Raw genomic sequence first — 226,424 nt, 5'->3', positions numbered from 1 at the left:
CCAGAATTGAATCCTGCATCGGGCTCCCTGCATGGAACCTGCTTCTCCCTCTGCCTGTGTCTCTGCCTCTCTGTGTGTGTTTCTCATGAATAGATAAATAAAATCTTTAAAAAAAAAAAAAGAATATTATTCAGCCGTACAAAGGGAGGAAAACCTGACACACTTTATATTGAGGACATTATGCTAAGAGCAATAAGCTAGTCACAGGCTCAGTTGGTTAAGCGTCTGCCTTTGGCTCAGGTCATGATCCTGGGGTCCTGGAATTGAGCCCCACTTTGGGCTTCCCTCTCAGTGAGCAGCCTGCTTCTTTCTCTCCCTCTGCCTTTCCTCCTGCTTGTGCGTGCTCGCTCGCTCTCTCAAATAAATAAATAGAATCTTAAGAAAAAATACCATAGAACTGTACAATTAGAAATGGTTAAGATGATAAATATTATATCATGTGCATTTTACCGCAATAAAAAATTTTGAAAAAGAAAAACATCAAATGAGAGATTAGAGGTCAGCAAACTTTTCCTGTAAAGGGCCAGGCATTAAATATTTTCAGCTTTGCAGGTCATACGATTTTTGTCACAAAAGTGCTCAACTCTGCCGGTTTGGTGCAAAAGCCACCATAGATAATGAATACACAACTGAGCATAGTGGGTTCCATGAAAACTTTACCAGGTTTGGCCCTACGATTATAGCTGGGGGACTCCTGATCTCAAGATGCACACGTGTATCTGACTTTCTGTTGAGAATCGATGGAAGGCCTAGAATCTAGGTCTGTGAAGTTTCGTGTTGACTTGTCTAGCCTCTTGTCAGGCAGAGTGCAAATGATTTCCCTCAGGGAGAAAAGATAATTCCAAAGGTTAAGGATTTCTGCCCTGGAGGGCAATACCGGGTTTGTATCTGAACCACCAAACCTATTCTAACAATGCCTGTAAGTATCTTGTTCTTCAAATTCTCCTGGGAGCTATCTTGGCTGTCCTGCTGGTTTCCCTCACGAATGAGTTAAATAAATCTCTGACGCATGTTCTTTCCTTACACACAACACAAAACAAAAACTGTAAGAGATCAAAAAAGGAGCGATTCAAATTGCTGGGGAGATCAGGGAAGGCTTCTTGGAGGTGGCAGCATTTGAGAAGATCCTAGAAGGTTGGGAAGGCTGGTTGGTTTGGGGAATTGGTACCAATCTGTGGAAGGCTAGGGAAGCGTCACGGGGTGGGAAGGGTGGAGCCAGCACACTGGCTGAGAAGGTCTTTCAGTGGATGATGGCTCAGGGATCACAGACCAGTTCCCTAGGCTCCATATGGCCTCCTGCCTGAGTCAGTCTGTATCAGGGTCGGGATCGGGATCGGGATCGGGATCAGGATCAGGATCAGGATTGGGATCGATTCTGCTCAGGAGACACCCTGGAAAGGGGTACTTAGAGTGGAAGCCTGGCTCCCACACTGCTAAAGACCATGCAATCCTGATTTCATTTCTTAACCTCTAGCCATCAGTTTTTTCATCTACAAACAAAGATAATAATAATTATGGGTGCGGTAACCCTCTGACTCAAGGCCCTGGCGGGGACATGGCCTCCTGTCTGGCTCCTCACAACTCTGATCACATCTGTCCTCAGGGTCACTCCCTCCTCCCATGGGCTCAGGCTGTGCCATCTACTCTAGGCCTGGGATGGGGGAGGTGACAATGAGGCCCAAGGCAGGGACCTGTCCTGGCTGGGCCACCCTCAGCAGATGCCACTTCAATGATCATTCCCTCATTACGACCATAAACAATGACTGATACAATAGTTTATATTTATAGAGCTAGATCTAGTCGTTCTGATGAATAACAATGATTAGGTGATTCTCAAAACAACTCTAGGTGTACACAAGAACCAGTACTGTTAGCCCATCGTACCCCTGACCAAACTGTGGTCCCAGAGGGAAGTTGCTGGTTGGCCTGGGGCTTAGGCTCCGTGCTCTGGCTGATGGTGATTCTGGGCCCGCTGCCAGAACACCAGGGTTTGTATGAACACCAGGGGCTGCATAGCAGGCCCAGAGGCTGCCCTGGGTGCTCTCAGACTGACGCCTCTAAGTAAAATGGTCTCTTAAACCCATCTCCAGGCAGACACTAGGGTGAGTCTGGTTGTATAAAGTACGCGCTAGGGGACAGGTTCAGCTGGAAGCCTGCAGTGTCCCAGACTGAGCCGGGCCAACTGGGAGGTGCTAGGCATGCAAGGCTATCTTCATCTGCTTTCTCTGGAGATTACTGCCTCGTTTGCTTTCAGACTCTGATTTGCTGGCCCTAGTGGTACCACAAGCTGAACTGAGCAGGAGCTCTGGTCCTGCTGTGACAGGGTCTGTTGATTTGTTCTCTGGCCTCCTGCTGATCAGGGCTAATTCCTGAAAACTCAAAGTCCCTCTACAGGCAGGAACAGACCCTGGCCTGAACCAAGCAAGTCTGTCTGCAGCTCTGAGAATGTGAACTTAACCCCCCACCCCAAATACTCATTGAGCTTACAGGGTGGAGTCACAAGGCACAGATAAACAGCCAGGGAAGTCAGTGAATCTCTGGCCTTGGAATGGGCCACTCAGCCTCACTCCTGGTGGTGGGGATTGGGCAAGGGGGACCCCCCTCTGGGTCCTGGCCCTCTTAGGTCAACCTCCAGCTGCTGCCCCTTCCAGAGGGGGATGACCTTGTCAGGCACATTTCTCCCCCTTCCACAGTCTTCCTGCAGCTCCTTCTGGGGCCTCAGCATTCATGGCCAGGGCAAATCCTTCTGAGCATTTCCTTAAGGAACAAATCATGAGGGAGGAATTCCACTCCTAGGTAGATCCACCACAGAAACGAGCATGTGGGCCCATCAGAACACACATACAAGAACAAGCAGGGCAACTTTATGCATCACAGCCCCCAACTGAAATACAACAAATGTCTGTCAGTAGTAGGAAGTATAAGCAAACTGTGACATAGGCCCACAGCAATAAGAAGAATAGGCACTGCTATATCAATGACTTAGACGAATTTCACAGACATAATCATGATCAAAAGAAGGCAGACATAAAATACTACATGCTGTGAGAGTCCATTTAGATGGAATCCAAGAGCAGCCAACATGAATAGAGATGGTGATACAAGTCAGAATAGTGGTTACCTTGGGATGGAGGGACTGCCTGCTAACGGGCCTAGCGAAATTTTTTTTTTTTTTTTTTTACTTCCAGATACTTAGGTTTATGACCAAACACAACTGGCAAATGAATGCAAACAAGGGATTGAGAAATGTTTGCCAATATCTTAGGTGAACTAAGAGAGGGAGGAAATGGGAAAGCATAGAAATGTTCTTTGTCTGGGTGGTACTTGCTTAGGAGTGTGTGTGTGTGTGTGTGTGTGCGTGCGCGCGCATACGTGCACGCACACGAGTCCATGTGTGTAAAAATCTTTAGGTTGTATGCTTAAGATTTATGTATTTTACTATTTGTACTTTGTACCTCAATTATAACAATTAAATGACCAAATGCATTCAAAATTTGTCCTTATGGTCTGCATTCTGGCTCTTTCCCCACCAATGGAAGCATCACAGCCACACTTGCTCTCTTTGTCAGCTGGGTGTTGGGTTGGCCAGCCCCAGAAATGGCTCTTCAGAGGTTTCCTGCTCTGAAGCGTGTGATGCTTGGATTTCTGCCTCCATGACCAGCCCACAGAAGCAACTCCTACTCTTTGTCTCCTGTCCCCTTAGCCTCTGTCTTCCCATATAAAGTGCCAAGGGGGGAAAATAGCAGGACATTATGGGGCCTGGTACATCGGAAGGCTGCCAGAAGGGATGAAAATTTGAGCAGGGCTGTGGCAGAAAAGAAGTCTGGGAGGATGTATGCTACCCAGGTAATTGTGGTTAACTCTGCAGAGAGAATGGCACAGGGAACATTCACATTTTACTCCACGTATTTCTGTAATGGTCAAATATTTTAAAAGAACATGAATTACTTCTATATATATATATTTTAAGATTTTAATTATTTAGTGAAAGGGAATATAAAGGAAGGGAGAAGAAATGTGTGGGAAATATCAGGAAGGGAGACAGAACATAAAGACTCCTAACTCTGGGAAACGAACTAGGGGTGGTGGAAGGGGAGGAGGGCGGGGGGTGGGGGGGAATGGGTGACGGGCACTGAGGGGGACACTTGACAGGATGAGCCCTGGGTGTTTTTCTGTATGTTGGTAAATTGAACACCAATAAAAATTAATTTATTAAAAAAAGATTTTAATTATTTATTTGAGAGAGAGAGAGAGAGAGAGAGAGCATGAGCAGGGGGAGGGGCAGAGAGAGAAGCAAACACCCCTCTGAGCAGGGAGCCCTAGGTGGGGCTCGATCCTAGGACTCCAGGATCATGACCTGAGTCAAAGGCGGATACTTAACCGACGGAGCCATCCATGCGCCCTAATTCTATATTTTAAAATACTAATAGCACCACGTATTCACAGAAGTCATATAGTCCAACTTCTCAGTTTGAGCAGGAGTGAAGGTAGGGGCAGAGGTGGCAGTGTTTTGCCCAAGGCTACATGACTCCCTTATGGTAGGCCATGGCTGGCCATCGGTCCCTCTGGTTACCTGTGTCTTGCTCTTTGGAACTTGGGTGTCTTGCTTGCAGATGGGACTGCCTTCTTGCTGTGTCTTCTATGGTAATTCCTGGGTGCAAAGAGAGAGAGAGAGGGAGTTCAAGCTTTCTGGTGTCTCTTCTTAGCAGACCAGGTACCCACCCTCATGATCTGATTACCTCCCAAGAACCTCATTACAAATACTGTAACAGGGACGTCTGGGGAGCTCAGTGGTTGAGCATCTCTGTCTTTGTCTCAGGGTGTGATCCTGGAGTTCCGAGATCGAGTCCCACGTTGGGCTTCCTGCAGGGAGCCTGCTTCTCCCTCTGTCTGTGTCTCTGCCTCTCTCTGTGTCTCTTGTGAATAAATAAATAAAATATTTTTGAAAAGAGCAAATACTGTAACATTGGGGTTAGGGCTTCAACATATGAATGCAGGGGGACACAAATATTAAATCTATCATACATAATAATTCCTCCTACATGACATGATTTTTTAAAAGATTTTATTTATTTATTTCAGAAAGAGAGAGGGTACAAGCAGGGAGAGGGCAGAGGGAGAGGCAGGAGCAAACTCCTCACTGAGTGGGGAGCCTGATGCAGGGCTCAATCCTAGGACCCCAGGATCATCACTTGAGCAGAGGGCAGACACTAAACCGATTGAGTCACACAGGAGCCCCTACATGACATGATTTGAATCCCTCTTCCATCTCTGTTTTTTTTTTCCTGAATTTTATTTAATCAGCAAATATTTATTTAGCACTTATTGTGTTCTAAGCACTTAGGATGCATCAGTGAAAAAAGGACAAAGATCTCTGCTTTCATGGATTCTTTTTTTATGTTGGTGGGCCCCAGGGCTTAGTCCTTGGTTCCCCTTATCTTGTTTTAATCTACTTTCACTTTCTTGGTGATCTCATGCAGTTTCACAGCTGGCTGTAGACAACATCTGTATGACAGGCTCCCACCTTTCTATTTCCAACTCTAGCTATCTCTCCTAACTCCACCTGCCTATTCAACATCCCCACTTGGTTAACTAATATCTGTAGTGGATGCTGTGGGATGCTATCTGGATTTTTTCCCCCTCCGGGTCCAACGCATTCATTCCCCCAGCTGTAGGGAATGTTGTATGCTCATAGCTGAATCCTTCCCAAGGAACCGCCCTCAGCTGCAGGGGCTGCCTCACCCAATCAAGTCACTGGTAGCAAGATAAAGGATCATCCTCTTGCTTCAATTCAAGTCAACTCTGGGGAGTCTTTCCCATTCAGGTACATGGTATATGGTCACTGATATGACAGAGAAGTTCTTTTCTGTCCTATCTGGAAGGTAGATAGGAAGCTGTTCACATTTACGAGGGATGAACAACAGCATCCATTATGGTCTTGCCCCAGGGCTGTGTTCTTTCTTCTGTCATGAAATAGACTAAAAGGATTTGGAAAATCTGGACATCCTGCAGAATATCTTATTGATCCACTGTGTCAATGAACAAAAGTGGAAAGTACATTCCACTTTTGACATTTGACTCTTGACAAGATATATTTGTTTCAAAGGATGAAAGATAAATCCTATGAAGAATCAAAGTCCCAGTCGAAGACTTATGTCTACACACACACACACACACACACACACACACACACACATACACACAAACCAGGCACACAGATGTTTATAGCAACTTATTTCGTAATTGCCCAAGCTTGGAAGCAACAGGATATTTTTCAGCAGGTGAATGGATAAATAAACATCCAGACAATGAAATACTCTTCACTGCTAAAAAGAAATGAGCTATAAGCCATGAAAAGACATGGAGGAATCTTAAATGCATATTACTGAGTAAAAAAAGCCAATCTGAAAATGTGGCCTTTTGTGTGACTCCAACTATATGACAGTTCGAAAAGGCAAACTATGGGGATGGTAAAAAGATCAGTAGTTGCCAGATCTTGGTAGGAAGGGAGGGATGTATAGGTGCAGCACAGAGGGTTTTTAGAGCAGGGAAACTACTCTGTATGATACTACAATGGTGAATGCCTGTCATTATACATTTGTTCAAACCCATCAAATGTATAACACCAAGAGTGGACCTTAATGTAAACTATGGACTTTGGATGATTATCGTGTGTCAATATGGGTTCCTCAACTGTAATAAATGTCCCACTCTGGTGGGGGATGTTGATAACGGGAGAGGGTGTGCATATGTGAGGCCAGGGGTACATGGGAAATTTCTGTACCTTCTGCTCAATTTTGCTGTGAACCTAAAACTTCTCTGGAAAATAAGATCTATTTCTTAAAAAGAGAATTAAAGGCACACTATATCAGTAAAATTTTCAGGGATCTTGGAGCATTTGAGGACATCCTTTTCCAAGTAAAGAACAAAGGAAAGGATAAATTGCATCCCTCATCAAACAGGAAGCATAATGCCTGGTAGGACTCTTCAGGTTCTGGAAGCTGCACATTCTACAGCTGAGAATACTACTCTGACACATTTGCAGTGTGGCATAGAAGGCAGACTAGTTTTAAGTGGGGTTCAGTAGAAGGAAAGGCTTCTACAATAGGTCCAGGCTGAAGTACAGGAAGCCATACTGCTTGGGCTAAAAACTGGCAGACCTCTACCATAATATTAGCGTTATCTGTGCTCTGAAAAGAGATGTCGAGTTTATGTCAAATCCCAAAAGGAGAATCCCATCATAAACCTTAGACCTCTGAAATAAAGCTTTGCTGTCTGCAACAAAGAATTTGAAAACCAGATCCTGGCATGCTCTGGCTCATGGTAGAAATGGAGTGACAGACCATGGGACATCAAATAATTATGTGGCCAGATTGCCCATCATGAGCTGGCTCTTGTCAGAGCCACTGGGACACAAGGTCAAATGAGTCCAGCAGCAATGTACTGTAAGACAAACCAGAGGACAAGTAAGCTGGTATGAGCCAAATGCCCAGGTTCCTGTGTCATCTGGGATTATTATATCAGTATCTCTCCTTAGCTTGCATGTATGGCTACATGCTCAGTGCATTATGACCAGCTGATGGAGAAGAAAAATGGCCTACTTAGTGCACATATTGGTCAGCTTGATATGTGGGTACAAAGCGAAAATGGACTTCTGATGTATAGCTGCTCCAGACAGTGGTAAGGGGAAGTCCTCCCAATGGGCATAACGTCGTGTTGTGTGGAAAGGGAAGTGGCCTTGGTTAAGAATTATGTAAGCTCATAGACAGTGGTGATGACTTGGCTGGTTGGTCATGGGGTCTGGACGGTAGAAATACTGGCAGATCAGGGGCAAAGACGCATGTGAGAAAGCCTGTGGTAGTAAGTACAAAGTGTGAATATCTTTGTATCACATGTTATCTCCTAGCAGAGAGCATCCACTATGGAAGAGGCACCAGATGCTCACGTGGTCAGAGCAATCCAGCCAGTTCATGGCAGTCAGCCTCTGTCAGACATTCCAGTGCTGAGACCGTTGTACATGAACAGAGTGGCCATGGTGGCCACGACGGAGGTTACATATGAGTTCAACAGTGTGGGCTCTCCTCTTACCCTCTACTGTCACTGTTAAATATCCAACCTGGTTTGGGAGAGTCAACTGTTTACTTTTCAGGAATTTTGGGAATCAGTGACACCATGTTGAAATTGGCTGTGGTTGGAGTACTTACAACACAGAAATCAGCAGATTCTACGAATCAGCCCCCACCTTGCCCCTGCTCAGAGAAGAGGTTGTTAAATGTTAACCCAGCATACTACTCAACAGAGACCAAAGCTGAGCCCCTGTTATGGTACTATCCCTTCAACTGTCCCTTGGTGGCAAGTTGATTACATTGGACTTCTTCCAACTTGAAACAGTTAGCGATTTATCTTGACTGTAATTGATACACGTATCAAGGCCCTTTCTGCCAACAGAGTCTCACCCAGCAATATTATCCGAGGGCTTACAGGTTCAATTCACGACCACAAGACCTCATATTATCTGGTATGGGACTAAGGAACATATGTTAGAGCAAAGGAGGTATGGCAGGGGCACATGATTATGGAATCCAGTGGCTCCATCACATAGGACAACGCCTAGAACCTGGTAGCCTGACAGAATGATGAAACAGCATTTTGAAGGCACAGCTGAATTATCACCTTGTAGACAACAACTTACAAAGATGGGGTACCATTCTCCAAGTAGCAATATATACCCTAAATTGATAACCTTTATAAAATGCTATGTTCCCAATAGATAGAATACATGAGTCCAAGAATCAAGAGGTAGAAGTATGAGAGGCCTTGTTTACCACCAGTCCTTGTGACCCAACTTGGGGTATTTGTGGGTCCAAATCCTGGAACTCTAAGCAACATCGTGAGTTTAGAGGTCCTGGTTCGTGGAAGTAGAACACCACATTCAGCACGAGTCCCATTAAACTGCAAGCTATGGTTTGTTCCTGATCACTTTGGGATCCTCATGCCAATAGACAAGCAAGAAAATAAGTCATCATCTTGACAGGGCTAACTGCCCTCATTCATCACAAAGAGACAGAACTTTGTTTATTTGGGAGAGAGAATGAGAGAGAGAGAGAGAGAGAGAGAGAGCAAGCAGGGGGAGCTGCCAGGAGAGGCAGAGGGAGAAGGAGAAGCAGGCTCCCCACTGAGCAGGGTGCCCCATGCAGGGCTCCATCCCAGGACCCCAGGATCATGCCCCAAGCTGAAGGCAGACGCTTAACCAACTGAACCACCCAGGTGTCCCTGAAGGTCACTATTTTTAAGTGGACAGTTTTATGTTTTGACAAATACATATAGTAATGTAACCACTGGCATAATCATACTATGAAACATTTCTACAACTTCCCAAAAAGTTTCCCCATATCCCTTTGCAGTCAAATCTCTCGTCCTACCCCTTGGCCTCTGGCAACAACCATGTGCTTTCTATCACCATTGTTCTGTCTTTCCTAAAATTTCCTATAAACGCAAACATACAGGATGTAGTTTTTTGCGTGTGACTTCTTTCATTTAGTGTAACACTTTTGAGATTCACCCAACCGTACTGTCGTCCAGTAGTAGTAGTTGGTTCCTTTTTGTTGCTGAGCAGTATTACTCTGTGCGGCTAGCTCACACTTAGTTTCTCCACTCACCAGGAGCTAGACATTTGGACTGTTTCCAGTTTGGGGCTTTCGTCAATAACAGTGCTATGAACATTCTATACAAGCCTTATATGGACAAATACTTTCTTTTCTCTTGGGCAAATGCCTAAGAGTGCAATTGCTGGGTCATATAGTAAATCTACGCTCAACTTGATAAGAACCTCCTAAACTGTTTTCTGAAGTGGCTGGGTCATTTTGCATTTGCACTGGCCGTGCATAAGAGTTCAGGTTGCTCCACATCCTGCCAGCACTTGGTATTTTTAGTCTTCGATTTTAGTCATCTCATTGTGGTTTTAATTTGTATTTTTCCCAATAACTGATGATACTATTTGCCACGTATCTATAACCTTTGGTGAAGTGTCTTATGTGCCACCCATCTATATTATTTGATCAAGTGTCTGTTGGAATACTTGGCCAACTTTTTTTTTAAAGATTTTACTTATTTATTTGACAGAGGGAGGTCAGCAGGGCGGAGAGGGAGAAATAGGCTCCTCGTTGAGCAGGGAGCCCAATGTGGGGCTCCATCCCAGGACCCGGGGATCACGACCTGAGCTGAAGGTGGACACTTCACTAACTGAGCCACCCGGGTGCCCCTATTCTGCCAACTTTTTATTGGGGTTTTGTCTTCCTATAATTGAGTTGTAAGAGTTCTTTGCATATTATATGTATGGATAGATGTTATACAAACATGTTCCTTGGTCTGTGACTCCACATCTCATTTTATGATCTATGTATGTCATTTGAAGAGTAAACATTTTTTAAAAGATTCATTTATTTATTTGAGAGAGAGAGCATGAATGGGGAGAGGGGCAGAGGGAGAGAAAGAATCACAAGCAGACTTCCTGTTAAGTGCAGAGCCTGACATGGGGCTCCTGACCTGGAGATCACAACCTGAGCCAAAAACCTAAGAGTCAGATGCTCGACCCTCTGAGGCACCCAGGTACCTCTGAAGAGAAAACATTTTTAATGTTAATGAAGTCCAATTTGTTAATTGTTTTCTTTTAGAGTTCATGGCATCTTGTGTAATCAAGATATATTTTAACTCAGTCACCAGGATTTTCTCTCGTGTTTGTTCTAGATTTTTATCATTTCAACTCTTACATTTAGGTTCATGATTCTTTTACAGTTCTTTTTTTTTTTTTTCCCATGGGAAGCTTTTCCTAATCTTCTATTTTCTGGAAGATTTTGTGTAGAATTGACAGTTTTGTTTTGTTTTTTTTCCTAGATGTTAGGTAGAATTTACTGGTGAAGTCATTTAGGCTTAGAGTTTTGTTTTGGTTTTGGTTTGTTTTTTGTTTTGTGGGAAAGCTTTAAAACAAACAAAAGAAAGCAACAACAAAAAATTAATCTAAACTGAAATCCATACTTTATTCAGAGCTCCTAGTTTTAACCAAATGCCCTTTTTCTGTTCAATAATCTTGTCCAGGTGACCACATTATATTTAGTCATCATATCTCCTTAGGCTCTTGGCATTGACAATTTCTCAGACTTTCCTTGTTTTTTGATGACTTTGATAGTTTTGAGAAAAATATATATATATATATTAATTAAGTAGGCTCTTGGCTGTGACAATTTCTCAGACTTTCCTTGTTTTTGATGACCTTGACAGTTTTAAGAAAAAAAATATACATACACATATATATGTGTGTGTGTGTGTGTGTGTGTGTGTGTGTATGTATATATATTTTTAATTAAGTAGGTTCCATGCTGAGCATGGAACCCAACCTGGGGCTTGAACTCACAATCCTAAGATGGAAATCTCAGCCAAGACCAAGAATCAGGCCCAAGTGAGCCACCCAGGCAACCCCTAGTCAGGTATTTTATAGAATGTCCCTCAATTGTGATTTATCTGATGTTTTTCTTATGACCAGACTGGGGTTATGGATTTTTGAGGAGGTAGACCACATATAAATCAGCTATGGCAATAATTATCCATGATTTAAGTTCCTCTTATAAAAATACAAAGACTCAAAATGTGAAAAAAAAAAATGGGAGTCAAACTATAGGTTGCTCACAGGAGACTCACCTAAAATGAAATTATCTCAAAAGGTTAAAAATCAACAAGATGGCAAATGCAAATTAAAAATGAAAAAGGCAGTATTAATATCACACAAAGCAGAAACCCTCATTCAATGTCAAAGCCACTATCCTTTAGGTGTACTGAAAACTCACCTCTCAGCATCTCTGAGGCCAGAGCTTTTGGGGGAGGGAAGGATCTCGGGAGAGCCTGGTAGAAAGGCATCAGGCAGGATTGCCAGGGACCCAGGTCACCAGAGTGGCTAGGATAGATCACACCTTTCCTATTTCCCAAGCCACAGATGATTAGATTGGCATCTTACCAACTTTGAGAAAAGTGAACACTGAGGAGATCTTCCCCCATTCTCTGACTTCAATTCACCTCTCTTGGCCCAGAGAGAGCCAGCTGGGTCAGAGGCTGGAGAGACTCAGTGGGGAGGCCCTGTCAGGCAAGCTCACCATGCTCTTCAGCGAAGTCACTTCTCTCTAGACCTCAGTCTCCTTAACTAAAAAAGGAGTTTGGATTTTCTGACTGCCAAGCTTCACATTAGCACTAAATGTCAAGGTTCTTCCTCTCTTTTTTCTTTCCCTTCTTTTGTTATTGTTGGTTTTTTTTTTTAATTTTTTTTTTTATGATAGTCACAGAGAGAGAGAGAGGCAGAGACATAGGCAGAGGGAGAAGCAGGCTCCATGCACCGGGAGCCCGATGTGGGATTCGATCCCGGGTCTCCAAGATCGCGCCCTGGGCCAAAGGCAGGCGCCAAACCGCTGCGCCACCCAGGGATCCCTGTTATTGTTGTTTTTAAAATTTGTGGTGTTACTGGTTGTGTGCTGAATCTACCAGGCATGGGAGGTGTGAGCAACCTAAGTCTGAGTCCCTGTCCTGGGGACACTGTGAGCCCACACTGCCCATCTGGTCAGCAGAAGGCACTGCAGGTGATGTCCTAGAGGACTACCCCTACCCTTCCCATTCTCCCCAGGGTGGCACTAAGTGGGGAGAGCTGGGGTGCCTTTTTCCATGCTGGCTTACCCCACCCTCAACAGGAGATCCCCTTCCGACTCTAGCTCTACCTGAACTTCCTAGAGCCATGAACAAGGGGCTCAACCACTTCAGTCCTCAGTTTCTATATCTGAAAAATAACCCTTACTTTTCCCTACCTTAGTTCTATAGATAAAGAAAATGTCAGATAAAGTTATTTTGAGAGTTGAAGACATAAAACAACTTTTTAAAAATTTTTATTTATTTATGATAGTCACACAGAGAGAGAGAGAGAGAGGCAGAGACACAGGCAGAGGGAGAAGCAGGCTCCATGCACCGGGAGCCCGACGTGGGACTCGATCCCGGGTCTCCAGAATCGCGCCCTGGGCCAAAGGCAGGCTCCAAGCCACTGCGCCACCCAGGGACCTCGACATAAAGCAACTTAAAAAAATTTTTTTAGCAAAGAAAATCCTTCTGTAAATATGACCCATGTTATTAATTTGAAGCAAATGCTCCTCTTTCTATGTGTAAGTAACTATTGAGGTTTGGGAAAGTTAACTGTCTTACCTGAGATCCCGCACAGCAAATTAGAATAAAAAAGAAAAACACCTTATCCTATGTTCCATCCACTTGAACACTGCCATATCTTACTGATAATGTTTATTTAGGTGTGCAATAATGGTCTTTTTTTTTATGTGTAAGAGATACATAATGAAATATTTACATATGATGACATTTTATAATGTCTGAGATTTGCTTCAGATGGACCTCTGAGGGTTCATTATCTTATTGTGTCTACTACTGTAGAGGCTTGACAATAAGGTAAACTATCCTTTCCCTCCTCTTCCACATGCTAATCTCCTACACCTTTTCCCTTCAACACATTTGATCACGTTTTCTGATAACATCTAATCTTAATCTGTAATCCAAACACTGAGGTCATGAAAAGACTGGGGGAAGGACAGAGACAGGAAAGCACTTGAGAATTGCAAAGAGACACTCATCACCTCCCGAGTCCTGGGAGAAAGAAAACAATGAACCCAATGGTTCCTTATGTTCTTTTTCTCATGCAGTGCAGGAGGCAGGACCCAAGGTGGCAGGGACTTCCCAGGGCCTGTTGAGCACAGGTTGGGGGTTCATCTATACTTAGGAGCTTTGCTCCTGGGACCTTGCCCTGATGACCCAATCGCACAAGTTTTGGTCAGTCTACCACAAAGAACTTGTCTGGCCAAGTCCAAGGAAAGCAAAATCACAGTGCTTGCTTGCCCCAGAAAAGGTTCAAAGACTTCCGAAGGAAATAGCACAAAAGATGAGATGGCTTTCTTCCCATCTGAAAAATCTGTGGACCCCAGTGAGGCCTTAGGGAAGAAGACAAGTATAGGCCAAGAGAAGAAGAGAAAAAAACAATGAAATATGATGAAACTCTTGCCAGCCAGAAGGAGAGGTTGCCAAGACACTGTCAGAGCTGACAAGAGCAGCAGGTTCTAGACCAGGGTAAGAGAACAAAAGAACTGCCCACAAAATGATTTACAACTTTGTATAGAAAAGTATAAGATGAGTTAACTGACCTACAACAAATTTACAGGTAAAAATATGTTATAACTGGGGCAACTGGGTGGCTCAGTGGTTGAACGTCTGCCTTTGGCTCAGGTCGTGGTCCTGGGATCTTGGGATCAAGTCCCTCATCAGGCTTCCCAAAAGGAGCCTGCTTCTCCCTATGTCTTCTTGCCTATGTCTCTGCCTCTCTGTGTGTCTCTCATGAATAAATAAACAAAATCTTTTAAAAATGACAATATCTTTAGTAGAGAGTTCTTACAAATGAATGAGAAAAAAGACTGTAGTCTTGATAGAAAAATGGACGATGGACATGAACAGGTTATTTCGGAAATAAAAAATCATCAGTAACATAGGAAAAAATGCTCAACCTCATTAGTAACCAAAGAAATGCAATATAAAATAGCAACAAGAAATTTTTTGATCAATCATAATGGCAAAGATCTTAAAAATAGATAATATTCAAAGTTTCTGAGGATGTCATTACCGATAAATAGTTGTCTAAATCAGTTCAGTTTGTAGACGGCAATTTGATAATATATAATGAAATTTAAAACATGGGGTGCTTGGGTGGCTCAGTCGATAAAGCATCTGCCTTCAGCTCAGGCCATGATCCTGGGGTCCTGAGATAGAGCCTTGCATTGGCCTCAGGGCTCAGTGGGGAGCCTGCTTCTCCTTCTCCTCCCCACTCATGTTCATGTCTCACTATCAGAGCTATCTCTGTCACTATCTCTGCCTCTCTCTCTCAAATAAATTTTTAAAAAATCTTTTAAAAAATGTACATAGGTTTTGGCCCAATTGTTCCCGTTCTAGGATTTTATTCAACTGGACAAAGGCACAAGAATGTGCATACAAGGCTGTCTGTCCTGTTACCAGAGCACTACTGGAAACACTCAAATGTCCTCAATGGGGAATGGTCCATCTCCTGCTCTCTCTTTGGTCCTTTCCATAAACATACAAATGTGCTGAATTCTCTCAAGTCTGTAACCTCACCCCTCAAATCCATGCCCCCAAAAGAAGCCCTGTTGCTTTCACTTCGCAGACCAACTTTCTAAAGGCCCTCTGTGCTTTTCTCCACTCCTTACCTTCCAGCTTACTACATCTGCATCCATCTGTGTCATGCTGCTGCTCTCACTAAGATTATCCCATATTGCAAAAGGTAATGGACTGTTCACAGCCTCTCGGAAGGTTCTAGTACTGTTGCCGTCTTTCTCCTTTTGGAAATATGCTGTTGCCCTGGCTGCCATGACCCCAGGCTCTCCTGCTTTTCCTCCTTCCTTCCTGGCTGCCCCTTCTCAGCTTCCTCTGCTGCCTCCCCCTCCTCAGCCCAGCATCTTGCTCGTAGGCCTGCCTCAAGGCTCCATCCCAGGATCTCCCATTCACTTGCCACCGGCTCCCTGGGGCAGCTTAGCTGCTCCTTGGCATCCCTCACCACCTATGTCTCTAACAGGACCTCTCTCTCCAACTGCTGACAGGACAGCCTTGCCTGGGTATCAGAATATCCAAACGTAAACTCATTTTAGCCCCTCAGCCTGTTCCTGCACCCCCCTATCTTCCTTCTGCTAGCCAATGGCACCACTGTTTTCCCAAAGCAAAAAGTCACTATTGGTTTCTCTCTGCCTGGCCAAGGTCATCAACATTAAGGAGTGCCCATCCATTCTGTTCCACTCCACCACCATCACCCCATTCAGACTGCTGGCCATTCTGACACTGCAGCCCAGAGTGGGTCTGGTCCTCCATGGCAAGTTAAGAAAAAGTACAAATTTCTGGCCGTGACTTACTGACCATTACTGATCTATATGACTAACTTCTTTCTTATCACTCCCATCTTGCCTCCAGCTGTTTTTACTGAACTTCCTGTCCCAGAGTGGGCAGGCTTCCTTTCTAGGTTCTTAGTGATCCTCCCCTTCTCCCACCCACATGGTACCGTGTGCCTTCCTTCACTGCCTCCTTGCTTCTGTTCCTCTCGGAAGATGGGTCTCATTACACAAAGCTTCAGGGGAAACTACCAGAACAAATGTCAAGGCTGACCTATCCCTAGATGAATAAAAATGCTGCACATTTCTCCAAAAGTCCATTGACAGGGGGAAAGAAGAAGAAAAGAAGAAGAAGAAGAAGAAGAAGAAGAAGAAGAAGAAGAAGAAGAAGGAGAAGAAGAAAGAGAAGGAGAAGGAGAAGAAGGAGGAGAAGAAGAAGAAGAAGAAGAAGAAGAAGAAGAAGAAGAAGAAGAAAGAGAAGGAGAAGGAGAAGAAGGAGGAGGAGAAGAAGAAGAAGAAGAAGAAGAAGAAGAAGAAGAAGCAGCCCATGTGCTGGGTTTCTACTCCTTCCTGGCCATCATAATGTTCCAGTGGAAGAGTCTCAGAGGCAGAGAACTCTGAAATGGTAGTGGTGCTTGCTAATCATAAAAGGAGGGCAGAAGGAGAGGGAGAGAAAGAGAATCTTAAGCAGGCTCCATGCTCAGCACAAAGCCCAACACAGGGCTCAATCTCACAACACTGAGTCCATGACTTGAGCCAAAATCTAGATTTAGGTGCTTAACTGACTGAGCTACTCAGGCATCCCAGGAAAAAATACTCTTAATGTCAGCCCTGGCACTTAGAAATCCTGTGCAAGGGGTGCCTAGGTGCATCAGTCAGTTAAGTGTCTGTTTTTGGCTCAAGTCGTGATCTCAGGGTACTGGGCTATAACTGCTCAGCTGGGACCCTGCTTCTCCCTCTGCCTCTCCCTCTGTTTGCTGTTCCCTTGGCTTGTGTTCTGTCTGTCAAACAAATAATAAAATAAAATAAAATAAAATAAAATAAAAAGAAATCCTGTGCAAAATAGGGTTTATCTCAAGGGCTTGGGATAGGATGGGGGATGGCAAGTGGCTGCTTCATAGGTAGGTAGGCAATTTCCTTCTGGGATGATGAAGACAGTTTGTAATTAGAGATGGTAGTTGCACAACCTTAGGAATGTACCAATACCACTGCATTGTATGCATTAAAGTGGTTAATTTTAAGTTATGTGAATTTTACCTCAATTTAAAAAAGAAATAAAGAAAATAAAAGGGCTTTCCTTGCATAGGCTGAGCATGGTGGGTGGATCCTCTCCCCCCCCTCTTTTTTTTAAGATTTTATTTATTTATTTATTTATTTATTTATTTATTTATTTATTTATTCATGAGACACACAGAGAGAGAGAGAGAGAGAGAGAGAGAGAGAGATGCAGAGATACAGGCTGAGGGAGAAGCAGGCTCCATGCAGGGAGCCCAACATAGGACTTGATCCTGGGATCAAAGATCACACCCTGGGCTGAGGGCGGCTCTAAACTGCTGAGCCACCCAGGCTGTCCTCCTCCCTCCCTTTTTATCAAGTCACTTATGCCCTCGAAAAGACAGTGAGAGATTTAGCCTTCTAGGACAGATGACTCCTCTGCTAATTTTTCTTAAAAATCTAGAAGTTTCTGACACATCAATCTGAAACCTTGGGCCCTAAAAAAAAAAAAAAAGAAAAAAAAGAAACCTTGGGCCCTAAGTTTTGCTGTTCCAGAGTATGTGGTGTGGTCCTACCTCATATTGTTGACTCTACCATTGCTACAGAAAAAAAGTGAGGAAACAAATAAAACTCCTTTGGAGAGGTTTGTTTTAAAAATATGATGTTTGGATAGCCTCAGGTTACTGAATTCCTTGGATTTTGGTCAGGGCAAATCATAAAATCAGATCCTCTTGTGTTGTTACAGAAGCAAAGGACCTCACGGCAAAAGTCAGGTTATGGGTTTTGGTTCAGGGAATGATTCCGGGATGGAGCTGCAGAGGAGACCCCTCAGACAGGGATTACCTCACATGCCATTTTCTGTTGTTTTACCTAAGCAATATAATTCCCAGTTTATTATTTACTTTTTTAAAGATTTTATTTATTTATTCATGAGAGATACAGAGAGAGAGACAGAGGCAGAGACATAGGCAGAGGGAGAAGCAGGCTCCATGCAGGTAGCCCGACGCGGGACTTGATCCCGAGACTCCGGGATCGTGCCCTGGGCCGAAGGCAGGCGCCAAAACACAGAGCCACCCAGGGACTCCCCGTAATTCCAGGTTTAAAAAAAAAACTTTAATGTGCCATGATATCTTGTTCCTGGAAACTCATACCTTGTTGAAATAGGAAAGTGAGTAGAGGATCATGGATAGCAAGAGCTATGTGCCAGGGAGCCAGGTCAAGGTCTCTGAATAACAGACGGGAACCCATACCACGGTTTCTATCCTGAACTCATCTGGACTAAGTCACAAGAAAGTCCCAAAGTAGGTAGGAGGACTGCATAGGGAACTGCAGAGAATCTCTTCCAGTCTCTGACTGAGTGTTCAGCAGAACACACAATAGAGGAAGCCACCTGTCCAGGGAAGGAACCACCAGAAAGTGCTGTAAGCCACATAATTCCTGAAGCACACACACAGTGCTGGGAATGGTTCCAGCAGCTGAAAGGGGACACTTCACGATGCCCAGAGCAGCACCTTAGTGTGTAAATGAATTAGCCCTCAATTGAAGGCTGCTATGGACCTGCCCCAACAAAGCTTAAAAGCAAGCCTTTAAAGGACCAAACTGATTCCAGGTAACTAACAGCATGCCAGAGCAAAGCTCAGTGCTATATAAGTACCGCAAAATCCATCATGCATCAATGCAAACTTGACAATGTCTGGCAACAGATCAAATATTACCAGGCATGTGAAAGAGCAGCAAATGTGACCCATATCCTGGAGTAAAACAGATCCAGTATTGATGGAGATAATGGGATTAGCAGACAAGGATATGAAGGAACTATCATAAATTCCATATGTTTAAGAAGCTATAGGGGGACAGGAACAAGATGAGGAGAGAAATGAAAGACATAGAAAAGACCCATCTATCTTTGAAAGAATTAATAAGATAGATAAACCATTGCCAGCCTTTTTAAAAAGAAGAGAGAAAAGACTCAAATTAATAAAATCATGAATGAGAAAGGAGAGATCACCACCAATAACAAGGAAATACAAACGATTTTAAAAACTTATTATGAGCAGCTATATGCCATTAAATTAGGCAATCTAGAAGAAATGGATGCATTTCTGGAAAACCACAAACTACCAAAACTGGAACAAGAAGAAATATAAAACCTGAACAGGCGGATAACCAGGGAGGAAATTGAATCAGTCATCAAAAACCTCCCAAGACACAAAAGTCCAGGACCAAATGGCTTCCCTGGGGAATTCTATCAAACGTTTAAAGAAGAAACCATACCTATCCTACTAAAGCTGTTCGGAAAGATAGAAAGAGATGGAATACTTTCAAACTCGTTCTATGAGGCCAGCATCACCTTAATTCCAAAACCAGACAAAGACCCCACCAAAAAGGAGAATTATAGACCAATATCCCTGATGAATATGGATGCAAAAATTTTTGCAAGATACTAGGCAATAGGATCCAACAATACATTAAGATTATTCACCATGACCAAGTGGGATTTATCCCCGGGATGCAAGGCTGGTTCAACACTCGTAAAGCCATCAATGTGATAGATCATATCAACAAGAGAAAAAATAAGAACAATATGATCCTCTCAATAGATGCAGAGAAAGCATTTGACAAAATACAGCATCCATTCCTGATCAAAACTCCTCAGAGTGTAGGGATAGAGGGAACATTCCTCAGCATCTTAAAGGCCATCTATGAAAAGCCCACAGCAAATATCATTCTCAATGGGGAAACACTGGGAGCCTTTCCCCTAAGATCAGGAACAAGACAGGGATGTCCACTCTCACCACGGCTATTCAACATAGTACTGGAAGTCCTAGCCTCAGCAATCAGGCAACAAAAAGAAATAAAAGGCATTCAAATTGGCAAAGAAGAAGTCAAACTCTCCCTCTTCACAGATGACATGATACTGTACATAGAAAACCCAAAAGGCTCCACCCCAAGATTGCTAGAACTCATACAGCAATTCGGCAGTGTGGCAGGATACAAAATCAATGCCCAGAAATCAGTGGCATTTCTATACACTAACAATAAGACTGAAGAAAGAGAAATTAAGGAGTCAGTCCTATTTACAATTGCACCCAAAAGCATAAGATACCTGGGAATAAACCTAACCAAAGAGGTAAAGGATCTATACCCTAAAAACTACAGAACACTTCTGAAAGAAATTGAGGAAGACACAAAGAGATGGAAAAATATTCCATGCTCATGGATTGGAAGAATTAATATTGTGAAAATGTCAATGTTACCCAGGGCAATTTATACATTTTTTAAAAGATTTTATATATTTATTCATGAGAGACACAGATAGAGAGAGAGGCAGAGACACAGGCAGAGGGAGAAGCAGGCTCCATGCAGGGACCCCGATGTGGGACTCGATCCTGGGACTCCAGGATCAGGCCCTGGGCTGAAGGCAGGTGCCAAACCACTGAGCAACCCAGGGATCCCCAATTTACACATTTAATGCAATCCCTATCAAAATACCATGGACTTTCTTCAAAGAGTTGGAACAAATCATCTTAAGATTTGTGTGGAATCAGAAAAGACCCAGGGGAATATTAAGAAAGAAAACCAGAGCTGGGGGCATCACAATGCCAGATTTCAGGTTGTACTACAAAGCTGTGGTCATCAAGACAGTGTGGTACTGGCACAAAAACAGACACAGATCAATGGAACAGAATAGAGAATCCAGAAGTGGACCCTCAACTTCATGGCCAACTAATATTTGACAAAGCAGGAAAGACTATCCACTGGGAAAAAAGTCTCTTCAATAAATGGTGCTGGAAAAATTGGACATCCACATGCAGAAGAATGAAACTAGACCACTCTCTTGCACCATGCACAAAGATAAACTCAAAATGGATAAAAGATCTAAATGTGAGACAAGAATCCATTAAAATCCTAGAGGAGAACACAGGCAACACCCTTTTTGAACTTGGCCACAGCAACTTCTTGCAAGATACATCCATGAAGGCAAGAGAAACACAAGCAAACATGAATTATTGGGAGTTCATCAAGATAAAAAGTTTCTGCACAGCCAAAGAAACAGTCAACAAACTAAGACAACCTACAGAATGGAAGAAGCTATTTGCAAATGACCTATCAGATTAAAGGGCTAGTATCCACAATCTATAAAGAACTTATTAAACTCAACACCAAAGAAACAAACAATCCAATCATGAAATGGGCAAAAGACATGAACAGAAATCTCACAGAGGAAGACACAGACATGGCCAACATGCACATGAGAAAATGCTCCGCATTACTGGCCCCAGGGAAATACAAATCAAAACCACAATGAGATCCCACCTCACACCAGTGAGAATGGGGAAAATAAACAAGGCAGGAAACAACAGATGTTGGAGAGGATGTGGAGAAAGGGGAACCCTCTTGCACTGTTGGTGGGAATGTGAACTGGTGCAGCCACTCTGGAAAACTGTGTAGAGGTTCCTCAAAGAGTTAAAAATAGACCCGCCCTACGACCCAGCAATTGCACTGTTGGGGATTTACCCCAAAGATACACATGCAATGAAACGCCGGGACACCTGCACCCCGATGTTCCTAGCAGCAATGGCCACAATGGCCAAACTGTGGAAGGAGCCTCGGTGTCCATCGACAGATGAATGGATCAAGAAGATGTGGTCTATGTATACAATGGAATATTCCTCAGCCATTAGAAACGACAAATACCCACCATTTGCTTCGACGTGGATGGAACTGGAAGGTATGATGCTGAGTGAAGTAAGTCAATTGGAGAAGGACAAACATTATATGGTCTCATTCATTTGGGGAATATAAAAATTAGTGAAATGGAATAAAGGGAAATGAGAGAAAATGAGTGAAAATATCAGTGAGGGTGACAAAACATGAGAGACTCCTAACTCTGGGAAATGAACAAGGGGTAGTGTAAGGGGAGGTGGGCGGGGGGTTGGGGTGACTGGGTGATGGGCACTGAGGGGGGCACTTGGCAGGATGAGCACTGGGTGTTATGCTATATGTTGGCAAATTGAACTCCAATAAACAATTTTTTTAAAAAAAGAAAAGACCCATCTAGAGATGACAACAACAATATCTAAGTCAAAAACCACACTGGGTGGGATAAACAGTCGATCAGACACTGCAGAAGAGATCAGTGAACTCGAAGACATAGCCATAGAAACTGTCCAAAATGAGGAACAGAGAGAAAAATGAAACATGAGCAGAGTTCCTGTGACCTGTGGAAATACCAACCATTCTCACATACATGTTACTGGAGTTGAGGAAGGAGAGAGAGAAAAGGTAGGTGAAGATATGATCCGGCCATTCTCCCAGTGAACACGGCGTGATAATTTTTCATGTACCTTAAAATAGTGCCCACATTCCTTAGGTTGCCTTCCAAGATTCTACCCACCTCCCCCGCTCACCTCTCCGATGCTGGTGCCATCTCTCCTTCACCCACTTTCCCAGCCATGCTGGACTTCTTAATTCTGCAAACTTCTTCCCAGCCCAGGCTTTTCCACATGCTGTTCCCTCTGCCTGGAAGGCTCTCCCCATTCCCAAATGACTTCCTCCCTTCCTTTGGATGTTAGCTAAATATCTAGTCTGCAGGGAAACCCCCTCCGGCTTCCCAACTGATCACAGTCCCCTCAGCACCCTGAGCACCACAGCACTCCTTGGAAGCATTTTGCACACTTAAGATGAATCAGTTATGACTGTAATCTTTAATGTCTTCCTCCTTAGAGTCTTGCTCATCATGACATTCCCAGTGCTCAGGCTGGTGCCCGAGGCATTGAGCTGGAAAGGGCAGAGATGAGGCTTTAGTGCTTACGTTCATCTTGCTCTCACACTATCTCTGTTATTACAAGAAATTCCCTGGCTTGATTGCTGCTTCTTTGGCAGAGAATAACTCTCAACTTAGTCCATGGTTGCCTCTCTGGTATCTACCGACAGATACCCATCCTTTCCATGAGTAAAATGTGCCAGGAGAGCCCTTGGAGAGGGCCAGAGATACCCACTGGATGATCAGAACTCTCCAAAGAAACAGAACAGAATGGGTGTATAAATATACATATATAGAAAGAGATTATTTTGAAGGTTTAATTTATTTATTCATGAGAGACACAGAGAGCGAGGCAGAGATATAGGCAGAGGTAGAAGCAAGATCCCTGTGGGAAGCCTGATGTGAGACTTGACCCCAGGATCATGCCCTGAGCCAAAGGCAGATGCTCAACCACTGAGCCACCCAGGCATCCCTAGGAAGAGATTATTTAAAAGAATTGTCTCATGTGAGGTTGGCAACCCATAAATCTGCAGGGTGGGCAGACTGGAGACCCACAGCAGGGCCAATGTGCAGTTCAAGTCTGAAGGCCATCTGTGAGCAGAATTCCCTTTTGCTCAGGGGAAGTCAGTTTTTTGTTTTATTAAGGCCTTCAACTGATTGGATGAGGCCCACCCACAATACAGAGTGCAATGTGCCTCACTTCAAGTCCACTGATTTAAATGTTAATCTCACCCCAAAAACACCCTCACAGAGACATCCAGAATAGTGTTTAACCAAATATTTGGGCACCATGGTACAGCCAAATTAACACATAAAATTAACCGTCTAAGAACCTCTCAAACACACCCTCTGTGAAGCTCTCACCTATCTCTACAAGTAGAGGGTTGATCTTACTTATCTCCATGTCCTCTGAGAGCAGATGTATGTGCTTAGTAAGTGTTTCCTCTCTTTCCTTTATTTCCTCTTTCCCTGGTGTCCGTCTTCTTTCCCCCTCTAAGAAGTCTGTCCCAGAACTCAGTGAATGACCAACTTCAGCTCTCTGTACAGGGATGGTTTATTTTTCTTTTCCATGCTCCTGATCTTTATCCTTGGTTGGCATTTTACATTTATTAATAAGGCAAAGCTGATTATCCTAGTAGCTAGTGGGCATTTCCTCTTCCCCCACAAAGCCCTTCTCCTAACTGGCCCATCTATGTACCTTGGTAGGACTTGTTGATTTGCAGGTGTTGCTTTGGGATGAATGGTTATGCTTTGAGTTACGGGAAACCTTAAATGGCAGAATGGAGAGGGCTCTTCTCTGGGGCTCCAGCGCTCACTTTAGCTGCAGTTCATTCAGCTTCTTTGCAGAACATCCTCCCGGATTTTTGGCTAAGGCTAAATGGCTGACCATCTACCAGCACAGAGAATAGGGATGCAGGGAGGGAAGAGGGTTAGGGAATGTGAGTGGCTGGCTGATGGGTTTTCATTAATCTCTATGTGGCCTTCCCATCTTGTTCCCACCCTCTTTCTGGAGGTTTCTACTCTCAAGAATTTTGCTCAGCAGGTTGGCTGCATTCTCCAGTGCTTTTTCTTGGCTCCATTTAATCCATCAAGCCATTCTAGCTATTTTATATCTTCCAGAACTTTACTGAAATCCCTTGTCTGCTGAAAGCCCATCCTATTCTCCTCAGTTTTATGTGTTTAGCTTTCTGTTTATTTTGTTAATTATTTCAAAGAACCATATCCAAAGGTGAACCTTCTTCTTTTTACAAAGTTTTAATCCACATCAAAGTTCAAATGTCCCAGGAGAAGTACTATTTATTGCTGTTAGAAACACTTATGCCCTGGATGTATGTGAAGGCCATGAGCACATCTTCTGATTGACAGCAATGGAGGTCTGTCTGGATGTCAACATTCATCCAGGCCAGTATTGGCCATATAGAACTTGTTTCCTCCACCTGAAAATCTAATAGTGGGAAGTACTAAAAACCTCCATCTTAAATACAAGCCAATTAGGACTTGGAAAGGCAATGAACATTTGGAAATAGTCACTGTTTTCACTTATTCAATAAATCAAGGGTGTTCTGTGTGTCACTTTTCTTAGGGCCAGGGATACAGGAGTAAACAAGAGAAAGTCCCTGCCCTCCTAGATAGGAGCAGGGGGCTGGCAAACTGATGAAAGTATATATAGTGTGTACATGGAAGAATAAAGCCAGGAAGGGAGAGGAGCCAGGAGGGTAGAATACTCCTTTACAGCAGGTGGGAAGGCCTTCTGAAAAAGGTGTCATTTGAGACCCGCAAAACAATGCAAGCCGCTTCTTGGATAAAGGATAACTTAAAAAAATGAGTTTTGTTTCAAGAGGGAATCAGCTCTAAAGAACTGGACACTATGAAGGAAATCTTTGGACCAAAAAGTACTTTGATTATTCGGAGACTGTGGGTACTTCTGTGAGAAGATGACTTTCCATTCCAATCTCAGAGAACTGTAACAGGATCCTTGATTAGTGGACGAATCAGCTTAGGCAAAAGTGGCATATAAAACCACAGCTCCATCTGTTTGGTCTTCTGCTATAGGTTACAGATCCTTCCGTTTGTGCTTCCTTTCATTTGACATAAGAGAGAACAACTCTCCTGTCAAGCTGGTTTTTTTTTTTTTAAAGTTAGTTTGTTTGTTCATGTAATCTCTACATCCAATGAGGGGCTCAAACTCATGACCCCGAGATCAGGAGTCACACATTCTTCCAACTGAGCCAGCCAGGTGCCTCTCTTGTCCAATTGTCTGACTCTACAATCTGGCTTTACCACCTAAAATGTAAACTTTTGTTCTGATAGACAACAGATTGTAAAACAGGTTTTAAATATTTGTAAAAAGCTGTAAGTCAGTATACTACCATTTATGTAAAAAATAGTAAAAAGTGTGTGTGTGTGTGTATATATATATATACACATACACACACATATCCACTCATATTCACAAATATACCTATGGTACACTGCAAAAAGCTGCCACTCACTCTTCTCATACCTGAATGTATGCCCTTTTGCAATGTGACTTTATGACTCATACCTCCAAGATGTGGAGTCTACTTTTTCAGACCCCTTAAATCCAGTCTTGGCCATTTTCTTTTGTTTAATTTTCTTTGGTCAAAGTTTCATTAGCCATTTGCAAGCAAGATGGAAACAGACGCTTTAAAAATGTATGTGCATTGGCGCTTACCCTCTCTCACCACTGGGAGCTCTTCTGTCATCACATGAGTGCCTGCATGATAAGAAGTATGTGGCTGTCATGCCAGCTGACAGTGAGCCAGCTTACAGATATGTGAAGATTCCCTCATCCAAACAGCCTGCCAACTTCCAGGCATGTGACCAGGGTCGTTCTAGACCATTCACCCCACTGAGCAAGCCTGGGCGAGAGCTGTCCCTCTGGTCCATAGAATCTTTTCCTTTTTGAAAGATATGCTTTAAATTCAAGTTAATTAGCATATAGTGCATTATTAATTTCAGGGGTAGAATTTAGTGATTTATCTGTTGCATATAACACCCAGTGCTCATTACCTTAAGTGCCCTCCTTAATGTCCATCACCCAATTACCCCATCCCTCCTCCACCTCCCCTTCGGCAACCCTCAATTCGTTTCCTATAGTTTAGAGTCTTATGGTTTGCCTCCCTCTCTGTTTTTGTCTTATTTTATTTTTCCTTCCTTTCAAGATTATGCCCTGAGCTGAAGGCAGACACTTACCCAAATGAGCCACCCAGGCACTCCTCATTGTATTTGCATTTCCCTGATGATGAGTGATGTTGAGTATTTTCTCAGGTGTCTATTGGCCATTTGTATGTCTTCTTTGGAAAAAATGTTTGTTCATGTCTTCTGCCTGTTTCTTAACTGGAATTTTTTGTTTTTTGGGGTATTGAGTTTGATAAGTTCTTTATAGATTTTGGATATTACCCCTTTATCTGATAAGTAGGTCATTTGCAAATATTTTCTCCCATTCTGCAGGTTGCCTTTTAGTTTTGTTGATTGTTTCCTTTGCTGTGCAGAAGCTTTTTATCTTGATGAAGTCCCAATAGTTCCTTTTTTGCTTTTGTTTCCCTTGCTTCTGGAGACATGTCTAGTAAGAAGTTGTTGTGGCCAAGGTAATAGAGGTTGCTACCTGTGTTCTCCTCCAAGATTTTGATGGATTCCTGTCTAACATTTAGGTCTTTCATCCATTTTGAATTTATTTTTGTGTATGGTGTAAGAAAGTAGTCCAATTTCATTTTTCTTCATGTGGCTGTCCAATTTTCCCAACGCCATTTATTGAAGACACTGTCTTTTTTTCCATTGGATATTCTTTCCTGCTTTGTAGAAAGTTAGTTGACTATAGAGTCATGGGTCCATTTCTGGGTTCTCTATTCTGTTCCATTGATCGGTATGTCTGTTTTTGGGCCAGTATCATACTGTCTTGATGATTACAGTTTTGTAATACAGCTTGAAGTCTGGAACTGTGATGCCTCCAGCTTCAGTTTTCTTTTTCAACATTACTTTGGCTATTTGGGATCTTTTCTAGGTCCATACAAATTTTAGAATTGTTTGTTCCAGCTTTGTGAAAAATACTGGTGTTATTTTGAAAATGATTGCATTGCATGTGTTGATTACTTTGAGTAGTGTAGACATTTTAACAGTATTTGTCCTTCCAATCCATGAGCATGGAATGTTTTTCCATTTCTTTGTGTATGCCTCAATTTCTTTCATAAGTGTTCTATAGTTTTCAAAGTATAAATCTCTTATCTCTTTGGTTAGGTTTATTTCTGGGTATCTTACGGTTTTTTCCCAACTGTAAATGGGGTTGATTCTTTGATTTCTCATTCAAGTGCTTCATAATTGGTGCATAGAAATGCAACAGACTTCTGTGCATTGATTTTATACCTTGCAACTTTGCTGAATTCCTATATATGTTCTAGCAATTTTTGATGAAATCTTTCGGGTTTTCTACATAGAGTATCATGTTGTCTGAGAAGAGTGAAAGTTTGGCTTTTTCCTTGATAATTTGGATGCCTTTTACTTCTTTTTGTTTTCTGATTGGTAAGTCTAGGACTTCCAGTACTGTATTGAACAACAGTGATGAGCCTGAACATCCCTGTTGTGTTCCTGACCTTAGGGGAAAATATCTCAGTTTTTCCCCAAGGAGGAAGATATTTGCTATGGGCCTTTCACATATTGCCTTTATGATGCTGAGGTATATTCCTTCTAGCCCTACTTCTTGAGGGTTCTTTATCAAGAAAGGACACTGTATTTTGTCAAATGCTTTTTCTGCATCTATTGTCAGGATCATATGATTCTTATCCTTGCTTTTATTAGTGTGGTATATCATGTTGATTGGTTTGGGTATTTTGAACCACCCCTGCAGCCCAGGAATAAATCCCACCTGGTCGTGGTGAATAATCCTTTTAATATACTGTTGGATCCAATTAGCTAGTATCTTGATGAGAAGTTTTGCATTCATGTTCATCAGGGATATCAGTCTGTTATTCTCTTTTTTATTGGGGGTCTTAATCTGGTTTGAGGATCAAGATAATGCTGGCCTCATAGAATGAGTTTGGAAGTGTCTCTTCCATTTTTATTTTTTGGAACATTTTCAGAAGAATTAGGTATTAATTCGTCTTTACATGTTTGGTAGAATTCCCCTGGGAAGCCACCTAGCCCTGGACTCTTGTTTGTTGGGAGATTTTGGATTACTGACTTAATTTCTTTGCTGGTTATAAGTCTGTTCAGATTTTCTATTTCTTCTTGTTTCAGTTTTGGTAGTTTATATGTTTCTAGGAACGCATCCATTTCTTCCAGATTGCCTAATTTTTTGGCATATAATTGCTCATAATATTCTCTTATAATTATTTGTATTTCTTCAGTGTGGGTTGTGATCTCTCCTCTTTCATTCATGATTTTATTTATTTGGTTCCTTTCTCTTTTCTTTTTATAAGTTTAGCTAGGAGTTTATCAATTTTATTAATTCTTTCAAAGAACCAAATCCTAGTTTTGTTGATCTGTTCTACTGGTTTTTTAAAATTTCTGTATCATTGATTTCTGCTCTAATATTCATTCTTTCCCTCCTCCTGCTGGATTTAGGCTTTATTCTTTTCCCAAATCTTTTGGTTATAAGGTTAAGTTGTATATTTGAGAGTTTTCTTGCTTCTTGAGGAAGGCCTGTATTGCTATATACTTCCCTCTTACAACTGCCTTTGCTGCATGTCAAAGGTTTTGGACTGTCATGTTTTCATTTTAATTTTCTTCCACATATTTTTTAATTCATTAATTTCCTATTTGACCCATTCATTCTTTAGTAAGATGTTATTTAATCTCCATGTATTTGTGGTCTTTCCAAATTTTTTCTTGTAGTTGACTTCAAATTTCACAACATTGTGGTCTGAAAATATGAATGGTATGATCTCAATCTTTCTGTACTGATGAAGGCCCGGTCTATGACCCAGTATGTGATCTATTCTGGAGAATGTTCCATATGCACTCAAAAAAGAATGTGTATCTTGCTGCTTTAAGATATAATGCTCTAACTATATCTGTTAAATCCATCTGGCTGAGTGAGTAATTTAAAGCCCTTGTTTTTTTGTTGATCTTCTGCTTAGATGATCTGCACATTGCTGTGAGTGGTATTTTAAAGTCCCCTACAATTATCGTATTATTATCAATGAGTTTCTTTAAGTTCATTACTTTTTTAAAAGATTTTATTTATTTATTTATTCATGAGAGACGCAGAGAGAGGCAGAGACACAGGCAGAGAGAGAAGCAGGCTCCATGCAGGGACCCCGATATGGGACCCAGGACTCCAGGATCATGCCCTGAGCCGAAGGGAGGAGCTCAACCACTGAGCCACCTAGGCATCCCTCTTTAAGTTCATTATTAACTGATTTATATATTTCGTTGCTTCCAACAATAAATATTTACAATTGTTAGATCTTCTTGTTTGGATAGACCCTTTTATTATGATATAGTGTCCCTCCTCATCTTTGGTTTAAAATCTAATTTGTCTGATATAAGGATAGTTACTCCAGCTTTCTTTTGATGTCCATTAGCATGATAAGTGGTTCTCCATCCCCTCACTTTCAATCTGGAGGTGACTTTGGGTAAAAAAGAATCTCTTGTAAGCAGTGTATTGATCGGTCTTATTTTTTAATCCATTTTGATACCCTATTACTTTTGATTGGATCATTTAGTCCATTTACATTTAGAGTAATTATTGATAGACGTGAATTGGTGCCATTGTATTACCTGTAAAGTCACTGTTCCTATAGATTGTCTCTGTTCCTTCTTGGTCTCTGTTACTTTTGGTCTCTTTCCTACCCAAAAGATCTTCTTTAATATTTCTTGCAGAGCTGGTTTAGTGTTCACAAACTCCTTTAGTTTTTGTCTTGGAAAATCTTTATCTCTCTTTCTATCCTGAATGCCAGCCTTGCTGGGTAAAGTCTTCTTGGCTGCCCATTTTTCCAATTTAGCACATTTAATATATCATGCTTGTCCTTTCTGGCCTTCTAGGTCTCTATAGACAGATCTGCTTCTAGCCTTATGTGTCTACTCTTGAAGGTTAAGGGCTTTTTTCTCTCTAGCTGCTTTCAGAATTCTTTATCTTTGTATTTTGCAAATTTCATTATATGTCATGGTGTTGACCTGTTTTTGTTGATTTTGAGAGGAGTTCTCTGTGCCTGTTGGATTGCATGCCTGTTTCCTTCCTCAGATTAGGGAAGTTCTCAGCTATAATTTGTTCAAATAAACTTCTTTTTAAAAATTTTAAAAATGTTATTTATTTATTCATGAGAGACACACACAGAGAGGCAGAGACACAGAGGGAGAAGCAGGCTCCATGTAGGAAACCCAATGTGGGACTTGATCCCAGGACCAGGATCACACCCTGAGCCAAAGGCAGATGCTCAACCACTGAGCCACCCAGGCATCCCTCAAATAAATCTTCTGCCCCCTTTTCCCACTCTTCTTCTTCTGAGACTCCTATGATATGGAATTATTTTGCTTTATGGAATCATTGAGTTCCATAAGTCTACCTTTGTGATCTCATAGTTTTCTTTCCCTCTTCTTTTCAGCTTCATTATTTTCCATAATTTTTCTTCTAATCACCTATTGTCTCTGCTTCTTCAGTTTTTGTTGTGATTATATCCAGTCAGTTTTGCATCTCAGTTATGGCATTTTAGAATTTCAGCCTGGTTAGTTCTTTTATCTCTGCAGCAAGGGTTTCTCTGGCATTTTCTATGTTTTTTTCAAGTCCAGCTAGTAATCTTATGACTGTTCATCTAAGTTCTCATTCAGATATCTTGCTTATATCTGTTTTGAGCAAGTCTCTGTCTGTGATATCTTCCTGACCTTTCTTGGGAGAATTCCTGTGTCTTGTCGTTAGGCTAAGTTTCTTTTTTGTGTGTGTTATGAAAGCTTGTTATGTTTCCTGCATCTCAGAGTAATGCTATATTAAAAAGGGGTCATATATTGTCCAGTGGCCCATAGAATCTTGAGTGAATACAAATTCTTGTTATTTTAAGCTATTAAGTTTTGGAGTGACTCTTTTGATGCATATACAGCAAAATATGCATGCAGAGGGTATCTTTGCAAAGATTACTGGTTGTCTGGGGGATAGGGAGGACCTGGTCAGGGACAGGAATGAGAGAGAAGTTTCACTGTATTCCTTTTGAAAACTTTTGAATTTTGCACCATATGTTTGTGCATAATATGTTCTTTAAAAACAAATGCAATTGGGTAACCTGGGTGACTCAGTCAGTTAGGTGTCTGCCTTCAGCTCGGGTCATGATCTCAGGGTCCTGGGATCAGGCCCCACATCGGACACCCTGCTCAGCAGGGAGTCTGCTTCTCCTTCTCCCACTGCCAATCTCCCTGCTCCCCGCTTTGCACTCTCTCTCTCTCTCTCAAATAAATAGATAAATAAAATATTATTTAAAAGATAAATGCAATTGTAAAATGTTAGAATTATAAAATATGACTGCTGGAGAAGAAAGTGTTATTTCATAAAATGTTATTTTTGTTATTAGTTCAAAAGAAACTGAGCTGAAAATGAACATATGGGCCTTGTTTTGTTTTCCTTTTTCAAATAGATCTAAGACCTTTGTCCTCTATCACAAAAGCCTGAATGTACAACTGGTGTTTGAGACAACAGCCCAGTCTCTTGTCCTTTCTGTGCTGGCTTTAATATAAGTGCATCAAACAGTTTCCAAAGTTTTCACACCATGAAACATTGTTTTGTCCTCATCTTGCCAAGGATCTTTCTCTGAAGTTCACACTCTTTCTATTATAATATAGAGTTTGCCTCCTTCCTGGGACAGAAGGATGAGAGCTCTTGGATCTTTGCTATATTGATTATGTGTGACAAACCTTGAGGAGAAAAAGGAGGAATGTGTTGCCTCACTAAATTCAAGGAATGGTGGAACTATCTAACTGTGGCAAGATGGTGATAGAAGGTGGCCTCAAGAACAAATGGATCTAGGGACTTAAAGGTTCCAGGATTCTTCCTCCTGTTTCTTGTTTGTGTCATATCATTCTCTCTCCTTGCAGACCAGTTTCTGGTGGATAGACTGCTGAAAACCTCCAGATCTTAGATCTTATGGTTTGCTGCATTGGACTGTAATGCCTTCTAATCTCTTAAGATGTAAACAAACACATGAGGAAGGGCTCTGGCAGGCACTCCCTCCTGGGATCAAGTTCCAGGGAATCATGCATGATTCCTGCATGAATCTTGCATGAATCAACTATGGCCTAGAGTTCGATCTCAAGTAATCCACGTGTTGGAGTGATGGAAGGAGCCATTTTTAAAAGTGGTATTGCAAAAAATAAAAAAATAAAAATAAATAAATAAACAAACAAACAAATAAATAATAAATGTGGTATTGCCTCCGCTACCATGTGATTCTGAGCAAGTTACTTTTTTTAAGCCTCAGTTTTATCATCTATAATATCTACCCTATAGGATTGTTTAAAAAGTTTTAAACAAGTTTAAAAGTTATGTCCAAAAAACAAAAAACAAAAAAAAGTTATGTCCAAAAAAATAATGTCTTAATCTTTTGTACTAAAGTTTTTTATAATAAAATGGTAACAGTATATGGAGTTTAAAAAATATATTTATTTGACAAAATTAAAAGTTGATAACCCTGCACTGATTTCTATTTTTAATTTACTCCTTCATGAAAAACACAAAAGCACAAGAACAACAGATCTCGGTCAACTCTTCATTTTCAAGTAGAACCAAAATCAAGCACTCAAATGGTCCCATGACTTATTCAAAAGTCCTAAAGTTAGAAAGTGGGTACTATAGGAGTGCCTGAGTGGCTCTGTTGGTTAAGCATCTGACTCTTGATTTTGGTTCAGGTCATGATCCCAGGGTTATGGGATTGGGATTGGGCCCCCTGTCAGGCTCACAGCTGGGCATGGAGTCTGCTTGATTCTCTCCCTCTCCCTCTCCTTCTGCCCCTCCTCCCACTCGCACTGGGGAACAAACCAAAAGAGACACTTAACTGTAGAGAACAACTCAGGGTTGATGGAGGGCGGTGAGCAGGGGATGGGCTAAATGGGTGATGGGGATTATGGAGGACACTGTTGTGATGAGCACTGGGTGTTGTATGAAAGTGATAAATCACTGAGTTCTACTCATGAAACCAATATTGCACCAACTAGAAATTAAATAAAAAATTGAAAAGAAAAAAAAAAAAGAAAGTAGATACTACAGAGATGGTCCAGCACTGATTCAAAGCGTGATTACCTCTGCTACAGAACAAATAGTTTTTTATTTTTAATTTCTCTCTCTCTCTCAATAAACTTTATTCTTCAGAGCAGTTTTAGGCTCACAGCAAAATTGAGTGGAAAGTACAGAGAGTTCACACATAACCCCTGTCCCTACACACATGCAGCCTCCTCCACTATCAACATCCTCCACCAGCAGTACATTTGTTATAACTGATTAACCTGTATTGACACATCATTATACCCAAAGTCCATAGTTTAGGTTCACTCATAGGGTTGTACATTCTATGGGTTTGGACAAATGTGTAATGACATGTATCTACCATTACAGAATCATACAGAATAGTTTTACTCTTTGAAAATCCTCTGTGATCCATCTATTTATCCCTCCCTGCCCCACTAAGCCCTGGCAACCACTGACCTTTTTACTGTCTCCATAGTTTTGCCTTTTCCAGAATGCCATATAATTGGAATCATACACTATGCAATGGACTGAATCTGTGTCTCCCTCAAAATTCATTATGTTGGACCTAATCCCCAATGCAGTGGTATTTGGAAATGGGGCCTTTGGGAGATGACTAGGTCATAAGGGTGGAGCCCTCATCAATGGATAGAAAAATGAATGGGCTCTTATAAGAGAAACCCTCCACCCTACTGCCATGGAGATAAAGGCAAGAGAACAGCCATCTAGGAAGTGGATCCCCTCACTAGACATTTTGTCAGCACCTTGATCTTAGACTTTCCAGCCTCCAGAACTATGAGAAATAAATTTCTATTGTTTAAAAGATACCCAGTCTGTGGTATTTCTGTTATATTAGCCTGAAGGGACTAAGGTGGTTTCTTTCACTTAGCAATATACATTTAAATTTCCTCCATGTCTTTTTGTGGCTTGATACCTCATTTCTTTTAGTACTAAAAAAAAAAAAATCCATTGTCTATATTGACTACAGGTTATTTGTCCATTCACCTACTGAAGGACATCTTGGTTGCTTCCAGGTTTTGGTAATTATGAATAAAGCCAAACACTGGTTTTAGCACTGTAAACACTGGTTGCGGATTTCTGTGTGGACATAAGTTTTCAACTCAGCTGAGTAAATACCTATGAGTGCAATGCCTGGATCATGTGGTAATTCTATGTTTAGTTTTGTAAGAAACTGCCAAACTGTCTTTCAAAGTGGCTGTAACATTTTGCATTTCCACAGAGCAATGAATAAGAATTCCTGTGGCCTTACATCATTGCCAGCATTTGGTATTATCAGTGTTTTGGATTTTTGCCATTCTAATAGGTGTGTAATGATATCTCATTGTTGTTTTATTTTTTTAAAGATTTTATTTATTTATTTGACAGAGAGCACAAGCAGGGAGATGGAAAAGGAAAAGGAGGCTCCCTGCTGAGCAAGGAGCCCGATGTGGTGATCCATCCCAGAACCCTGGGGTCATGACCTGAGCTGAAGGCAGATGCTTAACCAACTGAGCCACCTAGGCGCCCCTCATTGTTGTTTTAATTTGCAATTCTCTAACTACATATGATGTTGAGCATCTTTTCATATGCTTACTTGCCATCTGTATATCTTCTCTGGTGTCTGGTCAAATCTTTTGCCCATTTTTTAAAAAAAGATTTTATTTATTTATTCATGAGAGACAGAGAGAGATAGAGATAGATAGAGAGAGAGAGAGAGGCAGAGACACAGGCAGAGGGAGAAGTGGGTTCCACGCAGGGAGCCCGACGTGGGACTTGATCCTGGGTCTCCAGGATCACAGCCTGGCTGAATGCGGCGCTAAACCGCTGAGCCACCCGGGCTGCCCTCTTTTGCCCATTTTTTTTAAAGATTTATTTATTTTTATTTATTTATGATAGACATAGAGAGAGAGAGAGAGGGAGGCAGACACAAAGGAGGAGGGAGAAGCAGGCTCCATGCCGGGAGCCCGACGCGGGACTCGATCCCGAGACTCCAGGATCGAGGCCCGCCCAAAGGCAGGCGCCAAACCGCTGAGCCACCCAGGGATCCCCTCTTTTGCCCATTTTTGAATCAGGTTGTTTTCTTATTTTTTTTCAGCTTTATGGGGTATGTTTGACATATACTATCGTACAAGTTCAAGATGTACAACATGATGATTTGATATACATGTATACTACAAAAAGATTACCACAATAAGGTTGGTTAACACACCCATTACCCCATATAGTTACCTTTGTGTGTGTGTATGGTGAGAATGTTTAAGATCTACCTTCTTAACAAATGTCATTTTTTTTCTTAGCAAATTTCAGATATACAATACAGTATTGTTGACCATAGTCACTATACTGTACATTAGATCCCCAAAACTTATTCATTTTACAACTGGATGAATTTCTTACCTTTGACAACCATTACCCATTTTTCCCTATCCTCCCACCAATCTGTGTTTCTATCAGTTTGGTTTTCTTAGATTCCACATATAAGTGAGATCATGCAGCATTTGTCTTTCTCTATCTGACTTATTTCACTTAGAATAATGCCCTCAAGTTCCATCCATATTGTTGTAAATGGCAAGATTTCCTTCTTTTTTGTGGCCACATATTTTATTGTATGTACGACATTTTTTTAATCCATGCATCCATCAATATACATTTAGGCTATTTCCATGTCTTGGCTATTGTAAATAATGCTGCAATGAACATTGGCGTGCAGATTCTTCAAGATAGTGATTTCATTTCCTCTGAACATATACCCAAAGCGCGATTGCTGGATCATATGATAGTTCTATTTTTAATTTTTTGAGAAACCTCCATATTGTTTCCCCTAGTTGACTGTACCAACTAACATTCCCACCAACAGTGCACAAGGTTTCTTCTTTCTCCACATCCTTACAACACTTGTTATGTCTTGTCTTTTTTATAACAGATATCCCAATAGGTGAAGTAATATCTCACTGTGGTTTTGATTTGCATTTCCCTGATGATTGGTGATGTTGAGCACCTGTTCATGTACCTGTTAACCATTTGTATATCTTCTTTGGAAAAATGTCTATTCATGTCCTTTGCCCACTTTCAAACTGGATTATGTGGGGTTTTTTGCTATTGAGCTGTATGAATTTCTTACATATTTTGGATAATAACCCATTATCATATATATGGTTTACAAATATTTCTCTCATTCATTTTTTTATTTTTGAGTTTTAAGAGATGTACATTTTATTTTCTTTGAAGGTTTTATTTATTTATTTATTTATTCATTTATTTTAGAGATGAGAGAGAGAGTGTGTGTGCATGAGCAGGAGCAGGAGCAGGAGCAGAGGAAGTGGGACAGGCAGATTCTGAGTGTGGAGCCTGATGCAGGGCTCCATTCCTGATATCATGACCTGAACCAAAATCAAGAGTCAGATGCTAAACTGACTGAGCCACCCAGGATCCCCTCTGTATATTTTAGATAATAGTTCTCTATCAGATGTGTCTTTTATAAATACTTTCTCCCAGTCTGTGGCTTGTCTTCTCATTTTCTTGACAGTGTCTTCTACACTTATTTATTCGTGAGAGACACACAGAGACAGGCAGAGACATAGGCAGAGGGAGAAGCAGGCTCCCTGTAGGGAGCCCAGTGTGGGACTCGATCCCAGAGATCATGACCCAAGCCAAAGGCAGATGCTCAACCACTGAGCCACCCAGGTGCCCCATAAGTTTTTAATTTTAATAAAGTCCAGTATATCAGTTGTTTCTTTCTTTTTTTAAAGACTTTATTATTTATTTATTTTTTAAAAAATTTATTCTTGAGAGACACAGAGAGAGAGAGAGAGAGAGGCAGAGACACAGGCAGAGAGAGAAGCAGGCTCCATGCAGGGAGCCCGATGTAGGACTCGATCCCCGGTCCCCAGTATCACACCCTGGGCTGCAGGCGGCACTAAACCGCTGCGCCACTGAAGCTGCCCTATCAGTTATTTCTTTTATGGATCATGACTTTGGTGATATAAATGCCATCACCAAACCAAAATCATCTATATTTTCTCCTTTGTTATTTTCTAGGAGTTTATGGTTTTGTATTTCACACTTAAGTCTATAATTCATTTTAAGTTAATTTTTGTGAAGGGTTAAGGTCTGTGTTTCGATTCATTTTTTGGTATATAGATGTCTAGTTGTATCAACACCATTTGTTGAGAACTATCTTTTCTCCATTGCATGCCTTTGCTCCTCTATCAAAAACAAGTGACTATTTGTGTGGGTCCATTTCTATACTCTACTGTGTTCCATTGATCTAATTTGTCTATTATTTTGCCAATACTATACTGCTATAATTACTGTGGTTTTATAGTTAAGTCCTGAAATTGTGTTATTATTTTTATTAGTAGTATAACAAGAAATGTTCATTTTGAGAATCAGAAAATACAGGTAAGCATTTTAAAACATTGAAAAAATTATCTTGTTCACCTAGAAACAACCTCCTTTACTAGCACTGTAAGCATTCTTCAAGACTCATGTATGTGTGTATAAACATATGTATAATTAAATGGAATATCCCTAGTCTCATGGAGATTCCAGGATGAAGGAGACACAGACACTACACAATAGTTACAAGATAGTGAGTTAAAGCTGAGCGTTAAGAAGAGATACAGGTTCTAGAGTGACCTGAGAGCCAAGAAAGTTGTGTGGAGTTAGGTGAAAAGGGACTGAGGAGTGATAGCAAAATGTTTCTGGAAGTGAGAAGAGACCATTGAAGGCGCAGAAGTGAGAGAGAACTTGGCAATTTTGAGGATCTGAAAGAAGTTCAGTAGGTCTGGAGCACAGAGACAGTAAAGGGTTGGAGGAATGGAAGGGAGAATTTCAGGCAAGAAGAGTGAGAGATGGTGCTGGAGGGGCAAGAAGGCATTTCTCACAAAAGGGCCTTGCAAGTTATGTTAAGGAATTAGGTTTTATCTCAAGGCAGTGAACAGCCAGGAAGTTGACTGGCCATGGGAAAAAGGGAATTAGAGAGTGGCAAGACTGGATGTAGAAGGTAACCACTCATTCATTCCACAAATACTTACTGAATACCTACTCTATGGCAGGCACTGTTCTGTGTGTTGGAAGTATAGCTGTATACAAGGGAAAAAAAGTCTCGCTCTTGTGGTCTTTATATTTTAGTGGGGAAGACAGATAACAAACAAATAACTAGCTGCAGAGAGAAATAAGTGTTATGAAGAACAAAAGCCAGGTAATAGAGAGCAACTGACAGAGGGTAGTAAGAGAGGGTGCCACAGGGAGACAGGTTATGTGTAGTGTTAGAGGGCTGGAAGCAGAGATGTGGTTCATCCCTTAGATGAAGATGCAGTCTTGCTGGTACAGAGTATGGTTAAGAACTAGCAGACCCAGTGCTTATAAAGATGCCCTCAATGGAAACACACAGATTGTTAGTGTAGTCTTCCCACTTAGTGATGTAAGCCTGAGTTTTAAAAAGCAGTGATTGGGCAGCCCGGGTGGCTCAGTGGTTTAGCGCCGCTTGATCCTGGAGACCTGCATGGAGCCTGCTTCTGTTTCTGCCTCTCTCTCTGTGTGTCTGTCATGAATAAATAAAATCTTTATTTTTATTTTTATTTTTTTTTAAATCTTTAAATAAATAAATAAATAAATAAAGCAGTGATCTGGCAAGAATCTGGTTTCCTTCTCAATTCTGGCAGGACCTCCTTGTGCAAAGGGATCAGGAAGCAAGTGAAAAGTTGAGACAGATGGACACCTCCACTCTATTAGCTATACCATTTTCTACAATCCTGTATCATAGACTAAATAAATTAAGCATTTAAAGTAGAAGTGTATGTCTCTGCACATGTGTGTGCATGTGTGTTCTCTTCTTGCCCGTCTTTATCTAATCTGGAACATTGCAGGAAGGCCTTTTTGACATAAGCACTTTTATTTAAGCTAAGAATTGAATAAGAAAGAGCCACACTTATAAAATGTTGAGGGGAGAACATTCCAAGAGAAGAGAACAAAAGGGTAGTTAATTTGGAGTATCTGAACTGCAAAAAAGAACCATGTGGATGGAATATATATAGACTGCATGGGAACCAGTTGTAAATGGAGTTTGAGAGGGAAGCAGTGCCCACAACACTCAAGATCTTAAAAGTATTGGCCAGTGTTTATATTTCAAGGACACTGAGAAACCATTGAAGGGTTTCAAGCAGGGAAGAGGAATGATCTGGCTTTTTTTTTTTTTTTAAGACTACTTCGGTCTATGTGTAAAGAATGGATTGTAAAGCGGCAAGATTAGAAACATGGAGCCCAATTAGGAGACTACTGGAGAACTCCAGGCAGAAGATAGAAGTGGCTTTATAAAGGGCAGAAGTGATGGAGATGTAGAGAAGTGGATAAATTCAAAATCTTCTGAAGGTACAGTTAAGACATATGAATGAATTGGAAGTACTGGGGAGAGGTGGTGGTGGTGATGAAAGAATAAAAGAAATTGAAAAAGACTCCTGGCCTTTGGCTTGAGAACTAGGTAGATAATGATACTATTTACCAAGATGGGGGAGAGGAGTGGATGCCGGTTTGAAAAATAAAAAATTACATTTTTTAAGAAGATTTATTTATTTATTTTGGCAGGGAAGGGCAGAGGAGAGAAAGAAAGAGAATCTCAAATAGATTCCCCACTGAGTGCTGAGCCCAACACGGGGCTCAACTTGGGGCTTGAACTCATGACTCTGAGATCATAACATGGGCTGAGTCAGATGCTCAACAAACTAAGCCACCCAGGTGCCCCCCAAATTCCATTTTTAATATTTGATTTGAAATACCTACTAGACACTCACATGGAGCTGTCAAATAGCTTTCATTATAAAGACTTTGTATACTTCTTCTTAAAATATATCCCTAAATATTTCACATATTTGCTGTTACTGTAAATAGTACTTTTAAATTTCAGTTTCCATTTTTCCATTGCTAGTATATAGAAATATAACTGATTTTTAAAAAAAGATTATTTGAGAGAGAGAGCACAAGTGGGAGCAGGGGCAGAGGAACAAGCAGACTCCCTGCTGAGTGGGAGCTCAACATGAGGCTCTGATCCCAAGACCTTGACATTATGACCTGAGCCAAAGTCAGATTCTTGACTGACGAGAGTCACCCAGGCACCCCAGAATACAATTGATTTTTATATATTGACCTTGTTGAATTATTAGTTCCAGTGGCAGGTTTTTTCAGTTTTGTTTCTGCAGATTCCTTACAGTTTCCTACACACACGTCACCTTGTCTGTGAATAAGTTTCACCCTTTCTTTTTCAATCTGTATATCTTTCATTTATTTTTCTTGCCTATGCAACCGGCTAGGCTGTCCAGTACAATGTTGAACAGAAATAGTGAGGATAGACTAAGTCCTTTCTTTTGTATCTTAGAATATTTAGTCTTTCACTTTTAAGTATAATGTTAGATGGGACGCCTGGGTGGCTCAGCGGTTGAGTATCTGCCTTTGGCTCAGGGCGTGATCCTGGGGGGTCCCAGGATCGAGTTCCGCATCAGGCTTCCTACATGGAGCCTGCTTCCCCCTCTGCCTATGTCTCTGCCTCTCTTTTTCTCTCATGAATAAATAAATAAATAAAATCTTTTTAAAAAAAGTATGATGTTAGCTTTAGGTTTTTTCATAGATGTCCTTTATCAGATTGAGGGGGTTCACTTCTATTTCAAGGTTTTGGGTGTTTCTATCATGAAGGGTGTAAAATTTTGTCAAATGCTTTTACTAGTATCTATTGTATAATTATCACTGTTTTTTTCTCCTTTATTCTGATAATGTATTGCATTACATTGATTTTCAAATTTTAAGCCACCTTTGTATCCTTGGGACAAACTTCACTTGTTTATATCCTTTTTATATATTACTGATTTGATTTCCTAATATTTTAATAGAAAATTTTATGCCTATGTTTGTGAGAGATATTGGTCTGAAATTTCAACTTCTTGTAATGTCTTTGTCAGATTTTGGTCAGGGTTATACTGGCTTCATAAAATGACATTTCCTTCTCTATTATTTGAGAACAATCATGTAGGATTGCTATTATTTGTTCCTTAAACATTTGCTAGACTTAACCAATGAAGAATCTGGGCTTAGAGTTTTATGAGAGGATTACAAATTTGATTTCTTTGATGTGGGGGATATTTAGATTTTAAATTTTCTGATGTCTATTTTATTAAGTTGTGTATTTGATGGAATTTGACCATTTCACCTAAGTTATTCATTTATTAACAAAGTTATTTATAGTATTCCCTTACTATTTTTTAAAGTCTATAAAATCTGTAGTAATGTCTCCTTCATTTTTAATTTTGGTAATTTGTGTTTTCTCTTTTCCTTCATCATTCTTCGTAGGGATTTATCAATTTCGTTTCTTTTTTTAAAAAAAACTAATTTTTATTGTATTGGTTTTCTCTGCTTGTATTTTTACTGTATTGTATTTCTCTGCTTGTATTCTCTGCTTGTATTTCTCTGTTTTGTATTGATTTTGTACATTTTCCCCCCAAAATAACCATTTAAAGCTATAAATTTTCCTCTAAGCACTGCTTTAGGTGTATCCCACAAATTTCAAAATTTTGGGTTTTCTCTATCATTCAGCTCAAGATATTTTCTAATTCCTTGTGATTTCGTTGACTTATGGGTTATCTGGTAATATGTTACTTCCACATTTTGGGGGGTTTCTGGACAAATTATTGTAATTGACTTCTAATTTAACACTGTTGTGCTAAAAAAAATGTATTCTAAGATTTCAGTCCATTAACAATTAGTGATATATATTTATTTTGTGGCACAGCATATAGTCTATCTTGGAGAATGTTCAATGTACTGAAAAGGATGTGTATGTAGTAGTTGTTTGATGCAGTGTTTGATAGATGTCAATAGGTCAAAGTGATTGATGGAATTGGTCAAATATTCTGTCTTTACTAGTTTTTTTGTGTTCTATAAATTACTAAGGAAGTATTAAAACCTCAATTATTATGGGTTTGCCTACTTCTCCCTTTAGTTCTATCAATTTTTGCTTCATGTCTTTTACAGCTCTGTTATTAAGTGCATATAAATTTTGGATTTTTATTTATTCTGGATAAATTTATTCTGGATTTATTGTTTATTCATTAAGAAAATCTCTCGGACAATAGTCCTAATTTCATAGTCTATTTTATCTGATATCAATTAATATAGCCACTCCAGCTTTCTTATGATTAGAATTTGAATGGTTTATCTCTTTCCATTCTTTTACTTATCTGGGTCAGTATAATCAAAATACAACCCTTAGAGTGCCTGGCTAGTTTAGTCAATTGAGCATCTGCCTTCTGCTCAGGTCATGATCCTAGGGTTCTGGGATCAAATCCCGCATCGGGCTCCCTACTCAGTGGGGACCTTGCTCTCCCTCTCCCTTTTCTGCTCCTCCTGCTTATGCACGCACATTCTCTCTCAAATAAATAAATAAAATCTTTTTTAAAAATGCAACCTTTATGCATAACTGAATCTTGCTCTTTTCTTCAGTTTGACAATCTGGAATATATGGTCCATTTACATGCAGTGTAATTATTGATGTGACTGATTTAAATCTATCATTTTGCATTTTTTCTCTTTGTATCTTCTTTATTTTGTTCCTTTACCCTCTTCTCTTGCTTTTTTGTTTTTCTTTCGTATTTCATTTTATCCCCTCCACTAGCTTTTTAGATATACTTCTTTGTTTTAAAGGTTGTTTCAAGGGACGCCTGGGTGGCTCATCAGGTAAATGTCTGCCTTTGGCTCAGAGAGTGATACAGGACTCCCAGGATCGAGTCCCAGGATCAAGTCCCAAATCAGGCTCCCTGCATGGAGCCTGATTCTTCCTCTACCTACGTCTCTGCCTCTCTCTCTCTCTCTCTCTCTGTGTCCCTCATGAATTAATAAAATCTTCCAAAAAAATAAAGTTTGCTTCAAGAAACACAATATACATTCATAACTTAGCACAGTCTATTATGAATTATTATTATAACATTTCACATGTAACACAAGAATCTTACATTACAAACCTTACAATATAGTATTATATATACATATTTTTTTCTTTAAACAGTTATCTTTTAAAAGAAACTTAATAAATGAGAAAACATTTTATTTACCCACCCATGTGCCATTTTTGGTGCTTTACATTCCCTGATATAAACCCCAGTTTCCATCTTGCATCCTTTTATTTTTCAACCTGAAGAATGTGCTTTACCATTTCATTTCTTGAAATGCAGGCCACTAGTGAATTCTCTCAGCCTTTTTGTTTGGAAATATTTTTATTTTGCTTTCATTTTTTCATAGACTATTTATGGAGTAGTTTTAGGTTCACAGCAAAATTGAGTGAAAAGTAGACAGTTCCCATATATCCCGTAAACACTCCACAAACACCACCACTATTGGTCTTCGTTATTCAAAAACATTTTCACTGGATATAGATTCCTAGGTTGACAATATTTTTGACATTATCCTCTGGGTAGCATTATTTCTGGTGAAAAGTCTGTGATAATTCTTATTGTTGTTTTCCTATGTAATGTATATTTTCTCCTCTAGGTACTTTCAGGATTTTATTTTTTACTTTTAGCAATTTGACTATGTTGTTGCCTGAGTGAGATTTTCTTCATACTTTTTCCTGCTTTGTGTTCGTTGAGCTTGTAGGATCTGTGAATTGTTATTTTTCTTCAAATTTGGAAACACTTTGGCCATTATTTCTTTAAATATTTTCTTCTACCTCCATCTTTTTCTTCTCTTATTCTAGGACTGCAATTATGTATGTTAGACCATTTGATACTGCCCAATGGTTATTGTTCTTTTTCCTTTTTTTCCCCCATCTATTTTTCCCCTCTGTGATTATCACTCTAGATAATTCCTATGTTCCTACCTTTGATTTCATTGATTTTTTCCTTCTGTAGTTTCCAATCTGATATTAATTCTACCCATTGAACCTATATTTCAGATGCTATATTTCTCAGTCCCCAAATTTCTTTTCTTTTTTTTTTTTTTTTTAATTTATGGATAGTCACACTGAGAGAGAGAGAGAGAGGCAGAGACATAGGCAAAGGGAGAAGCAGGCTCCATGCACCGGGAGCCCGATGTGGGATTCGATCCCGGGTCTCCAGGATCGCGCCCTGGGCCAAAGGCAGGCGCCAAACCGCTGCGCCACCCAGGGATCCCCAGTCCCCAAATTTCTATTTCTTTTTTTTTTTTTTTAATTGTTTCATTTCTTTAAGCTTTTCCATCTGTTTACCCAATATGGAAATCTTTTCCTTTAAGTCCTTAAGTATATTTATAGTAGCTATTTAAAAGTTCTTGTTGGGGGCAGCCCGGGGGGCTCAGCGGCTTAGCACGGCCTGCAGCCCAGGGCGTGATCCTGAAGAACCCGGATCAAATCCCATGTCGGGCTCCCAGCGTGGAGCCTACTTCTCCCTCTGCCCGTGTCTCTGCCTCTCTCTCTCTCTCTCTCTCTGCGTGTGACTATCATAAATAAATAAATAAAATTAAAAAAACATAAATAAATAAAAATTTAAAAAAAATTCTTGTCAGGGTGTCTGGGTGGCTCAGTCAGGTAAGCGTCTGCCTTCAGCTCAGGTCATGATCTCAGGTGGCAGATCATGGGATTGAGCCCTTCATTGGGCTCCTTGCTTGGTGGAGAGCCTGCTTCTCCCTCTCCCTCTGCCTGCTGCTCTCCTTACTTGTGCTCTTTCTCTGTCAAATAAATAAATAAAATATTTTAATAACAAAATAAAATAAAATAAAAGCTCTTGTCTTCTGTTTACAACATTTGTCATCTATGAGTCAATTTCTATTACCCCTTTTTTAAAAAAAAATCTGGTTATGGGTCACATTTCTCTGATTTTTTTCATGTCCAGAAATTTAACATTTTATGCTGGACATTGTAGATGCTAAATTTTTTGAGTGTCAGGATTTAGTTGGCTTCCTTTAAAAATTGTTGTGTATTGCTCTTTTTTTAGGTTTTTTTTAAAGTAGGCCCCATGCCCAATGTGGGCTTGAACTCATGACCCTGATCAGATCAAGAGTCACATACTCTACTGACAGTCAGCCAGGCAACCCGGTGTGTCTTTTCCCAATCAACAGTGAACTTACTGGTGGGTAAGCCTGATTCTCTTTAAGCTTATTTTAAAACTTTATTGGAAAGGTGTAGAATGACGTATAGTCTAGGGCTACACTGGCCCTACCCCTAATCTATAGCCTTTCTGGGTCCTCGGCTAAATGCAAGGAGCATTTAGGGAAGTCTCCTGATTCTGGCTAGTAGGAACTCTTGTCTCCCAGTACTGTGAGACCCAGTAGCAGTTCTCTGCCAGACTTGTGAAGTCTTATTAAGTCTGCAAATTAAATCTTTAGTATTTGCCTAAAAATGTCAGAATATCCATACGCAGATTTCTGGAAGTCCTTTTCTGTACACCCTTCTAATACCATGACCCACAGATCCCAGCTGCCTCAACTTTCACACATTAAAATAAACCTCTGCTGTGTTCTGCTTAGATTCTACCTCACTACAGCATCAGAAAGTTTCATCAGGCAGAAAGCCACAGAGACAGTGGGGTTCACTTTGTATATCTCCTTTCACTTGGGGATCACAATCTTGCATTGCCTATCGTATAATATTCAAAATCACTTCATATATTTTGTCCAATATAATGATTCTTTATGGTGGGAGGGCCATACAGTGTGGAATTTCAAATACCATATTTATGTAATTTGTTCCCTACTTTGATAGACATTTAGGTTGTTGGAAATGATAATTGTACCAGTAATGATTAAATGTGCAGCTCTGGATTAAATTCCTAGTCATGCCATTACCATCTGGGGGTTCTTGGGGGTCCTTGGAGGAATTTACCAGCTCATTTCCCCACATACAAATGGGAAGTGGTAACAACCACTTCATAGAGTTATATGAGATACTATATTTGAGATGCTTAGAACAATTCCTGGAACACAGTGAGTACTCAAAAATGTCAGTTATATATAATATTATATAGTTATATATATATGATTATAATATAGTTCTTACTCTGATAAAAAAAACTACAATGAATACTCTGTAACATTTATTTGCAAGTCTATCTCTGTTATTCCTGGGTCAATAGATATATGCTTTTATGATTTGATAGATATTGCCAAATGCTTTCTAAAAACACTGCACTAATTTACCATCTCACGATCTGTTTTTTTCAAACTCTTGCCAAGTCTAAGAAATATGCCAAACCTCTAAATTTTGCCAATCTGATACATGAAAAGTACACTCCCTTTTTAAATTATGGGACAGAGTTTGAGCATCCTTTCATGCTTTTTGGCTCTCTATACATTTTTTCTTATGACCTCCTGTTGGTGTCATTTTGGTTTATTTTTTCCTTATTGATTTTAGTCATTTATCCAGCTAATTGTATTGAGAACATATTAGGGATACCACAGTGAACAAGACAAAGCCTCTCCCTTATGAAGTTTATAATCCAGTCAGGGAAGACAGAAAATTGGCAAAGAAAGCAAAGAAAGAATAAAATAATTACAAATCCAGAGCATTTGGGTGTCTCAATTGGTTGAGTCCAACTCTTGATTTCAGCTCAGGTCTTGGCCTCAGGATCATGAGTTCAAGCCCAACACTGAAATAAATTTTTAAAATTTTAAAAAGATTTTATTTATTCATTTGACAGAGAGAGAAAGAGAGAATGAGCATGAGCAGAGGGGAGGGGCAGAGGGAGCAGGAGAGCTGACTCCCCGCTGAGCAAGGAGCCCAACGTGGGGCTTGATCCCAGGACCTTGAGTTCATGACCCGAACTGAAGGCAGATGTTTAACCAACTGAGCCACCCAGGCACCCCCAAAATTGTTTTAATTAAAAAAATTAAATTTAAAATAAAAAATAAATTTTAAAAATTACAAGTCCTGTGAAAAGAAAACAGATGATGTTAAAATCACAAGAAAGCAGCAGAAGGCAGAATGGGGGACCACCTCCTTTAGAAAGAGTGGTAGTCATGGAAGGAACATTTAGAAAAATGAAATTTAAAAAAAAAAAAGAAAAAAGAAAAATGAAATTTATGTTGGGAACAGATGGTTGAGACAATCGTGTGAGGAACAGGGGGTCACATTTCAGGCAGAAAATAGCCATATGCAAAAGCTCTAATTCAGAAATGAGCTCAGTGTGTTTCAGAAAGAGAAAGGCCACTGTGGCTGTAGAGTACTTGGTGAGGGAAGAAAGCCAGGAGACTGGAGAGGTAGGAGGGGGCCACAGGAGTAGGGATTTTATTTCAAGTACAATGGGAAACCAGTGGCAAGTTTTAAGCAGGAAACAGACATGATCTTAAATTCTTAAAAATCACTCAAGCTGTTTCGTGAATAGACAGGAGGGAGTCAAATGTGGATAAAGCAGGAAAGATAGTTAGGAGAGTATTGCAGGAATCCAAGCAAGTGACAATAGCTTGGATAAAGTGGAGACCCTGGAGACTGAAGAAAGGGAGGAAATTTATGATATTTCTGGGGGTACAGCTGGCAGGACTTGGGATGGATCAACCATGGGGGCTCACAAGGAGTAAAATGAGTCCCAGTTCTATAACTTTTTCACTAAGTGAACAGAGCATTTACAACAATGGGGAAGACAGGTTTGAGGGTGATGTGGGAGATGGAAAGTTTGGGCTTGGATATCTTACTTTGGATGTGATGGGTGTGACATCCCAGCGAAAGTGGCAAGAAGGCATTGTATATGTGAGTTAGGAGCTCCAAAGAGTGGTCTGGACTAGACATTGAACTTTAATGAGGAATGCTCTTCATGTTTTCAGCATAAAGCCTGAAGGTAATTAAATTTAATGATGTGAACATTTAGAGTTTTGCAAGCTAAAATGATTTAGCTGTTAACTAGATTTACTGTGCTCAGCAATACATACAAATATCAAATCATTATATTGTACTTGATGCTAATAAAAATGTTATATATCAATTATGCCTCAATAAAAAGAAGTGCAATCACAGTGGGTTAGACATTTCTACAAAATGATTTAGCAATGGAAGGATCTTGCACTTATATGGGGCCTTTCTTTCAAAATCACAAGTTGAGTCAGAACGGCTGATAAGAATGAAGTCTCACACTTGAGAAGAGCTGGGGAAGGACTGGCTCTAACAGTGTGGAAGGGTATGCCAGGTCTGGAGCCCTCCACCACAGGGAGGTCTCCTCCTCTGCCAGGGCTGAATCACTTGGCCACATTTTTATAAAAACTCCAACTCAGTTCTTTAGAAAAAAAGATAGTTCAGATGCCATAGTACTTGGTGAAGGGATCTCTCTTTTCTGGGTTTCCATAATTAGCCTTTCTGGATGAAAACTTCTGTTTTTGGTCCAGTAAATAAAATGAAGTGTTAAGCACATTGCAAGTGTTCAACGCAATTACTAACAGCTATTATTAACATTAGGAAAAAGGACCCTGGCCTGAAAGCCAGAGGTTCTGTGTTCATTTCTTTATTCCTTATACTAATATATAAAGAAAAAAAAAGAAATGTATTTGGCTCACCGAGCCTGGAAGGCTAACCAGATAGGTTAGAACTAAGAACTAAACAGCTCCGGAAACCAGGGCCTCTGGAAGCAGTAATTCGACACTTTCTAATGTCTCTGCTTTTTTTCCCCTTGTTAGCTGGATTCTCTCTTACTGCAGAAAGGTCTTCTCCGTGTGACAGAAAACTCGGCTATGCCTGCTGAGCAACCATAGGAGGAAGAATGCTCTCTACTCCCTGCTTCTATGAATTAATCCTCTGGAATGTCTCTCATGGGCTGGAAGTTGCATGTCCACCCCTTGGGCCAATTACTGCTGTCAGAGGAATGAGACAGTTGGCTAGGCCTAGGTCTACAAATCCAGCTGTGGATCTGGGCTGTGGGGGAACAGGGTCTGTTCCTTCTGGTGGGAGGTCACAAGTCAAAAGCAATCATAGAGCACGTTAGTATCCTATTCTGTCACTTTACTGTGGGTTGCTGGATCTCCCAGCTTCTCTGACTCATGGTTTTCTCATGATAAAATGATCTGCCTAATTTTTTTTTTAAATAATGAGGGTCAGAGGACACATTGTGTGTAAAAATGCCATACACCTCTTATCTTAGTGAACAGTGTAAGTCAGGCCAAACTACTTTAACCAAGCTCACTGGGATAGCAATTTATTAGCTTGTGGTAAAAGTCATAACTGTTTTTTAAAATATTTAGTACTTTCGACAACGAAAATGGTATAATAAAAATAAAGCTGTCAAATTTAGTTGCTTTATGTGACAGGCTAGGGACTTCATCTGAGAAACGGACTTATTATCAAAGGCATTGCCTTTAGGGGAATACCAGAGACAGGATGTCTTGAGTAAAACTTTCATCCAAAAAAAAAAAAAAATGTAGACTGGGCAGCCCGGGTGGCTCAGCGGTTTAGCGCCGCCTTCAGCCCAGGGCCTGATGCTGGAGACCCTGGATTGAGTCCTACATCAGGCTCCCTGCATGGAGCCTGCTTCTCCCTCTGCCTGTGTTTCTGCCTCTCTCTCTGTGTTTCTCATGAATAAATAATTAAAATATTTTTTTTTTTAAATGTAGACTGCTAGAGATGGAAGGCATTTGGCTTCTTCATTTTGGACAAGGAATCTTGAGACCAGAGAGGTTGACATGATATCCAACAACACATAGCAGTAGGTGGAGTAGAGGACAAGATCCAAGGCCTTTCAAATACCAATATTTATCCTTTCTATTCTACCATTGTCTCCCTTCCTGGCTACGTCCTATTGGAACTTGTCTAATTCAGAAATACATTTAGAACTGAATTTTATTGCAGTTTGATATTACAATTATCTGGACACATGGTGAGGGGACTGAGAGACTCTTGGGAGAGACCAGAGTGGTGGTGCTTCATTCCTGTACGTCCGGAGCTCACAGAATTGGTGGGGAGGCAGCTGGTGAGAGTGATTCCTTTCTTGTTCTGTGGATGGTAGCTACAGTGGAACTAAAGAACACATAGTAAGTTCTCGATAGACCTTGCTGACAATCTGACAATAAGAAGAGCCTTAAAATGTTCTTTATCATTTGATCTACTAATTGCGTATCTAGAACTTATCCTAAGAAAATATTCATAAATTAAAACCTTAAGTTTTTTTTTTAAGTTCATCACTGGAATAGTTATATAAGCAAAACTTCTTTTATTATTTTTTTTAAGATTTTATTTATTTGCTCAGGAGAGACACACAGAGAGAAGCAGAGACATAGGCAGAGGGAGAAGCAGGCTCCTCACAGGGAGCCTAGTGTGGGACTCGATCCCAGGACCCCGGGATCATGCCCTGAACCAAAGGCAGACACTCAACTGCTGAGCCACCCAGGTGTCCCAGAAGGGGGGATGCTCTGGGTCCTACTGGTTTAGACTTGCCTTCTCCTGTTTCACAACAGCAAGTCTGAAGGCCTTCAAGGAAGAAGGTGCCCCAGAGAAACCAGGACAACCACACTGAGGCTGCCACTTCCTCTCTGAACCAGGGTGGCCTTATGTCAGACACATTTATTGAACCTACCATTTAGGAACTAAAGTTATAATTGGGTCTCAGAGTGAATTCCAGCTCCAGATCTCATACCTTTCACATGTGGCTCTAGCTCTTTGGATCCCAGTCACCTTATCTATAAAACAGTCAGTTTAACATACCGTCTGTAAGGTGCTTATACTCTAGCCAGTCATAAGCTCCTACTAAGAAAATTCCATGAGTTCATCCACCATGAGCCCCATGCCCCCCAACTTCTGTGTTCTTAGAATGTGGTAAACCGAAAGAATACTGTTTCTAGCCATCTCTGTGCCTCTAGTAAAAGTCTGATTTTGAGGCTCTTTCTCTTTATTTATTTTGGGGTGGTTTTTTTTTTTACGTTTTTTTTTAAGATTTTATTATTTGACAGAGAGAGAGAGCATAAGCAGGGGGAGCAGCAGGTAGAGGGAGAAGCAGGCTCCCCGCAGAGCAGAGAGCCCAACTCAGGGCTCAATCCCAGGATCCTGAGGTAATGACCTCAGCTGAAGGCAGATGCCTAACCAACTAAGCCACCCAGGTGTGCCAAAACTCTTTCTTTTTAGTTCAACCACCATACACCATATTTTCTAAATAGTATAATACTTGACATAACTTAGAGAGGTATTACAAATGATACTTCTTAACCCAAGGATTGATTCTGTTAACATTATTAGAGTCTCCTGTAAGGTACTCACTGTGTTCCCACAGATTACCTAATTTCTCAGAAACCCAGGTACTATGAAAATGGCTCTGATCTTTAATGGTCTGATGCACTGTCACTTGAGAAAAGGCTGCAACAGGAGCCAAGCACAACCAACACTCTTCCTCCTACCCTTATGATTTGTAAAGGATCCAGTAAAGTGTCTGTGATGTTTATGATTCATTTCCTGGAAAAGGCAAGTTAATGGGATCAGCAGAACCCACAGGGCAAAGGATTTGTCCAGTTGGCCCCTGGGTTAGGCCTGGAAATGGATTTTTTACAATCTACATGATCATGTACATAGGACCACAGGCACATAAGCAGGCACTAGAGCATCTGCCTAGTGGCCAATATGCCTGCTAACCTGTATTTTCTTCAGGCTGAAAACATCAGTTATTTCAAAAAATTTATTGATTCCATACAGAACCCCAAACTGGGCTACTTTGAATATACCAAGCAGAACTAAACAGAATTTATAGTCCCTGCCCCCAATTAACATCTAGTTAAGGAGATAGGCAAAACACATAAAACTGGCATAAGAACACTTGCAAAGGAAAAAAACATAAATGCAAATCCATGTCACACAAACTTCTTAAATGTGAGAATTAGAAAAAGGAGTAATTTGCATCTATCCTTTTGACCAATAATCACTAATTTGTCTTTCTTCTCGGTGTTCTTTTTTTTTTTTTTTTTAAGATTTTATTTATTTATTCATGAGAGACACACGGAGAGAGGCAGAGACACAGGCAGAGGGAGAAGCAGGCTCCATGCAGGGAGCCCAATGTGGGACTTGGTCCCAGGTCTCCAGGATCACACGGTGGGCTGAAGGTGGCACTAAACCGCTTGAGCCACCCGGGCTGCCCACATCTTGGTCATTTTTAATCATTCTGTAATTCCTCATTGTGCTAATATATCTCAGTGAGCATGAGGGTTTTCTTATTGTCAGGATTTGTAGTTGTTTCCAGTCTTTACTATTAAACTAGCCATAAGAACCTTTGTAGTTTCCCATTTTCCAACAGTGAAATTACTTGATTGAAGAGTACAAATCGTTTTATACCTCTGGTTACAAACTGCCAAGTTGTTGGGCAAGGTTTATTTTTTAAAAAGGAAAATTGGCAGGGCACCTGAGTGGCTCAGTTGGTTAAGCCACCGACTCTTGGTTTTGGCTCAGGTCATGATCTCAGGGTCCAGGGATTGAGCCCTGAGGGGTAGCTTTCTGCTCAGTAGAGAGTCTGCTTCTCCCATTCCCTTTGTGTTCTCTCTTTCTCTCAAAAATAAATAAATAAATAAATAAATAAATAAATAAATAAATAAATAAAATGTTTTTTAAAAAACTATATATATATGAAAATTGGCATACAGAGGAGCAGCTATGGTTCCTGAACAAGATGCAGGGCCCGGTGAACCAGATGCCAGGACACTTGAGCTTCCTTACGGGCATTTGCAAAGTCCCATCTCCCGTTCCGAAACTCAATTCTCTTATCTGTAAAATGAGATATTTGAACAGATTAAGGTCCTTCTCTACCAGAAATCCAGCTGTACTTTGTACCCAGTCTGTACTGTATGACCCTCTCCTGACTCCTAGGGGCTCAGGCTCTAGCTCAGGGCTTGGGGCAAGGCTCTGCTTCCTTTGCCTTGGTTTACAGTCCCATCAAACAAAGCGCCCAAATACTAGTGTCCTCAGAGGAGAGACAGCAGAAACGCCTGTTCAAAGCACAGGCTGGTTTGAATCTCCTCCCTGCCACTTACTGGCTGTGTGACAGAACACCTCAGGTCCCCTCTGTCCCTAAGATTAATACTAGTTCCTGCTTCAGCGGGTTCTGAGAATTAAATGAATTAGTTTGTAAGACACTAAAAACCGTGCCTGGCACACAGTAGGTGCTTTATACCGTGCTTGCTGAATAAGTAAGAGAAAATTCAGCAATAAATTCTGGGTCTCTTCGCACCACAACAGCGTCCTGACTGGCACACCCGGCCTCGGGGCGCTTCCTCACCCCTTCCTAGGGCCCAGCTGACTCCGGGCCGCCTCTGCCTCAAGGCCCAGGCTCTCCACACGGAACCTCCCCGAGGCCAGGAGACGCTGAAGACCACTTCCTCTCATTCAAGGACCCCAGTTAATTCAGAAGAGACCGAACATTAAAACAAAAAGGTAACCGGGGTCACAAAGACTGTGGGGCATTTGTAGCGTTATTTCGGGCGAAGTCAAGAAGGAGCGCGCTCCACACTCCATGATGATCACGCAGTTCGCAAGGTGGCCGCCAAGCGTTCTCACGGGGTTGTCTCAGGCCGCACAGCCGCGGAGCGACGTGGCGAGGGGGCCGCGGCGGGTGGGCGCCCTGGGACGGGCGAGGGCGCCTGGGGCGAAGGGCCGGTGGCCTGGGGCGCCTGGCCCCGGGAGGGGCGCTCCGCCGCCGAGCCGTCCGCAGAAGCCCCGACCCCGGCCGCGAGCCCTCCCCCGAGCCCGCGAGGGGGCGCGCCCGCCCCGGCCCTTCCGCGCGGGCCCGGGCGGGAAGGCGGGGGCCCGCTCCCCGCGCCACGCGGCTCGGCCAATGAGAGCGCGCGTAGGAGGGCCCGGCGGTCCGCGCCGCGGGTGCTGAAAACCCGGCGCGCGCCGGCGGGTCGGCTCCCCGCGCCCTCGGAGCCGGCGCGCTCCCCCGTGGGCCCCGAGCGCGCGCCTGACCGCCTCGGCCCGGATGGCCTCCGAGACCCCTACCCGGGCGCCGGCCAAGCGCTACTTCACGTGGGACGAGGTGGCGAAGCGCTCCGGGCGCGAGAAGGAGCGGTGGCTCGTGATCGACCGGAAGGTGTACAACATCAGCGAGTTCACGCGCCGGCACCCCGGGGGCTCCCGCGTCATCAGCCACTACGCGGGGCAGGATGCTACGGTGAGCGCCGCCTGGCCGCGGCCCGGGAGGGGGCGGGACCGGGCGGCTGCGGCGGGAGGCTCGGGGCCGAGGCAGGGCGTGAGGCACCCGGCGAACTCCCAGCCAGCTCGGGGGAGACCCAGAGGCGCCGAGCACAGCCGCTGCCCGCCACTTAGCACGGGAAGCAAGGGCAGGACAATGGCCGCGAAGCTGCAATCAGGAGAAGGATGGAGGCCGGCGGCGTGCCCACCCACACAAAGGACTGCGCAGCGGTGCCTGCTCTGTCTGCGGCCCCGTCCTCGGTCGCCAAGCTAGGCAGGCCCGGGGCAGGACAGGCCGGGAGGAAAGCCAGGATGAGGGGCGCGCTGAGGCCGAGGGAGGAGGAGCCAGGGGCAGGAGAGGCGTCTCGACCTTCCTCGGTGGGTGGGAAGGGACGCCGGGAGCGTCTAGGCTGCTCGCGCAAACCTGAGAGCAGGAGCAGGAGACGGAAGCATCCCCGGGGGCCCGCTGTCGGGGAACCCCGGCACGGGGTGACGGAGGCGGCTCACCCACCGGAGAGTACTGACTAATGGAGCGGCGTGCAGCAGGTGGGGCGGCCTGCGTCATCTGACACTCATAGAACCCCCGAGCCGACCTCGAACCGTGCTGGGAGGTCACTCGGCCGAAGGCCGGCGGGGTCTGCAGCTGCTCGCCGCGGCACACAGCTGTTCGCACCCCCGGGCTGCGGTTCGCATCCTTTCTGGCCTCGCTCTGGGGGTCAGCGCGCCTTCCCGCCCCAGCCTTGCTCTTCCCTTTCTGGATCACCTGCTCCCGGAGGTAAGGCGACTGGCGCCTCCTGCCGTGGTTGGCGGCGGCCGTCACCCCGTGCGACCCGGTAGAGACTGCTTCGCCGCGTCCCCTCCCCCTACATCGTTCCCCAGTCCGCGCCCGGCGGCATCACTCCTTCCGCTGCCCCCACCCTCTGCCCTTGCCATCTGGGAGGGAGCCTGGGCCCCCTAGAATTCCCATTGTCGCAGCGGAGCATGGACGTGTTGGGCTGAGGCCCTGCCCTGCCCTTCCCTGCGAGGCGGCAAGGCCGGAGCTTGCAGGGGTCGCCCGGAGCGACCACTGGGAAGCCCAGGCCGCCGAGGAAGGCGCGGACGTAGGCTAGCGCATGCGCAGACGAGGCAGGCACCGACGCAGGGTCTTCCCGCGGTGTGATTTGGGGCGGGGGCTGGGGCCGGCCGTAACGGGATGGCGATTGGTCCAGATGTGTGGTGCCACCGGCCGCTGGCTCCGCCCGCCCCTAGCGCCGGCTCCCGCCTCTAGGGCCGGTTCCCCAGAAGGCCTGGGGCCGCCGGACCAACCCCACCTGGCAAAACCAAAGTTAGCCGCCCTGGAGCAAGGGCGTTCAGAGTCTTAGGGGAACTATGGAACCCGACCGGGAACAGCAGCAGAGAAAAGGGGGAGAAGTGCAAAAAGTTCCCAGTCCAGAGATCGGGAGTCTTCCTAATCACATTTTAAAAAGAACGCTGGCTCAGAGAGGGTCTGTTAAAAGTCCCACAGGGGAAAAAAACAGAAGTCTCCTAGCCCCACCCACTAGTTCTGGTTGTTTCTCACCTGTATGTTAAATTCTTGTGCAAAAACTGTCCCCAGACACGGCTGGAGACGGGCAGCCCAGAGACGTCTTTCTGTGGTCCCCCTACCCACACTTCCTATTCCTTGTCGTGGTGCCCTTTTCATTAGAACATATGCAGGATGTTCCTGAGCTGTGCACACCCGAGAACGGCCCAACCACCCCCAAAGGGCAGCTGACTGGAGGGAAGTTGTGTCTCTTTGAACTTAGACACGGCCTCCTTGCTGGGTCAGGAGCGAGGCCTCTGGTGTGAGCCCTCCTGGAGGCCAGGGGGCCCTGGGCTGGCTTCCTAACCGCTCTGTCTTCTCCCTGTCCTTGCAGGATCCCTTTGTGGCGTTCCACATCGACAAGGGCCTTGTGAGGAAGTATATGAACTCTCTCCTGATTGGAGAACTGTCTCCAGAGCAGCCCAGCTTTGAGCCCACTAAAAATGTGAGACTCTGTTGTTTGGAGATACTGTGGCTGTCTCCCCGCTAAAGGGCAGGGGGGAGAAGGGAGGCCCAGATGAGGTCACAGTTGATCACCGTCAGTAGTTCTTTGCAAAGTCTTGAGATCCCTGTTTCTCCCAGTCACTGGAACATAGGCTTTGAAACCTTCGGCTCTCACAAGGCTACCACTACCACCACCACCACCACCACCACCCTCATCAGGACCTATCTGTTAAGCACTTACTACGTGTCCATCATAACCTCATATAACCCTCACACATTTACAGATGAGCAAACAAGACTCAGGGAGGGTGAGCAATGTGACCAAGAATCACACTACTGGTAAATGGCAGGGCAGGCAGGGACTGGAATCAAATCTGTTTAACTCCAAAGACCACATATTCTTAGACATGATCCCGTAGCACCTGTCCTCTTTCCTCAGTGCTGTGGTTTATTTATCTAGGATTGTGGACTCTCCACTGGTGTCTGGGGGTGGGAGGTCCTGGAGCCCAAGAGAGCCCTCTGTTTCCAACAGGGTTGGGTTACAGTTGGGAAAAATAAAGAGCCCCTCCCTCTTTACTCTTCCACAGAAAGAGCTGATGGATGAATTCCGAGAGCTGCGGGCCACAGTGGAGCGGATGGGGCTCATGAAGGCCAACCATGTCTTCTTCCTGTTGTACCTACTTCACATCCTGCTGCTGGACGTTGCTGCCTGGCTCACTCTTTGGTTCTTTGGGACATCCTTTGTGCCCTTTCTCCTCTGTGCTGTGCTGCTCAGCACAGTTCAAGTGAGAGCTCTTGGCTAGTCAAGGCCATAACAGTATTCAGCATCCTTGAATCTTTGGGGAAAGCTCTTTGTATGCCTCAGAAGGCCAAGGAGCTCTGCCCTGTGACCAGGGCAGCATCGAGGGTGTGGGGGAAGAGTTTATCATCTGTGGCTTTTACCTGCTCGGTAGCCACATGTGCACCATCATTTTGCTCACCGCCTCTCCAGCTGCTCCTCCAAGGGTTCCCTTCTTTCCGTGGAATTTCTCCCCTGAAACTTCACATTCAGGTTTTGCCATAGCCTGAGTGTGCCAAGAACCAAGGTTCTGATTTCTCAGCAAAGCTTGGCTTTCTTCTCACACATTGCCCAATGTGCTCATAAGGCTTGGGCCTTATCGGGACCCATTTGCCAAGCCTGCTACTTGCCTCTGAGTTTGTCACTCTGTCCTTTTTTGTAGTCTGGATATTCACTCCATCGTAAGTCCTAAAACTCCAGAGAGTTCTATGGGGAGGCTTCTAGGGAAACTGAAGAACAGGGAAAGGATAGTGATTTGTCTCAACTCTCATGTGAGTTAGTGGCAGAGCCAGTTAGGATCTAGGCTTCCTGACTGCTTTCCTGTTGTGCTCAAGCGACTGTGGCAATTGCAGGGCTAGGCGGATGAAGGAAGGGGTGAGGCAGAGGAGCCACAGAGGTGAGTGAGAGGGAGCCTGGGCCTGTGAGCCACTCTTAGCGTTAACCTTTCTCACCCAGGCCCAGGCTGGCTGGCTGCAGCATGACTTTGGGCACCTGTCTGTCTTCAGCACCTCTACCTGGAACCACCTGCTACATCATTTCGTGATTGGCCACCTGAAGGTCAATGGGACGGGGAGGGACTCTTGAAACTCATCAATGAAGGGTTTACTTGGGGGGGATGGGGAACATTAGACTTTCATACTCATGTCCCTGCTTTTCTGTAGGGGGCCCCTGCCAGTTGGTGGAACCACTTGCACTTCCAGCACCATGCCAAGCCCAACTGTTTCCGCAAAGACCCAGACATCAACATGCACCCCTTCTTCTTTGCCTTGGGGAAGATCCTCTCTGTAGAGGTGAGCAGAAATGTTAGTGGAAAGGTCTTGGAGAATGGGAGCCAGCCAGAACAGAGGGCTCTGGGGGGAAATGATCACAATGCTATCCATGTGGATAAGACACTGGGACCAGGCTGGCTTGCTGGCAGTTGTGGGAGGCAGTAAATAAGCTGCCCAGGACAGAATCACCTATTCTCCCTAGTGAGTTCGAGGCAACAGTTATTGCATAAAGGTACTTCATGCTGCAAAGGAGCCGAAAGATGACCAGATTACCATGCAAATCTCTGTAAACCAAATGGATGGTCCTTCTTGGGAATGCTTTTTACATGTTCCTACCCCAGGCAGTCACCACCCCTCCCAACTTTGGAATACTGCTGTGCAGTCTCCCCCATCAAGGGCTGGACCAACTGTTTTACTCTTCTTTGATGCTCGGTACCTGGAACATTGATTTGCTGAGTAATTCTTCGCACCCATCTGACTTCCAGGGTGGTCAGTGTTGAGTTTGAGTTACCACATGAGGTTATGAGTAAAAATTATAATGCTGCTGCTAAAGGATGAATGCCTGAGGGTGGAGATCTGGAGAGCTTTCAGTGAACATAAGGCAATAGGAGGCTTTGAATGGGCGGAAGAGTTGCTTATAAAGTTACTTTAAAACCCCTTGTGCTGAGGCTCCAGGCTGTAGTCGCAGTCCTGCCAGATCCCCCTCCTCCCACTGTATGATACGTCAGCATGCCAAGAATTCAGCTGTTCAAGACCTTTCCATTCAAGGCATGAGTGACTGCAAGGCAGCCTGGCTCTCCCCCTCTGGCTAGGAGGATTCTGGAAAGGCTTTACTGCATTGGCTGTCCTGGTGCCAGGAGCCCCTAGTTTGAAGCTTATGCCCCACCCTAAATTTCCTACCTCCCAAGCAAGGACTTGGTTTGCTACACGTCCAACACTGTGTTATGGTCAACAGTATTTGGCAATCAATCAGCCCTGGCCCCACCTGGTTCAGGTGGTTGTTTCAAGCCTGGTGTGGGCAATTTGTTAGGCAGAGTATATTGGTAGCATTTCTACTATCACTATAGAGGGTTAAAAAAAAAAAAGGTGGGAGTTTAAGTGGGAGAGAACCTGCTCACACCACTACCTTATTGCTTCTTGATACTAGGGTTTTCAAAAACTCCTACCTGCAGACGTTAAAAATTGAAAGTGATCTAGGACTAGTAGACATATTTCTGCTGGAGGATGGGTTGCCTATTAGTAAATGTCTTGGCTACAGGCTGCTTGGCCTTTGCTTCAGCTTCTCTGGGTAGTAATTCCAGGGCATCCATCTTGGTACCTTTCGAGTCTCCTGGAAAACAAGAAAACCCAGGGGACACCTCACCCTAAATACAAACTTTCTCTGTCCTTGAGTTGAAACATCATAGGGCAGTTATTAGCATCCTAATAGCATCTGATTGCCATTCAAGGAGGCAGCAGTGACTAGCGATCCCTTCCATTAACAGTTCCAAAATAGGAGGCCAGTGTTCTTTCCTCTCACCCCCACCAAACAAGACAGGTGCTCCTTTTCTGGTCTTCCCCTCAAAGTTTCTGGAGATGGGGTGAACTTCACCCAACATCTAGTCTATCAGCAAGCTTTGTTAATACGGTCTCCAAAACATCCCAAGTCATTGACTTCACCATCTCCACTGCTTCCCATGCATCTCAGAGCCTGATTACTGCTCCAGCCTCTTCACTGGTCTCCCTGCAACTATACCTCCCCCTACAGTTCATTCTCTCCTCCTCCAGGCAGAGTGTGCCTTTCAAAGCACAAAGCCCTCCAGTGGCTTTCCATCATCATGGGAATAAAACCCTTGCTCCCAAGGTCTTACTGGGGCTCTCTAAGGTCCAGTGTGAATTGGCCATCCCTAGTTTTCCAGCCTTATCAACCATTCTCCCCCATTGTTTACTATTCCCGTCTGTACTGCCCCTTCTGTCCCTTAAACTTCCTGAGCTTTGTACCAGGTGTTCCCTCTGTATTAAATGCTCTTCCTCTGAATGTCTGCTTTATTGGCTCCTTATTCAGTTCTCAGATGTCAACACTCAGAGCGACCATATCTGACCAACCTAACCAAAATGCTGCCTCCCTCACTTTGTCTTATTTTCCTATTTTAAATCTATAATTACCTTTTCCTTTTTTTTTTTTTTTTTTTTTTAATTCATGAGAAACAGAGAAAGATAGCAGAGACATAGGCAGAGAGAAGCAGGCTCCCTGCGGGAGAACCTGATGAGAGACTTAATCCCAGGACCCTGGGAACACGCCCTGAGCCTCAGGCAGATGCTCGACTGCTGAGCCACCCAGGCATCCCTTACTTTGAATTCTGTTCACAAGTTTATCACCAGCTTCCTCTCCTCAGACTATAAGCTCTGTGAGGGTAGGAACTTTGTTTTGTTCACCTCTGTATCTTCAGCACGTAGAGCATTGCCTGGAATATCATAGGTGCTCAATAAATACTTGTTAAGATTACTCAGTTTATAGAAAAGAATGCTTCATTTAGCAGAAATACCTTACACAGAATAAACTCTCAATAAAGAAGAAGAAATGTTATTATGAAAAACAGTGGGTGGATGCACAAAAGAAAGATGAGCTATCATTCTACTTGAGTAGAGTGCCTCCTGTGCTCTGGGGTCGTCTGGTTATCAGAACTGACTGGGGCAAGAGGAACAGGACCCATCCAGTAAGACAGCAGAGCTTTGCTGCCATGATTTTGTGTGCCCGTGCTAGGTGTTTGGGCTGACTGACTTGGCAGCACCAGCCTCTCTCTTCAGCAGCTAGGCTTACAAAATAATCACTACCCACTGGGAAAAGCCTTATCAGAACCTTTGGACTGCCAAGTTGTTCTTGGTATCCTTTCCACAAATATTTGCCAAACTTGACTTAAAATTCAAGGAATTTTCTAAAGTTCATGTGGTAGACCAAAAGACAAGACCAAAAGAGGGTCTAGTTGGATGGATGTCAAGGGAATACTGACCTGTGTAGGGGTATAAATGGTTGTCTGTGGAGATTCTGAGGTCAAAAAAGTACCAGATGGGTGGGGTGCCTGAGTGGCTCAGTTGATTGAGCGTCCGTCTTGTTTTCAGCTTAGGTCCTAATCTGGGGATCCTGGGATGGAGCCCTACTTCAAGCTCCATGCTCAGGGGGAAGTCTGCTTGGGATTCTCTCCCCCCTCTGCCTGTCCCCTTCCCCCCACCCACTCGTTCTCTAAAATAAATCTTAAAAACTACCAGATGGGGGAAAAGGGATGTGGAGAGGCCTGGGAACCTTATGACAAATGTGTCTTTGGATGAACATGAGGAGTCCTGAGGACCTGTAGACCCTGTTGTGCTCATGCCTCAGGTGGGCCCTCATGCACTAGGTGCTGAGGTAAGGCCTGGGCTGTTGGAACATTCTAATAACAGCACCAAAAAGCTAGGCTGACAGCTGCTGGAGTAGGCCTAAGCTGAGCAGGGAATAGCCAAGATCACAGGGGGAGGGGAATGGGGTGATTAGTCTGTGGGCACTGATTTGTGTTGCTTTTCTTCACAGCTTGGGAAACAGAAGAAAAAGTACATGCCATACAATCACCAGCACAAATACTTCTTCCTGAGTGAGTGTCCTCATCCCACATAGGGAGACTCTCTTGGGATGGGGGTGCTGAAGGGATGTGAGGAAGAAATGACTTTCTGAAGGATTATGGTATTTAAGTAGAGGCTGGAGGAAGTACCCTGGCCCCAATTGGTTACTCCCTGCTCAGGAACAGACTACCATCTCAGTTGAGCGAGGTTAACCGGCTAATTCCCTGTCAGGGGTCATTTGTATCAAGGTAAAGTTCTACCCTGGCTTCCACAAGAGCATTGAGTCCAGCCATCCTGATTAAATTTTAGCCTTGTAAAATGGGATGGCATTAGGGCGGCACCATTTTTTCAACTCCTAATTTTAAGAGAAGCCCTCTGCCCCTTCCCATACCTGCCCTCCAGGGCTTCAGGTTGGGTGGTGCAAGCTCATTTACCTGATCTGAAGAAGTGAGCTTTCTGCCTGTAAAGCATCAGGAGTGTCCCCCACCCCCAACCCCACCCCAGCACACACACACTGTCCTGCTCCTGTCCCTTCACCTTAATGGCAGAACAGCCAGGAACACAGGGCAGGTGACTGCAAGGACGGGCAGGGGCAGGCCTGTGGCCAAGGAACATGGGGAGAATTCACAGTGCCCCAGCTGCTTCCTTTCACTGGAAGAGAATGCCACTCCCACCCTTACCCTCCTGGCATTCTCTTGGGAGGTTCTGCCTTCTTCAGACTTGCATTCATGCCTACCTTCAGCACCTGCCAGTTCCAAGGGATCGAGAAATGCCAAGGCAGCTGGAAGGGGCCACAGGAAGGGATGGCAGGGGGGCAACACCATTCCAGAGGCTGTCCCTTAGGCACTGACCCCCCCTTGTGCTGCTCACATCTCCCTCCTGCCTCCATTTCCTTCCCAGTTGGGCCCCCAGCCTTGCTGCCTCTCTACTTCCAGTGGTATATTTTCTATTTTGTTATCCAGCGGAAGAAGTGGGTGGTGAGTATCCACAGCCCCCGAGTTGTACATCCTTTGTCTTCAGAACTTTGAGGGGAATGGGGGTTCTCCAGAGGAAAGCCCACTGAGATCTACTCCAGGCCTAATTTAGAGCAAAGTTAATAGAACTTGAGTATAGACCTTCCTTGTCTCTAGATGGGATGATCTGGATTTACCAGACAGCCTGACCCCAATGCCATATTTCATTTTTTAAAACATTTTCAAAAATTCATACATTTTGAGAGAGTGCACACGAGAGGGAGATTCTCTTAGACTTGGCACTGAGCAGAGAAGACCAGACTTGATCCCACCACTTTGATCGTGACCTAAGCCAAAACCAAGAGTCGGACGCTCCACTGACTGAGCCACCCAGGCGCCCCCAATGGCCTATTTCATTCAGCCTGTATCTCCTGAGGCTTTTGTGCTTGGCATAAAGCCAAGAGCCAGGCTTGGGAAGAGATAGAAGAAGGTGGTTTTGGGATTCTAAAAGGGCCCTGCTTGCCTCTGGCTTGAAGAGAGGCATCAGAAAAGGTTTTGTGAAATTACTTTTCTAGCTGGCCTTGGAGGACAGGCAGGGGTGGGCTAGGGAGAGGACTCTGACCAGAGAAGCTGGGAAGTGAGGGGCAATTTTAGCCACTGGACATGTTGTGGACTCATGTCAGGGGAGAATTGTGGTACAGAAGAGTGCCTGGAGGTTTGATCAGGGGACTGGCACAGACAGCCGCTGTCCTGGAAGATTTGTTTGGCAGCGTAATGAAGGCATAAAGAACTTAGATGGGGGCAGCCTGGGTGGCTCAGCAGTTTAGCGCCGCCTTCAGCCCAAGGCGTGATCCTGGAGACCCGGGATCAAGTCCCACGTTGGGCTCCCTGCATGGAGCCTGCTTCTCCCTCTGCCTGTGTCTCTGCCTCTCTCTCTCTCTGTGTCTCTCATGAATAAATAAAATACTAAAAAAAAAAAAAAAAAAAAAAAAGAACTTAGGTGGGTTGGGAGGAGCTGGAGGCAGAGAGGCCCTGCAGGCTTTGCCACCTGTGAAGGGAACAGGGAAGGAGGACTGGAGGAACGTAAGTGGTGGCACTAGATATTGCAGATCGGGCAATGAAGAAAAGCTGACAGTGATGGAGGCTTCAGTCTGGGTCCCTGGCAGAATGGCCATACCATGCAAATAAGCGAAGTGAAAGGAAGAGGAGGAAGTGCTTTGTGCCAGCTTGCCTCTCTGCCTCTCAATGCAGGACTTGGCCTGGATGATCACCTTCTATGCTCGCATCTTCCTCACTTACGTGCCGTTGTTGGGACTGAAAGGCGTCCTGGGCCTTTTCTTCATGGTCAGGTAGTATTTGACAGGGCAGGAAGGATGGCGAAGAAAAGCAGGTGTTTGGGAGTCCCGAGTCTGGTCTGGGGGCTGTGCTGGGGATTTCGGCAGCAGGGGATGTTTCAGCTGTTAGCTTAGGAAGATGGCCAGGCTAGAGAGCTTTTATCTGTACTGTTTTTGTCTGTGTGCCATATCCACCAGGTTCCTGGAAAGCAACTGGTTTGTATGGGTAACACAGATGAACCATATCCCCATGCACATTGATTACGACCGGAATATGGACTGGGTCTCCACCCAGGTAAGGGACGGTCACCTGGAAGACCTAGGGATAATAAAAATGGTGGGTGGGCACAGGGGCAGACTAAGGGGCAAGGGCAGTAACATAAAAGCTCCCAAACAGCACCACCTTATTAGCCTGAGGCTTCTCCTGCTACCCTGTGGAGAAGGGAGTGACCAGGGACAGTCCCACACCCCTCCTCTTAGCCAGCTTGGCCTTTCCATCTGGCACCCAGATGCGTCCCCTCCCCGGCCTTCTTCCTCCAGCTCCAGGCAACATGCAACGTCCACAGGTCTGCCTTCAACGACTGGTTCAGTGGACATCTCAACTTCCAGATTGAGCACCAGTGAGTAGGGGGACCTAAGAAGCAGGGTCCTTGGGAGGGTCCCTGTGGGGCAAGCAGGGATGTGGAAACCGGAGTAGGAGCCACTGACTGTCCCATTCTCCTTGAAGTCTTTTCCCCACAATGCCTCGACACAATTACCATAAAGTGGCTCCCCTGGTGCAGTCCCTGTGTGCCAAGCATGGCATAGAGTACCAGTCCAAGCCCCTGCTCTCAGCCTTCGCCGACATTGTCTAGTGAGTACCTGAGCCTGGGAAGATGGTTGGGGGGGTCAGGGGGGGCAAGCCATGGGGTTGGTGATGTGTGGGGTGGGAGCAAAAGGCAGGTTTCCCAATCCTCTGGAATGGAGGCCACCAAGACAGGCAGGTGCTGTATTGGTCCTGCGGTTGTAGCCCAACCTACTTCTCAGAAGCAAAGGGGAGAAAGAGGGCCATATGCCATGGAGATCGGTCTCCATTCCTCTCTGAGAGTCTCACTACTCCATGTCTGTAGGGCGGTTTGGCTTTTGGGCTTGGCTATGCTCTCTCACTTCCTGCTCCTATCTTGCCCCCACAGCTCACTGAAGGAGTCTGGGCAGCTCTGGCTAGATGCCTATCTTCACCAGTAACAACAGCCCCTACCCCCATCTGTAAGAGATGCCTATCTTCACCTATAACACCAGCCTGTCTGGAAGACGCGTTTCTGGCACCAAAACAGAGGGGAGTTTGAGGGACAATGCCACTGCAATTCTAATATTCAGAGGTGGGGGTGGGTTTGAGGAGGTAAAAGCTCAACTCAAACCCTTCCCCTTTATCTTCTAGGCACAGATCTAAGACCCAAGGGGCTAGGGGGACACACAGCCCCCTAGAGGGGGAGGGATGGAACTACTGGGGCAGAGATGTGCGAGTTTAGTTTCCTTTTTCTAGTTTGGCAGATGCAGATGGTTGGTGAGGAAAGGGAGGGGATCTACCTAGCCCAAAAATCAGTGAGAGATTTAGCATTAAAATTCCAGCCAGGAAAGGGGTGAGCCCATCTCACTGGTCTGCTTCTCAGTGCCTTCTACATCCTCCACTATCTGAGGAGATAGAGTGGCTGAACCTTCTGAGTAAGATTTCTATTCTATTTGAAGCCTGGCATAGTACACTGCCTGGGAGGCTCAGCTCACTCTAGGGCTAGGTGGGACCTAGGTCTGCCTCTAGCTCCTGGAGAAGCAATTTTCCCACTTCTGGTAGCAGTTAAGAGTAAAGCCAGGATGCAGTGCTAGAGACCTCTGACTTTGAAGGATCTTGGCACTACCGATTTTGAACTTATGTTCCATCCAGGGCACCGAGAGAGCATTTAGGTCCTAGGTCTTGCAAAAATAGCAAGAAGAGTGGCTGGCTTTGGGTCACCTCTTGTAAGCACCACCCAAGGAATAAGACATTCATAGGATGAGGAGTCCACTTCTTGATCCATAAGTGAACAGATGGGGTAACTTCATCTCTTCCCTGGAAAAAAAGGGGGTTCCCAGTGGTTTCCCTTTGTCATCTTCCCTGTAATTCCAAGTTTAACAAAGTAGTTAGTTGGCACAAGTGACCATGTTGGGAGACCCTGAATTACCAGTCATGAGGAAAACAAATTTAATTCCTAAAGAGTATAGGGGTTGTTAAGAGATTTTCTACAACCTAAATTATTTTAGGTATTACTTCTGAGTAGGAACAGTGAATTATAATCACTTCACAGTTCTAAACCAGAGATAGGAAGATAAAAACAGAAGTTTGTGAACTATCAACTCTGTTCAAGCATCTTCTCGGCTGGACACCAGGTAGGAATTTAGAATAATCTCTTTAAAAAGCGTATCAGTCTAATACTGAAATACAGTTTTTAAAAAAATTTCCAGGTTTTTAAGCCCTCCCATGCAGGTGAGGGAGCTATTTCCCTGTTCATCAGCATCTACTGTAAGAATATTGAGCATTTTGGATACAGAGAGGAGAAAACTCAAACCTAGAAGGCAAAAAAGAGAGCCGTAGAAGAGTCCATATTTAGTTTTAGGAGAGAATAAAGGTCATCTGAAAATAAGTTGTGATGTGGTCAGAGGTACCACCCGTGGAAAGGCTGTTGGGATTACTTACAGATTTGTCAGAACAAACATTAAAGGGATAACAACAGGGGCAGGACCGGTTACGAAAGAGTTCAGATCTCCATTTGGGCAGAACATGGTTTGAAACAAATTAGGAGTGGAATTGGAAAGGTCTATTTTCATTGGCTTCCTCACCCCAGAACAGGTGCTGACCTGCCCCAACCCCTACCCCCTGTTACCTAAGGTTTAGGGGTCACCAGCCTGTAAAGCCAGTAAGGCTCACTGAGCCAAGTCCAGGCCCTCAAAGTACTTTAACCACTGTGGCCTTCTCTCCTTCACCTAGACCAAAGTGGTCTCACATGGCCACAGAGGGATGCACCGATGATGTAAAAGGCTGAGACTGTTTTAACAGTCAGGGCAGTGATCTCAAATCCAAGCCGTTATGTGAGAAAACAGGCTTATGGAGGACAGGTCACAGACTGTGGCAAAGCTTACATTTGAACTCAGTGTTTTAGAATTCCAACCTACATGTTTATCTTTGTTACTTTCATCTTCGCACCCCTTTACCAAAAGCATTTTCTTTAATTATGCCCTACATCTGTATCCTTTCTGGGTGTGCCAGTTTTGTTACCACATCCAGATGAGGTAAAGCTGAAAAATAAAGTTAATTTTGACCAAATGAAGGCTATTCACTTGTAATCCATGATGTTCTTGTGTACATGTCAACGACCACCCCCACCCCCCACACTGTAAGTTACTACCTACCTCTATGGCTGGAACTTTCTGATCAGGAGTTCCCAGACTCTCCCCTTTGCACAGGCCTTTGGGCAGAGGAATAACAGGATTGTCCAAAAGAACATCAAGGCACAGGGAGACTATGGCAAGGAAAAGGAAAGCCAGCCCCTTCTTGTGACCCCTAGAAAGCCAGATGCTATCTCCTACTACCATGAGGCAATACCCTCACCCTTTTGACCTTGTTTCTAGCCTCAGTACAAGTAGTCCCCTAAAAGTCTCCTTTTTGCTTGAACCTTTGCAGGTTCAGTGCTTCAGAGATGGACTGCAAAGCAATGCCTTTTAAACCTTGATCCAACTAGAACAGCTCCCTTTGAGCAAGAACATTAAAATGAGCTAGGAAAAAATTTGCAGAAGTGGTTTTCCCTGCAGTGTGCAGTGGTAATAAACTTCTAGGAAAGACCAGACAACTTAGCATGAAAAGACAAAAGGAAAACCACTCTGCATGTCTGACTCCCACAGGGTATAAGCCCTTAACTAGAGCCACAACACTGAGGCCATCACTCCCTAAGACCTCTTTCCACTTCTGGGCCCTGTCATCATTACCACAGGCTTAGAAATACTACTTGGCGCTCTCAAAAGTTATGTGGCTCGGTCCAGCTGGAGAAATCCGTTTCATTGAACTGCTGGATATAGCAGTGAACAAAACCAAGATCCCTGCCCTCAGAATAGAACTTTGTCTACACCAATGGTTTTTCAGAGTCCCCTAATTATAAGAGCGATGCTGGGGAGACTGTCCCACTCTTGCTTCAACCAGAGCAGCTCTTATATCCTGAGATTCCACGTAAGATTTCACTTAAAATACAGATTGCTCCCTTAGAAATTTTAAAAACCACCAGCTTCAGTCTTTTACCCACTTAATCTGTTAGAACACTGGCAGCTTAAACTTTGAGATGGCTTCAGGGTCTCTGTTAACCTCAAACGGCAGTGATAGGAATGCTAAAAAATCAGACTCCCCACAAGTTTTACCAGGATAAAAGAACTTTTAAAACATTCCATCTCTATGGGAAACAGCAACCTGGATTTGATGTCACAAAAGGAACACAAAAGTGACTTTTGAAGTGTAATTTTTTCACGATTTATAAATTAGTAAGGTAAATGCTTGAATGACGTAGATCAAAATTGTGAAGCTTTTCTCAAAGTAGCTTCTTTATCTCACCCAGTGGGTTGGAAACTAGAAACCCATTCAATTTGTTAAAAATTCTTTTCTAGTAAGTTAAACTAGGCAGGCATCCTCCTCCTCCAAATGGCTTAAAGCACGGCCAAAGCTGCTTTGGCCAGTCTATGGAGTGTGGCGCCATCTTGTGGCCACTCTCAAACCTCTTGTAACTACAATTCCAGGGTGTTCTCTTCAGTGTGGAAAGAACATTACATATCACCTGAATGAAGCCTGGAGGCACTTGGGATGTTTTCAAATGTTCTCAGAGAATATGACATGCTGGTTACTTTTACAGTTTTATTGACTCTTTTCTCATACCTTTAAAACAAAACAGCACATGAAAACAGCATCTTAATCTCAAAGTCTCAACTCAGCTGACTGCCTCAGAGAGGACACTAGAATTTCGCCGTCTTTTATGTTTAAGTAACCATTGTGAAGACTCAAGTTACAGAGCAAGTTCAAGTTTCTGCCCACCACAGGACACACAGCCAGTAATTAGACCCTTGTTGCCAACTCCAGGGACGCCAGCTCGTTCTACCCGTCTTAGCTCTCAGCAGCTCCCCTCATCTGGCAAAGACTGGGTCTTTGATGGCTGTCCTATGGGGTGGATCAAGGCTGAGCCAGAAAGAAGTACATTCTGGTTCCAACACCCCCTCCCATCTGCCAGTCGGCCAGCCAAGAAACCATTTTTTTGTCCAGTCTGCTGTCTCTACCATTTATCTCCCACTCCCTCTTCAAAACTTGTTGCTATCACTTTTATTTAACAATAGATTCAGTGTCCGTTAAATTGCCTGAGAGGTGTTTTGAGCCTGACATGCTTTCCTGAGCTAAAAAGGAAGAAAACAAAGTTGCTCTGTAGCGTTCCTGTTGTAAAATCAAGTACAAAAGGGAAAAGAACTACTTTTCAGCACTACTGAAATGGGTAGAGTTAGAGAAGCAATGCAATCCCTCCTTGCCCCCAGAGGTTTCTCTAGTGCTAGCTCTTGAGGGTACCATAAGGCAGATACTCTGGGGTCAAGGAAGTATGAGGGGAAACTCCTTTATTTTCCCCTTTTGAACTTCCCCGCTACCCCAGTCTTTGCCTTCTTCTTAGCAGATCCCTTGGGCTCTGGCTCCTTGCGCTTAGCTGAAGAGAGAGAGCCAGTCACCTTGAAGAAATCATCCAGGCGGCCCTGGGTGCTGCCTTGGCGGCTCTTGCTCAGCCGCCTGACCCCACTGCGGATTCGCTCCTCCGAGAACTGCTTTTCCCCACACATGAACTTGACAAGCTCCTCTTCATTGGGCTCACTCCACTTCAGCTCCACAGACTCTGGGTCAAGCACCTCGGGCTCCAGGAAGAGCTGCTGGGCCTCCTTGTGGAGCCAATTTTCTGGCACAGGGTACTTGTTGGGGTCAAGTCGACGCACAATCTCCTCAATGCTCTTGTGCTTCTGGATGAGGTCCACAGCCCGCTTGGGCCCAATGCCCCGAATGCTCTCACAGTAGTCACTGCCCAGCAGGATGCACAGATCTACAAATTGCTCCTGGTTCAGGCCCAGCTCCTGCAGAATCCGGTTCAGGTGGAATTCCTGGATGGGCAGCTTCTTGGCCTCACTGGCAGTCAGGTGCCGCATCAGCACAGGGCTGCCAAAGGTCAGGCAATCCATGTCCTCAGTGGCCGCAGCATAGACTTTGCCAGCCTTCACTAGGGCAGCACAGCTAGCCTCAGCCTCACTGGGCGCATCAAGGTAGGGGATACCCATGAGGCTCAGTAGGTGCTTGCACTCATCGTTGTGTTGCTTGGTGACCTTCACCAGCCTCTTAGTAAACTTTTCCACCTCCTCCTCGGCCCCAGCAGCCTGAGCCTGCTGCAGCTGCTTCTCTGCCTCAGCCCGCCGCTCACTGCGTTTGGCCAGCTCACCTGACTTGAGCTGTGGTGGCTTGCCATCAAAGACATACACGGGCTTAATGCCATTCTCCATCATGCGGATGGTGCGGTAGAACATGCCCATCAGGTGACTGGTAGTCTCACCCTCCTCATTCTGCAGCACATCCCCACCCTGGCGAACAGCAATCAGGAACTGATAAATGCTCATAGAGGCATCAATAGCCACCTTGCGGCCAAAGTAGCTCTTGATGTCATTCTCCCGGATGGCACTGGGGGCCACATCAGCAATCAGTTTCGCCAGGCCTTGAATTCCCATAGCAATACAGAGGAGGGGCAGCTAAAAAAGAAAGGAGTAAAGTAAGAGGGGGAGGCGCTTAAAGGTTGCAAAGGATCAAGGGTTATAACTGGTGCCATCTCAACAACTTCATGCCTTCAACTGAACAAACTTGAGTACGACAAAAAGGATGCCAATTTGGGACCGCAGAAGATGAAAAGATGAATGAGACAAGGTCACCTTCCGCAAAAATACTTATAGTCTAGCAAGGAAGCCCTTGCTAGGGTAACTCAATTAATACTAAGGCTTCCTGAGTATGGGGGGGCGGTGGGGAGAACTGGGTGTTAAGAGGAATAAGATACTACTGATGTCAAGAGACTCATGGTTTCGTGGCTAAGGCAGCAACAGGGCTAGTGTGCAGTAAGGGCTACCACTGGCTTGGGCATCAAGGACACTGCAGGTCCAGAGGAGGGTGCCCAGCCCGGCCTGAGGCGCCCAGGGATCATAATGACAGAACCAAGCCCTGAAGAACAAGCAAGTACTGGCTGAACAAAGATGACAACTCAAGCACAAAAGCAACCATGATACAAGGCTGAATGTGCACAATAGTAAAATAAATACGAGTATCTACTTGCCAATTTGCTGACAACTCATACATTCCTCCTCTGTACCTTTCTGCCAGTCATTGAACATCCCCAACTAATGCCTCTGGCTCCCTGCCACTTCACAGCTGTGACAGTTTTATGTCTCAACTAGGCTAGGCTAAGGCATGTAGTTATTTACTCAAAACACTAATCCAGTTGTTGCTGTGATGGTATTTTGGGACATCTATCATCAGTTGACTTTAAGCAAAGGAGATCATCCTTCATTATACAGCTGGGCCTCATTCACTCAGCTGTAAGGCCTTGGGAGCAAAAGCTGAGATTTCCCAAAGAAATTAGGCCTGAAGACTGCAGCATCAACTCTTGCATGAGTTTCTAGCCTGAGGTCCTGCCTGATCATCTTCAACCTTGCCAACCTCTACAATTACCTGAGCCACTTCCTTAAGATAAATCTCCTTATATATGTCCACATCCTATATCTTACTATTCCTCTGGAGAACCCCGACTCACAGAGTAGCCTTGAAGGAGGACTGGCAAAGAACATCATATCTGGACAGGAGTTATGTGGCTTTCTCACAAGCTCCCTTCAGTATCTCCTCAACACGGTGATTGGTTTCTACTTCTACTATGGTGTTGCTAGGAGTTTTAAGGCTTTCCCTTTGTATTTTCTCTCCACCACTAAGTCTGAAATGTGAACTCATGGCTCCTACTAGACCCTAGGTCCCAATCTAGGAACCCGGCAAGCTGTAGTGGCTGAGTCCCGTACTGCACTTCTGTGGTTCAGGCCCCTAGACAAATTATTTCCTAGGGTAGTGTTTCCCGAAATTCAGTCACACCCAAATCACCCTCACAATTTCTTGCCATTTCCATGTAAAACCTGTACTTTCATTCACCTAATATTTTTTTTTAAATGGACACCGTGGTTTTAAAAACGAAAGTAAGGGACACCTGGGTGGCTCAGCGGTTGAGCACCTGCCTTTGGCTCAGGGTGTGATTCTGCGGTCTCAGGATTGAGTCCCACATCAGGCTTCTTGCCTGGAGCCTGCTTCTCCCTCTGCCTACATCTCTGCCTCTCTCTTCTGTGTCTCTCATGAATAAATAAATAAAATCTTAAAAAAAAACAAAACGAAGGTAAGTTGAAAAAGAGAACTCAAGCAGTATGTCTGTGCTGTATCAGTTACATTTTAATGCGTTAAACGTATAACTATTCAAAAGGATTTTGAAAAAAAATAAATAAATAAAAATAAAAAGGATTTTTCGGGTGCCACGTAAAGTCATCGCGTGCCCATTGGTGTTATGTGTCCAATACTCCCAAGAAATATTACACTAGATCTTTTCGTTGCTCCCACTTTTCAAAGGGCTCTTTCTAAAGCATAAGTGACCTTGCTACATACCCCCTTCTGCCTAAGTCCAAACACCTCAACCCGGCATCGAGATCTCCCGGGCTCTGCTTCCCAACCTACCTTCACAGTCTGGGGGCCAACACAAAGGATGGGATAAGACCTGCCCTTTCTCACCGTTGCTCAGCCGTGCCCTTCCTCCCGCCATCCTCTAACTCCTGCCATACCCTGGGTGCTCGGATCCATACATTCGATCCCCTGGGTCTAGCTTCAGGCTGGCTGTTCTGCTAGAAGGCGTCCCGAGGGGTCCGTACCTGCTGGCCGGCTCGCCTCCAACACTGGGAGGCGGGAAAGGGGTCTAAGCCACTGAAGTCTCCAAAATGTTCCTCGTCCAGAGTCTCGGTCAAAATACACAACGGCCCCATGAAGTGGAAGCTATTTCCCTCCTTCCACAAGTGAAGCAAGAGGCTCAGAAGTTAAGCGAGCGACCCAAGTCGCACAGCGGGAGGGTGGCGAGCCCGCGCTCTGGCCTCCGCCCCGCGCGCGACGGACGGTCCCCCACAGCACCCAGCGCGAGGCGGACCCGCCGCCCTCGGAGGCGCTGCCCATGGGGCCTCACCTGGCCTTTGCGGCGCGAGGCCTCCACAGCTACTGCTCAGTCCGGTGCCGCCCAGGACAGCGCTCAGGCCCTCACCTGCCTCAACTCCGCCGCAGACCCAGTCCCGCTCCGCCGCCTTCCAAAGCCCGCGCTCCCGTCACGTGACCCGCCGCCGCGCATAGCCTCCTGGGAAGTGTAGTGCACGCCCCGACCCCTCGGCCAGTTCCCCTTGTGGCAAACAGTCCCGCCGGGGCGAATGAACCCTCTCAGGGGATCTACCCTACCGTTCTCCATCGCTTGCCCCAGCTCTACATCAGGCGCCCACAGGCACTAGTCCCCGCTACGCCCGAGGCTACCCACAGGACTACAGATCCCACAATGCCACTCGCGTGGGTGCACTTCCTCTTCCGGCTGCACGGAGCGCCTGCTCCTGACGACGTGTTATTCCGGTGGCGGAGCGGTGGATGACCCTACACCTGGCGAGATGGTGAGAGAGTAGAGGGGCGTCCCGGACGGGGCTGTGAGGACCCCTCGGGGCCCGTCCCACATTCCGTTTCTCTCGCAAAGGCCTCAAACGGCCGAGATCCAGATAGCGGGAGGCTCCTGTATCTTCCGGCTCAGGCTGAGGGGCGGGAAGGGAAGCCCCTTGCCATGGACTCGTTAGGCTGAGGTTTCGAGCTCGCGACTTTTAAGGGTGAGCCGTGTGGGGTGCATTTTAGTACCTTGAGCTTTTATCTGTTAGCTGTGATTAAGCTCTTATATCTGTTTGGAAGGTTCTTCCTCTTGCTGAACTCGTACTCATCCTACAAGGCCCAGGGCAGATGTCGCCTTCTTGGTGAAGCACGGCCAGCTCTCCCAGGCACTTGGCCGCTCTCCCCTGGGAGCTCCCACAACCTCTGTACAGACTTCTTGCCGCAGGCCATGGACTTCTTTGTTATCTGCCACGCCTCCGAGTGACCAGCATCTGACGTGCCTCTAGCTCTGGGACGATGTCTATTCATCTTTGTATTCCCCAGTGCCAAACACGGGGCCTGCAACTGGAGGCCCAGTAAATGGCAGCGATTGTCTTTATCATGTTTAGGGAGGCATAAATGTTTACTGAATTGAATTCCAGTGTCTCTTAGGACAATGGGGTCAGTTTATTTCTCTAGAGTTGTTATGTTCTGGATTTTAGGAGCATTGGCTGGTGAGTGACAATGGAAGTTAACATTTGTACAGAACTTTACGTTTACAGCCCTCCTTCACAAGCATTATCTCATAAGGAAACAAACACCTTTTGAGCAACTACTCTATGCCAGGAAGTGAGCTAGATGCTTTGACACTTTGACATTGGTCATCTTTCTTAAATCATACATCAGCCCTATGAGTGCTGTTATTATGACCACTTTACTGAGATGCATGTTACTCAGTAGAGCCAGATTATTAACTGAAGTCTTTTGCCGATAGATCCTGAGATTCCATAATAGCAGAGGGTGAAGAATGCAGATGTAGCAGTTGAGGTTGGGTCCTGGCCCAGGCTCGGAATTACAGCAGGATTCTGAGCTTGGTGTCCACAGACAAGGGTCCATACAGCTCCTAAAATGAGAGACAAACTTCTTGCTTCTGGTTTACCCTGGGCAGAGTCCATTCCTTTTCTCACATGTTTTTTAATAGTCTTCAGTGGTCTCAAAAAATGTTAGGAACCACTGGTTGATAGCTAATCGATCACCTTCTGTGTCAGCATCTGACCCTCAGCTGCCCTTCTTGTCTCATATTGAAAAAGCAAAGTATCACCTTAGTTTTAAGATGTCATTGTTGTCATTTCCAAATGGGATTGCTTGACGTTGGTTCCGAGGGACTTCCATATTTCCCAGGCTGAAACAGACCTATAACAGTCCTAGCAGGAGGAGGCTCCTTGATGACCTCACATTCCCCATTCCCAGGTTGAAGTCTTGGGATTCTTTGATAGCTCTGATCTCATACCCTCCCTTAGGAGCTCGAGGCCATGAGCAGATACACCAGCCCAGTGAACCCTGCTGTCTTCCCCCATCTGACCGTGGTGCTATTGGCAATTGGCATGTTCTTTACCGCCTGGTTCTTCGTGTATCCTTTTACTGAGCAGCCAGTGGGCCTGAATTAGTGAAGTGGGAAACCACCCTGCCAGTTTTGCGCTGGTGTGGGGGTAAAGGGAAGGGAAGGAGTTGAAGGAAAGCTGCTGAGGTTCAAGGTCAGGTGGTGGCCTGATTTCCCAAACTCAGGTGAACTCAATTTGCTCTTCAGATTCCCAGGATGGTGACAGAAGGCTTGGCTGGACTGGAGGTGGGGGATAGGGGATCTGAAATCGGGAAAGTGGTAAGAGAAGGGTGTGCTCAGGCAGTGGGAAATCCGAGGGCTAGTGTCAGTCCACACTGGCTATGTGACCTGGGGCAAGTGACCTAACCCCTCCGGACCTGATTTTTTTCACGGTGGTTGAGAGCTGGTATGAAGCAACAGAATTACAAGTTGTCTCTCAGGTCCCTCTTCCTGGCTACACTGAGCCAGGCAAGCCTTCTAGAAAGCCCTCAGCCCATACCTTTTTCCTAGAGCTGCACTGGGCAGCTTCCTGTCCTATGCAGTCCATCCCTTTGCTTCTCCTTAATCACCCTGCCAGTTATGAGGTCACCTCCACCAAGTACACTCGGGATATCTACAAAGAGCTCCTCATCTCCTTGGTGGCCTCACTCTTCATGGGCTTTGGAGTCCTCTTCCTGCTGCTCTGGGTTGGCATCTACGTATGAGCTCCCAAGGGTAAGAGCTGTGACAGGGTGGGCACCAGAGAACTTTCCCATATCCGTGTTGGCGGGGTCCTCAGGCCTGTGTGACACTTTGGTGACAGACCCAGCAGAGTGGATAGGGACACCAGATGTGTGTGCCTCTTGGCTTGTCCCTAATGGGGATCTGTGACCTCATCTTATTCTAAGTTCTGCATGTTGCCCAGGGCCTTGAGTTGGCTTTGGGATACACTTCACAGGGCCATGGGCACAGGCTTCCCAAGTGAGCCATTTGCATTCTTACACATCATACACCATTGATCGGCAAGGCTGCTGGGAATGGGTTAGAAGGGAGTCAGAATCTGGGACTTACAGCTTGCTGCAAGGAGTACTATTGTGGTTAGTTTGAATGTTTTCAGGCATTAATAGAAATCTTGACTAAGTGATTAAAAAAAAAACCCAAACCCTTGGTGCAGATAATCCACTAAACAGGTCACTGAGAATCGGCTTTGGTGGCTCAGCTTCAGAGTACATGCCCATTAGCCCTAGCGCCGGGAGCACAGGGTTTGGTGAGAAAAGGAGGTGGAAAGAAGGGTCATTGGTCTCATTTTGATACCCCTCTCCTCTTTCAGGTTCCAACAAGGTGGCTTCACTGAACTCCTGCTTTTGTAAATTAATTTTTTTACTATTGCTGGAAGTGTCCCACCTGCTGCTCCCAATAAAGGCAGATGTGTGACCGTCCTGGCCTGTCTTATGCCCATTCCGCAGGAGTGGGGTGGCCTTTCAGGATGGTTCCTGCTGCTGGACCTGTGTGGAGTGAGTCGGGTATGGGAGGGGTTCCTGTCTTTGGAATCGAAAACTCTGTGGATAGGAAGGGGGTCAGGCCTATCCTCTTCTGTTGTTTTTTAGAGCAGACTTCTTTGGGAATCCGCATCAATTGCGTCTGCCTTGGGCCAATCCCATTCTCTAAATGTAGCCACCCTTCTGTGTGCTGGGGACCTTCACAAGGCTCAGCTTGTCTCTAAAGGAGATTTACCCTCGGGTGGCTACTCTGATCCTGGTGGGGCAGCGGTAGGTCCATGGGATATGGCTAAGGGAGGGGGATGCTGAGTCCTGTTCCCAAGCTGAGCATGAAGCCAAGAAGGGTAATGGAATACAAGGCATCCATCTGGCCAGTTGGTCTGAGCCCTACAGGCAACTCCCATCTCCTACCCACAATACTCTCAAGAAGAGATGAGGAGGCAAGGTCAGATACAAAGCCATATTTTTACATTTATTTATATACGTATATTTACTTCAGAAGAAAAGAACAGGGACAGGAAAAAGCAGGCCCAGGGCTGCTTCCCTCTGCCCACTCCAGAGTCAGAGCTGGTACATGATAAATAGGAGTCAGCACTCAGAGACAGGAACTGGGAGTTAACTGGGAGGGAGGGGTGCTCTATGCACATGCAGGCTTTTATCGGGGGAGGGTATAATACAGGCAGAGGGACTTGTGCCTGAAAGGCCCTATGTACAGCTTGAAGCTTTGGGGAGATGAGCCCAGTGGCTACAGGAGTAAATGCCAGAGGGGAGAGAGGGAGGAAGGAATGGCTGCTAGACCCCACATAGGGAATGGAGCCAAGACACCCACTTACCAGTGCCAGCGGGGCAGCTGTCAGCCCCAAGCAGGTGACCCCGCTCCTCTTCCCTGTAGCCCTTTTACTTTGGTCCAAGGTTGACCCCCTGCTCAAGCAGCTTGGAGCCCAGCCTGGCCCCAATCCTTGCACTGAGGATCCCTCCTCAGGCATAGAAACAGCCAGCTGCTCACCAGATTGGGGCTATGCTGTTTCCAGAAGGGCTCCAGGGGGCAGTGGAGGGTCACTTTCCAGTTAAGGACGGAGGGGCCACAGTCCAAGGACAGGCACCCTCACTGAGGAAGCCCCAGAATCCTATTACGAAAGGTGGGGCTCAGCAGTTTTAAGGCGTTTTGGAAGGGTTCCCCCACCCCTGTGAGGGGGGAGAGAGAACAGAGTAGTCATAAGTAAGGCCTGGCCCCCTGCACGGTGTCGGGAGCCACATAATTCCTATGTCAGGATGAGGGAGTGGAGCCACACTGGGAAGAGAATTGGGAGGCAGGGTAGCCCTAACCCCCAGTTCCTCTGAGGATAAGTGCTTTGAGACCCATAGCAGAAGGGGGCGCACACCTCACAGGTTTCTTCAAATCTCAGTTCCCCACAGAAGGGCCTCCCATTCAAAGCTGAAAACGAGATGTTGGGGAAGGGGAAGGCCTGGTTCCCAAAGGCAGAATACCACGGGGCAGGGATGGCAATTCCTGTTCCCCTTTCTGAGCCCATGTAGACACGGCTAAAAGACTTCTGTACTCCTTCCGTGAGCCTGGATGCGGCCTTAGAACGCTCCAGGCTAACATTAGCACTCGAGTTAAGACTTCAGTGACACAAGCCCACTGCTCCACCTCTGGGACGGGAGAGGGGGACCGAGCCTGCTGCCAAGCATGGCTTGTGGAGCCGAGCACAGGAGCCCTTGACTGGGGGAGACACGGTTACCAGCAGACAAGAGGAGGGAGAAGCCAGAGTCTTAGTGGCCGGGAGGGGGAGGGATGTCTCCAGCCTCCCTGGGATGGATCAGAGCCAGGGCCCTGTCTTTGTGTCTCCCCAGGGCTCTGCACTTCTCTGGGCTTTCCATCTCCATCTTTCCACTCCTGCTCTGGCTTAAGTGCATTTCAGTAACTACTCCATTAATTACAGCAAAAGCTATTTTTTCCACGCACCAGCCAAGGCCAGCCTGCTGCCTTGCAGGGATTCCCGCTCCTCTGCTCAGAGAAAATGATAGGTCACTGATACCACCTGCAAGCTCTGGCAGCTGCCAGGAGCCTGGGCCAGGGGGCCACAACACCCATCTGGGGGCTCACCAGGAACTTCCCTTCCTGGACACTCCAGGTTCAAGGCTTACCTGGTGCGCTAGCGCCCCCACCGGTCCAGCCAGGCACTAAGTACATAAGGCACATGATCAGTCTTTCCAGCCCTCCCAGGGAGAAGAAACTTCCTGGGTCACACTTAAAGCTTAAAAGTTCCAAGTCCAGCGTAACAGTCAAACCCTAAGAAGTCGACCACCTCGCCACCCCCCAGGGAGCAGCCTCGAAGGTGAGGGCTGCATACTCTCCAGTGACTCATGGATGCAGCCAAGTCTTGTAGGGATCCAGCCAAGTCCCCAGCTGTTAACCAAAGGCAACAGGTCTCCATTTCAAAAGAGGGATGGCTCGCAGTCTGAAAAGGGGAGAGTGGGAGGATAGGCTCTGGATGGTCACAGGCTTCAGCCACGGACCTGAAGCCAGCCTTCCAACCACAATATGCAGATTGATACATATCAGTCCTGTCCTGGCCCCAGGTCTCTCTGGCTTCCTCTGTGGTATGTGAGGGGCAGCCAGCAGGAACAGCAACTCCAGTGTGAGGACTTCCAGTTTGACCAGTCGTGGGGGAGGGCCAAGCCCAGTTCAGTCTCCCAGGGAGTGCCAGTGAACAGCAGAGAGCTGGCGGGTGGCAGGCTCCAGTATAACACCACTGCATCCAGTGTGGAAGGGGCGCCCAGGGCTCCAGGCCCCAGAATGCTGCCACCTTGGAGAAGGCAGCTCAGTCACACAGCCGGTAGAAATGGAAGTAGTAGTCTGTGGCTGGCCGGATAGGGGCCTCTGCACTGCAGTTGGCCTGATCCTGGTGGGGGAGGGCAGCGGGAGGTGGCTCTGGGGGTACAGGACAAGAACACCCCACACACACACAGCACCTCACACTGTGCCCCAAGTCTTGCCGTGTGCTCTCTGAACCCCCATATCCTTTCCCCAAGCCCCACGCTTGAGATGCAGGTGCCTGGACTCACCAGCAGTGCCACCCGGAAGTGGTAGGTGAATTCTCGGAAAGACAGGATAGTTATTGGCCACTGATGGGAAGTGCCCTGGAGAGAGAAGGGAAGAGAAGGGTGAAGACAGCCCCTACCCCTATCCCAACCAACATCCTTCACCACAGTCACTGCAGCCCTGGGCTCTAAGGCAAGTTTTAGGAAGGGTCAAGTCAGAGCTGAGAAGAGAGAAGGAAGGGAGCACATTCTGCTTGGGGAGGCAATGGCAGCCCCACTTTTCGCAGACTCTGTGCCAGTACCATAGCGGCCCTCCCCTGGTCCCTGCCTTGTCCCTTGCCGCCTTCCCTCCCTTTATGCTCCAGGCACATCAAGAGTATTTCTTTAATCCCATCCCCACTACAACCCAACAAAGTGATGCTGCTTATAGATGAGGAAGCTTAAAGTCACACAGCACCAGCATCTGTGGCAGAGCTGGGATGGACACAGGTCTGTCCTGCTCTGTCCCTTACCGAGGAGCCTAAGGCCCTGCTTCAGACAGCTTGCCTGTGTCCTAGCTGAGGCTCTGGCTTGGCCTCCCCAGACATGGATTCATGGATTCGGGCCTGAACTCCACATCCTGTGAGCGGCTGCCTAGGCTCTCCCTCTACTTCTGGGTGCTCTCTTCTCTGCCTGAGCTTCTTTTGAGCTTCTCACCCACTTTCCTCTACTCAAATTACTTTCTGCACCTCTTTTCTCCCCAGCCAGAGAATACATTCTTCAGGGCAAGGCCAGGATCCGCCCCCCACTGACTCCCCAAGGCTAGGCCCAGCACAGGGCCAGGGACATGGCCCCAAATACATTTTTGTTGAATAAACATGAGTTGGTGAGAAAAGATTCCCTTCACTTGTGCTGAGAGTCACAATTTGGGGTCACGCGGGGGTCACATGGCCAGTGAGGAGCTGGAAAGGAAAGGGTCTTGGTCATTTCGTTCTCAGAATAAGAGGCAGGCCTCCACAGGGCAGCCTGAGGGATCTCCCAAAATGGCAGACTGAACCAGGCCGCTGCCCAGTCTGAGCTTCAGGACCAGCCTCCTTCCTGTTTCCAGACTCCTAGCCTTTTGCCACAGCTCTGCCAGAAGGCCACACATTCCCTGGCCTCCAGACCTCTGCACATGCTATTCTCCTGAGACACAGCCTTCTCTTCTTCTTCCAGCTGACCCCAAATCATGCTTCAGGTTTTGTCTTAAACATGACTTTGGGGGTGGCTGTTCTGACCCTGAGGACAGACAAGGCTAGCTGTCCCTGCCAAGGACCCCTAGAATGCCCTCCCCACCCCCACACTGCATCCATCCCAGATTAGTCCTGGCAGAACTGTTTTCTTCCCAGGGGCTGTGTCAGGGCAGGGACGGGACAGGGCAAGGACAGGGCCAGGAGATGCTCCACAGTGAGCAGTGCATGTGTGCCCCCACCCCAAGACTTAAAGTGCCCCTTGTGTGGCGCTCTGACTCCTGGCTCCTTCCCTTCCCCTGTCTGGGGGCTCAGCTGGACCAGGGGAGATGAAGCTCTGGGGCTTGGCTGGCCTGCAGCTTCCCAGTTGCCTCCTACCTGGGTGTCTTGGTAGGTGTGCAGGCTCTGGGGGAAGCCCCCCTCCTCACACGGCTCCTCCTTTGACGTCAGGCTGCACAGCACCACAGACACGGGAAACGAAGAGCTGGGGGAAGGCCCAGTTAGCGGGGAAATGGGGTTCTGAGTTCCTCAACCCCACCTCACTCCCAGCCAGCCCTCCATGCCACCTCCCCTGCCCCGCTGACACATGCCACGAATCCTCACACAGCCTGAAAATAATGCCTACTAGTCAGGCCTTAGACAGCCCTTCCCTGTCCACCGTTTCCACATGGTCTTCACACCCCTGTGAGGCAACAACAGTTTACAGATGAGGAGCTGAAGCCCAGAGACCGCCAGGGTCACACAGCCAGTCAAGCACAGAGCAGGCGGTAAGTTAGCTTCCCTCCTCGGATCCCTTCCCCAAGTTGCTGTGACCCCTGTGTCTCCTCACTCCCCATGCTGGCACTCACTTCATCTGCAGAGTCAGGCTGAGGTGCAGTGGGGTGCTGCTGCTGACAGGGATGTGGTAGGTGAAGTTTCCAGGCCTGAAAGGGCAAACCTGGCTCCTTATTCCAAGGCTACCCTGCTGAGGCCCCCTGCCTGGACTCCCCAGCCCCTGATCTGTACCAGAGCCCATGGAAAGGGGCTGCCCCCCCCCCTTGTGGGGAGAGGGGGACGACATCTGGGCACCTGTACTGCCTGGGCTCATATCACTTGAGGGAATCTATCCTTGGGGCAACAGGAGGGAGCCAAGCCTACCTGCAGGCATCTCCTGGAGCGCAGTACTGGGAAGTGATGGGCATCAAAGTCTCCAGCACCTGGATGGAGGTCAGGGAGGGCACTGGGTCTGCAAGGAGAGAGACTGTTGGGGTGGGGCAGAGGGTGACAAGGCAAGATACAAATGAGAAACTATCATGCCTTTCCTCGCCAGGCTTGCATTCAGTCACTCACACCTTAGTATAGATAAGTTCCAGGTTATTCTTTTCCAGTCCCCCCACAATGCCCAAGGTCACAGCACCATCTTCCCTAGCAGCACTACAAAGAGCCACTTCCCATGAGCCTGAGATCTGCCTCCTTGATATAACCTGAACACGAGGAGCAGGGATGGGTCTTCCATATCCTTTGCCAGGGGCGTATAGGAGCCCGCTAGCAGAACCATGTTTCTGACTACACACATTTCTACATTCAGTTCAGTGGCATCAAGCTGGTTGCTTGAAGTCAGCCATAGTAGGAATATTCGCCACCAATCAGGGCTTTTTTTCCGAAGAGCCAACTGTTAAACACCTACCAGCACACTACTTGTGAAGGCTGTGGCCTATGTGGATGAACCCCCGCACCAACTGGTAGGACTGAAGTGCGACATGATGGGTGGGGGAGACAGGCTTTCTTGGTCATCTGGCTGCTGCCTGACCATCCCACTAGGAAGGGGAAGCTGGGGTCACCAAACATCTGCTAGACCTGGTATGTTTTCAGCTCTATGAGGACTAACCCAGGTACCCAAGGACCCCTGCAGGACCCAGCATGCCTGCAGGTTCATGAACAGATACCAGAAGGTACCCATCTCATTTCCCTTCCAGGCAAACTCCTGTGGTCCTTCAGGGACTCAGCTCCAATGTCACCTCCTCCAGGGAGACCTTCCCTGATCACCTCCCCACCTCAGCCTGGATGAAGTGCCCCCGCCCCCCAGCCCTACATGTCCCCTCAGAGCCCCGTCACTCTACTACATGACTGTTTTCATGTCTCTGAGCATGAAATCCGGGGTCAGGGCATACCTGTCTTCATCACCCCAGTACCCTGTAGGGAGTCAGCCACGGAACAGAAAAGGCTGGCTGGTGAGCAGCTAACCTGTGGGGTTTCGCCATCACTCTGAACTTCAATCTTAGCAAGTCACAGTTTCTAAACCTTTTTTTTTTTTTTTTTTCTTTAAGCCACAAAACCCATCAAATGAAAGCTGATAAGGAGGCCCAATACCCAGAGCAGAGCCACCTGGCTGAAGCCTGGAAGGCCCCTGGCTTTTTCTGTGGCCTTGGCATCAGGCAGACTTGGTCAGTCTGTGGTTCTGCTGCTGACAGGCCACATGATCTGTCTCCGCTTCCCCATCTGAACTACGGGGATGTGTGTGAGGATTGAATGAGGTGATCTACATAAGGTTCCTGGCCCGACTGGTGGTACTCGGTAACACCCAGCAAATGTCTGTGGACTGGCAGTCCTGCACCAGGCCTTCAGGTGGCTGGGCTGAGAAGATGGAGGGTGGGGAGGGCAAGTACCTGGCTGGCCCCGGGCCTGAGTTGGCTGAGCAGGGCTCAGGCCAGGCTGGGAGGCCCCTCGGCGGGTCCGACCATGGAGACTAAGGCTGGGGCTGTTCTTGGCTTTGCCCTGCCCTCCAGAGAAGGGGACTGCAGGGCTGGCCAGAGGCTCTGAGCTCTTTGGATGCTTGGAGTGGCCAATGCCATTGGCTGATAGGCTCCAGGATTTGGCTTTGATGTTTGTGACTGGCAGCAGGGCCATCTGGCTGGGGCCTATGGACAGAATGAGGGATAGGCTGAGAAGAGGGAACCGGCTGCCTCTGGTCCAGCTTTCTCTAGGACTTCACAGACTCTGGGTGACCTGCATCTGTCTCTTCGTCCCTTCTGGGAGACCCACCAATCTCTCTCCAGAGCCTCATTCTGGGCTCTGGATACACTCCCTCTAATGAGTCTTTAGGGCCTTTCTCTGGACTCACATAAAACCCCCTCAACCCAAACCCTGGACCCGAGGTAGCCATACCTGAGCGGTTGCCGGAGGGACTGGGACTGGGGTTGAGGCCACGGCCAGGGTTAAAGCTGGGGCCAAGACTAGGGGCAGTGGTCAGGCTGGGGGTAGACAACGAGCAGCAGACAACCGGGCAGGGGTGGCTGGAGCACAGGTCCAAGGTGGGGACGACCGGACCTGGGGCTGAGCGGGTCAGGCCAGTGGTAACTGAGGAAGCCAGAGGCTATGTGAGCTGGGCAGCTGGGCCCCCACCTAGAACATGGCCACCTCTCCCCCGTCCCCACCCTCCAAACCCAGTGCTACACGCACCCAGCAGCAAAGAGGGCTGTGTGCCTGGCAGCCCGGTGGTCACAGGGGACTGTCGGAGCTGAGTGGTCCCAAAGCTCTGGCTTAACCTGCTGGGGAAGGGTGGGCTGAGCTCAGAGCGACTGCAAGAGCCTCAACAGGGAGGCCTGGGAGTCCCGGAGGAACAGGAGGGACAGGAAGAGGTGGACAAGGATGGTGGAAAAGAGTCAGGAGCCAGAGGTAGGAGGGAGGGGACTTGTTCCAGACACATACCATGGGCACAGGGCCTCACTCCCCCCAGCGAGCTGGGGCCGGAGCAGGGCCAGAAGGCAGGAAGTGGACACGGCAAAAGAGCTAAGGGGCAGCAGAGAAGAAGAGGAGGGGAGACAAGTGCAGGGGAGGAGAGAAAAGACACAGTCAGAGGTAGCCCCAGAGCTGAGGTGACAGTGGGCAAACAGCCCAGGGTCCCACCCTGGTCCTCCTTACCTTCCAACCCCCATCCCAGTCTGTGCCCCTCAGATGCCCCAGACTGTCAGAGGCCCAGCTACCTCAAGGAGCAGAGTAGACCACAGAGAAACACTGGTTTGGGCAGGGACGGGGAACTGGTCGCCTCTCCTCCAGGGAGACCTCCCCACCCACCCCTGCAGGCCCCAGCAGGCTGAGAGCCTGAGGTGCGGTCCCCATGGGAAGAAACAGCTTCCATAGCAACTCTGCCCCTGGGTGGCCCACCAAAGCCCCACCTGTCCTGGCAGCTTGGCCAGCAGCCAGGCCTCCAGGGACATACCCATCAGTTTCTACCAGGTCCTCCTCGGTGCGCAGGCTCAGCACATACAGTGTGGACATGGACACCACGCTGGGAGCCACAAGAAAGGGCCACTGTTAGAGCTGCAGCCACTGTCCCAGTCTGCTCTCTAGGGCAGGGTCTGCAGGCCTTGGCTCCAGGGGATGGGCTTGCGAATGAATGATGCCTGTAAAGGCGTCTTCCCAGCCCCAGGGGCAGGCCCTAGAGAGGGGGGTGGCCACTACCTCCCCCAAGACCTCAGCCAGGGCTTGATCTCCCAGCCACGGCTTCCTCTTCCTCCAGGCAGGCAAGGGCAACGGCAAGGGCCGCTCACCTCCCTCCAACCCCCCCGCCCCCGCAGGCCACCCCTGGAGCCCGGGGAGAGGACAAATCACCTGAAGGCCATGACCACTACCAGGGCAATAATGGTTCCCTGTAGGAAGCGCTGGTTGATGCAGGCCTGGTCTGGGACCACAGAGGATGACTGAGGATCGAGGGGGAAGAAGCAGAAAAGGTTCAGGCTTAGGGAGCCTGTGGTGTCACTTGGCGGGCTTGGGCTCTGCTGGATGTGGGGGTGCTACAGTCTACTCATTCCTATGGGTGTTGGGATGGGGGTGGGGGGTGTGCAGCACAGAGGGAGAGGAAGGGGAACTGGGGCCAGAGAGCTAGAGAGCTGAGAAGAGAGAGGAGCTCTTGCAGTCCGAGAGGCTGCAGAGGGAGGGCCCGGTCCAAACTGCCTCCCGTCCATGCTGCCCTCACCTTGCTGGCCACCTTGGGGGGCCTCTTCTTGTGGGGCACACTGCCCGCCCGGCTGAACTGGCTCCCTGCATGGCTGCAGCAAGAAGTCCAGGGTCAGAGGAGCCTCTAGGAAGGGGGTCTTGCCCTGCCTGGCCCACGCCCCCACCTGAAGGCGCCCGAGCTGCCGGTGGACTTGAGGCTGTCCAGCCGCCGCAGTTTGGCCAGCCTGTGGCTCCAACGCTCCAGCTCATCGATGCGCGTCTCCAGGTTGTCCGTCAGCTTGCACAGCTCCTTCACGGCACCCACATTCTCCATAAAGATGCGCTCCTGCCACAGGCAAGGAGCGCCATCAGCCCCCAGGAGCCTGGGCGATGGAGGGCAGGATGGCAGCCCCATAACCCATGGCCATGTGGAGGCCCTCAAAGCCTCCCTGCCCTGGCCAGCCTGGGCTCCCCCACCCCTTGTGCCTGCCTCCAAAATGCACCCCCACCTCCACTGGGCCAGCCCTTTCCACCCTGTCAGAACACCACAGGCTCTCAGAGGCTCCCAGCCTCTCTGACGACAGTGGTGTCTCAGGCTTTGGCTCCCAACTATTCAGCCAAAACAGCACTTGGTCCCCACAATGAGTGGTGTTTCAGCTGACAGCCACCTGAGAAGGACTTGGCAGTGATTATCTTCAGCCTCCTTTTGAAGGGGAAGAAAACCAGACCCCATGAGCTCGCTCTCCCTGCTGAGCACACACCCATAGTGTTGCCACGGCCCCTGCTAGCCATGGAGTGCTCACCCCCTTCCCTGGAGGGTGAGGCTGGGGCTCTGGGCACAGTATGAGAGGAGGCTGGGCGGCCTCGCGCCCTGCACCTCAGGGTTCCTGGTCTCTGAGTGGGAGATGAATGCCCTCCCGCTGGCCCCCGCCCTGCCCGTCGGCTCCCTCAGCCCTCCCCACCACAGACCTTGTTCACCACCAAGAAATTCTCTACGGTTTGTCCATTGGCAAAGACCATGTCTCCAGTGTCCTTCACGGCTTCAGGCAGGATCTCCTGCACTTCCTGCGCGATGACACCTGCGGAGTTGTGGGGGAGCCACTGGAGGAGGGCGAAATTCTGGGAGCTAGAGATTTGAGATCCAAGGAGCCCCGGAGCAGGGGGTTCCCATGGACAAGTGTTCAGAAGGTTGCAGTCCGGGCTCAGGTTGTGGGGTTCCCCAGCCTGACATAAGGCTGGATTCCTGGGAGTAAGGATCCAGGGGAAGTGGGCAGAGATAAAGGCAGGATTCACCTAAGACCGCGATGCCAGGACTTCCAGTGTCAAGAGGTGAGCTACTGGGCACCTGAGGAGGCCCCGTTTTCCAAGGGCTGAGGGGCAGGACTTCTAGAGGGTAGGATGTTCCAGTAGTTGAGGAGAGGGGCTCCTGGGAGTGGGGTTTCCAGGGGGCACGGTTACTGAGCCCCAAGGTGGCTGGGTTCCCAGACCCCAGCCCCAGTCCGCGCAGGCCGGTCCCTACCTGTCTCTGGCGCCGTGGCCTCGATGCCTGCGGTGGCTGCAAACTCCGGCTTGTATCTGTAGTGCACCAGCCGCATGCGCGAGATCCTCTTCAGCTGCTCCGTGGTGTCCACCTGAACGGGACCCAGGGCCCAGATTGAACCCCTCCCCTCCCGGCCCATCCGAAGTGGGCCCTGGAGCTCAAGACTGCGGCAACAACACAGGCCCTGCAGAGTGGCACGGAGTCCTTACAACACCAGGGTCCCGGGATGGAGGGATGGAGAATTCGAGAGTTGCCTGCCTCCCCCAAGTCCTTCGGCCCGTAGTACCTCAGCCCCTGGCCCCTCCCGAGGGTAACTCGGCTCGCCCCGCCCCACGGCCCTGTCCTTCGCCCTCAGCCCGCCCCCACCTCCTGCACGTGCTCCTTGGCCCGCAGATCCGAGGGGTGCATGAGCGAGCCCATGACCTTGACGTTGCCGTGCACCACCAGCGCCTCATCAGGCCGGTCCGTGTTGATGCCCACGCGGCCATGGTGGAAGACGGTGTCAGGCACCTGCGCCCGCTGCCACAGCACGTCGCTGTCACTCTCAAACTGGCCTGGGTTGGAGGCCTAGGACAAGTGGGGGGGGGTGGGGTGGGGAGCTGGGTCAGTCCCACGGGAGGTGGGACGTGCAGTGCCCTGGGAAAAGGGGAAACCCTGCAGCCACCCCTCCGGCTCCAGCCAGAAAGTCTCATCCCACCACGCCCAACTTAACCTGTCCCTCCCATTGTGGCACCTTTCAAGTCACTCGTGGGATGGCAGAAGGCTATCCAGGTCTTATCCACCTCCACTCTTGTGAAGGAGACACTGTGGCTCTGAGGGTGGAAACTTGCCCGAAGCCACACAGCTAGTGCCTACCAGGGTCAGCACTTGAGCTCCCGACTCCCCAGTACCCCAGTATTTTTCCTGCGTGCTGTTTCTCCCCACGCTGGGGACGACTCTTGATCCCCTGGGAGGAGGGAGCCCTCACCCTCACGATGATGCGCTCTGAGATCTGGGCAGCCAGCGTGTAGTTCTGGTTCTGTGCGTGGGCCTGGAGGGCCACCACCAGCATGAAGTACCTGGGGTGCACAGGGGTTTAGAGGCCCCCCGGGGTCTTGCCCCACTGGCCCCTGCCCGCCAGTCCCCCTTCCCATGTCTGATGTACAGTGCCCTGGCTCCAGCTCCAGCATCCCAGGGGCCGAAGGGCATTAACACCTCAGCCTACAGAGGAGGAACCTGAGTCTCCACTAGGGGGCAGAGATTCCCCAGGGCCTAGAGCTAAGGAACCACTGAGCTGTTCCTCCAGAGCCAGGCTTCTGCTTCCTCATCCTTAAATCCATTAGCCTTAGGTCTGAGTCTCAGGTCTCTTGCATAAAATGGGTCCGTCTGTGGGACACTGCCCCATGGGGTGGTGCCTTCCTGCCCCTCCTCCTCAGAAATAAGAGGGCCCGCCAGGGCAGGGCTCCAGCCTGCTCACCTCTGGTCAGGGTTGGGTTTGCCCTTCTTGCGCATGTTGTTGGCAGTGGTCTCGCTGAAGTGCAAGCGCCCCACGGTCACCTTCGTGACCTGCTCAGGGGGCAGACTGACCCTGCAGAAGAGCGGCAGGGGACTCAGGAGGCAGGGAGGGCACAGATACTGTGGGTGCTCCCCAGCCCTTCCAGGCACCACCCCCTAGAGGGTCAGATACTCACGTGACAGGATTAAAGGGCCGCTTGCTCCGGTCAGACTGCGACTGTTCAATGTTGATGGACTGGTTCAGGGCCTCCAGCTGGGGGAGAAGCAGAGGCCGATATACATCAGGGCCGGGGTCCCTCCCTGGTTCTGTCTCCCTTTAGCCGCTCAGTCCAGGCCTGGCCCAGCCAGAGCTCCCCAGGAGGCGGAGGCATGGCCCTCCCCTCCATGAGGGCACCATCACATCACTCTCTCACCTCCATGTGCACGCACTCATGCATTCCACAGACACACGGCCCCCATGTCCACACCCCACATGCCTCCACCTTCGCTCACATAACCCTAGCCGACCTCCATGAACACCCACTCCCACCCAAACCCACACACCCCCCAGACCCTCTCCCACACCCACATCGCCTCAACCTCTCCATGCCATGCCAAGGTGCCAGGCCACACAGGAGGAAACACACCTGGCCCTGCCCCCAGGAAGCTCAAGGGCTCCAAGTCAAGCACTCCTGGGGTGGGGCTAGAGGTTCCACAGGGAAGGAGCCTCAGGGCAGGTGTCCCTAAGGACCCAGGCCAGTAGCAGAGTGAATGGGAAGGTCAAGGAATCGTCTCCCAGGAGAGGAGGGATGGGCATTCTCAAGGCATCCCAGAGAGAGGGAGCTGCCTCAGGAAAGCAGGGGCTGTGTGAATGGCCACAACGGGTCTGGGACTGGAGTGAAGGGCTAGGTCCCAAAAGCCTTTGTGGCCTAAGCTTAGAAGTCAAGGCTTTGCTGGGAGGGCACCAGGTGCTTTGGAAGAATGGCTAGTATCATGCCCACCAGTGTCTCAGGGGGAACATGAGTTGCAGCCAAAGTGGATGCTGCTGCGGTCATTTAGATGAGGTGGGGGTTATGGTCTGGTCTGGGGAGAGCCAGAGAGGAGAAGACAGGGGAAGGGGCCAGGGTGGGCAATGCTCTAGAGGAACAGCCAGGCCTGGTGCATGATGACGTGAGGGCAAGTGGGCCCCTGGAGCCCCACTCCCTGAGTGGGGAGCCCCGAGGGAGGGGTAAGATGACAGGGAGTTCATCTGGGGCTGGGGACTAAGGCAGCAGCCAGCTTAGGGCAGGGTCTCAGCTGAGGGCACAGACTTGGGGTCAAGGTAGAGAAGGAATCAGGAAGCATGGCTGAGAATGAGGAGCCTGACAGTTCGGGTGCAGGTACACTCACTTTGCCTGGAGGTCTTTCAATCTCAGGCGTTCCTGGCTCCCACCCTCCCCTCCTTGCTGAGCCCCAAAACCTGCCTTCACTCCATGCAGTTTCAGGTAGAAGCAGTCAAGAGGCTTGAGGCCTTCAGGTGTCTTGACATACTTGGGCTCACCCAGCATCCCGATGTACACTGTCACCTGGAAGTGGTTTTTCTTCTGGCACACGAAGGCGTCGTCGCCCACCGAGAAGTTGAAGCCCTTGTCAGCGTCCACACGGTAAGTGAGCATTGGCCTAGGGGCAGGTGAGGGTACTCGCTGGAGGCCCCCCCAAAGCCCGGCCTGGAATGTCCCTCCCACATGCCTACATTCCAAATCAACTTCCTCTCTTGGTATCCCCAATCCTCAAACCACTCATGAGGCTGCCCCCCCCCTCCCCCCCACCGCACCGCCACTGCTTCTCAGAAATGGAAACTGAGTCCCCGGAAGGATCTGAGCTCAGGGCTGCAAACTCTTCAGCCAATATTCTCTCCTCTGTGTAGCTTGGAGCAGCCCACCCTGGTGATGAGAGAATCAGGGCCAGAACCCCGAGGCCCCACCAGATGGGAGAGAGCTCCTGAGGAGGGGGCTTGATGGCCCCTCCTCACACTTGGCTCCTTCCCAGAACGCTGCCTGAAGACCGCTCCTCATGGGAGATGGGGTGAGAGAGGGTGAGAGGGGATGTGTCTGCAGAGCCTCACTGGCCTGACAGCTGGTTGCCATGGAAACGGTGGAACCAGGCGCCGGCTCTGCACTGGCCCAGCCCCTGTCCACTGGCTTGCTCAAGCCCCCAGAGTCCTCATTCTGACTCCTCCATCTGCCCAGGTGGGGAGAGGGGCACTCTGTGCAGCCCAGACCCAGTCTCAGTTTACCCATCTATTGCTGGGCAAGTATTCCAAGTATGGCTCCTTTAGGGGACCTCTAGGTGGCAGGAAAGAGGGCAACTGTTAGCCCATCCTCACCCAGGTCCCCAGGCCAAGCGGTGCCCCTGATGCCCAGGAAGATGGACAGAAAATGACTCCAAACTTGAGGGAAGAGGCTTTGGGGCCTGGCTACCATCTATATAGGAAGGCCTGGGGTTCCACCCACCTGCCCACCCCAGGGGAACACCCACCCAGGAAGTATGCAGGCCACACCGGGGTTTCAGCTGCCAGCTTCCTGGCCTTAGGGCCTGAGATGGCAGGGCTGACCCCGAAAATATGGTAGTAAGAGCAGGGGGGTCCTCACCAGGCCATAAGGGTGGGATCCCCGAAGACCTCCTCCCCCCAGGCCTGGCAGGGCCTCAAGGGATCCTTCAGCAACTTACAGCAGGCCGGATCCCCCCAACCCTGAGGGCTTCTGGCTAAGAATCCCACACAGCTGGGGAGCCCACCTCCAGGAGGCCACCCTGTCCAGGCCTGGCAGTGTCCAAAGGGAATCAGTGAGCCACACTCTCAGCCCCACTGGACTTCTGCGGGAGTGAGGGGAGTGGTCCCAGAGTGCTCTTGGCCTGGTCCCAGGAAGTGAATCTGCATGGGTGGGTGCTGAGGGAGAGCTAGGAATGCCGGACAGCCTGTCCTCCCCCACCCCTTTGTCCCTCCCTCCAGGGAGGGGGCTGCTGCCAACACAACTTCCTGCTACCTTCCTGGAATGCAGGAGTGGGGGAGGAGGAGCCAGAAAATATCCATCCACCCACTTCTCTCTGACTTGACTCCCACTGGCCCCACCCTAAAGACACTGCCTTCTTGGGGAGGCCTCGGGCTGGCCCAGAAACTGGGAACCCTCAGTGCCAATCCTAGTTCCGCCCTGAGCCTGCTGTGCTTCTCTAAACCAGGAAGATGCTGCACCCTGTGTGCTCCCAGGCCCTGCTCTGGGACCCTGATGCCAGGACTGGGGGTCCCCAGAGATGGTAACAGGAGGGGCGGGGTGTGGCAGGAGTCACTCACAGCTCTTTGTAGTTTGCATCGTACAGCGTGGCCCACTTGTTCTGCTGATGCGGTTGCCACTTGATGGACTGATAGTTGGGGTCCAGGTAGGAGCCGCTGAGGCTGTCATTGTCCTGCAGGAGACCTGGGAGGAGCAAGCACCTGTGTGGGCCCTGAGCCCCACTTCCCAACCCTGTGCCCCACACCCAACGTCAAGGGTCAGCTCCCTGTGAGGTTCAGCAGGCCAAGCACATACCTGGTGAGGGGGCACCTGGCGGGTGCCAAGGTGGCGTCTGGACCCGGGCGATGCTGAGGGGCAAGGAGCTGGGGCCAGGTGACAGTGGGCCCTGGGGAGGCCAGGGGGGTGATGGGGCGCGAGCTGGGTGTGGGGGCAGGCTCGTGGTGGTCCCGGGCTCCTGTTTGATCATTCCATTCAGCATCTGGGTATTGAGGGTGTTGGGAGGTGATTCGGAGTGCTTCCTCTTCTTGGAGGGGTGTGTGGGGAGCCTGGGGGTGACACAGGCATGTGCCATGTGGGGGCTGGCCCTTTCTGAGCCCCCCTCCCCTCTTCACCCTGTCTCAGCAGGATATGCCCAATCCAGAGGACACCTCCTCCAAAAAGCCCTGGGCTTTACCTCTGTGCTCCCCCATTGCTCTGTAATGTCATTCTCTGTTTCTGTCACTCCTCTCTACCCCCCAGATTATTGAACCTGACTTGTCTGTGTGTCCCCATCATGCCCAGCAATGGGCCTGGTGCACAGAGTGCTCAGAACTGTCTGTGGAATGAACAAGTCGGTCCTTTCCCTGTGGGGACATTCCCAGAGCCACCCTTCATAGTGGGGGCTCCAGGGAGAGCAGCCTCCATAGCTGCAAACAAGCCCCAGAGGGCACAGGCCACCGAGTCTGGGAAGGAGAGTTTCTTGGGAAGGAGGCTGTGGAATCTGGCCTTGAACTAAAGCTTTCATGACATCTCAGTGTGTAAAATAAACAGATAAAAGTATGATTTTAGGGGAGCCTGGGTGACTCAGTCAGCTGGATGTCTATCTTCAGTTCGGGTCATGATCTCAGGGTCCTGGGATGGAGCCCCGCATCAGGCTGTCTCTCAGCAGGGAGTCTGCTTCTCCCTCTCCGTCTCTCAAATAAATAAATAAAATCTTAAAAAAGATAATTCTACTGGTTGGAGTCTGAGTGGAAGCTTGGGTCCATGGCTAGAACTTCCTCCAGAGCCCCTGGACTCCATGAAAAAGGTTGGAAAGTCACTGGTGTCTGGGTGAGGGCACAGCTCGAGGTTCAAGTCCTGGCTCTGTCCCTTCCTAGTTCCATGACCAGGACAAACATTTCCTCCCCTGGGAACCCCAGTTTGCCTCTCTGGACAGTGGGGCAGGCCATGCTCACCAAATCAGGTAGTCAGAGCACTTGGCTGTGGCTATATATCTGCAGCTGGCTGCTGGGTGGGCACATTCGTCACCTGGGGTCAGGGCCTTCTGTCCTCCTGGTTCCCCCCTGTCCTGATGTCCCCCTCTGTCCTGCCTACTGCTGCCCTGGCCCCCCACCCCCAAGCCCACCTGCCCTGGTCTTACTCAGCTCCATGCTGCTGTAGCAGCTGGTGTAGCATCTGGGACTGCTGCGTATGGTGGAGATCGCTGGGCACGAGCCCCTGCCCCATGGCAGCATAGGGGGGCATCGGGGGCTCGGCCTTCATGTACAGATCCCGCTGCAGGACGGGGTAGTGAGGCGGGGGTGGTGGGGGGCCCGGCAGGTGGGCCGGAGGTGGAGGTGGGTGCTCTAGGCGGGAGGGCACTCCCACGTGGCACAGGGTCTCGGGGGTTATGGTGCGCAGAAGATGGGGGTCTGCGGGAGAGATGGTGGGGAGCCGGGAATCAGAGCCCCATGTCACTCAGGTTCCCAGGCACCAGCTCGGCCCCTGGCAGGGTCTCTTGATCTCCACCTCCTGAGCCGAGCCCCGGGGGCTGCCCTCCCATCAACCCCATGTGGGAGGAGGGCTGGGCAGCCTGAGGTTGGCCACTAGAGGCTCTGGCAGGGAGACCAGCCCCCGTCCAGGGGGTGGGCAGCTTTCTCCTTCCCCGCAGGCCCGGCCGCCCAGCTCCCTGGCGAGGGCCCGCGGCCCAGCGGCCTTCCCGGGCCCCTGTGAGGCCTGAGCCTCCTCTGGGCCTGAGGACGGAGGCTCTAGGGACCCCCAGCACAGGCCAGCAGCCCCTCGGGCCAGCCCCCCAGCTCCCTTTGTTCCCCAGGAGGCATTCCAGAAATGTTTTTGGTAAGATAAACAGAACTCTTGACCCTTCTCTGAGCCGTGGGGAGACAGCCGCCCAGATCCTTCTGCTTTTGGCCACCTGGGGGCCGCTGCAGCTCTGCCCCCCACCCGGCCAAGGGGAGGTGGGCCCAGGAGGCCAGCGGGGCCTGTATGCAGGCTGCACCCACGGCCCCCCCAGCCGTCCACTTACCGCCAAAGGGCGCGTCCATGATGGCGCAGGCGGGCAGGCGGGTGGCATCACCAGCAGGGACACTTGCTCAGAGGCAGGGCCAGGCTCCCCACCCGCCCGGGGGGAAACAATAGCCAGCGCCGGGGAGTATTTGACCAGCGATAATCTCAGCCTGTTGGGCAGCCGCTGGCCCCCTCCCTCCCGCGCTCCCTCCCTCCCGATAAGGCCGCCCCAACCACTTGCCCAAACCCCAGAGGGGGAGGGCGGTGCCCGCTGGACTCACCATTCACCTGCTGGGGGGAGTAGGCCTCGGAGCCTGAGTCTGGGGGAGAATCCGGCAGTGTGCTGCAGGGGCGGGAGGAAGGGGCTACTGGGCAGGCCGCTCTTCTGTGGGGCAGGGTCCCTGGGACCCCCAATGCTGGAGGCCCTGAGCTTCCCTCACTCCCACCCTTGGGGCATTGTGAGCCACCTGGGAGTGCCAGGCAGGGCCTGGGGCTGAGGTGTGGGTGTGGGGCCTTGGGCAGCCCCTCAGACCTACTGGGCACTTGGGGACCAGCAACCAGTGTTCCTGATGACGGCACAGGGATTCACGGAGCAGGGGCCAGGTCTGCTTCTGCCTTCCCACACCCACTGAAGCCCCACTTTCTAGGAAGTCTAGAGGGGCTCTAGGGGGCTCTAGAGGGCTGGGCTGTCCCACCATGGGCAGGTATGGGCTGGGCAGGCAGCCAGCTCCACCAGGCCTGGGTTTATTTTTTTCTTTCAGGTTTTGTTTTATCAGCGGTTCAGGCAAAAGAACAAACTCAACCCTGAGAGATCAACAAGTCCTGGGTGAACCTGCATGCACCTGGTGAGGGAGGCTGCAGCCAAGCGGGGACCCAGCTCTTTGGCCGTCCTGGTCCTCACGTCTGGAGAGACTGCCGAGGCACCATCTCCTGCCTGCTCCCTGTACAGGGCCGGTGGGTTTGCTGGTGTGTCAAGATCCCTTCCCCTTCCGTGGGACCTCATGTTCTTTCCTCATGACTCCTCATGCTCCTCGATTTGGTGATTTATTAATAACTCCCCAACCCTGCCCCAGCCAGCCTGCAGGATCCACAGCAAGAGGGATGTGTGTTCGTCTTGTTTGGCACCTAGAACTCGTCCAGGCAGGGGCAGGGGCAGGAAAAGGCTCTGGGTCCTGCCCAGGGAGAAGCCCGGGCCCCGTGGTCTCTGTGTGGTTCTGGGCAAGCCCTTTCTCTCCCTGAGCAACGGCCTCAGTGTGCCGTTTGAAGCCTGCTGAGGGTCAGCCCAACTTTACTTGCAGGCCAGCTGGTTTTGGGGTCCCCTGGGAGCTGTTGCTGGAGAGGGTTGATAAGCTTACACAACGAGAGCCACGGGGCAACAGCAGCAGGTACCTAGCAGGTGCTCATAACTTGTTAATTCTCTTCCCTCTGTCTTTGCCCTTCAGGGTCTGGGCTTAGGGACAGACTCTCACCGGACGTCTGTCTCCTGTGGCAAAAGTTCACCCCTAACACCCCAACTCGCCTCTGCGAATAAGCCAGGAGAAGCTATGGTACCCCCCGACCCACACTTGCTGTGGGCCTCCTCCCCTTATTTCCACCATCCTGGAGGGAGACACGTTTTGAGGTCACTCTACAGCTGCGGATGCTGAAGCCCTGACCGGGGCTGTGGGTTCCCAAGCCAGAAGGTTGCAAATGGTGGAGCTGGAGGTGGGGCCAGGCTGTGGAGACAAGTGTCATGCCTCCCACACTCTATTATTCTTCTACCCAAAGACAGGGTCCCCTGTTCCTGCCCCAGGCTGAACCCAGAACTTCCTCGAGCCCCTCTGCAGAACCCAGCAGTCCCATGTTCCTGCCTATCCTTATGAGCACATGTCTGTGGCTGGGATGGTGGCCGCCTGCTTCCTTTGGTCACAGCCAGACCCTGGCTGAGCCCCTGGGTCAGGCCACTGGTGTGGACCCCTTGGAGAGAGGATTGAAGGGCCTGGAGGCTGGCTTGGGTGGGGGAAGCTTCAGGTACCGTATCTGTGCCATTGGCGGCCAAAGCAAATAGCAGCTAAATGCACGAGCGGATGGGCCTGGGGCAGTGAGGGGACCCCGTGTGCCCTCTGTATGTACGCATGTATGTACATGCGCGTATCAGGACAGGTACTTAGCTGAGTCTCCAGCTATGTACTCTCCCATCCCCTCTTTACAGAGCTGTCAGAACTTCCTAGCACTTACACCAGCCCTCATCAACCCGCTGCTGCTCAGAATCCTCTGTGGCTGCCCAAGGCCTCAGAACAAAGTCATGAGTCCCTCCTCAGCCACTTTACCTAACCAGTCACCACGGCCAGGCCAGGCCGCTGCCAGCACCTCCCAGACCCACGCCCGACCCCCTCATTCCCAGCCCTCACTCACCCTGGGGCATAGGGAGCCTTGGGCTCTACCTTGATGGGGGGCCCAGAGGCCCCCAGGAAGGGCTTAGGAGCGCCACTCATAGCATTATTGTTGCAGTTGAGCGGGGTGCTGTAGCTTGGGGCTGGGAGGGAGCCATGGCGCCCTGGGGAGGGTCCACCCCCAGGGGGGCTCAGGTGGTGGCCCCCGCTGGAGCCTGGGATGGCTGGAGGCCCATGGGGGTAGGAGGCTGCACTGGCTGGAGCAGAGATGTCAGGGAAGCAGCTGTGGAAAAAGGAAAAAGCTCAGCGTCCACCAGGACCCCCGCCCCTCCCAGACTCCCCCTCTGCAGGGCAGCTCAAGGAGACAGCAGAGGAGTCAGCAGATGGGAATAGAGGGGGAGGAGCTTGCAGACTGGGGCTCCATCACCTGTCTGGTGAAAGGTGGAGGCCAGAGGGGGTGGGGGTGGGGCCACTCACAGGTCAGAGGCATCCTCCTTGCTGATGTACTCCTCCAGGATGCTGGTGTCTATGTTGGAGGGCTCTAGGGCACCGTTGATGTCGTGGCCTATAGGGAAGGGGCAGGCATGAGCTAGGCTCCCCAAGACTCCTAGGCCTCTGGGCTCTGCCCCACAGCTCTCCCCAGGGTGGGCCCTCCAAAACCCATGCCCCCAAGCTCCGCCCCACCTGTGTATCCATGTGGGGGGAGAGTCCTTCAGGGCCCAGCACCTGATGCCCCTCCAGGAGGAGGGGAGGAGCCCAGAGTGCAGATCTGGGACAGACAAGCCATTTCCTGGGATGTAAGTCCTTCCTGTCTGTAAAATGGGGTAATCGGGGACACCTGGGGGGCTCAGTGGTTGAGCGTGTGCCTTTGGCTCAGGTCGTGATCCCGGAGCCCTGGGATTGAGTCCCACATCGGGCTCCCCATGGAGAGCCTGCTTCTCCCTCTGCCTGTGTCTGCCTGTCTCTCTGTCTCTCGTGAATAAGTAAATAAAAATCTTTAAAAAGTGTGTGGGGGGGGTAGTCATCCCAAGGTCTTAAGGGGTGCTGTGAAGAGTCAATGAGATACTTCCTTGAAATGAGTGCCCAGTGGATGTCCACCACCCTTGAATGCTGGACCCAGACTCAATGACCCTGTCCTGCCCTGCCTCTTTCCAGATGGCCCACCTGGTGGGCACCGAGGAACCCAAGGCCTGGCTGGGCTGAATCACATGTCCTGAAGGTCCCATGGGCCAGGGGAGCCTCCTGCACCCCAGACCCCAGTCGCAGATACCCAGGGAGTGGGGCCTGGACTCAGCCTACTGCCTAGCTCATCACCCCCACGACGGGGGCCAGGGGGCCTAGCCCTTGTGTTCCAGAGAGGTGAGGGCTTGCCTGGCCTCACAGCAAGGAATGATGGCGGCCAGAGCTCTGCTCCTCCACAGCCCTCTCCTGGGCCCTCCCTGCTGGCCCTAGCCCCACAAAGGGGAGGGACTCACAGAAAAGGCGCCCAGTGCTCTTGGGCATAAGCAGGGGAGGAGAGGGGAGGTGCTGGCCTTTCCCCTCCCAGGGTCACCTTGCAGGGGGGGAGTGGGAAGGCGGGGTGATAAGGCGGTGACGTAGGAGATGTGTCAACCCCGATAATGGAGGACGGCCCCACCCACACTGCTGACTCAGGCTGGCCAGCCCCACTGAGGCAGAGCTGCCCCTCCCACAGGCCCCTGGGGCAGTGAGCCTGGGGTCTGCACCTCACGCTGCCTCGCGCCTCCTCCCTGAGGAGCCCTGGGAACAGCTCAAGAAGATCCAGGAACAAATCCTGGCTTGCTTAATGCCCACTGTGTGACCTTGAGCAGGTCACATACCCTCTCTGAGCCTCAGTCTCCTCATTAGTAAAATGGGGACATGAACAGCTCACGCTTTACAGGGCTGAATATGAAACAAGTTAAGGTACATACGGTGCCCGGCACCGGTGTTCAGCAAACGGAGTGGCTGTCCTTGCTTCACAGTCCCAGAGCCCTGGGGTCCCCAGGAGCCCCTGGCCCAGGCCCCTCCCTGGCCCCAGCTGGCATTTCAAGAATGCTGAGCCCCGCTTAGGTGATTAATGAGTGGCTAAGCCCTCCTAGGAGTCACGCGCTGCCTGGGACAGGCCCTCCTGCTGGCCCCCACCCCTGGCTCACCCAGCCAGGAGCCAGGGACACCCTCCGAACAGTGCCAATGGCCCGCCAGGGCCCTGTGTGGCTGGGGAGAGGAATGACCAGTCTGCACATCAAGGTTCTAGGATTCCCATCTACGCTCTGGCCCCCACCCCATCCTTCCCTGTTAACCGAAGATCCCGTTTATTCGATGCCTACTATATGCCTGGCCCTTTTGGAAACAAAGACATTAATGATCATAGGAATTTCTTATACAGAAAGTGTATAAGACGTGCAGTGTGACACTCCTTGTCCCCGTCTGGAATGGTGATGATAACACGGGGACTGTGCTAGTGACAGCGGCCCCTGCGGACTGAGCACCTACCAGGCCCCAGCACTATTCTAAGTGCTTTAGGAGTTTATCTCCCAATCGCCCCCGAGATTTAGTGTTATTAGCATCCCCTTATTCAGAGAGGTCAAGCCTCATGCCCAAGGCAACACAGCAAGGATTCAAACCCAGGCACAGGGGCCTGACTCCACCGGGGAAGGTGTGGCTGGTGACAGATGACTTTCTGGCCATTCCAGGGCTGTCCCATTTTATGGGCTGGGAGTGGCCCCGGGGATGGAGATGAAGATGGGAATGGGGAAGGAGGGAGCACCGGAGCATCACCCCTGCCCTGGCTCCTGAAGCTTCAGGTTTTTTGAGACTGAACTTGGAATCTACAGTGAATGATGGGGTGATAGAGTCAGGGTGTTGCTATTTATAATAGGCCAGGCCCCCTCCTCTGCTCCTCCCCCTCCGCTGGCCAGGAGCACTCCTAATCACCCCTAATCCTCCTGCCCACCTCCCTTGGGATAGGGGGGCCTCAAGCAGAGGCATCCTGGGAGACCCTAATGAGAACCAGATGTGGCTGAGGGGAAGAGAGACCCTCCCGTGCCAGGGGCCGGGAGGACGGGAGGACAGAGGAGGGAGGAGGGAACGGAACTGGGAGGGAGGGTGGAGGTGGGCCGCCGGGAGGGAGAGAAGTTTGAGGTTTGGGGGGTTGGTGGGCCTCCTGAAGAACAGCGAGCCCACCTCTTCTCCTTCTCTGGGACCCCACAAGGCCTGCCTGATGTTCTCCCCACATGGCTCAGCCACGTGCCCCCAGGCTGCCCCAGAAACCATATCGGACATTTCTCATTAAACCTTTGGGAGGGCAGGGTGGGGGTGGTGGCTTGCTGGAGCCCAGAGATTACTGAGGCAGGGGCAGAGTCCCCAGAAGCCCAGGAGGAAGGTGCAGCACACTCTTGGGGGTCCCCTCTCACTGACTGCTCCCAGAAAACCCCTGAAACATCCTTGAGCCAACAACAGATCCCTCCTAGGCAGGACACTAAGCATGTCTCCTGCTGATCCTCGAGACCACCCTGGGAGGTGGGAAGGCTGCCCAAGGTCCCAGCATCAGAAAGTGGCACCACCAGGTCACAAACCAGCATCCCAGCCCTCCCCCTCAGGATACCCAGAGCCCACCTTGAGATCCAAGGCACCTGCCCTGACTACACGCCCTGCCTACCCACTACAGCCTCCTCTCCCAACCAGCTCCCTCCCGGCAACTCTCCACAGCCCCTGTCTCTCTCTCTCTCTCTCTCTCTCTCTCTATCTCTCTCTCTATCTCTATCTCTATCTCTGCCCTGGGGCCTTTGCACATGCTCTTCCCTCTGCTGGACAAAGCCCATTCCTATTCACTCTTTTTTTTTTTTAAATGATATTCTTTTTTTTTTTAATTTTTATTTATTTATGATAGTCACACACACACACACAGAGAGAGAGAGAGAGAGAGAGAGGCAGAAGCAGGCTCCATGCACCGGGAGCCCGATGTGGGACTCGATCCTGGGTCTCCAGGATCGCGCCCTGGGCCAAAGGCAGGCGCCAAACCGCTGCGCCACCCAGGGATCCCCCCATTCCTATTCATTCTTGAGGTTTGGGTTTCAATGTAAGTTTCTCCAAGAGGTGCCCTCTGACTCCCTGTCACCTTGGCTGGCAGCCTCCTTTCTCCTATCTCCTGGGCTCCTCACTCTGGGGCCTGGCACAGACCGCACAGGTGGGCGGAGGCTCTGTCCGCTGCCCACCCGCTCCCATGGCTCATGCACCGAGTGCTCACTCTGTACCCACACTTCAGATGGCTCAGATTTAACTCCCCTAACAACTCAATAGGACAGGCGGTTTTCCACTTTACAGATGGGGGACCTGGGATAGGAGCCCAGCCCTGCTCTGCCTCTCTGGGATATAAGCATCTAGGCATACAGTAGGTACTCAATAAATGTTCATGGAATGAATGAGCAAAGTGGCACACAGGACACCAGAACCGGCCTGCCTGGGCCTGGGGACCTCTACCCAGCCGTGTTATGGAAGGGTCCGGGGCCACACAGGGCCCCCCCAGGTACTGCACCAGCTGCTCCTCATTAATTAGGGCCTTTATTACCTGCTTTTAACAGGAGCCAGACACTGCCCAGGCAGGCTGGGATAGGAGCTACGGGGAGGAAGCACCCTCCCCTCTTCCCTCCTCCTCGTATGTATTGAGGCCACCCAGCTGGGCAGAAGAAGAACTGACAGGATACCAGCCAGGTGCGGGATGAGGGCGAGTGGGGGCCCAGGTGGTCCTCCACCCTGGACCCCTCCCTTCCCCCCCTCACGCTCATGACTACCCCCCCACACACACCAGCTGTGGCCGCTGGCTGAGTCTGGGCCATTGTCCCAGGGAACGGGGGAGGGTGGGGACCCGGCACAGTGGGAGGCTTGTGCCCTGCCCACACCTCCCCCCCACCCGTCAATGGGGCACTTGTCAATTCATGTCCCAAACATGGCGGAAATCCCGTTGGCCACGTGGCTATAGGCAGGGGCAGCAGGGCCCAAGTATGCTGGCCAGGCCTAGGTGATCAGAACCCTAGGGCCCGAGACTGTCCCCCAACTCTGCCCTGAGTGTCCACCCCCAGCATCTGAATCTGAGGGCATCCTGGCTCCAGGCAATGGCTGGGAGCCAGGGTGGTGGGGGTCAGGGCACTGTCCAGCCTAGCACCCCCACAATGCTGTCAGGGACTCCCAGGGTCAAAGAGGCCTAACTGCTAGGATGCCCCCCCCCCCCCCCCCCGTTGCTGTGTGACCCTTGGCAAGTGCTCTGACCTCTCTGAGGCTCGGCTTGCTTCTCTATCAAGTGCATCCCAGAGCAGCGTGAGTCTTCAGCGAGATGGTAGGGAAGCTCCTGGGCCGTCCCTCCAATAGCACTCATTGCTGTTTCCATGTCTGCGGGGCTCCCCTCTCGCCCATGCCTTTCCACCTCATTGCATTTCCACTCCAGAGAGCCTCTGGGGGGCCTCTGACCTCCTCCTGAGTCCCTCTGACACACGACCTGGACGGTGCTATTATTCTGGCACATACACAGCAAAGTCCAGCCTTCAGGCCTCAGCTAGAGCCCCTCGCCCCCTATCATGGCAGGTCAGCCTTCTCTGCCTGCCTGCCTCTGGCAGCCCCTCCTCAATCTTCTCAATCCCAGAGGGCTCCCAGGCTATCGCTCATTTCCCAATGTTGCCTGAGCTAATCAATGAGCTCCAAACCAATTCACTCTGGGACAGGGCTCTCGCCTCCTTTGGCTTGAACTCTCATATCTTTATTGATATGATCTGTGATTAATGTAATAACTGCTAGCCATCCCTGCTTCAAGCTTCAATTTGTGACCAGATCTTCTCACTCAAAACGCCTTCAGGTCAGATGCTTGATTTTGCAAGCTATCCTTTACGTCTCTGCATCAAGTCCCCAGTTAGCTTGGGACTTAATGATGAGGATGTGCCTCCTAAGTTATTGCCATCGGGTTCTTAAACCTGAGCCACGAGGGCAGCCTGGGTGGCTCAGCAGTTTAGCGCCGCCTTCAGCCCAGGGCGTGATCCTGGAGACCCGGGATCGAGTCCCACGTCAGGCTCCCTGCATGGAGCCTGCTTCTCCCTCTGCCTGTGTCTCTGCCTCTCTTTCTCTGTCTCATGAATAAATAAATAAAATTTAAAAAAATAAAAAAAAATCTGAGCCACGATTGCCTTTATTACTTCTCAATTTCTTGCCAAAAATGCATAGGAGACCCATTGCCTCCAGGAAACCTGGAGTCTTTGACCACCCCAGGACTATAGCCATGTCCTCCCCCAGACCCCGCATAGCTACCACAGGGCTGAACTCACAGCTCAAGATGCTCCCCAGCCAAGTCCAACAGAACTGAGCCCGGAAGCTGCAACGTGTTCTATAGGAACCCACACTGGTCCCTAGGGTTCTTCAGCACCCCCAGCCCTGAGTCTACAGGGCCAAGTTAGCTCCCACCTGACAGCCCCATCCCTCTCCTACTGGGACTGGGTAGGTAGGCTGGGGAAGGCCCTCCCCACAGAGGTAGATACCCTGTAGCTTGGGGTGGGGGCAAGTCTCTACCAGGGTCACCCATGTCCATCTGGAGTCACAAAGCAGCATGTACCACACATGTGTGTTCACAGGGACAACTCCCACCGACATGCACATAATCGTCTACACACAAATATACACACATGCCCTTCCTTCCCTGCTGACACACACATGCGCACATGGGCATGCTCCATGAGGGCTCACTGATCCATTCATTCAAACAACTGCCGAGCATATACTATGTATCAGGCACAATGCTTGGCTCTGGGGCTATGGAAGGAACACAACCAAACCTCCTGCCCATGACGAGCTGACGTTCTGGAAGCAGAGTCAGAGGACAAGACACATGGGGAAAAATCCACAGCATTTCAGAAGGTGACAAATACAACGGAGAAAACAGAGCAGAGAGCAGAGGCTGGGGTGGCAGGAGAACAGGGTGGCAGTTTTAAACAGGGCACCTGGGTGGCTCAGGGAGTTAAGCATCTGTCTTCGGCTCAGGTCATGGTCCTGGGGTCCTGGGATCGAACCCCGCATTGGACTCCCTGCTCAGTGGGGAGCCTGCTTCTCCCTCTCCTTCTGCCTGCCACTCTGTCTGCTTGTGCTCTTGCTCTTTCTCTCAAATAATTAAATAAAATCTTTAAAAATAAATAAATAGGACAGTCAGGGAGGGCCTCACTGAAAAGAGATAAGAAGGTGGTGAGCCACATGGATATCTGAGAGGAGCATTTCAGGCAGTGGGGAGCCAGTGCAAAGGCCCTGAGTCATGAGCAGGCCCACGCGTGTTCACATATCAGCACACCTCCCAGACTTGAAAGCTCGTGTACACAATGCTCACTGACCTGATGGCAGGCCCAGGCTGACAGCCCTCCCGATTGGGTCTGGCTAGAGCCAGATCCAAAAGAGCCAATTCAGTGCCGCAGACACCCCAGCTACCCCCACCCCAGGCCGCAGACCCAACAAGGGAGAACCACAGAGGGTTAAGAGAGCTCAGGGACTGAGATGGTGAAGAGGAGAGGGAAGGGAGCAAGGGTCCCCAAATTCCACAGAGGGACAGAGGCTATAGGTGCACATTAGGAGGGCTGGGGGGACCTAGGGCAGATGCAGGCCTGGAGACAGGTGGACAGGATGCCCTGCGGCCTCCATAGGCCAGGCCAGGGGAGGCTCTGGACCCAAATGCCCCCCATGCCGGGCTTTGCCCTCTGCTCTCTCCATCCAGGCCTTGGCACTTTATGGGTCTCACTGCCTGCATCATACGGCACACAGCTTTGACCCTCTGAGTGATGGCTCTGAGGCCCAGAGAGGTCAAGGGGCTGAATGGAAGTCACCCAGTCCAGCCCTCAGTGGTGGATCAGGACCCTCAGCACTGGAGGGCTCCCTTCCTGCCCCACTCTAGGCTGGCACCCAACTGTGATCGGGGAGCCCCAGGATCCCACTCTGGCTCTGCTGCAGCTGCCCTCAGTGCTCCTGGCACATCACCTTCCCCTCCTGCCTCTGCACCTCCCTCCTGGAAATGAGAAATACCACCTGCACTTCCACACAGCCCCAGGACTCCCACTGGATGACTTATGCAAAACCTCCCACCCTCACCCCTCCCACCCAGGCCTGCGGGGGAGGGGGGGCAGGTGAAGACAAAGGACAGCCAGCCCCTTCCCCCTTGCTGCCAGCCAGAGGCCAGGTCCCCACGCTGAGGGGCAGAGTGGCAGGGTAGGGCCACAGCAGGAGGCAGCAGGAACCTAAAGCAGGCATCAGGACGAAGGCAGGGGGTGCAGACCTGTGTGAAGCTGGGTCCCTGCCTGCAGAGCACATCCAATAAGGCTGTTGGGATTAATCCTCAGAATAAGTGGCCCAGAGAGGGTGAGTGGCTTTCCCAAAGCACACAGTGCCAGCCATGGGCCCCAGCCCCAGGTGGGGTGCTGAGCCCGTGGATCAATAAATCTCCAGAGTAGGGAGCATAATGCCTGCCGAGATCCTGGTGAACTAGACTGTGCAGGCCCCCGTGGGACAATGATCACACTCCAGGCTAAGCTTTCTGGAGCATTACCGCACCAGTACCGCAGCAGGCCTCCTGAACACCCAGTTTCCCTCCCTCCCCACAAACACCCTGAGAAGTGGGCACCAGGGCTACAGCTGTATTCCCATTTTAGGGATGGGAAAGTGGGGGCACAAAGCAGTGCGGCAATGTGCCTGGAGGAGGGCTGCAGGCAAGCAGCCAGCAGCAGACCCTGGCAGCCTGCTCTGGGGAGGGCATGAGGCCCCAACACCATCCATCACCAGCCCCCTGCCCGGGGCTCCCGACACCCAGCAGCAGCAGGGGCTGGGGACATTAATGGGAGAAGAGCCCCCCTACGGCCACCCTCCACACATTCAGGCTGTGAGGGAAACTAAGGCCCAAAAGGGTAGCGTGAGGAGGGAGAAGGCGGGAAGGGAGGGCAGGCAGCCTGGGGAGGGCAGGGCCGCCTCGGTTAATGATTTCTGCTCCCCGTTCTTATCAGAGGGCAAAGTCCAAGGGGAGCAGCCAATCAGCAGCCCTGCCGGCTGCTACCCAGCAGCCTCAGCTGCCAGGGCCCCCCAGGCCTGGGAGCCCTTGAGAGTCAGAGCACGGGGGCTAGGTCCCCAAGAGGAGGCCATTCTGCTCACGGTGACCTACCTGTCTCCCCCACAATGCCCTGCTTGGCTCTGCCCAAGGGGCACGGCGCCAAGGGCCCCAGACTCAGGAGAGGCCCTGAGGCCAGGAGGTCGGAAACAGCTTGCTCCCCACCCCGCCCCACTGCCCCCCTGCACTGACCCCAGGCCTCCCAGAGAGTTGGCTTCCTGGGGTGCACCCCCCACCCCACCTTTGTTCACATAGCCATTTTCTCTCCAATGACCCTGAGAAGATTTCCTTCCCCCTCAGCCCATGCCACCCTGTGCCCTGTGCTGGGTGTTGGGGACAAGGGGATGAGTCAGACCCCCCACTGCTACTTCCCCTCCAGATGGACTCAGGACCTGGGGAGGAAGGACAGGGACAGGACTCCCCCAGAAGGCACCCCATCTCATCTTCTTGACAGTCAGGGGTCCAGCTGCCTCCCCCTTCCACCTACTCCTTGGTGTACTATAGACAGATGGACGGACAGACATGCCAACACGGAGCACAGTGCCATGAGATCCACACCCCAACTCAGCCCCAGACTCCTGTCCAGAGTGGGCATCCGTTTCCAAAAGTCTTCAGGTAGTCTCCCCCTACGGCCTCCTCCTGCCCTCTGGGTCCTCCCCCTGGAAGGCCACCCTTCCTTCCCCAAGGCCATGGTGGTACAGGAGAGAGTTGGGGGCTTCTTGGTGTCAGCTCTGGCCCAGCTGACTAACTCCCTTCTCTTGGGAGTCTTGGCCCCTGGGAAAGGGGGCCAGTGCCAGCCCCTCCCTCAAGTGGCTCTCAAATCAGGATCCCAGTGCCCCGGAGGGCAGTGGAGAGCCCAGCTGTACTGGGAGGCCCTGAGCGTGCCTTTCTTTGGTAGCTAAAGAAAACCTCATTGGAAGCCACAGCTCTGGTCCAACCCCCCTGCTTGCCCCAGGAGGGGACATGAAGCCAAAGAAGGGAAATCACTGGCCCAAGCCACCCATCCGGGCTGGAGGGAGTGAACACCAGCCTCCCACCTCCAGCCCTGGCAGGGCTCTAGAGGCCAAGTGGAGGTCCCCCAACCTTTCAGTGGCCTTTGCGGCACCTACTGGAAGCCCAGTTCTCCTAGGTCTCTCAGGGTTCCTCCACAGCACCTGCTTTCTTGGAGTGGGGGTGCTACTCACTCAAACTCCTTGTGCCCCTGGAACCAGGAGTCAATACCCTCCACCTCTGTGCTCTAGAACACTCCTCATTCCCAGGGCTGGGAGATGAGGCTCATCTGAAGGCATCATCAAGACCTTCTCTGCAACCCCCTCCCGTCTTGCAGGTAAGGAAAATGGGCCCAGAGAGGGCGAAAGCTCAGCACAGGGTCACAGCCCTGAGCAGCAGGGGCCTAAGCCTGCAGGGGAACCTCTAAGGCTCCATGGGGCTCCTCTGATGCCATCCTGCCCCTGTCCCTGACCAGGCTCTGGGGATCCAAGGCCCCAGCCAGTCAAGATGCTGAGAAGTGTACCTGCCACGAGGACCCTGTTACCTGCTGAGAGCCAGTGCATCCTGCCCGGAGGGTCCCCTCTCCACGGACCGTGTGCCTGCTGATGCAGAAGGCCGTAGCCTCCTTCTAGGGGATTAGCAGGGCGGTCACGGGGGCCCGGCTGTACCAGCCTCGAGGGGGCTGCCCTGTCCCAGCCTCCCACCCGACGCCCAAAGCGCCTTAGCCCCCAGCCCACCACCCTGGGGTGGGGCGCAGCCTGGTCCACTGTACATGGTAGGACCCAGGACATAGGCCTGGTGTTCCTAGAGAGTGGGCCATGTCAAAAGACGGGTCTCAATCCACCCCTGCTCTTCAGCAAAGCCTGTCTCTGTCTCCAGCCCCGAGCTGAAAGCACAGAGCCTGCCCCCTGTCCCCACGGTCCACAGGGAGTGACCAAGGCCAAGTACCAAGCAAGGGACAGAATGAGAACTCAGGTTCCAGCCCCAAGTGTGAGAGTGTAGAACAGTGTACCCGACGCATGACACTCACTTGCTTTAATCCTTCCACTCACGAGTGCACACAAAGGCTTGGCCCTGAGGTCCCCCACGCACCCCTGCACCCTGATCCCCACCAGCCTTGCCCCTCCCAAGTGGTCCTGAGAACTCCTAGCCCTCAGCACCGGCCCACCTTCCCTCCTGTCTCAGACTCCGGGAACACTTCTCCAGGTCCCTGGCTCCCTCCACCCACCTCAGCAGGCAGCCCCACACCCCGCTCCCTGCTCCCCACAGACATTCTTGAGTCTCCTCTTATCTCTCTGGAGGGAGCAGCGCAGCCTCCCCAGCCAGGCCAGCCGCATGGCTGAGCTGTGGCGTCAGCCCCCACCCCCCACCCACGGCCAGGAGGGAGAGTTTGGCTCTGGAGATGGGGAACCTGGGCCAGCCGAGCCCACTCCTCTGCCTGGGGTGCCAGGTCCTGGGAGAGGACGCATGGGGACATCTGTAGGAAGCAAGGGGACCTGGCCCGTGGGTCATCCTGGGTATCTAGTGGGCTCAGGGCATCCCCCAAAAAATACCCTTGAGCAAGGAATCATGTCCCTTCCTTCTTCCCCAGGGGCCCCCAGCCCTCACAAGGCTCTTTGGGGGTTCATAAAGGTTGGGCAGTGTCTAGGGAAAATAGAGCCCCTGGAACTGATGGGAAGACTGCTGAGGACCCTCAAATAGCCCACCTACCTCAGGATCAACCATGTAATCCTGTCCAAGTCTGATTTCTGGGGCTCTGGGTGTGCTAGGGTGGCCAGACTCCTGAAGTTAGGAAGCCCGAAGCTAGGGGATGCCCTTACCTACTCAGCAAGCAGGAGTGGACAAAAGCTGCTACACCTCCCATCCTCCCCACCCCCCCACACTCCCCCACATACACCAAACACATAAAGGGAGACGCTGAGACACGTCCTCTCTCCCTCCCAAACTCCTAAGGCATCTGGGTCCTAGCCTTGAAACTCGGGCCGGGCCGGGCCGGGCCGCAGCTCAACAGCCCTTGCACAGCGGTACCCCAAGGACCACCCCCTTCCCAGGGGCAGGTTCACACTGAGGAGTAGGATATGGGCTTAGGGGCTGGGGAGGGAGGGTGGGGGCAGAGACCTGGCTCCCCAAACTGGTGGAGAGAGCACAAGAGGGGCCCAAGGGCCTGGCTAGATGCTCCAGTGAGGGTCTGAGAAGCAGAGTGGGCTGGGAGATGTCAGCCTGCACCTCTGCCCCCGCTTCCCACACTCCATCCAGAATCCAGCACCCTGGAGGAGGGGGAAGACCTGGAGGAGGGGCAGAGGCTACGTAGGCAAAGGGGAAGGGAGTCTGGTTAGATGTAGGAATGAACCTCCAAAACCACAGTGTGTGTGTTGGGGGGTGAGGGGCAGGGGCAGAAGAAAATAGTGTAGATTGTGTGTAGGTGTTAGACCCCAACCTTGGGGAGGGTCCTATCAAGGGTGAGGTCACTCCTGGGGTGGGGGTGGGGGCAACAGCCAGAGGAGGCAGAGCTCAAGGGACAGGTGTGGGTGGAACAGCCCTGAGGAGCCTCGGTGGACAGGCAGGATGCAGTTCAGCACTTTGGGAGGGTCTCAGGGTGTGGAGATGGCTGGCAGAAGGGATGCTGACTTTGAGAAGGTTCTAGCCCAGGGAGAGCGTTTCAGGGTGAGGGGGAAGTCTAGCTCATGGAGACATGCTGGGGAGGGGTTCCAAGCCCTGAGTAAGGGAGGGGTGGCTGATTCCAGGGGAACTTCAGCCTTGGTGAAGGGAGCAGCCTTGCAGAAGGTAGATGACAGTCTTGAAGGGGATCCTACTCTCAGGGAAGCACAGAGGGCAGGTCTCAGCTCCTAGGAGTCAGGCTGGGGGGAGGGTGTCCACCTGAAAAGCACACAGGGGGTCTTTGGGCAGGGGTCCCACCTCTGCAAGGCATGCTGGGGGCCGGGTGCCAGTCTAAGAGGCATAGAAGACCCAGAAGGCATGCCCGGTGGGCCCCTCACAGGGGGTCTGGGAGTCCAGGTCTGCATGCGGTTCCAGGGAAGCACAGCAGAGTCCCCAAACTCGGGAGGTGCACTCGGGGTGGGAGGGATCAGACTGTAGGGGTCCTGGCAGGCAGGAAGAAGGACCAAGCACGGAAGCTGTGTGCTGGGACGCCGGGAGGGGGGGGGCAGCTCCCGCGCGGTCCGAGGCCCCGGGCACAGGCGCTGGGGCTCCCAGCGCGAGGGCTCGCCGCCCCCCCCGCCCCCCGCCCCGCCGCCGGCCCGCGGCTCCTCACCTTCGAAGAAGCGCTGCAGCGCCTCCGTCTCGTCCACCACCTCCATGGCCCGCCCTCCCGGCGCGCGCTCCGCCGCCACCGCTACAGCCCGGCCCGGGGGCGCGGCATCGCCGGTGCGGCCGGCGCGACAGTCCCGGCTCGGCTCCCGCGGCCCGCGCCGCCCCGCCCCGCCCGCCCGCCGCGCGCTCCCCCTCGCGCCGCCCCGGCCCGGCCCGGCCCCCGCCCGCCCCCGCCCGCCCCCGCCCCGCCCCGCCCGCCCGCGCGCCCGGCGCCCCCTGCCGGCCCGGCCCGCGCTGCAGCCCCGCGGGGCCCGGAGGTGGGGCTGGGGCGCCAAGCGGGCTGGGCGGGGGTCCTCGCCCTCCCCCGGTCCTCCGAGCCTTAGCTCCTCGGGCGGAACCTCGGGAGACCTTTCCCCGCGCCCGCCGACCCCAGCAGGAACAGCGACGCACACCTGCTGAGCAGACTCGCCCCGGGGCTTCCAGGGCGACGTCACCTCGGCCCCGCAGGTGTCCCACCGGGACGCACTATTCTGTGCATCTTGCAGGCGAGGAAACAGGCTCAGGCTGAGAGATGAGCAGCGCCGCGAGAGGACTGCCCTCCGGTGCGAGCCCCGCCCGGGAGATGGCCTCTGGGGGGCAGCAGGGCGGCCACCACCCTGTCCAGCACCCGAACCGTGGCTAGTGGACTGAGGAACGGACTTTTCAGTCTTATTCAATTTTCAGGGATCCAAGTGTAAGTAGCCGTGTGTGGCTCGGGTCTTGGACGGCACAGGCCCAAGGCTTTCAAGGTAATTGCGGTCAAAGCCTGTGTTCAGAGCCAGATCCCGGCTGACCTGGAAAAGCAGCCTCTTGGTCACTATTTCCTTGTGTGGTAGTGCAAGGTCCGCGGGTCCAGCCTCCTAGCGTGTCCAGGATAAACCCACCAGCCCCGGCCTCTTCTCTGCCTGGGAGCACCTCCTCATCTCTGTTCTGTCCAACGGTGATGCCTCTGTCCTCAGCGATGGCCTCTAGAACTTCCCAAATCACTTTTTTTTTTTTTTTTTTAAGATTTTATTTATTTCTTTGAGAGAGAAAGAAAGCATGAGCTGAAGGGGAGAGACAGAGGGAAAGGGAGATGCAGACTCTCCACTGAGCTCGGAGCTGCCCCGTGGGACTCGATCCCAGGATCCTGAGGATCATGACCTAAGCTGAAGGCAGACGCTTAACCCGCTAAACCCCCCAGGCGCCCCTCAAATCACTTTTTTAAAAAATGTCAATCAGATCATGTCATTCCTTTGCTAAAACCAGTAGTTTCCTGTCCAGTTCAAAACAACATCTAAACATCTCGCCCTGGTTTCCGAGGCCTACTAGGATCTGCCCTTTCCCGTACCACTGACCTCAGCTCCTCTTCTCTCCATTGTTCACTATGTCCCAGCCACCAAGGCCTCCTTGCCCTCACTCCAACATGCCAGGCATACATCAGCCATGTGCTGCTCCACCTGTCTACAATGCTTGCCCCCGCATAGCTGATTCCTTATCACCTCTCTAACGCTTTACCTGAAGCAATTCCCCCTACCTGCCCTTCTTTCTCACCACGTAAACAATTTATTAAAAAAGATTTTATTTATTTATTCATGAGAGACACAGAGAGAGGCAGAGACACAGGCAGAGGGAGAAGCAGGCTCCCCAAGGAGAGCCCGATGTGGGACTCAGTCCCGGGACTCCGGGATCGTACCCTGAGCCAAAGGCAGACGCTCAACCGCTGAGCCACCCAGGTGCCCCACATAAATGATTTTTATTGAGTTTTTGTGAGTATCCTCCCTCCAGAGTGGAAGCTCTGTGAGGGTTAGGTACTTTTCAGGCTTGGTCACTGCCTTGACTTCAACACCAAGAACACCAGCTGGGACACAGTACATTCCCGGTAAACATACATGGAATGAATGGACAATGGCATCTTCACAGGACAGGATCCTACATCTCTGAAACTTTGGAGGTGGAGAACTCTGGAATTTCGGACCAGCGAATCATGTCACTGTGGAGTGGTGCTGCTTGCACGGCCTCTCCGGATCCTCAGATACAGCAGGTCAGATCTAGACAACTGATCCCACCTGAACACTGTTCGACGGTTGATGGGACTGACTGAGACGGAGGTCCAGGGGCCGGAGGGCTGCCGGCAGATCCAGATGCCAGACCTGCTAGCCCAGAGGGTGCCATGCCGCCTGCCAGGAGCTGGGCTGGTGGGGGCCAAGCCTGGCTGCTCGATGGGCATGGGAATGAGGGGGTGAGAGCCTGCAAAGCACCCCCCACCCAGGCAGCCCTCCCTTCCCTCAGTGGCCAGTCATGGGGGAGGGGCAGCTGGGCCGGGCCCCAGATGTGGCCCAGTCAGCAGGCCCGTGGTGGCCCACCGAGGAGGGTCAATGCCACGACAGTTCTGGGGCTGGGGGAGGGGGTGCCCAGGCTGGCGGCCGCTTCACAATGAGGTTTTGTCCCTCCAGGGGCCGCTCTCCGAGCCGTTGCTCTTAGATATATAGAATGGGATCTTGCTGGAGGCCCCAGCTGTGTGTGCTAACTGGTGCTCCCCCCACAGGGGCTGGGCTGAGAAGGGGGGCAAGGGCCACACTGAGACGCCTATTCTTTTCCAGCTGATACACCCCAGAGATTTTTCGCCCTCTGCAGCCTCCCTTAAGACAATTGTTATTCTCTGACCTGCCCCTCCCCCACCAGCCAGGCCCGCCCGCCTGTGGTAGACAGAGTAGACACCCGCTCACGCCATGTGATTTTTTTTTTAAATGAATTTATTTTAGGAGTTGCCTGGGACCAGCTGGAAAACAAGCTCCCACCTACCTACAGGTCTTTTCACCATATTCCACATGGGGCTGAAATGTATACCCACTCTTCGAGGGCCATTATGATGAGCTAAGCGTTGTCCTTGTATTGGTCACCGAAGGAATGGGAGATGCCTATTTGGTCCCCAACACCCCAACTCCTCAGGTTGGATCACTAAGCCTCTGGGCTTAGTGCCTTGAGCTTCAATGGGGTGGAAGAGAGCTTCCTGTTAATCCTGCAGGAACTGGCCTGGCTAAGGGGGTGTGGCCCTACCATCTACCCTATTCCACGAGGCCACTGAGCAAAGGAACAACTGCCCCGGGGGTTCCCATCTCTGGGCTGGGGGAGAGAGTGGTTCAAGTGCCAGACTCCGGAGCTCAGCCACAAGTCAATGCTGCCACCCCCAAAGTCCATCATGAAGCTGGGGCGCAAGCTGTCTGGGAGAGGGCGGTGGCTAAGGCTGGTGAGGGAGCCCAAGGGAACGTTGCATAACCAGGACTTTGAGGGAGCCGTCCATAGAGAAGAGCCCTGTCTGCACCCCATCCCCACCCAGCTGTAATGAGTGACCAACTGAGACTTCATTCCTGGCCTAGCAGGGGCAGCTGTGGCCTCTCAGCCATCGTCCAGGGCCTGCCCTCTGGTCCTTGGAGGACTCATCTGGAAATCAGCCTATTATTCACACCTCTCAGGGTAGCTAAAATGTCAGGGAAGTGATCAATAAGCACTGCTTTCTTCTATTCCAGAACAGTTCCAGGTGCTCAGTACTGGCCCTTGAGTGACAGCAGGGCCAGCGGGAGACAGTGCCTGGGGAGAGGGAGGCAGGCACTGAGGGTAACTGGGGGAACAGAGTACGAGGCTGGAGGCCAGCCCAGGAGAGGGTGGGGCTCACCAGCTAGCCAGATGGGCAGGTGACCCTGCTGTAGGGCTCCTGACCCCCCATGGGCTCATGCAGCCCTGGCACCTGCCCATTGTGTAGAGAAAGGGAGGTGGGCGCAAGGAGTAGTGAGTGGGAACCCAGAGTCAATGAGGCTGGGGGTGTGGCTTCCCTGGACCCCTGGTGAGACAGGTGGGCGGGGGGGGGGGGGGGGGAAGCACAGGTTGCTCCAGCCCTTCCCCACACAGCCTGACTGTGTGACCTTGGGCAAGTCACAGAACTTCTCTGGCCCTCAGTATCTTCTGCTTCTGCTCCACCAATTGGACAGGATAGTTTGCAAACACAGTGAGACTGAATTTCTGAGGAAGAACCTCGCAAAACCATAAAGTGAGGGTGGAGGCCAGAGTCCTCAGCCAGGAGGCCCGGATTCTGGTCCAACAACTGTCCCCACAGGTTGAGTCACCTTACACAGGTCCTTGCTGTCATTGGGCCTCTTCTGTTCAAGAGGCTGGGGGTGAAGCCAAGGCACTGTTCTATCACCTTCCCCTAGAATTTCACAAGTAGGGTCACTTTGGACTCAGGAGGGGAAGGGAAAGGAGAGGGTCAAGGTCAGGTCAAAGTTGAGCTGGTCAGTGCCCATTCTACCATCCCTCTGGACTGGCTGGGGGAACAGCGCCACCTGCTGTGTGGAGGCGCAGGTGCAACAGCAAGCTGCCTGCTGGCCCTGAACGCAGCTCCCCAGGCCTCGCTGTTCCGGAGCCCTGGAGCCCTCGGGTGGGCCCTTGGCTGCCCTGGGTGGGCCTGGCCAGCTATTTTGCACCCTCCTAAAGAAGCACTCAGCAAAGGTTTCCAGTGGCCCTTGCATTTCAGTGCTACTCTGCTGGGGGGGGGGGGGGGACGGTTTAGTGGAGTCCTTCCCCCTCTGCTCTAGTTCTGTCTTGGGGTTAAGGGGTGGGAACCATCAGACCAGCCCGGTACCCCACATGCTAGCTCTGTGGTCTTGGGAAGCTTACTTACCCTCTCTGCGCCCCAGACCCCCTCAGGAAGGAGAAGGGCTGACGAGTCCCATCTTTCAAGGCCCCGATGAGGTCCTGAACATGGATGCCCTGGGTCATCTTTCACATGAGCAGAGCTCAACAAGGGACTGCCCCCATTCGTGTGGGGCTTTGAGGGTCTTCTGGTCCCTCACTTTGACTCGAAATGTGGTCCTAGATCAGGGCTTGACAGCAGTGAGAGCCAGTCTCAAGGTCCCTACCCACCACTGACATCAGCAGGAAGCCCCCCAGCCCATCCCCACCTGCCAGGAAGAGAGGTTACTCAAGGCAGCCAGCACGTTCCTACATCCAGTTTATACACAGCTCTATACAATATACAGAAACCTTTATATACAGATATATTTATAGAATAAGCTATATTAATTAGTCTCTCCTTTTTACAGCAATATTAGTTTGGATCTTTCATACAGTAAGTACAAAAAGTCATAGGGGAATGGCACGTACAGTGCCTGAGTGTCTGTGCGGCCCAGCTGCTCACCACCGATTGCATATAGAAGTCACCCAGGCCCCTTAGGAGAACAGGCCAGCTCACGGCTGGGGAAGTTTGTGCTGCAGTCTGGGGGATAGAGTGGGCGTGGGTCTGAGCCTTGCTGGGCTGAGGGGGGTGGCTCAGACTCCCCCAAGTGTGGTGTGGGGAAGGAGAGGGGTGGATCAGGCCTATCATCAGGAGTGTGGCGGGCAGGGGGTGGGTTTGGGCTGGGCTGACCCTGGGGCATCCAGGGCTGAGTCCGAGCCTGCCTCAGCCCCAAGTCTGTAACCCTGGGTGGCTGCGGTGGGGAGTCTGTCCCTGATGGCTCAGTTCTGGGCGTGGGTGGGTACCACGCCCCCTTAGAGGTGCCAGGGCCCACCCTGGCAGAAGAGGAATTAAAAGGCCAGACACTGAGTCTCTCCCTATAATTGGCTGAGGTGCTTGTTGGAACTTTACTCTGATTTATGATTTTTTTTTTTTTTTAAACTCTGAGAGCCACTGATTCCATCTTCTGCTGGGCCCAGGCTCTGCCAGCAGCAGGCCCCTCAGCAGGGGCATCCTAGAGTCTCGTGAGGGGTGGGTGTCAGAGAGGGAGGCCCAGACCCCAGGTCTCTGCCTCCATCTGTCAGGGTGGGCAGGGGTCCCAGAGCAGCGTCCAAGCCAGTCCCAGCTGTGTGGGACAGGGATGGGGGTGGTCAGGACAGGCCAAGACACCAGTGTTCATGAGATTGGGGGGCACCCCAGAGAAGCCGTGGAGGGACCAGCATGGGGGAGTATGCCTCCGAGGAGACGAAGGCACAAGCGGGCAGTTAGCGCCTGAGCACACACGTTTTCCAAACCCGGGGTCAGAGCCACAAGTAGGACAAGGGGGATGGCGATGTCTGAAACTGAGCTCATCCTATGGCCCCCTGTGCACAGGCCCCCATCCTAGTTTATTTTCTTGGTGGGCTGGGGAGGGGTAGCAAGCAGGCAGGGCAGGTGGGGTGCAGTGGGTGGGTGCCCCCAGCAGCCCCTTCCTCAGGAGTGGCGCACACTCATGCACATGCACAGACATGCCCCACGCATGCACAACCTTCTACCCACGGCTTCTGGGGACAGGCCACTCTCCAACTCCCCTTGCCCCCCCCCCCCAAACTAGCAGGGAAGGAACCCACCTCAAGCAGGGGCTGTGGAGGCTTCCAGCTAAACCAGGAAAGCCCCAGAGCCTCTGGCCCTCCTGCTCCCCCTTTAGCCAAGTCCCACAGCTCCCCACTCTTGGCCCCATTTCCTGCCAACAGGACTTCAAGGGTGGGAGGGAAGAAAGCCCTACCACCAGGAGAGAGCTCAGGCCAGTGAGGAGGAGCTGAGGCATGTGTGGTTTTAGATCCCAGGGCCTGAGGCTGCTTGGGTGGGGAAAGAGGGGTGATATAAAGGGGCATGGGGCCCTCAGAGGAAGGGGGATTTGGGTGCCCTCCTTCTTCCCAGGGCACTGACTCTGCAGCCAGGAGTGGTCACACCTGTGCCTTCCGCCCTTTGAGTGGCCAGGATCCCTGGAGGATAGAAGGCAAGCTAGGAAGTAACAGGCAGATGGGGCAAGCCAGGGTGCCCAGGACCTGCTGCCAGAAGGATCGACATGATGGGCACCAAGCAGAGGAGGGGTAGTCTTGACCTCACCCTCCTCCAGGCCCCGTGGCTGCCTTGGGCTCGGTGCAGTCAGGCTGCTTCCCCTCCCTGCTCAAAACACAGGAAGAGGCTGGGGTGAGGGGGTGGCGGGAGGGGGCTTGCAAGCCCAGGATACATCCTGAGCCCAGCCCAGCAGCATCTGTAAACATACACAGCACTGCGGGCCACCTTGGTGTGGGGTTATCCCAGGGGGCTGGCCAGCAGGCACCAGATCTAGGGGAGGTGGCCAGGGCAGATGCCAGCCTGGGCCACAAATGTGAAGATGTGGGGAGAGGGCTGCTCTCCATCTCAGCCCTGTGAGAGCAGCAGAGGGCAGTGATGGGGAGTCAGCATGCCCATTGGCCATCCTGTGGAGTAGTCAGGCTGAGGGGCCAAGTGCTGCCCTGCCCACTTGGCAGGCTGCCCCAGGCTTCTCCCTGCTTCACCTTCTCCCCAGTCTGGAGGACCTAGATCCGGGCCACCTGGTGGTCCTAAGCTGAGGTAGGGATGCGGACCCCCAGCTCAGCAGCAGTGCCCCATGCCTGAGGCTAAACTGGCTCCTAGGGGCCTCTCCACAAAGCAGCCTGGCCCTGGGGGCAGCCACCAGGAGCCTGAGGGGCCACCTGCTCTGGCCTGGGCCTCGGCCGGCAGCCACTCCTGGGGTGCTAGCGTGCTGAGATAACCAGGTCGTCTGGCTTGGCGGGGCTGGGCCCGTGGCCGGTGGGGGTGGAAGTCCGGATCTTGTCCACTGCCAGGCACTCCTGGCTGCTGAGACCTGTGGGTGTCAGGTCCATGAGCTCACCCGAGGAGCTGAGCGGGAAGGAGGGAGAGAGTGAGATGCCCGAGGAGGGGTCAGCTGAGCCAGCGAAGAGCCTCGGGGGCTTGGGCACCAGGTTGGGCTCAAACTGGGCACGGAGCAGGATCTCTTGCTGGCTGGGGGACTTGGGGCCCTCAGCATAGTCGCTGGTGGGGCTCTCGGGCACCACCATGCAGTAGAGGTCCTGCAAGGAACTGCTCTTACTGTCTAGGTTGAAGAGGCTGTCGATGAACTCGGCGAACTCTAGCACCTGAGGGCTGGGCGAGTCCCCCAGGCGCCCGTTGTGCAGTGCCAACTCTCCCCCGGGGGCCACCCCACCGCCCCCGCCCTCCTCCTCCTCCTGGTCATTGGCCACCACGCTGGGGGGCCGCTGGGGGGTGACGCCCCCGCTGCCCAGGGCTGCCTCCAGGGGTTGCGTGTCCTGTGAGTGCTTGGACAGGCTGTCGGCCGCCAGCAGCTCCGTGCGCGAGCTCAGGGACGGGTTCTCCTCAGGGATGGTGGGGTCGATGTAGAAGAGATGGCCCTCGTCGCGCTCCAGCACAGCATGGAGGCTAGGTGAGCCGCGGATGCTGCGGAAGCCTGAGGAGCGGCGGGAGTCGAAGCTGTACAGGGACTCTGTGTCTGACAGGCTCTCCATGGTGGCCAGGGGTGCCCGCCGGGCCTGCAGCTCCGCTGCCAGCCGCTCCTGGGTAGACAGTAGCAGCAGCTCCACGGGGTCCTGGCGGGTCACCGCTGCCGCCACCACTGGGGACAGCAGCCGCCCCTCCGAAAAGCCCTCCAGGCTCATCTCAGACTGGGACTTGCTCCTATGGGGGGTGGGGGGGAGGTGTGTGAGCAGGGAGAGACTCAGGAAAGGCAGAGACACAGACCCCCCTCCCCCTCCTGGGCTGCAGGGAGCTTGGGGATGGGAGGAGGGGAGAGTTAACTTAGTGGTCATTCAAGAGTGTTGGGCAGAGACCCTTATTTTTAAAAAGCAACTGGCAAGAACCCAGGACAGAAGGCAAAAGGGCTGATGCTGTGGGTGGGGAGCACTGAAGGCCTAAGGAGCCTGGAGCCCAGAGACAGCGGCTGCCCCAGGTCACTCAGGAGGTGATGGGGGGAGGGGAGAGGGGAATGGGAGTGAGCACTGCCCAGAGCTGCCCCCACTGGTTCTCTCAGGGCCAGCACCCCTTGGTGCCTCTCTGGGGGCTGAGCTGGCTTTCTTCCTCACACTGCAGTCCCTCCCAGCTGGGCCATGGGTTAGAACCCCGGCTGGAAGAACAGGGAAATGGGAAGTGTGTGGGGGGAGGAATGCAACAATTACTGCCGGTGCACACTGGTTCCCTCCTGTGGGCATGTGCTGGAAATGCACGAACGGCAAGGAGAGATGTCCAGGTGTCCCCACCAAGAGCCTGGATCTGGGGACCACCCTGAGGAGCAGCCTCCTGGCCAAATCTGTGACCTGGTCTGGAAGGGTCCCAGAGAAGCAGGAAGATTTCCACCCCCCAGGAGCCATCCTTTAAGAGATAACCCCAGTAAGAGTGTGTGTGAATATGGAATGTGTGTGGGTCTGGGAGCAAGGGCGCATGGCTCTGTGTCATGTGTAGAGTGTGCAAACCAGGCGTCGGTATGTCAGGTGGCCCAAATATGCGTCTGTGTGGCTCCGTGTGGGTACAGGTGCACTCCTGCACTCCGGTGCATGGCCGCCAACCTAGCATGCCGTGTGTGTGTCTCAGCCTCTGACTTGCTGGATGTCCTACCCAGGAGCATGCCTGCGTGGGGCTCTCTGTGCTGAGAGCTACCGTCTATGAACACATATGTACGTGCATGTGTAAGTGTCACTACAAATACACGTGTGTGTGTATATAAGCACACGGGCATCCACCTGTTTGGGGCTACACGGCCATGAGGGAACCTATGTGCTTGTGGCTCTAGGTCTGTGCATCCCTAGAAGGCCACTATCCCACGTGGGCTTCAGTGAAGGCAAGCTGTGGGCAACGGGAGCAGACCCGGCGATTGCAAGCAGAGGGGCACCGTCAAGTCCTCCTGCACATGAGTGCAGAGCTATGTGAACACCAGTGGGGCTAGCACGTGCATGTATATGTGTACAAAGAGCATTCAAGCTTGGAACACACAGGGTGGGGCTGTGCAACAGGGCTCACCTGACGCTGCTATTTCGGTGGTCCGTGGTGGGAAGCTCCAGGGCCAGGCCGGTGGGCAAGGGAGGCCCTGTTGGCAGCGGCTGCTGTTGGAAGATGAGCTCAGGAGTCAGGTCCACCTCAGTGGGGCTCACCATGACCTTAGCAGCAGAAAGCAGGGCTGTCTTCCCCTTGTTGTAGTTCTCCAGCACCTGGGGACAGGTCGGGCAAGCTGGTGGTGGTGGTGGAGGGGTGACAATCACATGTGGGGGCAGGGCAACTGGCCAGACTCGCATGTGGTGGGCTGAGCCCCATGCCTGCTGTGGAGCCCAGGTCCCTGCTCCACCAGGAAGGCCCGGGACTGGCCCTGTAATCATGCCTGGCCCACAGATGGGCCGAGTTGGCCTTCTTCCCTACGGCCAGGCTTTCTGCAGCCAGGTGATGTCTGTGGATGCCCCTGCTTGGCTGTGCATCTGTCAAGGGCCAGGTCCCTGGGGGTCTCCCAGACAGACCCCTCCCCACTGTGGGGCCCACCTGGTGGTGTGGACAGCAGGGGTGCGGGGACCAGAACACAAGTTCTGACCACTTCCCGGAGCGTCCACACCCTTGCCTGTCACACGTGGACGGAGGTCCGGCCAGCAGAGCGCTGCAGGGTTCTAATGAGGCGTCAGTGCCCAGGCTGCCCAGGGGCTCACCTTGTTGAGCCCCTCCATGACCACATAGGGGAGGTGCTCATGCAGCATGGCCGGCGAGATGATCACTTCATTGAAGGCCTTGTTGTCGCCCCAGATGGCGAAGTATGTGGGCTCCTCCTGCTCACAGCAGCTGGAGGGCAGAGGGACCGGAGGGAAGCTGAGGGTGGGTGGTCCCTGGGCTCCCTGCTCCTGCCTCACCCTGAGCCCTTACCCCTACCCCCACGGGAGCCAGGAACATTTTTTTTTAAGATTTTATTTATTTATTAGTGAGAGACCCATAGAGATAGAGAGAGAGAGAGAGAGAGAGAGAGAGAGAGAGAGAGAGAGAGAGGCAGAGACACAGGCAGAGGGAGAAGCAGGCTCCATGCAGGGAGCCCGATGTGGGACTCGATCCCGGGTCTTCAGGATCACGCCCTTGGCTGAAGGTGGCGCTAAACCGCTGAGCCACCTGCGCTGCCCAGGAACATTTATGTCAAATGAGCCTCAGCCATAGTCCCTACACACCCTACACCTGCCTGTGCCTGGGAGAGGCCCGGCCCACAAGCCTTCTGTCACTGGGCCAGAGGGTCCAAGCCCCACCCTCTGAAAGAGTATGAAGTGGGAGAGGCCTATGTACTACTGGCCCACATCTCTCTCCTACCACCCTCCCTCCACCCCCACTGCCAACTAATCCCAGAGGGGATGCCAAGTGACCACTGAGGTCTCAGGGTGACCCCTCCAGGGCATCTGCTTTGAAATGGACCATAAGTGGGGACACCAGGGAAGGCCTGACACTGGGGACAAAGGCTGGGGCTGTCAAGAGAAGAGCCTGGGGTCCTGCTCTGGACTGGTCTTTTATTTCATTTCCAGGCCCAAAGGAGACACCCCCGTCCCCGCGTCCTAGGCCATCATCTCCCAGCCTCTGCCCTCAGTTCCAGAGGGAGACAAAGCAGGACAACAGCCCCATCCCCTACACCCCAGCTGCCCAGGATCGCATGCAGCACCTACCAGCACTGCTCTGCTGGGTGGTTATGGACCACGTGAATGATGCGGCCGGGTGGGTAGAGAGGGGTGCTGGCTGACAGGGCGATGGTCAGGTCGCTGGGGTGGGTCCAGAGCCGTGTACTAGAGAGGGTGGCCACCTCAACCTCCTCGGGCAGCTCCGACTTGGGGATACATTTGGTGGCCCCCACAATAATTCGCCACTGTGCAGGGCAAGGTGGGGAGATGAGGACAGAGCTGAGCAGGGCTGGCTGGGTGGGCAGCAGCAGAAGGGTCCTCAGAAGGGGGTTCGGAGGTAACAGGTGGGAGCTGGGATGGCCGTGGGACATGGGAAGAACAGTGCCCTCCTGAAGAGGCACTGGCTAAGGCATATGGTGGCCATGATGGCTGAAAAGATGCCAAGGACAGGTGACATGACAGTGTTGAATTTTAGGGCTAGAACAGGGCTGGAAGACCAGTCAAGGCCTTATCTGGAGGATGGGGAAACAGCCCAGCAAAGGGAAAGAATTTGTTCTAGGTCATTTCGCTGGAGACAGAGCAGAGCCCGAAGTTTAGTCCAGCTGTACCTATGCGGCCTGGCCACGTCTGGGTTGGCTCCCAGCCCCCTGGCCTCCTGGGCCTGACGAGTGCACAGGCCTGGGGCTGATAGGAGCAGTTCTACCTTCCGGAACCAGACTCCTGCAGGCAGGCCTGGCCCCCTAAGGCTTTGTTGCCCTGCCCGCCCTGCCAACTGGTGCCTGGCCCGTGGCCCTGCCTGCTGGAAGGTCATGGGCACCAAGACTAGGAACAGACCAAACTGGGCAGAGATGATGGTTAATGGGGCAGGGGCCAGCCTGGGGCTCACAGAGGACATGCTGGTCCAAGTTAGTCCCTTCCCGTCTGCCTTGGGGCCCCTGGCCACAGAACCCTTGCCTGCCTGGCACACTGAGGCCAGCTTGCCACAGGAAGAGGCCCCTGTGTCCTCGGAGACCTGATAAGGGTTGAGGCATGGCTGAGCCTCTCCTTAGCCACAGTGGAACATCACAACAAACTGCACCCAGACCCCCTCCAGTGGGAGCATCCAGGCTTGTGGAGTCTGGGGAACTGCAGTGGGCTCAGCAGAGTGACTTGCTGTCATAAGCTTGAAGCACCGAGCCTCGGGCCTGCTTTTCCCTGACTTTAGGCAGCTCTGGGTGATGGGGCCAAGACTCAGGAGCCCTTGGTCCCAGTCCTGACAGTGTGTGTGAGTAAAAGCAAGTCCCTTGCCCACTCTGGGCCTCGGTTTCCCCCTGTGTACAAGGACAGGTCAGTAGGGGAGGTGAGACGAGCCTGGAGGTGTTGGGAATTTGATGGCTTGGGGTTCCTGGGACACCAGCCACACCCAGCCTGGCCTCTCATGGCTGGGCCCTCTTGTGCTTTGTGCCAAGGGATAGGCAAGGCATGAGACAGATGAGGTGCCCAAGGCCCAGCATGCCCAAGCAGGACAGAGGGGCAGGGGCTCACTTTGGGCTTGGTGCTTCGCTGGAGGACGTCCAGGAGCTGTCTGCGGAAGCCTTCCAGCTGGGAGAGGCCGATCCTGGGGAAGGAAGCAAGCGGGGTATCAACCTGGCCCGGCCAGGGACCAGGAGAGGTATGGGGCGTGGGGGCAGAGGGGCAGGCACACGGCAGCCATAGAATCGAGAAGACCATGCCACCAGGGTCACAGGGTAGGAGGGGCAGGTAGGGGTGAGTCTGCAGCTTAGCAGGACCTAGCCAGGGAAGGGAGGTCAAGCAGGGTGGGGCCACCTGTCCTCTCGATCTGGAGGCTCTGGGATCCCCCTGGGAGATGGGAATCCGAGGAAGAGGCCCTGAGGAAGGAGGAACAGCTGGCCAGGACATGGTGAGAGGGAGCCACTTGTGACTTGCGACTCGCCTGGGGACAAGATCTTTGCCCAGAACCACAGCCGTCACAAATTCCTTGGAGTACTCCATGGCGTCCTCACTGCAAAGGAAGCCAGGGGGTGCTCAGGCAGGGGTGGTGACGGGGCCCTGCTCCAGCACTCCTGTAGTGAGTGTTTTTTTTTTTTTTTTTAATTTTTATTTATTTATGATAGTCACAGAGAGAGAGAGAGAGAGAGGCAGAGACACAGGCAGAGGGAGAAACAGGCTCCATGCACCGGGAGCCTGACGTGGGATTCGATCCTGGGTCTCCAGGATCGCGCCCTGGGTCAAAGGCAGGCGCCAAACCGCTGCGCCACCCAGGGATCCCTGTAGTGAGTGTTTTGATTCAAGGCCCTCTGGGGAGCTCACAGCTGCCAGGCTGGGCTGCCTGTTCCCTGTTGCACCTTTCCTACCAGTGAGGTTTTACTGGGTGTAGATCTGGAGTCTGCCTGGCATTTGACAGAGCACCCTCCCTCCACTTACCAGGCCATTCCCAGGCCCCCAGACCAGAAGCCAGACTGCCCAGACCAGCTCCCAAGTCTTTTGCCCCTCCTGTTACCCAAGCCAACCCTCAGGCCCCAGGCTACTCACCTCAGCAGGCCCCCTGGCGGGGAGTACGCAAAGCACTTGAGGGTAGGATACTGGGGGCGCAGCAAGAAGGAGAGGATAGCAGCGGTGCCTGCACCCAGGGAGTGGCCCACCACAATCAGGCCGTAGTGTTTGGTTCCTCGGCCCTGAAAACCAAGAGAAGGCTGAGAGCCCTGCCTCGCTGAGTGGAGGGCTGACAGCAGTCAGGTTCTTTCCAGAGTCCTGACACTGTGCTGTGTGGCTGCCAGGGCAGAGGGAGAGCCAACCTAGACTCACAGGAGTAACTTCTTGGGGAGACCCTTCTAATAGACTCCTATCATCCTTCCAAATCTTGTTCAGAGGATCACCCTGGAGAAGCACTTTCAGATTTTCCAGGAGAGGCTCGCAGCATCTACACTGGTGGAAGACCTTCACGTATGGTGATTACGCTTCACTGTGATAAATGTACATTCTAGGGAGAGTTTCTTCTATTATAATCATTTGCTCGCATGCCCCAATTTCTGTGCCCCAACAACCAGACTGGGGCCTCCTGAGGCCAGGGACTACTTGGCTTTGGGAAGGGCAGTTGGCAGCACCTTGGGGATTGCCTGCCCAGGGAGCAGGTGGTGGGTAGGATCCAGATTGCCCCCACCAAACCAACACCCTTCCTGTGGGTTCTGTAATTACTTTTCTTTGTTGCCTGCTAGGTATTTTGAAGCCCCTGGCCAGAACCATTTTTGTTCCAGTTCTGGCATGGAGTAGGTGCTCATAACCAGGTGGGGCTGGACAGGGGAGCCCAAGGAATGCTTGTACAAAAGAGGAAGGGGTCAGAGGGGGTGGGGGAAGCTCCACCATGTAGGCACCCTGCCCCCCAGTGTTGCCTTGCGGGAGGCAGAGCTGGCATGGCCAGGGCTCCCTGGCAGGGAAAATGCCTCACCAGGTCTCGCCCAAAGGCCTGGGACAGGACCATCTCCTGCTCCAGCTTCTTCTTGATGTACTCAGCCGAGAGGACCATTCCCTGGGCGTCAGGGGGAGGGCAGAGGGAGGGAGAGAGAGAGTCTTAAGCAGATTCTGTGCTGAGCGAGGAGACTGACACAGGGCTGGGTCTCATGACCCTTAGCTCATGACCTGAGCCGAAACCAAGAATCAGACGCTTCAATGAATGCGCCACCAGGTGCCCTGGGAGGGAGGTCTTTTAGAGACCAGCAAAACCAGCGACTGGAGACTCACCAATCCTGTCCCAACTGTTTCCCCTTTGGCCCTCCTAACAACCTGGCTGTGGGGGCTGGTGGACACTTTACCACATCATTTCCATTTCACAGGTGATAAAGCTGAGGCTCAAAAGAGTTGTGTGTATAACATAAGTCAGTCTCTTCCCAGCTGCCTCTTCAGGCTCCTCTGGGACAGGATCTGGGCTGGGCAGGACTGTGGGGGGGGTGGGCACAGTGGACCTTCTAGATGAATCCAGACTCCTCTGATCCATCTCTCCCGGGGGAACCCCCATCCCAACAACAGGATGGGTCTGAGTGCTGGCAGGGGAGGAGAGAAGGCAAGGGGCTTCAGGAGCTCAGAAGGCAGAGTACCTTGTGTCCCAGCCAGGTCCCATGGTGCCCCTCCACAGGGAGGCGCTCGGCATCACCAGTCAGGTCTGTCAAGGCATCCTTGTGGAGAGAGGACAGGTGAGGGGTGGGGTGAGGAGGACAGAAAGGGAGAGGCACACCCCTTGGGCACTGGGAGGGGTGGGCTGGGAGCCATGGGCAGCATACCTTCGGGGAAAGGGTTCCCCGGATACTGATCACCACCTTCTTCTTGTCATGGTCCACTGCCACATAGAAGGGGGTCTCATAGACCTAGGATGAGGGTGGCTTGTGAGCCAAATGGCCCTGGGATGGGGCCAGGCTTGGGCAGTGACCTAAGCAGGTCTCCTGGCCAAGGAATCCCTCCCCACCTGGCACACAGCCGACCCGGCATTCTCAGCTCCCCTCTTCCCTGATGGCTGCTGTCCTGCCTGCAGAGTCTACAGAGACCGCACCCCCCGCCCATCCCCAGTGCTTCACTGCTTAGTCCCTCCATCCCGTCCCCTAGAAGGCTGGGCTGAGAAGCCCTGGGGCTGGGTGTAGGGTCCGGGACCACTTCCTAGCCCCAGAGGGGGAGCAGGCCAGGCTGTGGGGAAGGGAGGGGGGCCAGGCCCCAGCCCCACCTGCCCCTGTGGCCACAGAGGACAAAGGCTGGGGAGGATGTGTGGCCCCTCACCGCGTCATGGCAGGAGGTGTATACTATGTCCACTGCAGTCATGTTCTCATCCAGGAAATGACGCCGGATGGCAATGGCATTGCAGCCACAGCAGTTGTCCTCCTCGATGGTGACTCCTGGGGCAAAGCGGGGCCGCGCGGGACACAGGCAGCACCTGGCAAGGGGTGGCAGGGGGCTCAGAGGCCCCGGGGACAACTGTCCCCACCAGCCTCTCTCGAACCTCCCTCGAGGAGTCCCACAGTCCTCACTCTACTTGGCCTCCTGGCAGCAGGGGACCTGGTGGGTCCCTCTTCCCACCTCACCCCTGGATTGCTCTTCCTTCACTGGTGGCCTCCCTGGCTCATCTCTGGCCACAGTGACACTGTCTCTGGCATTAAGCACCGCCTCTGAGCTACAGAACCACCTGCCCTGCTCCCAGCCTCCAGATGCCCCCATGTCATCTTTCCAGGTCCCAGTCCCCACCAGCCCCCGCTCCCCGCATGCTCCCTGAGCCCTCCATGCCTGGCTGCTCATTGCCTAGCCCCGTACTTGGAGCTGGCTTCAGGTCCTCGTCCCACCTCCCATCCCACAGCCTGTCACCAGCTCATTCTGCCTTCAAATTCAGAACAGACTCCAACCACTTTCCCTCATGCCCACCCCTTCCACCATTATCTCTGCCTTGGAGTGCTGTGGTGACCTCCTGGCTGGTCTCCCTCATCTACTCTTGCCCTCAGCATTCTCTCTCTCTCTTTTTTAAGATTTTATTTATTTATTTATTCATGAGGGACACAAAGAAAGAGGCAGATAGAGAGAGAAGCAGGCTCCTTGCAGGGAGCCTGATGTGGGACTCGATCCCAGGACCAGGATCACGCCCTGAGCTGAAGGCAGACGTTCAGCCACTGAGCCACCCAGGTGTCCTGCCCTTGACATTCTCAATTGGCAGCTGGAGTCACCCTCTGAGATGTAAGTCAAGCCATGTCACTTCACTCAAAACCCGACAGTGATACCCTTCTCAACCATTGTAAAAGCTGGAGTCCTTGCAAGGGGCAATGGCACTTCCCCCTATGGCCCCAGTGCTCTGGCTCACTGACCCCGACTTCCCTCCAGCCACACTGGCTCTCCTACCAGCCCCTGGATGCCTCGGCCAGACTGCATGGCAGGACTTCTCCCTTCCTTTGGGCCTCTGCTCAAATGTTGTAGTGAGGTCCACCTGGATACCTTCTCTAGCACAGCCAGCGCCCTGCCAGAGTTCCCCAGCCTGACAACACACCCGGCTTGTTTTTTCCCAAAGCGTCCATGGTTCCTACCGGCTATGTGTCCTTGTCTGTGTACTGTCCATACCTCCCCACCAGGCAATGGCTCCACGGGACAGGGTTTGCTCTGCTTGGTTTATAGCTATAGCCCGAGCCCCAGGCACATAGTAGGTATCCTCCAAATGAACAGCTGAGCATTGGAGGGGGCACCCTGCTGGGGTGCAGCTGCTCCTCACGCCACCAGGGGGAGTCAGCACCCAGCAGATCGGGCCCTGGAGCCAGAGCAAGAGCATGCCCTTGCAGGCCGCTGTCTTGAGAGGACAGTGGAGATTTTTATTAAGAATCCTGAGTTTTGGTGATGCTGAGAACTTTGTCCTCACCCAAGCAGTACCTAAGGGACTGTTACATACTCCCCAAAAAAGAGAGGCCTCACTGAGAAAACTCCAGCCCCTGGAAGCTACCGGGCCTGGGGTGGGTGACCACTTCAACACTCACTGGGGGTGCTCCCACAGACTTGGGCCAAGTGGGGGCTGGCCTAGGTCTGGGAGCAACTCCTTTTCTCAGGCAGCTGCCTCCTCTCTCCAGCCTCAGTTGGTATGTGGCCACCACTGGTGTCTTCAGGGACAGACACCAGGACTTGAGGATGGTCTTCTTTCTCCTCAAAGCCCTGAGAAGCTGACGGACAGCAGTATCCCAGCTTACCAGCCATTCCCTGGCTTCTGAAATACCACACGGGCAGGCGGGACAGACACTGCCTGCATAGATGTTGTCCCCACCGTCCCAGTGGTAACGGAGCAGGGCCTATCAGAGCCCAGGTCTCCAGACTCCTGGTCTGGTGTTCACTTTGAGAAGCTCCTCAGCAGTGGCAGGGATGCCCAAGGACACTGGGAGGAATGCCAGCTGTGGAAAGGCATGGGGAGGGTGGTCCACTCACTCTGTGAGTCACTGGGGGATGGGAAGAACAATGTCCCAAGAGCCACCCAGCTCTCCACAGAAATGAAGAGCACTGCAGGAAGGGTGTGGCTGCCCCAATGGCAGCAGGGGTGTCACAGATGGGGTGCCACCCTTTCTAGACCAGGAAGCCAGGGAGCCTTCCTTCTGTCTGGGCTGGGCTGGGCTGAGAGTGGAGACGCCAAGCCCAGTTCCCCTCCTGGAACTGTGCCCTTCTCTGGCCCACTTAGGAAAGCAGAGGGTCCACCCGGCCCCCAGAGATGGGGCTTGTGGGCAGGTCTGGGGCAGGTGCCTTGCCAATTTCCTGTGAAGAGCTTCAAAGTCTTTCACTAAAGGGCCTTCTCGATGCCCTCTAGAGGCCTCCATGGACTGGGAAAGGCAGAGCACAGGTCAGGAACAGCAGAAAGAAGGATGTAGGTAGAGGGGAGTGGCTGAGTGGGGCAGATAGGGACAGGAGGGAACTAGCAGAGCCAGAGGCTGGGTGACTCTCATGGAATCCTCTTAAAACAACTCCAGGAGGTATGTATTGCCAGCCCCATTTTACAGATCAAGAAACTGAGCCTTGCAGAGGTAGGGTGACTTGCCCAAGGTGGTAAGTGACAAAATCTGGATTCAAGCCAAATACTATGTGATCCCAAAGCCTGAGCTCTTCCCCACCTAAGGAGAATGCAGAACTAGAAAGGTCGAGGCCCAGAGGTGGAGGAGAAGAGAAGCAATGCAGGCCTCAGACCACAGGGGAGGTGGGGGCAGGCACAGTCTGTCTAGGGAGACTCTCACACAGGCTGGCCCAGCCTCAGGACCTCTGCTCCTCTACACATGCTGGCCAGCTGGAAGGATGGGACAGGGGTACTCACGAGCAGGACCGTGCCAGCTGACAGAGGCCACAGGCAGGCTTCCGCATCAGGTACATGGGCCACCCATAAGCAGCCAGGGCAAAGAGCATGTAGTAGCAGACCTCTTTATAGCGGAGCATCTCTTGCTGGAAGAAAGGAGGCAAAGGCGGTCACCTCTTGCCCTTCCTGCCTACGGCCTGTAGGCCGAATGGCTCCCCTGGGTGGAGGAGGGAGTGGCCCTTCTAGCCTCCCCAAGGACTGCAGGCCTGACCCTGCTCCTGCTTTGGAGGAAGGGCTGCTCCTCCAGATGATAATTGCATTTTCCTAATTATCTCCATGCAACCAGAGCACGAAGCCTCCTGGGACCTGTACTGATGCTCCAACCTCAGAATTAATGATTTGGGGACAGAAAAACACTCGGAGCACTGGATCGATTTCCTTGCCTGTTTTCTAGAGAAGGGGTGAGTGGTAATCATCCCTCCTCCACAATCAAGCCTGGCAAGGGAAGTTTAGCCTTGAGAGGCCCTGGGCCCTCCAGCTGAGGGATATCTGACCCTGTAGACACTGGGTGATGGGATAAGTCATCAACCCTATCTCAGCCTGCAGGTTCTTTGTCTGCAAAGCTGGGGAGATTCATTTGGTTCCCCAGGGACATCTGGAGCAGACTGGGATCTCTGCCGAGAAAGGCGCCAGTCTGAAACCCAGTGTCTGAGGCCTTGGCTCCTGTCATCAGCCCAAAGGAGGCAGGAGGCACAGGTGTCCTGGGCGTGCCAGGCACTGGAGGGCTCCTGCACTTAGGGGGGATTAGTCACCTTGTAAAAGTTAAAACAGGTGATTAGTCATCTTCTGAAGTGCAATAAGTAGCACCTTAATAAGGGCCCAGAGGGCTGGAAGCTTCCCCGGGCCAGCTCTGTCTGCTCTTTAGGAACAAGCTGGAGAAGGCAATTATCCTCCCTGCAGGTCGGAGCTGCTCCGGCTGGAGGGTGGGGTGCTGGCCCATCTGCCCAAGTGGCAGGCAGGGACTCCAGCACCTCAGGGCTCTGAGGCCCGCCTCCGGCCCCTCCCCCTTCAGGTGGGGAGAGAGCCCAGGGTGACCCACGGGAGCTGGACTGGGCCATCTGCAGCGGGGATACACACACCTGCCTTGGGTGGTGGGAATAGGCAGAGACTGGAGGCTTTTCTAGGAGATTTGGATACAAGGGAGGAATCCTTCCTATTAAGTCCCGATGGAGATAGTAGACTCAGAATGGCTCAGGTCCTCCCCACTAGAGCTCTGGGTGGAAGGTGTGCCCCGCACCATGACCCATGCAGGAATGGGCTCAGAGGGGATGGAGGACTTGCACAGTGACGGTGGCGGAGCTGATGCATCCCTGAATCAGTTTGCTCCTAAGGCCACTGGCCAGTCTCAGCCCAGGCCACACAGTGCCTCCCTGGGCCAGAAGACCGGCCCCACCTTTCCCTGGGAAACACTGGGTTTCTAGTACAGATGCCTGAGAAGAGGTTCCATTGCTCAGACGAGCTCGAAGCCAATGAGTTATGTCATGCTGCCTTTTAGGATGACAGCAGCAGCAACTCTATAAGCAGCTCACCCCTTTGAGGCACTTTAGAGTCTCAAGGGGCCAGAACCAAACATGCTGAGTGTGGGGAAGCCAATTCCAGGGCTCTGACCATGGAAGCCACGTGATGGGGGCAGTCCTCAGGGGGAAGGGGTGTGAACTGAGGAGACAGGCTCCATGGAGAGCTGCAGGAGGCTTCACGGAGGAGCAGATGTAGCCTGCACTGTCAGGGGATTGGGCAGGTGTTCTCCTCAGGCCACCCCAGCACAGGGAGAGGGGCCCCGGGCTGTTTTGACTAACCGAGTTCTTGAGGTCGAGATACTTGGTGTTTCTGGTCACTGGCATCCCAGACAGGAAGGTCAAAATGTCGTTGTTCGCCTGTAAAACCATGCGTGGAGGTGGCTGCTCCGGGTCCAGGTGCGTGGCTGGGAAAGGTGCTCCAGGCCCCCCAGGCTCTGCCTGCTTCCCAAGGGCCTGAACACCCAAAGGAGGGTGTGGTTTCTAGTTCTTCCCAAATATGAGGTCTCCTCACATTTCCAGTTGCTCCCCTTCCACCATAAGCATCAATTCCCCCCCTCCCCTGCTTCTGGGGCATTTCTGACTAGGCTGAAGGTCACATGGTTTGTAGGGCATGCCAGGAGACCTCATCTAGGATTGGGGTGTTGGGGTGGGGGTGGAGGCAGGTGCAGAAGGGCGAAGCACTGAGCATCATTCAGGAGGGCCCTGTGGTTAGAAGCTTCCTGTGACTGGCCCAGCAGAGGGAAGTTGCTCAAGCCAAGGCCAGGAGTGGTTGCTGAGGGGATGAGCCGGGGGGAGAGGAAGGGGAGCTGATATCAGGGGGCAACCTGAGGGACCCTGAGGAGCAGGAGCAGTGGCAGCAGGGCAGTGGGGAGAGGCCTGGAGGAGGGTGGGTGCTCACCTCGTCCAGCACGGCATTGCGCTTGGCCCGCTGCCGCTGCCGGAGCAGCACCAGGCCTGCGATGATGTCGGATGGCACGATGTCAAGATCTCGGAAAAACTCGGCAAAGAGGTAGGCGATTTCTGAGTAGGCGTCCTGTGAGGTCCGGGGCCGGGGGGGGGTGGGGGGATGTGGGGGTGGGAAGCAGGGACAGGGGAGCGGAAAGAGGGCGAGAGATGGGGCGTGAATCCCTCCATGCTGGGGGTCTGCCGTGGGCTCAGTGCCAGTTTGCCCCTGGCAGCTGCACGGCACAAGCCAGGCCCAACCCCACATGGCCTTCCACAGCCGTAACCCCGAGGGCCCTAGCCTGGGCTCCTGGCCTCCGCAGACCTGGCCAGAGCTGTCTGGGACAGCCACCAACCTTGTCCGTCCTCCACCTCCCGGCCCTCTTCTGTCCTCAGAGCTTCTACAGCACTCACCATCACCTCCTACCACGCACAGATGCCAACGTGAGCCATTTCCTGTTCTTTCCCAAGCCACTAGGAATCAAGGCCTGCTCGGCCTGGCTTGTTTCTCCTCCGCCTTTCTCTCTAGCAGAGAAGCCGAAACTGAGCTCCTGGCTGCTGCCTCCCCACGCTGAGTTTCTTCCCACCTCCCACTGGCTGTGACCTTGAAAGGCCTCCTGAGGGCTGAGCCTCCGGGTATCAGGCCCTCTCCCCCAGCTCCCCATAGCTACAGGCTCAGGGACCCTCATGATGTGACTGGAGGAGGCTGTGAAGCTGGGTCAGTGGCCCCTCTGGCTTCCCCATAAGCCTGGTCCTCGGGCCAGCCTGAGCCCAGGGCAGGATGCAGGAGGCACATAGGCAGAGGCAGCCAGGCCCGTCCACGTGCTCAGCATCCTTCCCACCTGAGTCCAAATGCAAGTCTGGAGCCTCTTCCCTAACCTGTCAGGGGAGGCTGTCATGGGAGTAAACTCATGGCAAGTGGTTCTCTTGCTGGGTTTCGCTCTTGAGTGCCTGGCACTTGTAAGAGAAGAAAAATCAGGGGTTGCAAACTCAAAGGCCTAATGAGGCCAAATGGAGCTAGCTACTACTCGCTCCGGCTGACTGCCCCGCAAGGGGCCCACACTGCCAGATCCAGAAAAATGAAACTGTATATGAATGCCCTGATTTTTCATGCTGGCACTCAATTCCAATTTTAAGCAACACAGCACAGAGTGATCAAAACATGCTCTGGGCTGGACCTGATCCCCAGGCCAGTGTTTGACAGGACCCAGATCCTGAGCCATCCCTCCCCACAATGTCCTGCCTTTTCTCCAAGCTCTACTAACATCAGCCTTAACTCTGCCATGTGCCCTGGAGGGGGAATGTATCCCCCTAGACCCCCCCTCTCCACCCACCAAGGAGCCTTCAGGGAGAGGGGGGATTTCTTATACCTGATTACTCACTCTAGAGATCACCAGGGGCTGCTGATGGGAAGGAGCCACTCAGGCTTCCGATGGCTTCATGGAGGGCACTTGCTGTCTTGGCTTAGAGGAGTTGTCTCTTGACCTCCCTGGCTCTGCCACTAACTAGCTGTGGGACTCTGAACAAGTCAACCACCTCTCTGGGCTTAGCTGTCTGATCTGCAAAACGAGGGGCAGGTGAAGGTAGGGACTAGGTGGTCTCTAAGGGCCCTGCCAGCACCAGTGGCTCTGCCTCAAGGACCCCAAGGGCCCTACCTCCCCTCCAGGAGCCACCCTTGGCTAAGCCTGCCTTCCTTTGGAGAACTTGGCACTGACAGACCGGGCCCCTCTGGCTCCTCCTCTGAGCACCAGGTATGAAGTGCCAGCTGTGTGTGTCTGGGGCTCAGCACCTGACAGCTGCGACAGATCTTCCAGAGGCATTTGCAGCTGGTGACACGCTGCTTTGCTTTGCATATGGGTCACCCTGATTTTTTAGTATCTGCTCTCCTAAACTAGGCTCTAGGTTTCCAGAGGGTGGATGAAAAGTCTTGGCACTTGTCCGTCCCCCTGCCAAAGCAAGGGTTGGCTGTTTCACATGCTGGAGGGAGTCGGTCAATGGATAACAGGTTGTCACCTTGCTCCTGCTTAAAACCTAGTAGCCCTGCCCACCCCCTTCTAGTAGCCCTGCCCCCCCCCCCCCAGCTCTGCCAAGGAGTGAGGGCTCCTAAGTGGCTGACAGCAGGATGTGAGCCTGGGGATGCGACTTACTGACTGGGAGTCCTTCGTCCGAGTACAGCAGAGGAACACTTTGAGCCGGCGTGACCAGCTGGTGGCCTGACCCTCCTCTAAGCGGTGCCTGCAAATGGAGAGAGAGTTGGTATGTGTGAGGTCAGAGGGCGGGACCAGAAGAGCCATGCCCTAGATGTGATGGGAACAGGGCAGCCTGTTCCCAGGATCACACCAATGGTGCCCCAGCAGAGGGTCTAGGAGAAAACAGGCCTGGCCTGGCCAAAGCTGGGTGGCCAGTGAGCAGGTGACACGTCAGCCAGCATGGCACTCCCTGAGGGGACCCCTGTTGGCCTAGGATGGCACATGGTCAGCCATGCTCCCAACCTTTGGTGGATTGAACACCTGCATTCCCTGGGGGCTTCAGAGGTGGTAGCCCAAATCGGGGGCTGCCCTGTGGTGCAGGTGTCCAACGGCTTAACCCAAGCCCTGGGATACCCCAGCAGGGTGCTGGGCCTCTCGGCCAGTTCGCTGGAGCAGAGCTGTTGGACAGGCATGCTCTCCTTGAAAGGATTTCAGATACCTAATCCTTTCTGTATTTGGGAAAAGTTTAAGAGGCACAGGGGGCTCTGCCATCTTCCAACTCCTTAGATCTGTGACATCAGAGGGGACAAGGCCACCTCTGGGGGCCCCTTTCACCTGCATGGCTGGTGCCTGTCTATTCCTGCACTCCAGCCCCAATGTGTCTAGCTGCTCTGACAGGGAGTCAGGTGTCCAAGAGTCTGCATCCAAAGGCAGAGCAGCTGGCCAATTCTCCACAGAAGCCCTTCCCATGCTGGGTGCCCAGAAGCCCATGTGTTTTGAGCATAAGTTTAAGAAACCCAACATTAAATACTTAAGTTTCCAGATTGAACAAGAAGAGACTGGTTTGCTTTTGGCATGTGCCCTCTCCTCCCTCCAGTCCCTTCAGATGCTGATGCTTGGTGGTCAGTAGGGGAAGGCACGGGTGGCCCAGAATGCCTGCAAGGCACTTAGTATCCATGAGGAGTGAGAGGCCAGGCCCTTCTTCCCAAGCCTGTTGCCGTCTTTCTGCAGCTAAGGGCTGCTTCACGCAGCCCTGGTTCCATAAGGCAGTGGGCCTTAAGGACAGGGAAGGCCACAGAGTTTCTAGGGCTAGAGGAGGGGTTAGGAAACGGTATGAGGGTACAAGGGAATTTCTGCTTCTGCAATCTACCAGCTCTAAGGGATTCGGGCAGCCTTACATCATAAACCAACATCCCACCTGCCAAGAGCTTGATGAAGGAAAAACATGCTGGCAAGCCGGCATCCCAGAGCATCACACTCTTTAACCCTTCCCGATCGAATGGACTTTTAAACTTTTGGAGAGTATTTCCTGCTAGGCCTCTCTGGCTGATGCAAGTGCTGACTGTGCACTTTCCTGCACCACCTCTTCCTTACACCCACCAGGAGGCAGATGGAGCCAGTGACAGGTTTGGCCTGATGCATCAGTTAGGCTACAGAGAACACAGGCAGAGAGATACTGAAGCTGGACAGCAAGCTCGTGGACCCAGCACCCCTCTTCCCTGGGGCTCACTAAAGCAAAGGCATGGCAGACACCCCTGCAAAGATCATGGTCAAGGCTCCCAGGAAGTAAAGCTGGGAGGAACCCATCTCCCAAACCCTACCAGATTTCACTGGAAGGGGAGAGGGACCAGGACTTAAGCAGCTTTCTGACTTCCAGATGATAAAATAACCTGTCGGTGTGGCACGATGAGGCTTGTGCATGTCCCCAAACCTGGAAGAGGATGAAGGGTGGGCAGGCAGGCTTAAAAATGTCCTTGTTAGAAAAACTATTGGTTTCTAAGCCAAGGGAAGACCAGTTGAGACCAGCCTGAGAGGTGATCACCCTCACCAGGCTTCAGACTAGGCTGTCCTCCCAACCCTTGCGGGGAGCTCAAGAAAACACAACAGGTGGGAGCTGTGAGCTCTGAGGCCTCTTAGCCTCACAGGGCCTGAAACCACAGGAAAACTTTCTTATTAAAATGACAGCCCCCCAACTGCAAAGGCATTGGCTTCCCTGGGCCCCAAAGGCAATTACCCAGAGTCAGGGAGGGGAGATTTTTTGTCCCAGGGCCCCAGGAGCCCAGAAACCAGGTCAGGTGGGGGCGTATGCTCAGAATGAGCAAAATGGGATGAATGCTGATGGCCTGCTCCACCGGGAGGGAAAATGAGCTCTGGGGCCTTGGCTCCAAGATCTGGTATTTTGGGCTGGGAGGTGGCCAGCCCAGGAGCGGGTATGGCTCTGGCTGCAATGCCAAGCTGACGTGGAGGCCCTGAGGGGAGCTGAAAGCAGAGCCGCAGGAGGGTGGGGTGAACAGAGTTCCCACTGGGCCCTGGCTGAGGGTCCTGGACTGCCCTGCCCTGGAGATGGAGGGCCAGGTCTGCACCCAACATCTGTGGAGCTTGGACCCTTCATCAGTAGAAGAGTCTCTTGAGGGCACCAGTGTCAGCAAAAAGATCCAATGGATTGATGGTGGGAAAGGGCTCATGACAGGACCTAAGTCATAGTAGAAACTCAATTAACAAGAGTCACCATGCACCCCCTGGAAGCACTCCCCCCCCCAGTCTTTTTCTTTCACTAAACAAGAATTACTGTGACCCTGTAAGTCTCATTTTCTTTACCATGGCACAGTGTTCTCCTTTCTTCAAAACACTGTGCAAAACCTAGCCTGTCCAGGAAGCCTTCCTTGATTAATCTTCTCCAGCCCCCTTAATCCTAGAGGCAACCTAGCCTAGTGGTTAGGAGCAAGCGTCCTAAAGCCAGACAGCCCGGGCTTAAGCCTAGCCCTATTGTATACCAGCTGTGTCACTCAGGCAAGTCACATAATGTCTCCATGTCCCAGCTCTGTCTGTATCATGGGGATGATGCTGACAGCCTCATCCTAGAACTGCTGTCACTTAGTACACATGGTGCTTGGCTTGGTTCAGGCATGCTTCCTGCTACAATGACTGCTGTGGCTAAGAGCACTGAAGATGGTGCCAAGGGTCACAATGGCACCATTTAATGAACACGTACTTTATTTCAATCTCATGGTAGCAGTGTGAGACAGGAGCTGTCACTATTCCCACTTTCCAGACTGGGAAACAGAGGCAGGGAGTGGCTAAGACCGTAACTGATGCCCATGGCCCACACAACTCGCTAGGTGGTGTGGGAAGCCCGGGGCCAGCTCCACCCACCCGCCCGCACCTCTCTCACTGGGCACCCGCCTGCCAGCAGGCCAACTGACCGAAGGTTGTAGGTGCGGAGGTTGCGTTGTCGCCTCTTGGTGGCTCTCAGCTTGACAAAGGTGCGGCCCGTGGGGTCGAAGACGCAGAGGACAGTAATGCAGACACTGAGGATGACCACCCAGTTGCAGACAACCATCCCTGCGGGGGAAGCAGTGGGAAGCAAGAGGCAGAGGTGCTGGGGTGACCTCCCGGGCTCAAGATGGAAACCTCCCCATCATCATCAGCTCCTGAGGACCAACAGGGCTCCAAAGCCCCTGGCCCCAGCCTCTGGCCACCTGGTTGGCCCATGCTGAGCCATGACCCCCCAGGCCCAGCCTTGGTACACATAAGCAGGCAGCTCTGGGGTTTCTGGTGAGGAGTTGAGCGGCCCTCCACTCTTGCCCTGGGCTGCTGTGTCTGCTCTTGCCCCCCCTCCCCCACATACTCCGTTCCCCTGTGGAAGGATGGCAGACCACAGGATGAAGCCCACAGCCTCAGCCACCATCCTGCCCAGCATTCTCACAGACGCTGCCCCCCTGTAGGTGCCTGAGCTTCCTCTTCTCTAAACTGACCTGTCCCTTCTACCCCTGGGCTGGCGGGACATACCGAGGGTGACATTCTTGGCAGTGAGGTCATTACAGGAGGTGTAGTACTGAGTGAGCCAGACGATGCCCACGATGGCATAGATGAACTCGATCACCAGGATGGCTGCAAGGAGAGCAGGGCCCTGGCTGAAGGACGGCCATGGTTGGCCTGCCAGGGAAGGGTCCTGGGACCTCCACCTGGCTCCTCCTGCCGCAGGGCCTCCAGCCAGCTCTGTGGCAGGGGCCTCAGACCCCGACCCCCCACCCCTACCCCCACCCCCGGCACAGACCTCATGGTGGATGGGGCCCAGGGAGTGTGGCTGCCCCACCACCTTTCTGTCCTGCTAGCTTACGTGCCCTCAGGGCCCCCAACGTCTCCCTGAGAGGGTGACTGGTAAAGCAGATGACAGAGAGGCATTTCTCTGTTCTTTCAGGATTTTAGAATTATGTTCATGAACTCTGGTGGTATCAGACATATCCTAGGCAAGTTACCTAATCTCCCTGGGCCTCCGCTTCCTCATCTGTAAAATGGGGTGACAATGTCTGCGTTACAGGACTGCAGAGAATTGAGAGTGTTCATCTCATGGAGACTGCTATTTCCCAGAAGGAGGCTCCAGCCCTCGGGGCAGGAGGAGGGAGGAGCCCTGCTTAGGCCAGTGGGGTAGGGGCATGGGACAGCCTTAGGGACCCAGCTCCAGAGGCAGCGCCTGTGGTGGCTGAGAGTCCAGGCTTTGGAGACAGACATCTTGGGTTCGAATCTCAGCTCTGACACACACACACACTAGCCATGTAACCTTGAAGGAGCTAATTAACCTCCCTGAGCCCAGATTCCTCATCCATAAAGGCGACCCATAATGCTCCTCCCTCAGTTAATAAGGGGGAAAGGCTTAGCACAGTTCCTAGAAGTGGACAAAAGTGTTGCTAGGAAAGACTGGGAGGGGCAGCTGGAACCCAAGCCCGGAAAGTAGACATGGACTGGCCCTCCAGGGAGCTGATCTGGCCCCCTGATGGGCTTCCAGAGAAAGGGGGCTCTTTGGGGAAGAAGTTCAAAGTAGCAGAAGAGAAGCACAGAGGCCAACAAATTCTTCCTGTAAAGGCCGGAGTAAATATTTTAGACTTTGTGGGTCCTATGCTCTGGCACAACTACTCAGCTCTCTGCAGTCACGCATGAGCAGCCAGAGACAAGTGAGTATATCAATGAATGAGTGTGGCTGGGTTCCAATAATACTTTATTCACAAAAATAGATGGAAAGCTTGATGTGGCCCTCAGGTCACAGTCTTCCTACCCCTGGTCTAGAACACAAGCCCAGTACGTCTGCTGGTTTGCTGCTGGACCCTGGTGCCAGCCCAGGGCCTGGCCTATCGCACATGCCCCACAAATGTTGGCTGAGTGAATGATGGAGCCCAAGAGGAGCAGGAGGTGGGGGTGGTCTGGAGCAGCCCCCATTCATGGTGGGTGGCCCTTACCCAGGCGCACGTAGAGCACATACTGCATGGACTCGCGGGGCTCCGTGTAGAGGATGCCCCCGCGCATGCTCAGCCAGATGATAGCCATCTCGGCGATCATGCAGCTCAGCAGGATGCCTAGGTAGCCGCGGCCGTGGTCCACCAGGTTCAGGGAGCAGGCCTCATTTGGGTTGTAGACCAGGCCGAAGAGCACCACAGACAGGATCACAAACCTGGGGAGATGCACACATGAGGGGGGCCGGGCAGTCTGGGCACCTCCCACAGTCCCTGGCCAGCTGGGAGGACTCGGCAGGGGGAGGGCTTCAACTGCTTCAGGCTCAGAACCACCATCCACCTGGTATCTGGTGCCTCTGGGGACACTGGCAGCCAGGGACAGGGAAGTGAGAGTAGGGAGCTCAGCTGCGAGCTGTGGGGAGAGGGCAGTGGCAGCCCTGTCCAGTGATGGTGCCAGGTCCAGTGGTGGTCAGGCAGGGTCTCTGGGCTCCACGCAGGTATCTCCCTAATCGGTGTGTGTTCCAGACACCAACTCCTAGGAGCCAGGAGCATGGCAGGGTCAGGACAAATGGCCAGAAAGCCTTCTTCCAGGCCTGTGGGACAGCCCTAAGACTCACCAAGTGGTATGCAGGAGGAAGAGGAAGATGGCTGGCAGGACGAGGTCATCACTGCCCACAGACCAGCGCCGCCGGAACACCACAATCCCGGGCATGGCTGGCAGCTCTGCAGAGGCTCAGTGGGCCTGGTGCTCACCTCCTGAAAGATAGCAGAGGATCCTGTGGCTGCCTGGGCTGCTGTGGCATCCAGGGCCACCACAGTCCTAGCCAGGTGTGCCCAGTATACAAGCATCTCTCAGGCCCCACAGCCCAGGTGCTTCCAGGCTATTAGAAATGCTGATCCATGCCTGGGCAAGACCCACCTCCCACCCCGTCTGCCCCCCAGAGCCAATATAAAGAACCTTAGCAGCCAGAGACGGGCTTTCCCTGAGGACTTAACCCTGAGGGACTCTTGCCCCCAAAGACTGGCACCAGCCCTTTGGGATCGGCTCTCCCTGGGGTTACTGCAACAGTAACTGCTCAGTTCCATTAAAGACCTGGGCTCACCTTCTGCCTTCTACATGGATCAGGGGAGCCCCCAGCTCCGCTGGTGCCTTTTCTTAAGGAGACCCAGCCCAGTGCATGTAGTCCTTGGGGGTAGGGTGGGGGCTTCCCACACCAAGCATGAGCCAGTCCCTCAGCACAAACCGAATAAGACAGGTAGAAGGCGGAAGACCCTGGGAAAGAGGAGGGTAAGGGCATGCATGGATCTAGCAAGTATGGAGGCAGGAGAGTGCCCAGCACATAGCAAGTGCTCAGTAAAGATCTGTTGAATGAGGTCCAGTTTCTTGCTTTGCTGGACCCCAGGAAGTATGCTCTATGACTTGATTTTATACTCATCAGACAGATGCCCAATCACAGCTATGCCTCTTGGTAGGGAGGGACACAGCTGGGATCCACGGTCAGGGGTGTGACTGGGGCCACCCAGCCCCTCTGCTGGAAGGGCAGTGAATGAGTCCTGCAGGATATCCCGTCCTCCTGGCAACATACCTCCCATGCCCACCTTGAGCCACTCAGCCTTTGCTGCCCAGTTCAAAACTCTCTGAAGCTGCTGAATTCAAATTAGCCACAGGCCAGCTCAGAAGGAGCACTCAGGAATCCAGGGCCCCCATGCCCTAGAGCCCTAGGAACAAGGGCAGCACTACAGACCAGAAGGCTCCCCCCGGGGAGGCTGGTCTAGGAGATATTGACGAGGGGCTCCAGTTCACCTGGGCTGAACTGTGCAGAGGAACCCCTGCTGTGGGGGTGGGCACCCCACTGGTGGGCACCTGCCCCCAGGCCCAGAGGCTTAAGAGGCTTACATGGCACCTGGTTCAGAGGCGGGCGGCAAGTCCTCCTCTCCCCGGTGGCAGCTCCGGGGAAAGCAAGTGTCCTCAGAAACCAGCATCACTCGGGAAGCAAGTGACCAAGTGTCCCCCTGCCAGTTGGCAGGGCCCTCAGGTTGGATGAGGGGCCGTGGAGCCGGGTGGCCCGCCGGCATGTCCAGGCCGGGCCGCCTCTGTCTCTGTCTCCCTGGTGCAGCCACTTTAGCCAGCCGCTGCCAGGCTGCTCCCTGCAAGCTGGCGGGCGGGCTAGCCTGGCGGGGTCGTGCCTACTCCTCCCCCCCTCAGGAAGTGACATCATCCCACTCTCTCCAAGGAGGAGTCAAAGCACGGATTCTGGGAAGTGGGGAAGAGGATCAAGAGCACGGGAGGGAGCTGCGTGGTGGGGTGGCTGGGCGGGGGTGGGGGTCTGGGGCTCCAACAGGGGATGTGAGTCCCTCACAAGGGGCTGACGAGCCTGGGACGGGAGGGGCAGGGACACTGTGGGTCCGTAGCCAGGCTGGGGTGGGACAACCAACAGCTGGTGTGGCAGCCGCTGCTTCTCTACAGCCCCTCCCTGTCTCCAGGTGGCTCCTCTTAAAAATACTGGGCTGAGGGGGCCCCCTCACATGAACAAGATTACTGGGAGGTCAGCTGGTGGGGTCCCAGCAGGTGCCGCAGCTCCAATCCCCATCTAAGCACTAATCCAACCCCACCCCTGCGGTAGCAACTGAAGGGGAGTGCCCTCCCAGAGGGGGAAGGTCAGGTCTCTGCCAGCAGCCCAGAACATCGTGCTCTCAGGTGCCCCCCAAGGCCCTCCCCCACCGCCTGGAGGAGCACCCGCCTCTCATCCCCACCCTTCACTTCTGGGAGTCTAGACAGGCTAACACTCAACTCACACCTGCAAACTCAGACACACAGCCTTGCGTGTGCACACAGCACTGCCCTTCCTGCTCTCAGGCGGAAAGGTAGGGAGAGCCTGGCTCCCCACCCTGCAGAAGGAGCCGAAGATGTGTCAAGACACCTGAGAAGTATGGCCAGTGACGGCCTCTGGCCAGGTTCAAGGGGTGACCAGCCTGAGGCCAGCAGCTGTGGTCAGTGCCAGTGACCACCTACATCACATGGCAGGGCTCCTTCGGGCTGACCCCACTGGGTACCCTGGTATAGGCCTGGGCACCACACCCTCATCCTCCAGCCTGTACCAAGGGCCAGCGCAACACTGCAGAATCCAAGGGTGGGTGCCCAGGCTGCCTGGCTTCAAACCTGGACCCTACCACTCACTCACTGTGACTTCCTAGCTGCGCCTCAGTTTCCTCATCTGTAAAATGTCGCTTGACGCCACCTGCTAAAGTTCTGGTGAGGACCACGGGAGAGGAAGTCTGCAGAGGCCCCAGGAGTGCTGGATAATGTCAGGGATGGGCCCAGTGAGTGGGTGAGGCAGAGGAAGAGCTTGAGAGCCCCGGTGGACCAGCCGTCCCTCCCCTGCCTGGGCTAGTGAATACTCCAGCTGGTCAACGACAGATCACAACAGGTCACGGGTATGTGGGGTGGGGGTGACAGGGCCGGTGCTGCTGGGAGCAGACGGGCCACTCCATTCCATGAGGATTCATTAACATCAGGGCTGCTATTCTTAAGGGCCTGAAAGGCACCCTTTCTCTGAGACCCCAGCCCTTCACAATGGGGGCCTGTTCCCCTGCTGGGATGTGATTTCATTTGGAGGAAATGTCTCAGGAGGGGGGAGGGCAGAGGCTACTTCTTGGTCTGGGGTGGCCACAAAGCACCGCCTCTGGCTCTCCTCCCTTGGGGAACAGGGTCGATGCCCTCCAACAACTGCATTAGTGGGACATACAGCCTCCTCTCCTTCCTTACCCCAGATTGAGTGGCACCTCCAGGGTGGGAATGGTGCCCCCTCCAGCAGCAGAGAACCGAGGCACTACTGGGGGCTCCCTATATCCCCTGGCTAGGCCCCCAGCTTAGGCAGGTCTGAATGGGGTCCCAAGACCCTCTTCATGTAGATCGTCTGACTCGAGTGGCCCTTGGGAGCCCCTTTCTTCCCCCATCCACAAAGCCCCATTTCCCTGCTGGTGATGCAGGACCCCCAAGTTAGGTATTAACCATTTTTGGGAGTTCCTCTTTCTAAAGATACAAAACTCTTTTTAAAAAATGCACATGCTATCCCCTACTTTAGAAACCCTCTACAGCTCCCCGTGCCTGCAGGATAAAGTCCAAGCCCCTCAGGCAGTGGTTAAGGGTCTTAGTCTCTGGCTGGCAGGCTGTACAATCTTGTGAGGGTGCCTTCCCCTCTCTGAATCCTGGACCAGAAAGATACTGTCCAACCCCTGGAGATCCAGGGCATAGTCTGATATAAGCACAGAACCCGCCTTCAGCCAGCCAGTTCCTTCTGGCTGGGGAGGAACTCCATCCCCTTCTCACACTGCCCCACCTTCCTTTCCTAACTCCCCCCAAAACTTGCTGTCTCCCTAAAACACCTCATGGGAAGATTCCATGCTTTGCTTACTCTAGTTCCTCTGCCAGGCAAAATCCTACTCATCTTTCCAGAGGAGCCAAAAGTCATGGCCTCTTTGAAAACCATCCCTGACAGCACCTACCCCCTAACCCCACTCTTCCCAAGCAGAACAGGCTACTCTCTGATGGGATCTCCAGACCTCTCACTCCAGCGTAGCCCTGGGCACAGTGTCGTATGGTAAACTTGCCAATTCCTCGAGGCCTGTCCCTGCTCTGGTTCAGCTGAGTCCCCTAAGGGCCTGGGTCTTACAGAGCCGCCCATCTTCCCACCCACTTTGTGCCCCTAGGGTGCAAACACATCTCACCTCAAACCCTCTCCTCCTGAGCAGCCTCAGTGGCCTGAACCACAGCTCCATCTCCCCGAAACAAGTTCCCCTTCAGCCAGGAGGGCCAGAGGGCCAGAGGTGGCTCCTTTCCCTTTTAGCTCTCACATCCTTGGCTTTTTGGTTAATGTCCCACCCCAGTGTCTCCCCTGACCACTGAAGGAGAACCATCTTCTGCCCCCCTCTGGCTCTCTTACAATCTAGGGCTTTAGTTTCTGTGGCTGCAAACCCAGGATAAGGCCACCCCTGAGGGCTATAGCAGGAAATGGTTGGGATGGTGTCATTGAGGGCTAGCACAGGCCCCGCAGATGGGGCCATCATAACCAAGCTCCTGCGGGGCTCACTGGGGCCTTTGTGGCAGGGTGATCTGTGACTGGGTCCTGGGGTATGGGCCAGTGCAGCTGCCACCCATGGTTGGCTCCAGCTGGGCAGAAGGGGCTGGACTAAACAGGTATAAGCCTGGATAGGCTCACCTGCCCTTGCCGTGGGCCTTGGGGGGTTGCTGGTTAAAGGTCTCCTTGGGCTTGGCCCTGGGAGCAGGTTTTAGGGAGAAGAGCCCCTCCACGGTGGGTGCTAACCAGCAAGGTGCCAAGAGCCCCCAGGTGAGGGAGGAGGAGGAGGGCTGTTGTGTCTATTCTCTGGAAGAACCAGGGCTGCAGGGAGATGGGAGTGGGGCCAGGTCACTGGAGCCAGGCTGAGCCCAGCACCCTCAGGAGACAGGACGACATGCTGCGGGATGGCTGTGGCGGGCCATCTCCAGCTTCCAGGTCAGCCCACGGGACCTCCCACTTGGCCTGAGGTGGCCCCAGGCATACAGGATGGGCTGGAGTTGAGCTGGAACAGAGGGATAACCGGCAGGTCCAGGCCACAGGTCCTGCCATCAGGTGAGCACGTCCTGTGCCCCCAAGTTCTAGACTAGTTACCTTCCACCCTCATAGGTGGGAGGGGATGCAGGGTGACAGCTGCACTTGGTGCACAGGTTATAAAAACAGACCGTGCCTAAGAGCTGGCTATGCACGTACTGGCCGTGTGCCCTTGGACAGGTTACTTACCTCTGCATGCCTCAGTTCCTCCTTTCTCAGATGGGCTGAGAACAGTACCTACCTCAAAACTGTCACGGGGTCAGATGAGCCACACACTGTAGTGGCCAGCCAGTGCCCCTCCAACAGCACTGCTCCCAAAGGAGGTACTGAGGCTCAGGCATCACCCGACTCCTTCCAAGGAACAGGAGCTCTGCAGCAGGAGACACAGGCCATACCTGCTGCCACCCAAGACTCACACCTACTGTGCAATGGTGGCGAGAAGGGGCTCAGAAACAGTACCATCACCCTCCTTCGTGGGTGAGGATATGGGTCCAGAAAGGTGCCAGGGACTCCGGGCTTCCCCATGCATCCAGCTCTGCGGTGTCACCACCCCGGTGCTGGACACACTGTCCCAGAGTCCTGGGGCTGGCCCCTGCCCTGCTTCCTCATGTGCACCCCACTCGAACTCCTTACAAGAGATCTGTCTTTCACACTCCTGATGCATAGAGGGAAAGCTGGCCAGTCCACATGAGGTCCACCCACAAGAAGGTATCAACTACTTGTACAGTTTCCAACAGAGTCATCCATGGCTGGCTCTCCACCTCCCAGGGCAGGGTCCTCATTACTCTGCAGTTCGGCTGGCGAAAGACAGGAGACCTCAGACCTGAGCCCACCCTCCCTGCTAAGGCTGGAAATGGAGCCAGGTCTAGCCACATCTTAGAGCTGCCAGTCCTGGACCAAAAGCAGTGTCCCCAGGCCAGAGTGTCACTGCCCCTCCAGACCTTGGTTTCTTCTTCTGGAGAATGAGGAGCCTGGCCTACTGACAAGAGGCTCGTGTTTTTGTACTCAGATTAGTATTTACTCGATTTCACAACAAATGGCTCCATGTACCTTACAGGAACCAGAAACAATAGAGGTGGAGAATAAATTTGAGAACAAAGTTCAGCAACAAAAACTAAGGAAATTAAAACAGAAAGTGAGGGGAATCCATTGCACACATGTAAGGAGACATAAAGGCTCTCACAGGAACTACATGTAACGTAAAGGCTCTCACAGGAACTATTATTAGACTCTGTGCTTCCTGGCAGCCAAAGAGAAAAAGGAAACTGGGTAGTCTGTAAGGTGTCTTTTAGCTCTGCAGGGTACTTTGATCATTAGTTCTCTGAGGGGAGGGCCGGGGACTCCCCCCTACCCACAATGAATGGGATTCCCCACTTGAAAGGGCTGTGCAGGGACACCTGGGTGGCTCAGTGGTTGAGCATCTGCCTTCAGCTCAGGTCATGATTCTGGGGTCCTGGGATCGAGTCCTGCACTGGACTCCCTGCAGGCAGCCTGCTTCTCTGTCTGCCTATGTCTCTCATGAATAAATAAATAAAACCTTTAAAAAAAATGTTAAGAAAAAAAAAAAAAGAAAGAAAGAAAGGGCTGTGCAATGGGAAGGTACTCCAAACAAGGTGAGAGGGACAGACCCCTGCTACCTGCTTGGCTCTCTTGGTCTGATTCTGATTGTGTCTGTGTTGGAGGCTTGAGCTGGTCTAGTCTGGGTGGGGAAAGGCTTCTGACCTGGGGGGATGACTACAGGGTGGCTGGGCCCCAGGGAGGCCCGAAGGGTGAGTGGTGGCCAGAGGCTCCATCCTAGCTGGGATGGGCTCACCACTGGGACACCCTCTTCCCTAACCATGCGGGCAGATCACTCTGCCCTCTTTATCAGGGTCCCAACCCCTCCATGGGGTTCATGGCTCAGCTTCATGGCTAGTTAGGGAGCTAGTTAACCTCCTGCTCACTCGTGTGGCTTCCACGAGAGCACCTGTAGAGGGAGGGGATCAACACATAGTAACCTGGTTCCGATTTCCTGAAACTGCAGGGCGGTTCCAGGGTGTCAGGATGATGGGGAGGAGATAGCTCACCTGTAAGGAAGGGTCCCAGTCATTTCCCTTCCTCTGGCATTTGTCAGTTGCCTACCACATCTTGGGCCTGGTCTAAGCCCTTTGTAAACCTAACTCAGTCCTCAGAACAACTCTAGGAGGTCGGTACTGCTATTACCTGTATTTTACAGATGAGGAGATGTGACCTGCCCAGTGACACATGGCCTAGTTCCGGAGCCAGTGTCTTTGCCACCACACGCTGCTTCTGAGGAGCAGGCCTCAACTAAATGCCCGCTTCTGAACCCAGAAGCTGGCTTCAAACCCCGTCAGAGAGTGAGTAGGTGGGGGCCCTGGAAGCCAGAAAGAAGGCTCTGGGACTCCACCTGGCTGCAGACTCCTGGTCACACCACCACGTGGGAGAGGGTGGCTACTGGCCTATTGTGCAAATGGGGAACGCTAAGCCCAGGCAAGTCCCTTGTCCTGTCTGGAGGTGGGCAGGCTGTGCAGCCAGGAGAGATCACAGAGTTAACGCTATAAGTGTGGTCTCAGTCCAGCCTCATCAGGCTGTTACGCCAGCTTTACAGATGAAGAAACCACGGCTCAGGGAGGTGCAATGTCTGCCCAAAGATCCCACGACAAGGAGCTGGGATCAGGAGCAGTCTCCTTGAGTTACTTGAAAGGGAAAAGAAGGAAAAAGAAAAAAGTCTGTGCCTCCTTCCACCAGAGTCCTCATTCCTACACATAGACACAAAGACCCACCTGTTCCTGCCACCTCGAATGCCCCTTCTCCCTCTCAGGTCTGCGGCCCCACACAGAGGCTGGGCTCTGGAAGGCTCAGGGAGGAAAGGCAACAGAGTGAAAGCACATGGGGGCTGGGGGCTACGTGTGCCACCAGCCTGTGCCCAGGTGTGTGCTACCCAAGTTAGGGCCCCAAAAGCTGTTGCTTTTCATGCCTCAGCTGTGCCCAAGCAGAAGGCAGAGCTGAGCCTGCCCAGGGCTGCGGCCAGATTCAGCACGAGACGGGCCCTTACATGCTCAGGCCTGGGGACTGACATCGTCAGCCTGGGGTGGCAGGGAGTGGGATGGACACCACTGCCACTTGTCCCTGTTGCCCCCAGAGCCCTAGACTAACAAACCCATCTCCTCCCTCCCCCTCCCTCCAGGCTGGGACAGCAGTGAAGGGGAGGCACCTCCTCCACCCCTCCCTATGGCCCTGGGAGTGGGGATGACTGTTCTCAGTGGAGACTGAGGCTCCAGGAGGTTGAACCATCTTCCCACACCAGTGTGCTTGCTGGACAGGGCCCTTGGCCCAGAGTTCAGAGAATAAAAGGAGGTGCCCAACTGCCAGAGGTCCCGACTGCTAGCCATTCTGGTCTGGGCCTAGAAATCACCCCAACAATGATCTTAACACCCAGTTGGGTTTTTTAAAAAGATTTATTTATTTGAAAAAAAGATTGATTTATTTGAGAGAGAGAAAGTGTGCACATGCACATGAGCAGAGGAAGGGGCAGAGAAAGAGGCCGAGAGAGAATCTGAAGCCGACTCCCTGCTGAGCATGGAGCCTGATGTGGGGCTTGATCTCACGATCCTGAGATCATGACCTGAGCTGAAACCGAGAGTCTGACACTTAACCGACTGAGTCACCCAGACGCTCCAACACCTGTTTACTTTCTTAAAAATTGTTAAATAGCACTTATTACATGCCAGGTGCCTTAGCAAGGAGTTCACAAATATCCCCTCCTTTAATTTAACCTTAACCCAGTGAGGTAAGCGCTAGTCTTACTCCATTATAAGGTTGAGGGAACTCAGGCCCAGAGAAGTTAAGTAATTAGCCCAAGGTCACTTAGTAGGCAGCAGAGCCAGGCTGTGAAGCCCCAGGCTGCGCTCACAGGCCTCTTGAGAAGCCTTCATCAGGGCTCCATTTATCACAGAGGCTCCAGCTTCTCACGATGATGCTAATTATTTTCCACTCTTCTACAACAAACAGGATTTGCCATCTGCCACCAGCCTGGCCTGTCACTGACACCAGCCAGCTCCCTGGGAATCAATTGGGGCCTTTGGTCTCCTGCTAGTTGCTCTGGGAGGGCAACTGGCTGCTGGGGAGTGAGGAGGGAGGGCTTGGGGCCTCCTCCCACTCCACAGCCCTCCCCTGCTCCTCTCTCTGTTGGAAGGTTCACACTAGGACCCACTCAGTCCTGGGCCCAAAGGCCCTGTTTCCAACAGTAGAAAGGGGTTCCCCAGGTTCTGTTTCTGAATTCCTCCTCAGGCTGTTTATTTTCCTGAAATTAGGAAAGGGCCCTTGCCCCACATCCATTCTTACACCTGGGGTAAAGGTACCCTGGGGTGGCTGCATCCAAGCCCCAGGCCAGGTCCTCCTGCCTGTCTGGTAGTGGTGGGGGGGGGTTGTTTCCATTCAGGGGAGTCCCTCCCCTACAGTGCCCATGGTCCTTCCACGTGCTCTAATGAGCCTTTCCCCAGCTCTCCTCTGGAACCTTTCCTCCCTCATACGCAAGGACCTGGAGGGAGTAGCCAACCAGTGAGCCCACCACCACTGCCTCCCCTCGAGCCCTGGAGTGAATCCCGATTCCATCCCTTCTAGTTGTCTGTGACCTTCACCTCTCTGAGCCTCGGAGTCCTCATCTGCAAAATGGGATAGTGAGGGTACCTGCTTTAAAGGGAGTCACCAGGAGTAAAAGAAGTAATACATACAATGCACTCAGCTCATAAAAAGTACTAGTTGCCACTGTTGTTCTTTATTAATCATGTCTTCTGAGTGCTCAGAAGACACTTTCCCTCACTGCACCAAGCCCCTGCCCTCACTGGGGTGTGGCAGGGGTGCTAACTTCTCTGTGACCTAAGACAACCCTCCTAAACTGGGAAGGCCCAGCTCTCTATCCCTGGCCACCAGGCCAACCCACACCTACCCTCACCCTTGCCAACCTACATGATGCCCTGCCTGACCTCTCCTGGGAGCCCCACCTGCTTGTGCTGAGGCTTCACTAGCGGCCTCCTTTAATCCATAATGCGCCAATGAGGTGGAAATCACCATCCCATGGGTTAGCTTGTAGCACAGAGCTCCACCCAAGGCCATGCTTGTCCTCTTGCTAGAATTCCCTGCATCTGTGTCTGAGTTTCAGGATGTCCCACTGCTCAAACTCAGGATGCCCCAAGCCCATCCGTCCAGTCCAGCATCCTATTCACTGTACCTCCTGCTCCTCTTTGTCCAGCCTCCTGCAGGGGCCTGTGTGAAAGCCAAGACACCCACGGCCCCCACGGCCCCCACGGCCCCCTCTACCAGGCTGCAATGCCCTGGTCTAGCTTCTCAGAGCTTCCCGGAGAGGAGAATCCCTGTCCCAGGTGCATTGACAACACCTCTGAGAGGAATTAGCACTTTCCACTTCATTAGAGGTCCTTGGTGAGGCTGTTAACGAGAATGTTAAGGGGGCATACCCAGCCTGACACCTCGCCCCACGCCCAGCATACCCTACGCTGGCATGGTCCTGTTGCACCTTCTCAGGCTGCAGACTGCATCTCGGCGTCTGGCCTGCACTGGGGAAAATGCCTCCCAGAGTCTGCATGGGCCACGGATCCATGAAGGGGCTGCCTCCGTGGGTGGCATGGTCATCTAGGGCACAGGGCAGCTGCTTGGGCTATCAGCTTTCACTTCTACCATTCCCTGGGCATCAAGGAAGCAGGCAGGCATCAAGTGACAATGTAACACTAGCTCTTTCCCAGGGGAGATGTGCAGAGTTCCCAAATGTAACAGCAAGAAGCCAACATCCTCTGCCCCCACCAAACGTGGATGGAGGTAGCATGTGGGGCTTTGAACTGTACCTAGGCCTGGGCCCAGGCCCTGCGCCTATGTGGCCCTCCTCTCCTGTGTCCAAGGACTCTCCCAAGTGGGGCTCTGGAAACCCTCGGGGACCCCCAGATCAGGGGAAGTAGCCATAGAAGACAGGGCTGGGGCTTCATGGGGCTTGCATGCTACATCAGAATTGATGTTAGCTGTTTTACATATTGGGGTTCCTTGTAATATTTTATTACAACGAAAACGGTCTCAGTGTTAAAAAACATTTGAGAGGCACTGGACAGGATGACCTCTCAGGTCCACTAGCCTTGACTTGTAGAATTCTACTTGGCTTTGGTATATAATGGCCAAGGAGAGCACCTCAGGGCCCCAGGCAGGAGCCTGAACTAGTTCCCTGGCCTGAGCCCTGAGGGCAAAAGGGGTCACAGAAAACCCTGCTGTGAGGCAGCTCTGGCTGAGGCCTGTGGCTGACTCTGCTGTCCTTCAGACAGCCCTCCCCTGCAACCATTCTGCTCCCCACCACCCCCAGGCGCGACAAAGCTGAGCCCAAGCACCAGTTACCCCAGGCCTCCAAGGAGGGGCAGGGGTCAGAAGGTCCTCTGCCACCGGATGGAGGGCAGGGCTAGACCTGCTTTTGCCCTGATGCCTCTCCTCACTCAGATGTCCCACTGAGCCACAACCTTCGGAGCACAGTGCAGGAACAACTTTCCAGGGCAAATCAACTACAGAACCAACCACTTCCTCATTTGTAAACCGGGATGGTGATGACAGCACCTCCCTCATGGGGCTGCTGTGAGGACAAAGTGAGTTCAAAGCTGTAAAGTGCTGAAAGCAGGGAGATGCTCGGTAGCATTAGCTACACATACATACAGTTTAGAGTTTTAATTAAATCACCCCCTTCCTCAAAAGCATATTTTGGCTCTGAGATGCCCTTTAAATAAGATTAAAACTGTCAACTATTGGCTATAAGCTCTCCACCAACCACTGCCCCTTCTGTCCCTGCCCATTGGACAAACTCATTTCCTGCTCCTGACTTGGCTCTCATCTCAGAACTGCGCAAGCCCAGGGGTTTCCTCCTCTCCAGATGGCCCACTTACTTCAGGGGCCCTTCCCTAGTGAGACTCAGGTCCTGTCCCCAATTGGCCATAAGCGTTTGGCCTGCTTGATCAGCCTCTGATGGGCCAGTGGAACCAAGGCCTGCATTCCTGCAGGCTCCTGGTGCGTCTGCTTCACCTTCTCCATTGTGTGGGTGCTCCCAGAGAGAAATCTGAGCCTTCCCCTGCCTCTCTTCTGGCCTGGGGGCTCTGAGCAACAGTAGCCACATCAGTTACCTTCTCTGCTCAGACCTGGGCAGGACCAAAGGGCCCACTTTGTATCTGGGTAGGTAAAGGCTCTAAGAGAGCAGGGGCCTGGCAGGCTTGACCTCAGACTCCAGAGTCTGGCATCACTTTCTTTCCCAGAAGACTCACTCTGAGGGCCTAGGGCCCTAACCTTGTCACACTGTCACTTTTGTGGCCCCTGCTTCCCTGCCTGCTCCCTGAGTGTGGTGGGAGGTGGAGCTGGGGCTGCCTACTTGGTGCAGTCCTGGTGATCCCAGGCTGGGACTGCTGCCCTCCTGGCTCACTTCACACAGACACAGCAGGGAGGTAACAGGCATCTGGTAGGGCCTCTTCTCAGTCATCGGAGGGGGGTGGGGGGGGGCAGGTGTCCACGGCCCCATTAACTGCCTGCTACCAGTAGAAATGAGGCAGGCTTTTCACTGACCCCTGCTGGCCCCAGGAAGGTTGGCAAAGATCCTGGGGACTCCAGGGATGAACCTTTCAACACAGAGCTGACAGCATGGAGAGACACCAGCAGGGCCAGGCACCACGTGCTAACAGGATGCCCACCTAGGGCCATGGGGACAGACAAGGTCCTGGCCAGGCTGGCAGAAGCCAAGGCTCCTGCCAGGCAGAAAGTGGCACCTCATCTCCTCCAGGGCTTGAGGATGGCAGTGTGGCAATGCCTGCTCTCTTGGCAGGCCCAGCCCTTCACCACTCATCCCAGAAAGGCTCTGGAGTGGGGGGTGGTAGTGAGGGAATCAGGGAGAGCTAGGGGACCTGAATGGGGGGTGGCCTGCGTCACAGCTCCTGCTGACTTCCCCACCCTTGGTGGCCGCTGATTGCTATAAATACCACTCTTACCTCTGGATGTTGCAGAGGTGACCTAGAATCGTGGGCTCTGGGGCCTCCTGGGTGCCCCTTCCCTGCCAGTGTTAGACTGAGCCTGTCTGACTAGAACATCCTCACAGCCTGGGAGCCCACCAACCCTGGCCAGGAACGGGAAAGCCCCAGCACTGAGGGAGACAGCTATGGCTTCCAGCCCCCAGCCTCCCAGCACCAGCATTCTACCATTATATGGCCGGTGCTGAGAATACCAGGTCCCTGGAGAACAAAGGCCTGGCCAGCCTGTAAAGGAGATGCGGTGCCCAAGGCTGAGCACTCGGCCCCAAGATCACCCACCTGTGGCCTCAAGCTCAGGGGAGAAGGCTCCAAAACCATCTGACCCTGGGCTCCCTCTCTCACTTCCTTGGTCCCACTGTGAGGCCAAGATTCTACCTAGTTTCCTACTTTCTCGTCACCCTAGAAGCCTCCCCAAGTGGCCTGATGGTCTCTATTAGAATGTGGGGCAGTTGTTCGTTCTTCCAGCCGCGAGCATGCTTTGAGAGCACCCGTTTCTCCATGATAATCCTGTGACAGGCTCAGGTCCCAAGCCCCCAGCTTGGCTGACCAAGGGGCACAGGGCAGGAGGTGGCCCCTGGGTGGGCAACATCTCAGAGCTGACGCCAACCCCACAAAGGAGGGAAAACAGAGGCTCAGAGACATTTGTCTGCTGGTCAACTCCCCCCCCCCCCCAACCATCTCCAGTCTCTTCACTTAGAAAATGCTCCCCTTCTTCCACTGGCCTTCCTGCCATCACCTCCTCCTAGGCCGCCCTCACTGATCATTCCCCAGTGCTCGGGCCTTCTCTCTGTCCCTCACACGGCCAATTGTGCCCAGGCCCTCCAGCTTCCCCTTGCCTGGACATGCTCCCCACCCCTGATACTCTCTGCATGACTGGCTCTGTCCTGTCACTCAGTCCCCAGCTCAAACCTCGCTCCTCTGACCTGCCTGCCCAGTCTCAGGTGTGCTCATCCTTGTTCCTCTCCATCACCTCAGTGTCCCTCCTGCATTCTCCTCTGGGCATTCACCGGTATCTAGCACTCTCGGGTTTACTGTCAGCCTGTTTACTGTCTTCCCCTTGCCAGGCTGCTGCTCCTGAGGCAGGGGCCCTGCAGGAGGCGGGAACCCACGGAGTCCCTGCTACCCCAGGAGGAGCTGTGTTCAGCACAGGCGGTGGGAGCCCATGTAGACTCCAGCCGAGAACCCAGGGCTTCTGCCTTCCAGCCCCGTGGCCCACTCCACACCATCCACTGGCCCCACCTGCTGGATCCAGGCTCTATCCTGAACCACCCTCCCAGCAACAAGTGCAGGGGGCCTCCCTGGTGCCCAACCACCACGCCATGGGTGAGGCAGGGAGGAAATGTGGCATCTTCATTTCACTGATGCAGAAAACCGCGGCAGGGGGATGCCTGGGTGGTTCAGCAGCTGAGCATCTGCCTTTGGCTCAGGTCATGACCCTGGGATCTGGGATCGAGTCCCACAGTAGGCTCCCTACAGGGCGCCTGCTTCTGCCTCTTCTTATATCTCTGCCTCTCTCTGGGTCTCTCGTGAATAAATAAAATCTTAAAAAAAGAAAAAAGAAAACTGGCAGGAAAGGGGTGCTGGGTGATTTGCCTGAGTGACATAGACAACATCAGAGGAAGCTCATGACCCGTTTATCAGGGAGGTCCTGTTGCCTGAGGGGCTCCTCTTCACCTCAGAGCCCCATCCTCCCTGCACACCTGCAGGAGGGTGACCGGTGGCTGGCGCTACTCTCTGCAAAGCATGCGGTGTGTTGGGGAGGAAGGGAGCACCTCTGCAGGATGGCACTGAAGAAGGTCACTCAAGCCCTCTCCCAGTGCCAGGGCTCCCCGGGGGCCTAACCCTAACCCTCGTCGCCCACAGCCCAGATCTAGCCTGCCTGGTTGTCAGCGAGACTGGAAGGAGGATATGGCTTTCCCTCCTAGAGCCTCAGCATGTTCATCTGAAAACAAGGTGAGTGACCAGGTCACTTCTAGTTTCCCCAGGACTCGCTTGGTTATTCCCCTGAATGCTCGACTTCTGAGACTCTTCCATCTGGCTTAGGAACATGATCCCTCAGAAGTGTCAGAAAGTACTGACAGTAGCATCTCATGGCTGCCCTGGGAGGTAGACGGGCCTGAGCCACGTGAGAGCCCAGTGGTTTAAGAGCACCAGCCTATGAGGTAAGCCGGAACCAAGTTCAAAACCTAACCAGTCACTGGCTTGCCCGTGACCTAGTGACCACAGATAATCTCTGAGCTTGTGCTCCTCCTCATACAATGCAGACATGAATAGGGCTGCCTCCAGGGCCACTGGAGGAGCAGATGGCTTAAAGGACTTGTCCTACAGGTCCTCATTCTGCTTTCCTCCCCATGACCCTCATCTGCTCTCTGCCAACTTCTTAGGAGCATGAGAACAAACAGGAAGGAACAGGGGCTTCATGGAAATAAAATTCTATAAAAAGCCTTGGCAATGGGATGACTTCCCCTGAAGACAGAACACCGGGCTTCTACATCCTTGCCTCCGTGGGCCTTATGCTAGGTTCTCTCCTCCTGGCTCATGCAGGCACAGCCCCAGAGGGCCCTAAGGTAGGAGGCTGTGGTGTGTGGCAGGGGCAGCCAGGATGGTGAGGGGGCTGGTTTCTTGACCTGAGGCCTCCTGTGCTGGCTCTTCCATCCCCCTTTACACAGAACCTCCTTTCACCTCTTCTGGGCCTCTGGAAGATGCATGAGATCACGTCTGGGAAGCACTCAGAGCTCCCCAGAGAGAAAAGAACAGAGGGATCCAAGGTGGGATTAATTATGTATCAATGTGCTCGTTTATTAGCACTTCGATTTACTGCAGGGCGCAGAGTGGGAGACATGTGGGGCCTGGTGTCAGAGAATCCAGGCTTGGTCCTGGGCCCAGCCACTAATACACGTGGGACAGCCACAGTCCTTTGGACCCTAGTTTCTGAGTTTTGTGAGTAAAAGTAGGACATAGACAGGAGCTTCTTTCCCTGCAAACGGGGGAGGAGGGGGTCGCCAGGTTCCAGACCCATAGCATCAGGGTGAGGGGTGACAGCCGGGTGCCACACACGATACACGTTACTGCTGCTGCAGGAGTGGCATGTGGGGTACAAGTCCTGAGGACTGGACTATCCTGGGGTGGGCACCCATCCCTGATCAGCAGCAGGAGGGAAGGCTGTGAGGTGCCAGGTGGCCACAGAGACTTTGGTTACAGGAGACCAACAATGCCCTTCCTCTGCATCTGTCCACCTCCCCGGCTAAGAGGCAGAGGGACCTGAGCCTCCCATGGCCAAGAGCCAGACACACTGAGCCAGCTCACCAAGGGCCAGGATGGGAGTGGCCAGGCAACGTCCTGCAAGCTGTGCCCACCTGGGAAGGGTGTCCCCAAGCCTGAGTGAGGACACTCTCTGGGCTGCCATCTGTTTACAGAGCTCTTTGCCCATGGAGGGCACAACATGGCCTCTTGGTGACAGCCTACTTGTCCCCACAGCTTGTCTGCCAGGTACGAAGTAGTAGAGAGACCATGGGCGAGGGCAGTGGGTTTGCTGAAGGCCCCAGTGCAAAGCAAGGTGGACACTCCATGGCATGCTAAAGTCCCTCACCCTCAGGGGACCAGAGCCACTCTCTAGGCTGGCCATAGGCAGGACTGCAAGGAAGGAGATACAGACTTCCTACTCAGCTAATACAGGCCTCTCCCTGGGGTCCCGGCTGCAGTGGAGAGAGGGCTCCCTCTTCCCTGGGCTGCCAGATGCACCCTGCCTCTGTCTTCCTAATCCATTCCTGTCGGTTTTGAGGACCAGGCCCATGGCCTCAAAGAGGCACCAGCATATTCCTGGTCAGTGACTGCCCATGTAGCAGACAGCTGTCAGACCAGGGAGAGGAGGCTGGAAGCCTGCTGTCAGGAGGGCAGGCAAGAGGCAGGCCCAGGGCCCAAGAAGTCATCAAGTTCCTGGGGCTGATTCATCGGAAAAGGAGTGAAGGGCAGGGTGGGGTGGGGATTGGCTGAGTCTAGGCAAGCTCTCCTCACTGGGAGGAAGGGTGGGGGCTGCAGACAGCAGCAGCACCAGGAAGGAAGGAGGCAAATGTGCCTATGCGAGACACTCCTGGCTTGGATCCTGTGCTCCTGCCCCAGTCACACAGAAGTCCCACTGATGCCACCTCTCACCCCCACACTCCCACACCAGGGCCCAACATAAGGGCTCTGGGGACCTCTTCTGCTGCTTGCCGACTGTCCAGCTGCCACTGCCACTGCCGCCCTGGCACGCCAGGCATGCCAGACCCAGTACTGCAAAGTCACATGCTCCATACGGGCAAAGCCAGGCGCTGCTGGGGACAGCAGAGGGCCTGGAGGGCGTGGCACTTAGGGACAGTGCAGACCTCCTGGGTTGTGCAGGAAAGCTGGAAGCCCAGAAGAGGCAGGCCACCTGCCTGCCACCCTCACTTCACCTCACCTTCCTGGAGGGCAAATCCCTGGGCAAACAGTGAGCCAGGTGTAAGCAACACAGCAAATACAGGGCTGGGAAAAGCAAACACTCCAGGCCACCACTCTGCAGGGCCTGCTGCCCTACAGGATGGCACTCGGCTGCTCACAGTGGCCATGCCTGCAGCTGCTGCTGAGGCCCCCGGGAGGATCCTGAGCATGAGGTGAGGAGGAGGCAGCAGCAGGGGCCAATGCACAGGGCACAAGTTGTCAGGGAGCTGGGCTTCCCATGTTTCGTGCCCCCCACCCAGGCTCCATGAGCCTTCTCTAAGGTACAGGGTATGTACCCCAGCAGGAGCTATGCTGAGCAAGGTGAGGCTGACCTGGGCCTGGAGGCTCTGCCTGGCTGTGTCCTGGCTGGGTGACTCTGAACAAGTCTCAGGACCAACAATGCCCACATGAGTGACCCTTGGGAAGGTAAAATGGGACCAGGCCCGTGGGGGAAACACTTCGAGCACAGTTTGGCACAGACGAGGGTCTCACTACACAGATGCTCTGCCCAGGGTCACATGGATGTAGGGTAGAGGCAGGGCAGGTCACAGAACATGGGGCAGCACTCTGGAAACCTGGGCACCTCATCCTCCAAGGGCATATTCAGCTACTACGTGACTTCCTGGCTCCAGCCTCTACTTCTCCAGGGGAGGCCGCACCAGTAGGGGCTGCTCCACCAGCCCACAAGTAGCCCAGGGAGAGAGGTTTCCCCTTGTAAACCCCACCCTGAGGTTGAACAGCACATGCTGATGAGGCAGCTTGCCCTTCATCGGCTCTGCTTTTTTTGCCACAGCCAAGTGTTCTGCAGGGTCAGAGCCCTTCATGCCTCTGTGCCTTTGCACAGAATGCCTTTTCAAATCCTGCTCGCCTGGAAACTCCTCCGCCTTCCAGAGCTTAGCCCAAATACTGGAGCTCCTGTGAAGCCTCCAGAAGCCTGCCTAACCCGGAAGCAGACCTGATCAGTGTCCTTCCATTCCTCTCCTGAGTATCTTGGCTCCTTGCTATGCTGGCAGCTCCTAGAGGACAGGACTACACCTTCGGCCTGTGTTCTTGGCACCTAGCTCAGGGCCTGGTGCTTAGGAGCTGCTCAAAAAATGTCAGGCTAGGCCCTGGGCCTGCTCCCCTGTTCCTCTGAGATCATGCTGCTGCTGCTCGTTTGACCAGAGACTCAGCATGCAGGAACCAGGGCAAGACTAAGCTTTCCCAGCCAGTGGATGGGTGCTTGAGATTTCCTTTCCTTTGGAAACTGTCCCTGCTCTGAGCACCTAACCTCACCCACAGTCACAGGTGGCTTTGGGGGCTTGCAGGCTGCCACCCCCCCACCACACCCCAGCTTGGAGAACAGAAACCAGAGTTAACAGGAGGGCTGAGCAAAGGGAAGGGAAATGCAACTGGCACTGCAGGGAGAAAGGGAGCTGCGGCTGCCATCTGCTGTGAACAAGATGTTTGGGGACACGCACTCCTCAGTTCTGAGGTCTCCTCGCCAACTCGTGGAGGGTGGGCCGCCCCTCTGCAGATGGGAGCCAGTGGCTTGGCCAAGCCTGAGAGGTGCCAGAGCCCTCTCCTGCTCACTCGGACCCCCTAGCTATGTACCCCCTCTGACCTCTTGCAACTCAACCTGACCACGGGGCCAGGAAGGCAGCCCAGGACACGAGCCATACTGTCTCTTCCAGGGAGCCCCCCTACAGGCTCTAGGGAGCCAACTCCACAATAATGGTGATAATAAGCGTACAATTCCAGCCCGACTACCTGCTGGAAGGCCCAGTCCTGGGAACTCTGGGCCATCATCTCACCTGTCCCATCACCCTGGAAAGGGAAGAGGGTAGAGGAGACAGAGTCCAAGGGAGGCAAAGCCCTGTCTTGCTCCTCACTGCAGAAGTACCTGGCCACCTAGGCATCAGAAGAAGGTCCTGTTCTCTAATGCTGCTGGGGACTGAGTAGACAACAGGAGAACATCTAGGTATGCAGGAACCTTCAGGGCCACTGAGTCATATATAATCATTTTAGGGAGGAAGGTGAGGGCCAAAGATGCAGATCCCAGCCTCAGGCAACACTGAGGTCAGCTGTAGGCTGGGAGCAGAACCTGGAACCCTGCCCTGCTGTCCAGCTCCTGTGCCCTTGGCAGGCTGCCAGGCAGGGCCATCCTCTGTCTTTTACAAAGTGCTGCCCTTCGAGGGCTGAAGTGTGCTGGCTCTGCCTTAAGGGCTCATCATGGTTTAGGCCAGGCCTCCCTGCACCCTCCCTGTCCATGCTGCCTGCTCAGGCCACAGCCAGGCAGCCTTGGTGCTTCCTTGCCCTCCTGGCTGTGCCCCTAGCCCTGTCACTCAAGAGGCTGGGCCCACAGGACACATTCCTTTCCTGGGCTCTGCCCTATGCCGGCTCGTGGAGGGATTAGTGTGGCCAAAGCGGTTTAAGTGGCCTGTTCATCAGATACACTGGGGCTGCCCATGGCACCCAGCCAGCAGAAATGGCTCCATTTCTCACCAGGCCAGGCAGTGGGTAGAGGGCTGAGAAGTCTGTCCGCTGAGACTGAGCTGTGCCAGGGTTCCAAATGTCACCCTGTGAACCTCAGCCCTGGCAACCTGGCCCCTGGGGGCTGTCAGCCCCCACTACTCCAGCCTGGAGAGGTTGGGGGGTAACCCTTCATCCCATCAACAAAAGGGAGACAAGGACTCTGGGGCAATCATTCAGAACTGTACATCCCATCCCACCTCCAACCCAGCCCGCCCCACGCAGCTCTGCTGCCACCGCCCCCACAGGCCTGCTCACAAGGCGCACACTCCACATTTCTATCCGCATTGCCCTCCCCCGGTACCCCCCCACACACACTGTAAGTATGACACCTCCACCCCACTGCCAGCTCTCCACTGAGGGCGGCACCAGCAGCTGGGGCCGAGGAGGGCCCCAAGATGTGCTCTAGGGCATTTGTGGGCCTGGAAATCTCACACAGACTTATGTGAATTCTTCTGGTGGTAGGGGGGAACAGCCTACAGTTTTTTCCCTTTCTTCAAGGGTCCTTGGCCCCTGGCTGGGTCACTGTGCTGGCCCCACTTCCTGCCTCCCACAGCCCCCCCACCCTGCGCCTGTCTATGAAGTGCCTGGGGATCAGGGGAATCAATGGCTTCTCTATTCTCTGAAGGGAAGGCATTTCATCCTGGGGAGTTGGGGGGGTACTCTTGCAGGGAGGCAGGGAGCAGCCCTGCTGGTGCTCAGCTCCCTAAATGTCTCACCACTCCTCCTGTATTAGGATGTACAGTTGCTGTGCTTAGAGAACATAGGGTCTCCCGCTCTGCTTCCCCCATTCCTGGGACTCCCTCTGTGTGAGCTGCGGTGGCAGCTACTCAGACACCTTCACAAGTAACTCCCGCCTAGACTGTGGCACAGCCAGGCCGGGGGTGAGTCAGCCAGGGAAATCCCAGCCCAGCACCCGCCACCCACCGCTGGGTGACAGTTCTGCTGACACCTACGGAGTGGGGCGCCCAGCCCGTTCCAGCAGAGAACGAGAGGAACACCCGGGTTCCCCTACCCCCAATTCCCTTTCCCTGAGAGGGGAGCCTGACGGTAGTGGTGGCAGCAGGGAGGAGTCAGTGCCAAGGAGCCCTGCCACAAGGCTCTGTGGCTTCTCAGGCCTCTAGTCCCTTATCTGTGGCATGGCAGTAGGAGAGGAGTTGGGAGAATGATCTCCATGACCCCTGCCAGCTCTTGCCTGGTACATGTCCCCCCAACCACTGGGTATCCTGCTGCCAGGGCCTCAGCACCCCCAGGATCTCACCGGGTGAGGGTCATGGACACCTGCACCTCATTCCTGGGAGGCTCCGATTTCTAGGTCCTGCTGGGCACCCCCACCACATGCTGCCCTGCACCTCAAGAAGGGCAGGGTCAAAGCCCTCCCGGAGAAGTGAAAAAGGTAATGAGGAGAACAAGGCCAGGAGAGGACCAGCGTGAGAGCCTGAAAGGAGAAGGACAGAAAGGACAGGCACAAAGGCTGCTCCCAGCAGGACATCCTGTCCCTCAAGAAACTGGGCCAGATCCCCACAAACCAGCTAGACCGGTTGGTGTTAGTGGCCACTTCGTTGCTGCAGGCTGCCTGAGGGTGCAGGGGATAGGGTGTGTGAGATCCCTCCCCTGGGGCAGCTGCAGCCTGGATCTGTCCAGTGAGACATCCTGGCCAGTGCCTCCCTGTCTATCACCACCCACCCTATCTATCGCCCCATTCCCTTCCAGCCTGACTCCTGCCCAAGGGGGGCTGCCTTCTCAGCCTAGGAGAGGAGAGTGAAAGAACGGTGATGTTCTGAGCATGCCCCGATCCCTGCCTCAGTGGGCTCCAAGACCAGGGCAGACCAAACTTAGGGCCTGAGAATACCAGCTGGGGCTTCAGATGCACCAAAGAGAACCTCTTAAGGAGCTTCTTGGGGGCAACTGGGTAGCTCAGTCGGTTGGGAGTCCAATTCTTAGTTTTGGGGTCGTGATGATGTCATGATCTCGAGGGTCATGGGATGGAGCCCCATCTTGGGCTCTGTGCTCAGTGAAGGGTCTGCATGTCCCTCTCCCTCTGCTCCTCCCCCCACTCATGTACACGCTCTCATGCTTGCTCTCTCAAATAAATAAATTAAAAATCTTAAAAAAAAAAAGGAGCCTCTGGGGATCAGAAAGTGGAGGTGGCAAGCCCTATCCCCAAGGAACTCACAGTGCAGAAGGAATCCCATATGCAGGCCAGAGGCTACAGAGCTGTGAGACTAGAGACCCTACGGTGGAGACACCTGTCAGCCCACGGTGGATAGAGAAGGCTTCCCAGAGGTGCTGGAGGCTGAACAGATCACTATCAGGAAGAAAAAGCCAGGGAAGTAAGGCTTGCTTATTCTCTTCTGTCCCTAGAAAGCCTCCCAGGACCCCTGAGGCAAATGCACCTTGTTGCAGACCCAGAGACAATGCCTCCCTCACCTTTGCTCTGGCAGGGCTGTGTGCTGAGCACCACTATTAGCTCCCAACTTCCTGCCTCCAGAATGCTGGCAAAGCTGATTTCTACAGGCTCCCTGGGCCAGGAGAAACACATTCTGGGGGGGGGGCTGAACAAAGGACAGGACCCCCCTCCACAGGTGGGGACATGAAACTCAAGCTCCAATTGCCCCCCTTCACCCCCACCACTGTCACCCTCCCACCCTGGCAGTGCTTCCCCTTCTGCAGGATTCTATCTAAAGCCTGGGTTTCGTGCACTTGCTAGGCAGGAAAGCTGGTGGTGGGACAGGCCCAGAAACCCATCCATTTCTTTGAAAGAAGACTGAAAAAATGTGGCCACACAAATCCCAGGAGTTTACTTAAATGTCTTTAAAAAACAAATGGGGGATCCCTGGGTGGCGCAGCGGTTTGGCGCCTGCCTTTGGCCCAGGGCGTGATCCTGAAGACCCGGGATCGAATCCCACGTCAGGCTCCCGGTGCATGGAGCCTGCTTCTCCCTCTGCCTGTGTCTCTGCCTCTCTCTCTCTCTGTGTGTGACTATCATAAATAAATAAAAATTTATTAAAAAAATAAAAAATAAAAAAATAAAAAACAAATGGCCTGAATGGATTTCTCCCACCATCCCTCCGCCCTGAGTCACTCACTGGAAACAAGCAGCTGAAAGGGCCAGAGACTTGGGGGTGCTGGGGCTGCCGGAAGCAGGGTCTTGGCCACCATGCCAGGCAGGGGACACTGGGATAAAGGCAGCTCTGGCCAGGAGCAGCTGGAAAGCAGACACCTGACACACAGGCACCAGGGGCTACCCAGGGGCTGCAAGAGACCAGTAGCAGATTCACGACTGTCTGGTGCCCTCTGGCACTGGAGGCTACACTGTTTCCCAGCACCATGGGTCCCCTCCCTCCTGCCGCCCTTGCCTGGAGGTCCGGCCCTGAACAGCTGCTTCCGCAAGCTGGGACACTGGGCAGCTGGGACAGACAGGTGGGGTCTTCTTGGACAGCATGAATTGCTTTAGAAAACCAAGCAAGGGGACAGGAGTGGGAAGGCACGTGACTCTCCACAGGTTGGAACTGGAAGGGCTTTGGGGGGGGGGGGGGCGGGGGCGGGGGGGGGGGAAGCGGATGCAGAATCAGAGCTCAAGTCTCTGAGAATCTTAGAGATGGAAACCCTAAGCCCAGGGAAGCACCCTGGCGTGCCCAAGGTCAGCCCAGCTATGCATCTTGTCCAGGGTGTCCAGGGCAGGAGGCTGCATCCAGACCTCCATGCAACCATGACTTCCCAAGCACATCCTATGTGCCAGACCCTGGGACTGAGGTTTAGGCATCCAGGTAAGCCCTTGATGAAAAGTGAACTCTGCCAGAGGCTTGCAGGCTGGGGGGGGGGGGGGGGGGGGTACCCACCCCTCAGCTTTCCCCTCCCTGTACCCCTTGCTTGAATTGGAGAGCTGCCCTTGCCACTGACAGGGAAGACTCAAAGCAGAAAGGAAGTAAGAAAAAAGAGAGGGGGGCGAAACAGTGTGAAAGTGTGAAGGACTGGGGGTGAGGTCACGGCCTGGGGGTAGAGGGGAACTGTTGTGAAGGTCAGCCCAATAGGTAGGTCAAGCACTGTCCTGGGAGTCCGGGCCTCTCACTGGCAAAGGTCACCTGATGACCCTGGGCCACACATGCTTATCTGTGTCTACTTTTTTCTTTCTTTCTTTCTTTTTTTAAAGATTTTATTTATTTGTTCATGATAGACATAGAGAGAGAGAGAGAGAGAGAGAGGCAGAGACACAGGTGGAAGGAGAAGCAGGCTCCATGCTGGGATCCCAGGACTCCAGGATCACGCCCTGGGCCAAAGGCAGGTGCTGAACCACAGAGTCACCCAGGGATCCCCTACTTTTTTCCTTCTTATCACCAAATACATGTTCTCTGTAGAAAACAGAAACAAAAAATAGAGAGAAATAGAAGTCACCATGATCCTCCTAGGAAAATGATTAACTATTAACATCCGTCTAGCTTTTCCTCTGTCCAAATATGGGATAATTCTGTACCCACAACTTTTTTCCACTGAGTAGAGAAGGTGAACGTTTCTCCTCATTAAACATTGTTCCGGCCCAATCTTCCCTCGTCGTTGAGGAGGAGGCCCCATGCGTGCGTATATTTGAGTTCATTTGACCAGTTCCCCACTGGGGGCTGTTTTCCTCTTCTGGATGTGAGAACCCCACCCCCCTGCAGCTGGGGCCAAGGCAGAGCAGCTCCAGCCACTCCAGGACTGTGCTGGAGCCTAGGGCTCCTTGGGCCCCATCTAGCACTCCTTCCCCCCTGCACAAGGTGGGGAGGGCTGGGGAGTGGGGGCCCTGCTCTTCTCCACAGCTCTCGAGCAGCAAGTGAGTCCCACTGCCTCTCAATGGGAATGGCAGTGAGGAGGTGGATAAATGCAGATCCCCAGGCCCCATCCAGAAATTCTGAATCCAGTGGTCTGAGGTAGGGCCTGGGAACCTGTATTTGGAGCAAACCCCACCATGGCCAGCCACAGGAGCTTCTGAGGCTCGGACTGACCACCACTCAGAGAAGCCCTGTTCTGGAAGGCGAATCCCAGCAGTGCTTCCCTGACTGCAGGAGGCAAAAGAAGCACTTTGGAACTGCTTAAACTGCAGGTTCCTGGGCCCCATCCCCAGAGATTCTGAGTTGGGGGTGTGGGGACATGGATTTTATACCACTAACCTGTTCCTAGGTGATGCTGCTGCTGGCACATGGGCCATACTCCAGAGCACTCATATAAACCAAGAGGACACTTGGCCTGCAAGGATGACTACAGCTAGCTCTACAGGTCAAACACCTCGTTCTGGCCACGCGAGGTGTGGTCTGTGAGCCATATCAGGAGAAACAGATCTGGGACCCCATCCAGCCTCCAAGGGAAAGCTGCATTTGCAAGCTCCCCAGGTGATCTGTGTGCCCATTAAAGAAGCACCATGCTGAGTGTTAACAAGCCAGCATCCCACACCATCCTCCTGACTCCTCAGAAGTAGTTCAATGATTTCCCTGATTCTACAGGTGCAGCTGAGAGGTTAATGACTCGGTTAAGTTCTTATACCACAAGGAGGAGATGTGGCAGGAAGTGGATGGCCCAACCTCAGAGCCTGAGCTCTTAACACTGCATCCCAACACTCCCTGTGGCTCCCCAGTTGAAAACCCACCACCCAGGTGGGCTCAAGCTCTCCACTTCCCGGGCAGGGACCTCAGACCCACAGCTCTCCAGCTCTCCCCAGGAAACGGTGAGCCTGGGGCCCACCCCATGTGCTGTGTCTACACCCGTGTTCACCCCCTCCCAGTTCACAGTGCATTCTGTCTGCAGCTGAGTCAGAGCTCAGTGCCTGGGTGGGGGTCCAGCCTTCAAAACCCCGCAGGCTCTGGAGACAGTCAGGGGCAGGAAATGGGAAGTGAGGCGGAGGAACCAGGAACTCAGTTTGGTCTGAGGCCGGTATTTTTTCACAGCCAGACTGTTCTGTGTGCCTTTTGAAAGGAAGTAGAGAACAGCTGTGCTCAGCCCAATGAGGTCGGCCTCTTTCAACCTTCCAGTTGCTGCCATTTCCAATTACAACTTCAGAGGGCTCCTGTAATTTATACATCCCAGGATGCACTGTTCCAGCTGCTTTATGATGGGAGTTTGTTACACCATTAAGGTTAAACTTTTATAAAGTACTGAGCAGGTGGTGGGCTGGGTGCCCGGCTTAGTTACCGCTGCCGGAAGCCTGCTGAATGGGGTTCACCTGGGGAAGGGAGGGGGCCTGACGCTCTAAAGAGGCCAAGATGTGGAGAAGGTGGCTCCAGAGAACAGGGGCCCTCCATTAGCCCGTTCATCAAACTATACAGTAGAGCAGGAGCAGGCAGGCAGCATGGAGAAGGATCTGCAAGAGTTCAACACTACTGGCAGGGGCATGTGGGGTGAGAGGAACAATCCTGTGTGTGCCTGAAAGCTGCCTGCCAAAGCCAGCAAGGCGTGGGGTCTGAGGAGGTAGGTGGCTGCAAACCTACAAACGGCCTACATGTGGGGAAGGACAGGCCTTCCTGGCAGTGGGGGAGGCTGCACTCTCAGCAATAGGGTGGCCTGCTTTTGTAGGAACCTGCTCTTCCCACAGTTCAGAGGGTCCCCAAACCTGATGTGAGGTGGGAAAGCAAGAAGGGACAGTCCAAGAGCAGAGGCTGGACAGGTAAGGGTCTGAGTCCAATCTGCTAGCTGTGAATTTATGTCCTGTAGCAGGTCCTCTCAATTCTCTAAGGAAGCTGAGGTCCTGGACCTGCCCCTCTGCTGTAAAATAAGAGGGCCTCCCTCCCTCTGCCCCGAGGGCAGAGCCTCGTGCTGGGCGAGCCCGTCATCACTGTTCTTTCCATTAAATCAACTACTCTACACAAAGAACTCAGTACTGTGCCCCATAGAGAGGACTAGCCACATTGTTCCTATTCCATCTGTAAAGTCTGTTATAGGTTGGTCCCTTGCCTGGGAACTCTGGGAGGACGAGGTGGGAATTTTCTCTTATTCTTCTCAGCCCCAGTTACAAGCTTAGCCTGCAGCAGGTGCTTGACAAACAGCCCGGAAAGAACCGAGTGGACAGAGGTGGAAAGCTGTCCTCTATAGCCTGGCCCCTGCCCCAGGGAAGGAGGTGGAGGAGGACCAAGTTCTTTTCAAAGGTATGAAACTGGAGGAAACTCTTGACAAATTCCTTGACTTCCCAAAAGGAAAGAGATTCCAGCTGTGGCTGGTTTTCTAGCTCCAGGAAACTGGGGTTGACACTGGCCTTCTCCTTCTGCATGTCCTTGAACTGAAGAGGATTTGCTGTGACTGGAACCTCAAGCCTCAGTTGGGGCTTTGGGGCTCCATACAGTGGGCTCCCCTCAGCAGCTGTGGCCACCTCCTGCAGTCCCTGGAGTGCCTGTCTGCCCGGCAGGCTTCCGGGGCTGGACGTGTACACTATGGGACTCTGGATTTGTCAAGGTTGCCAGCGTTCTTGGCTGAGAGGCCAAGTTGTGGCCCCCACCCTCAGGATGCACAATATGACCCCCAAGCCAGCTCCCCACAGCTGAGTGGAACTGGAGGGGCTGAGAAGCCACCACTTTGCACAGGATGGTCAGAGGATCTCCGAGGAAAGACACCGGCTTCCCCCCAAAGGCCTTGGGGGAGGAAAAGATGTACTAAGAAAAGCAGCCAGAAGGATGAGGTGCCAAGGGGAAGGAAACCAACCCAGGAGAGGAACCAAAAGGAAAGGGGATGGGGGGGGGAGCCAGCTGAAAAGAGGGTTGGGGCAGGAACAGGGTAAGATGCCAGAGGGAAGGTGGGTCACTGCCAGCCCTAAGAAGTGGCCCAGAAGTGGGAGGGGAGTAGGGGAAGCCCAAGGGGCTGGCCTGCATCTCAGGAGCGATGCTAGGGTTGCCTGGCTGCAGGGGACAGAGGGAGCGGCCTCAGCATAGGGAGGGTCCTCTCAGCTTAGCGCCCACCTCAATTGACCAAGGAGAGCTGAAATAATCAGGATAACCAATAACAGCACAAAACATTTATTGAGGATCTACGATGTTCTTGGCACTGGGCAAAACTTGCAGGGTGGTATCTCATTGGATGCTGACAGCAGCCCCATGTGCCATATTCCATTAGAGCCCCCATTTCGAGATGAAGAAAGTGAGGATCAGAGGTCAAGTGACCTGCCCAAGCAGTAGTGGATTCAAATAAAGCTCCATCTTTATGTTAAGGTCCATGCTCACAGGCCTATGCCATGCCAAGTTTAAAGAGAGAAAGAACGAATCAGAGGTGGATAATCAAAGGAACTGAAGGGTGGCAAGGTCTTGGAGACCAGTGGTCCTGAGGGGTGACAGGTGTGGACTGGGAGACCAGCCCTGCAGGGTGACTGGTGCCCATTGCTGAGCCGGGACGGTCCCCTCTGCTGCTGGGCCCAGGGCAGCCTGCTTGAAGCTGCCGCGGGCCAACTGTCCCAGGGCAGCATATGCGCAGGGGCGAGGTGGGAGTTGGATAAAGGGCAAGCTTGGGGAGCCTGATGTAATCCTGGTTGCAGAAGGCCCAAATGAAAAGTGCAATAGTACAGTCACCTAACAGCAGCCCTGCCACAGTCTCCAGCAGCAACACCAGGCCTGCCTTGCCCAGACCCACTGTCTCAGACCTCTGCCTGCCTCTCCAGGCCTGGGGACCCTGGCAGACTGCACCGTGTTACCCAGGCTGATGAGAAAATAGCGGACTCCTAGCCAACGCCCTGGGAACCCTGCCACGGGGAGGCTGACAGTCTCACAGCTTTCCGGAACAGATGCAGGGCTCACCTCTTCACCAGGCTTTCCGCATATTTTGAGGGGTGAGGGGAGGTCCAGGCAGCTGCCTGGCAAGCTAATCTCTTTCCACACTGAATCTAGCCCAAATCAACCTAGTCAGGCTGCCCAGATGAGAGGGGTAGTGGGGCCCAGAACTGCCAGGAGGACCCCTTGCACTTGCATACAACCCAAGGACCCAGGGACGACTCAGCCAACAGAGACACCAGAATACGCCCTGGTACCCACTCTAGGGACCTCCTACTTGGCTCTTGGCCAAGTAAGCAGGGTCCTTGAGCCAGTCCTTGCCAGCCAGCAAGTCATGAAGTTCATCTGCCCACCCAGGGCAGCTCAGAAGGTAGGTACAGATCCCCTGGCCTGGGTTTATGTGTCTAGCCTTAAGCATTCCTGGCCTTCATGCCAGCTCTTAGATCTTCTACACAAGCAATTGAACCCTTGATTAGCACAGTGTCTTTCCTATCTCTCATTACCTTCAACCATGGGCAGAGCCAGTGAAGGAGAAAACAAATATCTTTATGGCTGATATACAAACAGGGGAACTGAGGCTCAGAGAAGCTCAATGACTAATGTGAAGTTGCCCAGCTGAGTCAGGAGCAGAATCCAGACCTGGTACCCTCCACATGCCTTGCTGTCTCCCTAAAATCACCCATCCCATGGGAGAGGGCACTCCTGGTCCCCAAAGCAAAGGAGGGGGTCTCAGTGCAGGCTGACACTTCAGGCCAGACATGAGGAGGAGGATGTGGCCACTGGATAAACATACAGACGTCTGATAAACAGCCCAAGGAGATGAAGAAAATGGGGGATGCAGGGAGAGAACTAGTAAGCACCTACATCTCAAGGTTCCTAGGGGCCAAATCCTGGTTCTGCCACCTATTAGCTGAGTGCCCAGAGCACTTTTTTTTTTTAAGCATGTACTTTCCCAGGCCTACTCCCTCAGGTTTTGTTGTTGTTGTTTTAAGATTTATTTATTTATTTATTCATGAGAGACAGAGAGAGAGGCAGGGACACAGGCAGAGGGAGAAGCAGGCTCCATGCAGGGAGCCCAATGTGGGACTTGATCCCGGGTCTCCAGGATCACATCTTGGGCCCAAGGCAAGTGTGAAACCACTAAGCCACCCAAGGATCCCCCAGAGCACATTTCTAAACCTCATCTATAGAATGGGTTAACATCACCTGCCCCTTGGGGTGGTCATGAGGATTAAATGAGCTAATGTACGAAAAGCGGTTAGCACAGTGCCTGGCATCTTTGCTCAGGAAGTGCTATTTGGCCTTTATTGTTAGTCTTCAATGAGGCAATGGATCAGTGAGGGGGACAAGCCACCAACATTTAACAAAACCTCTCAGGGGTGCCAACGCTACATGACCTAATGTTAGCCAGGCCAGCACTGGAGTTCAGGACAGCAGAAGAAAGGCTTCAAAGTGAAAGGGCCCATGTGGGATCTGAAGGAGAGGCAAGGGTCTTGGGCTCACTCCTGGCTCTCCATCTATTTGCCATGGGTCCTCAGATGAGTCACTTGGCATCCCTTAGTCTCCTGTAAGATGGGGGTTGGAGAGATGAAGGAGTGGAGGAAATGCCTGGCACAAATGCCATGTGCTGGGTTAGTTCCCCCATGTTCACAAAATGGAAACGATCATTATTACTGTTACATTGTGGCTGAGAAAAGCCTCTTCAAGACAGAAACCCTGGAGTCAGCTTGGACTCCCAAACCCAAGAGAGTCTGACAAAAGCCGAGTGCAGGGCTCTGTCCCCAGGGGTGAGGGGGGTGAGGACCAGAGAAGCAACCTCACAGTGCTCACCCCACTGTGTGGCCTGCCTGGCAGGAGCAGCCATGTGCTCAACAGTACAGGGTGAATTGTATATAATGAAGGCATATCAATAATAAATGAACCTCAAGTAAGTCCAGGAACATCAATCATAAATTAATTAAATGGCTCCAGGAGAGGCAACGACAAGGAGCTTTTTTGGGATGAACGAGAAGTGGTGTCCTGCCTCCCCTTACACAGCCTCGGCCAGCCCTTGCCCAGCTGTCCCCCCCTCCCACAGGCTCCATGGCCAGGAGCATCTCCAGGTATGGAATTGGCGGCCCCCAAAACACAGGTGAGGACAAGCCCTGTTCTCCTCCCACCTGCCCCCCCAGCTCAGAGAACTCTCAAATGCTGCAAGGGTTTTGATGAAACTTCCCAGAATAGTAACCTCCTGGGCTGAACTCAGGCAGGCAAAATTTCAAGGGGTAATTTGGTGAGAAAATGATCAAATGCCTAGAAATAAATGCCAGGAACACTGGAACCCCCTCGATGGGTCCTCAGGGGATGAGAACAGCCTTGCAGGCATAACAACCAGCCTCATGGGGGTCCCTGAAAGCCTCTCCTCAAACTCCCAGGCTGGAACAGACAGGAATCAAGACAACAGAAAGGCACGTGTAGGAAATACATCCCGGGCCAAGACTCTGGGGCCCACCTCTGATCCTGGGCCTGACCTCCCTACCCTTCCCCGGGCCCACCCCTTACTGACCAAACTGACAGATCTCCTGGTTTCTACCTCCCCTCTGTGATCAGGCAGGCTGGTCCCTTTCCTCCCCAGGGCCCTCTGTACCTGGGAACTGCCCTAGCCACTTGCTGCCAGAAGCCTGTGGTGGGAGGCGGCACCTGGCCTTTCCCTCTTGCACAGAACATTTCAGTGGCTGCTCATGTTTTCCAAAGACCCAACCTGCAGCCCCGCTGTCACACTTCCAGGGACCCAGCTCCAAGTCACTTCGTCAACCCTAGCTTTCATTTCCATTTCGTGTGCCCTGCACCCAAGCCAGAGCACAACCTGTCAGCGTCTTGAGTTCCCGGCCACATCTCCCCTTGCTGCCACTTCCTCTACCATCACCTGGATGGCCCTGATTAAGGGCCATTACCACCCAAGTCTCTGCTGATCTCCCTTAAGTTCCTCAATCTCCTTTGACCTCCAGTGGCCCCCTCTCCTGGAATGTGGCACAGACCTTTATGTCCATCACATATCTTCTCGATAGACTTCAAACTCCTGGAGGGCAGAGTCTACCTTATAGGCCCTGGTATGCCCAATTCATCTCTGTGGTCTCACCAAGCCCAAACCACTGCAAGGGTTCAAGAAAGGAGTACTGACGGAATTCTGTCCCTAGGGGTCAAGACATTATTCCTGTATATGATTCTGTTGCCAGATAAGTGAGATTCCATCCATGCCAAGGGCAGGGTGGAGCTATCTTCTTATCAAGAAAAGGGTCATGACCTATTACATCTTCCTTGGTACTAATATATACAGATCATGATATAACTGCTTTTCTGTAGAAAAGATTCTGACTATAAGAACAAAAATGTGTGTGTGTGTGTGTTCTTGCTTTTGTCATGATCTTTCCACTCACCAGACATTACTAGGTCATGGAATTCTTACAACCACCCTGGTTGCAGGTTTTACTGTCCCTATCTTACAGATGGTAAAACTGAGGTGTACAGAGGCACCAGGATTCAAATCCGGGTCTGTCTGACCGCAGAGCCCCAAGTCTTAATGCCCGTGGCCACCATGCTCCCTTCTGTCATCCAAGTGGACTATCCCTGGCTGACTTCCAGGGGGGCTCGAGGAGGAGCATGGCAGCAGGCATAAGTGAGTACATATGGGTGTTGGAGAGCCACACCTCCAGCCTGGGCTTCCTTCTAAGGAATACCAAGAAAGCAGAAAGGCTCCTTCCGTAGCAATCACAAACAGAGATGTTAAACACCCCCTCCAGCTGGAAGACACCCCCCACCCCGCCCTGCTCCTACTGTTCTCTCCTGCTCCATGGAGCCCAGCAACGCCCTGCTCCTCACACCCACTGACACCAGGCCAGCCAGACACAGGAGCCCACAAGTTCCCACACCACCAGGCGCTCCACACCCCCTCAGCCCTCACTTCCCGCAGCAAGCTACGGGCACACGCGGCTACGCACACGTGCAGTCCCCGGGTGGCCCTGCCTTGGCAACAGCCCCACCCCTGCCCAGCTCAACCACCAACGTGGGGAGGGCTGGGGCGTTCCTGCCAAACACCCTCACCTGGGGCCACGTCTCTCCCCTCCCTGCCTCATCTCCTGGACCGCTCCCTCTGCAGCCAAGGTGCCCAGGGGTGCCGGGATGGGTTGCGGGGGTGCCTCCAGAGTCTTCCTCACCTACACATGCACTGCCCCCACCTGCCCCAGAGAGATCCAGCCCAGCCAGAGTTGGCAGCAGAGAGCAAAAAGGAAAATCAAGATAAAGAGTTTTCAGCCTTGCCCGCTGGGAAGGTAACCACATCCTGCAATGTCCCAGGCTCCGCGGTTCTAAAAGATTTATCTTCCTCTGACCACATGCTCATTGATGTTTCCCCCAGTGCTACTTGCCCGGTCCACTAGCACGTAATGCAAAGCGATCCCAGTGAGAGAAGATGAACTCAGGTGTAGCACTGGGTCAACAGATGATTACACTCTGAGGTCCCCCTCTCGTCCCTGGCAGAAGGGCTGGGGGAGGAATGGCTTCCAGCGACAGGCTGTGCCTTCAGCTATGGCTGGCTGGCCTGGCACTGCCAGCAATGGTCCAGAATCCTCTGTCCAGAGATGCCCGATTCCCTGGCACCCCTGAGGCAGAGCAGTCGGGCACCATGATTTATGAGGCAGCTGAGGAACGAAGGTTGCCGGGAGCTGACTTAAGCAACTTTTGGAGAAACACGGACAAAGCAACGGGAACAGGACTGAGGACCAGGATTGAAAACATCTCGGCTCCAGAGAGCTGCTTGCTCTTGACATCCAGTCCTATGTGACCAGCCCCCTGCCCCGGCTGGAATCTGCTCAAAAGCGCATCTGTGCCCAAGGTCAAGGGGTGGTGACCTGGCTGGGCTCTCTACTGGCTCAAACCCTGAAGACTCAGAAGAAAGCTCAGCTCTGTTTTTGGGGAACGGAGGCCAACTCCTCCTCAGCAGCTCCTATCTGCCCCACCTGCCACCCAGCTCTGCTATGCAGAGTCCCAGCCTCCCAAGCAGATGGCAAGGGGCTGCTGCAAAGGGGTCCCGAAGCCCGAGCCCATAAGGCTGAGCTGCAAATCAGAACAAACGGGCCAAGGTGTGGAGGGTAAGCTGAGGGGACATGAATGCTGAATATTCACAACAGGGAGGCTGCGGGCTGCATGCCTCTTAAGGGGCTTACACTGTGGAGAGCTCTCCAAGCAGGAGCTGAAATGCGGGGCAACTTCCAGGGGAGGCGGGGAAGAGCGCTGCAGTGAGTGTGTGGGACAGGCCTCAGACCCTGGCACCAACCTGGGAAGGAACCGTCCAGGAAGCACTTGCAGTGTCCAGGCAGCAGCCACTGAGGCAGGGTGAGTCCCACGGCACAGGAAAGTCAGTTCACCACCCGGGTCTGGCAAAGCTGTGTCCTTCCACCCACAGGGCTTGACACTACAGCCTGCATGTGGGGCAAAACCCTTCTGCCTCGGGGACCCAGCCTGTAGAATGGGCTGCTGACTAAAACAGATGCATGGAATGCTTGAGAAGTGGACCTGAGCACACAGGGTCTGTAATTCAGCCTGCTGTCAGGATCTAGGTTCCTGGAGGCAGGAAGCAAAGCAATCTGGAGCTGTCCTCATCTTCCCCATGTGAGAAGGCCCTTCAGTCAGAAGTGGGGCCATGGCAGGTGAGACACCCTGCAGAATTTGTGCCACACCCATCCACTCCCGGAGGACCCCTCTGAGGGTGCCCCTCGCCCCATCTCCTTGTCCTTGCGTCCACTGGCCTCCCTCACCGCCCCCAGACCTCCTGTCATGCAGCGACAACCTCCCTGGCAAGAACATCCAGCCCTGCATCTACTCTGGTGGCTCTGACCCACTTTGCTTTCCTCAGGCCATGGCCCCCAAAACACTGATGCGACTGCACCTCACCCCCATCCTCAGAACCCAGAGCCAAAGGAAATTCTCAAGAGAAAACACACACTTCCAAGTCTCCCTGCCACACAGGTCCCTTAGATCTGTTGGCCACAGACACCTCCCAGCCCTGTGCGACCACGAGGCATGTCTCACTCTGGCCGCTCCTGCAGGACTCCACAGTTGCTGTGGCCATGTGCCCGGGACCGTCCCCGGGAGACCTGAGGCCTGGTTCCAGCTCAGCAGCTGACTCACAGTGTCGACAGATCCCACTTTTTCCCCACCAGGAGCCTTTACACTCAGGGCCTCTAATTCCCTGTGACAGGCTCTCAACCTCCGGCTGCATCCTCCCCAGTTACATTCCAGGCCTCCACCTCTATTGCCTTTGGTCTCACCCTGGTCTCTCTACCTGGAGAGAATCCCTGACCTTCATACAGCCTTTCACTGTTTACAGAGGGTTTCCATGTGCACCATCTCTTTTCCTCCTCCATGACCACTTGCTGACACGGATCTGACAGGTAAAGTCACCTGCCCAAGATCACACAGCTAAGACTGGACTTAAAGTCTTCTGGCTCCAAGTGCACAGGACGACACGCCAACTTTAAGGAATTTCAGCGTCATCTCCAAGCACCCACCTTGGCAAATGAGCTGCCACCTACCACCCTAGTCTCCCATACCCTCCACATCGTCCTCGTGGATCCTAAAGGCCTTTGCCAGGCCCAGCACAAGTTCATCCCATTTATTCTTCTATCCCATTTCCATTGCCCCCAGAGATCCACAAAGACCTAAAGATCTCCCCCATCCACAGACTTCCCTGGAGCTCTGTAAATTACCCCTCTGCAAGGTAGAACACCGTGTGACACTGAGTGAGACCCTCACCCAAAGCTTCCCGGAAGATTGGTGGGGGCAGACGCAATCCTGTCACACTCCCAGTAGCTGCAGATCCATCTTTCAAGTACTGTACCCCCACCCCCCCACAATCCTCTGCACCCAAGGGCTTCCAAGCATCAGAGAAGAGAGGCAACTCCCAGCTACCCCGGAGTGGACCATCAACCCAAAGTAAAGACAGGGCCCGGAGAGCACAGAGGGGTGGTGCACCACCTCCCCAGGGCTCTGACATGGGTCATCTCTGCGCGATCCTGAACATTTCTCGCCACACATGTTCAAGGATAGTGATCGCGGCTGGGAACCCCCGCCCCCTTTCCTCCTTGTCCAAAGCTGGATGGTGACATGAGCCCAGGACGGTGCTGGGAAGTGCTCAGATTTCCATCTGGGTCACCGTCGCGTTCCTCGTTCCTCGTGGTAGAAGCATCTCCTGGCATCTCTCATGTCCGTTAAAGGACAGCAGCCTCCTCCCCGCCTTTCTTCTTCCTCGGTGGTGTACCCAACAGGCACCTAAAAGTGAGCCCCGGCGACAGAGGCGATGCCCCTCAGCGCCGCCATGGTGGGCGGGTGGACGTGGCCCCTCCACGCCCCGGGGTCTGGGAGCCACAGATTCTCCCTCCCGGGGCGGCGGCCGCGCAGACCCCGCACCAGCCCCGCTGTCAAGGCCGCTTGTCGCACTCGTACCAGGAACTCCCGTCGGGCCGAGGACACCCATGCTTGAGTCCAGGTGCCATCATCCCAGACCCTGCCAGGCCAGAGCCATCCAGCAGCCTGGCAGCGGCCGCACTTCCTCGCACCCGCGCCAGGCACCGCCACGCGCCTGCCAACCCGGAACCAACCGCCTACCTGCCGGGGGCTGCACCTGCGCGGCACCTGCGCGGCCACCGCCACGCCAGGGCGGGGGCGCGACTCCCGACCCCCGCGCCCGCCCGCCCGCCCGCGGGGGCCACCACCCGCACACGGGAGCGCCGAGCTGCCCGGGTCTCGCACCTGCCACGGGCGCTCGAGGCAGCCGCAACTCAGCCTCGAGCCCGCCACCCGCGCGCCCTGGGCACTGCCCAGCCCGCCGCCCGCCCGCACCGCGCCCGCCGCCCGCCCGCCCGCGCCGGGGCCCGCCCGCCCGCAGCGCCCCTCACCTCCCGCCCGCCGCAGGGCTCGGCCCGCCGCCGCCGCCGCCGCCGCCGCCGCGACCGCCACCTCCATCCTGGGCTCCCCGAGGCCCCGATTCACCAACGCCGCTTCCGCAGGGCGCCGGCGCCGGCGCGAAGGCCGCCTCCGCCCCCCGGGGGACGCTGCGTCCTTTACGTAAAGCCCACTCCGCCGCCTGCGGTGGCCATGGTGACGGGCGTGGGGCGGCAGCGCCCCCTGGTGCCAGGGAGGGGAGCCGCGCCGAGGCCGGGCCCGCCGAGGCTTCTGCAGGCGGCGGGCGCGGGCGGCGGGCGGCGGGCGGCGGGCGGCGGGCGCGGGCGCGGGCGCGGGGCTCGGCCGTGGCCCCGGCTCCGAAGCCCGCAGCTGGCCGGGAGGGGCGCAACCCGCCGCGCGGCGGGCGGGGAAGGGAGCGCCTGGGTCCACCTCCTTCAGGCCCCGCGTGACCGGGCCTGGCGTGGGAGAGGTAAGAGAGCAAGCAGGATCACTGGCGAGAGAAGGGGTTGATTTAGGGAGGAGGGAAGAGACGGGTTCCACCCCCGGGGGTGGCTGAGTGGTCCTTGAGGGGCTGCAACCCCTCACCATTTGTGTCCCGCCCCATTCCCCATCTTCCCAGTGCCCAGCACCGCGCCTGGCGTCCAGGGGGGCCCTGGGTCAATTGTGATTTCCCGGTAAATGAAGAGAATCTCCCTTCCTATGCGGCCTCATGCACACACACGCACACACGCGCATGCACACGCCCATTCATTCAAGCTGTAAATCACTTAACACAGCTTCCCCAGAGCTGCTCTTGAGCACTACGGTGGTCCCCATGCACTGGGCTTGTAAGTGTGGGGAAAGGGGACAGTGCGTGGGCCCAGAGAAGCAGAAGCCAGGCCCCGCCCTCAGGGAGCTCAGTCTACAGGGGAGGGGACAATCGGACAACCGTGGTGTGGGGGCTAAGCGCACAGGGCTCCTACAACGGGCACTTGTAAGCAAGCCCTGGAGGAGGGAGTTGGGTTGGCAGGACTGGATGACCCAAGTGGGTCTCAAGGGTCCAGTGGAAATTCTTCAGAGGCAAAAATCGTGAGTGGTGTGTTTCTGCAGGGGAAAGCCCACTGAAATGTTTCCTGGGCTCTGTTGTCATCACAGGAAAGCAGGGTGAATGGCCATGGCTCAGTGCAAATGGGAGCCACAGTGGAGCACAAGAAGCTTTGTGCAAGAGGGTCTGAGGTGAGCGTCAGCTGAAAAATCACCTGGACGCTCACGTTTGAAGTGAGACTGAGTCCAGAGAAGACTGCCTCTCTGCTGAAGCAGGTGGAAGCTACTTCTCGAAGGAATTCTGTGTTGTGTTATGTTGAAGGCAAATTCCAGCTTAGTTAAAAAAAAAAAAAAAGAAAGAAAGAAAGAAAAAATGAAAGAAAACGGAATGAGTAGGGGAACAAATAGTGAGTGGGATACTGAGAGGGTTTAAAGGAAATGCTGCACCTCAGAAAGGGCAGGAATCAAGGCTTTAAGGACTGAATATAGTGCTGGCAGTTTACAGGCCTTTACCAGATCATTGCAATTAATCAGAACCAAAATTGCCAAATCTAATGTCTCTCGGTTCCAAGTTCTAGATCCCCAGGAGAAAGAATCTTATTGGTTCGGTTTGGGCCATGGCCAATTGTAGTAGCTACATTCCACCCATTAGCTGCCCTGTGCACAGAAAATGACACATACACATACACACACACACACACACACCCTCCTTCCATTCATCTAAATGAGTTCCAGTATTCTATGGTCAGGCCACTCCAGACTTGATGTCATGGTTAAGATCCAAGCCTAAGATCTTCAAGGTGATGTCCATTTCTTCTCAAGTCTACTCTCCTCAAGTGAGTCCATCTGGGCAACTCACAGCTGAATTAAAGGGAACATTTAACCACCACCAACGTGTCTTTTAGTTTCCCTACTTGAAGTGTGTCATTGACACCATTGGGAGTGTGTTAGAAATGCAGAATCTCAGGCCCAGAGGTCTAAGCAGGTTAAGACCCCAGGTGATTTGTGTGCACAGTAACATTTGATATAAATATAACTTTGACTTAACTGCTCTTATAAAAATTGGGTATAAGGAAAAGGAAAGATGTGAAAAATGTTTTTTAATTGCAATCATTCCTATTTAAAAAGAAAAGAAGAGAGGGGTTAGTGATTTCATCTTTAGCAACTCCAGTAACCAGCAAGAAAACATAGGTGGGGGCTGAACTCTTTATTTTTGCAACTGGTTGCAAACTCCTAAATGGTGTTTATGACTTCATTTCCCTGACTATTTCATGTTCCACTTGCCTCCCACTGCATCTCCTCTGGTCAGGATTCTTTGCCTGGTGGACTGACCCATCTTCATCCTTGTGGGCCTGAGCCACTGGTCATCCCAGCTGTAAGGCATGACATCTACATTTACCATTGGGCAGGATGATGTAGGAGGTACTCCTTGGGGACCCTCAGTTCCACCCCACATACCCTCTGTGAGCCTGTGCGCACGTGTATTTTGCATGTGTGTGTGTGATGAAGATCCCCAATTGGCCAGGTGGCAATCCGAATTTCCAATCCAATGGAACCATTATTGTGCTTCCCGGTGGAAATGCTCCTTCCTTCAGTCCTAAAGAAAATCAAACCCCAGAACTGTCTGAACAAAAAGCAGACAGAAGACATTCTGATGATGGTGGGAGTCACCACCATCATTTCCGCCCCCCACTTCTGAGACCTTTTGGAAGAAGCATGCCGTAACAGGTATCTGGTTCAGAGCACATACTCCCTAGCGTCCGGCTACCAAGCTGAACTTTCTCTGCTCCAATGCCATGCTTGCTCTTTCCCATGAGACCCTTTGGGCCCCAATTCTGATAGTTTGGCCAGGTGTCTTTGGAGACAGCCACCAGTGCTACGAGCAGCCTGAAGCTGGGGAGGAGGACAGCAGTATGACTGCCAGAAGAGGCCGTAAGTCACAGACTGGTCCTGGTCCAGCTGCCAAGCTGTGCTGTATCAGCTCAGTGCCAAATTCTCACTCTGGCCTCAGTTTCCCTCTGGGTCCCAGTGGGAATAATAACATGGCTCCTCCTCCCAGTGGGGCCGTGCAGATTAACTAATTAATGAGTGTGACATCGTCTGCTTCCACAAAGGGGCTGATTAAATGCTGAGTGTTGTTATTAGAGCCACGGAGGGTGTGTGACAGGCAGAGTCGACTGGAGACGGATCTGCTCCCCTCGCCTCCTTCCCACCCCCTTCCTCTGTCTGCCCCATGCTCTACAAGCTGAACATTTTGCAAGACAAAAACCAAGATGATTCTTGGCACCCCAGAGACAGTGTATAACTTTTGCACATTTCCCCTGTACCAGAATGTGAGTCATGGCCGAGCTTCATAGCGTAATCTGTTTCTGACAGCTGGCACAGCTGTGCCCTGCCCTAGACTCTCAGCTCCCAGCAGCTGCAGAATGGGATGGCTTGGCCAGTTATTGCATCAGGGTAGAGCTGCCTGCAGAAAGGCAACTGCAGAATTCCTGAGGTGGGCACCAACCCCCTGACTACGCTGCCCCGTGCCCCAGGGGATTGAGTGACCACTTTTTCCCACAGCCCGAGGAAGGGAGAGCTAACATGGCACATGGGCTTACGATTGGGGGAAGTCGAAGCATGCAGGGTTTTAAAATACAGAGTATCTGCTCATGGCTGTGGAAGATCCAATGACTCTATTTTAGCCTAGATGCAGGTATAGGATAACTGAATGAAATCACAGCGCTGGGCCATGGTGACTTTAGCTCTAGCTTGTTCCCAGGTGCAAAAGGCCAGAGAGACCCCTGAGCGAAGTAATGAATGTCACTGTCCCAGTTGTTGTGAGATGCTGAGTCCCCTTCCCTAAGCATTGTTGGGTGCTGGCTCTCTGCCCCACCCCCAAGTCTTGCTATCTGTGTTGGGGTAGGAAGAAATCAGTCAGTCCCATCACCAGGTAAGTAAGCCTGCCTCTGACAATCAAGGGAATATTGTTTACCCAAATACCACAGACTCAGCCTGCCCGGGGGAGGCGAGAGAAAAGCTCTCAGGAGGCCGAGCTGTCAGACTCCTACAGGGAGAGAAATGAGCCAGTTGTGAGGACTAGGGAATGCACAGGAATTGGGATTTGGGGCACCTGGAGCCAGCTTTGGATCATCTAGAGCACCTGCCGGCAGCATTTCAGCCCTTGTTCCCTCTGAAAACTGCTGCCCACCCCCCTTCTTGTTCCTTCCGCTATGAGAAACAGGAATGGGTCATGGGGGCAAATAGTAAGTGGGGGCTGGACCCCCCATAGGATTAAAAGGTCAGCCACCACTGGGATATGCTGAGGTTCTGTGCAAGAAGCAAGTTGTAAAAGAAGGAAAGGAAGGAAGGAAGGAAGGAAGGAAGGAAGGAAGGAAGGAAGGAAGGAAGGAAAGGAGGAAAGGAGAGAAAGAGAAAGAGTGAAAGAGCAGCAATTTGCTCCCACCCCACACAGGGGAGCCTATAAGCCCACACATTTTACCTGAGCAAGTGCAATTTGCAGAGTCTCAACAAATCCATAGAGTGGTGGGATGATCATAGGGTGGAGCTGAAGGAGGTGATGTGCAGGTGGTTTGGGTGGCAGTGATGATAGGGTGGGAAAGGAGGACCAGTGGCTCCCAAGGGGAAGTACTGGGAGGCTTTCCTATTCCCACCTCATCCTCCATTCGCTTGGGTATCGCCAGCACTTTGACTATAATGCCCAGAAGATTGGGGAATCCTTGCATCTCATTAAACCAGCCTATTTGTAAGTGCCTGCTCCCTGATGGGTATTGTAGTAACTAGTTTTTCTCCTTGGGACATTGGGGAACTACGGGAGTGTAAACACAGATATCTCAGAGGAAAGCTTGCATGCTTACTGACTAGTGCAACGCATCTGCACTTTCTGGACATAAATAACAAGGTAGAGTCTGTGCTCTTGAGAAGGTTCATCCTCACACCCATCCACCCAGCCACTCATTCCCCCACCTGCCTCTTTGCCCATCCATCCTGCCACCCACCTATTCATCCACTCACCTACCCTTCTACCCATTCTGTCCATTACCCACCTACATACCCATCCATTCACCTGCTCTTCTATCCATCCCACTCATCCACACATTTGTCCATTAACTCTTTCACACATCACCCATCCATTTATCCAACTATATCCTAAATCATGTCTTTTTTATTCTTTCTTCTAAATGTCTTTAAAACCACCCACTTCTATCCATTTCTACCAGTACCATCCAATCCAGGACACCTTTGTCTCTTTTTCAAGGCAACTACAACAGATTCCTCTCTGCTATGACTGCTCATCTATTTTCTATCCAATAGATAGAGTGACCTTTTATAAATGGACATCAGATTATGTCACGTCATTGCTTAAAATCTTGCTGTGGTTTCCTATTGCTCTTAAAATACAGATTCCAATTTTTCTGAGTATACAGTATAGCATACAGCTTGCAGAAGATATAGAAAATTCCCAATTCCTGGTGCAGTCAATATCCACCCCCACCCCCAAAAAAGTAATCACCATTCAGACTTCTATGTCATAGATAAGTTTTGTCTGTTCCTGAACTTCTTACAAATGGAATAATTTCTTTAGAAGATTTATTTCTTTGAGGGAGGGTGGGGAGAGAGGCAGAAGTAGAATTTCAAAGAGACTGTGAGCCGAGTGCAGAGCCCAATGTGGGGCTTGATCTTACTAAGCTGAGGCCGCAGCCCAAGCCAAAACCAAGTGTTGGATGTCCAACCAACTATAGCACCAGGATACCCCCCTACAAATGGAATCATATACAGTTGGTCCCCAGCTTACCATGGTTCAAATTAAGATTATTCAACTTTACAATGGTGCCAAAGTAATACACATTCAGTAGAAACCATACTTCAAATTTTGAATTTTGATCTTTTCCTGCTAGCAACATGCAATGTGATCCTCTCCTGTGAGGAAGCTGGGGCTCCCAGTCATACACAAAGTCATGAGGGTCAGCTACGGATATATTCATGATCCTTTTTTCACTGTTGGTATAGTATTCAATAAATTACATGAGAAAGGCAACATTTTATTACAAAATAGACTTCAGTGAGATGGTTTTGCCTAACCGGGGGATAATGTAAGTGTTTGGAGCACCATTGAGGGAGGCAAGGCTAAACTATGATGTTTAGAAGGTTATATGTATTAAATGCATCTTCGACTTAATGATATTTTCAATTTATGATGGGTTTATCCGGACGTAACCCCAGTGTAAGTCAAGGAAGATCTATAGTAGGTACTCTTTTGCATATGGCTTCTTTTGCTCAACATTAAGTCTGTGAGATTAAGCTATGTTATTGTGTATCAGAAACTCATTCTTTTTTTATTATTATTATTACAATGTAATAATTCATTAGGTGAATACACCATGATTTGTTTGTCTCTTCTACTTTTGATGGTTATGTGGTCTTTTCCAGTTTGGGGTTCTAATGAATAAGGCTGCTGTCAATATTCTTGTATGAGTCTTTCGGTGGACTTTATGATTATTTCTCTTGGATAGTGTGATAGGTTGAATTATGGCCCTCCAGTGATGTCACATCCTAATCCCCAGAGCCTGTGAATGTGTTACATTACACAGGGAAGGGGGGAATTAAGGCTACCGATGGAATTAAGCTTGCCAATCAGCTGACCTTGAGATGGGGGAGATTATGCTGGATTATCTGGGTGGGCCTACTGTAATCACAAGGGTGTCCTTGTAAGTAAGAAAGGAAAGCCCAGTGAGCGAAACCAGCGAGATGGCAGCAAAAGAAAGACTCAAACAGCCATTGCTGGCTTTAAAGATGAACCAAGGAATGAGAACAGCCTTTAAGAGGTGGAAAAGGCAAGGAAATAGATAATCCCCTAGAGCCTCTAGAACAAACACAGCCCTGCCAGCACCTTGATTTTAGCCCAGTGAGACCCATTTTGGACTTCTGACCTTTAGAACTATAAGATAACAGATTCAGTTTCATTTTAAGCCACCAAGTGTGTGGCAATGTGTTGTAGCAGCAACAGGAAATGAGTATAGGTAAATGGGTAGGAATGGAATTGCAAAGTCATCAGATGGGCTAACGACTCAAATTCCTCTCACTGGTCCCCACCACCTAGTGTGTCTGGCCCTCTGCTCTGTCCCCTGCATTCTGGCCACATGAGCTACACCTCGCTGTTCCGGAGAGGTCTCTGCATATGCCATTTCTGCTGCTGGGCACACCCCCTCCCCCACTCTTTAGATACCAGTTCCCAAGATACATCCCCAAGGAGGGAGATAAGTTTCTCTAATCTTTTTCTCCAGGGGCCCATCAAGGTTTGCCATTAGCATGTCTCTTTAAGTGGTCGAGTCTTGCCTGCCCCCCCAAACCCCAAGTGGGCAGACTCTGGGTCACCACTGTGTCTACAGTACATCTTTCCAGGGCCTGGTACAGAGTAGGCCCACAGCAGCCACCTGCTCAATGTTGAATGAACTATTTCCGCTTGAGGGGTAGGGGAAGTGGATGCAGTAGGGAAGCCAGGAAGAGGAGAAAGGGAGGAACACAGGAGGAGGGCGAGGAGATGAAACAGAGACCACCTGGCCCCCAGTGTGCCCTCTGCTACAGTCTCCACTAGCCAGCATCCCCGGGGGGCAGAAAGACTCTTGAAAAACTTTTCAAGCGGATCAGACCCCCAGGAGGGAAATGATCTCTTAGTGAGAGAGACCCAGTATTCCTTTACAGAACCGCTTGATGCCTTTCCAGGGACCTGTGACTCATACTTTCCTGCTTTGGAAACAGTTGGCCTGGCCCCTTGAGGAAGGAGGGATTTATAAGGTGACCAAGACTCAGAGAGGAACAGTGAGTTGCCCAAGCCTGCCCCTACCCTATGTTAGAATGAGAGCTGAGACAGGGCTCTCAAACAGGTCAGTGGTGGGGTGGGGTGGGGTGGGGTTGTCAGATTTATCAAATGGAAAACCAGATGCCCAATTACATTTGAATATCAGGTGAACAAATAATTTTTATTTTTATTTATTTTCTAAAGATTTTATTTATTTATTCGTGAGAGACACACAGAGAGAGGCAGAGACACAGGCAGAGGGAGAAACAGGTTCCCTGTGGGGAGCCTGATGCGGGACTCTATCCCAGGACCCCAGGATCACACCCTGAGTCGAAGGCAGATGCTCAACCGCTGAGCCACCCAAGTGTGCCAACAACAAATAATTTTTAAAGACAGGTATGTACCAAATATTGCATGGACATACTTATACTAAAGAATTATTGCCGTTTATCAAATTTAATGCTATTAAATTCAAATTTAACTGGGCATCCTATATTTTATCTGGCAATCATAGGTGCGGGTCAGGTTAGGGTGGGGCTGAGGGTGAGGTGGGGACTAACCCCTGCTCCACCACCAGGCAGGCCTTTCTGGGTGCCCAATTGCCCACACTGTTCAGAACACACAGCCTGCCTGTCCCCTGGACACCCTCCGACCTCTTTGGCCTCCTCGAATCACCATCCTCCTTCTGCCAGGTCACTGGTCCTCAGTTCATTAGGCTCATCTGCCCAGGCTGCCCCTCCAGGCTGATTATAGCAGAATCTCTGGCTGAGATTCAACATCAGGAATTTTCGATGCTCTCAGCAGGCAATGGTGTTTGAGATCCACTGTGCTAGCAGGACCTGCATTTGCTCTGCACGGCCTCCAGGAAGAGCCCTGGGACTTCTCCACTCCCTGCTGCTCCCTTTTGCAAAAGCCACTCTGTGCCAGGTGCTTTTTTTTTTTTTTAAGATTTTATTTATTTATTCATAGAGACACATGGGGCGGGGAGAGGCAGAGGGAGAAGCAGGCCTCATGCAGGGAGCCCGATGTGAGACTCTGATCCTGGGTCTCCAGGATCACACCCCAGGCTTCAGGCAGCACTAAACTGCGCAACGGGGGCTGCCCGTGCCAGGTGCTTCTGCCCTCACTCTTCTCAGCCCTTTCTGGTCAATTGTGAGGAGTTTCAGTTTCTGAGAAAGATGGTTTCTCTCTATCCCCAGGCTCATCAGGAAAGCAAGAGGAGGGGGCGCCTGAGTGGCTCAGTTGGGTGGGCAACTGCTTTCGGCTCAGGTCGTGATCTCAGGGTCTTGGGATTGAGTCAGGCTCCCTGCTCAGCGGGAAGCCTGCTTCGCCTTCTCCCATTCCTGTCTCCCTGCTCGTGTTTTATCTCTCTCTCTCTCTCTCTCTCTGTCAAATAAATAAAATCTCCAAAAAAAGAAAGCAAGCAAGCAAGGCTAGGAGTCCTTCATTTGGGATCCCTGTGCCCCTGACGTGCTGCCCCTAGGCAATGGGGTCCGGAGCACGGCAGAATAAAGGCTAGGCAGAAAGCAGGTTGTTTTTTGAGCTGACTCTTTGTTATTTGAGTCCAATCCTTGAGGTGGGGTTGGATCTATTGGCTGTGGGTCTCTGTAGCCCCCTGTGTCTCTCCTCCGTGGCACACAGTATGCTTGTGATTACTTACCAGTGTCTATCTTCCCGACTAGACCCAACCTAAAGAGGATAGGGGACCCATCTGTCTTCTGTGTCCCCACAGCTTAGCTGGTGGCTAGTCCAGGGTCTCAATTCATCTTAGGGTAATTGATGAATGAGCCCTTAGCAATCATGAACTTCAAACTCACCCTCATACAGATGAGGAAACAGAGGCACAGGAAGGGTTGGGGACCCGCCCCAGTTGCACAGCCTAATGGAGGCTATTAGGACTAAAACTGGAGGCTCTAATTTCCATTCCAGGGCTTTGTCCACTTGGTACCAGAAGGCGCCCCTCCCAACCCCCTCCCTCATGCCCCACCCCCCTCAGCCTGCTTTGAGCAACATCAGCTTCTCCTTCATCAGGATTACTTTCCACCCCCTTCCACTCCCCCCACTTGCACTCTCTCTCTTCCCAAGGCTTTCCTTTCTGGGAAGGGTTGAGCTGACCCTGGCAGTGAGAGAGGAGACAGGCAAAGAGTTCTATTCTGTGGGAGACACTGGAAGTCCCTCGGGCCAGAAGCCTTCTCTACCAGACCCATTTCAGGTTGAAGAAGCCCCGCAGGGTGTGGGAGAGCTGGGACTTCTATTCTGATAGGCCTCCAAGAGTGGACTTTGCCCTCTCCTGCATCCTCTGAGAAAGCCCTCTTTGGCTGCTAAGCTCCCAGAACCTATTTCTCCCAGGAATGGAGACTGGAAGGTCAGCAAGCAGGTTTGGTGCCAAGTAAAGCTGGCTCTAAAGTCCAACTTCCGCCCACACTTTTCTGGCTGTGAGACCCTCTCTGAGGCTCAGTTTCCTAGTCAGGAAACTACGTTTCATCCATCGGTGGGCATTTAGGTTGTTTCTACCTTTTGGCAGTAATAAGAATGACATAACATGAGTGTACAAATATCTGGTTAAGACCCTGCTTGCTTCTTTGGGATATATATTTGTGGTAAAGACAAACTCAGGCATGTTAAAATTTTTAAGGGTTTGGGGTACCTGGGTGGCTCAGTGGTTAAGCACCTGCCTTTGGCTCAGGTCATGATCCTGGGGTTCTGTGATGGAGTCCTGGATGGGGTTCCCCACCGGGAGCCTGCTTTTCCTTCTGCCTATGTCTGTGCCTCTCTCTGTTTCTTATGAATAAGTAAATAAAATATTTTTAAAAATTTTAAGGGTTTGAACAAAAATTGATTTGAATCAGGCAGCATCCAATTTAGCAGATAGAGAGGAGCTCTGAGGAGTGAGAGCAAGGAAAAGTCAGTTGGTTGTTGTTAATTACTTTCCTTTAAGGATGGCAGGGGGTCATCAAGCAGATTATTAACAAGTTTGGCCAGGTAATCCCTTCTTTTTTTTTTTTTTTAGTGTAATTTAAGTTAGTTAACGTACAATGTAGCACTGGCTTCCGGAGCAGAATCCAGTGATTCATCACCCACCAGGTGATTCTGATGGACTGGTTTAAGATTTTATTTCTGAAAGAGCCAAAAGCACCATGAAGTAAAGCCTCAGTTTTGTGGTTGAGTTTAGCATAAGCTATTCCATTTTTGGTCTATTGTCTTGTTTTTAATACTCAGAAGTGGCATTGCTAAATCCTGTGATAATTTCATGTTTAAATTTTTTTCAGGAACTGCTACACTATTTTCCGTAGTGGCTGCACATATGGCGTTCCCACCAGTAATACACTTCTAATTTCTCCACATCCTCGCCAATACTTGTTATTTTCCAATTGTTTGTCTTTTATAATGGCCTTCCTAATGGATGTAAAATGATATCTCCTTGTGATTTTGATTTGCATTTCCTGATGATTAGTGATGTTGAGCATCTTTTCAAGTGCTTATTGGCCATTTTTAAGGTGGTTTTTGGTTTTGTTTTTACTTTTTCATTGAGATAAAAGTTACATGCTAATCTTCAGTCTGTAACTTGATTAATTCATTAATCACCTGGGTAACCGTTGTCTATATTCAAATTTAGAACATTCCAGCATTCAGTAAGAGTCCTCGACGCCATCTCCCAGACAGTACTCCCTGAAGGAAACCACCATTCTGATTTCTATTCCCATGGATAATGCTACCTGTTCTAGAACTTCAAATAAATGGAACCATAGATTATGTTTATTTTTGTGATTGGTTTCTTTCACTCATTGTTATCTGTGAGATGCATCATTTCAGATAGCAGTGGTTTATTCTTTTTCATTGCTGTGTAGTATTGCATGGCATAAATATGCCAAATCTGCGAGAAATAATAAAATGAAATTGCTAATCTTCAACTTTTCTATCTATTAAAAATAAGGCCATTTCATAAGGTTCAACCTACTATTTATTCATTCTATAGTTGATGGATATTTGCTGCTATGAAACTTTGTGTATATGTCTTGGTGAGCATATGCATGCACACATTGCTGTTGAGTATATTCTTAATGATAGATTGCTGGGTTAGGGTATATGTATGTTGGTTTGGTTAATTCTTCCAGTTTTACAAAATGATTTTACCAATTTACACTCTCATTCACTGAGTTTGAGAGTTCCAGTTGCTCCACATCTTTTCCAACATTTGGTATGGCCGCTCCTTTCAGTTTTAGTCAATTTTCCAGCCACCTTTTGAGGAATGGGTCTCCAATTTGTTCCCTTCCCCATCCACTGCAGTGGCTCTCTTGGTCAGAGCTGATTGTGCTGGCCTTGCCCCCCAGGGGCTGAAGGCAGCTCTGTATGGGCTGTACAGGTCAGCTAATCCCCATGGAGGTGGTCTAAGCTCCACCCCACTGCGTTGCTCCATACTGAGGGTGTGGTGTTGTGATTCATAAGAAGTATATGTTTTTCATTCAAATTCAAAATTTGTTTCTCATAGATATTTAGTCTTCGTCCATGGTTCCTAGTTCACAGATCTTTGGAACTTCCTAAGCAAAAGAGCATTGGGAGCATCTTTTGTTATATTTGGCCTCTTGTCCTTAGTTCCTGAAATTCCTTCAGAGACATAAAGGTGAAATGAATGTCTTATTATTCATTATAAGCCCCTTTCCACCATACCTGCACTTATGTTAATGAGGTGACTTTCAGAAAGCACCTAAGAATGGGTGTAGGTTTCCAGAGGAGCCAACCATACCCACTCCCTAATTTCCAGAGAGGGAGAGGGGCTGACGGTCAAATCAATCACCAACAGCCAATGCATTGATTAGTCATGCCTGTGTAAAGAAGCCTCCATAAAAACCCAAAAGCAAGGTTTCAAGAGCTTTAAGGTTGGGGAACCAGAATGCTTCCATGTGCCATGATACTGGTCCCAAATTCAATGAGGATGGAATGGGCCCTGTGTCACCTCATCTGACTGTTTTGTATCTTTCAAATCCCTTGTAATGAACTGGTAATCTAGTGATGGGTTTCCTGAATTCTGTGAGCCACTCTAACAAATTATTTGAACCCAAGGAGGGGGTTGTGGGAACCTCTGATATAATAGCCAGTTGGTCAGAAACACAGGTAACAGCTCGCACTTGCAATTGGCACCTGAATTAGAGCACAATCTTATGGGACTGAGCCCTTCACCAGTGGAATCTGACACTACATCTAGGTAGATGGTGTTAGAATTGAGTGGAATTCTTGAATACCCTGTTGGTGTAGGAGAATTGCTTGTTTATGGGGAACCCCCCGCATCCTTCCCCCACACATTGGAATTGGGCCCAGGAACCCAAAGTTGTGTGGCATTAGGACCACCCAATCAAAGCGTTTCTTCTGGACATGTACCAGCAGGGAGGAGGTGACATACCCATGCATCAGGACTGTTGTAGTGACGCAGAGCCTCACCAGTGTGTGCTCTGGGGCCCAAGGGATCAAGTGCTTAACATGTCAACTGCCTTTCCCAGTTCCCACCAGTACCTATAACAAGAGTTAAATACATTTATTATGATTGTCTGTAGGTTTCCCAAGCATGGCAGATGGAAAGCGTTTGGCTTCCACATATGTTTCCACATATGTAATGTTTTTCAAATGCAGGTGGATGCCATTGTGATTAATAATGTTCAAAGTCACTAAAAAGTTTTAGTGGTAGTCTTTTCTGTTATGTTTCCTCAGCCAATGAATACATAAATACAGTTTTTAACAAATGGGGTGGGAATAGTTAAAACGGCAGCCTTGTAAGTGTGTAGAAAACAAAGTGTTCACATAGGCCCTGGGTGTAAGCTCATGCTGCCGTTTTGGGGTTCTCAAAATGGAGTTGGGGAGGGTGTGAAGGAAAGCTTGGTTCTTCCACCTCCCTGGAGTCAGCCCTCCCTGAAAGACCCAGTGGAATGGCTTACATCCCTCTTCTTATACCTGGAGGAAATTGTGTTCGCTTCAGCAGCACATATACTAAAATTGAACCGGAGGAAGTCTAGCATACCTCTCTGTGTCTCCAAGAATCTGAGGGATGCTTGTCATCAGTCTACTGTTACCTTTCCGTGCAGCTCTCTGCTCCCCTCCCCCAGCTCTGCACCTGCCTCTGCCATTTCCTCCACGGTGCTTCATCACTGGGACACAGCTCTGGCTTTTGCTGATGAGGTGGTCAGGCAGGACAACAAGTGCCAGACTGCAGGGTTCAAAGTCCAGCTCTGCCACTGACAGGCTGGCTAACCTTGGGCAAGGCATTGTCTCTGGCTTGGGTTTTCTCATTCATTATAAAACAGGGACAAAGGACGCCTGGGTGGCTCAGTGGTTGAGTGTCTGCCTTTGGCTCAGGTCATGATCCCAGGGACCTGGGATCGAGTCCCAAATTGGGCTTCCAGTAGGAAGCCTGCTTCTCCCTCTGCCTGTCTCTACCTGTCTCTGTGTGTCTCTCATGAATAAATAAATAAAATCTTAAAAAAACAAAACAAAACAGGGACAAATGGGGCCTATCCTTTTTGGGCTGACTGAAGACCACAGGAATTTATGTGGTAAAGCATCCAGTGCCTGGCAATTAGGGCACATGAGCCCTTATTTTTTAAAAAGATTTTATTTATTTATTTATTTATTTATTTATTTATTTATTTATTTGGAAGAGAGGGAGAGGGAGGGAGAATCTTGAACAGATTACAGATTCCTCAATGAATACAGAGCCCAACATGGGGCTCAATCCTACAACCTTGAGATCACAACCTGAGCCAAAACCAGGAGTTGAATGCTCAACTCACTGAGCCACCCAGGCTCCCCAGCTCTCATTCTTTACTTATGCTCCATTAATCACTACTGTGTGCAACTGATTTTATGAAAGGTTTGGGGACGAAGAGGGGAATTACAGTATCCGAACCACTTATAACTGAGCCACAGATCTTGCCCCCATCCATCCTATCACAGAAAACGTCTCACCAGCCAGCTGTGTCCTCTGGCTCAGGCCTGATGCCATTTCTCAGGACCTGCTCACAGCCTCCTCTCTAGACCTTCCTCACAACCTGCGCCCCACCCTGCCCCATCAGCCACCAGGAGTAGATGCAAAGTTGATTTTGCAGAGCGTCTACATTTTGGTCTCAATTGCTATCATTATGGGAGAGGCTCTAAGACAATGATGCTCAAGGAGGCCAAGACAGTCCCTTTAGGAGGAGTCTGGGAAATCTGTAAGGGCATTTTCTTTCTTTCTTTTTTTTTAAAGATTTAATTTATTTATTCATGAGAATACACAGAGAGGAGAGAGAGGAGAGAGGCAGAGACACAGGCAGAGGGAGAAGCAGGCCCCATGCAGGGAGCCTGACATGGGATTCCATCCCTGGTCTTCAGGATCAGGCCCTGGGCTGTAGGCGGCGCTAAACCGCTGAGCCACCAGGGCTGCCCTGTAAGGGCATTTTCTTTGTCACAATGTGTGTGTATGTAACGTGTTTATATATACACACGAAGAAATTTTTGCATGCTTTTAATACACAAAGAATCTTCTAGGAATGTGACTATTATGTATATGGTGAGAGAAGATCGTCCTTTGTTTTGTTCAGAGTTTTGCCAAGACTTATTGCCCATTTCACATCACCAGCAACAACACTGCTCGCAGTGTCTGAGTCACCATTGGAACCACCTGGGTCCATTGCCTCTGTGGCTGTGATGTTCCCTGTGATCCCACCTCTAGGAGCAAGTGTGGGGCTACATCATCTCATCTCCTGCTGCCATCAGCTTGTGCCTTTTCATCATGAAATTATTTGATTATAAATTACTCTTCTTTTATTTCTCCCTCATATAATGGTTAGGATATTACATTGATTTTTTAAAGCATGTGTGATTATTTATGAATTTCATTTCAGTATGGTAAAGGGTACATTACAAAATATTGTCATCCAAAGGGAGCTTGAGTCTGACAGGGTTGAGAGACCCTTGCCCCCCTTTTGCATAATTTAAGAAACTCACTTTTGAGCCTTTGCCAATCAGGAGTGATTTGTTCCAGAGACAAAGTTCTCAGTTCACCTGAATATGGAGGCTGCTGCCGTGTACTCTTTTAAATGGCTCTTTTTCCCTTTCTCTGTAAGTGTTTAGAGTTAACGATCCTACTGCTGGTCTCCCTGCTCCTAGATCTGTCCTCACAGAGTGGCCCTAAGAAAGGATCCAAATATATGAAGGTGATAGTGTTACATCTTGACCTGGCCCCACGTGCCCCGTGGTTCAAGTCAGACCCTCTTGGCCTTGACCACAGACCCCATGGGTCATGTACAAGCACAACCACATCTCAGCAGTGCATCCCCTCCCACTGTACCACCAGCCTCTGCCTTTGCCTGTCTAGTTTCCTCTGCCTGGATGCCCAGTCCTCACCACCTATACCTCCACTTCTGGCTGTACCAGGGACTCCCTATTCTTCTCCTCTTCAGTAGAAACTCAATCCTGAGGTTCCATCACCAAAAGATACCTCTAAAAGATCGGCTTTGGGGCACCTGGGGGTGGCTCAGCGGTTGAGCATCTGCCTTTGGCTCAGGTTGTGATCCTGGGATCCCAGGATCGAGTTCTGCCGGGCTTCCTGCATGGAGCCTGCTTCTCCCTCTGCTTGTGTCTCTGCCTCTCTGTGTGTCTCTCATGAATAAATAAATAAAATCTTTAAAAAAATCAGTTTCCACCAGGACCTGGGGTGCTGCAGGGGTAGCCGTGGCCAGGGGAGGAGAGCCACATGTTGGGTTTTAGAGAATCCAGTAAAGGACACTTCACTTCCCCATCCAAGTTTGGAACCAACTGTGTGTCTACACAACAGCTAGACAGATAGAGACCAAGATGTTTCCTTATGGCTGGGAATTAAGATTTATGGACAAGGGGCTTCTTACCATCTCAACCCTGAACTTGACATTCACTCACCAAAATCAGGCAGTCCCTGGCCCAAGTGGGAGGTGCAGGAGTCTCCTGACTGCCCACCAGGAGCAGGCCAGTAACGGCTTCCAAAGAGTTCCTGTGGGACGCCTGGGTGGCTCAGTCAGTTAAGTGTCTGCCTCCGGCTCAGGTCATGATCCCCAGGGCCTAGGATAGGGCCCTGTGTCAGTCTCCCTGCTCGGTAGGGAGCCTGCTTCTTCCTCTCCCTCTGCTGCTCTCCCCGCTTGTGCTCTCTCTCTGTCAAATAAATAAATAAACAAACAAACAAACAAACAAAATCTTAAAAAAAAAAAGAGAGTTCCTTTCTGCTGGGGCCATCAGATAAACTTCTTTGCAAGGGAGGAGGAGGGAGAGGGGCCAGAGGGCCACAGTAATTCAGTGGACACTCCTCTACCAGGAGACAAGAGGGGAAGGAGGGCAGGAGGCTGTGGAAGAGACATCAGCACTCAGGTCATGCTGATGGTGTCACAGATGGGGCAGGAGCTGGGAGACATGGCTGAGGCCAGAGGAAACCAACAGAGTGAGGAACTATGCAGAAAACTTCTCTAACTTAAAATAACATTTGATAATCACCAAAGCTATATACGTGTATTATAGGAGGTTGGAGCACAACGACAAGCAAACATAAGAAAACACGACCTCTATTTCTACCATCTGGGCAGTATCACTGCAAATACCATATTGTCTGTCCTCCCAGATCTTTTTATGCATATATAACTTTTTAAAAAAGATTTTATTTATTTATTCATGAGAGACACACAGAGAGGCAGAGACACAGGCAGAGGGAGAAGCAGGCTCCATGCAGGGAGCCCGATGCGGGACTCGATCCCAGGACTCCAAGATCACGCCCTGAGCCCAAGGCAGGCGCCAAACCGCTGAGCCACCCAGGCGTTCCACATATATAACTTTTTTTCTTTTAATCAAAAGGAGATCATAGTGTCTGTGTTGCATTACAATCAGCTTTTTGGTTTTCTTCAGTTAGGGATCTTGACCTCTCCCTGTCAATACATTTTCATTTGTCTGTGCCCAGCCATATTCAGATTCCCTCATTGTTCCCTAACTGTCCTTTATGCCGACTGGTGTGAACCAAGATGTAGTCAGGACCCTCTGGTTGGATGCCCTTTGGTCTCCTTTTGTCTGGCAGATCCCTTTCTTCCATGTCACAATGACATGTGAAGACTGGACCAGCTGTCTTGCACAATGTGCCACCTTCAGGATTTGTCTCCTTGATTCTCTCTTGTCTTGTTATGTGCATTCCTTCCTCATCTGTATTTCCAAGGAAATTGCTGGACTCAGGTGATTAGGCATTTGAGTGAGGATAAGTCATGGGTGATGCTGGTACTTCATGGTGCATCACACCAGAAGCTACATGACATGAGTGATGCTGAGTTGGGTGATGATTTCTTTCAAAGCTGGACTGAACTACTTCCCTGCTTGAAGAACCCTTTGAGCTCCTTGCTCTCATTTCAGACATGGAAAGTGAGGACCAGGGAACAGTCTCCTGGAGCACCAGCCCTGGCAGTTACAGAGGGTCTTCTCCCTCTGATGCCCAGGTGACCTCCTTTGGAGCTTTTACACAGCTTTGAGATGTAGGAATTATGAATCCATTTCAAAGAAACTGAGGCTCTGTGGGGCTAAGTAGCCGGAGCAGGGATTGCTTTGTGTCTTTAGGTGCTTTCTCTTGCCCTATGCCCAGCCACAGGGTTCTGCTTGCCCTTCCCCAGCAGGAGAGGCCTGGGCAGATCTGGCCCAGGAGCCCCTTGGGCCCAGCCTGTGAGTAAATCCCAGGACATGCTGCTGCCCCGAGGAGGCTTGGCATCTGTCCTTGCCTTTTGGATGGATAGGTCTTCACTCTGGACTGGGAGGCAGGGGTGGGGTGACAGAGATCTGGGCCCCAGAATGTGCCAGCTCAGCCAGGCTCAGGTTTCTCTCTGGAAGGGAGGGAGCCTTTTTGCAGGTGGCAGAGGACAGAGGTGAAGCTATGGGGCTCTGAAGGCAGTCCTGGCTTTTCTGTCCTGCTGCTTTCTGGCTCTCCTTTCTGCAGGACCCTCTTTTGACTTGGGAATAAACTGAGTCTCAGAGAGTTTGGAATGTAGCTGGCCCTGGGACACACAGCTGGATGTGGCAAAGTCAGGACTTGAATACAGGGCCTTGCTTCCTTACCCAGGGCAGCTGGCCATTGTCCCCCACTCCCTACAAACCATCCCAGTGGGGCTCCCCACTCACCAGCCAGTCTCCAGCCCAATTAAAAGCCAGGGAAAGTAAAAAGAGCACTGGATAAGGAATCCTAGTCACAGTCCAGCCTGCTTTCCACCTAGCTATGTTGTTCATTCATTCATTGACATTTATTGCTGCCTGATGTGCACCAAATTCGCACTAAATGAGGGGGATACGGAGACAAAAAATGTTTTTGAATCAGATGAAATCGTTTTCATACCTTGACTCAGTGACTCACATACTGTGTAACCTTGGACAAGTTAGCTGACCTCTCTTAACCTCAGTTTCTTTTCTTTTCTTTTCTTTTCTTTTCTTTTCTTTTCTTTTCTTTTCTTTTCTTTTTTAAGATTTTATTTATTTATTCATGAGAGACACAGACAGAGGGAGAAGCAGGCTCCATGCAGGGAGCCTGATACGGGACTGGATCCCAGGTCTCAGGATCAGGCCCTGGGCCGAAGGTGGCACCAAACCGCTGAGCCACAGGGCTGCCCTTAACCTCAGTTTCTGACCCACAAAACAATGATAAGCCTCTCTGATTGCTTTGTTGAGATAATGAAAAGCAGGAGAGTGCTTAATAATAAGAGCTCACACTTGTATAGTATTTACTACTATGTGCCAGGCATGCTGTATGCATTTTATACAAGCTAATTTGCTTAATCTGCATGACAGAGGTAGGGACTATTATTCTCACCCTCATTTTATAGATGAGGTGCCCCAGACCCAGAGAAATTTAGTGACCTATTCAAGGTCACACAGCATATACATGGTGGAGCTGGGTTTCAAACCCAGTGGACAGTCTGGCTTCAATATAACCTATGCTTGTAATCATTATGCTTCGACTAAGGCCTTGCCACAACCCTCATAAATGCTAGATGCTATCCTTTGGTCCCAGGAGGGGAACATTCTTAGTTTAGATACTCTCTACCATTGTGCTGTGCCCCTAGTGTCCCCTGACGCCAAAAGAGCTTGGGGATGGTATGTCTCCCTACACCAGTCTGCAAAAGCGTAGTATGCAAAGCATTCTGCAATAATATTGCATAACAAAACAACCCAAAACTCAGAGGCTTAACAAGACAATCACATACTCTCCCCACTTGTGGGTCTGCAGCTTGGTTGGGCTTGGCTAAGTGGTTCTTCTGCAGGCAGCAGGTCCAGCTCAACCCAGATGCATGGCTCATCCTACGCCCAGACTGAAGGGACAGCAGCCACCTGGGACATATTTTTCCAGCGGCTTTGGCAAAAGGAAAAAGGAGCAAGCTCAGCCATTAAAGCACATTTCAAGCCCCTGCTTAGCTTATAGCTCACTGGTCAAAGCAAGTCACATGAGCAAGCCCAATGTCAAGAGCAGGGAGTGCATCCAGACACCTTGAGGCCAGGGTAAAGCGCTAACCCATAATACAACTGCAGGACAATGAAGAGCTGGGGTCAGAAACACAAATTTCCACCCTGGGAAGGGTCCAGAACTGGGCAAGCTGGCCTGTGGCTGGATATTGGGTGGAGAATCTCTCAAACAGAGAGGGGCTTGGGCCAATTCCAGTTTTGGAGGCTCCCAGCTTGTATGAAAAAAACCAAGACAGGCTAACATGGCTTACAATAATCGTAACATATTTTAGATGTTTACATTGAACAAATTAATGCTTTTAGCACACACACAAATTGCCAAGGAATGTAATTATGCTATTCACAAGAAAATTATAGGACTTATTAAAATTATTAATTGCTGATGTACTACAAGCAGCAGGCAGCAGGGTCCAGTGATGGGCCACAGGCAGGAAATTTCCTGGTTCAGTTAGGCTAGCTCTCTGTCACTGGACAGATGACTTCCTTGGGAGACAATGTCACAAGCCTAACCCTGAGGCTCTTACCATGCACTAGAAATACCTGAGAAGCTTTTGTAAAATGCTGATCCTTGGGCCTCACCCACAAAGTTTCTGACTTTACAGGACTGGGGTAATGTTTGGGCACCAAGTGGTTTTTCAAAAACCCCGGTGTGATCATGATGTGCACCCAGGGTTGAGAACCACTGGATTATGGGATGGACAGGTCTAAGTCAATTTATGTTAATGAGATGTGAGGTGTGGCTCACTTGCAGCTTTCAGGAAAGAATCTTCCTGATTCTTGAGACAGAGCCCTGGGAAGCTTACTTAGTCTCTCTTCAGGACACAGACAAGGAAATATACTGGCCCTGCTGCTCTGGTGGCTATATCTCAGCCACAAGGGAAGGCAGCATGAACATAAAGAGGATACAGAGGAAGATGGAGAGGTAGCCAGAGCCTTGATCTCACCATACCTGAAGCCTACAAACCTTGAGTTGTACAGGCCAATAAAATCTTTTGCTTAAGCGAGTTTGAGTCAGGTTCATGCCCCTTGTGCCTACAGACTGTGAGTAACAGAAGCACTTTTGCACATAGGGCTATTGTGAAGACCAGGAGAGATGCTGCATGCCAAAGAGTGCTCAGCATAGAGCTGTACATGTGTGAGTGGTCCATAAATGTGAGCTACAGCAAATGACCCCTGCAGAGGGACTGCAGAGAATGGGATGCCCTAGGAGAGGAAGCCCAACGGTGTGCTGCCTTGCCATATCTAGGCTGGGGGCCTGTACATGGCAGGCATGTGATAAATGTCTACCAATGGGATGGAAACTTTAGGCTTTCATTTCTCTTTCTGTCATGCCCTGATCTTGGCCAAATGCAAGGGAAGGGAGTAACCTGATTATCTGATTAAAGTAATATGGCCTCACGTACCAGCAAGTCAACGGGCTTAAGCGGCTGGGGCAGATTTGTGTAAGAGGCTTACCACCCTGAGGGTAAAATAATCAGGCTGGTGAGGGAGCAATTCACTAAGCAAACTTGTAAAGAGCCTACTGTGTGCCAGCACCGTGCCAAGCCAAGGCAGCTGACGAAACCCCAGGCTCTTGGTACCTCAAGAAAGCTTGAGGGGTCCTTGAGGGAAGGAAAACCCCTGCTCTCACAACTGTGTCACCTTCTGCATACCTGGGTCAGTACAATGAAGGTGACGCCCCAGAGATGGTCCGAGGCTTCACCTCTGAGCTGAAGTGCCAGACAGACTATATCACCCCAAGGGGTTGTCCCCAACACCCAGAATTCACCACAATCCACCAAGCCTCCTCTTCTTCAAGCTTTCCCCATGCCCTGGGGGTGGGGGTATGGTATTTTTTCAAAATTATCTTTTTTTTTTTTTTTTGGCCAGCAATACAATCCTATGGTTCAAACATTAAAACAATCTAAAAAGGCAGAGGCTGGGAAGTCTGGTCCCCACCCCTGTCCTGCTCACCCCATTTTCCTGTCTCTACATGCACCCACTTCTTCAGTTTCTTGGCTAGTGGTCTCTTCTTGGTGGTTACAGGGCCAGTGGTAGTCTGTTCCATCCTGGACTGGATGTTAAATATTTTGATTATTGTTCTGCCTTCCAGCACCTCTTTGATAAAGTACAAGCAGATACAAAATATTTTTTCTCCCTTTGCTTCTTTCTTACACAGAAGTAACATTATGAATACTCTGTTCTGAATCGTGCCCTTTTCTTTTCAAGATTTTATTTATTTATTCATGAGAGACACAGAGAGAGAGGCAGAGGGAGAAGCAGGCTCCACGCAGGGAGCCCGACATGGGACTGGATCCCGGGTCTCCAGAGTCACGCCCTGGGCTGAAGGCAGTGCGAAACCGCTGAGCCACCCGGGCTGTCTGAATCATGCCCTTTTCGATAAAGATTATTTCAGTGTTCTTCCCCTAGCAGTATAGAATGCTTCCTTGCTCTTTTTTTTTTTAACAGTTGCATATTATTCCTTTCAGGGTATATTTAACCAAATACTTATAAAATGCATGCTTAGGTGGTTTCTGCTCTTTTGCTGTCATAAATAATGCTGCAGTGAGTAACCTCATATAATATGAGCACAGCTCAACTTATAGGATTCAATGTAGACTCAGGATTGCTGAGTCAAAAGACAAATACATCTGCAGCTTTGAGAAATACTGCAAAATTGCCCTCCACTGCGGGTACCCCAGGTTGATCCCCACCAGCGAAGCATGAAAGTCATTTACTTTTAAAAAGTGAACCGAGTAGAAGACTTCTCTTCCCGAAAACAGAAACATACTCCTTGTAGAAAATTGGGAAAATACAATCATGAGGCAGAAAGGAAAAATTAGACCTACTGCAAGTGTGCAGAGTGCTTCCCTATTTGCAATTGGGCATATTTCTTTCATGTCTTGATTCGTAGTGGGCATCCCCCACCATAACCCGATTCCTTCACCGAGCCAGTATTCTGTGAATGGTTTCTCACATCAGTAAGTAGTTTTCCTGCCTTCAGAGAGGTAAGAGGACAGAGGCATGAAGCAAGTGGATCCTGATTCAAATCTCAGCGCCACCACCTTCTAGCTGCAGGATGTTGAGCAATTTCCTTAGCCGCTCCATGCTTCTGTATCCTTATCTAAAATGGGAATCAGAAAGGCATCTATCTCATGGGCTGCTCTGAAGGTTGAGTGAGTCAGCAAGTGTGACATACACACACGGGGCTTGGCATTGTAAGCATAATAAAAGTGGGCTGTTAGTGTGTCATGTTTGACTCCCTAGTATTCTCTTGGACTGACATGACAGTTTATTAAACAAATTCTTTACTGTCAGACCTTGAAGTTATCTCTGTTTGTCACTGTTTGGCAATGCCCTAACAATGCCACTTTGGGGATCCAGCTTTGCCTGGGTCCCCGCCTATTCTCATTGAAAGGCGTGGGAGGAAAGGGGTGCTCAGGATCTGCCCACTGTGCCCCTGGGAAGCACGATTTGCACAACCGTGCTCCGCTGGGTTTTCCTTCATGCAGGCTCCGGAGGCAGTGCCCCAACTCCCTGGTGCCTCCCTGGGCCCCCGCTGCCTGGGTAAGTCAGGGCACCTCTCTTGGCCAAGAGAATGTGAGAGCCTCAAAACTGATGAATGGATTTTCAAATGTGGTACCTCCATATGATAGCCTATTATTTATCAACAAAATGGAATAAAATTTTTTTTAATTTTTTTTAAATTTTATTTATTTATGATAGGCACACAGTGAGAGAGAGAGAAGCAGAGACATAGGCAGAGGGAGAAGCAGGCTCCATGCACCGGGAGCCCGACGTGGGACTCAATCCCGGGTCTCCAGGATCGCGCCCCGGGCCAAAGGCAGGCGCCAAACCGCTGCGCCACCCAGGGATCCCAACAAAATGGAATAAATTACCAGGACATGCTACAACATGGATGAACCTTGAAAATACGGTGTGGTGCCCATAGCTGGCTCAAGCGGAAGAGCATGGGACTCTTGATCTCGGGGTCATGAGTTTGAGCTCTATGTTGGGCATAGAGATTACTTAAAAAAAAGAAAGAAAGAAAAGTATGGTAAACAAAAGAAGCTGAACACAAAAGGCCATGTGTGATTGCATGATTCCATCTTCGGGAACTGTCCAGAACAGGCAAATCTGTAGGGGCAGAAAGTAGATTAGTGGATTGCAAGGGGCTGGAGGGAGGAGTAATGAGAAGTAATTGCTAGTGGGTGCAGGGTTGCTTTTTAGGGTGATTTAAATGTGGTGGGGATGGTTGCATAGCCTTGTGAATATACCATAGGCCACTGAACCATACACTTTTTTAAAGGGGCAAATCTTGGGGCACCTGAGTGGTTCAGTTGGTTATGCATCTATCTGCCTTTGGCTCAGCTCATGATCTCAGGGTCCTGGGATCGAGTCCTACTTTGGGCTCCCTGCTCCACAGGAAGGCTGCTTCTCCCTCTGCCTCTGCTCCTCCCCTGCCCTGCTCATGTTCTCTCTCTTTCAAATAAATAAATAAAATTTTTTAAAAAATAAAGGAGCTAATATTATCTAATAAATCCGGAATGAAAGGTAATTAAGAAGACTTGAGCCCAGGGGGAAGGAGGGAAACTCCACAGGCTTAATACCTAGCAAAATAAAGTCTAATCACCGTACCAGGGCCTAGAAGGTCCTTCTCAACCTTCAGTGCACATGAGGGCGACCTGGGAAGTTTACAAATTCCAATGCCTGAGGATGTACTCCAAGCAAGTGAATCCAGCGAAGCCACCGTACAGCCGGGGCTGGGAACCAGCCAGTGTCCACAACAAACAAAACTGAACCATCTGGCCTGACCAAGGAGAGCACTGAAGCCCAGAGAGGTGAGTAAATTCTAGTGGCTTCCTTCTCCGCAGGGGCTGGAGGCCAGTGAGATGCCACATGCAAAGGGCTTCTTCCAGTACCTGGCACATCATGGGCACAGTTTCGAGCAAGTATCTAGCAATTTGCAATGTGCTTAGAGAAAGCAAAAGGGGTGTGACCCCTGGCTCAACGCATCTGCCCTTTTGTACTTTTAATATCATAATTTTTGCTCCTGCTCATTCCAGGGGCTCTGTGGGACAGCGCTCTCATGAGGCACATGTGCAGAGTAAGACACCGGATCCAGGCTGTCTTGCCAGAAGTCTCCACTGATTGCGCAGTTCTTAGTGGGGGCACATGGAGTGGAGAGGAGTAGCCCAGCCTCTGCAACTCTCGTGGTGGTGGGCTCCTCTGGGGGTAGGAATCACTTACTCGCTACCACCGCAGCACCTATAGCATGAGGCCTGTCACTTAGCAAGGCCTCAAGAAACGTTTGCTGAGACGCAGAGGGATGTCCGAGGTGCGGAGCGCAGCCCCGCTCCTTGCGGGAGGCTTTAGGCGGGGAGTGCAGTCCCCCACGAGGCCACTGGGGGTCTCCAAGCTCCGCCAAAAGGCTGCTGGGGGCCCTCCAAGGGCTCTGGGCTGGCAGCTGCTAATTAGGAGGGGAGGGGGGAGAGGGGCGGGAGAGGGAGGGGGAGGGAAGGAAAGGGGGAGGACGAGGAGGGCCCTCCCTCCTGCCTCCCCCTGCCCCCAGCCTTGGCTGAATGGAGACAGGCCAGAATGCCCAGCCCTAGCCTGCGGATGCCATGCGCTCCCCCCGGGGTCAGGTCACACACCTCAGGGAGGACCTGCTTCTGAAACTGTCAGGCACTACTCGGTGTTGGGGGGGGCTCCGAGAGGTTGAACACCTACTATGTGCAACCTCTGTGTGAGCTTCTTTTCTTTAATCCCCACAGCTACAGGCTGTAAAGAAGATATTGTTTCCTCTGTTTTATTAAAGAAGAAACTAGCTCTAGCATGGCAAGGAGACAGGGCCATTGGCAGGCCTGGGGCTCCACCTTAGGACTGTTTCTAGAGGGGCTGATGGTCCCCCCACCTCCACACACACACATCACACTGGCATGTGCACCTGCGCCCGTGCACTCACGTGCCCGCGGCCCCCATCCAGAATCTCAGAGCCCCTCCTCCACTGCAAAGCAGGGTTTGCTGGGAGGACTTATTACAACCTTGGTTGTTCTAATCTAACCATCTGTATTCTTTTTTTAAAAATTATGTATTTATTTATTCCTGAGAGACACAGAGAGAGAGAGAGGCAGAGACACAGGCAGAGGGAGAGCAGGCTCCATGCAGGGAGGGAGCCCGACGTAGGACTCGAACCCGGGTCTCCAGGTTCACACCCGGGCTGCAGGCTGCGCTAAACCACTGTGCCACCGCCACCGGGGCTGCCCTAACCATTTGTATTCTTAATTTTCTTCCCTCTGAATACAGTTTGTATCAAAGGCTTGTCTTCTTGGCTCCTGGGAGAACACTGCTTTTCCTTAAATGAAGATTCCGTTATGATTTTTTTCCCCTGTTATTACAAAAGCAATTTGTACAAAAGCAACTGCAGAAAACACAGAGAAGCCAAGAGAACAGAAACTCCCTCGTGCCCACCTCCATGGGCAGTGCAGGCTGACCTAGGGGCCAATGTCCTTTACGAGTCCACCTTTCTCCCACCACAGGACCTAGAATCCCCTGCTGTGTCTGAGCCAGTCTTGAGACAGAACTTCTAGGCTGGGGGGTCAGAGATGGGGTCTTTGTCTTGCCTGCCACTGGGTCCCATGCTTCCTTGGGCAGGGCCTGCTTGTCTTGGGGACAGGGGATGGGCATGAAAATGATCTCGAGGTGCCCTAGGTCTCAAGGATTCTGAGGCTGTTGGGGAGGGTCCAAAGCCCAGGAAGGGTTCAAGTGTTTCTATCATGCAGGATAAATGAATCTGGGGTTGGGCTCTTGAGAGGGGGCTGTCAAGAGCTCCCTGAAACAAGGTGGAATCATCTGGAGACCAGGGGAGGCAGTAGTGGAGAAACTTCCACCCAGCTCCAGTGCTGAGCAGAAGGGCAGACAGCTGTGCAGCTATAAGGACCCCCGTGTCCTGTGCCCTAGTCACGGCCAGCTTCCCAGTGCAACACTGCAGTCACACAGGGTGCATGCTTGGTTCACTGCTCTGCTCTTGCCACCATCTTAAGATTCTTAAAAATTGCTTTAACCCCACCCCACCCCACCCCCCGCCTGCCTCCCAGGGCTTCTGGGTGGCTCAGTGGGTTAAGTGTCTGCCTATGGCTCATCTGCCTTTAGCTCAGTTTATGACCCCAGGGTCCTGGGATTGATCCCCACACCGGCTCCCTGCTCCACAGGGAGTCTGCTTCTCTTTCTGCCACTCCCCCTGTTCATGCCTGTGCACTCTCTCTCTCTCTCTCTCTCTATATATATATATATATATATATCTGAAATGGATGAATGAAATTAAAAGTAAATAACTAAGTAAAAGGGCCCCCATTTTTATTTTGTACTGGGCTCTGCCAGTTATATAGCCAGCCCTGCTTTTGATAATGATACCTGTTACTGACAGGGAGCTTGCTGTATGCCAGGCCTCCCTGCTTTTCCTATTTATAATTTGTCCCCTCTAAGCAGCCAGGTGCAAATTGCCTCCCTTAGACTCGGTCAGCCCACATGATGATGTTTACCGGATGCTCGGCATCTTATGCCAGTCTTGAGGCTCTTGGCAATACCAAGCGTGCTATTATAGTCCACATTTTATAAATGAGGAGCTGAGGCCCAGAGAGGTTAAGCAGCTCCCCCAGTGAGGGGTCAAGCTGCTGTTTGGATCATGCCGTGGCCCTTACATGGCCTGCCCTCTTATAGGGAGCCAGGTCGAAGCCCGTGCCCTTCCCACCTGGCCAGCTGGGGGTGGTTCCAGGAGCGCCCTCAGCACTGCCCCTTGCCAGCCTCCACCCTAACTGCCGTGGGTGCCCAGGGGTTCCCAGGGGGGCAGGATGAGCTGTCAGTTTCCATCCCTGCTGCCTCCTGATCCTCTGACAGCTGCTGGGCTCTACCACCTTGGGTGCCCAGGTGTGTGATCTGCTCCCCTGTGTGATGCTAGCCCGGAGGCTGGGACATGTCACTTTCCATTTCTCCACACGGTGCTGAGCTTCCCACACATTCGGGCTGCAGCTGGGGCTCCAGGCACCCTGGTCCATCAGTATCATTACCACTAAGATGACAGCCCCGGTGGAAGGGACCTGATGCCAGGGGAGAGCATTGGCAGCTGGAAATGGGGTAAACAGACCAGCACTCGGGAGAGTCACACACGCTCAGGCCAACTCGCTCAGCTTGAAGTCTCAGCAACCACGTCTGTAAAGATGGGAAGAAGGAAGCGGGCTCACCTGTTAGGAATTCAGAGCCTGCCACACACAGCCTTAAGTTCAAGTCCCTGGTCCAGCACTTAGCAGATAAGACCTCAGACAGTTGTAAAACTGAATTCCAGTGTCCCCACTATAAAAGGACAGCACGGAATTCAGATCCCAACGCCAGCACTTAGTAGTTATGGGACACTGCACAAACCATTTCACCTTCCTGAGGCTCCATGACCTCGCCTGCCAAATGTAAAACATCCCCATGGCATCCTCACGGGGTCCTGGGAGGACCCAGCCTTTTGCCAGTACCTGCTGCTTCATAGTGCTCAGGAAGCCATCATACAAGTACGCCCCTCTCGGGGTCTTGTGAGGACCAGAGGGGGCTGCTGGTGTGTCACAAGAGCTGGTGCCCTGCTGGAAGCGTCTACGTCAGGCCAAATACAGGGCACCCTCCCCAGCCAGGCTGCAAAGGACACAGTGTTTTCCAAGCAGCTAAGACTTGGGAGAACTGACCAGGAGGCAGGTGACCGAGGGCCAGGGGCTAAGCCGCCAGGGGCTGCTTGGGTGCAGACAGCCTTTGACAGGTGTATAGGACAGCTTCATTCAAAGGTGCTGGCAGTGGAGTGGCACAGACAAAACCAAGCCCACTTCAATCTGGGCCACCTCCCTAGCCTGTCAACTACTACTCCTGGGAGGAAGGGTCTCTGAAGTCCAGCCTCCTGCCCCCAGCCCCCAGCAGACCTCATTCTGTAAACCCTATGGCTGGGCTTCTCGAACTTTATTATACAAACAAATCCCTGAGGAGCTTGATTCCGATTCAACAGGCAAGCGGGCCCTCAGTGTCTGTATTTTTCACCAGCTCCCAGGGCTGCTGCTGCTGCTAGTTTAGAACCAGACTTGAGTAGCCAGGATCCAAAACACCATATAAATGTAGGTCATGAAAATTAATAATCGTTTGGGGTGTTGACTTATTAGCTGTTCTGACTTCAGAAGACTACAGGGGCCTGTATGGGAGAAAATTCGCCCCAGAAGTCATGGGGAACATCTACTCAAGGTCAGAGGTCTTAGGATCTAATTTTTGTTGCTAAGAGCAGAGGGAGAGGGAGAGGACACTTTCCATCTTGAAGAACATGGACAGTGGTTTCTAAACTCCGGGCCATACAACCAGCTGCGTCAGAACTACTAGCAGAGTTTTTTAAAAAAAAAAAAAAAAAAAAAGGATACTGAGTCACAAAAGGACAAATACTGATTAATTCCACTTTTATGAGGAATCTAAAGAGGTGAAATTCCTAGAACCAGGAAGGAGGATGGAGGTTGCCAGGAACTGGGAGGCAACCCAGAAGGGAGTTTTTTTAAGAGCTGTAGAGCTGCAGGCTTGCAAGATGGAAAGAGTTCTGGGTCTTGGCTTTGCAACAGGGTGAACGTGCTTAACACTGCTGAATTGTATATAAAAGTGGTCAAGATTTTTATGTTGTTTTTTACTACTATAAAAAAATACAGGGGATCCCTGGATGGCTCAGCGGTTTGGTGCCTGCCTTCTGCCCAGGGTGTGTCCTAGAGTCCTGGGATCAGGTCCCACGTTGGGCTCCCTGCATGGAGCCTGCTTCTCTCTCTGCCTGTGTCTCTGCCTCTCTCTCTGTGTGTCTCTCATGAATAAATAAATAAAATCTTAAAAAAAAAAATACAGGGACACCTGGGTGGCTCAGTTGTTGAGCATCTCTTTGGCTCAGGGGATGATCCCGGGGTCCTGGGATGGAATCTTGCATCAGGTTCCCCACTGGCAGCCTCTTTCTCCCTCTGCCTATGTCTCTACCTCTGTCTCTCTGTCTCTCTTGAATAAATAAATAAAATCTTTTAAAAAAATGCAGTTTCTGGCCCTGGCCTGAGACCGTAGATAGGTATATCTGGGGTAGAGCTTAGGAATTCTTCTTTTTTTAATTTCCCCCAAGGGATCCAGAGCACAGCCAGGTGTGGAGAACACCAGTTGTGGGGAGATTTGTACCCTGAATACCTTGACCCTGCCAACCTCCCCACGTGTGCACTCCTCCCATGCCCCCCTCTCCCTGCCTCCTGCTACTGTCATGAAGCTGCCTCTGTGACCTTTCTAAATCACACATCCTATCTTGCATAGCTCCGTTAAAGTGTTGCATGGCTTCCTGTTGCCCTTGGTACAAAACAGAAAAAGCACATCCTTCTCAGCAGGGTCAGGGAGTTAGGTGCGTTCCCAGAGCATTACATCAGGAAGCCTTCAGAGCTAAGGCAGAGGTCGGAGCAAGAGCCTGGGGGCACTAGGAGGCAGAGATTAATTTTGTCTCGGAGAGGGGTGGCAGGAAAGCTTCTCAGCGGAGGCATGAAGTTGGGCGTTGGAGGATGAGCTGGCATTTTTCATGGACAGGGGTAAAGGCAAAGAGGGGAGCAGGAGTAGGAGGGGGCAGGCCAGAGACAAGTAGGCAAAGGCAAGGAGAGTATTGTCCCAGAGGCAGGAGAGGAAGGAAGTGAAGGGGAGGTGAGGGGAGGGGAAGGGAGGGCAAGGGAGGAGAAGGGAGGGAGGGAGGGAAGGGAGGGGAGGGGTGGGGTAGGGAAGGGAGAGGAGGGAAAGGGAGGGGGAAAGGGAGGGGGAAGGGAGAGCTGGGATCTCAGAGCTGGCAGCCAGAGAGGCTGGGGTGGGGCAGCAGGGAGAAGGTGAAGGCCCATCCCGCTGGGGTAGCAGGGGGAGGTGGAGAGGAGGGCCTCCAGGGCCACCTCCACGCTGGCCTCCTGGAGCCATCCCAACCCCCATGTGTCTGTCCAGGCTTTGGTTCAGGTCACAGGCCTCGGGCCCAGTCTGCTGGCTCATGGCAAGGATTTGGACAAGGTGATGTGGCTGGGGGGCCTTCCCCAACAATCTGCCCAGATGGTCCCCCTCCCCAAGGGCCTGCCCACCCCTTAGACTGTCCTCCTTTCCCTTTGCCCGTGTGTGTTTGTGTCTGTGTGTCTGTGTGAGGCTTTTCCAGGTTGTGTCACCACACAGTCCCCGTCCTTGCCTTGCATCTGTGTGTTCGAGGGAAGTTTCCTAGAAGCCAGATGCGCCACAGCAGGTAAAGGCTTGTGAGTGTGGCCCCTTCAGACTCTAATGAAGCCCTGGGGCCTCCCTGGGATATAAGAAGGGGTGCTGGGGTGGCATCAGGGGCACCCAGCATGAGGGAGCTGGGAGAGCTCTTATCACCCTGGATGTGCCCACAGTTTCTATGCAACCACAGCATCTGGCTGGCCCCACTCCCCACCAGCCCGTGGCTCCCTGCCACCCCCACACCACCCAAGAGGAAGCAGAATCTGGGAGTGGCTGTAACCCAGGCCCCTTTCACTCCATTACAGATCAAATAATCTGGCCCTTTGTGGCTGGAGCACTAGGATCCCCTTTTGCATCTCCCTTCTCCCCTGAGAAGGTCTCTTTCTTCTACCTCCCACAATACACATATATACTCACATATACATGTTTACACACACACACACACACACAAACACACACACACAGCTCCTGACCTGGCACAGTAGCAAGATCCCATCACCAGGGCCACTGTTGGCAGGGAGATTAATTGGATGTGGTCATGAGCTGGTTCCTGGGACAGGTGTGTTAATAGTGCTAAAACATCTGAAAACGCCCAGAGCCACATGGAGGAATTAATAGGAATTAATAATGACCAGATAGTTCAAGGTCACTGGACCAGGAGTCTGAGCCCCTGGCCCCTCACCCTGGCTCAGCCACCAGCTCGCTGCAGCCCTTGAATTCGATCCAGCCTCTCCAGACCTTGAAAACCATGACAGTCTGCAAGGCAAGGTTTCCTGGCCAGCTGGCTGGAGCCTCACTGTGGTCCTGTGTGGTGTGTGATCATCATCTGTGTTTTGTGGAGGTTTCCCGCTGGGGAGTGGCTTTTGCCATAGCTGGCCGTGATGGGTGGGTACTGGACCCCAAGTCTAAGCTGAGAGCCTTATTTAAGGGGCTGCACCAGAAGCCCTTAATTATCCTCTGCCTCCTCTGCCACGGTAGACATTTTCCTGGTGTCCACTAGGCGGCGCCCTAGACTGTTTCTCCTTCTTGGCACCAGCACCTGCAGGTCTCTGCCAGGTGGTGTCTAAGCTAGGCAGAGGCCACCAGTGGGGAGAGGTCCAAAGGCACACTAGTCCTCCTTCGCCCTTCTAACCCACTCCCATGGAGGAAGGAGTCTCCTGCCCTGATATTCGCGGGGTGAGGAAGGGAAGGGGGGGTTCAAACCCATAGGGAGGTGAGGGTCTATTGGTCCCTTGGGAGCCCCATGTGCCAGACTGGAATCAGAGGCTCAGAGACGGTTTGTATTTGCCGGAGGTCACACAGCCAGGTCTGTCTGATTCTAAAGGCTGGATCCCAGTCCTGGTTCGGGTGAGGCTCAGGGCAGGTACACTGGACTCAGCCTGCTGCGTGGCCCATAGCAAGCAGGAAGATCCTGGTCAGCTGGGGTTGTGAACCTCAGTGGGGACAAAGAGTGTCCACGGGGTGTCTGTGGATGGGGTGTCTGTCTGGTCACTTCCACTTCCATGGGGTGTCTGTCTGGTCACTCAAGAGTCAAGGGCTCAGTCCAGGAGGTCAGGGCCAGGTGTAGGGGCTTATGAAAGGACAGAGGGGAGCCCTAGGCTGGCAGCCAGGGCACATCCTTGGCATGGGTATCACCGTCTTTATCTGAATGTCGGTGTGTAGGTGGGAGGTGGGGGCAGGGGCGTCACTGACTCAGAATTCATCAGGATTTGGGAGGAATGAGGGTGGAGCCACTGGGCAACTGGGGTGGAAAGAGGCCTTTAAGTGAGGAATGTGGGGACGGGGATGAGTGATGGCTTGGGTAGGTTGAAGGATCCAGCGTGAGCAGGTGTCAAGCTAAGAGGCGCTGTGGAGGGATGCCTGGGTGGCTCAGGGGTTGGGCATCTGCCTTCGGCTCAGGGCCGTGATCCCAGAGTCCTGGGATCGTGTCCCACATCGGGCTTCCTGCGGGGAGCCTGCTTATCCCTCTGCCTGTGTCTCTGCTTCTCTCTCTCTGTGTCTCTCATGAATAAGTAAATGAAATCTAAAAAAATGGGGGGAAAGGCACTGTGGAATCCCAGAGGGGCTGGGCCGGCTGAGAAGAGATGACGATGACGTTGAGTGAGGGGTTGCAGGGCCCTTCTCTCCCAGCTGAGCTTCCTGGAGGGTGGATGCTTCTCCACCATCCATGGCAGGTGGTCTGGACCTGCCAGGGAAGCGGGAGGGAAGCTGAGTGTCCACGGAGAGCATCCCCTTGACTCCATTAAGTTAGAGCCAGCCCTGCCCTCTTACTTAGGCAGATCCTTTCTGGCTAGGACATTCCGGGAGCAGAGAGCCTCTCTATTCCCTCTCCAGCATGCAGATCTCTAACCCCACCCGCATTACTCAGGTCAGTACACAGAGATGGAGGCGGGGTCAGGCCTGGACCTGGGATAGGGCTTGGGAGTCAGAGATGGGTACACCTAGGCCCCAGGTGTAGGGAGTCAGAGGCTGGGGCTTGGGCATCAGAGATGGGCACACCTAGGCTCCATGGCCACCCCCACCCATCCCCATAAGCAATGGTGAGGTTGCTCCAGGTGTGGGGCCTCAGGAGACAGACAGATGAAAGGACTTCAGGCCAGAGGAGTTGTCCTGGAAAATCCAGCCCTTCCCCAGACAGGTCACAGAACCTGCTCTCCCAGCCTGGGGAGTGATGTGTCCAGGAGCACCTGACTTGAACAGGCTATAAATAGAGGGATGACGGAAGGCTCTGGAAGCCCAAGGGAGAGTTGGAGAAAGGGATTCTGGTCCTCCTGAGAAGGGCCTGGTGAGGCTGCCCCCATAAAGTAACATTTCCATGATGAGTCTTTGGGCTTGAGTCCCCTAGCAGAGGAGGTCCAGACGGGGGCATTCAGGCAGAGGGCGCAATCTGGTGAAGCAAGAAAAGGAGCAGGCAGGTAGCTCAGAGTGGTTGGGCAATGGCTGCCAGGGCTTGTGGCAGGTAAGGAAACCCCAAGGCCAAGCGCCCTGTATGCCCAAATAAGCTTTGTTCTTGGGGCCTGGGTGTTGCTTTGAGGGTAGTTCTGGTTTTGTGATAGGGAGTTAAGAGTAACAGTAACAGGGCAGCCCGGTGGCTCAGCAGTTTAGTGCCGCCTTCAGCCCAGGGCGTGATCCTGGAGACCTGGGATCGAGTCCCACGTGGGGCTCCCTGCATGGGGCCTGCTTCTCCCTCTGCCCGTGTCTCTGCCTCTCAATCTCTCTCTCTCTCTCTCTCATGAATAAATAAATAAAATATCAAAAAATATTTAAAAAAAAAAAAAAAAAGGGTAACAGTAACAAGTAAAGGGTAAGCCCGGGCATAGTGACAGAAAGTGCATGGCCATACTTCCCCAGTGGATTGTACCCTTTATGCCTCTTCTTCCTTTCAGCTGGCTGGAATGTGCATGCAATTGCTGGAGCTGGAGCAGCCGTCTTGGATCATAAGGTAGATGCTACAGGTAAAGGATGACTGAGCAACCAAGAACTGATCTGGGTTCTGATATTTGTGGAGCTGCCACAACAGTCTTGGACTCAATTCTGCCAAATGTTGCTTACTTAGGAGAAAAATTAGCTTCTATATTGTTTGATGCACTATTTCTTTGGGCTTTTTTTTTTTAATCTCCTTCAGCTGCATATATGCCTAAACAACATCCGAGGTCAGCAGTGAACCCCGAGAGCCCTCGTAACCCCATTGTTCTGACGCTGAAATCCATAAACCAAATTTAAAAAGGAAAACTCCAGGGGTATTTACACCTCTTCAGCCATAACAACAGGCATGTTACAATTCCACAGCAGGTATGTGCTGTGGACATACCTGCTCATTGGACCCTTTCCAGAGTCTTCCTTCCTTGCAGTTTCAATAGAATGTTTAGAGATGTGCTCTTTAAAAAAAGAAGGAAAGAAAGAAAGAAAGAAAGAAAGAAAGAAAGAAAGAAAGAAAGAAAGAAAGAAAGAAAATGTGTTCTTGGTTGCAGATAATTTGCAACATTGTGAGAGAGCTCTGGCTCCCTCTGCCAGCACACCCCCACCCCCCACCCCCATCCAGACATGCCTCATTTTCTGGATGCCATGACCCAGGGCTTCCATCTCCCAGTCTGAAACCCATGGGCTCACAGAGGTACCAGAGATTTAAGCCACTCGCTGTTCGAGGAATAGACAGTGTTCACAAGAGAAACTTCCATTAACCCCCTTGGCATTCCCAGGTGGGTCTTTCCCCAGTACACAGGGCCTCCCTGCCATGCTGACATAATAATAATACTGATAAAGTTGCCATTTAATAAAGACCCTATAGTGTTCACTCCATGACAGGCCTAGACAAACGCCCCTCTCTTCCACTCGGCGGAGCTGGAGACAGAGCAGAAGAGAGCCTTTGGGGAAGGATTTACGGGAGCCCTTTCCGGGAACAAGCCTCTCGGGTAAGGGAGGGGGCAGTCCTTCAAGGCCCAGGCTGCTCTGTGTGCTCAGGCCACTTACTGGATCCAGGGCAGCAGCGCTGCTAGGAAAACATCTCCTCCTGCTCACAGGGCTCCATCAGCCGTCCCCTCTGAGCTGTGTGTTTGTTTGCCTTCAGTAGAGGCTTCTGGGGCTCCCAGAGCTAGTTGGCCAGACCACCCCTGCAGAGGGAGGACGAGGTGGGGGGCACAACCAGGGCGTCTGCTAGGACCATCCTGGGCTGCCACAGCCACTCCTCCTCCTCCTCCTGGGCGGGCCTCCTGGTGGTGGGGGACAGGGCTCCGCAGCGGGGGGGTGGGGGGGGGGTGGGGGGGGTGGGGGGGAGGGGGGGGGGACAGGGCAGGACCTGTGCCCGGGTACGCTGCGGATGGATGCTGGGATCTGCCTGCCTGGCTTTGATCCCAGCTCTGGGGGTCACCAGAGAAGTTAACCTCTCTGAGCCTCGGTTTCCTCATCTGAGCAAGGAAACTCATAGCCCCTCCCTCTTAGGGCTGCCATGCAGGTGAGATGACTTAACACATATCAAGTTTTAGGATGGGCACCTGGTGCATAAAAGGGGCTGGAAGAATATTAGCTGCTAGCTGTATTATTACTATTACTATTATTATTATTATTATTATTATTATTATTATTATTATGAGGTATTACAGGGGAGAAGCCCCAAGTCAATGAGCCCCGTCAGTTAGGGAAACCTCCAGCAAAAAGAATTGAACTTTATTGGAGGTGCTACCTCAGATAAGCCGTCTCTAGCACACACCCTGAAGCGCCTCCTGCGTTGTGAAGCTGTCTCAGGACTCCAGCCCTGTGACTCTCATCAGGGGAGGCAGAGGAGGGTAGTGGTTTCCAGCACAGACGCTGGGGCCAGACTGCCTGGGTTGGAAACCAAGTTTTGTCCTTCTGGAACATTCCTTAACCTCTCTGTGCCCGAGTTGCCTCACTTGTGGCATGGGACGATGGTAGGGCCTTATCAGTGAGGTAACGGGAGCTGGTGAGGCCTGATGACAGCCTAGCACAGGTGACGTGAGGAGACCACATCGGCATGGCTCCCCCCCCCACACCCCCAGCCGGCACCTCTGAGGGATTGTGCATGCAAGGTCCAGCGTGGCCAAGATGTGCAGACACTGTGTGTGTGTGTGTATGTATGTGTGTGTGTGTGTGTGTGTGTGTGTGTGTGTGAAAAAGAGAGAGAGAGAGAGAGAGAGAGAGAGCTGTATCTGAGGAAGCTGCCCAAGCTGCCTCTGGTGAAATGGGAGATTCAGGCTCTGTCTAGCTTTGCCACTGAGCTGAAGGACACGAGGGGCATAGGACTAGGGGGCACAGGACAGGACACATTCCCACCTCTTCATCCGGTCTCCACCCTTAGGAGGCCTGCATTTACTGCCCCATTCTACAGAGGAGACACTGAGACCCAGAGACTCAGAAGTGAGGACACCATCTAGGCTTAACTGACCCTGACCCCAGCCCTGACCAGGACTGCCTGGCCTCCCAGCTCTGAGGTGAAGCCCCTGTCACCCATCCCTGGGGTGCAGAGTGGGCCAGGCTTACTTTCCCACACCTGACACCCCCTCCAGGTCCAACCTTCTTTAAAAAAAAAAAAAGAAAAAAGGTTTTATTTACTTATTTGAAAGAGAGAGAGAGCACACGAGCAGGGGGATGAGCAGAGGGAGAGGGAGAAGTAGGTTCCCCACTGAGCAGGGAGCCTGACTCGGGGCTCGATCCCAGGACCTTAAGATCATGACCTGAACCAAAGGCAGATGCTTAACCAACTGAACCACCCAGGTGACCCGCAGGTCCAACCTTCTGTCCCAACTCAATTTCTATTCCCACCTGCTGATTCCCCTTTTGTCTATTTACCCCAAAGAGCGGTGACTTGTAGTTCACACTGACTCTGTCCTCCAACCTCAAAGACTCAGGGAAGCAACAAGCAAGCCCTCCTCTTCCAGACTTTGTCCTGAATCCTGGGAATGGCTCATGATCTCCAGCAGATACACTCTGCCCCTAGAGAACAAGGAGAGGGCTGCATTAGAGCCAGCCAGGAGGGCTTCCTGGAAGGAGTGGGTCTTGAGACAACTTAGAAGAGCTGAGGCCCCTCTGCCAAAGCAATGCACAGAAGGGCATAGCTGCTGAGGACTCTCGTGCCTGCAGGCCTGGGTTTGATTCCCAGCCTTGTAGTCAACTAGCTGGGCTTGATCTAGGGCCTGTTAACTAACTTCTCCCTGCCTCAGTGTCCTCATCTGAAGTAGAGGCATACAGAGTTAGTTACCAGTGAAGGAGGAGTACATGTCCAGGGGTGTGGGTGGCCACTCCACAGACCAAGCCCTTGGATCCCAGCAGTGGCTGGTCTGTTTGATGCTCCGTGCTTTATTTGTATCATCTCATTTAAATTTCCTGACCACCTTATGTGGGAGATCCCGCGATTGTCTCCACTTTTCAGATGAGGAAACACACCCAGAGAGGTTTGCTGACCTGCCCCGTGTTGGCAGGTGGTAGAGTGAAAACTGAGAACCCAGGGCCGTCTGACTTGGAACCCTGTGTACCTAACATTCTGGCCACTTTCTCTGACCCCTGCCCCACCTCGGGGTTCCCCATCATGACAAAGAGCAGGGTGGGTGGGCAAGTAGCATTCTTCTACGTAATACCTCGCAGCCCCAGTTGGTAGCTGCAGAAGGAAGGGTACCTGTTGGAGTCTAGCATCCCCACCAGGCCTCTCAGAGATGTCCCTGCAACCCCCCCACCCAGGGCGGTAAGGAACAGGTGCTGGGGGAGAAGCCCTGTCCTGGGGACTCATTTTCCTGCCTCTGCTGAGGGTGGGGGTTTGGTGGAGGAAGGAGCTGGGTCCCAGTGCCCAGGCTCTGCTGGCTAAATTTAGTCACTGGGACATTGAAGGAACAAAGGTAATTAAGGGGTGTTGTACCACTTTCCAGCTGCTTCTCACATCCCCTGGGCAGTCACATGCCACTCGAGAAGAAAGGAGGAAGTGTAAATGACAGAGAAGGGAGAAGAGGGGAGGAGTGGGTGGACACTCAGGGCTGGAGGGGGTGGGGAGAGCCCACAGCCTTCACCCCAGACTCGAGAGTTCAAGGAGCAAGGTCTGCCTGGACCTGAATACTACCCTGGTGGCCCCAGGGACCCTGGGAGGTGATTTTCAGCCCAACATCCCAAGGGCTTGTTGCAGTGAACATCATCCAAAAATGAAAAGTCTTGCCCAGAAAGTAGAAGCGCTCTGCCCCAGGGTGGGGAGGAGGGGAATCCACCACGTACTAATTGTGCATGTATGCCGTAGGCTTTACATGGATAGTCTCAGCAAGGCCTTCCAAGAACTCTCTAAGGAAGGCATTATCATTCCCATTTTAGAGAGGAGGAAATTGAGAAGTTAGTAGCTCAGGTCTGCACAGCTGAGGCCAGGTAGCCTGGCTCCCAGGCCCACGTCCTGTAGCTGACTCGGTGCACTGCAGCAAGGCCAGTCATCGCTCTGTGACTGAACAAGGATTACCAAGAAGGCTAGGCTTTGCTGAAGAGGTGAAAAGAGAAGACATCCTAGGTGATAGGAACTGCCTTTGCAAAGACTAAAATGTGAAGTCTGCCCACCCCAAAGTGCGTAGGCTAGTGGAGAAGCAAGCGTGAGGCTTCTGTGTTGGGGTGGTCATGATTGTTGCCATATCCCTATACAGATTAAAACCAGACCTGAACCACCCAATTAAAAAGTGGGCATGGATGTGAATAAGCATTTCTCCAGGGTGCCTGGGTGGCTCAGCGGTTGAGCATCTGCCCTCAGCTCAGGACATGATTCTGGGGTCCTGGGATCAAGTCCCACATCAGCTCCTGGCAAGGAGCCTGCTTCTCCCTCTCCCTCTGCCTATGTCTCTGCCTCTCTCTCTCTCTCTCTCTCTCTCTCTCTCTGTGTGTGTCTCTCATGAATAAATAAATAAAATCTGTAAAAAAAAAAAAGTGTTTCTCCAAAGGAGATATGCAAATGGCCAATAAGTACATGAAAAATGCTCAACATTGTTAGTCATCAGAAAATGCAAATCAAAACCACCATGAGCTACCACTTCACTTCACACCCACGAGGATGGTTATAATCAAAAAGGCAGACAATAGCAAGTGCTGACAAGGATGTGAAGAAATCAGACCCCTCATGCGGTGCTAGTGGGAATGCAAAATGGTGCAGCTGCTTCACAAAACATTTTGACAGTTCCTCGAAAAGTTAAACATGGAGTTACCATATGGCCCAACAATTCTACTCCTAGGTATATGACCAGGCGAACTGAAAACATATGCCCACAAAAAAAAATTATACACAAATGTTCACAGCAGAACTATTATGAGAGCCAAAAAGCACAAACAATCTAAATGCCCATCGGTTGATGGATGGGTAAACAAGAGATGGTCTATCCATATCATGGGGAATATTATTCAGCTTTTGAAAGAAGTGCAGCCTTAACCCTTGCTACACCATGGATGAAACTTGTAGACATTATGGCAAATGAAATGAGCCAGATACAAAAGCCCACCGATTGTAGGACTCCATTCATTTATTTATTTTAAGATTTTATTTATTTATTCACGAGAGACACAGAAAGGCAGAGACATAGGCAGAGGGAGAAGCAGGCTCCCTGCAAGGACCCCGATGTGGGACTCTATCCCAGGACTCCAGGATCATGACCTGAGCCGAAGGCAGAAGCTCAACCACTGAGCCACTCAGGCGTCCCTGTAGGACTCCGTTTGATCAAGTATCCAGAATCTGCAAATTTATAGCAACAGAAAGATACTCATGGTTTCCAGGGGCTGGGAAGAGGGTAGGGTGGGAAGTGGCAGCTAATAGGTGAAGGGCTTCATAGGTGTGTGTGTGTGATGTGAATGTTCTGGAATTATGTGGTGGTAGTAGATGTATGACTTTATAAATACACTAAAACCCACTGAGTTGTCCACTTTAAAAGGGTGATCTTGGGGATCCCTGGGTGGCTCAGCGGTTTGGCGCCTGCCTTCGGCCTGGGGTGTGATCCTGGAGTCCCGGGATCAAGTCCTACATCGGGCTCCCTGCATGGAGCCTGCTTCTCCCTCTACCTGTGTCTCTGCCTCCCTGTGTCTCTCATGAATAAATAAATAAAATCTTAAAAAAAAATAAAATAAAAGGGTGAGCTTTATGGTATATGAACTATAGATCAATAAAGCTGTTATTTAAAAAAAAACCCAGATCTGCCCCTAATATTTGCAGGAGCACAAATGGAGACCCACATACCATATGCCTAAATATTTATTTTTTTTTTAAAAAAAGATTTTATTTATTTATTTATTCATGAGAGACACACACAGAGAGAGGATCCAGGACTCCAGGATCATGCCCTGGGCCAAAGGCGGCACTAAACTGCTGAGCCACCGGGCTGCCCCATATGCCTAAATATTTAAAAATCAAGCAAACAAGCTGGGGAATAAAATATGTTCCCATTTCCTACCTTGACAAATATACCTCCATAGTGGCGAAGTTGAAAAGTATGTATAAAGCTGTGGTTTTTATATATTTGAAAGATGATGTGTTTGGGTGTTCTGCTGATGTACTGGCTGTGTTCGGACAAGTGGTAAAATAAAGATATACATAATTTATAAATTATTATGGTTTAGTTCCACAAAAACATTCATGCCCTCATTTCACCAAAATTCCTGATTTATGTTCCAGGAACAGGCGTAATCTAAGAAGGCTAAAGAGATAAAATATAATTTTCATCCAAAAGATAAATTATGATACATGTAAAAATTTTAAGTATTTTTTAAAAAATGTTTCTCTAAAATAGCCAAAATTATTGATTGAGATGACAAGACAAAGTACAATTATAAGGGATGCCTGGATGGCTCAGCAGTTGAGCATCTGCCTTTGGCTCAGGGCATGATACTGGGATCCGGGATCGTGTCCCACATCAGGCTCCCCACAGGGAGCCTGATTCTCCCTCTACCTATGTCTCTGGCTCTCTGTGTGTGTCTCTCATGAATAAATAAATGAAATCTTTAAAAAAAAAAAAAAGTACAATTATAATCAATGACATTTTAAATCAAATCTGAATTGTTATTAATTCTTTTGAAATTGTATTTAAATGTTCTTAAACATTTTGGAAAAAATAACATTATACTACCATCTAATGGGTAATGTAAAGGATCAGCATCATACTTCATGCGCATAATACCTAGATTTATATATACAAATGTAAGCGTAATACAAATTGTTTAAGCATTGCAAGATAAACGTTCCTCAGCCACCAGGGGCATCATTGTGGGTATTGCATTAATTTCCAAGAATTGCTGGAACCTGAAGAAAGGCAAGAAAGCAGACCCCTGCCATACCCGACCCCATAGTCGGAGGGTAGGACTGGGGGAAATTGCAGAGCTGCCCTGAGTCGCCCATCCCAGGGTGTTAATTCTCAGGGATGTTTTCCTGGGGTGGCCGTCATTTTGCATAGCCTTTTAAGCTCTGGCCTCAGAGACCCAGAAGAGTGAAGCTAGGAAAGACCTGAGGGATGGTCCAAATGCATACCCTTCTGGAGTGAGCAATGGGATCTGTGCAGCCCTGGCCCAGCCCTCCATGACCCCCACTCTTCCATGAAACACCATGAGGCTCCTCGAGCCCCAAGGACCCACTCTGGCTCACCTCTCTCAGCCTCTCCTCCCTTCTCTGCGCCTCAGGTCAGCTCTTCTGAATCACTCTCCCTGCCAAAATGGGGCTCACGCCCTAGAACAAATACTCTTTCCCTTCCTCCTCCTTTGGCCTGGGCTCTTAACCATTCCCTGGCCTTCCTCCTCTGGGATAGGTGGCCATCTGTGCTCTCTCACCTCTCTGGGCTTACTGAGAGTCTAAGCTCATAGAGGGCAAGCACCTGCTGCCTCGCTCTGGCTCCGACTCCAACCCTGTCCCAGAACAGGCCCTTGGCCAAGCTGCCTGAGCATGGGGGTGCCACCATCAGGAGAGGGGTTTGGTCTAGCTTCCTAGGACCACAGCCTTTCCCTCTGTGCTTGTTAGCTTCAAGGAACAAGGGGGGGGGGGGCTTCTTAGAGGAGTCTGGGAACAGTTGGGGCCAGGGGGTGGCACCTCATGGTCCCCTCACCATCTGGATCACCAAGGCCAGAGGGACAGACTCTTCGTTGCCCTCTAACTTTCTCCTCCAAGGTCCCCTCTGTCAGCCTCCCTTGACATTCAGGCCTGGAGCTCAGCAGTTGCACATGACAGCTGAGACTCAGAGAGCCACGGGGCCATCCTGTCTAGCAAGGCCGTCCTCCCTGCCCAGACTGTTCTTTGTCCAAAAGACAAAATGACCAAGCTGGTTCTCTAGACCTGAGGGCATGAAAGGAGGGGAATAAAAGGTGTGTCCGGAGCCCACATACTGGAGCCAAACTCTAGCCCCATGACCAAACAGCTGTGTGACCCCTTCTGAGCCTCAGTGTTCTTCATGTGTAAAATGGGGGCAGTTCAGACTCCAGTTCATAGTGTCCCTGGGAGGGTTCAATGAGATAATGCTTCATATAGAGAGTAGAGCAGGTCCTTGATCCATGGGGTAACAATATCAACAGGAATAGTAAGACAGTTATTATCGTTATTAACTTGTAAAAAGTTGATCTTACCATTCAGCCAGTCAGCCAGTCGGCAGGTATGTAGAGGTGCCCCCCAAGCTTAGGTTACAATATCCTAAGGTGGCCGACAGCAACGGAAACATCCCACAGACAGGTACAATCTGCATCTGCGAGGAATACCTTTGGTCACAAGTCAAAGAAAACCTGAAAATAGTGGCTTAAACATTATAAGGGCATCCTCTCCTCACATAACAAGGAATCTACAGGTCAGTTGCCCGGACCGGTTTGCTGGCCTCATGATGTCTTCCACCATCCTTAGATGTTGGCTTTCAATCTTATGGTACCACAGTGGCTGCCACACCTCCAGCATCACGTCTAGGTTCCTGGAAAAAAAGAAGGAAGTTGTGGTCAAAAGGAACACTACCAGCCCAGTCTGCTCCTTATTTTATTTTTTTTATTTTTTTAAATTTATTTATGATAGTCACACACAGAGAGAGAGAGAGAGAGAGGCAGAGACACAGGCAGAGGGAGAAGCAGGCTCCATGCCCCAGGAGCCCGACATGGGATTCGATCCCGGGTCTCCAGGATCGTGCCCTGGGCCAAAGGCAGGCACCAAACTGCTGCGCCACCCAGGGATCCCTGCTCCTTATTTAAAAAAAAAATTTTTTTTAAGCCTCCTGAAACCCCACACAGTCAACTTCTATTTATGCCTCATTGGTCGGCACTTGGAAGCTGCATGATTAGCTGGGACTAGCCCTGACCCATCCATGGGGATAGAGGACAAGGTGATCCCAAACAAAGTTGGAGTGTGGTTAGCAAAGGGGGGATGGGCACTCAGCAGGGTTTGCCAGAGTCATGCGAAGGAGGGGCTTGGAGCTCATTCTTTCTCATTTGTATATTAGGGCATGTTGTATATATAATGCTGTTTATCAGGTTTAGAGAGGGGAATTGACTTGCCCAAGGGCACACGGCAAACAAGGGGTGGACTGGAGCCCAGACCTTCTAATGCCACAGGCAGAACTTTTTCCACCGTCTCTGCAACATGATGGGACTTCTTGATTGACAAGCCCCCTTCCGAGAGACTCAAGAGCCAGGGGACTCCCAAGTCTCCAGCATCCAGAATTCTGCAGGAGAAGGGAGGCGTTGATCATAGTGGGAGGTGAAAGAGGCCTTTCCTGCTGCCACCAACTCCCAGGGGCAGAGCTGGCTCCACGAAGTGGCTAGTTGGCAGGTGGCTAATTACTCTTGTCACCCACTCTCTTCTGGGAGAGACAGCCATATAATCTGCAGATCAACTGGAGGGAAGAGAGGCCTCTATTCTCTACCTGCCCTCCCCCAGCTGGGGCTGCCACTTGGCAGCAGGACAGCCAGTGAGGGAAGTGTGATGGGGGACAACTGGTAGGCAAGTGGACAAGTGGGAGAAGACAGTGGGGACCAGAGGCAGAGCAAGGATGCGAGTGCCACAGCGCTGTCAGGATGGGTAAGCTGAGGCAAGACAAAGTTAGACTCCTGCTTCAGGGATAGAGTGAGCTAACATTTAGGACTTACTTCTCTTGTTGATGGGTCTCCAGCCTCCCTGGGAGGCCCTGATGGGGAACACATAACTCCAGGTGGGGGGTAGAGGGCAGGGCAGAGGATTCTTCAAGTTGGAAGAAGCAAAGAAGGGAAAGAAAGACCTCCCAAGCAGAGCGGACAACGTGAGCAAAGGTATAGGGAGCTGTCACCTTGTCAGGGTCAAATTTGCTGCAAAGTCTAGTGAGGAGCGGTGGGAGGCCCAATGAGGGGCGGTGGGGACCCAGAGTGCAGGGGAGGACCGTTACACAGGGCCTGCTGTGAGTAGCTGCTTTCCACTCTACTTCATGAGCCCCTGCAGCAACCATGGGGTTCTTTTCCCATTCTCACTTCACAGGTGAAGGGGCCTGAGGCTAGTGAGCAGCAGAGCCGGGTTCTTGGACTCTCGCTGGCCCAGGGCATCCTCCTCCCCCCATTAGTGCCCCTGAGCCCCTGAGCCTCTGTGAGCTTCTGCCTCCTGCAGGTGGAAGGGTGGAAGAGGACCCCAGTACGGAGCCAGGAGGACTCTGAAAACTGGATACGCTGAAGATGCAGGCAAGAGGAGGGTGACCTGGTCCCATTTATATTTAAAAGGATTCTTAGTTCTTTCTGGATGTGCTACCCCACCCCAGCCCCCACTGCCTCCATCCTTTATCTTCCTGTTTGCTTCCTTCATCGGAACCAGAGTAGCAGTTAGGCCTGTGGCAGGTTCAAATTCCCTCCCTGCCACATTCGTGGTGCGTGACCTCGGGCAGGTTGTTCAACCTTCCTGTCCCCACTTCCTTGTCTGTGACACAGACATCAAGAGAGCACCTACGTCCCAGACTCCATGTGTGGATGAAAAGAAGTATATATAAAAAGTCTTGTAACGGTGCCAGGCAGGTAGCAAACACTTAATAAAGGTCAGCTACTATTTCCAGAGTGCCATGTCTTGTGACTCGTTTGTGAACTTGCTTCACAGCTCTCATCTCCCCTTGCTGCACCGGTAAGCTCTGGCCACCCAGAACTGTGGCACTTGCTTGACTTGTCACAGACTGCCACTGGCTGGGCACCCTACAAGAAAAACGGATGCCCTACAGCTCTGGAGGCCAGAAGTGTGAAATCAAGGGGTCTGCAGAGCGGGCTTCCTCTGAAACCCATAGGGGAGAATCCCCCCTTGCCTCTCCGGAAGCTTGCAATAGTTGCCAGTGATCCTGGATGTTCCCAGACTTGTAAATCCCACTCTCCAGTCCCTGTCTCTGTCATCCCACGGCCCTCTCTTGGCATCTGTGTCTTCACAGGGCCCCCATCTTCCCTCTTCTTATAAGGGACACCAGTTGTATTGGAGTAAGGGCCACCCTACTTCAGAATGACCACGTCTTCACTTGATTACATCTGCAATGACCTCATTTCCAGATCAGGTTGTACTCTGAGGTTCTAGGGGTTACGATGTCAACATATCCTATGGGGGACATGATTCAACCCATAACATTCATCGAAGCATCCCCAGCATCTGGCCCAAGAGATATCCGTGGGATAGACAACACAAATTAGTAAATGGGGTCTTCTGCTTGTGAGTCACTAGGGGCATGACTCAGTGTCCCCATCTCCATGCTCCTGGGACCCGGGGCAGAGCCTGCTTTCCTGAGGAATCTATAGATGGATTTTAATTTACATGCATCTTAGAGAATTTGCCCAGCCAGCTGGCTGACCAAGCCACCCATGACAAGAGTCCTCTGAGACCTGGAAGGGGTAGGGGTGGGTTGGGAAGAGGTGTCCATCCCTCAAGGGGTAGGCCTGACTGCTGAGCCTAGGAAAGCTGACAGTATGCTCTGCATTGCTGTCACTTGGCAGAGATGGGGCACTCCCTGGGGAGACGTCACGGGCAGCTGGAGGCAACCGATATCTCAATGTCACTGCTAATCTGGGGGCTCAAGCTGTCCATGTGTCAGGCAATGACTCGCACTGGGTGGGTGGAAGGGATCCTGGCTGGGGGAGAGGGACAGCTGATGCTGAGTCAGGGGACAGTGGGCTCCCTCTGCCTGGTGAAGAGGGGAGGGCAAGCTGGTCTCTGCAGGACCCACTTCCAGGGCCCCCTGCCCAAAGGCCCCAGGCATCGGCCCCCTCCCCCTCCTGCTGTTCTAAGATGCTCCAGCACCTACCAGAGGCCAGGCTGAGACTGGCACACTAGAAGGGAAAGAAGGACCCAGGCAGCAGCTGTAATGGGCAGCCCCGGTGGCACAGTGGTTTAGCGCCGCCTGCAGCCTGGGGTGTGATCCTGGGGACCCTGGATCGAGTCCCACATCAGGCTCCCTGCATGGAGCCTGTGCTTCTCCCTCTGGCTGTGCCTCTGCCCTGCGCCCCCCCCCACCCCTCTCTCTCTGTCTCTATGAATAAATAAATAAAATCTTTAAAAAAAAAAAAAAAAAAAAAGGTCAGTGGCCCTTGGGGCCAGAAACATCCCTGATGCAAATGTGGAATTTACATTCCCAGAGTGCCCGCTGGCTAACCTGTCTGCCCATCTATATTATATGCTAGCTAGCAGCCTAGGTGGCGTGGGCACAGCAGAGTCCTGGGCCCTCCCCGGAAGGGTCCCTCTGTGACTCCCCCACTGCTGAGAGCCCCTCCCCAAGGATGGCCCTGAGGTGTGCATGGGGGGGAAGGAGCCTCAGTGGGCACTGGGCAATGCTGCTTTGTCCAGCTGAGTGGGGCCCATCCTGCTGTACCTGGGCTGCCTGCCTGGGATTTCCATCAGCAGCTCTCTTGGCTCCATGGCAGAAAGATCCCAGGGGCCAGACATGGGAAGAATGACTGGACACCAATGAGTCCTCTTTCCTGTTTATGTGGCTTCACCTGGGGCCAGTTCCATTCAATGAGACTTGATTGTCCTTCCCCATGCACCCGGGGAGAGGGAAAGGCAAGGCCAAATCATGCAGGCCAGCTACGGGCCAGGGGCTTTCCTTCAATCTCCTAACAATTGCTCTTCTCATCCTGCTGTCCCTGGAGAAGACATCAAGTCTCCGAGTCAAAGTCCTCTGACAAGGCCGTGCACCCAAGGAACGGCAGAGCCAGGACTCAAACCCTTGTCTCCAGCACCTCCTCCATTGCAGGGAGCAGGACTCGAATTTTTACTCAGCCTCACTGTTCCTGGCCGCCTTCCCTCGAATTACCTAGCCTAGCCGACTTGGAACGATGACCTCCACACTTGGCACTAGGCACCGAGAGTCTGTGTGTGTGTGTGTGTGTGTGTGTGTGGATTCACGGCGTAGTATATGGTAGTATGCAGGAGTGCCAGGCTCAGGACCAGATTTTCACCTGGCCTGTGGGATGACCTCAAGACCTTCCCCTAGCCTCTCTGGGCCTCAGGCTCATCAGTGATGAAGGGTGTGGATCTTTCTAAGTTGGGGCCTATCTTGATATCTTGCTCCTCCATGTGTGGGGACCCCCCAGGGCCGAGGCGATCTTCATCCCTCCCTGCTCTTCCAGCTCCTACCTGCCCCCAGCAACCAGTACAGAGCTTGACACCCTGTGGGTGCCTAATACAGCTCATCTTTGCCTGAGTGACAAACCTACCATGTGAAGTCCCTGAGGACACCGTCCACAGCCTCCTCAGAAGGCTTCCCAGGGCAGAAGACTTCTTGGTGCTCAATCTTCATTTGTGAACTTACTCTCCCCACCCCCATCTCCAACCCCCTCAATCACATGTGCGCATGCAAACATACACACATGCATGCACACACATGCACGCGCCTTGGCCCTGGGAGCCCTTCCCCACTGTCCATCACATCATGTCATGTCACACTCAGCTCCTGGAGTGTCAGAACCTTTAATCCTATTGACATTCAGTTAATGAATTTCTGCTGCCGTTGACAGAATCTCTCGCCCCACCCATGCTGGACAGGCTGTGATCAGAGTTCAGAGTTGTTGTTGGGTCATTCCGGGCCTGGGGGAGGGGAGCAGGAAAGAGAGGCCTGCAGACCTGAAGTCTCCTCCTTGCGGGGCGAGGGGGCGGGGGGGGGGGGGGGGGGGGG

The 226,424-nt window shown here is 51.5% G+C and overlaps 5 protein-coding genes and 2 long non-coding RNA genes across 66 annotated transcripts; 3 read left to right on the top strand and 4 right to left on the bottom strand.

Moving 5' to 3' along the window:
- Positions 1 to 50,389: 50,389 nt before the first annotated feature.
- LOC140599136 (uncharacterized) lies at positions 50,390 to 53,303 on the bottom strand. Its single transcript, XR_012001863.1, has 2 exons — positions 53,181 to 53,303; positions 50,390 to 50,582 (listed from the first exon to the last, which is right to left on the bottom strand). It is a non-coding gene; the product is annotated as an uncharacterized lncRNA (long non-coding RNA).
- A 1,054-nt stretch (positions 53,304 to 54,357) lies between these two features.
- FADS1 (fatty acid desaturase 1) lies at positions 54,358 to 67,751 on the top strand. Of its 2 annotated transcripts, none has more exons than XM_025987460.2 (12): positions 54,358 to 54,705; positions 56,621 to 56,731; positions 57,318 to 57,515; positions 58,244 to 58,345; positions 58,450 to 58,578; positions 62,102 to 62,162; positions 63,031 to 63,107; positions 64,335 to 64,432; positions 64,616 to 64,712; positions 64,958 to 65,037; positions 65,145 to 65,270; positions 65,590 to 67,751. In XM_025987460.2, exons 1-12 carry the CDS (start codon positions 54,514 to 54,516, stop codon positions 65,639 to 65,641), a joined length of 1,323 nt encoding a protein of 440 aa, XP_025843245.1. In that variant the 5' UTR covers positions 54,358 to 54,513; the 3' UTR covers positions 65,642 to 67,751. The 2 variants fall into 2 exon arrangements, with proteins under 2 accessions (XP_025843245.1, XP_072616349.1); XM_072760248.1 differs by lacking the exon at positions 54,358 to 54,705 and adding an exon at positions 54,734 to 55,500.
- Positions 67,752 to 69,306: 1,555 nt separating this feature from the next.
- Positions 69,307 to 74,607, bottom strand: FEN1 (flap structure-specific endonuclease 1). 5 transcript variants are annotated; one of them, XM_072760250.1, is made up of 2 exons: positions 74,427 to 74,607; positions 69,307 to 71,227 (listed from the first exon to the last, which is right to left on the bottom strand). In XM_072760250.1, the coding sequence occupies exon 2, from the start codon at positions 71,204 to 71,206 to the stop codon at positions 70,064 to 70,066; it is 1,143 nt and encodes a 380-aa protein (XP_072616351.1). In that variant the 5' UTR covers positions 71,207 to 71,227; positions 74,427 to 74,607; the 3' UTR covers positions 69,307 to 70,063. The 5 variants fall into 5 exon arrangements, with proteins under 5 accessions (XP_072616351.1, XP_025843219.1, XP_072616350.1 ...); XM_025987434.2 differs by lacking the exon at positions 74,427 to 74,607 and adding an exon at positions 73,726 to 74,093; XM_072760249.1 differs by lacking the exon at positions 74,427 to 74,607 and adding an exon at positions 73,989 to 74,093.
- On the top strand, positions 74,083 to 77,174 carry TMEM258 (transmembrane protein 258). Its single transcript, XM_025987435.2, has 4 exons — positions 74,083 to 74,191; positions 75,677 to 75,786; positions 76,334 to 76,470; positions 77,066 to 77,174. Exons 1-3 carry the CDS (start codon positions 74,189 to 74,191, stop codon positions 76,458 to 76,460), a joined length of 240 nt encoding a protein of 79 aa, XP_025843220.1. The 5' UTR covers positions 74,083 to 74,188; the 3' UTR covers positions 76,461 to 76,470; positions 77,066 to 77,174.
- Positions 77,175 to 77,680: 506 nt separating this feature from the next.
- On the bottom strand, positions 77,681 to 111,603 carry MYRF (myelin regulatory factor). Of its 50 annotated transcripts, none has more exons than XM_072760218.1 (27): positions 111,361 to 111,603; positions 98,014 to 98,101; positions 97,559 to 97,819; positions 95,446 to 95,507; positions 94,302 to 94,572; positions 92,978 to 93,228; positions 92,743 to 92,866; positions 90,878 to 91,073; positions 89,612 to 89,688; positions 89,398 to 89,508; positions 88,909 to 88,999; positions 88,308 to 88,508; positions 87,921 to 88,032; positions 87,371 to 87,480; positions 86,587 to 86,747; positions 86,442 to 86,514; positions 86,078 to 86,166; positions 85,686 to 85,754; positions 85,175 to 85,255; positions 84,926 to 85,011; positions 84,632 to 84,823; positions 84,133 to 84,384; positions 82,625 to 82,712; positions 82,336 to 82,410; positions 81,866 to 81,971; positions 80,304 to 80,378; positions 77,681 to 80,140 (listed from the first exon to the last, which is right to left on the bottom strand). In XM_072760218.1, exons 3-27 carry the CDS (start codon positions 97,636 to 97,638, stop codon positions 80,060 to 80,062), a joined length of 3,114 nt encoding a protein of 1,037 aa, XP_072616319.1. In that variant the 5' UTR covers positions 97,639 to 97,819; positions 98,014 to 98,101; positions 111,361 to 111,603; the 3' UTR covers positions 77,681 to 80,059. The 50 variants fall into 50 exon arrangements, with proteins under 50 accessions (XP_072616319.1, XP_072616323.1, XP_072616316.1 ...); XM_072760222.1 differs by having other exon boundaries at positions 84,632 to 84,799; positions 84,926 to 85,014; positions 111,361 to 111,595; XM_072760215.1 differs by having other exon boundaries at positions 82,625 to 82,727; positions 111,361 to 111,593.
- Positions 111,604 to 115,917: 4,314 nt separating this feature from the next.
- Positions 115,918 to 177,448, bottom strand: DAGLA (diacylglycerol lipase alpha). Of its 4 annotated transcripts, none has more exons than XM_072760243.1 (20): positions 177,314 to 177,448; positions 140,651 to 140,789; positions 140,040 to 140,251; positions 138,595 to 138,696; positions 138,009 to 138,147; positions 134,764 to 134,851; positions 132,573 to 132,707; positions 131,954 to 132,031; positions 130,119 to 130,243; positions 127,082 to 127,235; positions 126,595 to 126,678; positions 126,412 to 126,489; positions 125,766 to 125,846; positions 124,853 to 124,995; positions 124,254 to 124,322; positions 123,845 to 123,917; positions 122,369 to 122,565; positions 121,382 to 121,511; positions 120,711 to 120,898; positions 115,918 to 119,375 (listed from the first exon to the last, which is right to left on the bottom strand). In XM_072760243.1, the coding sequence occupies exons 2-20, from the start codon at positions 140,743 to 140,745 to the stop codon at positions 118,418 to 118,420; spliced, it is 3,129 nt and encodes a 1,042-aa protein (XP_072616344.1). In that variant the 5' UTR covers positions 140,746 to 140,789; positions 177,314 to 177,448; the 3' UTR covers positions 115,918 to 118,417. The 4 variants fall into 4 exon arrangements, with proteins under 4 accessions (XP_072616344.1, XP_072616342.1, XP_072616343.1 ...); XM_072760241.1 differs by lacking the exon at positions 177,314 to 177,448 and adding an exon at positions 141,931 to 142,244 and having other exon boundaries at positions 131,954 to 132,127; XM_072760242.1 differs by lacking the exon at positions 177,314 to 177,448 and adding an exon at positions 141,931 to 142,244.
- A 191-nt stretch (positions 177,449 to 177,639) lies between these two features.
- Positions 177,640 to 188,904, top strand: LOC112911080 (uncharacterized). 3 transcript variants are annotated; one of them, XR_012001617.1, is made up of 5 exons: positions 177,640 to 177,789; positions 185,070 to 185,165; positions 185,350 to 185,541; positions 185,947 to 186,072; positions 188,415 to 188,904. It is a non-coding gene; the product is annotated as an uncharacterized lncRNA (long non-coding RNA). The 3 variants fall into 3 exon arrangements; XR_012001618.1 differs by lacking the exon at positions 185,070 to 185,165; XR_012001619.1 differs by lacking the exon at positions 177,640 to 177,789 and having other exon boundaries at positions 185,153 to 185,230.
- Positions 188,905 to 226,424: the final 37,520 nt, after the last annotated feature.

The sequence above is a fragment of the Vulpes vulpes genome, chromosome 5 (genome assembly GCF_048418805.1).
Source record: "Vulpes vulpes isolate BD-2025 chromosome 5, VulVul3, whole genome shotgun sequence".
Classification (NCBI taxonomy): Eukaryota; Metazoa; Chordata; class Mammalia; order Carnivora; family Canidae; genus Vulpes; species Vulpes vulpes.
Note: the sequence above shows the minus strand (reverse complement) of the source record. Positions and strands in the feature narration are given on the sequence as shown.

What these genes read in the sequence shown, in the direction of transcription:
- DAGLA (XM_072760241.1), bottom strand. Translation starts at nt 140,745, where the DNA reads ATGCCCGGGATTGTGGTGTTCCGGCGGCGCTGGTCTGTGGGCAGTGAT. An exon ending in GCAATGCCGTGCTGGACGAG is followed by an intron (nt 132,128 to 132,572) that starts GTGAGCACCCAC and finishes TTGGGTGTTCAG; the next exon opens with GCCCTTGGGAAGCAGGCAGA. An exon ending in ATCTCGACCTCAAGAACTCG is followed by an intron (nt 130,244 to 131,953) that starts GTTAGTCAAAAC and finishes CCTTTCTTCCAG; the next exon opens with CAAGAGATGCTCCGCTATAA.
- MYRF (XM_072760185.1), bottom strand. Translation starts at nt 110,955, where the DNA reads ATGGAGGTGGTGGACGAGACGGAGGCGCTGCAGCGCTTCTTCGAAG. An exon ending in AAGGCTCCCTATGCCCCAGG is followed by an intron (nt 95,508 to 97,558) that starts GTGAGTGAGGGC and finishes CCGCCCCTGCAG; the next exon opens with CACACTGCCGGATTCTCCCC. An exon ending in GCCAGGTGCCCCCTCACCAG is followed by an intron (nt 92,867 to 92,977) that starts GTATGTGCTTGG and finishes TGCTCCTCCCAG; the next exon opens with GTCTCCTGCAGGACAATGAC.
- TMEM258 (XM_025987435.2), top strand. An exon ending in TTTACCGCCTGGTTCTTCGT is followed by an intron (nt 75,787 to 76,333) that starts GTATCCTTTTAC and finishes TCACCCTGCCAG; the next exon opens with TTATGAGGTCACCTCCACCA.
- FADS1 (XM_025987460.2), top strand. Translation starts at nt 54,514, where the DNA reads ATGGCCTCCGAGACCCCTACCCGGGCGCCGGCCAAGCGCTACTTCACG. An exon ending in ACGCGGGGCAGGATGCTACG is followed by an intron (nt 54,706 to 56,620) that starts GTGAGCGCCGCC and finishes CTGTCCTTGCAG; the next exon opens with GATCCCTTTGTGGCGTTCCA. An exon ending in GCTTTGAGCCCACTAAAAAT is followed by an intron (nt 56,732 to 57,317) that starts GTGAGACTCTGT and finishes ACTCTTCCACAG; the next exon opens with AAAGAGCTGATGGATGAATT.
- FEN1 (XM_025987433.2), bottom strand. Translation starts at nt 73,531, where the DNA reads ATGGGGCCGTTGTGTATTTTGACCGAGACTCTGGACGAGGAACATTTT. An exon ending in GGAGGCGAGCCGGCCAGCAG is followed by an intron (nt 71,228 to 73,420) that starts GTACGGACCCCT and finishes TTTCTTTTTTAG; the next exon opens with CTGCCCCTCCTCTGTATTGC.